This window comes from Pseudorasbora parva, chromosome 11, assembly GCF_024679245.1.
Source record: "Pseudorasbora parva isolate DD20220531a chromosome 11, ASM2467924v1, whole genome shotgun sequence".
In the NCBI taxonomy this organism is placed as follows: domain Eukaryota; kingdom Metazoa; phylum Chordata; class Actinopteri; order Cypriniformes; family Gobionidae; genus Pseudorasbora; species Pseudorasbora parva.
In genome coordinates, this window is record NC_090182.1 from 1,929,347 (window position 1) to 2,196,846 (window position 267,500).

At 39.0% G+C, this 267,500-nt stretch overlaps 15 protein-coding genes, 9 long non-coding RNA genes and 1 pseudogene across 27 annotated transcripts in view; 22 read left to right on the top strand and 3 right to left on the bottom strand.

Annotated features, from left to right (window-relative positions):
- The window catches only part of ergic1 (endoplasmic reticulum-golgi intermediate compartment 1), a 47,213-nt gene extending 35,344 nt beyond the window's left edge, over nt 1-11,869 (bottom strand). The window contains exon 1 of the mRNA XM_067456783.1: nt 11,697-11,869. Coding sequence (XP_067312884.1) covers nt 11,697-11,716 — 20 coding nt within the window. The 5' untranslated portion in view covers nt 11,717-11,869. The remainder of the gene's footprint in view (nt 1-11,696) is intronic.
- A 6,820-nt stretch (nt 11,870-18,689) lies between these two features.
- Nucleotides 18,690-22,769, top strand: dusp1 (dual specificity phosphatase 1). The gene is made up of 4 exons (XM_067456785.1): nt 18,690-19,233; nt 19,820-19,959; nt 20,048-20,267; nt 21,781-22,769. The coding sequence occupies exons 1-4, from the start codon at nt 18,861-18,863 to the stop codon at nt 22,104-22,106; spliced, it is 1,059 nt and encodes a 352-aa protein (XP_067312886.1). The 5' UTR covers nt 18,690-18,860; the 3' UTR covers nt 22,107-22,769.
- Nucleotides 22,770-35,191: 12,422 nt separating this feature from the next.
- Nucleotides 35,192-97,827, top strand: neurl1b (neuralized E3 ubiquitin protein ligase 1B). 2 transcript variants are annotated; one of them, XM_067456786.1, is made up of 5 exons: nt 35,192-35,424; nt 81,962-82,516; nt 90,361-91,014; nt 93,747-93,869; nt 96,408-97,827. In XM_067456786.1, exons 1-5 carry the CDS (start codon nt 35,298-35,300, stop codon nt 96,653-96,655), a joined length of 1,707 nt encoding a protein of 568 aa, XP_067312887.1. In that variant the 5' UTR covers nt 35,192-35,297; the 3' UTR covers nt 96,656-97,827. The 2 variants fall into 2 exon arrangements, with proteins under 2 accessions (XP_067312887.1, XP_067312888.1); XM_067456787.1 differs by lacking the exon at nt 35,192-35,424 and adding an exon at nt 71,686-72,302.
- On the top strand, nt 73,988-74,104 carry LOC137093341 (5S ribosomal RNA; annotated as a pseudogene).
- Nucleotides 97,828-98,589: 762 nt separating the features above from the next.
- LOC137092522 (serine protease inhibitor Kazal-type 1-like) lies at nt 98,590-121,100 on the top strand. Of its 2 annotated transcripts, XR_010908305.1 has the most exons (5): nt 98,590-98,671; nt 99,670-99,695; nt 99,765-99,868; nt 99,958-100,143; nt 120,960-121,100. XR_010908305.1 is itself a non-coding variant. In XM_067456791.1 (4 exons), the coding sequence occupies exons 1-4, from the start codon at nt 98,632-98,634 to the stop codon at nt 100,037-100,039; spliced, it is 252 nt and encodes an 83-aa protein (XP_067312892.1). In that variant the 5' UTR covers nt 98,591-98,631; the 3' UTR covers nt 100,040-100,176. The 2 variants fall into 2 exon arrangements, 1 of the variants encoding a protein (XP_067312892.1); XM_067456791.1 differs by lacking the exon at nt 120,960-121,100 and having other exon boundaries at nt 98,591-98,671; nt 99,958-100,176.
- On the top strand, nt 102,296-118,934 carry LOC137092520 (thrombin inhibitor rhodniin-like). The gene is made up of 7 exons (XM_067456789.1): nt 102,296-102,336; nt 106,526-106,551; nt 106,621-106,727; nt 106,812-106,870; nt 118,452-118,477; nt 118,550-118,644; nt 118,735-118,934. Exons 1-7 carry the CDS (start codon nt 102,297-102,299, stop codon nt 118,805-118,807), a joined length of 426 nt encoding a protein of 141 aa, XP_067312890.1. The 5' UTR covers nt 102,296; the 3' UTR covers nt 118,808-118,934.
- Nucleotides 121,101-123,203: 2,103 nt separating the features above from the next.
- On the top strand, nt 123,204-125,091 carry LOC137092521 (serine protease inhibitor Kazal-type 1-like). Its single transcript, XM_067456790.1, has 4 exons — nt 123,204-123,283; nt 124,603-124,628; nt 124,698-124,801; nt 124,891-125,091. Exons 1-4 carry the CDS (start codon nt 123,244-123,246, stop codon nt 124,970-124,972), a joined length of 252 nt encoding a protein of 83 aa, XP_067312891.1. The 5' UTR covers nt 123,204-123,243; the 3' UTR covers nt 124,973-125,091.
- A 4,810-nt stretch (nt 125,092-129,901) lies between these two features.
- On the top strand, nt 129,902-173,796 carry LOC137092127 (thrombin inhibitor rhodniin-like). 2 transcript variants are annotated; one of them, XM_067456396.1, is made up of 7 exons: nt 129,902-129,955; nt 130,410-130,435; nt 130,505-130,611; nt 130,696-130,754; nt 171,426-171,451; nt 173,191-173,285; nt 173,376-173,796. In XM_067456396.1, the coding sequence occupies exons 1-7, from the start codon at nt 129,916-129,918 to the stop codon at nt 173,446-173,448; spliced, it is 426 nt and encodes a 141-aa protein (XP_067312497.1). In that variant the 5' UTR covers nt 129,902-129,915; the 3' UTR covers nt 173,449-173,796. The 2 variants fall into 2 exon arrangements, with proteins under 2 accessions (XP_067312497.1, XP_067312498.1); XM_067456397.1 differs by lacking the exons at nt 171,426-171,451; nt 173,191-173,285; nt 173,376-173,796 and adding exons at nt 132,086-132,111; nt 132,184-132,278; nt 132,369-132,593.
- Nucleotides 135,603-136,085, top strand: LOC137092131 (uncharacterized). The gene is made up of 3 exons (XR_010908154.1): nt 135,603-135,630; nt 135,703-135,809; nt 135,894-136,085. It is a non-coding gene; the product is annotated as an uncharacterized lncRNA (long non-coding RNA).
- LOC137092123 (uncharacterized) lies at nt 138,028-138,494 on the top strand. Its single transcript, XR_010908150.1, has 2 exons — nt 138,028-138,218; nt 138,303-138,494. It is a non-coding gene; the product is annotated as an uncharacterized lncRNA (long non-coding RNA).
- Nucleotides 140,190-144,339, top strand: LOC137092124 (serine protease inhibitor Kazal-type 1-like). Its single transcript, XM_067456395.1, has 4 exons — nt 140,190-140,247; nt 143,827-143,852; nt 143,922-144,025; nt 144,115-144,339. Exons 1-4 carry the CDS (start codon nt 140,208-140,210, stop codon nt 144,194-144,196), a joined length of 252 nt encoding a protein of 83 aa, XP_067312496.1. The 5' UTR covers nt 140,190-140,207; the 3' UTR covers nt 144,197-144,339.
- LOC137092130 (uncharacterized) lies at nt 155,460-157,633 on the top strand. Its single transcript, XR_010908153.1, has 6 exons — nt 155,460-155,506; nt 155,576-155,682; nt 155,767-155,825; nt 157,157-157,182; nt 157,255-157,349; nt 157,440-157,633. It is a non-coding gene; the product is annotated as an uncharacterized lncRNA (long non-coding RNA).
- Nucleotides 162,483-162,877, top strand: LOC137092125 (uncharacterized). Its single transcript, XR_010908151.1, has 2 exons — nt 162,483-162,592; nt 162,681-162,877. It is a non-coding gene; the product is annotated as an uncharacterized lncRNA (long non-coding RNA).
- On the top strand, nt 164,826-165,533 carry LOC137092129 (proteinase inhibitor PSKP-1-like). Its single transcript, XM_067456398.1, has 4 exons — nt 164,826-164,886; nt 165,044-165,069; nt 165,142-165,248; nt 165,337-165,533. The coding sequence occupies exons 1-4, from the start codon at nt 164,847-164,849 to the stop codon at nt 165,404-165,406; spliced, it is 243 nt and encodes an 80-aa protein (XP_067312499.1). The 5' UTR covers nt 164,826-164,846; the 3' UTR covers nt 165,407-165,533.
- On the top strand, nt 167,456-167,938 carry LOC137092126 (uncharacterized). The gene is made up of 3 exons (XR_010908152.1): nt 167,456-167,483; nt 167,556-167,662; nt 167,745-167,938. It is a non-coding gene; the product is annotated as an uncharacterized lncRNA (long non-coding RNA).
- Nucleotides 173,797-175,054: 1,258 nt separating the features above from the next.
- Nucleotides 175,055-176,714, top strand: LOC137092132 (serine protease inhibitor Kazal-type 1-like). The gene is made up of 4 exons (XM_067456400.1): nt 175,055-175,112; nt 176,117-176,142; nt 176,212-176,315; nt 176,405-176,714. The coding sequence occupies exons 1-4, from the start codon at nt 175,073-175,075 to the stop codon at nt 176,484-176,486; spliced, it is 252 nt and encodes an 83-aa protein (XP_067312501.1). The 5' UTR covers nt 175,055-175,072; the 3' UTR covers nt 176,487-176,714.
- A 3,070-nt stretch (nt 176,715-179,784) lies between these two features.
- On the top strand, nt 179,785-181,928 carry LOC137092133 (uncharacterized). Its single transcript, XR_010908155.1, has 6 exons — nt 179,785-179,812; nt 179,882-179,988; nt 180,073-180,131; nt 181,452-181,477; nt 181,550-181,644; nt 181,735-181,928. It is a non-coding gene; the product is annotated as an uncharacterized lncRNA (long non-coding RNA).
- Nucleotides 181,929-183,731: 1,803 nt separating this feature from the next.
- On the top strand, nt 183,732-184,099 carry LOC137092134 (uncharacterized). The gene is made up of 2 exons (XR_010908156.1): nt 183,732-183,821; nt 183,908-184,099. It is a non-coding gene; the product is annotated as an uncharacterized lncRNA (long non-coding RNA).
- A 4,474-nt stretch (nt 184,100-188,573) lies between these two features.
- LOC137092135 (uncharacterized) lies at nt 188,574-190,717 on the top strand. The gene is made up of 6 exons (XR_010908157.1): nt 188,574-188,601; nt 188,671-188,777; nt 188,862-188,920; nt 190,241-190,266; nt 190,339-190,433; nt 190,524-190,717. It is a non-coding gene; the product is annotated as an uncharacterized lncRNA (long non-coding RNA).
- A 1,803-nt stretch (nt 190,718-192,520) lies between these two features.
- On the top strand, nt 192,521-192,890 carry LOC137092136 (uncharacterized). The gene is made up of 2 exons (XR_010908158.1): nt 192,521-192,610; nt 192,697-192,890. It is a non-coding gene; the product is annotated as an uncharacterized lncRNA (long non-coding RNA).
- A 3,961-nt stretch (nt 192,891-196,851) lies between these two features.
- Nucleotides 196,852-197,547, top strand: LOC137092137 (proteinase inhibitor PSKP-1-like). Its single transcript, XM_067456401.1, has 4 exons — nt 196,852-196,912; nt 197,068-197,093; nt 197,166-197,272; nt 197,361-197,547. Exons 1-4 carry the CDS (start codon nt 196,873-196,875, stop codon nt 197,428-197,430), a joined length of 243 nt encoding a protein of 80 aa, XP_067312502.1. The 5' UTR covers nt 196,852-196,872; the 3' UTR covers nt 197,431-197,547.
- Nucleotides 197,548-200,106: 2,559 nt separating this feature from the next.
- Nucleotides 200,107-210,937, top strand: LOC137092138 (uncharacterized). The gene is made up of 3 exons (XM_067456402.1): nt 200,107-200,252; nt 203,631-204,305; nt 210,483-210,937. The coding sequence occupies exons 1-3, from the start codon at nt 200,153-200,155 to the stop codon at nt 210,554-210,556; spliced, it is 849 nt and encodes a 282-aa protein (XP_067312503.1). The 5' UTR covers nt 200,107-200,152; the 3' UTR covers nt 210,557-210,937.
- Nucleotides 210,938-224,599: 13,662 nt separating this feature from the next.
- Nucleotides 224,600-225,511, bottom strand: LOC137092139 (serine protease inhibitor Kazal-type 1-like). The gene is made up of 4 exons (XM_067456403.1): nt 225,400-225,511; nt 225,034-225,059; nt 224,847-224,956; nt 224,600-224,760 (listed from the first exon to the last, which is right to left on the bottom strand). The coding sequence occupies exons 1-4, from the start codon at nt 225,437-225,439 to the stop codon at nt 224,712-224,714; spliced, it is 225 nt and encodes a 74-aa protein (XP_067312504.1). The 5' UTR covers nt 225,440-225,511; the 3' UTR covers nt 224,600-224,711.
- Nucleotides 225,512-259,542: 34,031 nt separating this feature from the next.
- LOC137092140 (trypsin inhibitor ClTI-1-like) lies at nt 259,543-260,843 on the bottom strand. The gene is made up of 4 exons (XM_067456404.1): nt 260,689-260,843; nt 260,480-260,520; nt 260,062-260,171; nt 259,543-259,765 (listed from the first exon to the last, which is right to left on the bottom strand). The coding sequence occupies exons 1-4, from the start codon at nt 260,723-260,725 to the stop codon at nt 259,720-259,722; spliced, it is 234 nt and encodes a 77-aa protein (XP_067312505.1). The 5' UTR covers nt 260,726-260,843; the 3' UTR covers nt 259,543-259,719.
- Nucleotides 260,844-261,058: 215 nt separating this feature from the next.
- Nucleotides 261,059-267,500, top strand: part of uvssa (UV-stimulated scaffold protein A) — a 94,675-nt gene continuing 88,233 nt past the window's right edge. Inside the window, exons 1-4 of the mRNA XM_067456793.1 lie at nt 261,059-261,379; nt 261,603-261,724; nt 262,310-262,640; nt 265,361-265,481. Coding sequence (XP_067312894.1) covers nt 261,615-261,724; nt 262,310-262,640; nt 265,361-265,481 — 562 coding nt within the window. The 5' untranslated portion in view covers nt 261,059-261,379; nt 261,603-261,614. The remainder of the gene's footprint in view (nt 261,380-261,602; nt 261,725-262,309; nt 262,641-265,360; nt 265,482-267,500) is intronic.

The following is a 267,500-nucleotide window of genomic DNA, read 5'->3' on the forward strand; positions in this document are numbered from 1 at the left end:
ATGTGGAGTACCTGAGCCTATTGTGTGAAGCACACGCTGTTCTGAAACACACTGACGTCTTCAGCTAAAGCTCTCAGCGAGACCTCGAGGACCTGAGAACACATTCGGGCACTCATCGTTCAAATACGGGCCGCTGACTGAGACCGCTCACTTTCTACACTGCAAAAAAATATTTAAAAAATAAGTGACCTGGTTGCCTTAATTTTGAGTTCATTGGAATTAAAAAAATGTAGTTAACAATGAAACTTTTTTGAGAATCGACAACCTTTATTTAAATATTATTAAAAGATTGTGTAAGCATATTGGGTAATTGTGTGTTTTAATTGTGATGACGCAGTGAAAATTTGTATGTGGTTCAGATACAATAATATTTTGAGTTTCTATTTACTAAACCAGGTTCCTTCATTGTATCAACTCAAATTTTTTATTTCAATAAACTCAACATTTCAACCAGGTCACTTACTCTTTTTGTTGAGTCAAATTGTTTTTTTTGTACAGTGTAGCTATTTAAACATTTTAAGGCTTTCTGGACCGAATCCCACAGAAGGGAGAACAATAAAATAAAGTTTGTCGATTCTCAAATATGTTCATTGTATTAACTCAACTTTTTAATTTCAACATTTTAAGGCAACCAGGTTATACTTGCTTTTTTTGAGTTAAACCAACATTTTTTTTTACAGCTTTTTAAACACTTTAAGTCGAGCAGATCTCTCACCATCTAAGGAAACGCGTCACAGCGCATCACACACACACAGGCCTGTCACAATAACACACATCATGCATACACACACACACACACACACACACACACACACACACACACACACACACACACACAGGCCTGTCACAATAGCACACATCATGCATACACACACACTCAGGCCTGTCACAATAACACACATCATGCATACACACACACACACACACACACACACACACACACACACACACACACACACACACACACACACACACACACACACACACACACAGGCCTGTCACAATAACACACATCATGCATACACACACACACACACACACACACACACACACACACACACAGGCCTGTCACAATAACACACATCATGCATACACACACACACACACACACACACACAGGCCTGTCACAATAACACACATCATGCATACACACACACACACACACACACACACACACACACAGGCCTGTCACAATAACACACATCATGCATACACACACACACACAGGCCTGTCACAATAACACACATCATGCATACACACACACACACACACACACACACACAGGCCTGTCACAATAACACACATCATGCATACACACACACACACACACACACACACAGGCCTGTCACAATAACACACATCATGCATACACACACACACACAGGCCTGTCACAATAACACACATCATGCATACACACACACACACACACAGGCCTGTCACAATAACACACATCATGCACACACACACACACACACACACACACACACACACACACACACAGGCCTGTCACAATAACACACATCATGCATACACACACACACACACAGGCCTGCCACAATAACACATTTTGCTGGACGATAAAATGGCCAAGAAATTATCGCGATAAACGATAATATTGTCGTTCTGAGACCATTTTCATCTAAAATAATGATAATGGCATAATAATGCAGGAACACCTTCTCAGAGATCAATAAACTTTAATTTCTACTATTTCTATAATTTCTCTAAAAATGGAAAACATTTTAAATAGCCACAATAAATGAACAAAACAACCAAAAACAATAAAAGCATGGACTCAGTCTGTTGAAAAAAATGCATTTAAATAATTACCAAAAACAATAAATAAAATGGATGAAAACTGCAGCGGATGATTGTGTTTCAGGAGAATATTAGGGGCGGCGGTTCACTAAACCCACGGTTCGGCTCGGCTCACGGCTTTAGGCTCACGGCTTAGGCTCACGGTTTAGGCTCACGGCTTTAGGCTCACGGTTTAGGCTCACGGTTTAGGCTCACGGTTTAGGCTCACGGTTTAGGCTCACGGTTTAGGCTCACGGTTTTAGGCTCACGGTTTAGGCTCACGGTTTAGGCTCACGGTTTTAGGCTCACGGCTTTAGGCTCACGGTTTAGGCTCACGGTTTAGGCTCACGGCTTTAGGCTCACGGTTTAGGCTCACGGTTTAGGCTCACGGTTTAGGCTCACGGTTTTAGGCTCACGGTTTAGGCTCACGGTTTAGGCTCACGGTTTTAGGCTCACGGCTTTAGGCTCACGGTTTCAGGGTCACGGTTTCAGGGTCACGGTTTAGGCTCACGGCTTTAGGCTCACGGTTTAGGCTCACGGTTTAGGCTCACGGTTTAGGCTCACGGTTTTAGGGTCACGGTTTTAGGGTCACGGTTTCAGGGTCACGGCTTTAGGCTCACGGTTTTAGGCTCACGGTTTAGGCTCACGGTTTAGGCTCACGGTTTTAGGCTCACGGTTTTAGGCTCACGGTTTAGGGTCACGGTTTAGGCTCACGGCTTTAGGCTCACGGCTTTAGGCTCACGGTTTAGGGTCACGGTTTAGGCTCACGGTTTTAGGCTCACGGTTTAGGCTCACGGTTTAGGCTCACGGTTTAGGCTCACGGTTTTAGGCTCACGGTTTTAGGCTCACGGTTTAGGCTCACGGTTTAGGCTCACGGTTTTAGGCTCACGGTTTTAGGCTCACGGTTTAGGCTCACGGTTTAGGGTCACGGTTTAGGCTCACGGCTTTAGGCTCACGGTATAGGCTCACGGTTTAGGGTCACGGTTTAGGGTCACGGTTTAGGCTCACGGTTTTAGGCTCACGGTTTAGGCTCACGGTTTAGGTCTTACGGTTTAGGCTCACGGTTTAGGCTCACGCTTTAAGCTCACGGCTTTAGGCTCACGGTTTAGGCTCACGGTTTAGGCTCACGGTTTAGGCTCACGGTTTTAGGCTCACGGTTTAGGCTCACGGTTTAGGCTCACGGTTTAGGCTCACGGTTTTAGGCTCACGGTTTTAGGCTCACGGTTTAGGCTCACGGTTTAGGCTCACGGTTTAGGCTCACGGTTTAGGCTCACGGTTTAGGCTCACGGTTTAGGCTCACGGTTTAGGCTCACGGTTTAGGCTCACGGTTTTAGGCTCACGGTTTTAGGCTCACGGTTTTAGGCTCACGGTTTAGGCTCACGGGTTTAGGGTCCCGGTTTTAGGCTCACGGTTTAGGCTCACGGTTTTAGGCTCACGGTTTAGGCTCACGGTTTTAGGCTCACGGTTTAGGGTCCCGGTTTTAGGCTCACGGGTTTAGGGTCACGGTTTTAGGCTCACGGTTTTAGGCTCACGGTTTAGGCTCACGGTTTTAGGCTCACGGTTTAGGCTCACGGGTTTAGGGTCCCGGTTTTAGGCTCACGGTTTAGGCTCACGGTTTTAGGCTCACGGTTTAGGCTCACGGGTTTAGGGTCACGGTTTTAGGCTCACGGTTTTAGGCTCACGGTTTTAGGCTCACGGTTTTAGGCTCACGGTTTTAGGCTCACGGTTTTAGGCTCACGGCTTTAGGCTCACGGTTTAGGCTCGCGGTTTTAGGCTCACGGCTTTAGGCTCACGGTTTAGGCTCGCGGTTTTAGGCTCGCGCTTTAAGCTCACGGCTTTAGGCTCACGGTTTAGGCTCACGGTTTTAGGCTCACGGTTTAGGCTCACGGTTTAGGCTCACGGTTTCAGGCTCACGGTTTCAGGGTCACGGTTTCAGGGTCACGGTTTCAGGGTCACGGTTTTAGGCTCACGGTTTTAGGCTCACGGTTTTAGGCTCACGGTTTTAGGCTCACGGTTTTAGGCTCACGGTTTAGGCTCACGGTTTCAGGCTCACGGCTTTAGGGTCACGGTTTTAGGCTCACGGTTTAGGCTCACGGCTTTAGGGTCACGGTTTAGGCTCACGGTTTAGGCTCACGGTTTTAGGCTCACGGCTTTAGGGTCACGGTTTAGGCTCACGGTTTAGGCTCACGGTTTTAGGCTCACGGCTTTAGGGTCACGGTTTAGGCTCACGGTTTAGGCTCACGGTTTTAGGCTCACGGCTTTAGGCTCACGGTTTAGGCTCACGGTTTTAGGGTCACGGTTTTAGGGTCACGGTTTTAGGCTCACGGTTTAGGCTCACGGTTTTAGGGTCACGGTTTTAGGCTCACGGTTTTCCGTTCTGTACGGTTCTTGTTGTTTTTTTCTTTTAATCCAGAAATGTACTGCAGCATATGATATATTAATTATCCACAATTTAGGATACAGTATTAAAAAATATCTTTATATCATAGCCTAATCATGCACAAACTGAGCTTGACCATCTCTGAGGAGTGATATTTTGATCAGCGAGAGAGAAGACATCGATGACATGCTTTTCATTTATTTGGCAAAAGCAGAATGTGTATCGCTATCTCTACAGGAACTCATGAGCCTTTAGCACACACAGATTGAACTGAAGAATTAGCTTGCGTTTATCAAACTTTAAGCTTAAAGCCTCGTTTATACCCTGTCAGTCTATGAATGCCGTTAGTCTCTTTACGTGTAAAGCAGAAAATGTGCAATAAAATAAAAACATGCACTCGCTCAGCGGGAAAAACAAGTTTGGCGTCTTGGATTAGTTGTCAAAACAACTGCACACAGTTCAAAGACTCACTGCACACACACACACACACACACACACACACACGTTTGTTTTTGTGAAATGTGGGGACATTCCATAGGCGTAATGGTTTTTATACTGCACTGCAAAAAATGCTTCTTTGTATTTTTGTCTTATTTTAAGTCCAAACATCTAAAAAATCTTACATTAAGAAGTATTTACTAGACAAGCAAAAGTAATTGTCTTGTTTTGGGGTGAAAATTTTTGGGGTGAAAAAATAGTTTTTGCTTAGAATAAGATAAATAATCTGCCAATGGGGTGAGAAAAATAATCTTAATTCAAACAGAAAACAAGATTATTTTTCTCACCCCATTGGCAGATTATTTATCTAAATTTAAGCAAAAACTCTCTTCATCTTGAGTTATTTTTTCCAAAACAAGATAAAAATACAAAGTAAGAAAAGTATCTTTTGCAGTGTGTACAAACCGTATTTTCTATCCCCTAACACAGTCCCTAAACCTACCCATCTCACACACACACAGTCCCTAAACCTACCCATCTCACACACACACAGTCCCTAAACCTACCCATCTCACACACACACAGTCCCTAAACCTACCCATCTCACACACACACAGTCCCTAAACCTACCCATCTCACACACACACACACAGAAAAAAAAACTCCTGTGTGATTTATAAGCCTTTTGTAAAGTGGGGCCATGGGTAATGTCCTCATATTTCACCCTCTCCTGTAATACCTGTGTCATACCCATGGCATTATACACATTTGTGTCCTCATAAGTCACAAAAACATGCCCACACACACACACACACACACACACACACACACACACACACACACACACTGAACTCGTGCTTTGCACTGTTGCATAACAGCCGAAACATTCACATGTTCCCTCAGGCTGTTGTGGAGTTCACTACTCGGATGTCTCCGTCAGATATTTATTATTTCCTGCGTTACAACAGCAACAAACACCCACAGCTGAGGCGATACGTCACACACACTCACTCACACACACACAGCAACAAAGCCATGTGTTTATCATTCAACACTGCACATTTGGACACCAAATCCAGCGTGTGTTTATGAAGCACTGCAGGATAAAGGGAACGTCTCGTGTCCAAACCTGATTCGATGTTGTGGATTTCAGACCGAATTATTGCACTCCATCAGTTTAACTGATCCATCAGTGTCGAGATTCGCTGCGGATGATTGCAGATTTAGTTTAGTGAGTTCTGACTGGACTGAGCAGGGTGATAAGTGTGTGTAAGGAGGTTTATGCATAGCAAAAATGCTTTTACTTTAGTATATTTGTCTTGTTTCTAGTCCAAACATCTTAAAATGATTAAAACAAGAAGTATTTACTAGACAAGCTAAAGTAATTGTCTTGTTTTGGGGAAAAATAACTCAAAATGAAGAGAGTTTTTGCTTCAAATAAGATAAATAATCTGCCAATGGGGTGAGAAAAATAATCTTCTCACTGGCAGATTATTTATCTTATTTTAAGCAAAAATGTGTGTGTGTGTGTGTGTGTGTGTGTGTGTGTGTGTGTGTGTGTGGTGTTCTCTGCGCGTCTCTAAAAGAGGAAGTGTGTGTGCTGTGGGTTTACTGTCACTTTCATCCGATTGGTCTACAGATGAGCCAAAAAAGGGAAGTGTGATGATAAACAAGGAAACAAAGTTGTGTTGTCGCCATAGCAACCAATAATAAAGTATTCATATGCGATATTTATACATGACAACACTCGCAGCGCTTCATCTGCGCAAGCCGAAGGGAAAAACATCCGCACACAACATCTGTCTGAAACTGACCATTCATTCAGAAGACACAACACATGATCATCAGGACGATGGGCTACCTCTATATCGACTTCTGTCACTTCACCTGGAGAACGTGTATAATACATGACACACCTTATTAAACACTACTGATGCCGAATGAAGACTTTACATTACAGCTACTAGAGCACAACAAAGATTTCATTCATTTAACTCAACTTTAAAGGGGTACTTCAGCGCTGGGAATATGAATCTGTATTTAAACTGGGTCATCAATGCAGTAGAAATGTGAAATTATTTTTGAATTTGGTGCTTTCTAGACTGAGAAAAGACAGAAAATGTATTTTTGTCCCATGGGGATGAAAGACTACAATTCCCAGAATGCTTCGCTGCCCTGTGAGGCCATTCCCAACACCACCAACTTGATTACTGTGACTGAGTTAGAGAAGACACTATAATTAAAAACTTAACGTGTGTGTTCAATATAATGAGTGAGTCGCCGCGCGAGTATCACAGCCCTGAGCACTAACTGCAGGAGTGATGAGAGCTGAGGTAATCGCGACTACATTCGCGGCATACATTCACAACGCGAGTTCAGTCTGGCACGCGTTTCAGTTCATGCCTTTGCAAGCTTAACTTTCATAGAAATTAATTTGAGAAGTTAAAAGACTTCCATTGCAGACCATAGCTCCGTTTAAATGATCCTGTCTGCAAGCTGAGCTCTCCCTGCCAGCTGAGTGTAATCTCCATCCCCCATGCGCAGATTCAAAACATGCGGAAATAGCTCCCTCTGCTGGCTGTAGTCTCTAGCCTCTGGGCAAACATTCCTCCTATGATGCAAAAATCGTCATTTTGCATCATAGGAGGAATTTTTCCAGAAATAAAATGCATAAATCTCTTGTCTCAGGGAGATATGAGGGGGGAAAGCACAATAATTTGAATATTCTCCAGGGTTTCTACTGATACAAAGCCATATGCTAATCGCTGAAGTAACCCTTTAAGAAATATGTGATAAAGGAGTTGCGAAAAGATTTTTTGTGTGCTGACCAATTAATCTCAATTAATCATGACTAATCACATCTAACATAAAAGTTTTTAACTATATAATGTGTGCGTGTGTGTGTGTGTGTGTGTGTGCGTACACACATTTACAAACGTTTATGTTAGATGCGATTAATCGCAATCAGTCACTTTATTAATCGCATTAACATAACATTTTGTAAATGTAAAAAAATATATATACACACACACATTTGTTAAATATGATTAATCGCAATTAATCACTATTAATCGCATCGAACCTACATTTTTGTAAATGTAAATTTATATAGTATATATATATATATATATATATATATATACACACACACACATTTATGTCAGATGCGATTAATCACTTTATTGATCGCATCTAACATAAAAGTTTGTAACAATAAAATGTGCGTGCGTGCATACACACATTTACAAACGTTTATGTTAGATGCGATTAATCGCAATTAATCACTTTATTAATCGCATCTAACATACATTTTGTAAATGTATATTTTGTGTGTGTGTGTATACATATACCCACATATACACATACCGTATACACACACACTATATATATATATACACAAACACACACACACTTACAAACATTTATGTCAGATGCGATTAATCGCAATTAATCACTTTATTAATCGCATCTAACATACATTTTGTAAATGTATATTTTGTGTGTGTGTGTGTATATAAATACCCACATATACACATACCGTATACACACACACTATATATATATATACAAACACACACACACTTACAAACATTTATGTCAGATGCGATTAATCACAATTAATCACTTTATTAATCGCATCTAACATACATTTTGTAAATGTATATTTTGTGTGTGTGTGTATACAAATACCCACATATACACATACCGTATACACACACACTATATATATATATACAAACACACACACTTACAAACATTTATGTCAGATGCGATTAATCGCAATTAATCACTTTATTAATCGCATCTAACATACATTTTGTAAATGTATATTTTGTGTGTGTGTGTATACAAATACCCACATATACACATACCGTATACACACACACTATATATATATATATATACAAACACACACACTTACAAACATTTATGTCAGATGTGATTAATCGCAATTAATCACTTTATTAATCGCATCTAACATACATTTTGTAAATGTATATTTTGTGTGTGTGTGTATACATATACCCACATTTACACATACTGTATACACACACACTATATATATATATATATATACAAACACACACACTTACAAACATTTATGTCAGATGCGATTAATCGCAATTAATCACTTTATTAATCGCATCTAACATACATTTTGTAAATGTATATTTTGTGTGTGTGTGTATACATATACCCACATTTACACATACTGTATACACACACATTATATATATATATACAAACACACACACACTTACAAACATTTATGTCAGATGCGATTAATCGCAATTAAACACTTTGACAGCACAATTTTTGTAATACTTTTATTCAGCAAGGATGCATAAAATTAAAAAATAATGCAAAAAATATGTACAGTTTATTTATAATCTAACAAAAGATTTCGGTTTTTCAATCAATGCTTTTTTTCTTTCTACTTTCTATTCATCAAAGAATCCAGCAAAAACATGCCTCATGTAATATTAAGTAGGAAAAACTGTTTTCAACCGATAACAAAAAGCCATGATTAATAATTGAGCAGCAATAATAACTGATAATCATTGAGCAGCAATAATAACTGATAATCATTGAGCAGCAATAATAACTGATAATCATTGAGCAGCAATAATAACTGATAATCATTGAGCAGCAATAATAACTGATAATCATTGAGCAGCAATAATAACTGATAATCATTGAGCAGCAATAATAACTGATAATCATTGAGCAGCAATAATAACTGATAATCATTGAGCAGCAATAATAACTGATAATCATTGAGCAGCAATAATAACTGATAATCATTGAGCATGAGAGTGATTAGTGAAGGGTCATGTGACACTGAAGACTGGAGTAATGATGATAAACTCAGCTTTGATCAGAGGAATAAATCACACTTTACTATATATTCACATATATTTCACTGTATTACTGGATTTATGATCAGATAAATTCAGCCTTGGTGAGCCCAAAAAAGTATATTTCTGGAAATCAATCGTCAGATTAATGATTTCCTGTCTTGATTTTTCCTCCATAACTCAAGCCATGTTGCACAAAAAAAAAATGGTGCATTACATTTACATTAAACCTACCAGAAGAGACAGTAAAGTTTAGTTTTGTGCACCCTGATCTCTGCGTTTATAATATTCATATGTGATATTTATGATATCTGATCTTCATGGTTTGGTTATAGCAGCAGAACTCACGGCGTGATGATATGAATATATGCGTCATATGATGATGATATGAATGTTATTTTCATAATGTTGTGGGTCCTGTTTGGCGTTTGCATAACTGCAGTGTGAACAGGAATTAGTCGGCTTAATGTTCCCTTCAGAAATCATTCTGATGCTAAATTATTATCAGTTATTACTGGTGCTCAATTATTAATAATGGTTTATTATTATCAGTTATTACTGGTGCTCAATTATTAATAATGGTTTATTATTATCAGTTATTACTGGTGCTCAATTATTATTAATAATGGTTTATTATTATCAGTTATTACTGGTGCTCAATTATTATTAATAATGGTTTATTATTATCAGTTATTACTGGTGCTCAATTATTATTAATAATGGTTTATTATTATCAGTTATTACTGGTGCTCAATTATTAATAATGGTTTATTATTATCAGTTATTACTGGTGCTCAATTATTAATAATGGTTTATTATTATCAGTTATTACTGGTGCTCAATTATTAATAATGGTTTATTATTATCAGTTATTACTGGTGCTCAATTATTAATAATGGTTTATTATTATCAGTTATTACTGGTGCTCAATTATTAGTAATGATTTGTTATTATCAGTTTTGCTACTTACTTGATCCCGGATTCTTTGATGAATAGAAAGTTAAAAAAAGAAGAAGAAAAAAAAAGCATTTATTTAAAACAGAAATCTTTTGTTAGATTGAAAATGTCTTTACATATTGAAAATTGTATTTATATATAATTTATGCATCCTGGCTGTATAAAAGTATTTAAAAAATAGTGCAGTCAAATTGATTAATTGTGATTAATAGCATCAAAAATAAAAGTTTGTTTACATTATATATGTGTGTAATGTGAATAATTATATATATATATATATATATATATATATATATATATATATATATATATGTATATTTAAATATATATATAAATATATATATAAAGATATATTTGCATGTATATTTGATTTCTTATATATATAAAAAATAAATGTTGTATAACATTTTTTAAATATATACATGCATGTGTGTATTTATAATAATTATACACAGTACACACACACATATATATTATGTAAATAAACTTTTATTTGGGATGCGATTAATCACAATACACTTTTTCCTAGCACTATTATATATATATATATATATATATATATATATATATATATATATATATATATATATATATATATATATATATATATATATATATATATATATACCAGTGAATAAATAATACAAATAAATATAAATAAATAAATAACTATAAATGTATATAAATAAATAAATAAATAAATATATAAATAACAATATATACAAATAAATAAACATACAAATAAATATAAATAAATAAATAACTATAAATGTATATAAATAAATAAATATATATATATAAATAAAAATATACAAATAAATAAACATACAAATAAATATAAATATATACATAAATATACTAATAAATTATAATATATATATATACACACACACACACACACACACATATTTACAAAGGTTTGTTAGATCCGATTAATCACGTCATTAATGGCAAGAACCGGAGACCCATCAGCACTAGAGCAATCGAGGGATTATAAAAGTTATCTAATAAATAACTGACATGTTCTTAGTTAAGAAATAACTTTGATGAGCTAAACACTTTAACGCCAGCCGTTTCAGACGCTCGTCAACAGAGAGCCTTCTGTGGGCCGTGTCCCGATCCCCAGCGCGCTCCCGATGCAGACAGCACTAGACGCGCCGCGAGCGCGCGCATCCTCCCTAAGCAGGCGGCGCACTAGGGATCGGGACACGAGCATCGCGTCTGATTCATGCATTAGAGGGAAAAACACAGCCACCGACTCACCTCCGCACATCGAAAGTCATTGCGACTGCGCGAATAATAAACTCAAGTGTGTTTTAACTATAAAGCTGCCTTAGACACTCTCAAAGTGTTTAAAAATAAACGACACAAAGTGCTACTCCAGTCTCTTCCTTCAATCCTGCCGGCTGTTCAGACCGGATGTGACATGCGCTTAGGACGCTTTGCACTATCCTATTGGTCGAGCGGGGCGATTCTGCATCCGGTTGAGAAATGAGTTGTGGCGTGCGAACTTTACGCGTTGCCCCTGGAGACAGCTTTTAGCTTCCGCTTATGTGGTCCAACCGTCAAAAAAATAGTTTCTAACAACAACTAAAACAACAATAAAACCGTAGCCTAAATCTGCCATTCTTCCTGTGTAATATGAGAATAAAGCGGGTTCATAATGAAAACCTCTGGAAAGTTCTGGAATTATGCTTAACTTGTTCTCATCTCATGATAATAATACTCAGGCTTAGAAAATTAGTAAGTTACGTGACAGAAGTTGTGAAATACATGATAGCGATTATGTTCACACATCTGTGGCTCAAATAGAAGAAATCAAATATTTCAGAAATGGGAACAGACTGATTAATGTAGATTTAGGTTTATCCAGCATTACACATCATGAAAATGGAAACATTGGACATTAAGTGTGCATTTATTTATCTTGTGTTTCATACCTGAATTTTGAGGGTTCACATACAATTAATTTATAATTGACCAATAACTTTTTTGTTTGTCATTACTAGATAAGTAGTTTATAAGTAGCCTATATTACCATACTTAATCATTAGCGACTGTTGCTATGGGCCGTCGTCGGCCGTCCGCCATTTTGGAATGGTCAAAGCCGGTTGTGATCGCACTTTGTGACCGTTCAAAAGCAAGTAGTGACGCATTATACGTATACATATCTATGGTTATACGCATTGAATATCTGCAATAGACGCAGATAGGGTTTAGTTTAATAAATCTAATTCTGCATATGCTAAAAATACTGGTTAAAAATCTTAGCATCTTAAAATTATACAAATATAAATACACAAACCAACATGTTCTCACCTGTGAAAGGTAATCCCATTTCTTCTGGAATTTAAATCGCGTGGGGTTTTACAGAGGCTGCACAGTGTTGTTGTTGTTGTTTTAATCTGAGTGATGACAGCATGTGAAGTGTTGACTGTTCCAAAATGGCGGCACGTTGACGTGCCCGGAGCGGTCGAATGTATATTACACTCACTTCAAGCCAGTGACCACCTTACAACCAATCAGAACATAACTAAAAGAAAAGAACACTTGGCAAGCACCAAATGCCAGTAAAATCGGTGTTGGCAAATAAATATGAAATGTCACTCACTCACCAGTTGGTTGATTTATATGAATTCTAACAATACATGAACAAACGTGAACGATGGCGGTCAGGGGGCGATCGAGATGCTTTGGCTTAACTTTTTAGGACTTGTGCGCCACACCTGCCCAGGACAGTTATGTCTTAAGTGAACATAGTTGAGAAAGTAAACGTGTGCGTATCAGTGTATTAGATCCGTGCGTTCGCTCTTAAAGTGACAGGCACCTGATATTCCTGCTGCTATTTGTCATTAATGATAATCAAACAACAAAGGAAACAAAAAAACACTGCTCTTGACTGAATAACTTTTGTACCTTTAATAAGGAATATTAATTTAAATTAATTTTAACTCATTTTAAATTTGCTTACTTAATTACATTTCTGTACCTGAAAACTAGGATTGGGCACGGAAACCTGGTGCCAATATGTTTATATGGTACCTACGCTCTAAAAAATGTTGGGTTGTTTTAACCCAAAGTTGGGTCAAATATGACTAACCCAGCAATTGGGTTGTTTTAACCCAGCGATTGGGTTGTTTTAATCCTGCGGTTGGGTTAAATATTTGCTTAAGACAACCCAATCGCTGGGTTAAAACAACCCAATTGCTGGGTTAGCCCTTATTTGACCCAACATTGGGTTAAAACAACCCAACTGCTGGGTTAGCCCATATTTGACCCAACATTGGGTTGTTTTTTACCCAGAATTTTTTAGAGTGTATTTACCAGACCGAATCAGAAAGAAGATTTTGGTTCCTCATTTCGGTGCCGCCCACTTCACATCACAATTAATCAGTGTTTTCAACCACATCATGTTTATTTTAGGTTTCAGACATTTAAATCAAACTAACGTGGCACAAAATGGCGCTACCCATCGCGCATTATAGATCAGCTGACATGATCACTATGACAAAACACATTCACTTATTTCAAAAACAGAATATCAGATTGATCATGATATAGTTAACATGTTATATTTTTAATAAAAAAGGAAAACATACATCTGTGAGACAGCGCTATTGCGGCTGCTGTGTGTCATGTGAGAAGCATGAAGCATCACCATGGAAACAGACGTGTTTTAAAATATTTAGAGAATCATATTTCAGCAAAATAAAGCTGAACGTTGAAAATGTTAATAAAATAAAAAGCCATTCACATTTTTTTAAGTATCAGTTCAGGCTCAACTTAGGCACTGGCACCGTTTTAAAAGTACGGGATTGGCACCGATATCGTAAAAAACCCAAACGATACACTCAAATAAAATCTGGGTAAAAAACAACCCAATGTTGGGTCAAATATGGACTAGCCCAGCAATTGGGTTGTTTTAACCCAGCGATTGGGTTGTCTTAAGCAAATATTTAACCCAACCGCAGAGTTAAAGCAACCCAATCGTTGGGTTAAAACAACCGAATTGCTGGGTTAGTCCATATTTAACCCAACATTAAAACAACCCATATTTTTTAGAGTGTACCCAAAACTATTGTCAGACCTGAAAATCCTGAAAAGCACTGTTTATTTCACTAGAATCTTTATGTTGTATTTATTTATGCTTTTACTTGCCATTTGATTATTCGTTTTTAATAATGATTTAAATTTATATGACACTCTAAAAAATTCTGGGTAAAAAACAAACCAATGTTGGGTCAAATATGGACTAACCCAGCATTTGGGTTGTTTTAACCCAGCAATTGGGTTGTCTTAAGCAATTATTTAACCCAACCGCTGGATTAAAACAACACAATCGCTGGGTTAAAACAACCCAATTGCTGGGTTAGTCCATATTTGACCCAACATTGGGTTAAAACAACCCAACATTTTTTACTATACACTCTAAAAAATTCTGAGTAAAAAACAACCCAATGTTGGGTCAAATATGGACTAACCCAGCATTTGGGTTGTTTTAACCCAGCAATTGGGTTGTCTTAAGCAATTATTTAACCCAACCGCTGGATTAAAACAACACAATCGCTGGGTTAAAACAACCCAATTGCTGGGTTAGTCCATATTTGACCCAACATTGGGTTAAAACAACCCAACATTTTTTACTATACACTCTAAAAAATTCTGAGTAAAAAACAACCCAATGTTGGGTCAAATATGGACTAACCCAGCATTTGGGTTGTTTTAACCCAGCAATTGGGTTGTCTTAAGCAATTATTTAACCCAACCGCTGGATTAAAACAACAGAATCGCTGGGTTAAAACAACCCAATTGCTGGGTTAGTCCATATTTGACCCAACATTGGGTTAAAACAACCCAACATTTTTTACTATACACTCTAAAAAATTCTGAGTAAAAAACAACCCAATGTTGGGTCAAATATGGACTAACCCAGCGATTGGGTTGTCTTAAGCTAATATTTAACCCAACCGTGGGATTAAAACAACCCAATCGCTGGGTTAAAACAACCCAATCGCTGGGTTAAAACAACCCAATTGCTGGGTTAGTCCATATTTGACCCAACATTGGGTTAAAACAACCCAGCATTTTTTAGAGTGTAGTTATAACTAGTTTTTGCTTTGGTATAAACTTTTCAATGCAGAACTGTGAATTTATTTTGGTATCTAAACTAATATTGGTATCATTACATTTCATGACCGGTAACAAAATAGTTATGGCCGGTACATTTTCTAAAGTCACCGGCAATTGGCAGTTGTGGCAAAAAATGTATGCCATATATAGACAAAGACATTTCCACAATATTTCCATGATTTATGTTTTGATACAGCATCTTGATGTAGTGTTTCGCTATGTCATATCTGGGCACATTCTAGGAATTTCAGCTGACACACACACACACACACACACACACACACACACACACACACAGAATCTGCACAAAATGACCATAATTGATGTATGGAGACTGGGCGATCGGAGTGTTATTTTCCCAGGGTGCCCGAAGGCAGCTCTGTCCGTAATTGTGATGACATTGATATGCATTTGCTACACCAAGGAAATGCCTCGTTCATCACACTCTTTCACTTCCCTTTCTAACATACAGAACATGCAAGTGTGTGAAGCACTCAAATGTGTGTGTGTGTGTGTGTGTGTGTGTGTGTGTGTGTGTGTGTGTGTGTGTGTGTGTGTGTGTGTGTGTGTGTGTGTGTTTTAAAGGAGTTTTGATAAATGTAAACTCTTTCTTTTGCGTGTTTTGCCTTTTTTGTGGCCAGACGTGAATGTACTTATATGAAGTCTTTGATATACAAATAATTAGTATTGCACATAACAGGACATGTTATGAGCAATGCATGCACGAGAGTCGATGCAGAACACCGTGTTCTCTTCCTAAAGCACAAGTCTTGCGGTGTGCATGTCTCTGCTGACTCATCTGTGTTTTAACAGTAAAATTGTTACTTTCCACTTTTTTTTCTCTGTCAGACAACACCATAAAAGATTTGACTCAAGTTTTAGATGTTCGGACGTCATGACCTACTTGTCATTTTGTTTCTTGTAAATTAGACTATATGCATAATGTTTGTTATCATATTAAGTGACACAGCTGTGATGCATAAATTATTATTACACTTTAAATAAAGCCGGTATTTAAAGGACAGTGATATACTTGGTTTGCATGGAAAAACACTCATATAAGGGATGTTCCCTCTCTATTCTGTTGTGAGGAATGCAGTCGAATCACTTTACAGGAAATTGGCAAATACTTGTATTTGTGGGTCTGTGCCATTGTGTGTGTGTGTGTGTGTGTGTGTGTGTGTGTGTGTGGATTGTCTTAATAACATATAGATCTGTGCTCATCCGTACACCTGAGCCTGGTTTGTTTTTCAATGGAAATTTACCAGACCTCAAGTTTCTATACAGTGATTAACTTTTATGGTTTCCCTTTGCTCTCGCGGCATTGCACACGATGTACTCCTGTACAATAAAAACAAAGTATAAACTTTTATGAGTACAATGACAGGTTCACTAATCATCTTGTTATTTATCTGAACTCAAGAGGAAAGTTTTAATGATATTTTACATTCTGAGAAATACAATCATGGAACGATTATAAACATTGCTTTATTTTTGACAGCTCTCAGTGGAATCTCATGATCATACGGGAAGAGTTAGCCTGCAAAGTATAGGCTTAAAAGATGATATTTATCGTTTTATTATTATATAACAGATAAATGAGGTAGATTAGAGTTGTGCTTCGTCATGCTTTTCACCAGACAAACACAATATGATCTCAAACGTTTCTCATCAGTGATATTGGTGTGAATACTAGCAGAGCTTATAGTCTGCACCCTTGCACACATATTCCTTTCTTATTAAATACAGCATTAAAATCTGTAATGAGTAAAATAAAGTAATTGAGACTTTTTCTCGCAATTTTGACTTTTTTCTTGCAATTCTGACTGTATATCACAGAATTTTTACTTTGGTCTTGAAAATCTGACTTTATAACTCACAAATTTTATGTTTTTATCACAATTCTGACTATATAACTCACAAATTTTACTTTATAACTCACAATTCTGATGTTATTTCCCACAATTCTGACTATATAACTCCTGATTTTTACATTGTAACTCACAATTCTGGTTTTATTTCACACAATTCTGACTTTATAACTCACAATTCTGACTTTTTCTTGCAATTCTGACTATATAACTCACAATTTTTACGTTTTTTATCACAATTCTGACTATATAACTCACAATTCTGGTTTTATTTCACACAATTCTGACTTTATAACTCACAATTCTGACTTTTTATTGCAATTCTGACTATATAACTCACAATTTTTACGTTTTTAATCACAATTCTGACTATATAACTCACAATTTTTACGTTTTTAATCACAATTCTGACTATATAACTCACAATTTTTACGTTTTTAATCACAATTCTGACTATATAACTCACAAATCTGACTTTTTCTTGCAATTCTGACTATATAACTCACAATTTTTATGTTTTTATCACAATTCTGACTATATAACTCACAATTTTTACATTATAGTTCACAATTCTGACTTTATAACTTACAATTTTTATTTTTTCTCACAATTCTGACTAAATAACTCACAATTTTAACCTTATAACCTGCAATTCTAACTTTTTATCGCAATTCTTACTTTATAACTCAAAATGTTTACTTTAAAACTCACAATTTTTTACTTTTTTTCACCATTCTGACTTTAAAACTAACATTTTGACTTTATATCTCACAACTATGAGGAAAAAAGTCACAATGATCTTTTAAATAGTTTTATTCAGTGGCGTAACCAAGCTTCATATGTACAGTATGTCTTTAGCTTTTTAAAACGACATTGTGTAATTAAATCAATAATGAAAGATCAAAAAGTGGAACTGACACGAGAGGGAACTACCGGATCTCCCAAGACATCAGCATTATTGACCAATGCTGATACTCTCAAAATGGCTGATAAATAGGGCGAAGTTCAACACACACACAAAACACCCAAACAACACAAATAATCATCAAATCATTACTAACACTCAAACTCAGTGACACAACTCGGAAACTGGGGTAGATTAGCGGAGTCTCGGATTGTTCGACTGGCTCTGACAGGATCATCGAGTTGACGTACGTGCGCTCCGGCCATGAGCCAATAGGGGCGGAGCATCCGACACCACGCCCCTCGGTGACAAAAGCGAGCGCGTTCACACTATATAACCGCCACGCACCGCCTTTTCACCTCAGAAGAATAACAGCGAGGAGAAACTTTCCGTTCCGATCTCAGATTCCGAATTCGAATTTCAGCCTCGCTCAACGGACTATTATCGGATCAAACTCTCGAAGGACGTTAAACGGACGTTTTCCATCGCGCTTTGTGTATTTTAGATCGCTCGTTCTCTACTATGGTCATCATGGAAGTGTCCGCCATCGACTCGGCCTCGCTTCGGGATCTGCTGGAGGGCGACGATGACCCGGACTGTCTGGTTCTGGACTGCCGCTCGTTCTTCTCCTTCAGCTCGTCCCACATCGCGGGCTCCAGTAACGTCCGCTTCAGTACGATAGTGCGGCGGAGGGCCCGAGGGGGGCTGGGGCTGGAGCATATCGTGCCCAACGAGGACACCAGAAACCGGCTTCTGTCCGGGGAATACCAGAGCGTCGTGTTCCTGGACGACCGCAGTCAGGACATGGGAGAAGTGAAGAAAGACGGGACGCTAATGCTCGCTGTGAACGCTCTCTGTCGCAATCCGTGTGGAGCTAGTGTGTTCCTTCTTAAAGGTACGAGATATTATTCTTTATTTGCCTACTCTAATGCTATAGTATTATTATACACTCTTAAAATAAGCGTTCAGACAGGAGAACCTTTCACTGAACCGTTCTTAAAGGGACACTACACCAAAAAATGAACGATCTGTCATTTACTCCAAATCTATAAATTTCTTATTTCTGTTGAGCACTAAGGAATATATTTTGAATTGTGTGTATATATATATATATATATATATATATATATATATATATATAATATAATTCTGACTTTATACCTCACAATTCTGACTTTATCCATAGTATTTTTCCATTAACCGTTTGGTGACCCATATTCTTTTGTGTTCAACTTTGAGGGCGAGTAAATTACAGCATTTTCATTTTTGGGTTAACTGTCTCTTTAAAAGATCATTTTTAAAAAAAATTTTTTTTTACAATAAAGAGCTTTTTGTACATTTTAATTGATGTTAAAGGTTCTTTATGGAATAGATACAGTGAACAACATTTATTTGTCAGAGGTTTAACCAATTAGCTTGTTTATTTATAGTTTACTTCAGCTGTTGACACTATAAATAATGCGTTCTTTTGTCATTTCCAGGTGGATTTGATACATTTTCCTCAGAGTTTCCTGACATGTGTACGAAGTCGGTTCCTCCACAAGGCTTGAGTTTACCTCTGAGCTCCAGCTCCCGTTCCAACATGGCCGACTCGTCCTGTACGACCCCGCTATACGACCAGGTAAGGCTTTTTAAACATGAGCCTGTGCTGTAAATCAGACTCGTTTTGATTGAACGTGACCGCTAATGTCCTTGTTTTGTTTTTTCAGGGTGGCCCTGTAGAAATCTTGCCATTCCTATATTTAGGCAGTGCCTATCACGCTTCCAGAAAGGACATGCTGGACATGTTGGGGATCACGGCGCTCATTAACGTCTCTTCCAACTGCCCCAACCACTTTGAGGAGCACTATCAGTACAAGAGTATTCCTGTTGAGGACAACCACAAAGCCAACATCAGCTCCTGGTTCAACGAGGCCATTGAATTTATCGGTGAGTGTCATTTTTCGCAGGGAAATAGGGAACAGATGTCACCGTGTGACGAGCTTTGGCAGGCCGACCCAACCCCCATTCTGAGTCGAGTTTTTCAAAAGTTCCCTCCAAATCGACCAGCTGTACAGCCTTACGTCATCCTGTTTAAAGAGGAGCCCCTTTTTAAATAACACCAGGCCGTGACCTGATCCTTTCATGGGGCAACTGGCTCCGTCTGAATGCTTTGCATCCTTTGTTTGGCCTGAACAAAAGGTGTTGTCTGTGTTGGCCTCCTATCAGATCAGCGTGGCTAGCAGGGGTGGTGCCACCCCCTATTGTGTATTCAGGCCTGTCGGGGGGGGGGGGGGGGGGTTTCCCCTCGCACTCCCACCCCTGCCTGCTTTAACTTTTCCAGTTTCCTAATGGGACGGATCCTTTATTAGCAGAGCCACAGAGGGGGGTTTGCAAATGAATGTGTGTTTGGGGAAACGATACTGGGGGACTGCTCTCGGGTTCCTGATAGAGGAGAATAGGGCTCTATAAATTCCGTTTCGTTTCCTCCCAAATTTTGTTTAGTTTTCTCCCAAATTCCATTTGTATGTTGCTCTAAATTTCAATAAGTTTTCCCCCAAATTCCGTTTTTGTTTCCCCCTAAATTCCAATTAGTTTTCACACAAATCCCCCCCCCAATTCCGATTTGTTTTCACACAAATTCAGTTTTCTCTCAAGTTTCGTTTTCCCGGAAATTCCGTTTCGTTTTCCCGGAAATTCCATTTCGTTTTCTCCCAAATTCCGTTTGTTTTCCCTAAAATTTAGTTTTCGTTTTCCTTCAAGTTTCGTTTTCCCGGAAATTCCATTTCGTTTTCTCCCAAATTCCGTTTGTTTTCCCTAAAATTTAGTTTTCGTTTTCCTTCAAGTTTCGTTTTCTCCCAAATTCCGTTTTCCCTCAAGTTTCGTTTTCTCCCAAATTCTGTTTTCCCTCAAGTTTCGTTTTCTCCCAAATTCCGTTTTCCCTCAAGTTTCGTTTTCTCCCAAATTCCGTTTTTTCTTAAAATTCCTTTTCCCTCAAGTTTCGTTTTCATTTACATGTTTTCCCGCAAATTACGTTTTTGTTTTTTCTTAAAATTTCGTTTTCCCGCAAATTCCATTTCGTTTTCTCCCAAATTCCGTTTTTGTTTTCCCTCAAGTTTCGTTTTCTCCCAAATTCCATTTTTTTCTTAAAATTCCGTTTCCCCTCAAGTATCGTTTTCCCGCAAATTCCGTTTTTGTTTTTCCTCAAGTTTCGTTTTCCTGCAAATTCCAATTACCGGTTATTTTTCTACAAATTCCATTTCATTTTCTCCCAAATTCCGTTTTCGGTTTCCCTCAAGTTTTGTTCCTCCCCCACCCCGGTGTTGTTTTCATGCAGATTCATATTTTAATATGCGGTTTCACAGACACTAGTCCCTATAACAGTTTTGATTAATTCCAGATTGAGGTATTGATGAGAAATGTCGTCTAACCACCACTCTCTCTCTCTCTCCTCCTCTCCCAGATTCGGTGCGTAATAAAGGCGGCCGTGTGTTCGTGCACTGCCAGGCCGGGATCTCCCGCTCCGCCACCATCTGTTTGGCTTATCTGATGCGCACCAACCGCGTCAAACTGGAAGAAGCCTTTGAGTTCGTCAAGCAGCGGCGCAGCATCATCTCGCCCAACTTCAGCTTCATGGGGCAGCTGCTGCAGTTCGAGTCCCAGGTGCTCGCCTCCTCCACCTGTTCCTCGGCCGCAGGAAGCCCCGCCATCGGCAAAACTGGCACGGTCTTCAACTTCCCAGTCCATAACCTCCTGCAGAGTCCCATCACCACCTCACCCTCCTGCTGAGGCCGCTCCTAAACTGGCTTCATCCCTATGATCCCTGAGGAGATCTCCCAGTATTACGGCTCAGGACCTTGCTATTCCACAAGTGTTCGCTATTGTGTGTTGAAGACGAAGCCTCGTTTTTAGTATTTTAACACAGTGGCCCATACTTGACTTAACCTTTTAAATTGTGATGCAACCCAAATCTGTCTTTTAATTGTTGGTTTGTCTTCTACTTTTGTCAATGATAATCATCAGGTTTTGTTTTGGAAGACGCCCCATGTCATGTACAGGTTGCTCAGGGATTGTTTTTTTAATTGTTTCGAAAGTAGTCTGAGAAGTCTCCAGACTGAAGGTGCTAACCGTGTCTTTTTGAACAATGAATGTAGTTGACATGTCTTGTGAAGACCAATCTTCTCCAGTCTTGCCTTTTTCGGACGCAGACGGATTGATCGAGACGTTTGTTAGTCTGTAAACAAACAGAAATACCTCATGTGTGTGTGTACTGTTGTCGGTCTGCCGAGAGTCCTCACATAAGCACTACTAATAGGAGAGGCTCTCACCGGCTGTTTTGATATCTGTGACTATTTATTGACTAAATTAATATATTTCTTATGCTATATTTTTTCATATATTTGTGATACTTGTTGCTGACAAATAAACCTTTTTTTCATACATGCAATCTTACGTGCAGTGCGTTCATTCTGGGACCGAACACATCACCTGATAAATGTGGTCATTACAATAATGATTATTTATTTTACATTTTCCCACATATTCCGTTTTGTTCCCCCACATATTCCGTTTTGCTTTCCCACATATTCCGTTTTGTTTTCCCACATATTCCGTTTTGCTTTCCCACATATTCCGTTTTGTTTTCCCACATATTCCGTTTTGCTTTCCCACATATTCCGTTTTGCTTTCCCTCATATTCCGTTTTGCTTTCCCACATATTCCGTTTTGCTTTCTCACATATTCCGTTTTGCTTTCCCACATATTCCGTTTTGCTTTCTCACATATTCCGTTTTGCTTTCCCACATATTCCGTTTTGCTTTCCCACATATTCCGTTTTGCTTTCCCACATATTCCGTTTTGCTTTCCCACATATTCCGTTTTGCTTTCCCACATATTCCGTTTTGTTTTCCCACATATTCCGTTTTGTTTTCCCACATATTCCGTTTTGCTTCCCCACATATTCCGTTTTGTTTTCCCACATATTCCGTTTTGTTTCCCCACATATTCCGTTTTGTTTTCCCACATATTCCGTTTTGCTTTCCCACATATTCCGTTTTGCTTTCCCACATATTCCGTTTTGTTTTCCCACATATTCCGTTTTGCTTCCCCACATATTCCGTTTTGTTTTCCCACATATTCCGTTTTGCTTTCCCACATATTCCGTTTTGTTTTCCCACATATTCCGTTTTGCTTCCCCACATATTCCGTTTTGCTTTCCCACATATTCCGTTTTGTTTCCCCACATATTCCGTTTTGTTTTCCCACATATTCCGTTTTGCTTTCCCACATATTCCGTTTTGTTTTCCCACATATTCCGTTTTGCTTCCCCACATATTCCGTTTTGTTTTCCCACATATTCCGTTTTGCTTTCCCACATATTCCGTTTTTTCCCCCCACATATTCCGTTTTGTTTTCCCACATATTCCGTTTTGCTTTCCCACATATTCCGTTTTGTTTTCCCACATATTCCGTTTTGTTTTCCCACATATTCCGTTTTGCTTTCCCACATATTCCGTTTTGTTTTCCCACATATTCCGTTTTGCTTTCCCACATATTCCGTTTTGCTTTCCCACATATTCCGTTTTGCTTTCCCACATATTCCGTTTTGCTTTCCCACATATTCCGTTTTGCTTTCTCACATATTCCGTTTTGTTTTCCCACATATTCCGTTTTGCTTTCCCACATATTCCGTTTTGCTTTCCCACATATTCCGTTTTGCTTTCCCACATATTCCGTTTTGCTTTCCCACATATTCCGTTTTGCTTTCCCACATATTCCGTTTTGTTTTCCCACATATTCCGTTTTGTTTTCCCACATATTCCGTTTTGTTTTCCCACATATTCCGTTTTGTTTTCCCACATATTCCGTTTTGCTTTCCCACATATTCCGTTTTGTTTTCCCACATATTCCGTTTTGTTTTCCCACATATTCCGTTTTGCTTTCCCACATATTCCGTTTTGTTTTCCCACATATTCCGTTTTGCTTTCCCACATATTCCGTTTTGTTTCCCCACATATTCCGTTTTGCTTTCCCACATATTCCGTTTTGTTTTCCCTCATATTCCGTTTTGCTTTCCCACATATTCCGTTTTGCTTTCCCACATATTCCGTTTTGCTTTCCCACATATTCCGTTTTGCTTTCCCACATATTCCGTTTTGCTTTCCCACATATTCCGTTTTGCTTTCCCACATATTCCGTTTTGCTTTCCCACATATTCTGTTTTGTTTTCCAACATATTCCGTTTTGTTTCCCCACATATTCCGTTTTGTTTCCCCACATATTCCGTTTTGCTTTCCCACATATTCCGTTTTGTTTCCCCACATATTCCATTTTGCTTTCTCACATATTCCGTTTTGCTTTCCCACATATTCCGTTTTGCTTTCCCACATATTCCGTTTTGCTTTCCCACATATTCCGTTTTGTTTCCCCACATATTCCGTTTTGCTTTCCCACATATTCCGTTTTGCTTTCCCACATATTCCGTTTTGCTTTCCCACATATTCCGTTTTGCTTTCCCACCTATTCCGTTTTGCTTTCCCACATATTCCGTTTTGCTTTCCCACATATTCCGTTTTGCTTCCCCACATATTCCGTTTTGTTTTCCCACATATTCCGTTTTGTTTCCCCACATATTCCGTTTTGCTTTCCCACATATTCCGTTTTGTTTCCCCACATATTCCGTTTTGCTTTCCCACATATTCCGTTTTGTTTTCCCACATATTCCGTTTTGTTTCCCCACATATTCCGTTTTGCTTTCCCACATATTCCGTTTTGTTTCCCCACATATTCCGTTTTGTTTCCCCACATATTCCGTTTTGCTTTCCCACATATTCCGTTTTGTTTTCCCACATATTCCGTTTTGCTTCCCCACATATTCCGTTTTGTTTTCCCACATATTCCGTTTTGTTTCCCCACATATTCCGTTTTGCTTTCCCACATATTCCGTTTTGTTTCCCCACATATTCCGTTTTGCTTCCCCACATATTCCGTTTTGTTTTCCCACATATTCCGTTTTGTTTCCCCACATATTCCGTTTTGCTTTCCCACATATTCCGTTTTGTTTCCCCACATATTCCGTTTTGCTTTCCCACATATTCCGTTTTGCTTTCCCACATATTCCGTTTTGCTTTCCCACATATTCCGTTTTGTTTCCCCACATATTCCGTTTTGCTTTCCCAAATATTCTGTTTTGTTTCCCCACATATTCCGTTTTGCTTTCCCACATATTCCGTTTTGCTTTCCCACATATTCCGTTTTGCTTTCCCACATATTCCGTTTTGTTTCCCCACATATTCCGTTTTGCTTTCCCACATATTCCGTTTTGCTTTCCCACATATTCCGTTTTGCTTTCCCACATATTCCGTTTTGCTTTCCCACATATTCCGTTTTGCTTTCCCACATATTCCGTTTTGTTTTCCCACATATTCCGTTTTGCTTTCCCACATATTCCGTTTTGCTTTCCCACATATTCCGTTTTGTTTTCCCACATATTCCGTTTTGGTTTCCCACATATTCCGTTTTGTTTTCCCACATATTCCATTAATTATGATGTATTATACTTTTAACTCACCCCACCCCCATTTGAGAATAGATGTAAAAATGCACTTATATCCAAATTTAAATGGTCTTGTTTTAAATGCGCTATGCTGGTTATCACTTAAAGTATGAAAACAGAAAATGTTATGGAAGTTTAAATCTCTTGTAAACCAAATTTACTATAGAAAACATTTATTTTATATGCATTATTTGTTTAATAACTAAGCAAGCCTTCACAGGGGAGAGTGTGTGACACAGCAGACACTTCAGGGATGAGTTCATATTCAGGCTCAGCTCCAGCATCTGATCCGGCCGACTGCAGTAAACCTCGGGATAAACAGAGACTAATATTAGCGGAGATGCCTGTTCAGGCTGACCTAGTTAATGCAGCCTAACAATCATTTAAAGGGTCAACACACACACACACACACACACACACACACACACACACACACACACACACACACACACACACACACACACGTGTTAATCTTGAGTATAGAGTAGTGTTGATCCTTCATATTTCCCAAGAGTCTTTAGTTTATTAGATTTATAAAAGACAGATACACTGAACCAATTCTTTCTGAAAACAGCTGAGTCTGTGGAGTCGTGCAGTGGGCGGAGCTAAACACACACACACACACATACACACACACACACACACACACACACTATATGTTGGTGTTGTTGACATTATATGCTAATTGCCAACAGAACACACACTTTTGCTGCAGTTTCACTCCCCGCCTTAGTTTACCACTCAGGACCGGAAACAAACACACACACACACGTTTGTTTTTGTAACATAGGGACATTCCATAGGCGTAATGGTTTTTATACTGAACAATATACAACACACACACACACACACTCACAAACTTGCAGAACTCCGGAAACACAAACTGCATTCACTGTTCCCTTACCACTGGGTTATTTGAGAAGCTGAACAAGCTGATCTTTCCCTCTCACACACACACACACACACACTTCTTTAGTGACATTATGGATCGTGTATATAAAGCACACGTCAGCGCCACTGACGGCTACCGTAACATTCTCGTAAAAAAACATTCCCAAGCTTGTTCTAATCCTGAAGGAGTGTATTTGGGACAACAAATTTTGGCCATGGTGAGCATGAGAATCAACTTTTACCTAAAATATTACATATAAATTAAATGTACTTCAATATTAAGTATATATTGGTAGAATTGGCCAAGATTATTAAATACTGTAGAAGTATCGTTCATTGTTATGTTAATGTCTAACCTTATTACAGTAAGGTGAATTAAACACTTGCTATGTGACCTCAGATAGCTGTGCTTCCATAAACACACACGATCTGCTTATAATCTTCAGCCTATCGTAAACTCTGGATCCAAAGGTCACAACGTTTCAGCATTTGATAGCAATGCCAATGAAGCTTCACGATTCTCAGAGTGTGTATGCGTTTAGCGCTCACTCTCCTGCCGCCAGCACATGTTCATTTAGGCTTTTGTATCGTTGTAAAGCAAGAAAGTTTAAAACCCTTTTATTAGCCAGTGTTAATTTTGACAGCAAATTTTTGATTTAGTTTTAGTCATATTTTAGTCACCTATATTGCTTTTAGTTTTAGTCTAGTTTTAGTCGATATTATATTATAATATTCTTGTCGACTTAATCTACAGTAGATTTAGTCTCCTAAAATCTAATGAGTTTAGTTAAATTGTAATTAATTGAGCATTTAAGCATTTACATAACCGACTTGAACTGACGTTTTTACATTATTGTGTTGTTGACATTAAAAATACACGAAAGAGCTCAATTCACAGTTCGTTTGTTTTTTTAAAAACATCTATATATAGTTTTTATAACTTTGAGGATCCCGGCTCAGTTTATCTGCTAATATAGAGTTATCTTTGGTTATCGTTTTTGGTGTGAGTGCAGAGCTGGACAAATACACAACTTCATTACTTGAGTAAAAGTTAAAGGACTGCTGGTCAAATATTACTCCGTTACAAGTGAAAGTTGTAAAAACAGATTTTTACTGGAGTAAAAGTACAGAAGTATTTGTTTTCAAAAGTACTTAAGTATCAAAAGTAAATGTCCTTTATTATGTCTCCGCATTATTGTATTATAGTTGTATAAATGCACATTATGCCATCATGGTTTAAGCCAGTCAGTGACGCTCCATCTGACACACTAGCAGACGACTAACTTAAACTCATTTAAATACTAAAGTTACAAAGCTCTTTATAAAGCTGCTGTCACTTTAAGGCCGAATGCACGGATCCAATACACTGATACACATCTGATATTCTCACACTGTTCACCTTCACTGAAGACAGAATCAACTTTGTTTATGTGAATCCTCCACTAAATGAGCATTTGGACATCCGTCTTCTTCCGTCATTTTGCTCTAAACTATAAATCAGTGTTTAATAAATGCTGTGAAATCATTGAACTTCACGAGACTCTACAAGAGTGATTCCTGAAAGGCTTTCTGCAAAAACCCAAACACCTTTAAAAGAAGAAAAAAATCATCACTGACTTTCAGAGCTGCGACAGAAACGACTTTCCACTTCGAGGACCTTGATAGAAATGTAGTGGAGTAAAGAGGACGATATTTGTCTTTCAGATGGAGTGAAGTTAAAGTCAGAAGATTACAGAAAAAATAATACTCCAGTAAAGCACAGAGACTCAAACAGTGAACTTCAGTACAGGACTCGAGGAAAGGAGCTGAGATACGGTGTGAGTGTGCCTTCAGGGTGCGTTTACACAACAGCGGTGTAATAAATGTTGCATACAGATGATAAGATCACCAAGATATCCCGGATTAATCCCGTATCCTAGTTTTGTGCAATAGGCCCCAGTTTTCACAAAGATTTGTGATCCAATGCAGTGCCAAAGTCAAGTCCGGATAGTTCCCGGGGTCGCTGTAAGACAGATGAGTGCCTTCTGTGCTTAAAGAGGGCCATAGACAAACAAACGCAGCTGATTTCATTGTGTGAGCTGGAGCTCAGGCCCGTGTGAACGTCTCAAATATCTCTGGGAAAATATCTGCGCAGCCCCTTTTGCCCTGACCCTGACACTTTAGGTCACTCTGGCCCGTGTTCGCGTGTGCATTGGAATCTGGGACGGCTCGCACTGCACACACACTCAGTGTTTTCCATTGAGTCTCAATGAGCAGCCGGCTCTGCCGAAGCCCTTCACACACCACAATAGGAGCAGCTGCGAGGCGTTTGGGAAAGTGTGACGACTTTAGCGCTCTCAGCGTTGGGCCAAGCACACGCGTTCAGTGCCGCAGCCTTTGTGTCGCGTGCGACGGGTTCACAAGCCTCAGTCTCTGTGATTAGCACAACACTGGCAGCCATAGAGCCGTGAAGAAAAGGCAGTTCAGATTATAATACACCAGTCAATGTGAGAAATAACATAACTATCTATCTATCTATCTATCTATCTATCTATCTATCTATCTATCTATCTATCTATCTATCTATCTATCTATCTATCTATCTATCTATCTATCTATCTATCTATTTATCTATCTATCTATCTATCTATAGGCCTGCAGACGCTTCTACACACATTAGTGAAAGAATGGGTCGCTCTCAGGAGCTCAGTGAACTCAAGCGTGGGGCCGTGATAGGCTGACACCTGTGCAATAAGTCCATTCCTGACATTTCCTCACTACTAAATATTCCAGCTCAACTGTTAGTGGGATTAGAACAAAGAGGAAGCCATTGGGAACAACAGCAACTCAGCCACCAAGTGTTCAATCCCAGAGCGGGGTCAGCGCATGCTGAGGGTCACAGTGAGCAGAAGTCTCCAACTTTCTGCAGAGTCAACAGCTCCAGACCTCCAGACTTCCGTGGCCTTCAGATGAGCTTAAGAACAGCGTAGAGAGCTTCATGGAATGGGTTTCCATGGCCGAGCAGCTCATCCAAGCCTTACATCACCAAGAGCAATGCAAAGCGTGGGATGCAGTGGAGTAAAGCAGCCGCCACTGGACTCTAGAGCAGTGAGACGTGTTCTCTGAGCGACCAATCACGCTTCAGTCTGACAATCCCATGGACGAGTCTGGGTTTGGCGGTCGGCAGGAGAACGGGACTCGCCTGACTGCATTGTGCCAAGTGTAAAGTTTGGTGGAGGGGGGATTATGGGGTGGGGTTGTTTTTCAGGGGTTGGCCTCTTAGTTCCAGTGAAAGGAACTCTTAACGCTTCACCAAGACATTTTGGACAATTTCATGCTCCCAACTTCATGGGAACGGTTTTTGGACGGCCCCTTCCTGTCCCAGCATGACCGCGCTCCAGTGCACAAAGTGTGTGTGTGTGTTGCAATTTAACAAACATTCCATGTCAAATATTTATGGAATATAACTTGTCTGACAGATTTTGATCACTGAATGGATTATTTCGCATGTGAAGGCTCACACGATGTGAAGAGTTAGACGGTTTCACTGAGAATCGACTCGAATGCAGTTTGCTTAAATCAATAAGAAATTCAAATCTGATGTGAACTCTGAGAATTGAGCCAAAGCCATTGAGAAAATCTGTGATATGTCTAAATAATTTTAATTAAGTAAAGTTATTCTAACTTAATGTTGCGTTAGTAAGAAATAAGTTGAAGTTTTTATGTATTTTCTTAGATCAGGTTTTTTGTTTCAAGAAAGTGTTTTCGTTACGGATTATAACCCTGCGCTGCTTTCACTACAAAAACATCAAAACAAACGATATTCCCCTACAAAAATATCATATATCTGACCTAAATATATAAACACTGAAGAAAACACAACACATTTATCTTTCAGGAGAGCTGTTGGCGTAAGAGCACACGCAGAAGGTGAAACCTCTCTGAGTTATTATGGGTTTAAATGTTGTTTTCCAGAGAAATCCTGCTGGTTTCAGTGGCATATGCTCTCCTCACGGCCCAGACTGATCTTTTGTGGCTGTGAAGAAAGGCGTGTTGTCCATTAGTGTTTGGGGGAAGGGGTAGAAAACCTCCTACTTTCCTCAAGAGCTCAGAATAAACACACAAACAGCACTGTGTTTGATTATTACTGAGGCTCATGCGGTTAGTGATATGAATGAACAATCTCCTTTATAGACCCATTCACTCCGGACGATCACATACAGTGCTGGAAATCATTATAAATATTAATGTTTAACAGCACACCACAACTATAACAATAACAGCACAGAGAAACAATATCACTGCCATCTATTTTTCCCCCAGCTGATTGACAGCCAATCAGAGTCCATCGTAATAATGTAAGGTCACTTATCTGTTTTGCGTCTGAATGACCGCTGGTGTTAATGCCGTGTTGTTTTCATTGAGATCTTTATCCAGCTCTGCTGTTAATCTGTGTGTGTGTGTGTGTGTGTCATAATAAAGCTTAAACACTGCTCTGATGTCATATAATATGAGCATTCATTTCCTATTATACAATCAGACGGAAATAAACGGAGAGTGAGCAAGGTCTTAAAAGACTTTACATGGACATTTTAAGGTTACACTTTATTGTACACTCTAAAAAATTTTGAGTAAAAAACAACCCGATGTTGGGTCAAATATGGACTAACCCAGCAATTGGGTTATTTTAACCCAGCGATTGGGTTGTCTTAAGCAAATATTTAACCCAACCGTGGGATTAAAACAACCCAATCCCTAGGTTAGTCCATATTTGACCCAACATTGGGTTAAAACAACCCAGCATTTTTTAGAGTGTAAGGTGTCATTGCGTTATATATTTAATCACTCTTAATTATAATTATAATTAATTATTATATACTCTTAATATAACATATTAATTAACAACATGTACTTACTATAAGGTTAGGGTAATACACTCTAAAAAATTCTGAATAAAAAATAACCCAATGTTGGGTCAAATATGGACAAACCCAGCAGTTGGGTTGTTTTAACCCAGCGATTGGGTTGTATTAAGCAAATATTTAACCCAACTGGAGAATTAAAATAACCCAATTGCTGGGTTAGTCCATATTTGACCCAACATTGGGTTAAAACAACTCAGCATTTTTTAGAGTGTAAAAATAAAACGCTAAAACTTTAAAAAAGTAAAAACGCTCTTAAAAATAAAGGCTTTTAAATGTTTCTTTGGTAGGGTGGATGGTTCTACACTCTAAACAATGCTGGGTTAAAAACAACCCAAGTTGGGTTAAAAATAGACAAACCCAGCAGTTGGGTTGTTTTAAGCAAACATTTAACCCAACCTCTGGGTTGAAACAACCCAATTGCTGAGTTTGTCCATTTTCAGCCCAACATTGGGCTGTTTTTAACCCAGCATTGTTTAGAGTGTATGAAGAACCTTTAATATCCAAAAGATCCTTTCCATTGCACAAAAGGTTCTTCAGACTATAAAATGGTTCTTTAAATAATCTTTCACAAAACGGTTCTTTGGGGAACCAAAAATGGTTCTTCTATGGCATCACTGTAAAAAAACATTTTTGGTTCTTCCTGGCACCTTTATTTTTAAGGGTGTAGTTCATTTAATATCTTCCCATGCCAGTTTACGAGGAATATGTGCTGATTTTTTAAAAGTAATTAAAGAATGTACAAAAAAATTAAGTGTGTAACACTTTACAATAAGGTTTCATTATTTAACATGAACTAACAATACTTTCACAGCATTTACTAATCTTATTGTTACTCTCAACACATATACTACTAGTTCGTGACTTTTTGTGCTCGAGCGGTTAATAAACAGAACCGCAAGCGTCTTGCGGAGGAACATTGCAGCCGGATCTACTTCTCTCTGTTCACCGAAAATTGAAACCAATGTAATTTCTTGAGAGAGGAAATGACATTGGTGTCAATGAAGGCCTTTCTGAGCCATCGGATTTCAACACTAATATCTCATCTGTGTGTGAAGATGAGCGGAGGTCTGACGGCTGGCCAACGACATTAGGGATTAATCACTAACCCTTAAGTCTATGGCGAGTCGTGCAGGGTCTGTGCTCCTCCGCAGCGGCTCCTACCGGACCCATCTGAAATAGTCCCAATATAAACACTTATTATAAGCGTACAGTGATGATTAAAGGTCAGAAAACGTGGTTTGCATAATGGATTCATGTTGTACATTCTCATTATATAATTTTTGTAAATCTTGAACATACAAAAAAGTTACGAACAGCAGCTTTTATGATCAAAAGTTGTATCTGTTGTAGATAATGCTGAACTAACATCAACATTTTATTAACTAACATTAAAAAAGGTTAATAAATGCTGTAACACTTAATTTTACAGTGTTACATGCAGTTACTATAACTATAAATTATGTAAAATAAAGTGTTACCCATTTTACATCTAATTGTACATGTATAATAATAATAATAATAATAATATGTTTATAACTCAACAAAAGGTCATGTAGGCGTTTGAAGGAATATGTTTGTTAGCAAAGGCCAGGGTTTGAAATCAAATATTCTGGCATATATTCTAGATATCTACAGAACAGATACTTAAATTAAACACATTGCTGTACAATTTTAAAATGTATCTTCAATATTTCAGGGCATGTGTGTTAATGACTCTATGCTACATTAAAAATACAACACATGTCCATTTGTATAAAGGCATTTATAAAGGTAACCCAAAGATAAAAGCGATTAGAGAGCGCCCTCTGGCGATATTAATGTGTTTCTGCTGGCCATATCCAGAGTTTGAGTTTTTTATTAAACCAACGATAAACTAAACACGTTGTATATTTAACATAACAATCTATTGTTCCTCACATATTTCCCTTAGATATTAAATCTGGTTGCTATACACATACTTGTCGATTAAATGTTATCATTTTATTTAGACGTCCATAACGTCCTTGTCCTTAAATAACACATTATGATTTAATGCCAACAGGTGGACAAAGTTTCAAACCAAAATTAATTTTTAACTAGAGTGTGATTTTGCAGACATCACGTGTAACAGAATTTTACCAGTGGAAGTCTTCCGTTCATAATAAACCACTTATATTCAATATGTTTAATTTCATTCACGTGCTATACGTATTTCATCAATGCTTATAGGCTAAGAAAATCAGGCTATTTATGGTATAACTCCGAAATAGTAATTTAGCTACTCAACAGAATTCAACAAAGTGGGAAATGATGTTTAATATTGCAATGAATTCCTAAAAGTGGTCCCCAGATCATTTGTATTAAGAGGTGAAGTCTCAGAGGAGAGTCTGATTAATCAAAAGGTCATTTCCATTTCAGAGACATTTGAGGTCGATCACTCCATGATCGGAGCATCAACAAAAGGACAAACTGTCAAAGCCGTTATTTATTTATTATTTATTTATATATTACAAAACGATTATGCCGAAATTCCCTCGAAAGCTCTTGATAACATCGGGGTCTGACTCTGAGGAATTGACTCTAGGGTTGCCAAGTCCTCGGTTTTCCCGCGGAATTCTAACGGTTTCCGCGGGTTTATTTCACACCGCGTGTTTAATAAAATGTATATTTGACTGACATGCTTGCATTTAAATATATTGTATTATACAAATGTCAAAACTGTGCTAGTTATGCGAAGTAGCCACTAAGCCTCTGTGTTTGATCACGATATGGTTTTTATTTGATATATAATTATAAAATGTGTATTTTAGGTATGGTAATATCATATTTAGATTTTTTGGTATATGGGATATGGTCATTGGGATCCTCTAGATTGGACATTGGAATAGATTAAATGCAAACCTGGCAACCCTGATTTCCTCTGTAGCCTATGCAGACCTAAAACATTTCTTTGATAAATTGCTCTGTAATTGTTAAATTAGGTCAACTTATGTTAAAATCAAGATACAAACTGAACAGAACCATCCCTGCATTTACATACTTTCGTTTTATATATCATTGACCATTAAATGTGTATTTTAGGTATGGGAATGCCATTTTTTTGTATTTGGGAAATAATTGGTCTACTTTTGATTGGACTACTAGATTTAAACCTCACTGCTTCAGTAGACCTAATAATGTCTTTGATAAATTGCTCTGTAATCGTTATTTGTAAAATTGGGTCAACGTTGCCTATGTTAAAATCAAAATAAACTGAACAGAACTTTTTTTTTAAAAAACTGAAAAGAACCATCCCTATTTACATACACTTAACCTACAAGATGATTCATCCAAATACATTAACGATTGTCGTCTGTGGTAGATTTAAACCATCTTTAGGTCCGCTTTAGGCAACATTAGTATTGATTTTCGCGCATGATTGGGATATAAAATACCTTATCCGACGGAATACGTCATATTCCGCTGCTGAAGCGATGACGCGGGCGCGCGCTGCCATAATGACCGTTGGGGCGTTCATCAGGAGCACAGCGATTGGACAGCGCGCGAAAGATACACACAAGCACGTGTAAGGTGTTTTTAGATTTCAAACTGAATTTAGGCGGGGTTTTCGGTTACCCTCACAGTGTCAGACTCCACCGCGGCTCGTAACTGATGACATTTTTGGGACGAATAGGTTCACAAACTGTTGTTTTAATGGGGAATAACGGATCTTCCGCCGTCTTTTCAATTCAAGGCACAATCCAGACACGAGCTGAGTGGCAAAGCAACAGTATACAAGGTAAATGTCGCTTATTCGTGACTATACTAGTAATATAGATGATTATACAGTTCAAAATATACGAATGTCACCACCCCACATGAAAAAAATACTATATTATAGTAAAATTACTCTAGTACTGGAGTGTTTTTGAACTATATTAACTATACACTAAAGAATGCTGGGTTAAAAACAACTCAAGTTGGGATGAAAATGGACAAACCCAGAAATTGGGTTGTTTGATTGGGTCCATTCACTGTGGGTTCAAACAACCCAATTTCTGGGTTTGTCAATTTTCAATCCAACTTGAGTTGTTTTTATCCCAGTACAGTAAATTGTATATACTACACTTTGTAAATTTACTATAGTATGGTTAAAAAACACTGAGTAATTTTACTACAATATACTATAGTATTTTTTCATGTGGGATGGCATCAGATCTCAGCATCTCATTCCAAATTTCTCATAAATAACACTTTTCTGAGCCGTTCTGAGTTAAACAACAGGTTCCCAGGTAAGTTTTAGTGGCTGTATGATATAAGTTCCCCTCAGGATCACACAGGTATCCTAGCAGTGTAAACACAGATGTTAAAAGGATAGTTCACCCATGAATTAAAATCTGATGTTTATCTATTAGAATTAGACCCCATTGACATACATTATACGACTATTTGTGTTCTTCTGAAGAAACAAGTTACACACCTAGATCTTGGATGCCCAGGGGGTCAGCAGATTAACATAACATTTTCATTTTTGTGTGAACTATCCCTTTAATTCATCTCACAACCAATGAACAGTTGTCTCAAATTAATGTAAACACTATGGGCTGTGAATATGCATAGTTCTGAAGTGCACATCTGATGGACACTTTGCTATCCCATGAGGCCATGGGAGAGAATTTGGGACAGTGAAGTGAAGCTGGTAGGTCAACTGAATAGTATAGGCATGTAGAACTACCTTTTTTATGGTTGAGAGATTGAGAAGTATGTACTTTTTTCATAATAAGTAATATGTGAAGCTTCTGGTTTCATCCGCTTTCAGTTATTTTAAATGTATGCAAAAACTCTGTTATGCTGCTTGATATTGCAAACTGGTGTTTGTTAACATGTTATTTTTTAATTTATTATTGTGTAATCAAAAAAACATACTGGTTTGTTGTAAATAGTTTTACAGTTTCCTGCACTATGTTTTTCTTCTAGTAATTTAACTAACTTCTAATGAATCTGAAGTCTTACACATTCAAAGAAAATCTGCATTGCAGAATACAGTGGATTTTTGTTTATTATTTTATCCCTCCCAAAAGACATAGTTTTGGTCATGGCCGCTGATTGGTTAATAAAGCATTCCAGCATGGTACGTAGATACACCAATAGATGGCAACAAGACACTGTCTTTATATTGAATTATTCACTCAAACTATTTGTTGACTGAATCATTTAGAAATGAATCATGCTATGTGCTTTGCTCTAAAACAATAGGTGATTTGCTTTTTGTTGTTGGACCCAAAATAGAGGTAAATAGTAATACTGCCTTCATGTACTATCAGAAATGTCTTCCCTGTTTCTGAAGTCGTGATTACTAGCTCGTTGTGTTCAAGTATATTACTGTCAAAAAGAACAGGAATAAAGGAGGACACCTGGTTTATTCTTGCCTATTTCTTGGGGGAATTTTATTAAAGCCTTAATGTATTGAAGATATTTAAAATTTGAAATAAAAATGACAAACCACATAAACATTCAGCGCTTCATCTAGATATTCAGCTTGCTGATGATTCTGGAATTTGGGTCAAGGCTATTTTTGCTGTTTATAAACCATACAATACAAGCTTCAAATGATTATTCATATATGTAAATATACACTATTTTTTAAAAGTAGCCCAATGGTCAGTCAAAAGCAACCCAATGGCCAGTCAAAAGCAACCCAATGGCCAGTCAAAAGCAGCCCAATGGCCAATCAAAAGCAACCCAATGGCCAGTCAAAAGCAACCCAATGGCCAGTCAAAAGTAACCCAATGGCCAGTCAAAAGTAGCTCAATGGCCAGTCAAAAGTAGCTCAATGGCCAGTCAAAAGTAACCCAATGGCCAGTCAAAAGTAACCCAATGGCCAGTCAAAAGTAACCCAATGGCCAGTCAAAAGTAGCTCAATGGCCAGTCAAAAGTAACCCAATGGCCAGTCAAAAGTAACCCAATGGCCAGTCAAAAGTAGCTCAATGGCCAGTCAAAAGTAACCCAATGGCCAGTCAAAAGTAACCCAATGGCCAGTCAAAAGTAGCTCAATGGCCAGTCAAAAGTAACCCAATGGCCAGTGAAAAGTAACCCAATGGCCAGTCAAAAGTAACCCAATGGCCAGTCAAAAGTAGCTCAATGGCCAATCAAAAGTAACCCAATGGACAGTCAAAAGTAACCCAATGGCCAGTCAAAAGTAACCCAATGGCCAGTCAAAAGTAACCCAATGGCCAGTCAAAAGTAACCCAATGGCCAGTCAAAAGTAGCTCAATGGCCAGTCAAAAGTAACCCAATGGCCAGTCAAAAGTAACCCAATGGCCAGTCAAAAGTAACCCAATGGCCAGTCAAAAGTAACCCAATGGCCAGTCAAAAGTAACCCAATGGCCAGTCAAAAGTAACCCAATGGCCAGTCAAAAGTAGCTCAATGGCCAGTCAAAAGTAACCCAATGGCCAGTCAAAAGTAACCCAATGGCCAGTCAAAAGTAACCCAATGGCCAGTCAAAAGTAACCCAATGGCCAGTCAAAAGTAACCCAATGGCCAGTCAAAAGTAGCTCAATGGCCAATCAAAAGTAACCCAATGGCCAATCAAAAGTAACCCAATGGCCAGTCAAAAGTAACCCAATGGCCAGTCAAAAGTAACCCAATGGCCAGTCAAAAGTAACCCAATGGCCAGTCAAAAGTAGCTCAATGGCCAGTCAAAAGTAACCCAATGGCCAGTCAAAAGTAACCCAATGGGCATTCAAAAGTAACCCAATGGCCAGTCAAAAGTAACCCAATGGCCATTCAAAAGTTACCCAATGGCCAGTCAAATGTAACCCAATGGCCAGTCAAAAGTAGCTCAATGGCCAGTCAAAAGTAGCTCAATGGCCAGTCAAAAGTAACCCAATGGCCAGTCAAAAGTAACCCAATGGCCAGTCAAAAGTAACCCAATGGCCAGTCAAAAGTAGCTCAATGGCCAGTCAAAAGTAGCTCAATGGCCAGTCAAAAGTAACCCAATGGCCAGTCAAAAGTAACCCAATGGCCAGTCAAAAGTAACCCAATGGCCAGTCAAAAGTAGCTCAATGGCCAGTCAAAAGTAACCTAATGGCCAGTCAAAAGTAACCCAATGGCCAGTCAAAAGTAGCTCAATGGCCAGTCAAAAGTAACCCAATGGCCAGTGAAAAGTAACCCAATGGCCAGTCAAAAGTAACCCAATGGCCAGTCAAAAGTAGCTCAATGGCCAATCAAAAGTAACCCAATGGACAGTCAAAAGTAACCCAATGGACAGTCAAAAGTAACCCAATGGCCAGTCAAAAGTAACCTAATGGCCAATCAAAAGTAACCCAATAGCCAGTCAAAAGTAACCCAATGGCCAGTCAAAAGTAACCCAATGGCCAGTCAAAAGTAACCCAATGGCCAGTCAAAAGTAACCCAATGGCCAGTCAAAAGTAGCTCAATGGCCAGTCAAAAGTAACCTAATGGCCAGTCAAAAGTAACCCAATGGCCAGTCAAAAGTAGCTCAATGGCCAGTCAAAAGTAACCCAATGGCCAGTGAAAAGTAACCCAATGGCCAGTCAAAAGTAACCCAATGGCCAGTCAAAAGTAGCTCAATGGCCAATCAAAAGTAACCCAATGGACAGTCAAAAGTAACCCAATGGACAGTCAAAAGTAACCCAATGGCCAGTCAAAAGTAACCTAATGGCCAATCAAAAGTAACCCAATAGCCAGTCAAAAGTAACCCAATGGCCAGTCAAAAGTAACCCAATGGCCAGTCAAAATTAACCCAAGTTGAAAAACCGCAACACTGGTCACAACTCAGGATCTTGGGTATCAAAATGATCTCCGAGCTTCCCAGTAGTAAATACGACTTGAGAGAGCATCACGTCTAATTTCCAGCTAGATAGGCTAACTCAGGGGTTTTCAAACTTTATGATGCCAAGGACCCCCAAATATGATGAACCTTTATGACGGACCCCCTTCCTAAAATCCATCTATTTTTATCAAAGAAAAAAACATTTTAACTGTTAGATAAATAATAAGTGTGACGTTTATAAATACAACATATTGTTTCCCAACTTAAATTGGCTATACTTAATGTTGGATGTATAAACCTGAAGAACGTTTTCAATAAAACATTTTTGTTTTCAACATTTCAACTTTCACAATAAATGTATGGAAGCAGTTTATGTTCTTGCCTTACAACCCCAGTGAGCGAGAGAAAGGGGACTTTTCTAAAGGGGAAAGATGCAAAGCAAACGGTTACAATTCTGGAAAGTATGTATACGACAAGAAATGAGAGAAACGTTTAGAAACTAAACAGTAGAGTAGACTTTATACATTATTGCTTTGTCTTTGTATTCTCTGAAATTTTCTGGGGACCCCTTAGAACCTTCTGGAGGACCCCTGGGGGCCCCCGGACCCCAGTTTGAAAACCCCTGGGCTAACTCGTATTTACAATAATTCTGATAGCAGGTGAAGGCAGCAGTTATTCTGCTATTATTAACTTCTTGATTATCATAGACTGTTGATATCACACTTATCAACTGTGTGTTGGTCTGAATATTGGAGCAACAACACTTCTGCTTGTGTGTTATTACCCATTTATAAAAAAAATATCATTCTTTATTATAACTCTACAAAATCAAGGACTGCAAAAGTGGGCCTAAAAACAAGTTAACTGGAGGGAAAATAAACTTCAGAAGCCTCAGAATTACTTTGTGATCTATTTTAGCCAAACTCCTTTAATTTAAAGAATGTAGTTTTAGGTCAGTTCACACCGCACCAACACGGACAGTCTCCAGATTACAGTTTGTCCCTTCCCAGACATCCCACGATCACACAAACACAACGGGAAAAGATGCGACAGAACCGAAGTTGCAGTTGGTCAGTGAGTGTCTATTGGTGCAGGCCTTTAGAAAAGTTTGTTTTGGTTGGTATTTATTTTTGGGAACACCATGAGAGGGGACCCTTTTCCAGAAGTTTTCAGAGTCAAACAGGAAATGTCACTCCCACGATGAGAGAGGGGTGGCCAATGGCGTCTGAGCTATGCAGAGTTGGCAAGGTTGTGGCTTTCCCAGGACCTTGATGAGAACAGTCGAGAGGGAACGATTATTTTCCAATGTGGAAATGAGATATCTGAGAAACATTTGATCCATTTCATTTAACATTTCATACGACTGCATTAAAAGTAATAACCTTTAAAGACAAATTAAGAAAGATTATCAGAGACTTAGTATTGAGAACTTCTGGGTTTCATCTTTTAGCCAGTAGTGGGCGGGTTGCACTGACACAATCTTACCAGCAGATGGCAGCTGAGATCTCACAACTGGCTGAATAATAAACCGGGATTAAAGGAACACGCCACTTTTTTTGAAAATAGGCTCATTTTCAAAGTCCCTTAGAGTTAAACAGTTGAGTTTTACCGTTTTTGAATCCATTCAGCCGATCTCTGTATCTGGCGGTAGCACTTTTAGCATAGCTTAGCATACATCAATTAATCGGATTAGACCATTAGCATCGCGCTCAAAACAATTACCAAAGACTTTCATTATTTATCCTATTTAAAACGTGACTCTTCTGTGGTTACATCGTGTACTAAGACCAACGGAAAATGAAAAGTTGCTATTTTTTTAGACCGATATAGCTAGGAACTATTTTCTGCGTAATATCACTGCGCAGGTTTACCCATGGTACGGCTACAAAATTACCTGATTATTACACACTAATGAGAGAGTAGTTCCTATCTATATCAGTCTAAAAACCGAAACTTTTCATTTTCCGTTGGTCTTAGTACACAATGGCCCTCATTTATCAAAAGTGCGTACACCAAATTTCCAGCGTACACCCAAACCCACGGTGACTTTGAGATTTATCAATATGGACGTTGGCGTACGGCATGCTCAAATCCTACGTCAGCTCAGGAGGTGGTGTACGCACGTTTGAGTTAGTGGGAAAATGCGCAGAAAAACAATTCCTAACACCACAAAACACTGACAAAGATATGCTATATGACCCACTGTTAAAAACCACAACAACAACATTCAGTGTTTATTTTTGTGCAACATGAACGTCAATGTTTAATTTGTGTGACTTTACCAAAGCGTTTGATTTGTAGGCATATGTATTCCTCCAGTTGCGAGCCTGTGCGCTTTATCTGTAATAATTAAAATAATTCAGAATGACAAAATAATAAAAATGACCTTCTTCTTTTAATTAATAATAAAATCAATAAAAACACACTCTTCTTCTGAATAACAAGCGTCATTAAGAATAATAATCATAATAATAAGAAGAAGAATCTTACAAATTGTCATGTAATTATTAATGTGAATGAATCTTACTCCACATCACATCATCATCACTATTGTACACCCCAATACATGTGCCGTGATACGAAATTAAATGCTAATTTTTTCAAAACGTGCTGTAAAATAATGCAGTGATGGTAATTTATCATCCAAACAGCTATTTAAACTGCTGGAGTGCGCTTCTCAACCCCCACACTATAACAGTACTCGTAATTTGGGTCCATATTTTGTTTTTGTGAGCGCCTTTAATCCCACTCTTTAAACTCCCAAATAAAACAATTTCGGGGGGTTTTCCACTTCCCTGGTGATGGTCTCGATGGGCGCATCTCAATCATCTCACTAGTTCAGTAGTCAGGGCACTGATCAGGGAGTCAGCCCGTTGACTTATGTCCTAATCAGTGCCCTGACTAGTGGACTAGAGAGATGATTGAGCGCGCCTGATCTCCACGTCGGAGAAGTTTCGCTTCTTTGCCGTCTTCCGTGTGTCCATGGCGTAAAATGAGGGCGTGCGGGAGGCAGAGACTTGAATATATAGGGGCGTGTTATTCTAATGACGATCGTTTTCAGCCGCGGCATTTATCAAGGGCAGGTATTGCGTACACCTGGATTGCAGAGGTGCGCACAGTTTCATAAATCAGGCGGTGAGAGGAGTGTAAGCATAATCTTACGCCAACATATACACCCGTTTCTACGCAAGATTGATAAATGAGGGCCAATGTAACCACAGAATAGTCAAGCTTTAATAGGAAAAATATTCTCTTTGAAAAAAAATTAAGTCTTTGGTAATTTTTGAGCGCGATGCTAATGGTCTAATCCGATTCAATGATGTATGCTAAGCTATGCTAAAAGTGCTACCGCCAGATACAGAGATCGGCTGAATGGAGTCAAAAACGGTAAAACTCAACTGTTTAACTCTAAGGGACTTGGAAAATGAGCCTATTTTTTTTAAAAAAGTGGAGTGTTCCTTTAATAATTATGCAATATTGTATGTCGTTAGCTAATCACAACAATTAAAACAAAACTAGTGTACACTGCAAAAAATGCTTTTCTTACTTAGTATTTTTGTCTCGTTTCTACTCCAAACATCTAAAAATTCTTAAAACGAGAATTATTTACTAGACAAGCAAAAGTAATTGCCTTGTTTTGGGGGAAAATAACTCAAAATTAAGTGAGTTTTTGCTTAAAATAAGATCTACAATAAACAAGATTATTTTTCTCACCCCATTGGCAGATTATTTATCTTATTTTAAGCAAAAACTCTCTTCATTTTGAGTTATTTCTTCCCAAAACCAGACAATTACTTTTGCTTGTCTAGTAAATAATTCTCATTTTAAGAATTTTTAGATGTTTGGAGTAGAAACAAGACAAAAATACTAAGTAAGAAAAGCATTTTTTTGCAGTGTAATGTTTTTTTTTTTAACCCTTTAGACATCTGTCCTTCACTTTAAGTGGTTGGCATCTAATGTATTGTGTAATAAAATCCTATCCTGTTTACGTGATCTGATCTCCAACTAGACACCTTTACAAAAGGCAACACTTCCTGTTGACAGCCACAGGTGCAGTGCTCTAACATGCGTTCTTTACGTACGCTTTTAACCCGAGTAAGGACTTTGAGCACAGATTGTTTAGGCCGCTTGGCTCCGAGTCACAGGACTGCCAGCCAACTGCGCGAAAAGAGTGTGGAGAGAAATAAAACTGTTTAAAGAGTAACAGATTTATTGTATACCTTAAGGGAGGATATATGTTTGAATGCCTAAAGCAGATAAATCACCCAACACCTCGGCCGGCTCTCCTTTAACGGGCCTGTTTTGTAGTGGTCTGGTTTGTAGCAGCTATTGTGTGATCGCCAAGCAAACAGTCACAAAGTATAGTGAGGATTAACACATCGTCGAGCGGGGTCATGAAGGGGTCATACAGTGAGTGTTTAAGAACAGACGTAGTATTTTTGTCTTGTTTCTAGTCCAATCATCTAAAAATTCTTAAAACAAGAAGTATTTACTAGACCAGTAAAAATTATTGTCTTGTTTTGGGAAAAAATAACTCAAAATGAAGAGAGTTTTTGCTTAAAATAAGATAAATAATCTACCAATTAGTTTATTTACCACACTGACAGATTATTTATCTTATTTTAAGCTAAAACTCTCTTCATTTTGAGTTTTTTTTTCCCTCAAAACAAGACAATAATTTTTACTTGTCTAGTAAATGTTTCTTAATGTAAGTATTTTTAGATATTTAGACTAGAAATAAGACAAAAATACTGAGTAAGTGGGCATAAAAGGAATCTTACACTGCGTTCACACCAAACGCGAATTGAGTGTCAAAATCGCGTCTACCACGTCTAGTTTGACGCGTGAACATTTTGAATCCATTCGCAGTTCCGCAGCTAATTGGACGCGCGTAGAAATCGAACATTTAAAGCGAATTTGAAGCGAATAGACGGCCGTTAAATGCGCTCCAGGTGAAATATATTAAGCATTAACAGCCACACGTGTGGTTCAGCCAACACACTACCTGGATTATCTTCTCTGCATGTATATTTAAATAAAATATCAAGTTATGAAACTTCACTTTCCTCAGTCAAAATGGTTTGGTAGGCAACAATAGATTAATTGGACCAAAGATTGCCCATTAGATGTACACAAGACGAAGCATATGTCATGTGTAACCTCTACATTATAGACATCCGAGCCGGTGGCAAACGCCAGAAGGACTGGCCGAGGAAAGGCTGCTCTCGACGGGGTTAACGAGCGCTGAGCGAATCAGCGTATTGATTCATGATTCGGATCGCGTGTCAAACTGCTGAAATCACGTGGCATTGGCGATCCGAATCAATTCGCTGATCCATAACCGTTTGAATCTTTATTTGAGGATTGAACACAAACCCGGAAGAGAAGCCAATGCTGAATAAAGTCGTAGTTTTTGTTATTTTTGGACCCAAATGTATTTTGGATGCTTCAAGAGACTCTAATTAACCCACTGATGTCTCATATGGACTACTGTGATGATGTTTTTATTCCCTTTCTGGACATGGACAGTATAGTGTGCATACACTTGCATACGCTCTCGGACTAAATATAAAATATCTTAAACTGTGTGTGAAGATGAACGGAGGTCTTACGGGTGTGGCGCGACATTAGGGAGAGGAGTTAATGACAGAAGTTTCATTTTTGGGTGAATTAACCCTTTAAGGGTGTAAAGGACTGTGTTTTAGGTTATGTGAAGACTCACCCAGTAGTGTGACTTCTTGTGTGATGCCATAGATGTCTATGATGGCCCAGAGGGGGCAGCTGACGCTCAGGCCGCAGTGGAAGAGGATGGGCGAGGAGTTAATGACATACATTTCATTTTTGGGGGAACTAACCCTTTAACACAAACAGTCATAGCTGGTTCATTCCAGTTCGTAACTATGTAGTTAAGCACATGGCAGCACGGCTTACTGTGCTTGTTGTTAATAGTGTAAAACGATCTATTGAGATATGAGATACACTTACACAGAGGAAGTTCCCATATTTACAGCTTCTTAAAATAGCCCCTATCAGTGTCCCGCTCAGAGGCCCAAAGTTTTCCCACACATGCCTGAAACTGATGTCATGGTGACTAAAGAGAAGGAAAGAAGGGCATGTATGCACGGATGTTGGGACCGGGCAGAAGAGCAAAAGGTGGCCAGAAACTCTTAAAAAACCACAGGCTCATTTCCCCTCATCATTTAACCAGTCCGCTGAGGAAACCATTACGTAATGCAAGAGAATATGTGACCCTGCAATTAACACCCTGTCAGCCTTTCATCTTTGCAGCTTTGTTGGGGAAAATCTTAGTTTTTTATCTCAGTGGGTGGACATTTATACCTGTTGATGTAGTCTCCCCAAATGCAGGGTGGATCTTTCCTCAACCAAATACTGTCTGTGTTCATTAATTCTCCATATTTCACAACACGTGCTGTTATATAGTACACTGTCAGAAAAAAAGGTACATTCACGAGTTCACACTTACATCAATTAAATAGAGTAAAGATTATGCGTATTTGGCGTGCTGTCCGGGGAGGGCTCCGGGCTCGGAAAATTTGCCCGAACCCAGAGTATCCCCCCCCCGACATGGATAGTTTAGAACTAGATTGCAATTTGTGATTTGTTTTGATATTTATAGCAGTTGATTTAAGTAAGTGCGGAGAAGGGGTGGTGGTGGGATGCTGAGAAACTGTCAATGACAGGAAGGTAAATCGGCTGTCTATATACACCTCCTATCATTGATTAACTGATTAGTTTAATGTGCTCCTCTTGTGTTCCAATTGGGTTAATTATCTGAGCCTGCTCCACCTGTGTTTAATTAGATTTAATTGTTTGCGCGTGCTTCTCCCGAAATTAGTTTGTGAAACTTCAATTTCTGTCGCTGGGGCGGTACCCTAAGGTACAAAACCGTAAAGTACTAATATGTACCTTTAAGGTACGAATTCGCACTCCTAAAGTACTGATGTACCTTTTAAGTTACTATGATGTACCATTTGGGGGTTAGTAAGGTACAAAGATGTGCCTTTTTACTAGGGGTGCACCGATCCGACTTTTTCAGTCCCGATACCGATGCCTGGGCTTTATGTATCTGGCAATACCCGATACCGATGCTTGGCTTTATGTATCTGTCAATACCCGATACAGATGCCTGGGCTTTGTGTATCTGTCAATACCCGATACAGATGCCTGGGCTTTGTGTATCTGTCAATACCCGATACAGATGCCTGGGCTTTATGTATCTGTCAATACCCGATACAGATGCCTGGGCTTTGTGTATCTGTCAATACCCGATACAGATGCCTGGGCTTTATGTATCTGTCAATACCGATACAGATGCCTGGGCTTTATGTATCTGTCAATACCGATACCGATGCCTGGGCTTTATGTATCTGTCAATACCGATACCGATGCCTGGGCTTTATGTATCTGTCAATACCCGATACAGATGCCTGGGCTTTATGTATCTGTCAATACCGATACCGATGCCTGGGCTTTATGTATCTGGCAATACCCGATACAGATGCCTGGGCTTTATGTATCTGTCAATACCCGATACCGATACCTGGGCTTTGTGTATCTGTCAATACCCGATACCGATGCCTGGGCTTTATGTATCTGTCAATACCCGATACCGATACCTGGGCTTTATGTATCTGTCAATACCCGATACCGATACCTGGGCTTTATGTATCTGTCAATACCCGATACCGATGCCTGGGCTTTATGTATATGTCAATACCGATACAGATGCCTGGGCTTTATGTATCTGTCGATACCCGATACCGATGCCTGGGCTTTATGTATCTGTCAATACCCGATACCGATACCTGGGCTTTATGTATCTGTCAATACCCGATACCGATGCTTGGCTTTATGTATCTGTCAATACCCGATACAGATGCCTGGGCTTTGTGTATCTGTCAATACCCGATACCGATGCCTGGGCTTTGTGTATCTGTCAATACCCGATACCGATGCCTGGGCTTTGTGTATCTGTCAATACCCGATACCGATGCCTGGGCTTTGTGTATCTGTCAATACCGATACCGATGCCTGGGCTTTGTGTATCTGTCAATACCGATACCGATGCCTGGGCTTTATGTATCTGTCAATACCCGATACCGATACCTGGGCTTTATGTATCTGTCGATACCCGATACCGATGCCTGGGCTTTATGTATCTGTCAATACCGATACAGATGCCTGGGCTTTATGTATCTGTCAATACCAGATACCGATGCCTGGGCTTTGTGTATCTGTCAATACCAGATACCGATGCCTGGGCTTTGTGTATCTGTCAATACCCGATACCGATGCCTGGGCTTTGTGTATCTGTCAATACCGATACCGATGCCTGGGCTTTGTGTATCTGTCAATACCGATACCGATGCCTGGGCTTTATGTATCTGTCAATACCCGATACCGATGCCTGGGCTTTATGTATCTGTCAATACCGATACCGATGCTTGGGCTTTATGTATCTGTCAATACCCGATACCGATGCCTGGGCTTTGTGTATCTGTCAATACCCGATACCGATACCGATGCCTGGGCTTTATGTATCTGTCAATACCCGATACCGATGCCTGGGCTTTATGTATCTGTCAATACCCGATACCGATGCCTGGGCTTTATGTATCTGTCAATACCCGATACCAATACCGATACCTGGGCTTTATGTATCTGTCAATACCCGATACCGATGCCTGGGCTTTATGTATCTGTCAATACCCGATACCAATACCGATACCTGGGCTTTGTGTATCTGTCAATACCCGATACCGATGCCTGGGCTTTGTGTATCTGTCAATGCCGATACCGATGCCTGGGCTTTGTGTATCTGTCAATACCGATACAGATGCCTGGGCTTTGTGTATCTGTCAATACCCGATACCGATACCTGGGCTTTATGTATCTGTCAATACCCGATACCGATGCCTGGGCTTTATGTATCTGTCAATACCCGATACCGATGCCTGGGCTTTATGTATCTGTCAATACCCGATACCAATACCGATACCTGGGCTTTGTGTATCTGTCAATACCCGATACCGATGCCTGGGCTTTATGTATCTGTCAATACCCGATACCGATGCCTGGGCTTTGTGTATCTGTCAATACCCGATACCGATGCCTGGGCTTTGTGTATCTGTCAATACCCGATACCGATACCTGGGCTTTATGTATCTGTCAATACCCGATACCGATCCGATACTATTGTTAAATTAATAATAAACTGTATACCTTCCTTGAAGAGACTAAAGGCACCAGACTTTACTAAATAAAGATAAGACAAAATAACAGATGTATGCAAAGTGTTGAATTCTTATTTATTTAAAAAACAATTGTGCATTCAAATCTAAAATATAATTTAGGGCTCGACATTAAGCTCATGTCTCTCCTTCGGATAAGTAAAATGGTCATTCACTTGTCCGAGTAAAAAATGTGCTTGTCTGGAAAAAAGTTAGATTTGTGTGTGTGTGTGTGTGTGTGTGTGTGTGTGTGTGTGTGTGTGTGTGTGTGTGTGTGTGTGTGTGTTAAATATAACTTATTCTGAAGCAATATTCTCAGTGTTCAATCAGCTTTGACACATTTTAAATCTGTATATTTGTGATATTTTACCTTTATAAAGGGCATTTCCCCTAATCTTATTAAATATAAGCTATGCTTCAGGTTTCATATTATATTCTTAAATTTGATCTATGCATTAAATTAAAATAAGACACTATAGGGATGTTACCAATCAAATTAAATTATTTACCCGGAAAAATTGCTACTGCATGAAATAATGTTATGAGATTTGTATTTTTGAATAAACAAAATAAATGTTGAAAAATATAGGAAAGTAAACCACCAGTAGGTGGCAGTAGGTGAGTCTTAATGAGTGAGTCATTGAGTCATTAATTCAAACGATTCATTCAAACGACTGATTCCTTTAAGAATGAGGCAGTCGTTTACGAACAGGTTATTGCATCTTTGATTCAACCACTGAATCATTCAGAACACGTGAGATGCGTTATGGTTCTGCTGTTTGGAACTATTTTCGCAGCTGAAATAAAACTAAAACACTCAATATTGCAGCTAAAATGTAAGTAACTAATGTTAATGATTGTTTATGGAGCTGTCATAGGAAATCAGTGACATTTTCAATCGTGATGGTATTCAGGAAAACAGCACATTTGGTTGTGTGATGTTGTTTAACTGTTTCATATGTTATAAAGATAAAAACGTAGCATTCTGAATGTTTACCGCAATTACTTTGTGTGAGCGGCGCTTTTTTAATTTCTCCTCAAGATGCGCGAGCGTCAACAGCGTGTTGTTACCGTCAGTTCATTACAATAGCCTTTATCCATATCCACTATCAGTCACTTACACTAAATTAATCCTTTGCATAGTGCGAAGTCAGTTGCTGGGCTGTATTGTCCACTCCTTTAGTTTTGCTGAGCTGCAGGAATGCAGCGTGCTCCTTAACATGGTGTTTCTGGATTAAATTGGTAGTATTGCCGACAGACGAACTAGTTGGCGTGGCAAGCATAAAATATCTCTACACATCTGACTCTGGCTCGCTCCATGTTGCGTCGAGCATGCGAAACACGTGAAGCTGACGAATGACGTAGCGTTCTGCTGCGAGTAAAAAACCCCCCACCTGGATCGGCCTGTGGATCTGTTCATTTTTCCGATCCCCGATCCAGCTTTGTCGTCAGTATCGCGGCCGATATCCGATCCTAATATCGGATCGGTGCATCCCTACTTTTTACTTTTGTATCTTAGGGTACCGCCCCAGCCACAGCACTGTACCTTTTTCTGAGAGTGTATAGGGTCATTCCATGTAAAAATCAACCAAATCTCGGTGTTGTAACGTTCATAGAAATGGGAAGGAAGGAGGCGGGAACCGACGAACATTCAACAACTTTTATTAAATAAACAAACAAAACGAATGTAAACCGCGGGCAGCCCCTCACGGACGACTGCCCACACACACAGAACAAAACTCAACGTAAAATCCAGGCCTGGTCCTCTCTCGTCCTTCACTGGTGTCGCTCGTCCTTAAAAGCCTCCGAGCTCCCTCATGAGAAGACTCGAGACTGGTGTGGCTCGCAGGTGACGCTCCTTCGCAATCACGTCCCGGTCTCACTCGCTCCTCCCATGTCCCTCGCTCGTTCACCTCGCCACACTCGGAAACTTCCCCCATCTCAGATTTTTGGTTTTGCTAAAATCTTTTAGGGCTGTGCAATATATTGCAAATGTACATATCGCAATATGCATATCGCAGCGGCATGCAATCTGAATGATTTTAATAGGCTACTTCAACATTGTGAAAAGTGTCCGTTTTAGGTCGACACATAGCAGAGAATAGTGACTTGCTTGATGTTAAAAATAGTTATTAAACGCAATAATTTGCGAAAAACAATAACTTGCAGTCTCGCGCTGTCTGACACACACACACACACACACACACACACACACACACACACACACACACACACACCGAAACGATTTGTGACATAAATGTTTGCTAAAACACAGCTGGTCACTTTCAGAAGTTGTAGCAATGCTTTCTTTTCCCAGAGAGACTGTGAAACACAAATGGTTTCATTCTCAGTTTTTAAATAGTTTTTAAAAATATAATTTAAATAGATTTTACACACTAAATGCAATATCGTATCGCATTATCGAATAGCGCATTATTTAACAAGATATTGCATATCGCATTTTTTCTTTAATATCGCACAGCCCTAATATCTTTTATTTTCACTGAGGTTGGTAGATCTATTAGTGAGATTTGTTGACTTTATCAATCATTATATGCCAACGGTGAACGTTCAAAAATGGGGAAAAGGCACTTGTGTGAATTTCCAAATAAGTTCTTTAAAAATCAGACATTGTGATTTTCTAGATTTTTTTCCTCAATCTGTCTCTCATAGTTACGGAAGAGGATTAGGGCCAAGCTAAAAAAATTAATAAAAAAAAGCCTCTCGAGATTAAACTCGTTAAATTTCGAGAAAAAAAGTAAAGATGCGATCTCGAGAATAAACTTATTTAAATATTGAGAATAAAGTTGTGTTTTGAGAAAAAACTCATTATATTATCTTGAGAAATTTTTTATTAAATATCGAGAATTAAGTCGTTGTTTTTCAAGAAAAAAAAACTTGTTAAATTTAGAGAAAAAAAGTTTAAATAAAATCTTGAGAATGATCGATCAGTGTTCAATGCATAGCCTATATAAGACATGGCAGAGCTGGATCACTTAGTCAAGCCAGATTTCAGACTTTCACTAAAAAAGAAATACTATCAGCTTTAGCTAATGACAGAATTAGGCTATAATTAACACTCGAACTTTAAAGAGCATTTGCAAGCAGCTAAGTCTTTTTGCTAGAAAAATCAGTCCAATTTGTGCGATGTACTCGCTTTTGTACAAAATGAAATGAAATTTAATACATTTTTTCTTGAATTACAATGACTTTATTTTCCAAATTTTATGAGTTTATTCTCATGATTTTATTTCAACTTTTTTTCTCGAAATTTAACAATTTTTTTTCTCAAAACAAAAACTTTATTCTCGATATTTAGTTTATTCTCAAGATTATTTTTCAACTTTTTTTCTTGACATTTTTTCTTGAGTTTAATCTCGCATTATAATGACTTAAATCTCGAGATGGTTATTTTTTTTAAATTATTGCTTGGCCGTACATAGTTGAAGTGCACCTATGATGAAAATTACAGGCCTCTCTCATCTTTTTAAGTGGGAGAACTTGCACAATTGGTGGCTAACTAAATACTTTTTTACCCCACTGTATGCGTATGCTGTCAGTGTCACCGTGTTGTGAATATATATGATTTTGGTAATTTCACCTATGCTCATACAAAAGCTGGTGTTGAAATGTCCCTCTGAACAGTCCAATATCTACGTGACTAGCATGACTTGGACCAAGGTTCTGAAATGGGGAAAACAGAGCGCTGTATCTAAAAAGATCCTTCCTCTGCCTTTTTTGTGTTTGAAAAAGTCCCCTTCACAATACTTTTGTGTTATAGGGAGGAACACTTCAAGAGGGTGCCAAAATAAGCAGATTTAATCGCAAGAAAACAAGCAAGCTATCTTCAGACTTCCACCATGCCGCAGCTGTTTTAGCGAGTCATGTGACAGTGATGTGCCTTGGAAACCGCCAAAACATTAACGCTGACATGCACGATCCTATTGTTGGCAATACAGCCATTGTGTTCATCTCTCCAGGAGACTCGTTCTACGAATAAGTCTTACATGTATTTGCCACAAAGCCATATGCTGTACACCCTTATAAATAAAGGCGCAAAAATGGGGTTTCACAGTGATGCCGTAGAACAGTGGTCTTCACTATTTTTTTCATGAGAGCCGCACTGATAGCACAAAATCAATAGGAGAGCCACTTTTATTGCAAAGCATTTCTAGGCGTTTCTAGGATTTTCGTTTTAGGGGAGCTTAGCCCCCAGTGAGGGTAGCCTATGGAAAAAATGGTAACAGTGTAGGGTCCAAATTGCGGCATTAACTAGTAGCTTACAAACATGCATACCCAAACAATATTGGCTGTTTATTACTCATAAAGCAAATATTACCCCCTTACTGCATGTTCATACTTTACATGTAATATTTGTATCCAATAATGTTTATAATTACAGAGATCCAAAATGCTAGGGGGGTTCATGCTTCCCCGAGAAAATTTGTATTTCTATGATCTACATATGTGCATTTTAAGATGTTCTGAAGGCCAAAAAATTAGATAACAATAGCACTAAAAATGCCTAATCTGATGAAAATGGCTGTTAATATTTCTTGTTCGTTAATTAGGCCTACATTATGAATCACATAGGCATATTTTCAGTTAAAAATTGTGAAATTAGAGTAGACAAAAGTTTATTAATTGGCCTGAATATTCTTGTGAAAATAAAACTTGGCCGCAAAAAGAAAATTGAAGATACAATACAAGAGAAAAATAAATGACAGATGTCTTAACTTTCATTTTACAAAAGGTGCATATCTGCTACAGAGGCTCAGATGTATACACACACACACACCTCTGCTTCTGACGTGCGCTCTGCTCCGCGCCGCTGCGGATTGAAGAACAGGCAGACTAAAAAAGACGGGACGAAGCCGAAGCCTCCCGCCATCCAAAAAAGCAGGATTACATTAATGCTGGGATGAGCGGAAGCATGCATGCATTTCCTTGACTTTCTTCATGTTGTATTTGTAGCTTGTCGTTGCCCTTGTGAGGCATGCAAGGTGTTCATTAGTGAGGCGGTTTCTCTGTTAGAATCGTCCTAACTTAGCGTCATGGAATATATTTGGCGTGCATTTGGTACGCAGTTTTTCGCGTGCATATGATACGCGTATTATACGCACGAACCCCCCACCCCCATCCAAGAGCGTGCACGCCATAAAGTCCGTATCATGCACGCGAAAAACTGCGTAGCATATGCACGCCAAAACTCATATACATTCCATGAGATTGCACACTCGTACTATTGATACGCATTCACATGTGATATAATGCGAGCCGCAAATTAAAGCTTGGCGAGCCGCATGAGGCTCGCGAGCCGCGCAATGAGTAACACTGCCGTAGAAGAACCATTTTTGGTTCCCCGAAGAACCATTTTGTGAAAGGTTCTTTAAAGAATAATTTTTTTCTCACCATTTTATAGTCTAATACGGAGCCCCACACATGACATGCAGTAAAAAACTAGTAGGTTAAATCTATTACCTCGGTTACCATTTCGTTCTGGCGATTTATAAATAGTGCTTGAGTTTTACTAATTCGTTCCCTCGATTTGCTAAATCCTGCCACATTTAACTAATTAATTATCTCTATTTGCTAAATCATGCACATGATTTATAAATCAAGAGAAGGAATTAGTAAAACGTGCGCACAATTTATAAATCGAGGGGACCAAATAGTAAATCGTGCACACTATTTATCTTTTTTTTCTTGCATGTCATGTGCGGGGCTCTGTTGTCTAAAGAACCTTTTGTGCAATGGAAAGGTTCTTTGGATATTAAAGGTTCTTCATTGAACCATACGCCATGCCAAAGAAAGAACCATTTAAGAACATTTATTGTTAAGAGCGTAGTTGTAATTTTGAATCTGCGAATGTGCACTAAAAATCTATCTATAAAAATCTATCTGTCTAGGAAAACAGTACAATCAATGCCAAAGATGAGAGATTGACTTAACTCAACCCCATTGGCAAAATGAGAATATGGCGACATGTCAAGCAAAAATACTTGCTTCTTGCCTGTTTACATACCAATAGTCAGCGCGTGGCGCTAAAAGCACGTTCAGTTGTACCAGTGTACCAGTTGTAACAGTGGTTGTTGTATGTCCAGTGAGAGCTGCTAAAAGGTTACAAATCTAATGCTTTAAAATAAACTACAACCTACGCTAAGCACAAGGGATAGTGTTAACAAACATGAGATAAAAACACATTTGCATTTTAGCTGTTTCTACAAGTCTTTGAGCTCTTTTATCGTGACTTGTGTCTCACAGGACTGTACCAGATGAGCTGCTGAGCAAGTTTACTACAGTAGATCTGAGCTGGTTATGCGATGTAATCTTCAAAATGTATGAATTTTCAAATCATGCTCTATGGTAAAAGTGTTTTAAGGTCATAACTTTGTATTGTGCAAGGAACGTGAGATAATAACTCTTTATTAATTGATAATCTGTCACATGTCTGGTCTTTGTCTGTTGTGTTTTCCCCCCTGTACTTCCTGGTTTCGTTTTAGTCACATGTTCCTTTGTTCTGAGTTTCCCGCCACTGTTCAGTCCCCTCGTATGTTAAGTTATGTCAGCTGTGTCACCTGTTCCCCTCGTTTGTCTAGTCATCAGTGTGTGTATTCAGCGTGTTCAGTCCTTCCTTGTCCGGTCTCACACCGTTATACCCACCGTTATTGTCTACGTGATGTTGTTAAGGTAATGTGTTAGATGTTCATTGGAAATACAGTTTATTGTGAATAAAGTATCTCTTGTGTTTTGGAAGTCTTGAACTCGTCTTCGTTGGCATCTACACACACGTAACATAATCTACCTCATAAGCATAATTTGGGTGAAAAGGAATAAAAGTTGTTGGTGTTTTACTGCCTCTAGTGTTCTACAGGGGTTGGCCAATGAAATTGACACACCTGGTATTAGACCACAATAATTTATTAGTGTGACGTAGGGCTTCCTTTGCATCCAAATCATAGACTGTAAAAAAAAAGGACTTAAGCACTATTCGCACGGGATTAGTATTATCTAGGGACCTCTGTGATTTAGAAATGACTCCCCCACATCTGAGTTTTGCGCGGCGCATTCGCACGGGATAAGCAAAGCCTGTGATTTTACTGACTTCTCCCAGATATGATGTCAAGACTTCGTTATAGATATAGCTGTATGAAATCATAAACAGGCATCGATATCGTTTTGATTATTTTACAGTAGCCTATAAATAAATATAATTTCGTTCAGTTAGCGAACAGACGTCATGAACTGAGCTCAGACCGGCGGCAGGAGTCAGATTTCATTCATCACGAGTGAGAAGCTGACAATATACGGCGGAAGATTCAGTTTTAATGCTAAATGTAAAAGCGCCTATTTAAACAAGCTTGTCATTGTACTGTACTGTACTGTTATGTTTTTCATTAAGAACAGTATTGGTGTTAATATTAAACACACCACTCATTACTCCCAAATTGATATTCTAAAGTGAAAGTATAATTCCTGCGGCTGCACGGGAATTAATAACGGTGCGCATTATGAATGCAGACTTTATTCTTCGTGAAAGATAAAGATAGAAATGCTCACAGGAAGAAAAAAAGCTTGCAAAAATTATAAACGATCCGCCTAATGCTTCACAGAGATGTCGATTCGCACGGGACTACTATTATCACAGGACCTCTGTGTTCTGCGAAATATGGTAGGTAATTTGGGGGGGAATTTTTACTTTACAAATGACAGACATGGCTGATTCACGCGGGATTAAGATCACAGACATTCTCTGCAATTTTTACAAATCACCAGAGGTCCCCAGATAATACTAGTCCCTCGTGAATGGGGCCTTTGTGTCCGTGACGTCACCCATAGGATTCTGAAGAGCCGTTCTGAAGCGTAAAGTAGGGTCGCGCTGGCGTCACGCCCAGATAACAGCAAATGAGGTGGGATGTGGGCGGAGCTTAGGTGATGACTAACTGACAGCAGACAGACGGCTATCCACCTGTCACTCAAAGTGGCCACGCCCTTAATTATGCAAGTAATGTACATGAATGAGTTATAAAAAAATGCACTCCCTCACATTCGTCATGAAGGGCAAAATCAGCCGTATAGACCAGGGCTATTCAAATCTTACCCTGGAGGGCCAATGCGGTGCAGGGTTGGAGCTAAACTCTGCACCGCATTGGCCCTCCAGGGTAAGATTTGAATAGCCCTGGTATAGACCAAAACCACAATTTGTCCCAGGCTGTAAACATGTTTTTTTCTGCTGTAAAGTTGGGCATTTTAACATGAAGTTCAATGAGATTCTGCTCCTTCTGGAGCCGGTCTCTAGTGGCCAGTCCATGAACTGCAGTTTAAGTCACTTCCCATATTGGCTTCAACAAAAACTGGAGGAGGAGCCGCTTGGTCCAAATATAGCATGCAGAATGACAGAAGTCCTGCACAGTGGCCAGGGGTTTTTTGAGCTTCTTTTTTCTGACTTCCTCCTCCAAAACACCCCAAAGTGGCTCGAACATATTCAGATCTGGTGCACTGCAGGCCATGGGAGATCTGCAACTTCACTTTCATGTTCAAGCCATCCCATCACCAGTCTTGCTGTGTGTATTGCTGTTCTGATAGCCTTCAGGGTCAAATGTTTGAGCGATTCAAATCCTCCAGTATGGTTCGGTAGTCCTTGGCAGTGACGTGGACATCAAGCACAGTCGGGAATGCCATGATATCGCAGCCCAAATCACCGATCCACCGCCATGTTTCACTCTGAGCAGCAAAAGTCCGGGTGTTGAGCCCACACTAACTCCCTCGGATGTGGGAAAGACAGTAAAGGTGGACTCATCAGAAAACAATACATGTTTCACGTCGTCCAGAGCCCAAGGTTTGCACTGTTGGCACCAAGGACGCCAACATTTGGCATTGGCACAACTGACCAAAGGTTTGGGTATAGCAGCCCGAACATGAATAATAGCTGCTTTTCCTCTGTCGGGCCAGTGCGAACTTTCGACGAGCCAGGCTGGGCTGATAGCCTTGGATGAGGAGCACAGAGCCCAAAACCCATAATGCATTTCCAGAAGAACCACAGCGAATTGATTAATGATTCGGATCGCGTGTCAAACTGCTGAAATCACGTGACATTGGCGATCCGAATCATGAATCGATTCGCTGATTCATAACCGTTTGAATCTTTATTTGAGGATTGAACACAAACGCGGAAGAGAAGCCAATGCTGAATAAAGTCGTAGTTTTTGTTATTTTTGGACCCAAATGTATTTTGGATGCTTCAAGAGACTCTAATTAACCCACTGATGTCTCATATGGACTACTGTGATGATGTTTTTATTCCCTTTCTGGTCCATTAGGGAGAGGAGTTAATGACAGACATTTCATTTTTGAGTTGAACTAACCATATAAGGCAACTTATTTGGGCAAATTTGCACGGGCACTTTCCCGTTGAGAATGGGGAACACATTTCTACTTGGGTACTCTAGATCGGTCTATGTCTCGCCTGGTTGCCTGTTGACGACAACATTTGCTCAAAAATATACCCCGTGTATCACTTTAAGAGTCACAGTATGTATTGTACACTCCTCAGGAAGTCAAGCCAGTCAATCAGTCCTGGTACAGACCATGAGACCAAGACATTTTAACATTGAACATGCATCCCCTGCATTGAAAAAAACTTACTTGCCAAATAAAACTGATATTAGACATTAACTGGAGCTGTAATTGCCAGTAAACGGTGCCATATCTCACAGTAGTACCATTTACTGGCAGTTACAGCTCCAGTTACTGGCAGTTAAATCTGTCTAATATCAGTAAATGTTTTATGAGTTGATTGAGCCATGAGTAAAATAACGTCTCATACACACTTGGGATCAAGACCAGCAGTTACACATCCCTCATGCCTGAGACCCAAGGTCAAAAAACAACATTCAAATGGGTGCTTTAGCCCAAAAATATCCTGCAATGTGTTTCCCATGAGCGTGGTATGAAGGCCCAGCGCTCAGGGTGTTGATAACCTTGAGCAGGAGAGGGACTCGGGCCCCGCGGGCCAGTTTGGAGTCGCTTTAAAGGGGATTAAAATAGCATTCAAAGGACAGAGCAGCTGTGTTATCTGGGGCTTCTGAGATAAATACTGTACATCTGTAGCTAGTGACATCACTGGGCGGTGGATGCCCACACCACTTTAAACTTTCATTAGCCAATTGGGCCCCACTTTAAATTAGGTGGCTTTGTGTACTTACATTAAAATAATAAGTACAATGTACTTGTTGTGTTCATATTGTATTGCAAAACACTTTAGCTGATATTGAGGTGGGTACGGGTAGAGTTAGCAGGCGAATCTCATCTAGTATTATTGATGTGTATACATAGATTCCTCATTAGTGCCGGATTGGTCGAATGAGGAATCTATGTAAATATATCTATGATCGCGACAGGTATTTTGACCTTCTCCGGCAGAAGTAATGGCGCTGGGAACACTAGATGAGATTTGTCTGATATGAGGTAAAATAACACAAATACTGTTGTGTTTCTGACAGAAAGCGATCGTTTCGTGTCTTAAGACATCAGTGTGTCGTCACGAGCCTCAGGGTTTAATATGGATTCGTATGTCTGTGTGTTTTTTACTCTCATAGAAATACACCCCATTGACATGCATTATACGAGCAACGGCTGAGTTAAAATCTTCATTTGTGTTCTCCTGAAGAAACAAACACACCTACATCTCGGACGCCCTGCAAATAAACATCAAATTTTCATTTTTGGGTGAACTATCCCTTTAATAAAGGATGATAATATTGCTAATATTCGATGTATAGCCCAGCCCTGTTACTAGTTTTACTGAAAGGTTAAAGATTGCATCACTCACAATTTCTCCAGGAAAAATTCTTAATAATTTTAACCTTTTTAAATAGTTTTGGTGACATGGTAAATAGGGTTTCCTTAAACCTTCAGTATTAAATTCACCTCTCATTAATCTCTAATTCACATGGATCCCATTAGATCTTATGATGCGTAAGAACATTTAGCACACATGACTACATTCCTTTGGTTTTCAATAGCGGACTTCTCTGGGATAAAGCACTGCTCTACATGAGTAGGAGGATAATTACCATCAGTCCTTTGTCATCAAGAAGGACAGCACATTTGCTCGTACCCCTTTACATATGTCAAACTGATGCTGTACAGCCTTCCCTCAGAGAAATAGGCATTTGCAAGATGCATTTCCACCAAGAATGTCATGTGTTATTTAGGCTGGTTCCCACGTTAACCAACCTTTGACCTCAAGATAGCAGATGTCGCGGTTTGGGCATGTTGTTGTTGATGTCTCACTGAAAAGCAAGTCAAATGGAAACCTCCAAGGACATTTCTCCACAATGACAATGTATTAAACAGTTTTGCTTTGTAGGATTTTTTTCTTTTCATTCTCTGTAAAAAAAAAGTCAGTACAATGAAACATTTGTGTCTGGGATCCATATGCGCATGCTAAGTACTTCATTTTGAAGTCACTGACAGCTGTAGCAATACAGAAATGCATTACTGTGACTTTACCACAAATACCCCATAACCGTTTTAAAATCGCTGGAGCACATGACCTAGCTATATTTATAAAAGTTAAATAAAGTACTCCATTAAGTTTTAAAGAAAAATATTGTTATCTGAGGTCAACTTATGACATTCGTATGGTTTTTACATTCATAAACATAGCTAATCAGTAATAGGGTATTTTCTACACTGGTTTTGAGGCTCTCTCCTGAACGCTGGGTTCTGATGGGCGTGTCACTGGACACTTGGAAGTTAACACCCACGGCTAGGATTGGATAAGATTTGCATATTTAATGAGCTTCAGCTCCAGTTCAGTTCACATAAGGGATTGTTTTGAAAGCGTAAACCGGAATGATTCTCTCACAGGGCTCGCTAAAACATCTTTATCAAACCAAAACACAATGATTTATCTCTCATCCACCTGCGATTAATTTTTTTTTCTATTACTTGGCCCCCCGATCGGTGGATATGAGCGTGAACTGCACACATGTGCGGGCGTGTACTCTTCAAATATCAAGTCAAGAGAGTGAACAACGCAGATCAAGAAATGAATGTTATTCCACTATTTAAGATTCACCGGCTTACGTTTTGGTAGCCCGTCTGCAAAACACACAGCCACGGGACGGGACGTTGGGATTTGTGAGCCCTGGCCTATACAATCTGATCCCGAATCGCAATGAACCAACAAATAAAGGATTCTCCAGCCTGTGACAGCATGCTAAGGTATGTTCTGTTGGACACGCACACCTAAATTAAAACGATCTGTAACAATGCAATACTATCACATATAAAAACATGTTTTACTCACAGTGTGCTGCACCATGCGAATCCGATATAGAAGCACAGCATTGTGTTTTAATCTCAATATGTCTGCAAATCCAGCTCAACCTGAGATTTGTTTACAAGCGTATATCTTGCTATCTCTGGCATGTTTATGGCTAGTTTAGCTGCACGAGTCGGTGGGCGGGGTACAGAAGCAGGTGGGCGGGGCTTCAGAAGCAGGCGGTGGGCGGGGCTAAGTTTATACAGTAAGTGACTGAAGTTAATATTTTGCGCGTTTAAACCTCTCCACACTTGAACTCGAGACTCATGCACACTCAAAGCGCACACGTAAGGCTGCTTCAGAAAAAGCTTGTGAGTACCAAATCATGCTTGAATTGTCAAATGAATGAACAAAATTGCCGTCTGACGAAAATGCATGTAAACGCGTTCGGTTTTTGCGAACGTATAGAGTTGAGAACAGAGATCTGTGCAGCTCTTAAAGTGACAGTCAAAAAACTTAAAGCACTTTTTTTTAATATTTGTATCTTTATCCTATTTGTGCTTCTGCTTGTAAATTGTCTATCTGATCTGCTTACTTGTCTTTTTGTCTTTCAGTTCAGAGTTTGAGAGGCTTGTGCTGTGTAAGCTGTTGTGCAACAATGTTGTAAAAACAAAAAAAATGCACTGCATGATCAATCTTTAGGTGAGATATTTATATATTTTAGGAAAAAATGTCAAAATATGTCCCTCCCTCAAATTAAAAAATCACACTTAAGAGTCACTTAATTTTCAGAAATGAAATTCAGGCCCTGAATGAATGTCTATAAAAATCTGAGCATCCCTATAAATAATTCTCCATAAAAAGAAGGCTTCATATAGATCTCTATCTGCAGATACCCCTTCCTATGATCGACGATCAGCTCCAGAAATCCTGATCGGAGCACCCTTAGTATTATTATATTATAAATCATGGCTGTTGTATTTGGCCCAAGTGTTTAATGAAAACGTTCTGCCCACTTAGACAGTGGTTATGACTCATTTTGCCATTAGATCTGTGAGTTTGGCTTTGGACAAGATTCCCCTGCTGCTCAGACAACCACATGCAGTCCTCCCAGTTGGCCATCTGCTTAACATTTCTTTCGTGTCTTTGAAACTTGCCGGGAATTAGAAATCTGCTAATGCAACACTTCTCAGTCCAAGGACTAGTCACTCCACCTCATGCCATAGTCCGAATCTTGCCAACAGTGTGACTGCGTCCTTTCTCAGAGAGCAAAATGCTTCCACTTTTATGCGCCATTTTCCTGCACACATAGGCTACAGGGACATTCAAAATCAAATGTGCCTTGATTTATTGACATACAAGATGGCTTGGTACCGTTATAACATCCTGCAAGTTTCAAAGCTCGTTTTGATAGACTGGGTAAACCCAGCCTGATCTACCAGCGATTTGATTTTGCTCTGCAGCTCAGTCTGGAAACCTGTACGTTCATTTATCCTGCTTCTGTTACACTTTTGCTGGGACCAATCACAGACTGGCTTATCCACCTGGCGCGCTATTGGCGGGTTTAACACGATGACGGATTGAGAAGTGATGGGTCGTTGGTCTGATTGGTTGAAGGACTATCCAATTGCGTTCAGAGTCATTTAAACTATGCCCGTTGATCACGCCTCTTGTGGTCTGATTGGTTGAAGGACTATCCAATTGCGTTCAGTCATTTAAACTATGCCCGTTGATCACGCCTCTTGTGGTCTGATTGGTTGAAGGACTATCCAATTGCGTTCAGTCATTTAAACTATGCCCGTTGATCACGCCTCTTGTGGTCTGATTGGTTGAAGGACTATCCAATTGCGTTCAGAGTCATTTAAACTATGCCTGTTGATCACGCCTCTTGTGCTCTGATTGGTTGAAGGACTATCCAATCGCGTTCAGAGTCATTTAAACTATGCCTGTTGATCACACCTCTTGTGCTCTGATTGGTTGAAGGACTATCCAATTGCGTTCAGAGTCATTTAAACTATGCCTGTTGATCACGCCTCTTGTGCTCTGATTGGTTGAAGGACTATCCAATTGCGTTCAGAGTCATTTAAACTATGCCCGTTGATCACGCCTCTTGTGGTCTGATTGGTTGAAGGACTATCCAATTGCGTTCAGAGTCATTTAAACTATGCCTGTTGATCACGCCTCTTGTGCTCTGATTGGTTGAAGGACTATCCAATCGCGTTCAGAGTCATTTAAACTATGCCTGTTGATCACACCTCTTGTGCTTTAGAAAATACAGAGCAGACTCCTCAGTCCAATGTTCAGTCTTAATAGAGTGAGCTTGGTCTGGTGATAGCCAGACAATCGTTTTGACACACTTGCAAATACATTTGCATATGCCCGCCTCCAGAACCAGACATCAACGAATAGTTATACATCATCGCACCATAGGCCCCGCCTACTTGTGTTTAGTTGCTTAATGGCTGTGTGTGTGTGTGTGTGTGTGTGTGTGTGTGTGTGTGTGTGTGTTCAGGGACTTAATGGCTGATATTTGCCTACACTGGATGTGAGTGTCTCTGTACAGACCCTAGAAGATCCTAGAGTCGGAAACAAGTGGATGGGTTATTTTAATGGTATTCCTGATTGTATCTGAGAACTATATGTTTGTTTGGAGCATTTTGCAATGGAGAGTTCGCAAAAAAAGTTTTTTTTTATATAGATGTTTTCAAAACACTTACTCATTGTAATAGCAAGTGGGCGTTGATACTGTTTCCTAAGCAGTGACGTTAGCCAATCATAACAGTGGGCGTGTACGGACAAGCATTAAAGCAGCCGCGCATTAAAAACCTTTCAGACAGGCTTATAATGACGGATGAAAATAATCTTATTTCTGCATATAATTTGTTGGGTTTTTTGTGTGCAAGAACTTTTAACATTATAAGTGAACCTAAAGGAACATTAAAATAAAATAAACAGTCAATGTCATGACCCTCTTTAAAAGAGTACCTGCAATTTACAAAATCTCCATCTATTTCAACTTAAAGCAGCACTTGGCAACTTTTGCTCTCGGGGTCCCCCTACAGTTTGGAAAAAATAATGTCCTCAGCTACTGTCGTAAGCTCTGTCCTCCTACATCAGGGGATGCCATCGCACGTGCATTTGTTGACATGACAGCCCTGATAGCCCTGAGCTAGTGATGCGCGGGTCGTCTCATAACCCGCGGACCCCGTATGTCTATTTAATGGTCGCGGGTGCGGGGCGGGTTGTAAAAATATATACAGTGGTGCGGGGCGGGCCAAATAACTTCATAAAAGCGTCCCGCGGGTCGGTGCAGCACTAACAGTTCCCCTGAACACTGCAGGAGGAGTTCACATGCAGGTGTTCTTCTGGCGGCGCGTGGGAAATGTCTTCATCCCAGGTACAGTCAGTGGCAGATGCTTCAGCATGTCATATGAATATCATTTCATGGGTTTTATTTCTTTCAAAGGCCAAATAATCACAATGCTCACGTTTCCAAGCCAGCGTCATTATAGTAGTCTATTGGTTAGCGTTTTACAGAATCTATATGATACTTCAGTTCAGTGTTTGAGTGGTCGGTAATCACCATAACAAGCAGGACCGCATCGGTCGGGCACGCCTCCTTCAGCTCACGCCGACGGGCAAACGCTGGTCACATGTTGATCCTCGTCCTGCCTTTAATCACAGCACTCTTTCCTTTCCTCTTATTGCTTTCCTCCAACAAAACCTTTTCTTTCTTATTTGTCTCTGCTGCTTCGGACATGACTATATTATCCGACGAACAAAGTTGGGCTCGCACGTCTGAATGTAAGGAAGTGTGTGTGTTGGTGGAAGTGACGTATATGCCGTAAAGCAGTCGAATTTTGTAGTTCTTTTTGTTCTCGGGTTACTACCCGAAACCCGAAGTTTAAAAGTACGATTAAAAACGATACAGACCCCGTCAAGCTATGGCAGACGTGTCATTTAACCTATTGTAAGTCGATGTCAAGAGTCTTAAAAATATATTATGAAGGTTGAAAAGTTACCTAGTGCTGCTTTAAGTGGTTGCTGCCTTAATTTAAGTACAATCAGAAATTCACTCGTATCGTAGAATCTTGAGTAACTTATCAAAATCAAGAGTTAAAGTAATATAAAACATATGTTGCCTTATTGATCATATAATGCTTTACAATGCTGGTACAAGAGTAGTCTCATGCCATATAGCGTCCCTCTTCAGTATGGTCTCGTAGAGATATTATTTCATGCGTATTTTTTGTGTGAGTCCCATTGGCCTGATTGCCATCCCTGACCATGCCGACGGCTGACAGCGCCTCATGAAATCAGACGGACAGATCTGTGCTAGCTTTCCCCAGAGGAGACGCGACTCTCACAATAATGCCCAGGAAAACTGAGCTGCTGTCAACACTGATGCCGTCATGCTGCCTCTCTCTGCCTGCCGACTCTGAGCTTAAAACTTATAAAGGAAGGCATGAAGGAGAAAGTAATGTCATCCCTTAAACTATTTAATATAATATAGTATTTGTTTGTGTTATTTGCCACAGGAGCTGAAGATATGCATCCCATTGCACAACTTCATTCTGTCTCAAACAAAGAGCTTTTATGCTTTTATTCATGTGATGTTTTGTTTACAGCTCACTATAGTCTCCGCCTCAAACATTCCTCTGTGTGGAGCAGTTATCGCCGCCTTTCCTTCCAGAGCCATGGCAGATGTTTCATGAGACTGTCGTTGTGCATTGGCCCTGCCTTAGTTTACATATACCATTTGTGATGCTGACGCTCTGAGACGACACTCATTTATGATGTGTTTTATGTGTGTGTGTGTGTGTTTCGCCTGACACTCTGAGACGACACTCATTTATGATGTGTTTTATGTGTGTGTGTGTGTGTGTGTTTCGCCTGACGCTCTGAGACGACACTCATTTATGATGTGTGTGTGTGTGTGTTTCGCCTGACGCTCTGAGACGACACTCATTTATGATGTGTGTTTGTGTGTGTGTGTGTGCGTTTCGCCTGACACTCTGAGACAACACTCATTTATGATGTGTTTGTGTGTGTGTGTGTGTTTCGCCTGACGCTCTGAGATGACACTCATTTATGATGTGTTTTATGTGTGTGTGTGTGTGTGTGTGTGTGTTTCGCCTGACGCTCTGAAATGACACTCATTTATGATGTGTTTGTGTGTGTGTGCGCGTGTGTGTGTGTGTGTGTGTGTTTCGCCTGACGCTCTGAGACGACACTCATTTATGATGTGTGTGTGTGTGTGTGTGTGTTTCGCCTGACGCTCTTGAGGCGACACTCATTTATGATGTGTGTGTGTGTGTGTGTGCTTCGCCTGACGCTCTGAGGCGACACTCATTTATGATGTGTGTGTGTGTGTGTGTGTGTGCTTGCTTGCTTCGCCTGACGCTCTGAGGCAAGACTCATTTATGATGTGTGTGTGTGTGTGTGTGTGTGTGTGTGTGTGTGTGTGTGTGTGGCCTGGTAATCCCTACGTTATGGGGACAAAATGTCCCCACAAAGATGGCAATATCCGAAATCCTTGTCCTTGTGGGGACATTTTTAGGTCCCCATGAGGAAAACATCTTATAAATCACACAGAAGGAGTTTTGTTGAAAAATTAAAAATGCAGAATGTTTCCTGTGATGGGTAGGTTTAGGGGCAGTGTAAGGGGATAGGATGTACAGTTTGTACAGTATGAAATCCATTACGCCTATGGAAAGTCCCCATACAACATGGAAACACGACATGTGTGTGTGTGTGTGTGTGTGTGTATGTGTGTATATCGCCTGATGGAGGGAAAAGAGCCTGATTGAGTAACTCACTGTCATCACGGATATTTTGAGCCGGTTTTCCCAGGAAGTGATGATGCTGTTCTCTTGAACATATGGGATGTGTTATGCAAATGTTTGATGCAATGTTTCAATACTGTGCATGAGTTAGTTATTGCGAGGTACATTGGTAACATCCACAAAGTACTTTTTGTCCTGAATGGACTAGATCACAGAAGCGTAGCTAGGACTTTCTAGGCATTGTGAAATATTCCCATGTATGAGTATGGCCCGAGCGTGGGTCTCGTTGCTGTCTGAGGCCAATGGTCACTCCAGGTAATGCGAGCTAACCTCTCCTGAGGAGATCTGGGGCAGATTTAATCAGGGTTGGCCTGCGGACGGCAATCATGGGCTCGGTCTGTTTGGACAAGAATCCTCTGAGACAGCCTCAGCTCACAAGACAGGAAGCAGCTTGCATGGATCTCAGCGGTCAAGGTTATGAGGAGACGGGATGGGGAGAGAGGGGGGGGGGGGATTTCCTCATAAGGGCTTGTGTCATTTTCAGAAAATACCCACAATTATGCTGTAGACACAGAATATTTAGCTACTAATCTGTTCATCTCGTTTTTTGTATTTGAAGTGCTTTGAAATCTAGCAGCCTGATTGCAATTGTGGGAATACAAAAATGCAACATAATATCCATTTCTGGAGAAAAGGGAATTGATAAAAATGCATGACATTAAGACAAAAACAAGTGTAATTCTTAAGAGCCTTTTGATTTAGATAAAGCAAGTAATTTTTAATGTTTAACCTTCTCTTCAATACCTTCTCGCTGTTGTGTATACATTAGTGTATTTATTTATTTTAATGAAATTAGCTTGATCTGCATCTATAGATATTTATTTAGTCACTTACAAAAGGGTTGCCAGATCTTCGTTACAAAACTAGCCTAAAATATGGCATTCAATGTATGCCAAGATCAGCGTTATATGAAATGAAAGGCTCTCTGCTCAGTCATCTAGCTCAGTTGTATCATTTGTAGAATATATAAGCGTTTAGGGAAAATATAATTTAAAGGCACAATATGTAATTTTCCGCCATTAGAGGTTGCTTATACAAAACTAAGTCATAGCTTGATGACGCTTTGATTTCGTGAAGTTGAGTAGAGTTGTTGTCTTCACCTCTACAGCCGATGGAAAATAATCCAACGGGACTCATATTCATGGATGAGCTAATGCATTATTAATATACACTCACCTAAAGGATTATTAGGAACACCTGTTCAATTTCTCATTAATGCAATTATCTAATCAGCCAATCACATAGCAGTTCTTCAATGCATTTAGGGGTGTGGTCCTGGTCAAGACAATCTCCTGAACTCCAAACTGATATGAACTGAACTCCGAATTTTGAGCGTGGCATGGTTGTTGGTGCCAGACGGGCCGGTCTGAGTATTTCACAATCTGCTCAGTTACTGGGATTTTCACACACAACCATTTCTAGGGTTTACAAAGAATGGTGTGAAAAGGGAAGAGCATCCAGTATGCAGCAGTCCTGTGGGAGAAAATGCCTTGTTGATGCTCGAGGTCAGAGGAGAATGGGCCGACTGATTCAAGCTGATAGAAGAGCAACTTTGACTGAAATAACCACTCGTTACAACCGAGGTATGCAGCAAAGCATTTGTGAAGCCACAACACACACAACCTTGAGGCGGATGGGCTACACCAGCAGAAGACCCCACAGGGTACCACTCATCTCCACTACAAACAGGAAAAAGAGGCGACAATTTGCACAAGCTCACCAAAATTGGACAGTTGAAGACTGGAAAAATGTTGCCTGGTCTGATGAGTCTCGATTTCTGTTGAGACATTCAGATGGTAGAGTCAGAATTTGGCGTAAACAGAATGAGATCATGGATCCATCATGCCTTGTTACCACTGTGCAGGCTGGTGGTGGTGGTGTAATGGTGTGGGGGATGTTTTCTTGGCACACTTTAGGCTCCTTAGTGCCAATTGGGCATCGTTTAAATGCCACGGCCGACCTGAGCATTGTTTCTGACCATGTCCATCCCTTTATGACCACCATATCCCCATCCTCTGATGGCTACCTCCAGCAGGATAATGCACCATGTCACACAGGGAGTGTATAATGTATTGTTTGCAATGTATTCCCTATCGTTAATGTGAGACAAGCGTGACAAACGACTCGAGAGCAGTGGAGCTTTTATTTAAATTTTTTATGGCTTTCGCTTGAGTGTGTGTGTGTGTGTGTTAGGGATGCGCGATATACCGGTACTGGAAAAATACCGGTATATATTTTATTTAAAACGGTACGATATCATGATTTGGCACATTTCGGTATATGCTGCTGTTCTGAAGTTCACCGCTAGATGGCAGCGCGCTACCCAAACTGACCCGAAACAACCGGCAAATGTGACAACAACATAGACGAACAAAATGGATAAAGCAGTTGAATCTCACTCAAGATGCCCAAAACGAATTAATAAAGAGAGGAGTAGAAGTGACATTTGTAATGACTTTGCTTATAAAACTGATGAAGAACCATCAAACCTAGCCAAGAAGCATCTGTCACGATCCTGACTTTAAGACTTCTGAAGAGATCGACAGGTCAGTGAATCATTCAAACCATCTCATTTAGACATTTATTTTCTTTTAACACTGATCAACGCACACACACAGCCTAACATAAGATCGAATATCACAATCTCCAGCGTTCGTTTCAACCAATGACATTTAGATCTCATTATATTTGCACGCGTACTATTGCACTATTTATATTCCCGTTAGACACAACCGCCTGTGTTTATGTGAATAACTTACTCACTAAAGACGGACATTTGTACATAACTCTGTGTATTTGACTGTTTAAGGAAACTTAATGTGTAATGTGCGAGCGTGACTAAGTGACAGGCGTGTGTGTGTGTGTCGTATGAGCTCATATCTCCTGTAACTGTTATTACGAAATGCTATAAAATCACTTGCATGTTCAAATGATTTCCGTTATCCATCCCGAGACCAGCGTGAAATGTTGAATAGGATTATGCAGATTGCTTTAGTGTAGTGCGATCAGTGGCGGCTAAGTTACTGGTCTGTCAGAGAGGGGAAGCTCATTTTCGGCCAATTGTCTTATTTATTTAAAAGTAAATTCTGCCCTACGTTCCTTTTCAAGAAAATGGTCTTTTACCCTGTGAATGAATGAACGATCTAAAAAAATATTAAACTCTGTAAAACTGAAACAAGGAATGTGGTGTATAATTGTGTGAAATGTATGATGAAAATGAAGCAATTTCGCCAAGCAAATATCAAAGAAATAGGTTGCAGCAGTTTTTATTTCGAATGAACTTGAGAAATTCGCGATGGGACTGAGCGCGAATAGCTTCAGTGATTCCTTATAGTACAGAATCGCTGTCAGTCAAAAGGAGATGCAGACCCTCCAATCATCACGCAGAAGCTCGGAGTCCGGGCCAGCCCACTCCCCATTCGCTCCCAGAGACGCTGAGCGTCCGTGGGCGGGACATAATCGCAGCGTTTATCCAATGACCGTCTAGTTTCGAAGCGCTGAAAAAAACCGTTCAAAGCAGCCCCATTGAAGTCAATGGACGCTGGGCTTCAATAGGGAAATGCACTGTGACGCTGCGGGAATGTATGAGATGGAAATCGAGTCAGCCGACCTGCTATATGTAAACGAACTCGTCTTTGAGATAAACGTTTTCTAACGCATTTTTAGTCAATACAATGTTAATATAATAGTACATATTTGACCATTAATTTTGTGACATTATAAGGGAAGCTGAGCTTCCCTTGCAGTCTTAAAGAAATCGCCACTGAGTGCGATGTCTTTTGAAACCAGAAGCAATTTGCTAATTTTGAGAGATTTTTGCTGAAATTATTTCTCACAAGAAAGTTTTCAAATGACTGATTTGATGTGATAAGCTTTGCTGATTCATTTACTAAGAAACATTTGTGGTAATTTCCCACTTTATAAACTCAAAACTTGCATAATTGTTCTCATTCGCGTGCAATATACCCGCGCTAATATCAGACCTTGTGGTATCGATTTAATATCGGTACTTCGGTATTAGATTGTGGTACCGTACCGAATCCAAAATTGTGGTATCGAGCCATCCCTAGTGTGTGTGTGTGTGTGTGTGTAACGCAGCGCTGTTTTAGTGAGTGTGTTAAAGTGATGTTACAATGCTACTCTCTGCGCTACTATGAGACACTTGTTCACACTGCAGTGAGCGAGATCATATTAGGCGGTAAAACACGGCACTGCAGTAAATCAACAACAGCAGATTGAATCAATAAGACTAACTGTGTTGAGCTGGAGAACAATCATTAGTTTCTGTCCATCAATGATCCAAACAGTGTCTAATAAAACACGGATATTAAAGCGGTGATAGTGTTGCCATGGTTACGACACAATAACACAGCAGCAGGGTTGATGTCACTGATAGGCGACACACACACACACACACACACACCGTGTCCTGGTTAAAATGAAAGATTTCACCAGATGTAAACATTCTTGGAAACATTTGGGATAATGTACACAAGTCAACAAAATATATAACACTGTTCTAGTGGGTTTTGGATATTTTAATCCAAACATTTTACATATTGTGCCTTTAAATGCAATATGCCAATCATTTAAGAGTAGCCCAATTATGCGTGAAAACAGCGGACTTGGCAACCCAGCTAATAAATAAATACCATGACAGGTAGCCAACCATGATTTTTTGACATGGTATGTCATTCTTTGAGCATATCATGAAATATAATAAGCATAACAATATTATTTATAGTGAGTTTTCTTGTATTATTCCGCTACCTATGAATTGACAAATTACGCTCCCATTATCCCATAATAAACAACGAATTTAAAAAGCTGAACATTCTAGTTTGTTGCATTGTGGTGTACCTAATTGTAGATCAACGCACAAACGCGTCGCATTTAGAACCCTTGCGTCGCGTCTCGCGCCATGAGCGTCGCGTGTTTCGGCGGCGTTTCAAGTTATAAATAGTTCAACTTGAAAAAGCTCCGCATTCACAGCTGTTCTGAAGACCAGCGCGCGTCGCGTGCGAGCGTCCTCGCCTTTATTAGCGCAGGGGTCGGAGAAGACGTGTTGTTATCAGCGTTGCGTTTTAAGGCGCGTGGCAAGTTAAAAATAGTTCGGCTTAAAAATCGCCGCCTTCGCGCCGCCATCGCTTTTTTGAACGCGAGAACGCACCGGGCTTTGCTAACCGACGCAATGTCGCTTCTGTCGGTTCTACCGGGAGCGTCCAGTGGACATGATGAGGCGTGGGCAGGGTTTGACTGGCCAATGCGCCAATAGACGCCGATGGCTTGAAACGCCGCTTCTGTATGTGTGTGTGTGAGAGAGAGTTTGTGTGTGTGGATGATAGTATGAAGACGCCGTGACTCCCAGACGCGTTGAGATCTCACACAGCTGTGATAGCGAAAATATTCCCCAAATCTGATCATAAATGGACGGACCAGGCGCGATCCACTTGCCATCGAGGGAAAGCAATTACTGGGAATAATGGGGAATACAACACCCAAACCACTGATAGGTAAGAGACGGATTGGGTGGCATGCCTTGCAACAGAAATCAGAAGCCTTTTAATCTGATTTAATGCGGGTATAGATGTTTAATATCTTGATTTCTTGTGCAAATATAACTCGTGTGTGTGCCAGCTTCTGAACTAAATTGGGATGACAGTGTGAGCTGCGTAGGAGTGAGAAGATGATGTTCAAGTATTTCATTGCATACAGCAATCTCTACTTATTTGAGTATTGCTAAAGATGATTATATTGCTAATATCAGAGATTATGTAATAACATAGTCATTATAGAGAGAAGATTAAATTCATTTCTTCTACACACTCCTCAATCTCCCAGATTGACTGTTTACAGATTGTCCCTCAATAAGACCATATAGACACACCGTTTCCATTTTAACCCTAGATTTACCCTACTAGATCAGTGCAAGTTCAAATAATGGCATTTTATTGGATTTCGATACCTTCGCATATATGCTCAGTTTATCAAACACATTGGCAATATTGCTAAAACAAAGCAATAAAAGGGATAAAATATGTCAGATTGTGTGCTCTAAAAAATGCTGGGTTGTTTCAAACCCTTTTTGGTTCAGATTTTGACCCAACCCATTGGGGTTTAATTTTTTTTTTTTTTTAAAGTTGGGTTTGTCCATATTTGATCCAAACAAGAGTGTATGCCACTAATCGCATAAGAAATGTGTGCCGCTGATCGTGTGGCGTGCTCAAATGAAGATCATCAAACCAAATATTCAGATGTTTTTTTCCCTGGACTTGTTGTGCGGATAACACAGTTTGTAAACAAAGAGCTGCATCCTATATGAAAAGATTGCAGAGGTCTGAGCTTTTAGGAAGATTAGTAATGAGATGTGTAATTGGTAGAGTCTGCATTATCAGTTAAACTTAAAACACATTTATGTGATTAGTGACTTATTTCAACCCATGTTTGGGTCAAATATGGCCGCAACCATTAGGTTTAAAGAATAAATATAAAACCCCCAACAACAGTTTGGTTTGTCCATATTTTGACCCAAACATGGGTTGAAACAAGTCACTAAACACATCAGAAAATATGTGAAGTTGATCATGTGAACTGTTTTCGTATGTTCTTGCTCATATGAGGCTCATCAAACCAAATATTAAGATGATTATTTCTCACTGAACTAATCGAAGAGTTGCATCCATTAAGAAAAGATTGCAAAATTCTCTGAATTTGGGACGTTCTTTTCGGAGGAACGTAGGTTTAGTAATGAGATATTTAATCGGTAGATTCTGCGTTATCTGTAAAACTCGAGCACATGTTTGGGTCAAATATAGACCCAACCATTGGGTTCAATTTTTTGGGGGTTTGTCTATATTTTGACCCAAACATGGGTTGAAACGCATGTAGGTCACTAATCCAGCCTGGTCTCCTTTGGAAAAACGTACCTGTGGCAACGTTTTTGCAAACCTCAAAATACGTACCAATAGGTTCATATCGCGACAGTTTCAAAGTGAAATGTCCACTGGGTGGCGCTAAAGCTTCGTTTTTTCCGGAACAGATGTGTGTGAATCTGGTTACGTTGGTTTTTTAACGTACACCCACACTAAACCCTAAACCGACCCGATAGTGTTAACCACAGCAAATGTGACAAGAATAAGATTGTGCCCGTGCCATTTGAGCTTGTGTTATGAACTCGTCTTTGAGCTCTTTTATCGTTACCAGCAGCCATATCACCCTGTAGCCCAAGACTGGTTTCCCACTGAAGCTAAGCAGGGCTGAGCCTGGTCAGTACCTGGATGGGAGACCAACTGGGAAAACCAGGTAGCTGCTGGTAGAGGTGTTAGTGAGGCCAGCAGGGGGCGCTCACCCTGTGGTCTGTGTGGGTCCTAATGCCCCAGTATAGTGATGGGGACACTGTACTGTCAAAGAGCACCGTCTTTCGGATGAGACGTTAAACCGAGGTCCTGACTCTCTGTGGTCATTAAAAATCCCAGGATGTCTTTCGGAAAAAGAGTAGGGGTGTAACCCCGGCATCCTGGCCAAATTTGCCCATTGGCCTCTGTCCATCATGGCCTCCTAATCATCCCCCTCTCCTGATTGGCTTCATCACTCGGTCTCCTCTCCACCAATCAGCTGGTGTGTGGTGAACGTTCTGGCGCAATATGGCTGCCGTCGCATCATCCAGGTGGTGCTGCACATTGGTGGTGGTTGAGGAGATTCCCCCCTTCAATGTAAAGCGCTTTGAGTGCCTTGAAAAGCGCTATATAAATCGAACGCATTATTATTATTATTATTATTACCTGTTTTTCACGGGATTCGTTCCCGAGCTTTCAGCATCACAAGTTCAAATCTGCACCAGCTGAGCTATCGAGCGTAATAGGTCAGAAAATCCCAACATATGGAGCTGGTTAAGTGACGCAAACTCCAAAATGTATTCGTTTACAAATCATGGACTATGGTAAAAAAAAAAAGAAAACAATAAAAAATGCTGTTTTACTGCCTCTAGTGTTCATTTCACTTTGAAACCGTCACGATATTCACCTATTGGTACGTATTTTGAGGTTTGCAAAAACGTTTCCACACCTACGTTTGGCCAATGAGACCAGGCTGCACTAATCACATCAGAAAATATGTGAAGTTGATCATGTGAACTGTTTTCTTATGTTCTTGCTTCATTAAAGCTCAAATGAAGATCATCAAAGCAAATATTATGATAATTTTTCACTGAACTAATAGAAGAGTTGCATCCGATAAGAAAAGATGGCAAAGTTCTCCAAATAGTAATGAGATATTTAATCGGTAGATTCTGCATTATCAGTTAAACTTTGTGCACATGTAAGCTCACAGCAGGCGTGTATGTGGAAAGGTTAGGAATGTATTATACCCCACAGAATATTCTTTGTTTTCATATTCACAAATAAAGCTTTATCTGGTATCCATTATTTCTCATTGTGTGCTCAGTCCCCGCCTTAGGAACCAGTTCTGCCTGGAGTAGCTTTAGCACAATGCATACATGACTAGCATGGTTGTATCTACTGAATGCTATGATGAATGATTTAGGCACTGGTGAACATGTCTTCAGTCTGGTTTATGACGTGCTTTAATGTATGGCTTGGCATGAAGTCAATTAGCCACCGTCTGGAAAACTGCATCACTCTCTTCAGTTAGATGTGATTGGCCGACTGGATCACATGGGTATTGGTGAACATCTTAGACAATGAAAGACAGGAAATTCAAGATTTTTTCTTCAGCCATTATACTCCGCCGCATTGTTGAGACCTGTATGAGTAAGCACATAAAACAACTCAAATGCAGAGTGATGTTTCTGACTTTTCAGGCCATTGATTATCTCTATATTATCTCACATATGTGATGACTTGTTGTAATCGAGGCAATGTAAAGTTGTGGCTTAAAATAGTACACCCTATATACAATAGACAAGAATTAGCCCATTAAGAAGTCATAACAATAAGCTTTATTGCAATGTGTAGTTCTGTCATGCTAATTTAAAGCTAAGCTTAAAACGTATTTATTTAGGCTGGCTTTGAAAATGTATTTATTATTTAAATGCAGAATGTCTCTTTTGATGGGTAGGTTTAGGGGCAGAGTGTGTGTGTGTGTGTGTGTGTGTGTGTGTGTGTGTGTGTGTGTGTGTGTGTGAGAGAGTGCTAGAGATAGGAGTCTAGGACCTGGACAGTGGTATTGTCATTAGCTCCGATTGAATAGCGTTAGCTACGAGAAACTTCGCTCTGCTTCACGCGTGGCGTTTATGGCTCTTTTCTCTTCTAAGCCTGTACACAGATCAGTGGCGAGCTAGTCAGTCTGTGAGGAGGTGACTGTTGTATTTTATGACTTCTGCCATAGATCTGTTCATGAAGACACTCCAGGCCCATCCAGACTCTAATGCACTTCATCGTCCATCGGATGAGACTTTAAAGGAAGTGTGTGTAAGATTGTGGCCTAAACTGGTCCTGCAATCCCTTTAAATGACTGTAGAGCGGTGTATGCTCCTCCCCCTGCCCCTGACTCGAGGTTGCCCCAAACACTACTGACTCCTGATTGGTCGATCAGTAGAGGGCGGAGCTTCAGACCAAAACACAACATGACATCATCAACATCAGCTGAGGGCAACAACAACTTTATAATGACATTATCCTGCCGGACTACTGCTGGCAGTGATAGAAGTGTTAGAAATTAACATGATTTATTAATGTCTAGAGACATATCAGGGCCATTTTATGATTCATTCAAATATATTTCTTCCACACAGTTTCTTTAAGCCGAGGTCCTGACTCTGGTCATTAAAAATCCCAGTAAGAGTAGGGGTGTAACCCCGGCATCCTGGCCAAATTTGCCCATTGGCCTCTGTCCATCATGGCCTTCCAATCATCCCCATATCCTGATTGGCTTAAAGGGGGGGTGAAATGCTGTTTCATGCATACTGAGCTTTTTGCACTGCTAAAGACTTGGATTCCCATCCTAAACATAGACAAAGTTTCAAAAACTAATGTTGGGCGTTTGATGGAGTATTTCTGTGTTAAAAATACTCCTTCCGGTTTCTCACAAGTTTCGGAGAGTTTTTTTCGAGTATGGGTCTACTTGACGTTAAAAAGAGCGGAAGGTCCTTGTATGGGCCGTACGGGCTCTTCTCCCGGAAGGGTGCGCGCGCGTGACTAGAGCGAGAGAGAGGAAATGCACGCCGTAAACAGTCTCTCAGGTGCAGATCCAGTCGTCCGTGAACACTTATGACGCGCCGCGCTCCACTTTATTCCTATGGGTGACATCGAGCGACTTCAACGCGTCCGCACAGCATTCCGGGAAGGCAGCGCTGCATTTGAACCGATTTGAACGCAGAAATGACGGGAAGCTTCACAACATCGTTTCAGTTCCGTCTCAAAATGGATTTACACGCCACTGCTGTCACAGAACTTCGCCAAATCAGACCAAAGAAGTGTGTTTTTGACGGAGCGGTCCCAGCGATAAAGGTCCTGCTTTGGAAGCAGCCGGTGAGTTAACTTAAACTGCTTCAAATGTCTGTGCTGTCGGCTACGGACGCATGAGTCAACATCAGTAAACGACACGATCGCGTGCTTCGTCATTCAAATGCGCTAACGGTTACTCCATTGTTGTTCTCTGTATAACGTTACAGTATTCTGACGTGCAAAACCGTTTTGCTCGCTACTTCTAAGGTCTAGTCGCATACAATAGTCCATAAACCGAATCATGTCCTCATACACTGCGAGTAAACACACAGAAATGTGGAGAGGCCATTAAATACAGTAACTTACATACCACAGAGACGGACGTCCTGCTGTTGCTGTTTCTCCTGTTCAATTTATTTCTCCCTCAGATTTGATTGTGGATCATTATCTGTATTAGCTGACATAGCGATGGGTTTCTCCACGCTTGAGGACGTCACCGCTTTGCGCGCTTGTCATTCTTTAGCTCCGCCCACACGATACGCCTCCAGGCGCTCGGTTTTTTCCGGAAAGACTCAGCCCATATTTCTTTTATAAATATGATAAAACTAAAGACTTTTCGGAGATATGAAGGATGCAATACTACTCTATAGGTACTCAAGATTGACATGAGATTGACTGAAACTGAGTGTTTCACCCCCACTTTAATAACTCGTTTCCCTCTCCACCAATCAGCTGGTGTGTGGTGAGCCTTCTGGTGTAATATGGCTGTCGTCGCGTCATCCATTGGTGGCGGTTGAGGAGATTCCCTCTTCTAAATGCAAAGCGTGGAGACACACTGATGTCTTAAGACACGAAACGATCACTTTCTGACAGAAACACAACAGTATTTGTGTTATTTTACCTCATATCAGACGAATCTCATCTAGTGTTCCCAGCGCCATTACTTCCGGTGAGTGAGGTCAAAATACCGGCGCAATCATAGATATATTTACATAGATTCCTGATTAGTGTCTGCGTGGATCTGTCGAATGAGGCATCTATGTAAATATACATTGACCTTCTCCGGCAGAAGTAATGGCGCTGGGAACACTAGATGAGATTCGTCTGATATGAGGTAAAATAACACAAATACTGTTGTGTTTCTGTCAGAAAGCGATCGTTTCGTGTCTTCAGACATCAGTGTGTCTCCACGAGCCTCAGGGTTTAATATGGACTCGTATGTGTGTGTGTGTTTTACTCTTATAGAAATGCACCCCATTGACATGCATTATACGAGCAACGGCTGAGTTAAAAATCTTCATTTGTGTTCTCCTGAAGAAACACACACACCTACATCTGGGACGCCCTGCAGATAAACAACACAGGCTCGTTTATGGGTGAACTATCCCTTTAAAGCGGAAGGCGAGCATGAATGAATGGGAAACACACTGTGGCTAGTTTGCAATGTGATTTTTTTTTAAATGCAACACTTATATTTCACTGAGAGACAATGAAAATGTTAATCATAATAATAGTGTTTTGCGCACATCCTCAATAATTAATCTGATGAAGAAGTCGGTGGCACACTCTGCCAGAATGAACCCAAACAGATGCTACGTGTTTCGCTGGTGTGTGTTTAATGGCGGTCTCATGCCCAAACCGCAATTAGATATAATGCTTACTTTGGGAAATGTGGCACTGATTGTCTGCACATAGATTAGAGCTAATCGCTACAGCGTTTAAGGCCTGAAACATGAAACACTACTGTAAGGAAGAAATAATTATACTATTTCCCTTTTTTTAATTGTGTGATCTACCAAAACATGTCCAGCTTGTATTTCACCCACTCATTATGAAAATGACACTCATTAGGAGCCGAGCACCGATGGTGTGAGGACCCTATTGTGATCGGTCTATTATTATTATTCTCCTAATGTTTTGTATTTTTGAGGATTAAACATGCTTGAAAACTCACAAAACGCTGCACACGCGTCAGAAGTGCTGAAAATGTACGTCTGATATGGGTTTCAGAATTAGGCCTGGCAAAATGGCTCAATAGTGCCACCTACATAAATTTCGTTTAAGCGCCATTCGTGTTACGTTTCACGTATGAGTATGAAATTCGGCAGACATATGTAACCGCCCAATACCTACAAAAAAGTCTCGTGGTGCTATATCTGAAATTCAACAGGAAGTGAGATATTTTGACTTTTCTCTGCAAAATTGTAGCAGTTTTTGCCATTTTCCTTGTACGTTGTACTTTAATAAACTCCGCCTAGAGATTTAATCAGATCAACATCATGTTTAGTCAGTCTAATCGAAAGGTCTTTGCGACGTTAAATTGCGAAGATCTTGAGTGAATATTTAGTTATAGTCATAGCGCCGCAGGGTGGCGGTGGCACAGGTGCGGAGGCCTTTCATCGCTGCTTGCAGCTTTAATTATTATTATTTTTCCCCAAAATTTTTTTTACATTTAATTTGAATCTTTAACATTGTTATGCATTGTGACAGCTAAAGGGATAGTTCACCCAAAAGTGAAAATTTTGAAGAATTTGATAGTTTTTTCCCCATACTATGGAAGTCGACATCAACTGTCTGGTTACTGACATTCTTCAAAATATCTCCTTTTTGTTCTTGGAACAACTTGAGAGTGACTAAATGATGACAGAATGTTCATTTTTTTTAGTGAACTGTCCCTTTAAGAATATTTAAACCCCTCCCCTTATTCATTTTGATTGACAGGCGAGCTAACCAATCAAAATTTTATGACTGTAATGGTATAAATATTTTCTTTATTTTAGTGTCTTTGTTACAGCGTAATTACACAGAGTAATATTAATAAACAACATGTACTTACTATAGGGTTAGGGTTTGATAAAGGTTGCTTGTAATTAAGCATATACTTTTACTGCTATAGCGTGAACATGTAACGTGTAATAATAAGGACACTGTAGGAAAGTGTCATGAAACCGCTGTCACAATGCAAATCTTCACATAACATGCTATTATTTAGATTTTGATGTGAATATATAGCTCGGACGTTTCTTCAGTGACAGAAGAGGTTAAAGTATGTTTGCTCTTGTGAAGAGCTATTTCAGACACACAGAGAAACCTCACTTCAGGAGATTTACGGCTGTCGATTTGCTCTGCTTTGATACGGTGCCGTTAATCATGGACACTTCTGTCAGCACACTCGGCTTTAGACTCGGCTGCTGATTATATGCCATCGTTTCTGGGAACACTCAATAACCTTTCATAGATATGACACATTTAAATTATGCTCACTTTACTTCAACATATCTCATTTTGATACAATTTAATTTAATTGTGTTCAGTCAACCTAATATATATATATATATATTTTCCAACAATATTGAGTTTGAACAGACCTATGGCCATCCGAAGCGCTTTACATGTTGCCTCATTGTCTGGAGCAGCGGGTTTGGTGTCTTGGACACCTCCACACTTGGTCAGGTGGAAGCTTCCGGTTTGCAGACAACCTGCATGAACCCCTGAGCCACTGCCGCCCCGTACACTGTAAAAAATAACCCAGGTCTCCAGTTGAACATTTTCTTGTTTTAGTTGGCCAAATTGAATTTCTGTGAATTAAATTGCATTAATACACAGGAATTCAATTTGGCCAACTGAAAAATGTAGATGTGATCAATTTTCATTTTTTACTTTTTTTTATACAGTGTTACATGTACAATGAATAACTCTAATGTTATTAATTTAAAAAATGTAAAAAAATAAAAATAATAAAATAAGTCCTATTTGGCAGGTTTTTTTTACAGTTTTACATAAAATAAGTCCTATTTGTCACCTTTTTATTCTTTTTTTCTTTGCTTTTTTTACAGTTTTACATAATAAAATAAGCCCTATTTGCCAATTATTATTATTATTATTATTATAATTTTTTTTACAGTTTTACATAATAAAATAAGTCCTATTTGCCTATTATTATTATTATTATTATTATTATTATTATTTTTATTTTTATTTTTATTTTATTTTTTACAGTTTTATATAATAAAATAAGTCCTATTTGCCTATTATTATTATTATTATTATTTACAGTTTTATATAGCCTAATAAAAAAGTCCTATTTGGCATTTATTTTTCTTTCTTTTTTTTCTTTCTTTTTTTTACAGTTTTACATAATAAAAATAAAAGTCCTATTTGTCCATTTTTTTTCTTTTTTTTTTACAGTTTTACATAATAAAAGAAGTCCTATTTGGCACTTTTTACAGTTTTACATAATAAAAGAAGTCCTATTTGCCTATTATTATATATATATATATATATATATATATATATATATATATATATATATATATATATATATATATATATATATATATATATATATTTTTTTTACAGTTTTACATAAAATAAGTTCTATTTGCCTATTATTATTATTATTTACAGTTTTATATAATAAAAGAAGTCCTATTTGGCACTTTTTTTTCTTTTTTTTCTTTTTTACAGTTTTACATAATAAAAGAAGTCCTATTTGGCAATTTTTAATTATTTTTTCAGTTTTACATAATAAAAATAAAAGTCCTATTTGTCAATTTTTTTTTTTTTTTTTTTTTTTACAGTTTTACATAATAAAATAAGTCCTATTTGGCACTTTTTTCAGTTTTACATAATAAAATAAGTCCTATTTGGCACTTTTTTCAGTTTGACATAATAAAAGAAGTCCTATTTGCACGTTTTTCTTCTTCTACGTGGCAGTTGTGTGTGTTTTGTTAGCATCAGTGATGTTTAATGAGCTGTTTTGTCTTCAGATGGCGGTCTCCAGCCCCGCCCAGTGGCCGGTCGGCAGAGCTGCAGTGTATTGGGCGGCCGCTCCTCCGCCCCCCCTGCTGGCTTCGAGTCCCCCCGCTTCCACCCTCACGCCAAGGGCAAGAACATCCGTCTGGATGCCCATCTGCGGCGAGCCGTCCGGAGGAGCAGCTTCTGCCACGGCCTGACCTTCAGCCAGCGGCCCCTGCGGCTGTATGAGAAGCTCCGGCTGCACCTCTCCGGGGTCCACAGCGGCTGGAGCGGGGCGCTGAGATTCGGCTTCACCAGCTCAGACCCCAGTGAGCTCGCATTAGCCGACATACCCAAATACGCCTGCCCTGATCTGGTGACGCGGCCGGGGTTCTGGGCCAAAGCCCTGCCGGAGAGGCTGGCCATGCGGGACAATATTCTGGCCTTCTGGGCGGACCGGCACGGACGGGTCTTCTACAGCATTAATGAGGGCGAGCCCATCCTCTTCCACTGCGGCCTGAGCGTCAGCTGCCCCCTCTGGGCCATCATAGACATCTATGGCATCACACAAGAAGTCACACTACTGGGTGAGTCTTCACCTAAAACACAGTCCTTTACACCCTTAAAGGGTTAATTCACCCAAAAATGAAATGTCTGTCATTAACTCCTCTCCCTAATGTCGCTCCACACCCGTCAGACCTCCGTTCATCTTCACACACAGTTTAAGATATTTTATATTTAGTCCGAGAGCGTATGCAAGTGTATGCACACTATACTGTCCATGTCCAGAAAGGGAATAAAAACATCATCACAGTAGTCCATATGAGACATCAGTGGGTTAATTAGAGTCTCTTGAAGCATCCAAAATACATTTGGGTCCAAAAATAACAAAAACTACGACTTTATTCAGCATTGGCTTCTCTTCCGGGTTTGTGTTCAATCCTCAAATAAAGATTCAAACGGTTATGAGTCAGCGAATCGATTCATGATTCGTATCGCCAATGTCACGTGATTTCAGCAGTTTGACACGCGATCCGAATCATGAATCGATACGCTGTGGTTCTTCTGGAAATGCATTATGGGTTTTGGGCTCTGTGCTCCTCATCCAAGGCTATTAGCCCAGCCCGGCCCGTCAAAAGTCGTAGTTTTGGTTATTTTCGGACCCAAATGTATTTTGGATGCTTCAAGAGACTCTAATTAACCCACTGATGTCTCATATGGACTACTGTGATGATGTTTTTATTCCCTTTCTGGACATGGACAGTATAGTGTGCATACACTTGCATACGCTCTCGGACTAAATATAAAATATCTTAAACTGTGTGTGAAGATGAACGGAGGTCTTACGGGTGTGGAGCGACATTAGGGAGAGGAGTTAATGACACACATTTCATTTGTTAAAGGGATAGTTCCCCCATAAATGAGCCTGTGATGTTTATCTGCTGACCCCCAGTGTGTCCAACATGTCGGTGTGTGTGTTTCTTCAGGAGAACAGTAATGAAGATTTTAACTCAACCGTTGCTGTGTGTCGGTCATTTAATCCTGTGAATGGGGAACAATTTTATAAGAGCAAAACAAACATGCTTAGACAACATGAACACACACACAGAGCCCTGAGGCTCATGAGGACACACTGATGTCTGAAGACACTGAAGAAATTGAGCCGTATTTATATCGTTTTTTTACCTCAAATACAACGCTATATCCAACAGCCTGGAGCGCGCTTCACTTCCGGTGAGGTCAATATACACGCTATATATAGAGTTGTATTTGAGGTAAAAAAAATTCACTTTTATGATGGAGAGATGCACTTTTATGATGGATAGATGCATTTTTATGATGGACAGATGCACTTTTATGATGGACAGATGCACTTTTATGATGGACAGATGCACTTTTATGATGGACAGATGCACTTTTATGATGGATAGATGCACTTTTATGATGGATAGATGCACTTTTATGATGGACAGATGCACTTTTATGATGGACAGATGCACTTTTATGATGGACAGATGCACTTTTATGATGGATAGATGCACTTTTATGATGGATAGATGCACTTTTATGATGGATAGATGCATTTTTATGATGGATAGATGCACTTTTATGATGGACAGATGCATTTTTATGATGGACAGATGCACTTTTATGATGGACAGATGCACTTTTATGATGGACAGATGCACTTTTATGATGGATAGATGCACTTTTATGATGGAGAGATGCACTTTTATGATGGAGAGATGCACTTTTATGACGGACAGATGCACTTTTATGATGGATAGATGCACTTTTATGATGGATAGATGCACTTTTATGATGCAGAGATGCACTTTTATGATGGATAGATGCACTTTTATGATGGACAGATGCACTTTTATGATGGACAGATGCACTTTTATGATGGACAGATGCACTTTTATGATGCAGAGATGCACTTTTATGATGGATAGATGCACTTTTATGATGGACAGATGCACTTTTATGATGGACAGATGCACTTTTATGATGGACAGATGCACTTTTATGATGGACAGATGCACTTTTATGATGCAGAGATGCACTTTTATGATGGATAGATGCACTTTTATGATGGACAGATGCACTTTTATGATGGACAGATGCACTTTTATGATGGACAGATGCACTTTTATGATGGACAGATGCACTTTTATGATGGAGAGATGCACTTTTATGATGGATAGATGCACTTTTATGATGGATAGATGCACTTTTATGATGGATAGATGCATTTTTATGATGGATAGATGCACTTTTATGATGGACAGATGCATTTTTATGATGGACAGATGCACTTTTATGATGGATAGATGCACTTTTATGATGGACAGATGCATTTTTATGATGGACAGATGCACTTTTATGATGGACAGATGCACTTTTATGATGGACAGATGCACTTTTATGATGGAGAGATGCACTTTTATGATGGACAGATGCACTTTTATGATGGAGAGATGCACTTTTATGATGGAGAGATGCACTTTTATGATGGAGAGATGCACTTTTATGATGGAGAGATGCACTTTTATGATGGATAGATGCACTTTTATGATGGACAGATGCACTATTATGATGGACAGATGCACTTTTATGATGGACAGATGCACTTTTATGATGGACAGATGCACTTTTATGATGGACAGATGCACTTTTATGATAGACAGATGCACTTTTATGATGGATAGATGCACTTTTATGATGGATAGATGCACTTTTATGATGGATAGATGCACTTTTATGATGGACAGATGCACTTTTATGATGGATAGATGCACTTTTATGATGGACAGATGCACTTTTATGATGGATAGATGCACTTTTATGATGGACAGATGCACTTTTATGATGGACAGATGCACTTTTATGATGGATAGATGCACTTTTATGATGGATAGATGCACTTTTATGGACTTCAAAGCAGAAACATTAATTCACTGCCATTATAAAGCTTGGTAGAGCCAGCACTTTTTTAATAAAACACTGATTGTATTCATCTGAATGAAGAAAGTCATGCATATCTAGGATGGCTATAGGGAGAGTAAACAAAGGGGCTTTTCATTTTTGGGTGAACTAACCCTTTAAGGCCCACCATTGTCCATAAAAACATTCGAAGGCCCGCCTTCCCCAATTACAATTTCTACACAAAAAGATTGAGAGTCGCTGGTGTAATACGGTTCAAACTGCAATGTGTTATGAACAAACTCATTCACACCACAGATCAGTGATAAATCCCTCATTACAGACACTGTGGCAAACCATATAGACCATTATAAAAAGGGTAAGATTTTGGAAATGACAGAAATGTCGATAGAGAACGCTTAAGACGAGAGTTTGCTCCACAAACGCTCATGTCCTGCGGGTTTGCCGTATGCCACTGGTGGTCATAAAGTTTTGCTTTAAGTAGGTCAGAGAGAGGTCATCTGGGATACGTCACTCTGGCTGTCACACTTAAAGCTGCTCTTCAAATGAAGCTAAATGTGGGATTCGTCCCTCATACGCCTGCCATGACACTTCAGAAACTAGATCACTAACTAAATCAATTAAACATGGGAAAATATGAGGAAAACGCCAAAAATGCTTGTCTTACTCAGTATTTTTGTCTTGTTTCTAGTCCAAACATCTAAAAATTATTAAAACAAGAAGTATTTACTAGACAAGCAAAAGTAATTGTCTGGTTTTGGGAAAAATAACTCCAAATGAAGAGAGTTTTTGCTTAAAATAAGATAAATAATCTGCCAATGGGGTGAGAAAAATAATCTTAATTCAAACAGAAAACAAGATTATTTTTCTCACCCCATTGGCAGATTATTTATCTTATTTTAAGCAAAAACTCTCTTCATTTTGAGTTATTTTTCCCAAAACAAGAGAATAATTTTTACCTGTCTAGTAAATGCAAGAATTCTTTGATATTTAGACTAGAAACGACAAAAATACTAAGTAAGAAATCTCACTCTTTACCGCGCGAGACTAAATATCTGCATAATGGACATCAGAGCCTATAAGGTGCAGAAATGTGTGTGTGCTGCTACAGACTTCATGCAGAAATACTGAGATCACGTTGATTTTCATAACTAAACAAAGCTTTTTATGTTTGTAAAATTTCCTATCTGAAGATACAAAACATCCTAAATCTGAGAATGTGAGTCACTGAACGGATCTCTCTCTTTTCTGTCTTTCTCGCTCCTTTTCTTCCGAGCTGAAGGAGTGTGTTTAGCTCCAGTCTGGCGTGGGGATTATTGACCATGTTTGGTCAGGGCTGGAGAAAGAGTCCCAGCCCAACACAGACCTATAGACGGGTTTGCTTTGCCTGAGTTTCAGACTCTTTGTTGGCTCATGAAGATAGATTTATAGGCAGAGGGATTTATCACTGATCTGCGGTGGGAATGAGTTTGTTCATAACACATTGCAGTTTGAACCGTATTACACCATCTGAACCAGCAGCGCTCAGTCTTTTTGTGTAGAAATTGTAATTGGGGAAGGCGGGCCTTTAAATGTTTTTATGGACAATGGTTGGCCTTAAAGGGTTAGTTCACCCAAAAATGAAAATCAATGATTTACTCGCCCTCAAGCCATCTGTGGTGTATGACTTTCATCTTTCAGACGAATACAATCAGAGTTAAATTAAATACCATTGGCTCTTTACTGCAGTATGACAACAGTGAATGGCACCTTAGATTTGAAGCCCAAAAAGTGCATCCATCATCATAAAAGTGCATCTATCCATCATAAAAGTGCATCTATCCATCATAAAAGTGCATCTGTCCATCATAAAAGTGCATCTATCCATCATAATAGTGCATCTATCCATCATAAAAGTGCATCTGTCCATCATAAAAGTGCATCTGTCCATCATAAAAGTGCATCTGTCCATCATAAAAGTGCATCCATCATCATAAAAGTGCATCTATCCATCATAAAAGTGCATCTATCCATCATAAAAGTGCATCTGTCCATCATAAAAGTGCATCTATCCATCATAATAGTGCATCTATCCATCATAAAAGTGCATCTGTCCATCATAAAAGTGCATCTGTCCATCATAAAAGTGCATCTATCATCATAAAAGTGCATCTGTCCATCATAATAGTGCATCTGTCCATCATAAAAGTGCATCTGTCCATCATAAAAGTGCATCTATCATCATAAAAGTGCATCTGTCCATCATAAAAGTGCATCTATCATCATAAAAGTGCATCTGTCCATCATAAAAGTGCATCTATCATCATAAAAGTGCATCTGTCCATCATAAAAGTGCATCTATCCATCATAAAAGTGCATCTGTCCATCATAAAAGTGCATCTGTCCATCATAAAAGTGCATCTGTCCATCATAAAAGTGCATCTATCATCATAAAAGTGCATCTGTCCATCATAAAAGTGCATCTATCCATCATAAAAGTGCATATGTCAATCATAAAAGTGCATCTGTCCATCATAAAAGTGCATCTGTCCATCATAAAAGTGCATCTGTCCATCATAAAAGTGCATCTGTCCATCATAAAAGTGCATCTGTCCATCATAAAAGTGCATCTGTCCATCATAAAAGTGCATCTGTCCATCATAAAAGTGCATCTATCATCATAAAAGTGCATCTGTCCATCATAAAAGTGCATCTATCCATCATAAAAGTGCATCTGTCCATCATAAAAGTGCATCTATCCATCATAAAAGTGCATCTGTCCATCATAAAAGTGCATCTGTCCATCATAAAAGTGCATCTGTCCATCATAAAAGTGCATCTGTCCATCATAAAAGTGCATCTGTCCATCATAAAAGTGCATCTATCCATCATAAAAGTGCATCTGTCCATCATAAAAGTGCATCTATCATCATAAAAGTGCATCTGTCCATCATAAAAGTGCATCTATCCATCATAAAAGTGCATCTGTCCATCATAAAAGTGCATCTATCCATCATAAAAGTGCATCTGTCCATCATAAAAGTGCATCTATCCATCATAAAAGTGCATCTATCCATCATAAAAGTGCATCTGTCCATCATAAAAGTGCATCTGTCCATCATAAAAGTGCATCTGTCCATCATAAAAGTGCATCTATCATCATAAAAGTGCATCTGTCCATCATAAAAGTGCATCTATCCATCATAAAAGTGCATCTGTCCATCATAAAAGTGCATCTGACCATCAAAGAAGTGCATCTGTCCATCATAAAAGTGCATCTGTCTATCATAAAAGTGCATCTGTCCATCATAAAAGTGCATCTGTCCATCATAAAAGTGCATCTGTCCATCATAAAAGTGCATCTGTCCATCATAAAAGTGCATCTGTCCATCATAATAGTGCATCTGTCCATCATAAAAGTGCATCTGTCCATCATAACAGTGCATCTGTCCATCATAAAAGTGCATCTGTCCATCATAAAAGTGCATCTGTCCATCATAATAGTGCATCTGTCCATCATAAAAGTGCATCTGTCCATCATAAAAGTGCATCTGTCCATCATAATAGTGCATCTGTCCATCATAAAAGTGCATCTGTCCATCATAAAAGTGCATCTGTCCATCATAATAGTGCATCTGTCCATCATAATAGTGCATCTGTCCATCATAATAGTGCATCTGTCCATCATAATAGTGCATCTGTCCATCATAACAGTGCATCTATCATCATAAAAGTGCATCTGTCCATCATAATAGTGCATCTGTCCATCATAATAGTGCATCTGTCCATCATAAAAGTGCATCTGTCCATCATAAAAGTGCATCTGTCCATCATAAAAGTGCATCTGTCCATCATAAAAGTGCATCTGTCCATCATAAAAGATAAGACACACACACACACACACACACAAACACACAATTATTACAATCAAAATTATCATAATTATTATATTTTATTAGCATTTACTCTCTCTTTTGAGTGTCATGGCAAAGCATGCTGGGAAATAGAAATCCCAGCCCAGTTTCGGTTCATAGAAACTCAGAACAATGAAACGCCTCAGATTACTCAAAATGTGCCAGTTTGGTGAACTCAAAAGACAAGGAAAGTTCTAAAGACTCATGAAAGTGGTTTTGATTGAACTAATGTGTTTATTCTGAGCTGGTTCTACTCAAACCAGTTCATTATTTTGATCATCACAGTGTATGGGCTAATTTTACATTTTGGGTGAACGAACCCTTTAAAATTAAAAAAGGATGAGCTCCGTTACTGGAGATGCCAACAGACGCATGGCAGCTTCACAAACAAGCTGAGAGTTTCTAGTCGTGACGCCACTGGTGGCCTCCAGATTTTCCTCAGGGGTTTTATAATCAGTGGAGAGCTCGCCGTAGAACAAAACGTCCAACTCATATTTACCACTGACCTTATTTCACTAATAAATAAATAAAAACCACAGGAGAATCTGGAGGGAACCAGTGGCGAATTGAACGAACATGTTTTGATGATCACAGATGCTGCTAGGGGGCAAATTGTGACACACAAATTACACTTATTTGGTATTTTTTCTTGTTTTCAGTCCAAATATCTAAAAATTCTTAAATCAAGATTAATTTACCAGATCAGTAAAATGACATAAAATATTTTTGCTTGTTTTCTGGGGGAAAAAATCTAAATGAAGAGAGTTTTTGCTTAAAACAAGCAAAATAATCTGCCAATGGGGTGAGAAAAATAATCTTGTTTTCTGTTTGAATTAAGATTATTTTTCTCACCCCATTGGCAGATTATTTATCTTATTTTAAGCAAAAACTCTCTTCATTTTGAGTTATTTTCCCTAAAACAAGACAATTAGTTTAGCTTGTCTAGTAAATAGTTTTTGTTTTAAGAATTTTAGATGTTTGGACTAGAAACAAGACACAAATACTGAGGAAGAAGAGCGTTTTGTGCAGTGTGGAGAGGAAGAATCGCGTTGTGATTTGTAACGTCTCTCTGGTGTCCTGTTTTCTGTCAGAGAGCAGGTTTGCTGAGAGCGTGGGCTCCAGCTGTCTCAGACTCAGCGCGTATCTGCCTCAGAGCAACCACGACTCGGCCAATTTCAGCAACAACCAGCTGGAGACCAATCAGGCGGCCGCGGCGAAGTTTGCCACGCTCCAGCTCAGCTCCTCCATCTCCTCCTCCATCAGACTCTCCTCCCGCCTCCACACCGATCTCCATTTTCACCCGGTGCGAGGCCCAGACGTGGTCCTCTCGAACGACCGCACCGTCGCCTGTACACACTTTCTGGACAGCAGCCGGACTCTGATGTTCAGCCACAGGCCCGTCCGGGCGGGCGAGACTCTGTTTGTTGAGGTGGGCCATTTGGGCCTGCCCTACTTTGGGGCTCTTCTCTTCGGTATGACCTCCTGTGATCCTGGCACGCTCAGTTCTGTGGATCTGCCGGCGGACCCGGATGTGCTTTTGGACCGTAAGGAGTATTGGGTGGTTTATCGGGGCTTCCCTGTGCCAGCGGCGGGAGACGTGCTGAGCTTCAGCTTTCTGCCCAATGGGGAGGTCCATCATGGGGTCAACGGGGCGGCTCAGGGACGCCTGCTGTGTGTCGACTCCTCTCAGGTTCTGTGGGCCTTCTTCACGCTCCATGGGGCCGTGAACCGACTCAGGATAATAGGTAGGATTTCATACATATGTTCATCACTGCAGGTTATCTGTAATGTAACCAAGTTACTTTTTAAAGGAGCACTCCAGCGTTTTTAGAAATAGGGCTTATTCAACTTCTTTTCTATTAAAGATGTATAGATAAACTCAGTGTTGCCACAGTTACTGTGAAAAAGTAATCTGATTACTAATTAATCCTTTAAAGGAGCACTCCAGCGTTTTTAGAAATAGGGCTTGTTCAACTTCTTTCCTACATTTAGATATGTGGGCAAATGCGTTTTGTCTCAGTGCATTGCTTTAGTTTGGTAGGGTCGCCGCTAGCTTAGCTTAGCATAATGAATGGAATCCTATGTTGCCAGATAGCATGTCCCGAGTAAAAGTCATCCAAAAAAACACTAATAATCCACCTAATTACTTCTTGTGGCCTGCGCATTCACAGCGGGTACAAACAGCGATGCAGATTAAGACTAGGCGATTTCATAGGCAGATATTCGGACTATATAATGGGGAAGCACCGAGCGGTTCCTCCCGCGATCTCTCTTGTAGCCAATACAGAAGTGATGTAAACTGCAATTCCTCGTAGGGCTGGGCGATATGGAGCAAAAAATATATCTCGATATATTTTGCTATATCTCGATATACGATATATATCTCGATATCTTTACAGGAAAAATAACCCCCTAAAAGCTACAGCAAAAACAAATATGCCAAATACCACAAAAACTTTTTTTTTATTATTGAAGTGCAAAGAGGTAGTCAGTTCATGTAGGAACAAATTGCTTTTGCGACATTTAAAAAAAACTCCCTGATTACATAAATAATAATAATTTAACTGTAAACGAAAATAAATAATATTTCCTTCTTTTCATTTATTTCATGCTTTCAAAAGATGAATCAAAGACTCCCTTTTTTTACACTTAAAGTAAACAGTAAGCATTCTGCAGAAAGATGGGGGCATGACTGAGATATAAATAAACTGATTTTGTCATAACACCATTTCCTGTTAAATTTTTATCAAAATTCAAACAGTGATGTTTGTCATGAGTTTGACCAAATTCAAACTCATCATGTAGGCTACACATGAGCTGAGTTTCACTTCTTTTCCAGTTACAGAACGAAATATGAACGTCAGAAGGTAGGCTATATGATAATATGATACAGTAACTTACAGAAGAGCACCGCGTGCCTCAGGACACCCGGGATGTCGTGTTTTTCCCTCTTGGTTAAAATGTGAATAGACCTATTCATCATAATCCCGTGATAAAGCTGACAAAATAATAATAGTAATGATATTGCAATACTTTATAAACGTTTTCAAATGATATGCGATCATTTTGACATTTTAACGGAAAACCATGCGATCAGTTAGACACAGATCATAAACTGGCATGATTGCGACCGCGTCTCGCACCAATAGTGTCAGTCACCTGACTGTGGGTGAAACGTGCGATTTGAACTATGATGAACATTAATATTTCTTTATGAATTTTAGCAAGCAGTTGTGTTAGAAGGAAAACATGGTCTCTAAACTGAGTCCTGAACAACGCGCGCGCTTGTCAACATGATAACTAATCCTCACCTGGTTGCGGACGCCGCCGTGTGCACTGAGACGACACGCGAGGGGAGGGGGAACAAAAGCAAGAGGCGGGAGGCGCGCGAGCGGCGGCGAGCACAGCACAGGGAAGGCAAACAAGCAAAGTGGCGGAATCAGAATTAAATATAAACAATATATCGATATATACGATATGTCCAAATCCATATCGAGCTGAAAAAATATCTCGATATATTTTAAATATCGAGATATCGCCCACCCCTAATTCCTCGCCTGGCCACTAGAGCGGCTCCAGAAGGAGCAGAATCTCATTGAGCTCATGTTAAAATGCCCAACTTTACAGCAGAAAACATGTTTACAGTCTGGGACAAACTGTGGTTTTGGTCTATACGGCTAATTTTGACCTTCATGACGACTGTGAGGGGGTGAATTATTTAATAACTCATTCGTTTGTTATATAAAGCCTTAAAGTTCTGCATAATTAAGGGCGTGGTTACTTTGAGTGACAGGTGGATAGCCGTTTATCCGCCGTCTAAAGTCATTGCGTCACCTAAGCTCCGCCCACATCCCGCCTTTTTGCCCATTTTCTGTTATCCGGGAGTGACACGCGATGACGAGCTCACAAGATGGCGACGGCCAGCTCGCCTCTACTTCACGCTTCAAAATGGCTCTTCAGAATCCCATGGGTAATGTCACGGACACTGCGGCCATATTTTTTTACAGTCTATGGGAAGCATAATTTAGTCCCAAGTCAGTATCTGGCTAGGAAATTGCCTAGTCTTAATCTGCATCACTATTTGTACCCGTTGTGAATACGCAGGCCACAAGAAGTAATTAGGTGAATTTTTTTTTTTTAAATCACTTTTACTAGGGACATGCTATCTGGCAACATAGGATTCCATTCATTATGCTAAGCTAAGCTAGCGGCGACCCTGCCAAACTAAAGCAATGCACTGAGACAAAAATGCATTTGCCCACATATCTAAATGTAGGAAAGAAGTTGAACAAGCCCTATTTCTAAAAACGCTGGAGTGTTCCTTTAAAGGATTAATCAATCAGATTAAAAGTAACTGTGGCAACACTGAGTTTATCTATACATCTTTAATATAGTGTTGAGGTCAGCAGAAGGAGATTTGTTGGTGATTGTGGTAATAAAGGCAGATGTGTTAAATGGTGGTCTTTTTGTCCATAAGGAACTGTTCAGGCCAGCCCACCCACTTCCCCATCAGCGTCTCAAGGATCGACGCCTGACGACAGCGACTCTGATCTGGCCTTCAGTGTCAACAGATCCTCATCAGCATCTGAGTCCTCTCTGGGTGAGTCTCAACAAGCTCATTCATCAGCTCACATTCAGGCCTGAACCGCTGGAGGCGAGACAAAAGGCTAAAATCATGAAGTGGCGGATTAGAGTCGGCATGTTTCATTTTTAATGTTTAACTGAAATGTGGATCTTCCAGTGGAGCGCCAAAGACTTCTCTCTGGTGACGAATGCAGGTTAGGGCTGGGCTACAGGCCAAAGAAAACATACCTCGGTATTTTTTGGTTGAATGGCGATACACGATATATATCCCGGTATTTTCTACATTTTTCTATTTGGATAAAACATTATCTTTAATAATAATTTTATTTCACATTCTATTTAATGATGTCCTAAAAATGTCAGGAGATACGTTGTTGACGTTACTGTTAAAAATGCACTCCCAATAAAGTGAGTGTTGGCAAAAACGGTTATTTCTGTGCTGAGGCGGCAGCGGTGTTGTCGGAAACTGCTGAATGTAACTAATAAAGTAACTTGTAATCTTACTTAGTTACTTTTAAAAGAAGTAATCAGTAATCAGTTTACAGAGTTTCAGTGACAATTTTTACATTAAACGACTACATATAATGTTGAAAATGATGGAATGGGGGAATATTTGTGTCCTAATAATAATAATAATACACAAATAATAATAATATTATTTTAATAATATATATATATTTAAATCCCTTGTTTATGTTGACTTAAAATATCGGGATATATATCCTATCATGAGCTCAGTATCGTGATATATATCGTAACGTGAGTTTAGTATTGTGATATATATATAACACCGTGAGTTCAGTATCGTGATACCGTGATACCGTATATACACCGTATCGTGAATTAAGTATCGTAATATATACAGTATCCTGAGTTCAGTATTGTGATATATACAGTATCGTGAGTTCAGTATCGTTATATTTACAGTATCGTGAGTTCAGTATCGTGATATATACCGTATCGTGAGTTAAGTATTGTAATATATACCGTATCGTGAGTTCAGTATCGTGAGTTCAGTATTGTGATACTGTATCGTGAGTTAAGTATCGTAATATATACCGTATCGTGAGTTCAGTATCGTTATATATACACCGTATAGTGAGTTCAGTATCGTTATATATACAGTATCGTGAGTTCAGTATCGTGATATACCGTATCGTGAGTTAAGTATCGTTATATATACAGTATCGTGAGTTCAGTGTCGTGATATATACCGTATCGTGAGTTCAGTATCGTAATATATACCGTATCGTGAGTTAAGTACCGTTATATATACAGTATCGTGAGTTCAGTGTCGTGATATATACCGTATCGTGAGTTCAGTATCGTAATATATACCGTATCGTGAGTTCAGTATCGTTATATATACAGTATCGTGAGTTCAGTATCGTTATATATATACAGTATCGTGAGTTCAGTATCGTGATATACACCGTATCGTGAGTTCAGTATCGTGATATACACCGTATCGTGAGTTCAGTATCGTGATATATACCGTATCGTGAGTTAAGTATCGTGAGTTCAGTATTGTGATACTGTATCGTGAGTTAAGTATCGTAATATATACCGTATCGTGAGTTAAGTATCATTATATATACAGTATCGTGAGTTCAGTGTCGTGATATATACCGTATCGTGAGTTCAGTACCGTAATATATACCGTATCGTGAGTTAAGTATCGTTATATATACAGTATCGTGAGTTCAGTGTCGTGATATATACCGTATCGTGAGTTCAGTATCGTAATATATACCGTATCGTGAGTTCAGTATCGTTATATATACAGTATCGTGAGTTCAGTATTGTGATATATACCGTATCGTGAGTTCAGTATCGTTATATATACAGTATCGTGAGTTCAGTATCGTGATATATACCGTATCGTGAGTTCAGTATCGTTATATATACAGTATCGTGAGTTCAGTGTCGTGATATATACCGTATCGTGAGTTCAGTATCGTAATATATACCGTATCGTGAGTTCAGTATCGTTATATATACAGTATCGTGAGTTCAGTATTGTGATATATACCGTATCGTGAGTTCAGTATCGTTATATATACAGTATCGTGAGTTCAGTATCGTGATATATATCGTATCGTGAGTTCAGTATCGTTATATATACACCGTATAGTGAGTTCAGTATCGTTATATATACAGTATCGTGAGTTCAGTATCGTGATATACACCGTATCGTGAGTTCAGTATTGTGATATATACAGTATCGTGAGTTCAGTATCGTGATATATACAGAATCGTGAGTGCAGTATCGTGATATATATATATATAGTATCGTGAGTTTAGTATTGTGATATATATGGTATCGTGTGTTCAGTATCAAGATATATATCGTATCGTGTGTTCAGTATCAAGATATATATGGTATCATGAGTTCAGTATCCTGATATATATTGAGTCATGACACAAGTGTATCGCTACACCCCTACTTTCAATGAATCATTGGTTTAACATCCAGAAGTATGTTTTGTGCTATGAATTAGGCTTTTTCCCACCGCAGCAGGTTTACGGTGTTGTTGTATGTGTTGTTTCTCAGTGACGGCTCCCAGCTCTCCTCTAAGTCCTCCTGTTTCTCCAAGTTTTTCGTCGCCGGACGCGCCTCTGAGCCCCAAAAGCAGCGAGTGCACGGTGTGCTTCGATCAGGAGGTGGACACCGTCATCTACACCTGTGGACACATGTGTCTGTGCAGCGAATGCGGACTCAGGCTCAAAAGACAGATCAATGCCTGCTGTCCCATCTGCCGGAGACCCATCAAGGACGTCATCAAAACCTACAGACCATAAACATTTTCTATCCAATGATTCTCGGTAGCTGTGGTTGAATATCTGGACTAAACTTGTATTTAAGACTGTGTATGTAGCTTTGATTTGTGTAGCATTAAAGCCAGGGTTAGTTCAGCCAGAAATGAAATGTCTGTCATTAACTCCTCTCCCTAATGTCGCTCCACACCCGTAAGACCTCCGTTCATCTTCACATACAGTTTAAGATATTTTATATTTAGTCTGAGAGCGTATGCAAGTGTATGCACACTATACTGTCCATGTCCAGGAAGGGTGAGGAGTTAATGACAGACATTTCATTTTTGGTTGAACTAACCCTTTAAGCTCTTGTCCGTTTTTCTCTCACCTCATATTTTAAAACGCCGATCAGCTGAAGCCAAATGTTACTGAAGATGATTTATGAGGATCTCAGATATACTCAGTGCCTTTAACAGTGTTTATTGTTCCTAAAGCAGCAGAACATGGACAAGACAATCATATCTGAGACGTATTGTGTATAAATGAAGACGTAATTCCTCAAGAGAAAAGGAAGAATGCTACAAATAGGATTTATGTGCTATTTTAAAGGCGCTATTGTTTGACATTCTGGTTGCTGTGTTAAAGTGAAGAAAGATTGTCATTATGAAGGGTTTGGAGATTGTTTGCACTTATAACTAGAGGTAAACTCAGCACTAAATCTGTCCTTCTGATGCGGATCTGCACGACTGCATCTTAAGAACAAACACAAATCCTTCGTTCATATAATAGAGTGATGTGCTTTTGTATTTAATGTCAGATTTTGTTTTCTTTGGAAATTATGGAAAATCTTCTTATCAATGAGCATAACATTAAACAACAGGTTTATTTACAGTAATCTTTTTCTGGACTGCAAACTAAACTACTATAGAAATTGCAATCAATCAATCATCTTTTAAATAAATGTCCAGATGCGATTATTGATGAATCCAGTGAGTAGCGCAGCTGTTTGACATGTTCATCAGTGGATATAATAATGTTGAAGTAAATGGCAATGGTGATGATGGTAAAATACAAGTGCTTATGTAATGGATTATATATTACATTTTCTACCAAATGTAACTTGGAAAATCTGCCTGTGATGACAAACCTTATGATCAAATATATGGTTGAATTGGAGTTTCATATTATTGTCAATAAAACTGGCTACAGTTCTCGTGCACCATTATTATTCATTTTTTTAAATAGGAATAATGGAGATTTCCTTGTGCTTTCTTTACAATGAGAAACTGAATTAATGCAGTATGATCATAGTGCATGACATAAAAATACAGTATAGAAAAACATCCTCAACAGAACCCTTTAGATGATTAAAAGGATCACAAATCAATAAATCTAACTTTACTTATGCAAACAAAAGCTTCCTTTGACATAAAACCACATCTAATATATTCTAATACAAAAGCAAACATTGTTTTAATCACAAAACTGTTTGTACAAATCGCTGCACAATTCTGAATTTTGCCCACACAAGTTGAAAGGCATTTGTTTGTGGATATCTGCAACATTTATTAAGCTCATGGATAATTGTGTGTGCTGTAATCATTATGATAGTAAAATCTCTCCAGTCCCACAGGTGGGGCATGTTGTGCCTTACGACCGCTTTAAATGTTATCTGAGTTAATTTTTAAAAAAAAAAAAGCATTCCCAGACAAAATATTTTGTAAATAAAAGACCGTTATTTTTATTTTTTTCTTTTATTTTTTTTTAGAAATTCAAAATAAGATTATTTTGGATAAGACAATGAACACTGCAAAACACTGCATATGTCAAAATAATGCAGGCAAGGAGCTGGGCGCGCGCGCGCGCGCGCACACACACACACACACACACGAAACGGCACTGAACACGGTAACCGGTTAAACCGGAACACCTGTTATTGGAAAAGGGCCAAATGCTATAAATATCCGGATCATTGATCACTGATCATATCGTCAGTTTCAGAGACTCTCAGGTTGGGAACAATGTTTGCTCGAGGAATCATCGTCCTTCTCTGCGTCCTAGGTGAGTAATAATGATTTCATTCACAAAAACAGCTGATATTAGGATTATGCTCATTTGAAGGGATGGAGAAATTAAGCCTCTTGGATCCCTGGAGATTTTCTCTGATTGTTTCGGAAACCGGTATTAGTGCAGCATTAGTGTTGGAAGCGCCGCCATCTTGTGGCAGAGAATTATAGCGGAGCCGACGTGTTTAAGAACTAGCCTACTAAACGCCTGACAACCCTCAATATTTAGTGTTTTTAAATCATTAATTAACGTATTAAAGGCTGTTAATAAATATAACTGTACCAACAGTGGAGTTTAATATAAATGGTGCTCTATTTTTATGGTTTAATAGCCTATGCCTACTGTTTATGGCAGAATAGGATCAAAATCTAGTAAATGGATTCAGAAGCGGCCTGGGTTCAAACATCCCGACATGAAAAGTGAAGCGTTCACGTGACCGTAAAGAAAGTTAGTCAATGATCACGTTTCTCTGAAAACAATACGAGCTCCGACATGGATCTAAATGAAGTTGTGCGACTCTGGTTAAACTATGGCTGGAGTATGGTTAATCTGCAGTTAGCCGGTTACCGTAGTCTAACTATAATGTTTTAGTAATAAAAGGTTCACTTTCATGAGGGGTGTAATCACATCACAGATCACACTATGCAAGCGTTTCAAGTCTGCACATCAGTCTGAGTTCACCTTTTCTAGAGTAGTTTCTGGAAGTGTCGCGTTCAGGCAAAAGCCGAGGGTAATGCAGATATGATGTCATCGACAGGCCACGCCCTCACGTCCCGGTTCATTGGTTAAAATGGCAACTTTCTCATGATTTACAAATAGCTTAGTTGGGAACCTTTGGGATATTGCAAGTTCTCAACTGAACAAACTGTGTAACACTGGCCTGGTGGCTTTTGGGCGTTTTACTGAAGTGTTACTGTGCACCTTTTAAAAAGACTGAACTATTTAGACTGCATCAAACTTTAATCCTTGTTTTTCCTTCTTGACTCAAACAGTGGCCATATCTGATGGAGAACGAGAGGTGAGTAAATGAAGCCGGAGCTGCTTTCCTCCAGGTGCAGAAACTAAATGTCATTGTTTTTGTGAGCAGCCTGTTTGCAACCGGCCGCCCGGTGCATGCCCAAAGATCTATGAGCCCGTGTGTGGAACCAATCGAGTAACGTACGCCAATGAGTGCCTGCTGTGTGCTGCCAGGTGAGTTTAGACAAGCAACTTTCAAACCAAGAACTGTAGGTTACAAAGTTTAGTCACTTTCAAACTAATCTTCACCTTTTGTTTTTAAGAGTTTCAGACCCACAACTCTTGGTCTGGAATGAAGGCCGCTGTCCCAGAGTGTGTGGGATTACGCCGACTGAGGCCTCTTGAGTTTGACTCTTTCGGGCCCTTTACTCCACACGTGACTCTACAGCAGCATCGCTCTCGAGCGGACAGAAGCACCGGCAAAAGCTGAAGCGTTTATGACCACTGACTGCTGCTTAACAACTTCCCAATAAATGATCAAATCCAAAGTGATCTTGAGTTTATTATAGTGCACAAGTCAACCATTTCATTTGCAGAGTTATAACTTTACCTGGGAAATATTGAAAATGTAAATTTCTAAAACCACAGCAGGATCTATAGTGAGTGTCTTAAACTCAGATCAGCTATAGCTTTTTATTTATTTCTTTTTTTTTTTTTAGATTGTGAAAGGCTATCAGTTAAAATCATTAATATCAGTCTCAACACACATTGGTCTTAGTCTGGTCTCGGTCTCAACACATATTGGTCTTAGTCTGGTCTCGGTCTCAACACACATTGGTCTTAGTCTGGTCTCAACACACTGGTCTTAGTCTGGTCTCGGTCTCAACACACATTGGTCTTAGTCTGGTCTCAACACACTGGTCTTAGTCTGGTCTCGGGTCTCAACGCACATTGGTCTTAGTCTGGTCTCGTTCTCAACACACATTGGTCTCGGGTCTCAACACACATTGGTCTTAGTCTGGTCTCAACACACTGGTCTTAGTCTGGTCTCGGTCTCAACACACATTGGTCTTGGGTCTCAACGCACATTGGTCCTAGTCTGGTCTCGTTCTCAACACACATTGGTCTTAGTCTGGTCTCGGTCTCAACACACATTGGTCGTAGTCTGGTCTCGGTCTCAACACATATTGGTCTTAGTCTGGTCTCGTTCTCAACACACGTTGGTCTTAGTCTGGTCTCGTTCTCAACACATATTGGTCTTAGTCTGGTCTCGGTTTCAACACACATCGGTCTTAGTCTGGTCTCGGGTCTCAACACATATTGGTCTTAGTCAGATCTTGGTTTCAACGCTCATTGGACTTGGTCTGGTCTCGGTCTCAACACACATTGGTCTTGGTCTGGTTACCTCACATCTAGTCTTCAGTTATTGTGAAATACTGTACATCTGTGCTCCTTTTGTCCTCCATAAACAATAGTTTCTACATAATCTACTGTAGGCTACAGACAGACTCACTGTAAACTCAGACACGTACCATAACCTCATCATCCGCAGACAAACGGCCTCTCAGAATACACACATAATGAAGGACAAACACACCATCCAGGGTTGAGGAGATATTTCACTGGAGCTTATCTTCATATTCAGTGTCAATTATTAAAGTATTCAGCTAACAACTGTTGTTTGAGCACTGTTTGCTATAATTTGCCATGCCAATAAAACATAAAAGTGCCGGATTGACACAACATTTATTATTTATTTTATGTAAACCTGCACGCATTCGGCGGAAGAACATTGTTCTGGTTGTGCTTCGGCTCTGCGTGACTGCGCGGATGAATATGATTCTGTCTCATAACTAAAGAGAGAGAGAGTCCTGATGAACTGCGAGGAGGGAGACATTATAGAAATTAATGTTCGTGCGACATTTGCGTAATGTTGTTGCTTTCTGTTTGAAACACTGACATATTAACATTAATAGCCAAATGAATAAAACATGGTTTCAACTGCTAATAGTAGCTAAAAGATAAAGAACTCTCTCTTTATAATTTACACAAACAGACAATAAATATATTCATATCACAACTCAAAACAGTTTAACAAAATCACAATCATTTTGGAATATTCAGGTTCTTCCAGACTATTCACAATTTTCTCACGGGTGGTCAATAGAAAATTAATAAAAGTTAATTATCCCATTGCACGGTTAGGCTACGATTACATTAATATCAGATTTGTGTAATTTTAAATAAACACAAAGAAATGAACTAATTGTACTTTTGCTATGGTCAGTGATATCAATGATTTGTATTTTGGCGCATTTTTTCTCTCTATAGTCATGCTAGCAAGCCTGTCTTAAGTGACGACTTTATTTGCGTTTTTGTTGAGCAACCTTTGCCATCACAAGTAATGACATCCCTTATTAATCTGTACAATAATACCAGCATCATGCAGAGCAAATGTTTAATTGTAATGGACAGGTTTTGCACAGACTCGGGATTGACGAATCTGCGGCCGATCGTTCCCATCTGGCGAAACGGCACACCTGAACACGGTAACCGGTTAAACCGGAACACCTGTTATTGGAAAAGGGCCAAATGCTATAAATATCCGGATCATTGATCACTGATCATATCGTCAGTTTCAGAGACTCTCAGGTTGGGAACAATGTTTGCTCGAGGAATCATCGGCCTTCTCTGCGTCCTAGGTGAGTAATAATGATTTCATTCACAAAAACAGCTGATATTAGGATTATACTCATTTGTAGGGATGGAGAAATGAAGCCACATGTGTTTTCCTCTTGTCGTATCATAAACTTAATTATTTCTAATCCTTTCTTTTCTCTCTTCTTGACTCACAGTGGCCATATCTGATGGAGCAAGACGGGTGAGTAAATAAAGCCTGAGTTTTGCTCTAGTCGTAAAGCGTTTCTACAATGTCATTTGTGTTTGTGATCAGCCTAAATGCAAGGGCTACCGGCCTCACGGATGCCCAGAGATCTTGGCTCCTGTGTGTGGCACTAATCGCGTAACATATGACAATGAGTGCATGCTGTGTGCTGCGAGGTGAGTTTAAACGTGTGTGTGTGTAAGGTTTAAAGTGAGTCCCTTTCAAGGTTTAATCTCGCTTTTAATGTCTTTGTGTTTAAGAGCTTCAGACCATCGACTCTTAGTCTGGAGAGAAGGTAAATGTCCCAGACGGCGCCATGATGATGATTAGAGCGGTGTCGGCCCCTGGACTGATCATTCTCAGGCCCTTTACTCTACACATGACTTTACAGCAGCATCGCTCTCAAGCGGACACAAGCTTCACTTTTGACCAATAAATTATGACTAAAATGCGACGTGCTCATGAGTTTATATTTATTTTGCAGAATGAGAACTTTACCTGGAAAATATTGAAAAACAGACCTTGTAACATAATTTCTAAAGCTACACACTCACTTTCTCTCACTTGCAAACACTAATGCTATAAAACACCATAGAGTAGACGGAAACTTTTTATTTTTTGCAAAGTCCTATCTAATGGGTTGATTTGACACCTGGTTATCAACTGCAAAAATTACATTTTCTCTTCCCATCAGGGAAAACAATCAATTAACTGGAATAGTCCTTATTGGCACGACCATATTAGATTCCTCTTAAAGCATTTGACACTATAAATCCTGAAATATCAATCAGTAAATTAGTACACATTGGGATCAGGGGGTAGTTTTAAATTGGGTAATCAGTTATCTGAGAGACCGACAATCTGTGAAACTAGGAGAGTATTCATCTGAGTGATTGGGGTGTCCCACAGGGGTCAGTCCTGGATCCAAAGTTATTTTATTATAGATTAATGATATTTGTAAAGTATTGAAGATTGAATTATTTGCAGATGACATTTGGTCCAGGAGACAACTTACTGCTACTTTCAAAATTAATCACCTCAGAATTTAGGAAAATAAAACGATGGTTGGATATTAATAGATTATCGATAAATTAAATGTATAGAGAAAAGATTCTTAAGTATCAAGAAGTACTGTAGGAAACCGGGAGCGCTCCTTTATGGTTTGTAATACTTCCCTCATGAAAGGAAAATATATTTACCAATATATTTTCTTGAAATATATTTTAATATGTGGAATAATATATTGATGGTATTATAAAATATAAATGTTCATGCGATATATTGCAAAATATACAAATGATTGCCGCTTTCAATATATTGCAATATATTGGAAAATATAAATATTAAATCCCATATATGTGAATATTGCATGATATTTTCAAATATATTGCAATATATTTTTGTTTCATAAGGGTTGTTAGTGGTCACTTGAATAATTATGTACGGTAAGCTATGTGGGGGTGTGTATGTTGATATGGCCGTAAATATGTGTGGGTGTATGTATATATACAAATGTGTACATGTATGTAGATGTAGATGTGTATGTTTTTATATGAATTCGGATGAATATGATTCTGTCCCATAACTAAAGAGAGAGAGTCCTGATGAACTGCGAGGAGGGAGACATTATAGAAATTAATGTTCGTGCGATATTTGCGTAATGTTGTTGCTTTCTGTTTGAAACACTGACATATTAACATTAATAGCCAATAAATTAATAAAACATGGTTTCAACTGCTAATAGTAGCTAAAAGATAAAGAACTCTCTCTTTATAATTTACACAAACAGACAATAAATATATTCATATCACAACTCAAAACAGTTGAACAAAATCACAATCATTTTGGAATAATCAGGTTCTTCCAGACTATTCACAATTTTCTCACGGGTGGTCAATAGAAAATTAATAAAAGTTAATTATCCCATTGCACGGTTAGGCTACGATTACATTAATATCAGATTTGTGTAATTTTAAATAAACACAAAGAAATGAACTAATTGTACTTTTGCTATGGTCAGCGATATCAATGATTTGTATTTTGGCGCATTTTTTTAATCTATAGTCATGCTAGCAAGCCTGTCTTAAGTGACGACTTTATTTGCATTTCATTAATTTGTACAATAATACCAGCATCATGTAGAGCAAATGTTTAATTGTAATGGACAGGTTTTGCACAGGCTCGGGATTGACGAATCTGCGGCCGATCGTTCCCATCTGGCGAAACGGCACACCTGAACACGGTAACCGGTTAAACCGGAACACCTGTTATTGGAAAAGGGCCAAATGCTATAAATATCCGGATCATTGATCACTGATCATATCGTCAGTTTCAGAGACTCTCAGGTTGGGAACAATGTTTGCTCGAGGAATCATCGTCCTTCTCTGCGTCCTAGGTGAGTAATAATGATTTCATTCACAAAAACAGCTGATATTAGGATTATGCTCATTTGTAGGAATGGAGAAATGAAGCCTCTTGGCTCTGGAGCTTCTCTCTGATTGTTTTTTGGGAGCAGGAGTGTCGGAAACGGCGCCATCTTGTGGCAGGGAGAATTATAGCAGAGCTGATGTGTTTTCATTAAAGGGGGGGGGGTGAAATGCTGTTTCATGCATACTGATCTTTTTACACTGTTAAAGACTTGGAATCCCATACTAAACATAGACAAAGTTTCAAAAGTTAAGGTGGACGTTTGATGGGAGTATTTCTTTGTCAAAAATACTACTTCCGGTTAGTCATAAGTTTCGGCAAGTTTTTTTCGATCATGCGTCCCCTTTGACGTTAATGGGGGCGGAATTTCCTTGTATGGGCCTTACGGACAATTCTACCGGAAGCGCGTGAGAGAGAGCGAAGGAGAGAGCGAAAGCAACAGGCTACGCCCATCAAAGCGCTGGCTTGTAGGATGCTTGTAGGACAGGTGATGTGCACATAACAATGTCACATAAAAATGGCGTTTTTGGTTGCCAGACCAAGACAGTCCTGCACAGATTCCCTAAAACCCCGCGTTAAGGCAACAGTGGATGTAATTTGCTTTTCCGGATCAGCAACTGAGTTGCGCGAATGTTTATATCTGTTCGCTGCATTTCGGTGCCGACTGTTTCATAAACAAGGCCCAGCTCGACGCCGGATTTTCCCAATCGCCTAATGCTGAAGGATGGAGCAGTCCCAACGTTAGAAGGGTGAGTGAGATTGCTTCAAATGTCTGTTTTTTTTAGTCCGCTTACTGTCTACACAAACCATGCGTAAACACACAAACACACGTGCACAACTGCACTTCCCACATGTACACCTTCAAAGACAAAAATACGACGATATAATTCAAGTATAAATATGTAAATAACACAAGCCGCTAAGCATATTATATAGTTAGTGTATAACTTGTACCACATAGAGACGTCCTGCTCTAGTCGTTTTTGCTGCTGCTCCTGTTCAACTGCAGCCTCTGGGTCTGATTCCGGATCATAGATGTATGGCTGTATCTGATTAAAAGCCACATTTTTATTTTGAATAAAGTTTTTTTCCCGCTGTTAGGGATGACACAGCTCGACTCAACACACAGCGCGCTGCTGCACACGTCATTATTTAGCTCCGCTCACACGACACGCCCCCACCCGCTCGGCTTTTTTCGGAAAGACTCGGAACAGCGCATCTTTCTTATATAATTATAAAAAAAAATAAAGACTTTTCGGAGATATGCAGGATGCAATGCTACTCTATAGGTACTCAAGATTGACATGACACTGACTGAAACTGAGTGTTTCACCCCCCCTTTAAGAACTAATAAAAGCCTGACAACCCTCAATGTTTAGTCTTTTGGTCATCACGTAAAAGCTGATGATATAACAATTATAATATTACTAATAGAGGAGTTTAATGCAAGTACTCTAAATTGTGGTGTTTTATGACTGTTTAGAAGAGAGTTAAAGGGCTTAAGTAGCATCATGTCAATGTGTTTTCCTTTTGCTGTATCATAAACTTTAATCCTTGTTTTTCCTTCTGGACTCAAACAGTGGCCATATCTGATGGAGAACGAGAGGTGAGTAAATGAAGCCTGAGTTTTGCTCTAGTCGTAAAGCAAATCTACAATGTCATTGTCTTTAATCAGCCTAAATGCGAGGGCTATCGGCCTAACGCATGCCCAGAGATCTTGGCTCCTGTGTGTGGCACTGATGGAGTAACTTATGACAATGAGTGCATGCTGTGTGCTGCGAGGTGAGTTTAGACATGCGTGTACTTTAGGTTTAAAGTGAGTCACTTTCAAGGTTTAATCTTGCTTTTAATGCCTTTGTGTTTAAGAGCTTCAGACCCTGGACTCTTAGTCTGGAGCGACGGCGACTGTTTTGAAGGCTCCACATGTACGTCACAAATGGACCTGCAATACACACTAATACAGTTTACTGTTCTTCATAATGAAGCGTTTCAAAGTCTGGACATTCTTTAGTCTGAATTCACCTTTTCTAGAGTAGCACAAATGAGAATTTGTAGCCTTTAAACATCCAGACATTAAGTGTGCTTTAAGGCATGGTTCAGTAAATGACCACAAGGAAAACCGGAGCGTGTCTTCGCCGCTCAAACACAATCATCTTCATTAAAGCTATGAGACTAAATGATCTTACTGTTGCTTAGGTCGCTTCTCATTGCGGTCTTGAAATTAGCAGATGCAGCTCGACTCTTCTGCTTTATTTCTTTGAGGTGAACTCCGTTAAATATGCATAGCGCAGGAATTGAAGATCAGATTTATATTCATTTTGCGGAGAAGTGTAAGACGACCTGCGTTTATTTAGATCGTGTAGGCCTAGACCTTTTCGTTTGAGAGCGCTACGCTCAGCCTGACCTCGCCTTATATAACGCCTCTTTCCTGTGGTGATGATGGCCTAAATGTGTTAAATCTGCGCTCCAAGTGTTTCACTTTTTAATTTGTTTAAATATCGGCAAGACGAGAGTAGTGATGGGAAGTTCGGTTCTTCTTTTCCGCGAACCGGTTCTTTGGGACAGTTCGTTTCCATGATCCGGTTAAAAAAAACGGATCACCGGTTCTTTTACGTCTTTACGTAATGACGTCATTTCTATCATCCCGGCGGATGATAATACATTCAAACACATCCATATAAAGTATTTGTAATCAACTTAGTATAGTAATAATTATAATTGACATCATCCTCATCTTGGAAACTTTTTTCATTTATGTTTTGCAACAGCACTAAATACAGTTCACCGAACTGAATAGATTGTTACAACATCTACTTCAAGATATTAGTTTTATTTCTAGTTTGAGAGACTGTCACTGTCGTGCAAACTCTGTTTTACACGGATTAAATAAACTTACATTGACATAATAGGCCTACTTACACAAATCCTCAGTATTCACCCGGGCTCATGTATTATCAGCATCAGCTGTCCCAGTCCGAGAGAAACAGTTCGGTCACGACGCTATCACGCATGCTCAGTATCTCCGCTCACCGGTTCTCAGAATCAAACATGTCCGAAAGATCGACCGTGTCCGATAGTATCACTCCCTCCAGGAAATAAACGACACCGTGGTTCTGGTTACTGATGGATTTATTGCATGTCATCCTTTCTCCGTCATCACATTCACCGTCAATTTAATCCACCGTCAAACTACAGTATGACAATATAAAAGAAACATGTTGACATACACTATAAAGCGGTAAATACAAATAAACTCAGGAAATACAAACGTAATACACATACCTCGCTGGCTGCATATAACCAAGAGGGAATGAGTTGACTTGAAAATACCCGGTTCAAAACACAAAAATGAAAAACATCTTCACTTCTTTGAGCAAACACGAGCAACTATTGTAAACACAAGCTACTCTCTGCACATGGAGAAAAACGCTGCCTTCACCGAAATTTCCTGTTGCACCTTTTAAAAATGTCCGTGTGCAACACAAATGAACCTTAGTTCCTTATTGACATTAACACTCAATATTCATGAAAAGATTAAACGAATATAACAAAAAATGTTAAATAACAAAAATATGTATGGCAGTTATACTCCCACCAAATGACTATTTGTCATTTAACCTCACAACTTAAACCTTTTCACAGCTTAATCTCAACCATACAGTATGCCCTTAAACCTTACAGTAACCAAATACTGTATTAATCAAATGGCAACCATAACCTTTACTCTGCTTCAAGCAGTACAACTGTCTTTTGTACAGGCCTATCAAGGTAGACTGGCTTAGATATGCGTCTGCCCTGGCTGTCTAAGGTCGAGTCACTAATTAACAGTTTCACCTTTCGAACCTTTCCATCAGAGCTCGGATACACCTCTGTCACTCTTGCCAATCTCCATTGGTTACGTGGAGAACTGTCCTCCTGCAGGATGACAATATCATTAACCTTCGTATTTCTCTTCTCTTTCTGCCATATTTGTCTTTGCTGAAGATTAAGGAGATACTCCTTCTTCCATCTTGTCCAAAATTCGTTTGCCAAAAACTGCACCTGGCGCCATCTCTTGCGCAAGTATAGATCCTGACTCACAAACTCCCCTGGAGGTGGGGATATTATCTTAGACTTCATCATAAGAATGTGATTGGGCGTGAGAGGTTCAAGGCTTGTTGGGTCATTTAAATGCTCTACTGTCAGAGGTCTACTATTTATAATAGCCATCACTTCATACAGAAAGGTTCTGAGCGAAGTACTGTCGAGTCGTTTAGCAGACTGGTCAAGCATTGCAGTTAAAATACTTCTGATCGTCCTTATTTGCCTCTCCCATACGCCTCCCATGTGGCTCGATGATGGGAAATTCATTATGAACTCACATCCGTATTCCTTTAACTGTTCATGATCCATATTTTTCATTGCATTCATGAACTCTCCTCTTGCACCCACAAAGTTAGTGCCTTGATCACATCTCAACTGTCTTACATGTCCACGTATTGCGATGAATCCACGCAATGCGTTGATAAAAGCATCCGTAGTGAGGTCATCAAGCATTTCAATATGTATAGCTCTAGAGCACATACAGGTGAAAATAAGACCATATTTCTTCAGTTCCTTTCTTGCTTCCTTCACATAGAATGGTCCAAAGCAGTCTATGCCACAATATGTGAAAGGAGGTGTCATTTCCATTCTTTCTTCTGGCAAATCAGCCATTTTAGGATCTTGTGTGTTCCTTCGGTACCTTCTGCATGTTGTGCACTTGTAAATATGTGAGGAAACTGCACTGCTGCATCCTATGACCCACACTCCATTGGATCGCAATTCATTGGCTGTTATTCCTCTTCCTTGATGATGCACCCTTTCATGGTAGTGCTTAATAAGCAGCGACGATACATGACTCTTATTTGGTACAATGGCCGGATGCTTGACATGAGGATGAAGAACAGATCTTGTCAAACGTCCTCCAACCCTAAGCACACCATGCTCATCTACAAACGGACTCAGTTTGTGTAGTTTGTTTAGTTTGTCTTTGGGTTTTACTTCTTTGCCTTGCTTTATACCTCTGATTTCACTGCTGAATGCTTCCCTCTGAACCAATTTGATTATAAACAGCTCTGCTTCTTGCCTTTCCTCAATACTTGTTGCTCCACTTACTTTATCTTTGGTGCCCTTGATCTGCCTAGCATGACGCTTTAGAAGAGCAATAGCCTTGACAGCTCTTTTCCAGTCTGAGAACTTGGTTAGGCGGTCTAACAATGTCCTCTTCTCCCTCACCTTGGTGCAGAGCACCAGGCCCTTTCTTAGTTCCGGATCATCATCATAGACTTCTCCCACCATAACATCTCCTCTGGGTAGCTCTCTTTCCCATAAAATCTGGGCCAGTGAACCAATTTGAAGCAACAAGCTGCTCTGCGGAAAGACCTCTCGATGCATGATCCGCAGGATTATCTTCAGACCTTACAAAATGCCATTGTGCAGGATCCGTAGTGGACTTGATTCTTTGGATTCTGTTCGACACAAAAACATGAAACCTTCTGGCATCATTGTTTATATAGCCGAGGACAACCTTTGAGTCAGTCCAAAAATGTTCTTGAAGACCTTCTATTTCAAGTTCATTTCTGAGCATAACACTTATTCTTGCCGCTATCACTGCAGCCGACAACTCAAGCTGTGGCACTGTGGTTACCTTGGTAGGAGCAACCCGTGCCTTTCCCATGACTAATGTGCAGTGAACATCTCCCTTGACGTCGACTGCTCTGAGGTAAGTACATTCCCCATAACCGATGACACTTGCATCTGCGAAGTGATGAAGTTCGTACTGCTTGACATCCATCCTTGAAGTTATCTGGGATATAGCACCTTCTGATCCTTACATCCGATAAGTTTCGAAGATCTTGAAGCCAAATTTCCCACTGTGCTCTTAGCTCTTGTGGGAGCGGCTCATCCCAAGTTACTTTGTCTCGACATAGTTGCTGTAGGATCTGCTTTCCACGGAGAATAAAAGGCGCTACGAAACCCAATGGATCATAGATCGAAGCCACTGTAGAAAGTACTCCTCTTCTGGTATTTGGGTGTTCCTTGACGGTCACTCTGAACTGGAAGTCATCAGAGGATACACACCATTGAACGCCAAGAGCTCGTTCCATAAGTGGCTCCCCCAAAGCCATGTCAATGTCTTTGACACTTTCAGCACACTCGTCCATCGGTATTGATTTCATAACCTCCTTGCTGTTGGAGATGAACTTGTGTAGTCTAAGCTTGCCTGTGCTGCAAAGTTCTCTCGCTTCTTTAATCAGTTGGATTGCTTCAGCGTCAGATGTTGCACACACCAATCCATCGTCAACATAAAAATTCCTTTGGATGAACTTAACCGTACTTGGGTTAAATTTATCCTGACCCTGAGCGGCTAGATGCTTAAGTCCAAAATTGGCACATCCAGGTGAGGAGGCTGCCCCAAATAGGTGGACCTTCATCCGAAAAATTGAGGGTGGAGACTCAAGATCACCGTTCTCCCACCATAAGAACCTTAGGTAGTCTTGGTGCTCAGGCTTTACATGGAACTGGTGGAAAAATTTTTTCCACGTCACACATGATGGCAATTGGGCCTTTGCGAAACCTACAAAGGACTCCCACCAAGGTGTTTGTGAGCTCTGGACCAGTAAGAAGTTGGTCATTCAGTGACGTTTCTTGAAACCTTGCTGAGCAGTCAAAGACCACTCGTATCTTCCCAGGCTTTTGGGGGTGGTATACGCCATGGTGGGGAATATACCAGACTGGTTGATTGTGAAGCTCTTCTCCAGGGACCTTTTCTGCGTCGCCACGAGCAATGATGTCTTTCATAAACCCCAAGTAGTCAGTGCAGTATTGCTGATCTCTCCTGAGCCTTCGTTCTAATGACATTAGACGTCGAACAGCACATGATTTATTATTTGGTAGATTAGGTCTGTCTTGTTTGAAAGGCAAGGGCATTTCAAAATGACCGTCTTGCTTCTGTCTGATACCGTCTTTTAGTTTAGCCAAGAAGTGAAGATCTTCTTGAGAGAAGGTGGTCTCGTCTCCAGCTTGCTCACTGAAATCAGATTCCAGCATCTTAATTATGTCAACTGGAGTGACCATCTCACTGATCTGGGTATTGCAAACATAGTGGACTTCTCCTTTAAGCTTGACCATTGCATTAACTTCTGGCATGACTTGTTTTACGATGATGCGGTGACTTACTCCAATTGCATCACCGTAGTGTTCACCGGGGTCACCATAACTCACTATGCTCCATCCTAAGTCGGTCTTCTGAGCAAATGGCTGGCTTTCTTCTCCACAAACGACTTCTCGAGGCATTAGAGCTTGTGGGCAATTGTACCCAATCAACAGACCAATTTCACATTCCTTTTGAGGTGCGATGTGGTCAGCAAGATGCTCCAAATGAGGCCATGCCTTTGCTGTCTCAGGCACTGGGATGTGTGTGCGATTAGCAGGAATGAAGTCACGAGTGTAAACTGTTGGCACTGTTAACTTCTTGGAGGAAAACAGGCCCCTTATTTGTAGGCTATTAAGTCTTTTACAGTGAACGATTGTCCCCTTTGATGACATTGTAGATAGTTTTAACTTAACTTGTTCAGTGTTTGTATCAAGAACATCTGCCACCTCATCAAGAATGAATGAAGAGTCACTCTGTGAATCTAACAGAGCATAGACGAGAACTTCCTTGCCTGGATCACTTGGCGTTGACACATAGACAGGCACTATTGCTGACGTCTGTGTACTATTAGTGTCTTGTACAACTCTGTTAGAGGTTGTTTCCTTTGTGACGTCTGGTGGTTGAGTTCTTTCCTTAGATTGTTCTTTCTTTAGTTCTTGGTCCCCTTTTGAACGTTCTTCGTGCAGGCAGGTGGGGTGCCTCCTTGAGCATAAATCACAGACCATCCGGTTACTGCAGCTCTTGGACTGGTGGCCAGGGCTCAAACAGCCGAAGCACAGTTTTTCACTTTGCATAAATTTTACGCGGTCAGTAACTGGCTTCTCTCTTAATTTATAGCACTTGTTCAAGCTGTGTCCTGATTTTTGACAAAACACACATGTGACTTTTTTCCTTTCAGTGGTGTTTGTTGTGAAGATTTTGGCACCTACAGTTTGGTTCTTGGAGGCCATAATGTTCTGGGCTCTGATCCTTGCTTTATCAGATTCACTTTGCCGTAACGCATGGAAGGATGTAATGGGGTTGCAAGCGACGCTAGCTTCCATTGAAAGGAACGTCACAAAATAACTGAAGCTTGGGAACTTTCCGTGTTGAAGTTGATATTGTGTGGCCTGTCGGTTCCATCCAGAGCTTAACCAGTCAGGTAACTTGGCAGTAAGTTTTTGATTCTCAATTCCATCATTAAGAATGTGAAGACTGTCATTGTTAGCCATAGCACTCTCACAACTGCGTAAAAGGTCCACAAATTTTCTCAACTCAGCACTCTCTCTTGAAGCTATTTTTGGCCATGAATGAAGTTTGTCTCGGAAAGCCTTGGCAATTACAAAGGGTTGGCCATATCTTTCATTGAGCAGGTCCCATGCTGCATTGTATGAATCTTCTGAACCAGCCAGAAAATGACCTTCTAGGGCTTCTCTAGCAGCTCCTCCGACATACCTTTGAAGGAAGAAGACTTTCTCTGCGGTTGGAATATTCTTTTTCTCTATAAGTGTCTGAAAGGAGGATTTCCAGTGATTAAACTTGAGTGGATCTCCACTAAATATTGAAGGCTCTGGAATGGGTAGCCTGTTTGCTGTCATAGCTTCAGCTAAGACCTTCACCAGCTCTCGTATGTCATTTTGAGGTTCACTTTTTGGAGTCACATCTCTAAGCGGTGGTGGATGCTTATCAGCAACACCTGCTTGATAGATTATCTGCATATCTGTCGGCAACTCAGCCTCAGAATTTTGTGGTACAAAATCTTGGGTTGGATAGAACTCATTTGCATTGTACACTTGCAGCTTTGCTTTAGCTGCATTTAGCCTCTTTAGCTCTTCCAAACGCTCAAGTTCTCTTTTCAAAATTTCAACTGACCTTTTCCTTGCAGCATTCTCTTCATGTTGCCTCTTTAACAGTGCAGCCTCTTGTCTCTCTCTTTCTATCTTGCGTTCAATTTCTTCCTTTTCTCTTTGAAGACGGCGAGTCGATGCAGCTGCTTCTTGGTCTGCAACTATCAACTTATCCTCAGCTTCGAGTCTCTGCAGTTCGGCTTGTTGGCTATCTTGCTCACTCATAATCTTCAATACAGCCTGTGTATGTGCATACTCAGCAGCAGCTTCTTGTCTTCTGGATGAGGATACAGCAGAGTGAATGGAATTAGCCTTAGCATTACTGCTCTGAAATGAAACACTGGAGGTTGAAGACGCAAATACAGATGAAGCATCAGGCCAAATAATTTCCTCCTCATTTCCTTGAATTTGAGACTGTGCATTCTGTATTACATTTCTGGTGACGGATACACATCTGTCCAACTTGCGTCTCATGTCATGAGCTGGGCTGTCAATCTTTCGGTATTCATCATAAACACTATTCAGCTCAGTTTCTTCTCTTTGAATACCTTTTAATGTGTTCTTGGAGGATATCACTGGGATCTTGTTTGATTACAGATTTTTTTAGCCACCTTAGTCAAAACTTTCCAGCGTTCATAAATACTGCCAAAGCGAAGTAATAATCCTTTCACCTTTTCCTTCTGAAATTCCCTTCCTTTCTCTGTTAATGTTCGATCTCTTTCACTTCTACGAGGCTCTGCAGGCTGTACTGCTGGTTGTACATTGCTAGACTTCCCTAACACTTCTTCCCTTTCACTTGTTTGAGACATCTTACATTATCTGGGAAATGCCTGTACACACTTAAATTAGTTGTGTATTATCAGCGAAATCTCCTTTTTCTTTTCTTTTCTTTTCTGGTTATCAAATTATGTCAATGTTCAATTAAGCAACTTTCAATTAAAGCAACACTCTAAAGACTTGGTAATATTAAGTGAACATCCTTAGAAAAGAATAAATTCAAAAAACTGAAAAATATTAGCTTGCTTAAATGTGCACAAATTATTTACTCCTTTTAAATAATTAACTTTCTTCAATAGACAATGTCAATAAATTCCCCTTATACAAGATAAATCACAGTTATCATTAAGGTTACACACAGTCCCTTGTAGTGTTCAAACTTATTGTCACCTTTCAGAACACAAGCTTAAGTGTCTGACTTTTGGATGTCTTAATGAAACACTGATGAACTGCAGGTCCTTAACGTAAACATGGGCTTATCTGTGTAACGTTACATCCCGCCTTGCCGAGTGTGACGCAGTTGGTCTGGGCCGGGCACGAGCAGCTTCGGGAAACGTTGACGCAGGTCCGAGTTTGACTATCACTCCCTCCAGGAAATAAACGACACCGTGGTTCTGGTTACTGATGGATTTATTGCATGTCATCCTTTCTCCGTCATCACATTCACCGTCAATTTAATCCACCGTCAAACTACAGTATGACAATATAAAAGAAACATGTTGACATACACTATAAAGCGGTAAATACAAATAAACTCAGGAAATACAAACGTAATACACATACCTCGCTGGCTGCATATAACCAAAAGGGAATGAGTTGACTTGAAAATACCCGGTTCAAAACACAAAAATGAAAAACATCTTCACTTCTTTGAGCAAACACGAGCAACTATTGTAAACACAAGCTACTCTCTGCACATGGAGAAAAACGCTGCCTTCACCGAAATTTCCTGTTGCACCTTTTAAAAATGTCTGTGTGCAACACAAATGAACCTTAGTTCCTTATTGACATTAACACTCAATATTCATGAAAAGATTAAACGAATATAACAAAAAATGTTAAATAACAAAAATATGTATGGCAGTTATAGATAGAAACGGTTCTCGATTCTGTACCGGTGATCTGTTGCAACCCGGTCGATCTGACTCGAGAACCGCTGTATGTGTGTGTGTGTGCTGAGCACAGGGTGCTGAGCTGCGACCTGCTGAATCTATATCAAACCTACTGTTTTGATTACAAGTATTTTAAAATCTGTATCGACTTAGAAATTAAATAAGATAAAAGCTGTTTCTGAAAATATCCTGCATTATTGATAAAACAAATAAATGTTTTGACCGTTTTATAATCCATTGTTTCCAAAACTTTAAAATAATACAGTGACAGCTTTATGATGTTTCCAAACGTGATTAGTTTTAACCTCTTAACCCTCGCCCTGTGCTGAGAAATAAATAAAAAAATGACATACCCCAAATAAAAATGTCTGCAGCTCTTAAACCCTATGGTCTATATCCATAAATGTGGTCTTATTTTAAACTAGACACTTTAAATTATGTTACCCAAAAGTCATAATAACTCAAATAGTATAGGGACAGATTAAAACAAGGGGAAATATACATGTAAGTGACTCACGTTTTTATTTTTTTATTATTCCCTTATGGAAAAAAATATTAGATTTTAATTTTTATGCCCTGAAAATAACCTAAATATAAAACTGAATGTCTGATCATGCTTTGATTAAAATTTGAGGACGATTCTCTCAAAAATGTAGCTTCTGTAAGCTTTTATGTCAAAAAAGACTGGGCGTCCTTTCAATAAAGTCCAATTATATTAGAACATTTGTGTAATAGTAAAGAGTAGTTTTTATTCAAATAAATCTGCAATAAACTGCTAATTATAATGCATTTGCAGTCCCTGATAACTAAAACAACTATTTACAGAATTTACAAGTGTAAAAAAACTCATTTAGTTGATAAAAACAGTCTCTTATTTAGTCTGCGCGTTGTGTGTAAGTATGTGTGCTTACACTGGCAGGCGCTGGATACGATGAATGAAAACTGTGGAGACGACGCTAATTAACAGCTAAGTAAGCATGAGGTATTCACCAATGCTTCTTACGACATCTCTTACAGAAACTACGCAAAATATTGTCTTTTGATTCGTTACTACATCCATCAATCAAATCTATGCTGGCTATGCATTGGCTAGGCATTGACTGGCTTATCCAACAAAGGACCGGCGAGTTTGACTGACAGATGCATCACCCAGTGACGAGCTCCCTTTCTATTTATGTGTCCTAGTCAGCTTTTGATTGAAGGAGAGAGACCTGGGAGGGTTTAATATAACCGGAACAGTCCACAGTACAGGGGAGATTGTCAAAATAAGGCTTACAATCGCTATTTCATTGAAAATGGACATGATTGATTACTCTTAACGCAAAACGCTTATGCAAACAACGGAGGATTTTTAGTTTTTTCCCCTTATTTTTTCGTTGTTTTGGATTAAAAGTGGGATGCATTTTGAAGAGTGGACTCTTACACAGACATGTATGCTGTTGTTTCGTGGATTCGTCCGATCTGATCTGAACGTCAGGAGATGAAAGATGAGTACCGCGTTCATTATGCTAATGTTTAAATAGCCACTGCTTTAGCATTTAATTTAACCCTTTCCTCTCTGGTGTATTTATTGCAAAAACGAGTTCAGAACATGAATCTTGAGTGTTTTAGCTTTCAAATGATGCATAGTTTGTGATAGTTGATTGAACAGTTTGTATAAAACAAAAGTAATTATAAGTAGAGACACGCCCACTTGCGTCAGACGCCCCGCCCACGATCCGGTGCGGATTAAGAAGTTAAATAAACTTAACCTAAATTTCGTTCCTCTGAACAAATAAAACGCATGCGCCGCTCATCGGTTCTCAGTATCGAACGTGTCCGACAGAAACGGTTTTTGATTCTGTACTGCTGATCCGACAACCGGTACGTTCGGTTACACGCGCATGCTCAGTATCAGCTGCTCGTGAGTTCATCAGATCTCTCAGCAAAACATGCCTCACTTCAGCTAACGATTGGAGTTACAGCATCTACTTCAAGATATTCGTTTTATTTCTAGTTTGAGAGACTGTCACTGATGGCAGAAAGTTAATAACTACAGTAACTTGTGGGATCAGCCCTGATTTGAGATGCGACCAGTTTAGAACGATTCAGTTCGCTTTGGTGAACTGGTTCGACCGGTTCACTATAAAGATCCAATTAAAAAGAACGATTCGTTCACGAACCGGACATCACTAGACGAGAGTTGATTTGCGCGGCTATACAGTGTTGGGTTAACTGACTGTCCGCTTGTCACTTTAAAAAAATAATAACTTTAATTTAACAAACAAATGCTCCCAACATTTTTCCCAATTAACTTGATAAAGAAACGAAATCTAACTACTTTGACCTTAAATTGAACTGAATTATTTCAATGACTGCAAAAAATGTGTAATAGGCCAAAGGAGGATTTAAAAACCACGGGCCGGGCCTAGAGTTGAGCTTTTTGTCTGCAAGCGTTCATTTTTCTCAAAAGAGAGTAGTGCAAATAACAAACTCATTTACATTTCAGTAATTCAGTAAATGCGCGACTGCTAAAAGTGTAGTGGAGTTACAGTAAAGCATTGGCCTACTTTGTAGCGCGTTACTCCAACACCGGTCGACATTAACCCTTGTTTTTTCTTCTTGACTCAAACAGTGGCCATATCTGATGGAGAACGAGAGGTGAGTAAATGAAGCCTGTAGCGCTGCTTTCCTCCAGGAGCAGAAACTCAATGCCATTGTCTTTATGAGCAGCCGAACTGCACTGCCGGATGCCACGACATCTGGAAGCCCGTGTGTGGAACCAATGGAGTAACATACGCCAATGAGTGCGACCTGTGTGCTGCCAGGTGAGTTTAGACCAGCACTTTCAAAGTACTGTAGACAAACTTTTAGAGTCACTTTCAAAGTTTTAATCTCTTGACCTCTTTGTTTTTAAGAGCTTCAGATCCTGAAATCTCAATCTGTTCAGACGGTGAATGTCCCATTCCCATAGGCACACCGGGCCCTTGAGTAGGTGTCGGCCCCTGGACTGATCATTCTCAGGCCCTTTACTCTACACACGACTTTACAGCAGCATCGCTCCCAAGCGGACACAAGCTTCACTTTTGACCAATAAACTATGATTTAAAAAAATGCAGTCATGAGATTTATTTTGCAGAATGAGAACTTTACCTGGAAAATATTAAAAAAAACAGACCTTGTAACAAACCATTTCTAAAACCACAGCAAACTCTATAGTGAGTGTCTTAAACTGTTCTGCTAAGTCACCTTTATTTATACAGCCGTGTTCAAATCATGCCACAGAATTTGCCATGTTAATAAAACACAATGCCTGACTGACACATGCTGGGGTTCATTTCATTTAACCTAAAACCCAAATAAAGGCAACAAGACCAGACAGAGAACTACAAAGACATGAAAAGGAGCTGTCATTAACAATATTATAAACATGTTTTCTATTTGACTATAGTAAAGTGTAATTTATTCCTGTGATGAAAGCTGAATTTATCATTTCTTCAGTTATCATTCACTAATCATTCTCATATGAGGATTCGATGATCAAGACACATTTATGATTATTATCAGTGTTGAAAACGGTAATTATTTGATGACTAGAAAGCCCAAAAGAACTGCACGCATTCGGCGGAAGAACATTGTTCTGGTTGTGCTTCGGCTCTGCGTGACTGCGCGGATGAATATGATTCTGTCTCATAACTAAAGAGAGAGAGAGTCCTGATGAACTGCGAGGAGACATTATAGAAATTAATGTTCGTGCGACATTTGCGTAATGTTGTCGCTCTCTGTTGGAAACACTGACATATTTACATTAATTATAGACAGCCAATAAATGAATAAAACATGGTTTCAACTGATAATAGATTAATAATAGTATGAGGAAGAACTCTTTATAACTTAGACAGACAATAAATAAATATTCATATTTTTCTGTCACATCACAAACTCAAACTGTTCCACAAACTCAATCATTTCTGAATATTCAGGTTCTTCCATTCAGGCTTTATTCACAATTTTCTCACAATAGAAAATTAATAAAAGTCAAACCATCGGTAACTGGAATATTGTCCTTATAGCAGCACGACCATTAGACTAGAAACTATTAGGCTACGATTAAAATATCATCAGATTTGTCTAATTTTAAATAAACACAAAAAAATTAAGTAAAGTAATTGTACTTTTGCTATGATTATGTTCAGTGATATGAATGATTTCTGTATTTTGGTTAATCTGTACAATAATGCCAGCATCATGCAGAGCAAATGTTTAATTGTAATGGACAGGTTTTGCACAGGCTCGGGATTGACGAATCTGCGGCCGATCGTTCCCATCTGGCGAAACGGCACACCTGAACACGGTAACCGGTTAAACCGGAACACCTGTTATTGGAAAAGGGCCAAATGCTATAAATATCCGGATCATTGATCACTGATCATATCGTCAGTTTCAGGGACTCTCAGGTTGGGAACAATGTTTGCTCGAGGAATCATCGTCCTTCTCTGCGTCCTAGGTGAGTAATAATGATTTCATTCACAAAAACAGCTGATATTAGGATTATGCTCATTTGTAGGGATTGAGAAATGAAGCCACATGTGTTTTCCTCTACTCGTATCATAAACTTAACTTATTATTTCTAATCCTTTCTTTTCCCTCTTCTTGACTCACAGTGGCCATATCTGATGGAGCAAGACGGGTGAGTAAATAAAGCCTGAGTTTTGCTCTAGTCGTAAAGCGTTTCTACAATGTCATTTGTGTTTGTGATCAGCCTAAATGCAAGGGCTACCGGCCTCACGGATGCCCAGAGATCTTGGCTCCTGTGTGTGGCACTAATCGCGTAACATATGACAATGAGTGCATGCTGTGTGCTGCGAGGTGAGTTTAGACGTGTGTGTATAAGGTTTAAAGTGAGTCCCTTTCAAGGTTTAATCTTGATTTTAATGTCTTTGTGTTTAAGAGCTTCAGACCATCGACTCTTAGTCTGGAGAGAAGGTAAATGTCCCAGACGGCGCCATGATGATGATTAGAGCGGTGTCGGCCCCTGGACTGATCATTCTCAGGCCCTTTACTCTACACATGACTTTACAGCAGCATCGCTCTCGAGCGGACAGAAGCACCGGCTAAAGCTGAAGTATTTATGACCACTGGTTGAATAAACTGTTCCCAATAAATCCAAAGTGATCTTGAGTTTATTATAATGCACAAGTTAACCATTTCATTTGCAGAGTTATAACTTTACCTGGGAAATATTGAAAATGTAAATTTCTAAAACCACAGCAGGATCTATAGTGAGTGTCTTAAACTCAGATCAGCTATAGCTTTTATTTTTTTTTTTTAGATTGTGAAAGGTTAAAATCATTAAAATATCAGTCTCAACACACATTGGTCTTAGTCTGGTCTCGGTCTCAACACACATTGGTCTTAGTCTGGTCTGGCTCTCAACACACATAGGTCTTAGTCTGGTCTCGGTCTAAACACACATTGGTCTTAGTCTGGTCTTGGTCTCAGCACACATTGGTCTTAGTCTGGTCTCGGTCTAAACACACATTGGTCTTAGTCTGGTCTTGGTCTCAGCACACATTGGTCTTAGTCTGGTCTTGGTCTCAGCACACATTGGTCTTAGTCTGGTCTCGGTCTAAACACACATTGGTCTTAGTCTGGTCTTGGTCTCAGCACACATAGGTCTTAGTCTGGTCTCGCTCTCAACACACATTGGTCTTCGTCTGGTCTCGGTCTCAACACACATTGGTCTTAATCTGGTCTTGGTCTCATCACATATTGGTCTTAGTCTGGTCTCGGTCTCAACACACATAGGTCTTAGTCTGGTCTTGGTCTCAGCACACATTGGTCTTAGTCTGGTCTTGGTCTCAGCACACATTGGTCTTAGTCTGGTCTCGGTCTAAACACACATTGGTCTTAGTCTGGTCTTGGTCTCAGCACACATAGGTCTTAGTCTGGTCTCGCTCTCAACACACATTGGTCTTCGTCTGGTCTCGGTCTCAACACACATTGGTCTTAATCTGGTCTTGGTCTCATCACATATTGGTCTTAGTCTGGTCTCGGTCTCAACACACATAGGTCTTAGTCTGGTCTCGTTCTCAACACACATTGGTCTTAGTCTGGTCTTGGTCTCAACACACATTGGTCTTGGTCTGGTCTCCCTAGTCTGATTACCTCACATCTAGTCTTCAGTTATTGTAAAATACTGTACATCTGTGCTCCTTTTGTCCTCCATAAGCAATAATTTCTACATAATCTACTGTAGGCTACAGACAGACTCACTGTAAACTCAGACACGTACCATAACCTCATCATCCGCAGACAAACGGCCTCTCAGAATACACACATAATGAAGGACAAACACACCATCCAGGGTTGAGGAGATATTTCACTGGAGCTTATCTTCATATTCAGTGTCAATTATTAAAGTATTCAGCTAACAACTGTTGTTTGAGCACTGTTTGCTATAATTTGCCATGCCAATAAAACATAAAAGTGCCGGATTGACACAACATTTATTATTTATTTTATGTAAACCTGCACGCATTCGGCGGAAGAACATTGTTCTGGTTGTGCTTCGGCTCTGCGTGACTGCGCGGATGAATATGATTCTGTCTCATAACTAAAGAGAGAGAGAGTCCTGATGAACTGCGAGGAGGGAGACATTATAGAAATTAATGTTCATGCGACATTTACATAATGTTGTTGCTCTCTGTTTGAAACACTGACATATTAACATTAATAGCCAATAAATTAATAAAACATGGTTTCAACTGCTAATAGTCGCTAAAAGATAAAGAACTCTCTCTTTATAATTTACACAAACAGACAATAAATATATTCATATCACACAACTCAAAACAGTTTAACAAAATCACAAATTTGGAATAATCAGGTTCTTCCAGACTATTCACAATTTTCTCACGGGTGGTCAATAGAAAATTAATAAAAGTTAATTATCCCATTGCACGGTTAGGCTACGATTACATTAATATCAGATTTGTCTAATTTTAAATAAACACAAAGAAATGAACTAATTGTACTTTTGCTATGGTCAGTGATATCAATGATTTGTATTTTGGCGCATTTTTTCTCTCTATAGTCATGCTAGCAAGCCTGTCTTAAGTGACGACTTTATTTGCGTTTTTGTTAAGCAACCTTTGCCATCACAAGTAATGACATCCCTTATTAATCTGTACAATAATACCAGCATCATGTAGAGCAAATGTTTAATTGTAATGGACAGGTTTTCCACAGGCTCGGGATTGACGAATCTGCGGCCGATCGTTCCCATCTGGCGAAACGGCACACCTGAACACGGTAACCGGTTAAACCGGAACACCTGTTATTGGAAAAGGGCCAAATGCTATAAATATCCGGATCATTGATCACTGATCATATCGTCAGTTTCAGAGACTCTCAGGTTGGGAACAATGTTTGCTCGAGGAATCATCGTCCTTCTCTGCGTCCTAGGTGAGTAATAATGATTTCATTCACAAAAACAACTGATATCAGAAACAGTGCCATGTTGGGGTGAACTATAGCAGAGCCGATGTGTTTAAGGTCTATTAAAAGCCTGACAACCCTCAATTTTTTTTAGTTTTTTGATCATACAATTCACGTATTAAAGGCTGGCAATAAATATAACAACTATAATATACCAACAGTGGGGTTTAATGCAAGTAATGGTGATTTTTATTTTATTTTTCCCCCCTTTTTTTTAATTAAAAAAATGGTTTAATAGGCTACTGTTTGCCAGAATATGATCATGATCTATAGGCTTATGTTAATAATTTGCTTCAGAAGCGGCCTGGGTTCAAACATCCCGGAAACGTGAAGCGCTCACATGACTGTAAAGAAAGTTAGTCAATGATCAGTGTCTTGCTTAAAACCATACGAGCTCCGACATGGATCTAAATGTGACGTTGTGCGAATAAGGCTAAACTATAGTTTGAGTAGCAAAGCCATGGTTAATTTGTGGTTTACCTTGGTTTAACTATAACAACCATGTTTTAAAAGGTTAATTTTAATGAGTGTAACGCAACTTGCGCACTAATACAGTTCACAGCTCTTCAATAAAGTCTGCACATTCTACAGTCTGAGTTCACCTTCTCTGGAGTAGGAAAAGTGTCGCAACAAGTATGATGGGATAATTTAAAGGTGTACTATGTAAGCTTTCTGTCCGCTAGAGGTCGCATATTCAAAACAAAGGCGTAGTTTGAGCTCAGAATCTTGGGCCGTGTTCTTTGCCTCACAGCATGTGGGAAAGAATCAGACTCGTGTTGATGGCTGTGGTTATTAACGTTACTGTAGTGACGCAGAGCCGGGGCAAGTGTTGAGGAGCTGAGACGGGACACTGGAGTGATTGTTAATGAGATGAACAACACGCGCCTCACGAGCAGCGGGACTTGCCACAGGCGCCTCCATTTCCTCTTCTCCGGTCATGAGTGAGGAAATGCAGCTGTTCATCATATTACGCACATCTGAGTGTGTTTAAAAGGATGTTACTCTGCTGTGACACTTGTTCACACTGCTAAGAGTAAAATGCTTCTGCAGACTAAAACTGTAACCGAGGCTAACGTAGATGTCATCGACAGGCTACGCCCAGTTCATTAGTTAAACTGGCAACCGTTGGAACCATTTGGGATATTGCAAGTACTCCCATGTATAACACTGGCCTATTGGGTTTTGGGTACTTTACTGAAGTACTGTAGACCGCATTGACATGTCCACATGTTTTCCTCATGCCATATCAAACTTTAATCCTTGTTTTTCCTTCTTGACTCAAACAGTGGCCATATCTGATGGAGAACGAGAGGTGAGTAAATGAAGCCTGAGCTGCTTTCCTCCAGGTGCAGAAACTAAATGTCATTGTTTTTGTGAGCAGCCTGTTTGCAACCGCCCGCCCGGTGCATGCCCAAAGATCTATGAGCCCGTGTGTGGAACCAATCGAGTAACGTACGCCAATGAGTGCCTGCTGTGTGCTGCCAGGTGAGTTTAGACAAGCAACTTTCAAACCAAGAACTGTAGGTTACAAAGTTTAGTCACTTTCAAACTAATCTTCACCTTATGTTTTTAAGAGTTTCACATCCCCAACTCTTGGTCTGGAATGAAGGCCGCTGTCCCAGAGTGTGTGGGATTACGCCGACTGAGGCCTCTTGAGTTTGACTCTTTCGGGCCCTTTACTCCACACGTGACTCTACAGCAGCATCGCTCTCGAGCGGACAGAAGCACCGGCTGAAGCGTTTATGACCACTGGTTGAATAAATTGTTCCTAATAAATCCAAAGTGATCTTGAGTTTATTATAATGTACAAGTTAACCATTTCATTTGCAGTTATAACTTTACCTGGGAAATATTGAAAATGTAAATTTCTAAAACCACAGCAGGATCTATAGTGAGTGTCTTAAACTCAGACCGGATACAGCTTTTTTTTTTTAAGATGGTGCAAGCGGGTCATTAAAATATCAGTCTCAACACACATTGGTCTTACATTTACACTTAATCATTTAGCAGACGCTTTTATCCAAAGCGACTTACAAAAAAGGCGAGAGCAATAGAAGCAACGAAACAGACAAGGCCAACAACCTGTAAGAGCTGTAAGAAATCTCAATTAGCACAGTACACAATTGGTCTTAGGGTGCTTTCACACCTGTCTAATTTAGTTCAGTTGACTAGCTCTAGAATTAGTTTCCCTCTTTGGTGCGGTTCGTTTGGTCAGCTGTGGAAGCAGCAATCGCACTCGAGTGTGTGCACCAAACAAGCGTACCGCGCTCTCCTTGAAGAGTTAGGGTTACACTCTTCACCTCGTCTAAGAGCTGGTCTTAAATACACCTTCAAACGAACATCTTTGAAGAGGTAATCTTGGTTCACTTCCAAACGAACTCTGGAGCGGTTTGTGGTGAGGCCGTGATCCGACCACAAACAGAACCAACTGCAAAAGTACTGATCATTTTTGGCCTAAACCAGCTACCGTAGTAAGCTGCGCTGACATTTTGTGCATGACCTTATTACCTGATAGATTGTTGGATAAATTGTCGGAAGATGAGCATCTCTGAGTTAATAACTTATGCAGACCTCCCTTGAAGTGGTGCGTGACGCTTGCCATTTGCAGTGCATTAGTGTTTAAGTCGCATCTGCGCTTCATTAGAGAAATGTATTGTTTGCACACTGGGGTAAGTACAGTAGTAGATTGTGGCCAGGGACAAAACTAGCCCATGAAGTCGTCTCTAGTGTTATTATAGTTTGCTGGCTTTTCCTCTTCTGTTGGAATTTTCCCACAAGTAAATTCTGACCAATCAAAAAGCAGTTTAAGAAATACTCAATGGCCGATGAGTGATGTGGATGTTGTCACGTGCCTGAGTTTTGGTTTGTTTCAAGTGGTTCGTACCAAAGCAGTCAGTGTGGTGTGAAAAGGAACCAAAAAAGCTGAAAAATGCAACAATGTATAATTGTTTGCCCTTGGTTCAGACCAAATGAACCGAACTAGAGATGTGAAAGCACCATTATTCTGGTCTCGTTCTCAACACACATTGGTCCTAGTCTGGTCTCGGTCTCAACACACATTGGTCTTGGTCTGGTCTCGTTCTCAACACACATTGGTCTTAGTCTGGTCTTGTTCTCAACACACATTGATCTTAGTCTGGTCTGGTTCTCAACACACATTGGTCTTAGTCTGGTCTTGTTCTCAACACACATTGGTCCTAGTCTGGTCTTGGTCTCAACAGCTATTGGTCTTGGTCTGGTCTCGTTCTCAACACACATTGGTCTTAGTCTGGTCTCGGTCTCAACACACGTTGGTCTTAGTCTGGTTCTCAGCACACGTTGGTCTTAGTCTGGTTCTCAACACACATTGGTCCTAGTCTGGTCTCGGTCTCAACACACATTGCTCTTAATCTGGTCTTGCTCTCAACACACATTGGTCTTAGTCTGGTCTCGGTCTCAACACACATTGGTCCTAGTCTGGTCTCTGTCTCAACACACATTGGTCTTGGTCTCAACACACATTGGTCTTGGTCTCAACACACATTGGTCTTGGTCTGGTCTCGTTCTCAACTCACATTGGTCTTAGTCTGGTCTTGTTCTCAGCACACATTGGTCTTAGTCTGGTCTCGTTTTCAACACACATTGGTCTTAGTCTGGTCTCGTTCTCAGCACACGTTGGTCTTAGTCTGGTTCTCAGCACACGTTGGTCTTAGTCTGGTCTTGTTCTCAACACACATAGGTCTTAGTCTGGTCTCGGTCTCAACACACATTGGTCTTAGTCTGGTCTCGTTCTCAACACACATTGGTCTTAGTCTGGTCTCGCTCTCAACACACATTGGTCTTAGTCTGGTCTCGGTCTCAACACACATAGGTCTTAGTCTGGTCTCGGTCTCAACACACATTGGTCTTAGTCTGGTCTCGTTCTCAACACACATTGGTCTTAGTCTGGTCTCGTTCTCAACACACATTGGTCTTCGTCTGGTCTTGTTCTCAACACACATTGGTCTTAGTCTGGTCTCGGTCTCAACACACATTGGTCTTAGTCTGGTCTCGGTCTCGACACACATTGGTCTTAGTCTGGTCTTGTTCTCAACACACATTGGTCCTAGTCTGGTCTCGTTCTCAACACACATTGGTCTTAGTCTGGTCTCGGTCTCAGCACACGTTGGTCTTAGTCTGGTTCTCAGCACACGTTGGTCTTAGTCTGGTTCTCAACACACATTGGTCCTAGTCTGGTCTCAGTCTCAACACACATTGCTCTTAATCTGGTCTTGCTCTTAACACACATTGGTCTTAGTCTGGTCTCGGTCTCAACACACATTGGTCCTAGTCTGGTCTCGGTCTCAACACACATTGGTCTTGGTCTCAACACACATTGGTCTTGGTCTGGTCTCGTTCTCAAAACACATTGGTCTTAGTCTGGTCTTGTTCTCAGCACACATTGGTCTTAGTCTGGTCTCGTTCTCAACACACATTGGTCTTAGTCTGGTCTTGGTCTCAACACACATTGGTTTTAGTCTGGTCTCGTTCTCAGCACACGTTGGTCTTAGTCTGGTTCTCAGCACATGTTGGTCTTAGTCTGGTTCTCAACACACATTGGTCCTAGTCTGGTCTCGGTCTCAACACACATTGGTCTTAGTCTGGTCTCGTTCTCAACACACATTGGTCTTAGTCTGGTCTCGTTCTCAACACACATTGGTCTTCGTCTGGTCTTGTTCTCAACACACATTGGTCTTAGTCTGGTCTCGGTCTCAACACACATTGGTCTTAGTCTGGTCTCGGTCTCGACACACATTGGTCTTAGTCTGGTCTTGTTCTCAACACACATTGGTCCTAGTCTGGTCTCGTTCTCAACACACATTGGTCTTAGTCTGGTCTCGGTCTCAGCACACGTTGGTCTTAGTCTGGTTCTCAGCACACGTTGGTCTTAGTCTGGTTCTCAACACACATTGGTCCTAGTCTGGTCTCAGTCTCAACACACATTGCTCTTAATCTGGTCTTGCTCTTAACACACATTGGTCTTAGTCTGGTCTCGGTCTCAACACACATTGGTCCTAGTCTGGTCTCGGTCTCAACACACATTGGTCTTGGTCTCAACACACATTGGTCTTGGTCTGGTCTCGTTCTCAAAACACATTGGTCTTAGTCTGGTCTTGTTCTCAGCACACATTGGTCTTAGTCTGGTCTCGTTCTCAACACACATTGGTCTTAGTCTGGTCTTGGTCTCAACACACATTGGTTTTAGTCTGGTCTCGTTCTCAGCACACGTTGGTCTTAGTCTGGTTCTCAGCACATGTTGGTCTTAGTCTGGTTCTCAACACACATTGGTCCTAGTCTGGTCTCGGTCTCAACACACATTGCTCTTAATCTGGTCTTGCTCTCAACACACATTGGTCTTAGTCTGGTCTCGGTCTCAACACACATGGGTCTTGGTCTCAACACACATTGGTCTTGGTCTGGTCTTGGTCTCAACACACATAGGTCTTAGTCTGGTCTTGGTCTCAACACACATTGGTCTTAGTCTGGTCTTGGTCTCAACACACATTGGTCTTAGTCTGGTCTCGGTCTCAACACACATAGGTCTTAGTCTGGTCTCGTTCTCAACACACATTGGTCTTAGTCTGGTCTCGCTCTCAACACACATTGGTCTTAATCTGGTCTTGGTCTGCGCGGATGAATATGATTCTGTCTCATAACTAAAGAGAGAGAGAGTCCTGATGAACTGCGAGGAGACATTATAGAAATTAATGTTCGTGCGACATTTGCGTAATGTTGTCGCTGTCTGTTGGAAACACGATATTTACATTAATTATAGACTATTGCCAATAAATTAATAAAACATGGTTTCAACTGCTGAATAATAATAGTAGCTATGATGAAGAACTCTCTCTTTATCACTTACACAGACAGACATTTAATAAATAAATATTCATATTTTTCCGTCACATCACACAATTAAACTCAAACAGTTTCACAAATTCACACAATCATTTCTGAATATTAAGGTTTTTTCTTTCAGGCTTTATTCACAATTTTCTCAAGGGTTGTCAATGGAAAATTAGTAAAAGTTCATTAAACCATCTGTAACTGGAATATTGTCCTTATAGCAGCACGACCGTTAGACTAGAAACTGTAGGCTACGATTAAAATATCAGATTTGTCTAATTTTAAATAAACACAAAGAAATTAACTAAAGTAATTGTACTTTTGCTATGATTATGTTCAGTGATATGAATGATTTCTGTATTTTGGCACATTTCTCTGTTGATATGGCTAGTCATGCTAGCTAGCATGTCTGCAAGTGACACTTATGGCTTTATTTGCGTTTTTGTTAAACAACTTTTGCCATTACAAGTAGCCTAATGACATCCCTTATTAATCTGTACAATAATACCAGCATCATGCAGAGCAAATGTTTAATTGTAATGGACAGGTTTTGCACAGACTCGGGATTGACGAATCTGCGGCCGATCGTTCCCATCTGGCGAAACGGCACACCTGAACACGGTAACCGGTTAAACCGGAACACCTGTTATTGGAAAAGGGCCAAATGCTATAAATATCCGGATCATTGATCACTGATCATATCGTCAGTTTCAGAGACTCTCAGGTTGGGAACAATGTTTGCTCGAGGAATCATCGTCCTTCTCTGCGTCCTAGGTGAGTAATAATGATTTCATTCACAAAAACAGCTGATATTAGGATTATGCTCATTTGTAGGGATGGAGAAATGAAGCCTCTTGGCTCTCTGGAGCTTTTCTCTGATTGTTTTTTGGGAGCAGGAGTGTCGGAAACGGTGCCATCTTGTGGCAGGGAGAATTATAGCAGAGCTGATGTGTTTTCATTAAGAACTAATAAAAGCCTGACAACCCTTAATGTTTAGTCTTCTGGTCATCATGTATTAAAGGCTGATAATATAACAATTATAATACTACCAATAGAGGAGTTTAATGGACGTACATGATGCTTTAAATTGTGGTGTTTAATTAGAAGAGCGTTAAATGTTAAAGGGCTTCAGTAGCATCCTGACATGGAAAGTGAAGCATTGTGTCCACGTGTTTTCCTCTCGCTGTATCAAACTTTAATCTTTGTTTTTCCTTCTGGACTCAAACAGTGGCCATATCTGATGGAGAACGAGAGGTGAGTAAATGAAGCCTGAGTTTTGCTCTAGTCGTAAAGCAAATCTACAATGTCATTGTCTTTAATCAGCCTAAATGCGAGGGCTATCGGCCTAACGCATGCCCAGAGATCTTGGCTCCTGTGTGTGGCACTGATGGAGTAACTTATGACAATGAGTGCCTGCTGTGTGCTGCGAGGTGAGTTTAGACATGCGTGTACTTTAGGTTTAAAGTGAGTCACTTTCAAGGTTTAATCTTGCTTTTAATGCCTTTGTGTTTAAGAGCTTCAGACCCTGGACTCTTAGTCTGGAGCGACGGCGACTGTTTTGAAGGCTCCGCATGTACGTCACAAATGGACCTGCAATACACACTAATACAGTTTACTGTTCTTCATAATGAAGCGTTTCAAAGTCTGGACGTTCGTTAGTCTGAATTCACCTTTTCTAGACTAGCACAAATGAGAAATGTATGAACATCCAGACATTAAGTGTGCTTTAAGGGATGGTTCAGTAAATGACTGAGGTGGGCTACTGTAGACCCCATTGCCGCGTCAACATCAGTGTTGGGCAAGTTACTTACTTTTAAAAGTAATTGAATTACTTTACCAGTTACTTTAGCTATATCAAAAGTATTAAGTTACTGTCCCCGAGTAGCCTAAGTTAGGCTACTTTTTGTTTTTAAATGTAAATATGAACAGTAGCCGACTGAAGAGTCAAACATCACTTTTAGACCTATTTATTGTCAATCAGGCAACAGGCCTTCGACTAAAGCAGTAATGTGTTTAGTGTCCAGCAGCTGCGAGTTATGGCTCTTAATAATGTCACTTAATTTTCTCTGATCAGATGCCTCCGCTTGTGAAAACACCAGAAGTATCTGGTTGTTTAAACCACATGTTGGCCTACATTTTACTCTTGCAAATTGTAAAAAAACTAAAATGTCCGATTTGATGCGCTACTGCAACACGTGTCGCTGAAGCAAGCCACGCAAATGACCACAACAGATGTGAACTCCGTTGAATATGCTTATAGCGCAGAAATTAAAGATCGGCTTTATATTCATTTTGCGGAGAAGTGTAAGGTAAGACGACCTGCGTTTATTTAGACAGTTCGTTTGAGCGCTAGGATCAGCCTGACCTCGCCTTATATAACGCCTCTTTCCTGTGGTGATGATGGCCTAAATGTGTTAAATCTGTGCTCCAAGTGTTTTTCACTTTTTAATTTGTTTAAATATCGACGAGAGTTGATTTGCGCGGCTATACAGTGTTGGGTTAACTGACTGTCCGCTTGTCACTTTAAAAAAATAATAACTTTAATTTAACAAACAAATGCTCCCAACATTTTTCCCAATTAACTTGATAAAGAAACGAAATCTAACTAATTTGACCTTATAAATTAAACTGAATTATTTCAATGACTGCAAAAAAGTGTAATAGGCCAAAGGAGGATTTAAAACCCACGGGCTGGGCCTAGAGTTGAGCTTTTTGTCTGCAAGCGTTCATTTTTCTCAAAAGAGAGTAATGCAAATAACAAACTCATTTACATTTCAGTAATTCAGTAAATGCGCGACTGCTGAAAGTGTAGTGGAGTTACAGTAACGCATTGGCCTACTTTGTAGCGCGTTACTCCAACACCGGTCGACATTAACCCTTGTTTTTCCTTCTTGACTCAAACAGTGGCCATATCTGATGGAGAACGAGAGGTGAGTAAATGAAGCCTGTAGAGCTGCTTTCCTCCAGGAGCAGAAACTCAATGCCATTGTCTTTATGAGCAGCCGAACTGCACTGCCGGATGCCACGACATCTGGAAGCCTGTGTGTGGAACCAATGGAGTAACATACGCCAATGAGTGCGACCTGTGTGCTGCCAGGTGAGTTTAGACCAGCACTTTCAAAGAACTGTAGACAAACTTTTAGAGTCACTTTCAAAGTTTTAATCTCTTGACCTCTTTGTTTTTAAGAGCTTCAGATCCTGAAATCTCAATCTGTTCAGACGGTGAATGTCCCATTCCCATAGGCACACCGGGCCCTTGAGTAGGTGTCGGCCCCTGGACTGATCATTCTCAGGCCCTTTACTCTACACACGACTTTACAGCAGCATCGCTCCCAAGCGGACACAAGCTTCACTTTTTAACAATAAACTGATTTAAAAAAAAATGCAGTCATGAGATTATTCACAAACATTACATTTATTTTGCAGACTGAGAACTTTACCTGGAAAATATTAAAAAAAACAGACCTTGTAACAAATCATTTCTAAAACTACAGCAAACTCTATAGTGAGTGTCTTAAAGGGATCCCATGGTGTTGAGACTTGTATGGCTTAATATAACATAAATGATGTCTCTTACTGAATTATGTAGTAGAAAACCCATGAAAGATCTACGTTATTTTAAAAATCGATTTTATATTTGGACCATGGGCGGCGCCATTTTGTTTGCGTTCTAGGTTGATGACGTAGAGTGGTTGAACTCCTCAATCAGCTGGCATTACCCGTTGCTATTTTTACCACAACGCAACTCGAAAATTGTTTCAGAGTTAAACAAAACCAATGAATTCCTTTGTAATTATACTTAAAACACACTCAAACATACATGTGCACACAAACTCACCTACACAAGTCACAAACAGATCGGCGGGCGCGCACACGACAGGCTCTGTCTCAATCGAGATGTTGGGCTGCTCAGTCTCCACGACAGGGGCTGAATCTGAAATCGACCCTATACCCTTAAATAGGGCATTATTTGAAGGGACGGACATTTGTAGTGTTGTCCGACACCATAGTGGACATGTTCGAGTGCAGTCATTCAGTCTCACGTTCCACCGCAATAACGAAAGCCGATTTACAAACAGCTGTCCGACTTCACGCACTCAAACATACATGTGCACACAAACTCTCTCTCTCACACAGACTCACACACACCCCAACAGATCGGCGCGAACACAGCAACACACACACACACCAACAGATCGGCGCGAACACACACCCAGCCCAACAGATCGGCGCGAACACACACACACACGCACGCACGCACTGCGCGCGCATACATAACCCTCAATCTATTCCCTTTGTTGATATCCTGTTCAACACATCCTGTTCCCCAGATAGACTCTGTCTATGGATAGACTGTTGATAGTAGATTAACTATAATGCCTAATGTGACCAGCAGAGGGAAATATCTAGGTAGGACGATGGGATAAAGTAACGTGAGGAAGAGAGGCAGGATGTTTTGGTGATGATGCATGCGTTTGAGACAGAGCAGTCAGGTGTGTGTGTGCGCGCCCGCCGATCTGTTTGTGACTTGTGTAGGTGAGTTTGTGTGCACATGTATGTTTGAGTGTGTTTTAAGTACAATTACAAAGCAATTCATTTGTTTTGTTTAACTCTGAAACAATTTTCGAGTTGCGTTGTGGTAAAAATAGCAACGGGTAACGCCAGCTGATTGAGGAGTTCAACCACTCTACGTCATCAACCTAGAACGCAAACAAAATGGCGCCGCCCGTGGTCCAAATATAAAATCGATTTTTTAAATAACGTAGATCTTTCATGGGTTTTCTACCACATAATTCAGTAAGAGACATCATTTATGTTATATTAAGCCATACAAGTCTCAACACCATGGGATCCCTTTAAACTGTTCTGCTAAGTCACCTTTATTTATACAGCCGTGTTCAAATCATGCCACAGAATTTGCCATGTTAATAAAACACAATGCCTGACTGACACATGCTGGGGTTCATTTCATTTAATCTAAAACCCAAATAAAGGCAACAAGACCAGACAGAGAACTACAAACACATGAAAAGGAGCTGTCATTAACAATATTATAAACATGTTTTCTATTTGACTATAGTAAAGTGTAATTTATTCCTGTGATGAAAGCTGAATTTATCATTACTCCAGTCTTCAGTGATCATTCACTAATCATTCTCATATGAGGATTTGAGCTAAAGACACATTTATGATTATTATCAGTGTTGAAAACGGTAATTATTTGATGACTAGAAAGCCCAAAAGAACTGCACGCATTCGGCGGAAGAACATTGTTCTGGTTGTGCTTCGGCTCTGCGTGACTGCGCGGATGAATATGATTCTGTCTCATAACTAAAGAGAGAGAGAGAGTCCTGATGAACTGCGAGGAGACATTTTAGAAATTAATGTTCGTGCGACATTTGCGTAATGTTGTCGCTCTCTGTTGGAAACACTGACATATTTACATTAATTATAGACAGCCAATAAATGAATAAAACATGGTTTCGACTGATAATAGATTAATAATAGTATGAGGAAGAACTCTTTATAACTTATACAGACAATAAATATATATTCATATTTTTCTGTCACATCACAATTAAACTCAAACTGTTCCACAAACTCAATCATTTCTGAATATTCAGGTTCTTCCGTTCAGGCTTTATTCACAATTTTCTCACAATAGAAAATTAATAAAAGTCAAACCATCGGTAACTGGAATATTGTCCTTATAGCAGCACGACCATTAGACTAGAAACTATTAGGCTACGATTAAAATATCAGATTTGTCTAATTTTAAATAAACACAAAGAAATGAACTAAAGTAATTGTAATTTTGCTATGATTATGTTCAGTGATATGAATGATTTCTGTATTTTGGCGCATTTGTCTATAGTGTTGATATGGCTATAGCTAGCTAGCATGTCTGCAAGTGACACATATGGCGCATTTGCATTTTTGTTAAACAACGTTTGCCATTACAAGTAGCCTTATGACATCCCTTATTAATCTTTACAACAATACCAGCATCATGCAGAGCAAATGTTTAATTGTAATGGACAGGTTTTGCACAGACTCGGGATTGACGAATCTGCGGCCGATCGTTCCCATCTGGCGAAACGGCACACCTGAACACGGTAACCGGTTAAACCGGAACACCTGTTATTGGAAAAGGGCCAAATGCTATAAATATCTGGATCATTGATCACTGATCATATCGTCAGTTTCAGGGACTCTCAGGTTGGGAACAATGTTTGCTCGAGGAATCATCGTCCTTCTCTGCGTCCTAGGTGAGTAATAATGATTTCATTCACAAAAACAGCTGATATTAGGATTATGCTCATTTGTAGGGATGGAGAAATGAAGCCACATGTGTTTTCCTCTACTCGTATCATAAACTTAATTTATTTCTAATCCTTTCTTTTCCCTCTTCTTGACTCACAGTGGCCATATCTGATGGAGCAAGACGGGTGAGTAAATAAAGCCTGAGTTTTGCTCTAGTCGTAAAGCGTTTCTACAATGTCATTTGTGTTTGTGATCAGCCTAAATGCAAGGGCTACCGGCCTCACGGATGCCCAGAGATCTTGGCTCCTGTGTGTGGCACTAATCGCGTAACATATGACAATGAGTGCATGCTGTGTGCTGCGAGGTGAGTTTAGACGTGTGTGTGTATAAGGTTTAAAGTGATTCCCTTTCAAGGTTTAATCTTGATTTTAATGTCTTTGTGTTTAAGAGCTTCAGACCATCGACTCTTAGTCTGGAGAGAAGGTAAATGTCCCAGACGGCGCCATGATGATGATTAGAGCGGTGTCGGCCCCTGGACTGATCATTCTCAGGCCCTTTACTCTACACATGACTTTACAGCAGCATCGCTCAAGCGGACACAAGCTTCACTTTTCACCAATAAATTATGACTAAAATGTGACGTGCTCATGAGTTTATATTTATTTTGCAGAATGAGAACTTTACCTGGAAAATATTGAAACACACTTTGTGACATAATTTCTAAAACCACACACTCACTTTCTCTCACTCGCAAACACTAATGCTATAAAACACCATAGAGTAGACGGAAACTAAACCTGTTTTTTCTTCCCCAGTCCTATCTAATGGGTTGATTTGACACCTGGTTATCCACTGTCAACATTTTCTCTTCCCATCAGGGAAATCAATCAGAAGCGTGCGTCTATGGTGTCACGGTTTGCAATCAAAACCATCTTTAACTGGAATAGTCCTTATTGGCACGACCATATTAGATTGATCTTAAAGCATTTGACACTATAAATCCTGAAATATCAATCAGTAAATTAGTACACATTGGGATCAGGGGGGTAGTTTTAAATTGGGTAATCAGTTATCTGAGAGACCGACAATCTGTGACACTAGGGGAGTATTCATCTGAGTGATTGGGGTGTCCCACAGGGGTCAGTCCTGGATCCAGAGTTATTTTACTATATATTAATGATATTTGTAAAGTATTGAAGATTGAATTATTTGCAGATGACCTGTATTTGGTCCAGGAGACAACTTACTGCTACTTTCACAATTAATCACCTCAGAATTTAGGAAAAAACGATGTTTGGATATTAATAGATTATAGATAAATTAAATGTATAGAGAAAAGATTCTTAAGTATCAAGAAGTACTGTAGGAAACCGGGAGCGCTCCTTTATGATTTGTAATACTTCCCTTATGAAAGGAAAATATGTTTACCAATATATTTTCTTGAAATATATTTTAATATGTGGAATAATATATTGATGGTATTATAAAATATAAATGTTCATGCAATATATTGCAAAATATACAAATGATTGCCACTTTCAATATATTGCAATATATTGGAAAATATAAATATTAAATCCCATATATGTGAATATTGCATGATATTTTCAAATATATTGCAATATATTTTTGTTTCATAAGAGTTGTTAGTGGTCACTTGAATAATTATGTACGGTAGGCTATGTGGGGGTGTGTATGTTGATATGGCCGTAAATATGTATGGGTGTATGTATATATACAAATGTGTACATGTATGTAGATGTGTATGTTTTTACAGGAAAGTAAGATACTTTGCTGTGTTCATTTTATTTTTCTATTCTTCTATTTTTCATCTTTACTTTTTCTTTTTTAAATGTCTGAATATTATTTTATTTTTTATTGTCTCATGTTCGAAAATATAAAAATACAATAAGACTAAACTGTTAGGCTACGATTAAAATATCCGATTTGTCTACTTTTAAATAACCACAGCAAAAGGACATTACCCGAGTTCATTTCTTTGTGTTTATGTTCAGTGATATCAAATATTTCTGTATCTTGGCTCATTTCTCTCAGTGTTGCTCTGGATAGTCATGCTAGCCATATCTGCAAGTGACATGTAGGCATACAACTTTATTTGCATTTTATTAATTTGTACAATAATACCAGCATCATGTAGAGCAAATGTTTAATTGTAATGGACAGGTTTTGCACAGACTCGGGATTGACGAATCTGCAGCCGATCGTTCCCATCTGGCGAAACGGCACACCTGAACACGGTAACCGGTTAAACCGGAACACCTGTTATTGGAAAAGGGCCAAATGCTATAAATATCCGGATCATTGATCACTGATCATATCGTCAGTTTCAGAGACTCTCAGGTTGGGAACAATGTTTGCTCGAGGAATCATCGTCCTTCTCTGCGTCCTAGGTGAGTAATAATGATTTCATTCACAAAAACAGCTGATATTAGGATTATGCTCATTTGTAGGGATGGAGAAATGAAGCCACATGTGTTTTCCTCTACTCGTATCATAAACTTAATTTATTATTTCTAATCCTTTCTTTTCCCTCTTCTTGACTCTCAGTGGCCATATCTGATGGAACAAGACGGGTGAGTAAATAAAGCCTGAGTTTTGCTCTAGTCGTAAAGCGTTTCTACAATGTCATTTGTGTTTGTGATCAGCCTAAATGCAAGGGCTACCGGCCTCACGGATGCCCAGAGATCTTGGCTCCTGTGTGTGGCACTAATCGCGTAACATATGACAATGAGTGCATGCTGTGTGCTGCGAGGTGAGTTTAAACGTGTGTGTGTGTAAGGTTTAAAGTGAGTCACTTTCAAGGTTTAATCTTGATTTTAATGTCTTTGTGTTTAAGAGCTTCAGACCATCGACTCTTAGTCTGGAGAGAAGGTAAATGTCCCAGACGGCGCCATGATGATGATTAGAGCGGTGTCGGCCCCTGGACTGATCATTCTCAGGCCCTTTACTCTACACATGACTTTACAGCAGCATCGCTCAAGCGGACACAAGCTTCACTTTTCACCAATAAATTATGACTAAAATGTGACGTGCTCATGAGTTTATATTTATTTTGCAGAATGAGAACTTTACCTGGAAAATATTGAAACACACTTTGTGACATAATTTCTAAAACCACACACTCACTTTCTCTCACTCGCAAACACTAATGCTATAAAACACCATAGAGTAGACGGAAACTAAACCTGTTTTAGTCCTATCTAATGGGTTGATTTGACACCTGGTTATCAACTGTCAACATTTTCTCTTCCCATCAGGGAAAACAATCAAAAGCGTGCGTCTATGGTGTCACGGTTTGCTATCAAAACCATCTTTAACTGGAATAGTCCTTATTGGCACGACCATATTAGATTGATCTTAAAGCATTTGACTCTATAAATCCTGAAATATCCATCAGTAAATTAGTACACATTGGGATCAGGGGGGTAGTTTTAAATTGGGTAATCAGTTATCTGAGAGACCGACAATTAGTGAAACTAGGGGAGTATTCATCTGAGTGATTGGGGTGTCCCACAGGGGTCAGTCCTGGATCCAGAGTTATTTTACTATATATTAATGATATTTGTAAAGTCTTGAAGATTGAATTATTTGCAGATGACCTATATTTGGTTCAGGAGACAACTTACCGCTACTTTCACAATTAATCACCTCAGAATTTAGGAAAAAATGATGGTTGGATATTAATAGATTATCGATAAATTAAATGTATAGAGAAAAGATTCTTAAATAAGAAGTACTGTAGGAAAATGGGAGCGCTCCTTTATGATTTGTAATACTTCCCTTATGAAAGGAAAATATGTTTACCAATATATTTTCTTGAAATATATTTTAATATATGGAATATATTGATGGTATTATAAAATATAAATGTTCATGCAATATATTGCAAAATATACAAATGATTGCCGCTTTCAATATATTGCAATATATTGGAAAATATAAATATTAAATCCCATATATGTGAATATTGCATGATATTTTCAAATATATTGCAATATATTTTTGTTTCATAAGGGTTGTTGGTGGTCACTTGAATAATTATGTACGGTAGGCTATGTGGGGGTGTGTATGCTGATATGGCCGTAAATATGTATGGGTGTATGTATATATACAAATGTGTACATGTATGTAGATGTGTATGTTTTTACAGGAAAGTAAGATACTTTGCTGTGTTCATTTTATTTTTCTATTCTATTTTTCATCTTTACTTTTTCTTTTTTAAATGTCTGAATATTATTGTATTTTTTATTCTCTCATGTTCGAAAATATAAAAATACAATAAGACTAAACTGTTAGGCTACGATTAAAATATCCGATTTGTCTACTTTTAAATAACCACAGCAAAAGGACATTACCCGAGTTCATTTCTTTGTGTTTATGTTCAGTGATATCAAATATTTCTGTATCTTGGCTCATTTCTCTCAGTGTTGCTCTGGATAGTCATGCTAGCCATATCTGCAAGTGACATGTAGGCATACAACTTTATTTGCATTTTATTAATTTGTACAATAATACCAGCATCATGTAGAGCAAATGTTTAATTGTAATGGACAGGTTTTGCACAGGCTCGGGATTGACGAATCTGCGGCCGATCGTTCCCATCTGGCGAAACGGCACACCTGAACACGGTAACCGGTTAAACCGGAACACCTGTTATTGGAAAAGGGCCAAATGCTATAAATATCCGGATCATTGATCACTGATCATATCGTCAGTTTCAGAGACTCTCAGGTTGGGAACAATGTTTGCTCGAGGAATCATCGTCCTTCTCTGCGTCCTAGGTGAGTAATAATGATTTCATTCACAAAAACAGCTGATATTAGGATTATGCTCATTTGTAGGGATGGAGAAATTAAGCCTCTTGGATCTCTGGAGCTTTTCTCTGATTGTTTCAGAAACCGCTATTAGTGTAGCATTAGTGTTGGAAGCGCCGCCATCTTGTGGCAGAGAATTATAGCGGAGCCGACGTGTTTAAGAACTAGAACGCCTCACAACCCTCAATATTTAGTTTTTTTTTTTTAATCATATAACTGTAGCAACAGTGGAGTTTAATGTAAATGGTGCTCTATTTTTGGTTTAATAGCCTATGCCTACTGTTTATGGCAGAATAGGATCAAAATATATTAAATGGATTCAGAAGCGGCCTGGGTTCAAACATCCCGACAGCAAAAGTGAAGCGTTCACGTGACTGTAAAGAAAGTTAGTCAATGATCACGTTTCTCTGAAAACAATACGAGCTCCGACATGGATCTAAATGAAGTTGTGCGACTCTGGTTAAACTATGGTTGGAGTATGGTTAAAGCTACACTGTGTGACAGGGGTGCCGCCAGAAATTCTGGGCCCTATGGAAAAAAAAAATTCTGGGCCCCCTACAATTTTTACAGATAAAATTAAACCCAATAAACATGCCCTGTATACTTTTAAAAAGATACTTAACACATTACATAGTTAAAATGTCTAAAGATGAGTACAAAGCCTACAAAAACAAGAAAAAATATAGAAAGATGTACTTTTTTACATAAAAGGGAGAACATTTATTATCTCAATTGCAATTGCAAGCACAACAGAACATATTGTACACATATTGACATATACTTTACATGAACAAGCTTTAGCTGGGTCAAACTGCTCTATCAGGAAACATCAGCTAGAACTAACCCATAATTAAATCAGTCAAGGAATAAAACTAGCTAGGGCAAAAGGGCTCAAAATCAAGACACACCAGGAGTAATGCCAGGTGTGTCTTGGCATTACTCATTCAACCTATTGTAAGTCGATGTATCATCACAAGAGTCTTGAAAATATATTATGAAGGTTGAAAAGTTACCTAGTGCTGATTTAAGAACATCAAGGAAGACAGCATCGATCGTAGCAGCAGCACTGTCACGTGACAGAACATACACACGGCAAACTGATTTTGTAATTTTTGAAGCGTGTAGATTACTTTTTGTTTATCATCATGTGACGAACACAGTAGATAAGACGTGTTTAGAGGCTTCAATCTTCGTGAAGTTTCGCGCTCAGGCTCACCTTGTTCGTTTGAGACGGGGACGGGGGGCGTGGGGGAAGGGTGTGCAGCAGCCACTGAATCTGTGTCTACGGGACATGATAACCCGGAGACAGCACAGCAGAGATGTATTGTTGGATTTAAATCATAATTCAGTAATTATTTTAGCTAGATAAAAGCAGGTCATGTAGCAACAAAAATAAGTAACGTTAGGCTAACTCTGAAAGTTTTGGAATAACGTTACAGGAATAGGGCAAGCTGCCTTTCTTTTTGAAAAACTGTGTGACATACTGTAGACTTCGGCGTTCTCTGTCTTCTCTTTCCTTCTTTTCTTTCCGTTTTTGATGCCCCAACTTTTGATGTGACATACCTGCGTGTGTCACTGTCTGCGCTTCATCATAGCAAGTGCAATAACCAAGAGAGACGCTCACGCTAGCACGGACCGCGCAGGTGGAATGAACCATTGTGAGGGAGGGGGGAGGTGGTTGTGACTAGCATTTTGAAATTAGTTTTTTAAATATAAAATCTATGGTCAAAACGGACAAAATACACATTTACTGCATGAGGGGCCCAAGCACATTTAATGTATGTATAAAAAAGAGAAAAGAAATTAGAAAAGAAAAAGGGGGTCTGCTCTTCTGGGCCCTAAATCAGTCTGGGCCCTTAGAATTGTCCTAACCTTCCACCCCTTTACGGCGCCCTTGCTGTGTGATATTTTCCCCCATCTAGCGGTGTAAAGGTTTATGACCATCCAGTAAATAATAGTTTCTGCTCCTCTCAATTTCGATTTCGTTTCAACTCCTACGGTGGCCGATTTAGTCATGGCTTCCAGTTCGACCTCTTCGGTGAGTGTTGCTTCATGTGATGACGTAACTTTTGAAAACTATTATAATTTGCAGTTATTTAATTTACCAAATGATCTATGATCAAATTAATCTATGTAAACTGAATAGTTTTACGTTTTCGTTATTTTTTACCAGTTCATTGCTAACATCAGCTATCAGGTTCCCAGACGAATGCAAGCTAATCTTAGTAAAGTAACTTTTATCAGTGCTATCGTTATTCTGTATATTGTACGACACCACTAGCGTAAGGCAAACAAATTATAATGCAATTAAAATATTAATCTCATGTTATCCGTCATAGAACACGGATTTATGTTATAAGGTAAACAATACTTCTTCATCATTGACGCGAGGAAAACTATCCTAGACGTCGTTCTAGTGTTATGCACAGCACACCATGATATAATTAGCCAAGCAGCAATAAAACTTCCAATATACACAAATAGGCTGAATTAATATTACCTGTCGAGAAGGAAGCAGGCAACGTCGGCGTTCTTTTTAAAATCGTTGCTCCTCATGAGCTCTTTCCATCTTGGAAAGGCCACTCCAATATTTACTTTTGTCTTGTTGATTCGCCTGTCGCGTTGCTGTCTTAATTCTCTTTTCCGCTTCCTTGGCGACTCTGATACATATCCCGCAATGTTACTAGGTCCCCGACCCGGGTCGAATTCGGTAATCAATTCCGGGACGTGGTTGCTTTCACACAGACGGCGACCCGGCAATGCTCCGGGAATATTGCGGGTCCGACGTGCCGTGTGAAAGGGGCTTAAGAGTGATCCTCCATCATCATAAAGCAGCCTCAAGCAATCCTCCTCTTCACATTCGACACAGTGCCATCGAGTGTAAAAAAGCGAAGCTTGAATTTACGGGTATGTCCCTCTTTGGCTAATGTACTTTCAAGATGGAGGAGCAACATGGCGACCAGCATCCAAACCCTCAAATTACGAGTGCATTATCACTTGAAAGAAGTAAATATACATTAATGAGCACATATATTTTTGAAAGAACTAAGTGATTTTACCTAAGAATAAACTAAAAAAGTTACACAGTGTAGCTTTAATTTGCAGTTAGCCGGTTACCATAGTCTAACTATAATGTTTTAGTAATAAAAGGTTCACTTTCATGAGGGGTGTAATCACATCACAGATCACACTATGCAAGCGTTTCAAGTCTGCACCTCAGTCTGAGTTCACCTTTTCTAGAGTAGTTACTGGAAGTGTCGCATTCAGGCAAAAGCCGAGGGTAATGCAGATATGATGTCATCGACAGGCCACGCCCTCACGTACCGGTTCATTGGTTAAAATGGCAACTTTCTCACGATTTACAAATAGCTTAGTTGGGAACCTTTGGGATATTGCAAGTACTCAACTGAACAAACTGTGTAACACTGGCCTGGTGGTTTTTGGGCGTTTTACTGAAGTGTTACTGTGCACCTTTTAAAAAGACTGAACTATTTAGACTGCATCATCAAACTTTAATCGTTGTTTTTTCCTTCTTGACTCAAACAGTGGCCATATCTGATGGAGAACGAGAGGTGAGTAAATGAAGCCTGAGCTGCTTTCCTCCAGGAGCAGAAACTCAATGCCATTGTTTTTGTGAGCAGCCTGTTTGCAACCGCCCGCCCGGTGCATGCCCAAAGATCTATGAGCCCGTGTGTGGAACCAATCGAGTAACATACGCCAATGAGTGCCTGCTGTGTGCTGCCAGGTGAGTTTAGACAAGCAACTTTCAAACCAAGAACTGTAGGTTACAAAGTTTAGTCACTTTCAAACTAATCTTCACCTTTTGTTTTTAAGAGTTTCTCATCCCCAACTCTTGGTCTGGAATGAAGGCCGCTGTCCCAGAGTGTGTGGGATTACGCCGACTGAGGCCTCTTGAGTTTGACTCTTTCGGGCCCTTTACTCCACACGTGACTCTACAGCAGCATCGCTCTCGAGCGGACAGAAGCACCGGCAAAAGCTGAAGCGTTTATGACCACTGACTGCCGCTTAACAACTTCCCAATAAATGATCAAATCCAAAGTGATCTTGAGTTTATTATAGTGCACAAGTCAACCATTTCATTTGCAGAGTTATAACTTTACCTGGGAAATATTGAAAATGTAAATTTCTAAAACCACAGCAGGATCTATAGTGAGTGTCTTAAACTCAGATCAGCTGTAGCTTTTTTATTTTTTAGATTGTGAAAGGTTAAAATCATTAAAATATCAGTCTCACCACACATTGGTCTTAGTCTGGTCTCGTTCTCAGCACACATTGGTCCTAGTCTGGTCTCGTTCTCAACACACATTGGTCCTAGTCTGGTCTCGTTCTCAGCACACATTGGTCCTAGTCTGGTCTCGTTCTCAACACACTTTGGTCCTAGTCTGGTCTTGGTCTCAACACACATTGGTCTTAGTCTGGTCTCGGTCTCAACACACTTTGGTCTTAGTCTGGTCTTGGTCTAAACACACATTGGTCTTAGTCTGGTCTTGGTCTAAACACACATTGGTCTTAGTCTGGTCTCGGTCTCAACACACTTTGGTCTTAGTCTGGTCTTGGTCTAAACACACATTGGTCTTAGTCTGGTCTCGGTCTCAACACACTTTGGTCCTAGTCTGCTCTGGGTCTCAAAACACATTGGTCTTAGTCTGGTCTCGTTCTCAACACACATTGGTCTTAGTCTGGTCTCGTTCTCAACACACATTGGTCTTAGTCTGGTCTCTCAACACACATTGTGTTAAGGAGATTTAACCAATCAGTGACAAACTTATTGGTGACGTCAAAAGGACGCTAGGTGGCGAGCTAGAAACTTCCCGAACAGTCAAGCAGAGTTAAGAGAAGAACACACATCACATGTTCCTGTATACAAACTTCCAAGTTTACCTTCTGTGTGTGCGTTCATGATAAAATGTAAGTATTTACTTTAAGATGTTTGTTAGTATAGTAATCTGCAGTGTTACAGCAATGACTAGTGTATATAATTGAATTGTTTATCTCCGTCGTATTCACGTCATACTGACTGCAATAAATATAGCAGATACAGAGTATTTAAGTTACTTAAGTTGTTGACTTGTATTATATCATGCTTGTGGTTACCTAGTGCAATGTTAACACCTTTAATGGGTGTCAAGTATACAATATTGGTTGTATATTTCCGTAATCCTGTCGATATATGAGGATGACTAAGCATTTACTCAGAGACACGGATAATCCGCGATCCCCGTTATGTGCTTCAAGTTCGGTAGTGCAGTCCAGACCCTAATAATTGTATTGATTGCAGAATGTAGACATGTATATGTATATTGTAATTATTTATTGTAATATGTTATTCATTTGTTTATTTCAGACCACACTCATGCTAATAGAAATGAAAGACGAGTATTTTGAATCCTGTGATGTGTTTTGATTGACACCCTGTGGCGAGCACAATCTCCTGATCAGCTGATTAGTACAAACTCCTTTACACATTGGTCTTAGTCTGGTCTCAGTCTCAACACACATTGGTCTTAGTCTGGTCTCGTTCTCAACACACCTTGGTCTTAGTCTGGTCTCGTTCTCAACACACATTTGTTATGTATTAAGCACTGTTACATTAATACATAGTAATGGGTGGAGTTATATGATGTCATGGAAATGACGAGAGGGCTCGAGAAAATGTATGAGTGCAATGTGAGCATTAAAACGAGATGCAAGTTATCTTTCCGTTCCTGACTTGATGTGTCTGACTCTTCTTTAGTGTCCTCTGTCTTTATAAAAAGGAAGATACGACAAAGTGGCGACGAGGATGTTTGAAAGAACCTCGTGTTTGAATTGCCGAATATAAGAGTAAAGTGCAGGAAACAGTTGAGCGCGACGCGAGCGCGGTAATTCGAAAAGACGTGATGGCCGGCGTCATAGGAAATATTGGACAATTCGACGAAAATATTGAACAGTGGAGTTCATACACGGAGCGATTTGAATATTTCCTGCAGGCTAACGCAATTGAAAATGAGAAGAAAGTGCCTACGTTCCTCAGTGTGATGGGTGCAAAGACTTTCACTTTGCTACGCAGTCTCGTACAGCCTAGGAAACCAGGTGAGAAAACTTATGCTGAGATTGTGGAGGTGTTGACAGCCCATTTTTCACCTAAACCGCTGGTGATAGCGGAAAGATTTCGGTTTCACAAGAGAAATCAGGAAGAGGGAGAAACTGTTACTATGTTTGTGGCTGCACTGAAGAAACTTTCAGAAAACTGTGAATTCGGCGATGTTTTGAATGATACCATCAGGGACAGGCTCGTTTGTGGATTAAAAAGCGAAGCCATTCAAAAAAGGCTGTTAAGTGAAAGTAATCTCACATTGCAGAGAGCCACTGAAATAAGTGTAAGCATGGAACTTGCTGCTAAAGAAGCACAGCACTTCAGTAATGCAGATAAAGTCCTTAAAGTGTCAGCTGATAGGAGCACATTCCAGAATTTCCCTGGCCAAGCACCTAAAAATGCAACATGTTTTAGATGTGGCAAAGTCGGACATCTGGCATCGGAGTGTTGGAGTAAAGAGTTGGTGTGCCGTAGTTGTGGAAAAAAAGGCCACATAGAACGCGCTTGCAGAGGAAAACAAAAGTCTGCAAAACAAAAATTCAACAAAACGCCTGGCACATCAAAGAATAAGAAGAATGTGTATACAATGCAGTCAAATTGTAAGTACACAGATGACACTGATTCCTCCTCAGAGGAAATTCCAGTAAAAATTCTAGCCATGGAAGGAGACTCCAAAGGCTATTGGGTGACACCTGTCATTGAGGGAGAGCCGGTGCGTATGGAAATAGACACTGGCGCTGCTGTGTCTATTGTATCAGATGATGTGTACCACAAAACCCTCAAACATGTTTGCTTAAAGTCCTCCAATATAGTGTTGAGAACGTATACGGGGGAGCCTGTGACTATAAGAGGGGTAATTGATGTGGAAGTGGAATTAAATGGTCAGTCAGCAACGCTGCCACTGTATGTGGTAAAAGGGAACTACCCAGCTTTACTTGGACGAGAATGGCTGGAAACAATGAAACTGGACTGGCCGATGGTGCGGATGGTGTCAAAGGGAAACACTGAGCTGAAGGACATTCTAGAAAAATATGCTGATGTTTTCAGGGATGAACTGGGCACGATGAAGGACATTACAGCCAAGCTCGATATCAAGCCTGACAGTAGGGCCAAGTGTTGCAAAGCCCGTTCTGTGCCTTATGCTATCAGATCAAAAGTTGAAGCCGCTCTGGAAGATCTGGTAACCAGTGGAGTCATGATACCTGTGAGTAACAGTGAGTGGGCTACACCTATAGTACCTGTGCTTAAAAAGGATGGTTCCATTCGAATTTGTGGTGATTTTAAAATCACAGTAAATCCGGTACTGTCAGCTGACCAGTATCCACTTCCCCTCATTGATGATCTGTTTGCTGGCTTGGCAGGGGGAAAGCGGTTCAGTAAACTTGATTTGAGTCAAGCCTACCTACAAATGAAAGTCGATGAGAACTCTAAGGAGTTTTTGACAATTGTTACACACAAGGGGCTTTTCAGATACCAGCGTCTTCCTTTTGGTATCACCTCGGCCCCTTCGCTATTCCAGAGGGCCATGGACCAGGTTTTAAGTGGCCTGTCAGTGGTGCAGTGCTACTTAGATGACATCCTGGTAACAGGAAAAACTGAAGCGGAGCATTTGAGTAATCTGGATGGTACACTCCAGCGCCTAAAGGAATATGGCTTAAGAGTGAGAAAAGACAAGTGTGAGTTTTTCAAGCAGTCAGTTGAATATCTTGGTCATGTGATCGATGCTGATGGATTGCACAAGGCACCGTCAAAAGTACGAGCCATACTAGAGGCTCCAGCACCACAGAACACCACCCAGCTCCGCTCGTTCATAGGTCTCTTGAATTATTATGGACGATTCATCAGTGGTTTAGCCACACTGTTGAAACCACTACACCAACTTCTGTGTAGCAACCAGTCATGGGAATGGACACAACAATGTGAGACCACTTTTCAAGAAGCTAAGAAAGCTCTGGTGAAGTCCGGGGTGCTAACCCATTTTAATCCTAAACTCCCTCTGCAATTAGCCTGTGATGCGTCGCCTTATGGGGTGGGAGCTGTGATTTCCCACATCATGCCTTCAGGAGAAGAAAGGCCAATAGCTTTTGCTTCACGCACACTGAACAAAGCCGAAAGCAAGTATGCACAAATTGAGCGAGAAGCTTTGGGAATCATTTTTGGTGTTCGTAAATTTCACCAGTATTTGTATGGCAGGCAGTTTATACTGCTAACGGATCACAGGCCTTTAACCACCATCCTTGGACCACACACGGGTATTCCCTCTCTGGCAGCAAGTCGAATGCAGAGATGGGCTCTGCTGTTATCAGCACACACCTATGAAATAAGATATAGGAAGGCAGAGCAACACGGAAACGCAGATGGTCTGTCAAGACTACCATTACCCGTGACATGTCCCGAGCGCAAGCAGAAAGACATTTTCTACTTTGAGCAAGTCACAATGGCCCCGGTGACATCCACACAGGTGAGAAGAGGCACACGGAACGATCCAATTCTGTCTGTAGTCATGGAGATGGTAAAAGGTGGACATGTGCCTAAGGACACCACTAACTTGAAGCCGTACCTGTCCAGAAAGCATGAACTGTCAGTTCAGTCGGGGTGTCTTCTCTGGGGACAAAGAGTCATCATTCCCCCATCGTTGAGGAAACCGGTCCTCCAGCAGCTCCATGTGGGCCATTGTGGTATTGTGCGAATGAAGGAGATCGCTCGGAGTTATTTTTGGTGGCCAGGTCTTGAAGTGGACATTGAAGGAAAAGCAAAGTCATGTCCATCCTGCCAGCAAGTGAGAAATGAACCGCAACTGGCCCCATTACACCCGTGGGATTGGCCAGAATTCCCTTGGCAGCGTGTACATGTGGATTTTGCGGGTCCAGTTGAAGGAAAGATGTTGTTAATAGCGGTGGATGCTCACAGCAAGTGGCCTGAAGTTGCTGTTATGCACTCAACAACTGCAGAGAAAACAGTGGTGAAACTGGGAGAAATGTTTAGCCGGTTCGGCTACCCTGAACAGCTCATCAGTGACAATGGGCCACAGTTTACATCACAAGAATTTGCTGTGTTTTTACAACGGTGTGGGGTACAACACATTAAATCAGCTCCGTACCATCCAGCCACAAATGGTCTCGCAGAGAGGATGGTTCAAACCATCAAACACACCTTAAAGACATCACAAGGACAAGGGAGCCTTCAGCATCGCCTGAATGATTTCCTGTTGTCATACCGAAACACCAGCCATGGGACAACAAAGGTTTCTCCAGCTTCTCTGATGTTGAAGCGCCCGCTTCGCTCTGGATTTGACTTACTGAGACCTTCTACGGTCAAGGAGGTGGTAACTCATCAGCAACAGAAGCAAGTTCAAAGGAGAGACAAGAGGGCTAAAAGCAGACTGTTCCATCCAGGACAAAATGTTATGGCCCGAAACTATACTGCAGGACCAAAGTGGGTACCAGCGACAGTGATAGCTCAAACAGGACCAGTGTCATATACTGTACTAACTGCTGACAAGCTTACCTGGAGAAGACACTTGGATCAGCTGTTGTTGGGATTTGCTACTGGGGCAGAGTCGGCAACTGGATGTTCAGACTCTACAGTGATTCCAGAAGTGACTGTGAACACACCACTTCCAACCGGAAAAAGCCCTGCAACACCCGAGGCTGAAAACATTCCACTGATGGAAAATTTGGAAAAACAATCAGAACCAGGATCCAAAATATCTGTTTCAGAGCCCATGTTAAACACAGAACGCCGTTATCCCACTAGGGAAAGACGCCCACCGAAAAGGCTTGATTTATAGAAAAGAGAGAGAAAGAAAAAAAAAAAAAACAAGGAAATGTGACAGAGAAATTTGACAGTTCAAGTTCTTTATTTCAGTTTAGTTCAGCAATTGACTTATGATGTCCAAGTAAATTTCCGTTCCTGAAAAGAAAAAAAAAGAAAAAAAAAAAAGAAAAGAGGACATTCTGTTTTGGGGGGAAGGAGTGTTATGTATTAAGCACTGTTACATTAATACATAGTAATGGGTGGAGTTATATGATGTCATGGAAATGACGAGAGGGCTCGAGAAAATGTATGAGTGCAATGTGAGCATTAAAACGAGATGCAAGTTATCTTTCCGTTCCTGACTTGATGTGTCTGACTCTTCTTTAGTGTCCTCTGTCTTTATAAAAAGGAAGATACGACAACATTGGTCTTAGTCTGGTCTCTGTCTCAACACACATTGGTCTTAGTCTGGTCTCTGTCTCAACACACATTGGTCTTAGTCTGGTCTCGTTCTCAACACACATTGGTCTTAGTCTGGTCTCGTTCTCAACACACATTGGTCTTAGTCTGGTCTCTGTCTCAACACACATTGGTCTTAGTCTGGTCTCTGTCTCAACACACATTGGTCTTAGTCTGGTCTCGTTCTCAACACACATTGGTCTTAGTCTGGTCTCGTTCTCAACACACATTGGTCTTAGTCTGGTCTCTGTCTCAACACATATTGGTCTTGGTCTGGTCTCCCTAGTCTGATTACCTCACATCTAGTCTTCAGTTATTGTGAAATACTGTACATCTGTGCTCCTTTTGTCCTCCATAAACAATAGTTTTTACATAATCTACTGTAGGCTACAGACAGACTCGGTATGTGCGTTTACATGGACAATAATACTCCATTATTAATCTGATTAAGACAATACTCTGATTAAGAGGCTGCCATGTAGACAACGATTTCTAATTACCTTAATCTGATTAAAGTCATAATCTAACTACACATAAATCGGATTAAGACATGTGGAGTATGCCTATTTTAGTCGCATATCGGAGACATGTACACACCTTAATCTAACTATTAATGTCATGTCGGAGATTTCACCGCATTTTGTGACAGGACACATAACGTTACGCACAACAGGAGAGTGCAGAGGGGAGGCTTTGTGGGTTGGAGCCTCTGCCCTTTTTGAAAATTAATCAAAAGTGCCCCTTTCAACAATCATCGATAATATTGTGGCCAATAAAACATAATTGGAATTATACTTAATATAACAATGTGTACAAAACAGTGGAATGTGGAACAAATGGCGGAAAAGTCTTGTTTATCTTTTACGGATCTGTCAGTCTGAAATGTCGTTGCCATAAAGCGTTGCTATGGGCGGTGTGTGTTTTACTTGACTCTTCATTGTGAACACTGCGTCCTCTCTCTATATTTTTATTTTTGTTGTAATTAATATGCTCATTGCAAAAGTAAAATACAATAAGTTTTTATCTGTAATCGCAAACCAGATGGGTCATTCAGTGAACGCCTGTGGCTCGACGGCAGGAAAAACAATCCAAAGAGTCATGATTTTTAAACCTTTTTCATCATTAATCAAAGATATTATTCTAAATGTAGGCTGTCAATAAGGATGAAAGAGGGGCAGTGTCTCTTAAAAAAAAACAGAAAGAGACAATACATAATATTACAAAAATAAATCAACATAAATGTATATAAAACGCATGTTTTGTTATACTTCTTAATGTAAAGTAACACTGTCCAACAGCGACACCCGCAGGTGAAGTTAGCGGGTTTCCTGAACCCATAAAATTAACACACCTGCCAAAGTCACACTTTACTGTCTATGCACTATGATTGGATGTTGGAGAACATAGCGTGGCATGGGGACGTAATGACGTGCCATAATCGATCTATGTTCTATCACATGTAAAACGGGAACATGAACGGAGTACTCTAAAAGCAACTCATGTAAACACCTTAATCAGAATATTGTCTTATTTAGAATAAGGTCAATAATTAGATTACTGCTGTCCATGTAAACGTAGTCACTGTAAACTCAGACACATACCATAACCTCATCATCCGCTGACAAACGGCCTCTAAGAATACACACATAATGAAGGACAAACACACCATCCAGGATTGAGGAGATATTTCACTGGAGCTTATCTTCATATTCAGTGTCAATTATTAAAGTATTCAGCTAACAACTGTTGTTTGAGCACTGTTTGCTATAATTTGCCATGCCAATAAAACATAAAAGTGCCGGATTGACACAACATTTATTATTTATTTTATGTAAACCTGCACACATTCGGCGGAAGAACATTGTTCTGGTTGTGCTTCGGCTCTGCGTGACTGCGCGGATGAATATGATTCTGTCCCATAACTAAAGAGAGAGAGAGTCCTGATGAACTGCGAGGAGGGAGACATTATAGAAATTAATGTTCGTGCGACATTTGCGTAATGTTGTCGCTGTCTAACATTAATTATAGACTATTGCCAATAAATGCATAAAACATGGCTTCAACTGCTGAATAATAATAGTAGCTATATGAATAACTCTCTCTTTATCCCTTACATAGACAGACAATTAATAAATAAATAATCATATTTTTCCGTCACATCACACAATTGAACTCAAACAGTTTCACAAATTCACACAATCATTTCTGAATATTAAGGTTCTTTCTTTCAGGCTTTATTCACAATTTTCTCAAGGGTTTTTCAATGGAAAATTAGTAAAAGTTCATTAAACCATCAGTAACTGGACTATTGTCCTTATAGCAGCACGACCGTTAGACTAGAAACTGTTAGGCTACGATTACAATATCAGATTTTTATAATTTTAAATAAACACAAAGAAATTAACTAAAGTAATTGTACTTTTACTATGGTTATGTTCAGTGATATTAATAATTTCTGTATTTTGGCACTCTCTGTTGATATGGCTAGTCATGCTAGCTAGCATGTCTGCAAGTGACACATATGGCTTTATTTGCGTTTTTGTTAAACGTGCAGTATCCAACTTTTGGCCACTAGGGGTCACTCATTCAAAATAATAACAACAGACGTACTTTGATGACATCGGGAAAGTGCGTGGGCTCATGGGAGTTGTTGTCATTATTGCCACTGTCAACCAGCGAATCTGGCATCTCCAGCAGAAAACATGTTCACTGACAAGGTAATTGATTGTTATATTACATCTCTATTATTGTTAAGTTTAGTTACGGCTTTTCACTTTATGTAATGTCAATCTAATGAAATAGCAGCAAGCTACCGTTACTTAACAAACTTATCAGTAACGTTAGCGTTAGATAATGTGTGAGACAGAATGTTGTGCGGGCGGTCGCTATGTCAACATACCTATAAGTTGGTAGGCTATGTTGACATATTAACCGTGCATCATAATTTGAGTTACTCAAATTATAGATATGTTGACATGGCATCCGCGATTGTCGAACATTCTGTATATCAACTGTTCAATAAGGAAATACATTTCAATTTAGTTTATCATTACCAACATAAAACAGTAAATGAGAGAACCAGCACCAGCAAGTTGTTTATTGGAACACGCGCTGTGTCGCTCCCCACGTTCATCAATCATTCTAATAAACATTTATTTTGGAACTCGGAGATATATGAATAAGTAGATCATTATTAAATCAATATTATATGTAGCTAGTATTAACATATGATAAAAGTGACGGTCACCTTATATTAATTGACCAAGATAGTGGCATATTATCTTATGAAGCTAACGTTACTTTCTCCAGCTACATATAAAACCAATAATAGCTCGTCCATCTGCGTTTTACACATGACATCATCGTGTCACCAAATATACGGATAGAAATATACTTTTGAATCAGTTTTAAAAAGTCTCAGTTTCAGTCTCCAAAAACACAGAATCCGCCTGTTTGAAAAGCCGATGCAATATAAAATGTATACGTATTCAGCTAAACGCGTCTCAATGTGGTCAAGATCGCTATGCAATATGCAAACATACAGCATGTTATGATTATATGATTATTATGTTAGCTGAATGGTTACTTAAATGACCTGTTTATTAAAACGAAAGCGAGATCAGCATATCTCTCTGCAGTCCGAGCTTGTCACGAAGATTTCGCCATCTTTCAAAGGCTTCTCCAAGGTTTACACGTCTCTTGCTTCTTCTACTGTCCCAAAATCTTCTCGGGTCATTTTTTTCACCCGTACGTTTGCGCTTTGTTGAGCTGGCAAAACGTACAGGCAAAGAGTAGTCATGATCCATTATCATACAGACTTTTTTATACGGGTGTTCCCCTTATACTGTCAGTGTTCCTCTTTGAGTTTGGCGGTTCCGCCGAGTTCCGCAGGAAGCAAGACGCAAACGTGGATATGACGTCAAAGACGGGCGACATAACGGAAATAAAGACACGGTCCGTGTCTTCGAATTAAAATATTAATTTCTCTGGATTTAGAAGTTAATTGGAACTGTCGGGATAATGTAAACACACAACTTTAAAAAATATATAACATAGATATAGTGATCTTTTATATTTTTAATGCTGAAACATTACATATTGTGCCTTTAAACAACTTTTTGCCATTAGAAGTAGCCTAATGACATCCCTTATTAATTTGTACAATAATACCAGCCTCATGCAGAGCAAATGTTTAATTGTAATGGACAGGTTTTGCACAGGCTCGGGATTGACGAATCTGCGGCCGATCGTTCCCATCTGGCGAAACGGCACACCTGAACACGGTAACCGGTTAAACCGGAACACCTGTTATTGGAAAAGGGCCAAATGCTATAAATATCCGGATCATTGATCACTGATCATATCGTCAGTTTCAGAGACTCTCAGGTTGGGAACAATGTTTGCTCGAGGAATCATCGTCCTTCTCTGCGTCCTAGGTGAGTAATAATGATTTCATTCACAAAAACAGCTGATATTAGGATTATGCTCATTTGTAGGGATGGAGAAATGAAGCCTCTTGGCTCTGGAGCTTCTCTCTGATTGTTTTTTGGGAGCAGGAGTGTCGGAAACGGCGCCATCTTGTGGCAGGGAGAATTATAGCAGAGCTGATGTGTTTTCATTAAGAACTAATAAAAGCCTGACAGCCCTTAATGTTTAGTCTTCTGGTCATCACGTATTAAAGGCTGATAATATAACAATTATAATACTACCAATAGAGGAGTTTAATGGAAGTACATGATGCTTTAAATTGTGGTGTTTAATTAGAAGAGCGTTAAATGTTAAAGGGCTTCAGTAGCATCCTGACATGGAAAGTGAAGCATTGTGTCCACGTGTTTTCCTCTCGCTGTATCAAACTTTAATCCTTGTTTTTCCTTCTGGACTCAAACAGTGGCCATATCTGATGGAGAACGAGAGGTGAGTAAATGAAGCCTGAGTTTTGCTCTAGTCGTAAAGCAAATCTACAATGTCATTGTCTTTAATCAGCCTAAATGCGAGGGCTATCGGCCTAACGCATGCCCAGAGATCTTGGCTCCTGTGTGTGGCACTGATGGAGTAACTTATGACAATGAGTGCCTGCTGTGTGCTGCGAGGTGAGTTTAGACATGCGTGTACTTTAGGTTTAAAGTGAGTCGCTTTCAAGGTTTAATCTTGCTTTTAATGCCTTTGTGTTTAAGAGCTTCAGACCCTGGACTCTTAGTCTGGAGCGACGGCGACTGCTTTGAAGGCTCCGCATGTACGTCACAAATGGACCTGCAATACACACTAATACAGTTTACTGTTCTTCATAATGAAGCGTTTCAAAGTCTGGACGTTCGTTAGTCTGAATTCACCTTTTCTAGAGTAGCACAAATGAGAAATGTATGAACATCCAGACATTAAGTGTGCTTTAAGGGATGGTTCAGTAAATGACTGAGGTGGGCTACTGTAGACCCCATTGCCGCGTCAACATCAGTGTTGGGCAAGTTACTTACTTTTAAAAGTAATTGAATTACTTTACCAGTTACTTTAGCTATATCAAAAGTATTAAGTTACTGTCCCCGAGTAGCCTAAGTTAGGCTACTTTTTGTTTTTAAATGTAAATATGAACAGTAGCCGACTGAAGAGTCAAACATCACTTTTAGACCTATTTATTGTCAATCAGGCAACAGGCCTTCGACTAAAGCAGTAATGTGTTTAGTGTCCAGCAGCTGCGAGTTATGGCTCTTAATAATGTCACTTAATTTTCTCTGATCAGATGCCTCCGCTTGTGAAAACACCAGAAGTATCTGGTTGTTTAAACCACATGTTGGCCTACATTTTACTCTTGCAAATTGTAAAAAAACTAAAATGTCCGATTTGATGCGCTACTGCAACACGTGTCGCTGAAGCAAGCCACGCAAATGACCACAACAGATGTGAACTCCGTTGAATATGCTTATAGCGCAGGAATTAAAGATCGGCTTTATATTCATTTTGCGGAGAAGTGTAAGGTAAGACGACCTGCGTTTATTTAGACAGTTCGTTTGAGCGCTAGGATCAGCCTGACCTCGCCTTATATAACGCCTCTTTCCTGTGGTGGTGATGGCCTAAATGTGTTAAATCTGTGCTCCAAGTGTTTTTCACTTTTTAATTTGTTTAAATATCGACGAGAGTTGATTTGCGCGGCTATACAGTGTTGGGTTAACTGACTGTCCGCTTGTCACTTTAAAAAAATAATAACTTTAATTTAACAAACAAATGCTCCCAACATTTTTCCCAATTAACTTGATAAAGAAACGAAATCTAACTAATTTGACCTTATAAATTAAACTGAATTATTTCAATGACTGCAAAAAAGTGTAATAGGCCAAAGGAGGATTTAAAAACCACGGGCTGGGCCTAGAGTTGAGCTTTTTGTCTGCAAGCGTTCATTTTTCTCAAAAGAGAGTAATGCAAATAACAAACTCATTTACATTTCAGTAATTCAGTAAATGTGTGACTGCTGAAAGTGTAGTGGAGTTACAGTAACGCATTGGCCTACTTTGTAGCGCGTTACTCCAACACCGGTCGACATTAACCCTTGTTTTTCCTTCTTGACTCAAACAGCGGCCATATCTGATGGAGAACGAGAGGTGAGTAAATGAAGCCTGTAGAGCTGCTTTCCTCCAGGAGCAGAAACTCAATGCCATTGTCTTTATGAGCAGCCGAACTGCACTGCCGGATGCCACGACATCTGGAAGCCTGTGTGTGGAACCAATGGAGTAACATACGCCAATGAGTGCGACCTGTGTGCTGCCAGGTGAGTTTAGACCAGCACTTTCAAAGTACTGTAGACAAACTTTTAGAGTCACTTTCAAAGTTTTAATCTCTTGACCTCTTTGTTTTTAAGAGCTTCAGATCCTGAAATCTCAATCTGTTCAGACGGTGAATGTCCCATTCCCATAGGCACACCGGGCCCTTGAGTAGGTGTCGGCCCCTGGACTGATCATTCTCAGGCCCTTTACTCTACACATGACTTTACAGCAGCATCGCTCAAGCGGACACAAGCTTCACTTTTGACCAATAAACTATGATTTAATAAAATGCAGTCATGAGATTATTCACAAACATTACATTTATTTTGCAGACTGAGAACTTTACCTGGAAAATATTAAAACAGACCTTGTAACAAATCATTTCTAAAACTACAGCAAACTCTATAGTGAGTGTCTTAAACTGTTCTGCTAAGTCACCTTTATTTATACAGCCGTGTTCAAATCATGCCACAGAATTTGCCATGTTAATAAAACACAATGCCTGACTGACACATGCTGGGGTTCATTTCATTTAACCTAAAACCCAAATAAAGGCAACAATACAAGACCAGACAGAGAACTACAAAATAATACTAACATTAATATATGAAGCTATACCAATATTAATGAAAATGAACTGTCATTAACTAGATTATAAACATATTTTCCATGTGACTATAGTAATGTGATGAAAGTTGACTTTATCATCATTACTCCAGTCTTCAGTGATCATTCACTAATCATTCTCATATGAGGATTCGATGATCAAGACACATTTATGATTATCAGTGTTGAAAACGGTAATTATTTGTTGACTAGAAAGCCCCAAAGAACTGCACGCATTCGGCGGAAGAACATTGTTCTGGTTGTGCTTCGGCTCTGCGTGACTGCGCGGATGAATATGATTCTGTCTCATAACTAAAGAGAGAGAGTCCTGATGAACTGCGAGGAGACATTATAGAAATTAAAGGGGGGGTGAAATGCTGTTTCATGCATACTGATCTTTTTACACTGTTAAAGACTTGGAATCCCATACTAAACATAAGCCCCGTTTCCACCACAGGAACTTTACCCAGGAACTAGGAACTTTGGGTGGTACTTCGTGTGTTTAGACCGCAGGAACCAGGGTAAAATTGAAGTTCCGGGTAAATATTTCCCTCTCCAAACGGCCCTGCTCGCGAGGTAGTACTTTTTCAAAGTTCAGGAACTTTCGAGAGCGGGACTTGGGCGCTGAACATGCTGATTGGTTGAGCTCACGCAGTTCAACCGGCATTTTTAGAAGTCTTTTGGGAGGTTCGTTCTGCGTTCAGTAAATATCAGTCTTGCTCTCTGTCTGGTGGCGCGCGGTCGTCTCAGCCATCTCACGTTCAATGTCCGTAATAGCTGATAATAATATACATTGTCATTTTAAATCTAGCTTTACAAGCTTTCTGAATATGCTGCTGAATCTGCATATTAGTGCTCTTTTCTGTCGTTGTTAATTACCTCGTAAACCGATACATAACCAGCAAAAGCAGCACAGCTTGAATCTCTTCCATACTCGTTATTAATTTTTTTTCACCATGTAAACGACCTGACCGATTACTTTTAAGTGTGTGTCCTTACATGACGTGACGGCGCGTGCCGCGCTCATGTTGACAAGAGAAGAAAGCTCATTTTTCTGAGGGGTAAACTTTTTATTTCGTAAGTTATGAAGATAATGTTGGAGTAATGACACAGCGTATATTGCCCCAGGCAGTTTTTACTGTAACTGCGCCTGACAGAAGATTTTTATTTTTCTGAGATGATTATTACACTTTAAACAAATAAACCGCTTATATAATACTGTATTAGTCCTGGTGGCCGTTAAGAGTTGCTATGGCTACAGTCAACACACTCCAGCTGCTGGAGAAAACAGCGGCGACATTTTTGGTGCGGCAGACAAACTGCATGTGACAAAATGATTGCGATTGAAAGTCATCACATGTAAACACCAGATCGGTTTAGATAACGTCTCATGTAAACAGTTCACTAAATCTTTCAATCGGTACACACACAAATGATTACTGTCCTTCACTGATTTTGGAGGAGCAGTGGCGCGCAGTCCTACATCACCGGACTAATTTGCCTAATCTTCTCGGAACTTTATCGCGGTGGAAACGCAGACAGCTGCAGGTCTGGGGGGGAGAAAAGTTCCTGGTACAAATTGTTCCGGGTAATTTTGGTGGAAACGGGGCTATAGACAAAGTTTCAAAAGTTAAGGTGGACGTTTGATGGGAGTATTTCTTTGTCAAAAATACTACTTCCGGTTAGTCATAAGTTTCGGCAAGTTTTTTTCGATCATGCGTCCCCTTTGACGTTAATGGGGGCGGAATTTCCTTGTATGGGCCTTACGGACAATTCTACCGGAAGCGCGTGAGAGAGAGAGAGAGAGAGAGAGAGAGAGAGAGAGAGAGAGAGAGAGAGAGAGAGAGAGAGAGAGAGAGAGAGAGAGAGAGAGAGAGAGAGAGAGAGAGAGAGAGAGAGAGAGAGGAGAGAGCGAAAGCAACAGGCTACGCCCATCAAAGCGCTGGCTTGTAGGATGCGCTGCACAGGTGATGTGCACATAACAATGTCACATAAAAATGGCGTTTTTGGTTGCCAGACCAAGACAGTCCTGCACAGATTCGCCAAAAACCCCGCGTTAAGGCAACAGTGGATGTAATTTGCTTTTCCGGATCAGCAACTGAGTTGCGCGAATGTTTATATCTGTTCGCTGCATTTCGGTGCCGACTGTTTCATAAACAAGGCCCAGCTCGACGCCGGATTTTCCCGATCGCCTAATGCTGAAGGATGGAGCAGTCCCAACGATAAAGGTCCCAACGTTAGAACCGCAGGCGGTGAGTGAGACTGCTTCAAATGTCTGTGTTTTTTTTAGTCCGCTTACTGTCTACACAAACCACGCGTAAACACACACACACACGTGCACAACTGCACTTCCCACATGTACACCTTCAAAGACAAAAATACGACGATATAATTCAAGTATAAATATGTAAATAACACAAGCCGCTAAGCATATTATATAGTTAGTGTATAACTTGTACCACATAGAGACGTCCTGCTCTAGTCGTTTTTGCTGCTGCTCCTGTTCAACTGCAGCCTCTGGGTCTGATTCCGGATCATAGATGTATGGCTGTATCTGATTAAAAGCCATATTTTTATTTTGAATAAAGTTTTTTTCCCGCTGTTAGGGATGACACAGCTCGACTCAACATAGCAGCAGCGAGCACACGTCATTATTTAGCTCCGCTCACACGACACGCCCCCACCCGCTCGGCTTTTTTCGGAAAGACTCGGAACAGCGCATCTTTCTTATATAAGTATTAAAAAAATAAAGACTTTTCGGAGATATGCAGGATGCAATGCTACTCTATAGGTACTCAAGATTGACATGACACTGACTGAAACTGAGTGTTTCACCCCCCCTTTAATGTTCGTGCGATATTTGCATAATGTTGTCGCTCTCTGTTGGAAACACTGACATATTTACATTAATTATAGACAGCCAATAAATGAATAAAACAGGATTTCAACTGATAATAGATTAATAATAGTATGAGGAACTTTATAACTTTGACAGACAATAAATATATATTCATATTTTTCTGTCACATCACACAATTAAACTCAAACTGTTCCACAAACTCAATCATTTCTGAATATTCAGGTTCTTCCGTTCAGGCTTTATTCACAATTTTCTCACAATAGAAAATTAATAAAAGTCAAACCATCGGTAACTGGAATATTGTCCTTATAGCAGCACGACCATTAGACTAGAAACTATTAGGCTACGATTAAAATATCATCAGATTTGTCTAATTTTAAATAAACACAAAGAAATGAACTAAAATATTTGTACTTTTGCTATGATTATGTTCAGTGATATGAATGATTTCTGTATTTTGGCGCATTTGTCTAGTGTTGATATGGCTATAGCTAGCTAGCATGTCTGCAAGTGACACATATGGCTTTATTTACATTTTTGTTAAACAACGTTGCCAATACAAGTAGCCTTATGACATCCCTTATTAATCTTTATGAACTGCGAGGAGACATTATAGAAATTAATGTTCGTGCGACATTTGCGTAATGTTGTTGCTCTCTGTTTGAAACACTGACATATTAACATTAATAGCCAATAAATTAATAAAACATGGTTTCAACTGCTAATAGATAGCTAAAAGATAAAGAACTCTCTCTTTATAATTTACACAAACAGACAATAAATATATTCATATCACAACTCAAAACAGTTTAACAAAATCACAATCATTTTGGAATAATCAGGTTCTTCCAGACTATTCACAATTTTCTCACGGGTGGTCAATAGAAAATTAATAAAAGTGAATTATCCCATTGCACGGTTAGGCTACGATTACATTAATATCAGATTTGTCTAATTTTAAATAAACACAAAGAAATGAACTAATTGTACTTTTGCTATGGTCAGTGATATCAATGATTTGTATTTTGGCGCATTTTTTCTCTCTATAGTCATGCTAGCAAGCCTGTCTTAAGTGACGACTTTATTTGCGTTTTTGTTAAGCAACCTTTGCCATTAGAAGTAATGACATCCCTTATTAATCTGTACAATAATACCAGCATCATGCAGAGCAAATGTTTAATTGTAATGGACAGGTTTTGCACAGGCTCGGGATTGACGAATCTGCGGCCGATCGTTCCCATCTGGCGAAACGGCACACCTGAACACGGTAACCGGTTAAACCGGAACACCTGTTATTGGAAAAGGGCCAAATGCTATAAATATCCGGATCATTGATCACTGATCATATCGTCAGTTTCAGAGACTCTCAGGTTGGGAACAATGTTTGCTCGAGGAATCATCGTCCTTCTCTGCGTCCTAGGTGAGTAATAATGATTTCATTCACAAAAACAGCTGATATTAGGATTATGCTCATTTGTAGGGATGGAGAAATGAAGCCACATGTGTTTTCCTCTACTCGTATCATAAACTTAATTTATTATTTCTAATCCTTTCTTTTCCCTCTTCTTGACTCACAGTGGCCATATCTGATGGAGCAAGACAGGTGAGTAAATAAAGCCTGAGTTTTGCTCTAGTCGTAAAGCGTTTCTACAATGTCATTTGTGTTTGTGATCAGCCTAAATGCAAGGGCTACCGGCCTCACGGATGCCCAGAGATCTTGGCTCCTGTGTGTGGCACTAATCGCGTAACATATGACAATGAGTGCATGCTGTGTGCTGCGAGGTGAGTTTAGACGTGTGTGTGTGTGTGTAAGGTTTAAAGTGAGTCACTTTCAAGGTTTAATCTTGATTTTAATGTCTTTGTGTTTAAGAGCTTCAGACCATCGACTCTTAGTCTGGAGAGAAGGTAAATGTCCCAGACGGCGCCATGATGATGATTAGAGCGGTGTCGGCCCCTGGACTGATCATTCTCAGGCCCTTTACTCTACACATGACTTTACAGCAGCATCGCTCTCAAGCGGACAAGCTTCACTTTTGACCAATAAATTATGACTAAAATGTGACGTGCTCATGAGTTTATATTCAATTTGCAGAATGAGAACTTTACCTGGAAAATATTGAAAAACAGACAGTGACAATTTCTAAAATTACACACTCACTTTCTCTCACTCGCAAACACTAATGCTATAACACACCATAGAGTAGACGGAAACTAAACCTGTTTTTTCTTCCCCAGTCCTATCTAATGGGTTGATTTGACACCTGGTTATCAACTGTCAACATTTTCTCTTCCCATCAGGGAAAACAATCAAAAGCGTGCGTCTATGGTGTCACGGTCTGCAATCAAAACCATCTTTAACTGGAATAGTCCTTATTGGCACGACCATATTAGATTGATCTTAAAGCATTTGACTCTATAAATCCTGAAATATCCATCAGTAAATTAGTACGCATTGGGATCAGGGGGGTAGTTTTAAATTGGGTAATCAGTTATCTGAGAGACCGACAATCTGTGACACTAGGAGAGTATTCATCTGAGTGATTGGGGTGTCCCACAGGGGTCAGTCCTGGATCCAAAGTTATTTTACTATATATTAATGATATTTGTAAAGTATTGAAGATTGAATTATTTGCTGATGACCTATATTTGGTTCAGGAGACAACTTACTGCTACTTTCACAATTAATCACCACAGAATTTAGGAAATTAAAACGATGGTTGGATATTAATAGATTATCGATAAATTAAATGTATAAAGAAAAGATTCTTAAATAAGAAGTACTGTAGGAAACCGGGAGCGCTCCTTTATGATTTGTAATACTTCCCTTATGAAAGGAAAATATATTTACCAATATATTTTCTTGAAATGTATTTTAATATGTGGAATAATATATTGATGGTATTATAAAATATAAATGTTCATGCAGTATATTGCAAAATATACAAATGATTGCCGCTTTCAATATATTGCAATATATTGGAAAATATAAATATTAAATCCCATATATGTGAATATTGCATGATATTTTCAAATATATTGCAATATATTTTTGTTTCATAAGGGTTGTTGGTGGTCACTTGAATAATTATGTACGGTAGGCTATGTGGGGGTGTGTATGTTGATATGGCCGTAAATATGTATGGGTGTATGTATATATACAAATGTGTACATGGATGTAGATGTGTATGTTTTTATATGAATTCGGATGAATATGATTCTGTCTCATAACTAAAGAGAGAGAGTCCTGATGAACTGCGAGGAGACATTATAGAAATTAATGTTCGTGCGACATTTGCGTAATGTTGTTGCTTTCTGTTTGAAACACTGACATATTAACATTAATAGCCAATAAATTAATAAAACATGGTTTCAACTGCTAATAGATAGCTAAAAGATAAAGAACTCTCTCATTATGATTTACACAAACAGACAATAAATATATTCATATCACACAACTCAAAACAGTTTAACAAAATCACAATCATTTCGGAATATTTAGGTTCTTCCAGACTATTCACAATTTTCTCACGGGTGGTCAATAGAAAATTAATAAAAGTTAATTATCCCATTGCACGGTTAGGCTACGATTACATTAATATCAGATTTGTCTAATTTTAAATAAACACAAAGAAATGAACTAATTGTACTTTTGCTATGGTCAGTGATATCAATGATTTTATTTTGGCGCATTTTTTCTCTCTATAGTCATGCTAGCAAGCCTGTCTTAAGTGACGACTTTATTTGCGTTTTTGCTAAGCAACCTTTGCCATTACAAATAATGACATCCCTTATTAATCTGTACAATAATACCAGCATCATGTAGAGCAAATGTTTAATTGTAATGGACAGGTTTTGCACAGGCTCGGGATTGACGAATCTGCGGCCGATCGTTCCCATCTGGCGAAACGGCACACCTGAACACGGTAACCGGTTAAACCGGAACACCTGTTATTGGAAAAGGGCCAAATGCTATAAATATCCGGATCATTGATCACTGATCATATCGTCAGTTTCAGAGACTCTCAGGTTGGGAACAATGTTTGCTCGAGGAATCATCGTCCTTCTCTGCGTCCTAGGTGAGTAATAATGATTTCATTCACAAAAACAGCTGATATTAGGATTATGCTCATTTGTAGGGATGGAGAAATGAAGCCACATGTGTTTTCCTCTACTCGTATCATAAACTTAATTTATTATTTCTAATCCTTTCTTTTCCCTCTTCTTGACTCACAGTGGCCATATCTGATGGAACAAGACGGGTGAGTAAATAAAGCCTGAGTTTTGCTCTAGTCGTAAAGCGTTTCTACAATGTCATTTGTGTTTGTGATCAGCCTAAATGCAAGGGCTACCGGCCTCACAGGTGCCCAGAGATCTTGGCTCCTGTGTGTGGCACTAATCGCGTAACATATGACAATGAGTGCATGCTGTGTGCTGCGAGGTGAGTTTAGACGTGTGTGTGTGTGTATAAGGTTTTAAGTGAGTCACTTTCAAGGTTTAATCTTGATTTTAATGTCTTTGTGTTTAAGAGCTTCAGACCATCGACTCTTAGTCTGGAGAGAAGGTAAATGTCCCAGACGGCGCCATGATGATGATTAGAGCGGTGTCGGCCCCTGGACTGATCATTCTCAGGCCCTTTACTCTACACATGACTTTACAGCAGCATCGCTCTCAAGCGGACAAGCTTCACTTTTGACCAATAAATTATGACTAAAATGTGACGTGCTCATGAGTTTATATTTATTTTGCAGAATGAGAACTTTACCTGGAAAATATTGAAAAACAGACCTTGTAACATAATTTCTAAAACCACACACTCACTTTCTCTCACTCGCAAACACTAATGCTATAAAACACCATAGAGTAGACGGAAACTAAACCTGTTTTTTCTTCCCCAGTCCTATCTAATGGGTTGATTTGACACCTGGTTATCCACTGTCAACATTTTCTCTTCCCATCAGGGAAAACAATCAAAAGCGTGCGTCTATGGTGTCACGGTTTGCAATCAAAACCATCTTTAACTGGAATAGTCCTTATTGGCACGACCATATTAGATTCCTCTTAAAGCATTTGACACTATAAATCCTGAAATATCGATCAGTAAATTAGTACACATTGGGATCAGGGGGTAGTTTTAAATTGGGTAATCAGTTATCTGAGAGACCGACAATTTGTGAAACTAGGAGAGTATTCATCTGAGTGATTGGGGTGTCCCACAGGGGTCAGTCCTGGATCCAGAGTTATTTTACTATATATTAATGATATTTGTAAAGTCTTGAAGATTGAATTATTTGCAGATGACCTGTATTTGGTCCAGGAGACAACTTACTGCTACTTTCACAATTAATCACCTCAGAATTTAGGAAAATAAAACGATGGTTGGATATTAATAGATTATCGATAAATTAAATGTATAGAGAAAAGATTCTTAAATAAGAAGTACTGTAGGAAAATGGGAGCGCTCCTTTATGATTTGTAATACTTCCCTTATGAAAGGAAAATATGTTTACCAATATATTTTCTTGAAATATATTTTAATATGTGGAATAATATATTGATGGTATTATAAAAATATAAATGTTCATGCAATATATTGCGAAATATACAAATGATTGCAGCTTTCAATATATTGCAATATATTGGAAAATATAAATATTAAATCCCATATATGTGAATATTGCATGATATTTTCAAATATATTGCAATATATTTTTGTTTCATAAGAGTTGTTAGTGGTCACTTGAATAATTATGTACGGTAGGCTATGTGGGGGTGTGTATGTTGATATGGCCGTAAATATGTATGGGTGTATGTATATATACAAATGTGTACATGTATGTAGATGTGTATGTTTTTACAGGAAAGTAAGATACTTTGCTGTGTTCATTTTATTTTTCTATTCTTCTATTTTTCATCTTTACTTTTTCTTTTTTAAATGTCTGAATATTATTGTATTTTTTATTCTCTCATGTTCGAAAATAAAAAAATACAATAAGACTAAACTGTTAGGCTACGATTAAAATATCCGATTTGTCTACTTTTAAATAACCACAGCAAAAGGACATTACCCGAGTTCATTTCTTTGTGTTTATGTTCAGTGATATCAAATATTTCTGTATCTTGGCTCATTTCTCTCAGTGTTGCTCTGGATAGTCATGCTAGCCATATCTGCAAGTGACATGTAGGCATACAACTTTATTTGCATTTTATTAATTTGTACAATAATACCAGCATCATGCAGAGCAAATGTTTAATTGTAATGGACAGGTTTTGCACAGGCTCGGGATTGACGAATCTGCGGCCGATCGTTCCCATCTGGCGAAACGGCACACCTGAACACGGTAACCGGTTAAACCGGAACACCTGTTATTGGAAAAGGGCCAAATGCTATAAATATCCGGATCATTGATCACTGAACATATCGTCAGTTTCAGAGACTCTCAGGTTGGGAACAATGTTTGCTCGAGGAATCATCGTCCTTCTCTGCGTCCTAGGTGAGTAATAATGATTTCATTCACAAGAACAGCTGATATTAGGATTATGCTCATTTGTAGGGATGGAGAAATGAAGCCACATGTGTTTTCCTCTTGCTGTATCATAAACTTAACTTATTTTTTTCTAATCCTTTCTTTTCCCTCTTCTTGACTCAGTGGCCATATCTGATGGAGCAAGACGGGTGAGTAAATAAAGCCTGAGTTTTGCTCTAGTCGTAAAGCGTTTCTACAATGTCATTTGTGTTTGTGATCAGCCTAAATGCAAGGGCTACCGGCCTCACAGATGCCCAGAGATCTTGGCTCCTGTGTGTGGCACTAATCGCGTAACATATGACAATGAGTGCATGCTGTGTGCTGCGAGGTGAGTTTAGACGTGTGTGTATAAGGTTTAAAGTGATTCCCTTTCAAGGTTTAATCTTGATTTTAATGTCTTTGTGTTTAAGAGCTTCAGACCATCGACTCTTAGTCTGGAGAGAAGGTAAATGTCCCAGACGGCGCCATGATGATGATTAGAGCGGTGTCGGCCCCTGGACTGATCATTCTCAGGCCCTTTACTCTACACATGACTTTACAGCAGCATCGCTCTCAAGCGGACACAAGCTTCACTTTTGACCAATAAATTATGACTAAAATGCGACGTGCTCATGAGTTTATATTTATTTTGCAGAATGAGAACTTTACCTGGAAAATATTGAAAAACAGACCATGTGACAATTTCTAAAACTACACACTCACTTTCTCTCACTCGCAAACACTAATGCTATAAAACACCATAGAGTAGACGGAAACTAAACCTGTTTTTTCTTCCCCAGTCCTATCTAATGGGTTGATTTGACACCTGGTTATCAACTGTCAACATTTTCTCTTCCCATCAGGGAAAACAATCAAAAGCGTGCGTCTATGGTGTCACGGTTTGCAATCAAACCCATCTTTAACTGGAATAGTCCTTATTGGCACGACCATATTAGATTGATCTTAAAGCATTTGACACTATAAATCCTGAAATATCAATCAGTAAATTAGTACACATTGGGATCAGGGGGGTAGTTTTAAATTGGGTAATCAGTTATCTGAGAGACCGACAATCTGTGACACTAGGGGAGTATTCATCTGAGTGATTGGGGTGTCCCACAGGGGTCAGTCCTGGATCCAAAGTTATTTTACTATATATTAATGATATTTGTAAAGTATTGAAGATTGAATTATTTGCAGATGACCTATATTTGGTTCAGGAGACAACTTACCGCTACTTTCACAATTAATCACCTCAGAATTTAGGAAGATAAAACAATGGTTGGTTATTTATAGATTATCGATAAATTTGAGTAAAACTACGTTCATGGTATTTGTAAACTGTAGGCCAAATCCAGATAGAGGGGTTTAACTTGGAAAGAGTAGCCTACATGAAAATACATTTCTTGGAGTGATCATAGATGAAAAGATCTGCTGGAAGCCTCACATAAAATACATCAAAACCAAATTAAGTATGGCAATTCTGGCTAGAGCTAAGCATCTACTGGATCTTCCATCTCTTCGCATCTTGTGTTCATTAGTGTTCCCTTATTTGAACGACTGTGTAGAGGTTTGGGGAAGCACTTACCGACATTCACTACAGCCGTTAGTAATGTAAAAATGAGCTATGAGAATCATAATGTTGGATTCTGCCAACACACAAATTCATTATTTTGGCAGTCGAGATTATTAAAATACTACGATCAAATCGAATATCAAATTGCAGGATTCATGTTCAAAGTAAGAAACAGGTTACTGCCTGGGAATATACAAAAGATGTTAGAGAGGGAGGGCGGGTACAACTTAAGGGGAAGCGGAAACTTTAAGATTAATAGATTTAGAACAACAAGGAACTTTTGTTTATCAATATGTGGAGTTAAATTGTGGAATAAAATTAATGAAAACTTAAAGCAATGCTCTAACATATTCCTCTTTAAAAAATAGAAAAGATTCTGAAGAAGTATCAAGAAGGACTGTAGGAAAATGGGAGCGCTCCTTTATGGTTTGTAAAACTTGTTAGCGGTCACTTTTGAATAATTGTGTATGTACGGTAGGCTATGTGGGGGTGTGTATGCTGATATGGCCGTAAAGATATGTGTGTGTGTAGACACAAGCTTCACTTTTGACCAATAAACTGATTTTAAAAAAATCAGAGTCATGAGATTATTCACAATCATTACATTTATTTTGCAGAATGAGAACTTTACCTGGACAATCTTGAAAAACAGACCTTGTAACAAATCATTTCTAAAACCACAGCAAACTCTATAGTGAGTGTCTTAAACTGTTCTGCTAAGTCACCTTTATTTATACAGCCGTGTTCAAATCATGCCACAGAATTTGCCATGTTAATAAAACACAATGCCTGACTGACACATGCTGGGGTTCATTTCATTTAACCTAAAACCCAAATAAAGGCAACAATACAAGACCAGACAGAGAACTACAACGACATGAAAAGGAGCTGTCATTAACAATATTATAAACATGTTTTTTATTTGACTATAGTAAAGTGTAATTTATTCCTGTGATGAAAGCTGAATTTATCATTACTCCAGTCTTCAGTGATCATTCACTAATCATTCTCATATGAGGATTCGATGATCAAGACACATTTATGATTATTATCAGTGTTGAAAACGGTAATTATTTGTTGACTAGAAAGCCCAAAAGAACTGCACGCATTCGGCGGAAGAACATTGTTCTGGTTGTGCTTTGGCTCTGCGTGACTGCGCGGATGAATATGATTCTGTCTCATAACTAAAGAGAGAGAGTCCTGATGAACTGCGAGGAGACATTATAGAAATTAATGTTCGTGCTACATTTGCGTAATGTTGTCGCTCTCTGTTGGAAACACTGACATATTTACATTAATTATAGACAGCCAATAAATGAATAAAACATGGTTTCAACTGATAATAGATTAATAATAGTATGAGGAAGAACTCTTTATCACTTACACAGACAATAAATAAATATTCATATCTTTGTCACATCACACAATTTAACTCAAACTGTTCCACAAACTCAATCATTTCTGAATATTCAGGTTCTTCCGTTCAGGCTTTATTCACAATTTTCTCACAATAGAAAATTAATAAAAGTCAAACCATCTGTAACTGGAATATTGTCCTTATAGCAGCACGACCATTAGACTAGAAACTATTAGGCTACGATTAAAATATCTTCAGATTTGTCTAATTTTAAATAAACACAAAAAAATGAAGTAAAGTAATTGTACTTTTGCTATGATTATGTTCAGTGATATAAATGATTTCTGTATTTTGGTGCATTTGTCTATAGTGTTGATATAGCTATAGCTAGCTAGCTAGCATGTCTGCAAGTGACATGGCTTTATTTGCATTTTGTTAATCTGTACAATAATACCAGCATCATGAAGAGCAAATGTTTAATTGTAATGGACAGGTTTTGCACAGACTCGGGATTGACGAATCTGCGGCCGATCGTTCCCATCTGGCGAAACGGCACACCTGAACACGGTAACCGGTTAAACCGGAACACCTGTTATTGGAAAAGGGCCAAATGCTATAAATATCCGGATCATTGATCACTGATCATATCGTCAGTTTCAGAGACTCTCAGGTTGGGAACAATGTTTGCTCGAGGAATCATCGTCCTTCTCTGCGGCCTAGGTGAGTAATAATGATTTCATTCACAAAAACAGCTGATATTAGGATTATGCTCATTTGTAGGGATGGAGAAATGAAGCCTCTTGGCTCTCTGGAGCTTCTCTCTGCTTGTTTTTTGGGAGCAGGAGTGTCGGAAACGGCGCCATCTTGTGGCAGGGAGAATTATAGCAGAGCTGATGTGTTTTCATTAAGAACTAATAAAAGCCTGATAACCCTCAATGTTTAGTCTTTTGGTCCTATTCACGTATTAAAGGCTGATAATATAACAATTATAATACTACCAATAGAGGAGTTTAATGGAAGTACATGATGCTTTAAATTGTGGTGTTTAATTAGAAGAGCATTAAATGTTAAAGGGCTTCAGTAGCATCCTGACATGGAAAGTGAAGCATCGTGTCAAAGTGTTTTCCACTTGCTGTATCATAAACTTGAATCCTTGTTTTTCCTTCTGGACTCAAACAGTGGCCATATCTGATGGAGAACGAGAGGTGAGTAAATAAAGCCTGAGTTTTGCTCTAGTCGTAAAGCAAATCTACAATGTCATTGTCTTTAATCAGCCTAAATGCGAGGGCTATCGGCCTAACGCATGCCCAGAGATCTTGGCTCCTGTGTGTGGCACTGATGGAGTAACTTATGACAATGAGTGCCTGCTGTGTGCTGCGAGGTGAGTTTAGACATGCGTGTACTTTAGGTTTAAAGTGAGTCACTTTCAAGGTTTAATCTTGATTTTAATGCCTTTGTGTTTAAGAGCTTCAGACCATCGACTCTTAGTCTGGAGCGACGGCGACTGTTTTGAAGGCTCCGCATGTACGTCACAAATGGACCTGCAATACACACTAATACAGTTTACTGTTCTTCATAATGAAGCGTTTCAAAGTCTGGACGTTCTTTAGTCTGAATTCACCTTTTCTAGAGCAGCACAAATGAGAAATGTATGAACATCCAGACATTAAGTGTGCTTTAAGGGATGGTTCAGTAAATGACTGAGGTGGGCTACTGTAGACCCCATTGCCGCGTCAACATCAGTGTTGGGCAAGTTACTTTTAAAAGTAATTGAATTACTTTACCAGTTACTTTAGCTATATCAAAAGTATTAATTTACTGTCCCCTAGTAGCCTAAGTTACTTTTTGTTTTTTAATGTAAATATGAACAGTAGCCGACTGAAGAGTCAAACATCACTTTTAGACCTATTTATTGTCAATCAGGCAACAGGCCTTCGACTAAAGCAGTAATGTGTTTAGTGTCCAGCAGCTGCGAGTTATGGCTCTTAATAATGTCACTTAATTTTCTCTGATCAGATGCCTCCGCTTGTGAAAACACCAGAAGTATCTGGTTGTTTAAACCACATGTAGGCCTACATTTTACTCTTGCAAATTGTAAAAAAACTAAAATGTCCGATATGATGCGCTACTGCAACACGTGTCGCTGAAGCAAGCCACGCAAATGACCACAACAGATGTGAACTCCGTTGAATATGCATATAGCGCAGAAATTAAAGATCGGCTTTATATTCATTTTGCGGAGAAGTGTAAGGTAAGACGACCTGCGTTTATTTAGACAGTTCGTTTGAGCGCTAGGATCAGCCTGACCTCGCCTTATATAACGCCTCTTTCCTGTGGTGATGATGGCCTAAATGTGTTAAATCTGTGCTCCAAGTGTTTTTCACTTTTTAATTTGTTTAAATATCGACGAGAGTTGATTTGCGAGGCTATACAGTGTTGGGTTAACTGACTGTCCGCTTGTCACTTAAAAAAAATAATAACTTTAATTTAACAAACAAATGCTCCCAACATTTTTCCCAATTAACTTGATAAAGAAACGAAATCTAACTAATTTGACCTTATAAATTAAACTGAATTATTTCAATGACTGCAAAAAAGTGTAATAGGCCAAAGGAGGATTTAAAAACCACGGGCTGGGCCTAGAGTTGAGCTTTTTGTCTGCAAGCGTTCATTTTTCTCAAAAGAGAGTAGTGCAAATAACAAACTCATTTACATTTCAGTAATTCAGTAAATGCGCGACTGCTAAAAGTGTAGTGGAGTTACAGGAACGCATTGGCCTACTTTGTAGCGCGTTACTCCAACACCGGTCGACATTAACCCTTGTTTTTTCTTCTTGACTCAAACAGTGGCCATATCTGATGGAGAACGAGAGGTGAGTAAATGAAGCCTGTAGAGCTGCTTTCCTCCAGGAGCAGAAACTCAATGCCATTGTCTTTATGAGCAGCCGAACTGCACTGCCGGATGCCACGACATCTGGAAGCCCGTGTGTGGAACCAATGGAGTAACATACGCCAATGAGTGCGACCTGTGTGCTGCCAGGTGAGTTTAGACCAGCACTTTCAAAGAACTGTAGACAAACTTTTAGAGTCACTTTCAAAGTTTTAATCTCTTGACCTCTTTGTTTTTAAGAGCTTCAGATCCTGAAATCTCAATCTGTTCAGACGGTGAATGTCCCATTCCCATAGGCACACCGGGCCCTTGAGTAGGTGTCGGCCCCTGGACTGATCATTCTCAGGCCCTTTACTCTACACATGACTTTACAGCAGCATCGCTCTCAAGCGGACACAAGCTTCACTTTTGACCAATAAACTATGATTTAAAAAAAATGCAGTCATGAGATTATTCACAAACATTACATTTATTTTGCAGAATGAGAACTTTACCTGGAAAATATTAAAAAAACAGACCTTGTAACAAATAATTTCTAAAACTACAGCAAACTCTATAGTGAGTGTCTTAAACTGTTCTGCTAAGTCACCTTTATTTATACAGCTGTGTTCAAATCATGCCACAGAATTTGCCATGTTAATAAAACACAATGCCTGACTGACACATGCTGGGGTTCATTTCATTTAACCTAAAACCCAAATAAAGGCAACAATACAAGACCAGACAGAACTACAAAGACATGAAAAGGAGCTGTCATTAACAATATTATAAACATGTTTTCTTTGACTATAGTAATTTATTCCTGTGATGAAAGCTGAATTTATCATCACTCCAGTCTTCAGTGATCATTCACTAATCATTCTCATATGAGGATTCGATGATCAAGACACATTTATGATTATTATCAGTGTTGAAAACGGTAATTATTTGTTGACTAGAAAGCCCAAAAGAACTGCACGCATTCGGCGGAAGAACATTGTTCTGGTTGTGCTTCGGCTCTGCGTGACTGCGCGGATGAATATGATTCTGTCTCATAACTAAAGAGAGAGAGTCCTGATGAACTGCGAGGAGACATTTTAGAAATTAATGTTCGTGCGACATTTGCGTAATGTTGTCGCTCTCTGTTGGAAGCACTGACATATTTACATTAATTATAGACAGCCAATAAATGAATAAAACATGGTTTCAACTGATAAAAGATTAATAATAGTATGAGGAAGAACTCTTTATAACTTAGACAGACAATAAATATATATTCATATTTTTCTGTCACATCACACAATTAAACTCAAACTGTTCCAGAAACTCAATCATTTCTGAATATTCAGGTTCTTCCGTTCAGGCTTTATTCACAATTTTCTCACAAGAGAAAATTAATAAAAGTCAAACCATCTGTAACTGGAATATTGTCCTTATAGCAGCACGACCATTAGAATAGAAACTATTAGGCTACGATTAAAATATCATCAGATTTGTCTAATTTTAAATAAACACAAAGAAATGAACTAAAATATTTGTACTTTTGCTATGATTATGTTCAGTGATATGAATGATTTCTGTATTTTGGTGCATTTGTCTATAGTGTTGATATGGCTATAGCTAGCTAGCATGTCTGCAAGTGACACATATGGCTTTTTTTTACATTTTTGTTAAACAACGTTTGCCAATACAAGTAGCCTAATGACATCCCTTATTAATCTGTACAATAATACCAGCATCATGCAGAGCAAATGTTTAATTGTAATGGACAGGTTTTGCACAGACTCGGGATTGACGAATCTGCGGCCGATCGTTCCCATCTGCGAAACGGCACACCTGAACACGGTAACCGGTTAAACCGGAACACCTGTTATTGGAAAAGGGCCAAATGCTATAAATATCCGGATCATTGATCACTGATCATATCGTCAGTTTCAGAGACTCTCAGGTTGGGAACAATGTTTGCTCGAGGAATCATCGTCCTTCTCTGCGTCCTAGGTGAGTAATAATGATTTCATTCACAAAAACAGCTGATATTAGGATTATGCTCATTTGTAGGGATGGAGAAATGAAGCCTCTTGGATCCCTGGAGCTTTTCTCTGATTGTTTCGGAAACCGGTATTAGTGCAGCATTAGTGTTGGAAGCGCCGCCATCTTGTGGCAGAGAATTATAGCAGAGCCGACGTGTTTAAGAACTAGCCTACTAAACGCCTGACAACCCTCAATATTTAGTTTTTTTTTTAAATCATAAATTAATGTATTAAAGGCTGTTAATAAATATAACTGTACCAACAGTGGAGTTTAATGTAAATGGTGCTCTATTTTTATGGTTTAATAGCCTATGCCTACTGTTTCTGGCAGAATAGGATCAAAATCTAGTAAATGGATTCAGAAGCGGCCTGGGTTCAAACATCCCGACATGAAAAGTGAAGCGTTCACGTGACTGTAAAGAAAGTTAGTCAATGATCACGTTTCTCTAAAAACAATACGAGCTCCGACATGGATCTAAATGAAGTTGTGCGACTCTGGTTAAACTATGGCTGGAGTATGGTTAATTTGCAGTTAGCCGGTTACCATAGTCTAACTATAATGTTTTAGTAATAAAAGGTTCACTTTCATGAGGGGTGTAATCACATCACAGATCACACTATGCAAGCGTTTCAAGTCTGCACCTCAGTCTGAGTTCACCTTTTCTAGAGTAGTTACTGGAAGTGTCGCATTCAGGCAAAAGCCGAGGGTAATGCAGATATGATGTCATCGACAGGCCACGCCCTCACGTACCGGTTCATTGGTTAAAATGGCAACTTTCTCACGATTTACAAATGGCTTAGTTGGGAACCTTTGGGATATTGCAAGTACTCAACTGAACAAACTGTGTAACACTGGCCTGGTGGTTTTTGGGCGTTTTACTGAAGTGTTACTGTGCACCTTTTAAAAAGACTGAACTATTTAGACTGCATCATCAAACTTTAATCTTTGTTTTTCCTTCTTGACTCAAACAGTGGCCATATCTGATGGAGAACGAGAGGTGAGTAAATGAAGCCTGAGCTGCTTTCCTCCAGGTGCAGAAACTAAATGTCATTGTTTTTGTGAGCAGCCTGTTTGCAACCGGCCGCCCGGTGCATGCCCAAAGATCTATGAGCCCGTGTGTGGAACCAATCGAGTAACGTACGCCAATGAGTGCCTGCTGTGTGCTGCCAGGTGAGTTTAGACAAGCAACTTTCAAACCAAGAACTGTAGGTTACAAAGTTTAGTCACTTTCAAACTAATCTTCACCTTTTGTTTTTAAGAGTTTCTCATCCCCAACTCTTGGTCTGGAATGAAGGCCGCTGTCCCAGAGTGTGTGGGATTACGCCGACTGAGGCCTCTTGAGTTTGACTCTTTCGGGCCCTTTACTCCACACGTGACTCTACAGCAGCATCGCTCTCGAGCGGACAGAAGCACCGGCTGAAGCGTTTATGACCACTGGTTGAATAAATTGTTCCTAATAAATCCAAAGTGATCTTGAGTTTATTATAATGCACAAGTTAACCATTTCATTTGCAGAGTTATAACTTTACCTGGGAAATATTGAAAATGTAAGTTTCTAAAACCACAGCAGGATCTATAGTGAGTGTCTTAAACTCAGATCAGTTATAGCTTTTTATTTATTTATTTTTTAAATTATGAAAGGTTATCAGTTAAAATCATTAAAATATCAGTCTCAACACACATTGGTCTTAGTCTGGTCTCGGTCTCAGCACACGTTGGTCTTAGTCTGGTCTCGGTCTCAGCACACATTGGTCTTAGTCTGGTCTCGGTCTCAACACACATTGGTCTTAGTCTGGTCTCAGCACACGTTGGTCTTAGTCTGGTCTCGGTCTCAGCACACATTGGTCTTAGTCTGGTCTCGGTCTCAGCACACATTGGTCTTAGTCTGGTCTCTGTCTCAGCACACATTGGTCTTAGTCTGGTCTCAGCACACGTTGGTCTTAGTCTGGTCTCGGTCTCAGCACACATTGGTCTTAGTCTGGTCTCAGCACACGTTGGTCTTAGTCTGGTCTCGTTCTCAACACACATTGGTCTTAGTCTGGTCTCGTTCTCAACACACATTGGTCTTAGTCTGGTCTCGGGTCTCAACACACATTGGTCTTAGTCTGGTCTCGGGTCTCAACACACATTGGTCTTAATCTGGTCTCGGGTCTCAACACACATTGGTCTTGGTCTGGTCTCGGGTCTCAACACACATTGGTCTTAGTCTGGTCTCGGGTCTCAACACACATTGGTCTTAGTCTGGTCTAGGGTCTCAACACACATTGGTCTTAATCTGGTCTCGGGTCTCAACACACATTGGTCTTAATCTGGTCTCGGGTCTCAGCACACGTTGGTCTTAGTCTGGTCTCGGTCTCAGCACACATTGGTCTTAGTCTGGTCTCGGTCTCAGCACACATTGGTCTTAGTCTGGTCTCTGTCTCAGCACACATTGGTCTTAGTCTGGTCTCAGCACACGTTGGTCTTAGTCTGGTCTCGGTCTCAGCACACATTGGTCTTAGTCTGGTCTCAGCACACGTTGGTCTTAGTCTGGTCTCGTTCTCAACACACATTGGTCTTAGTCTGGTCTCGTTCTCAACACACATTGGTCTTAGTCTGGTCTCGTTCTCAACACACATTGGTCTTAGTCTGGTCTCGGGTCTCAACACACATTGGTCTTAGTCTGGTCTCGGGTCTCAACACACATTGGTCTTAATCTGGTCTCGGGTCTCAACACACATTGGTCTTAGTCTGGTCTCGGGTCTCAACACACATTGGTCTTAGTCTGGTCTCGGGTCTCAACACACATTGGTCTTAGTCTGGTCTCGGGTCTCAACACACATTGGTCTTAGTCTGGTCTCGGGTCTCAACACACATTGGTCTTAATCTGGTCTCGTTCTCAACACACATTGGTCTTGGTCTGGTCTCCCTAGTCTGGTTACCTCACATCTAGTCTTCAGTTATTGTGAAATACTGTACATCTGTGCTCCTTTTGTCCTCCATAAACAATAGTTTCTACATAATCTACTGTAGGCTACAGACAGACTCACTGTAAACTCAGACACGTACCATAACCTCATCATCCGCAGACAAACGGCCTCTCAGAATACACACATAATGAAGGACAAACACACCATCCAGGATTGAGGAGATATTTCACTGGAGCTTATCTTCATATTCAGTGTCAATTATTAAAGTATTCAGCTAACAACTGTTGTTTGAGCACTGTTTGCTATAATGTGCCATGGGTCTATTATTTATTTTATGTAAACCTGCACGCATTCGGCGGAAGAACATTGTTCTGGTTGTGCTTCGGCTCTGCGTGACTGCGCGGATGAATATGATTCTGTCTCATAACTAAAGAGAGAGAGAGTCCTGATGAACTGCGAGGAGACATTATAGAAATTAATGTTCGTGCGACATTTACGTAATGTTGTTGCTTTCTGTTTGAAACACTGACATATTAACATTAATAGCCAAAAAATTAATAAAACATGGTTTCAACTGCTAATAGATAGCTAAAAGATAAAGAACTCTCTCTTTATAATTTACACAAACAGACAATAAATATATTCATATCACACAACTCAAAACAGTTTAACAAAATCACAATCATTTTGGAATATTCAGGTTCTTCCAGACTATTCACAATTTTCTCACGGGTGGTCAATAGAAAATTAATAAAAGTTAATTATCCCATTGCACGGTTAGGCTACGATTACATTAATATCAGATTTGTCTAATTTTAAATAAACACAAAGAAATGAACTAATTGTACTTTTGCTATGGTCAGTGATATCAATGATTTGTATTTTGGCGCATTTTTTCTCTCTATAGTCATGCTAGCAAGCCTGTCTTAAGTGACGACTTTATTTGCGTTTTTGTTAAGCAACCTTTGCCATCACAAGTAATGACATCCCTTATTAATCTTTACAATAATACCAGCATCATGCAGAGCAAATGTTTAATTGTAATGGACAGGTTTTGCACAGGCTCGGGATTGACGAATCTGCGGCCGATCGTTCCCATCAGGCGAAACGGCACACCTGAACACGGTAACCGGTTAAACCGGAACACCTGTTATTGGAAAAGGGCCAAATGCTATAAATATCCGGATCATTGATCACTGATCATATCGTCAGTTTCAGAGACTCTCAGGTTGGGAACAATGTTTGCTCGAGGAATCATCGTCCTTCTCTGCGTCCTAGGTGAGTAATAATGATTTCATTCACAAAAACAGCTGATATTAGGATTATGCTCATTTGTAGGGATGGAGAAATGAAGCCTCTTGGCTCTCTGGAGCTTCTCTCTGATTGTTTTTTGGGAGCAGGAGTGTCGGAAACGGCGCCATCTTGTGGCAGGGAGAATTATAGCAGAGCTGATGTGTTTTCATTAAGAACTAATAAAAGCCTGACAACCCTCAATGTTTAGTCTTCTGGTCATCACGTATTAAAGGCTGATGATATGACAATTATAATACTACCAATAGAGGAGTTAAATGGAAGTACATGATGCTTTAAATTGTGGGGTTTAATTAGAAGAGCGTTAAATGTTAAAGGGCTTCAGTAGCATCCTGACATGGAAAGTGAAGCATCGTGTCCATGTGTTTTCCTCTCGCTGTATCAAACTTTAATCCTTGTTTTTCCTTCTGGACTCAAACAGTGGCCATATCTGATGGAGAACGAGAGGTGAGTAAATGAAGCCTGAGTTTTGCTCTAGTCGTAAAGCAAATCTACAATGTCATTGTCTTTAATCAGCCTAAATGCGAGGGCTATCGGCCTAACGCATGCCCAGAGATCTTGGCTCCTGTGTGTGGCACTGATGGAGTAACTTATGACAATGAGTGCCTGCTGTGTGCTGCGAGGTGAGTTTAGACATGCGTGTACTTTAGGTTTAAAGTGAGTCACTTTCAAGGTTTAATCTTGCTTTTAATGCCTTTGTGTTTAAGAGCTTCAGACCCTGGACTCTTAGTCTGGAGCGACGGCGACTGCTTTGAAGGCTCCGCATGTACGTCACAAATGGACCTGCAATACACACTAATACAGTTTACTGTTCTTCATAATGAAGCGTTTCAAAGTCTGGACACTCTTTAGTCTGAATTCACCTTTTCTAGACTAGCACAAATGAGAAATGTATGGACATTAAGTGTGCTTTAAGGGATGGTTCAGTAAATGACTGAGGTGGGCTACTGTAGACCCCATTGCCGCGTCAACATCAGTGTTGGGCAAGTTACTTTTAAAAGTAATTCAATTACTTTACCAGTTACTTTAGCTATATCAAAAGTATTAAGTTACTGTCCCCTAGTAGCCTAAGTTACTTTTAAAAAAAAAATGTAAATATGAACAGTAGCCGACTGAAGAGTCAAACATCACTTTTAGACCTATTTATTGTCAATCAGGCAACAGGCCTTCGACTAAAGCAGTAATGTGTTTAGTGTCCAGCAGCTGGGAGTTATGGCTTTTAATAATGTCACTTAATTTTCTCTGATCAGATGCCTCCGCTTGTGAAAACACCAGAAGTATCTGGTTGTTTAAACCACATGTTGGCCTACATTTTACTCTTGCAAATTGTAAAAAAACTAATGTCTGTTGTGGTCCGCTATGATGCGCTACTGCAACACGCGTCGCTGAAGCAAGCCACACAAATGACCACAACAGATGTGAACTCCGTTGAATATGCATATAGCGCAGAAATTAAAGATCGGCTTTATATTTATTTTGCGGAGAAGTGTAAGGTAAGACGACCTGCGTTTATTTAGACAGTTTCGTTTGAGCGCTACGATCAGCCTGACCTCGCCTTATATAACGCCTCTTTCCTGTGGTGATGATGGCCTAAATGTGTTAAATCTGTGCTCCAAGTGTTTCACTTTTTAATTTGTTTAAATATCGACGAGAGTTGATTTGCGCGGCTATACAGTGTTGGGTTAACTGACTGTCCGCTTGTCACTTAAAAAAAATAATAACTTTAATTTAACAAACAAATGCTCCCAAAATTTTTCCCAATTAACTTGATAAAGAAACGAAATCTAACTAATTTGACCTTAAATTAAACTGAATTATTTCAATGACTGCAAAAAATGTGTAATAGGCCAAAGGAGGATTTAAAAACCACGGGCTGGGCCTAGAGTTGAGCTTTTTGTCTGCAAGCGTTCATTTTTCTCAAAAGAGAGTAATGCAAATAACAAACTCATTTACATTTCAGTAATTCAGTAAATGCGCGACTGCTGAAAGTGTAGTGGAGTTACAGTAACGCATTGGCCTACTTTGTAGCGCGTTACTCCAACACCGGTCGACATTAACCCTTGTTTTTCCTTCTTGACTCAAACAGTGGCCATATCTGATGGAGAACGAGAGGTGAGTAAATGAAGCCTGTAGAGCTGCTTTCCTCCAGGAGCAGAAACTCAATGCCATTGTCTTTATGAGCAGCCGAACTGCACTGCCGGATGCCACGACATCTGGAAGCCCGTGTGTGGAACCAATGGAGTAACATACGCCAATGAGTGCGACCTGTGTGCTGCCAGGTGAGTTTAGACCAGCACTTTCAAAGTACTGTAGACAAACTTTTAGAGTCACTTTCAAAGTTTTAATCTCTTGACCTCTTTGTTTTTAAGAGCTTCAGATCCTGAAATCTCAATCTGTTCAGACGGTGAATGTCCCATTCCCATAGGCACACCGGGCCCTTGAGTAGGTGTCGGCCCCTGGACTGATCATTCTCAGGCCCTTTACTCTACACATGACTTTACAGCAGCATCGCTCAAGCGGACACAAGCTTCACTTTTGACCAATAAATTATGATTTAATAAAATGCAGTCATGAGCTTATTCACAAACATTACATTTATTTTGCAGACTGAGAACTTTACCTGGAAAATATTAAAACAGACCTTGTAACAAATCATTTCTAAAACTACAGCAAACTCTATAGTGAGTGTCTTAAACTGTTCTGCTAAGTCACCTTTATTTATACAGCCGTGTTCAAATCATGCCACAGAATTTGCCATGTTAATAAAACACAATGCCTGACTGACACATGCTGGGGTTCATTTCATTTAACCTAAAACCCAAATAAAGGCAACAATACAAGACCAGACAGAGAACTACAAACACATGAAAAGGAGCTGTCATTAACAATATTATAAACATGTTTTCTTTGTGACTATAGTAAAGTGTAATTTATTCCTGTGATGAAAGCTGAATTTATCATTACTCCAGTCTTCAGTGATCATTCACTAATCATTCTCATATGAGGATTTGAGCTAAAGACACATTTATGATTATTATCAGTGTTGAAAACGGTAATTATTTGATGACTAGAAAGCCCAAAAGAACTGCACGCATTCGGCGGAAGAACATTGTTCTGGTTGTGCTTTGGCTCTGCGTGACTGCGCGGATGAATATGATTCTGTCTCATAACTAAAGAGAGAGAGTCCTGATGAACTGCGAGGAGACATTATAGAAATTAATGTTCGTGCGACATTTACGTAATGTTGTCGCTCTCTGTTGGAAACACGGACATATTTACATTAATTATAGACAGCCAATAAATGAATAAAACATGGTTTCAAATGATAATAGATTAATAATAGTATGAGGAAGAACTCTTTATAACTTAGACAGACAATAAATAAATATTCATATCTTTGTCACATCACACAATTAAACTCAAACTGTTCCACAAACTCAATCATTTCTGAATATTCAGGTTCTTCCGTTCAGGCTCTATTCACAATTTTCTCACAATAGAAAATTAATAAAAGTCAAACCATCGGTAACTGGAATATTGTCCTTATAGCAGCACGACCATTAGACTAGAAACTATTAGGCTACGATTAAAATATCATCAGATTTGTCTAATTTTAAATAAACACAAAGAATTTAACTAAAGTATTTGTACTTTTGCTATGATTATGTTCAGTGATATGAATGATTTCTGTATTTTGATGCATTTGTCTAGTGTTGATATGGCTATAGCTAGCTAGCATGTCTGCAAGTGACACATATGGCTTTATTTGCATTTTGTTAAACAACGTTTGCCATTACAAGTAGCCTCCCTTATTAATCTGTACAATAATACCAGCATCATGAAGAGCAAATGTTTAATTGTAATGGACAGGTTTAACACAGGCTCGGGATTGACGAATCTGCGGCCGATCGTTCCCATCTGGCGAAACGGCACACCTGAACACGGTAACCGGTTAAACCGGAACACCTGTTATTGGAAAAGGGCCAAATGCTATAAATATCCGGATCATTGATCACTGATCATATCGTCAGTTTCAGAGACTCTCAGGTTGGGAACAATGTTTGCTCGAGGAATCATCGTCCTTCTCTGCGTCCTAGGTCAGTAATAATGATTTCATTCACAAAAACAGCTGATATTAGGATTATGCTCATTTGTAGGGATGGAGAAATGAAGCCACATGTGTTTTCCTCTACTCGTATCATAAACTTAATTTATTTCTAATCCTTTCTTTTCCCTCTTCTTGACTCACAGTGGCCATATCTGATGGAACAAGACGGGTGAGTAAATAAAGCCTGAGTTTTGCTCTAGTCGTAAAGCGTTTCTACAATGTCATTTGTGTTTGTGATCAGCCTAAATGCAAGGGCTACCGGCCTCACGGATGCCCAGAGATCTTGGCTCCTGTGTGTGGTACTAATCGCGTAACATATGACAATGAGTGCATGCTGTGTGCTGCGAGGTGAGTTTAAACGTGTGTGTGTGTATAAGGTTTAAAGTGATTCCCTTTCAAGGTTTAATCTTGCTTTTAATGTCTTTGTGTTTAAGAGCTTCAGACCATCGACTCTTAGTCTGGAGAGAAGGTAAATGTCCCAGACGGCGCCATGATGATGATTAGAGCGGTGTCGGCCCCTGGACTGATCATTCTCAGGCCCTTTACTCTACACATGACTTTACAGCAGCATCGCTCAAGCGGACACAAGCTTCACTTTTCACCAATAAATTATGACTAAAATGTGACGTGCTCATGAGTTTATATTTATTTTGCAGAATGAGAACTTTACCTGGAAAATATTGAAACACACTTTGTGACATAATTTCTAAAACCACACACTCACTTTCTCTCACTCGCAAACACTAATGCTATAAAACACCATAGAGTAGACGGAAACTAAACCTGTTTTAGTCCTATCTAATGGGTTGATTTGACACCTGGTTATCCACTGTCAACATTTTCTCTTCCCATCAGGGAAAACAATCAAAAGCGTGCGTCTATGGTGTCACGGTTTGCAATCAAAACCATCTTTAACTGGAATAGTCCTTATTGGCACGACCATATTAGATTGATCTTAAAGCATTTGACACTATAAATCCTGAAATATCCATCAGTAAATTAGTACACATTGGGATCAGGGGGTAGTTTTAAATTGGGTAATCAGTTATCTGAGAGACCGACAATTTGTGAATCTAGGAGAGTATTCATCTGAGTGATTGGGGTGTCCCACAGGGGTCAGTCCTGGATCCAGAGTTATTTTACTATATATTAATGATATTTGTAAAGTATTGAAGATTGAATTATTTGCAGATGACCTATATTTGGTCCAGGAGACAACTTACTGCTACTTTCACAATTAATCACCTCAGAATTTAGGAAAAAACGATGTTTGGATATTAATAGATTATCGATAAATTAAATGTATAGAGAAAAGATTCTTAAGTATCAAGAAGTACTGTAGGAAACCGGGAGCGCTCCTTTATGATTTGTAATACTTCCCTTATGAAAGGAAAATATGTTTACCAATATATTTTCTTGAAATATATTTTAATATATGGAATAATATATTGATGGTATTATAAAATATAAATGTTCATGCAATATATTGCAAAATATACAAATGATTGCCGCTTTCAATATATTGCAATATATTGGAAAATATAAATATTAAATCCCATATATGTGAATATTGCATGATATTTTCAAATATATTGCAATATATTTTTGTTTCATAAGAGTTGTTAGTGGTCACTTGAATAATTATGTACGGTAGGCTATGTGGGGGTGTGTATGTTGATATGGCCGTAAATATGTATGGGTGTATGTATATATACAAATGTGTACATGTATGTGTATGTTTTTACAGGAAAGTAAGATACTTTGCTGTGTTCATTTTATTTTTCTATTCTTCTATTTTTCATCTTTACTTTTTCTTTTTTAAATGTCTGAACATTATTGTATTTTTTATTCTCTCATGTTCGAAAATATAAAAATACAATAAGACTAAACTGTTAGGCTACGATTAAAATATCCGATTTGTCTACTTTTAAATAACCACAGCAAAAGGACATTACCCGAGTTCATTTCTTTGTGTTGTTGTCCCAGGGTCATCATTGAAGCACATTGGTCTCAGGAAAACAAGGACTTGGCAAAATCATGACGTGCGTTTTGCTCTGGATAGTCATGCTAGCCATATCTGCAAGTGACATGTAGGCATACAACTTTATTTGCATTTTATTAATTTGTACAATAATACCAGCATCATGCAGAGCAAATGTTTAATTGTAATGGACAGGTTTTGCACAGACTCGGGATTGACGAATCTGCGGCCGATCGTTCCCATCTGGCGAAACGGCACACCTGAACACGGTAACCGGTTAAACCGGAACACCTGTTATTGGAAAAGGGCCAAATGCTATAAATATCTGGATCATTGATCACTGATCATATCGTCAGTTTCAGGGACTCTCAGGTTGGGAACAATGTTTGCTCGAGGAATCATCGTCCTTCTCTGCGTCCTAGGTGAGTAATAATGATTTCATTCACAAAAACAGCTGATATTAGGATTATGCTCATTTGTAGGGATGGAGAAATGAAGCCACATGTTTTCCTCTTGCCGTATCATAAACTTAATTTATTATTTCTAATCCTTTCTTTTCCCTCTTCTTGACTCTCAGTGGCCATATCTGATGGAGCAAGACGGGTGAGTAAATAAAGCCTGAGTTTTGCTCTAGTCGTAAAGCGTTTCTACAATGTCATTTGTGTTTGTGATCAGCCTAAATGCAAGGGCTACCGGCCTCACAGATGCCCAGAGATCTTGGCTCCTGTGTGTGGCACTAATCGCGTAACATATGACAATGAGTGCATGCTGTGTGCTGCGAGGTGAGTTTAGACGTGTGTGTGTGTGTGTAAGGTTTAAAGTGAGTCACTTTCAAGGTTTAATCTTGATTTTAATGTCTTTGTGTTTAAGAGCTTCAGACCATCGACTCTTAGTCTGGAGAGAAGGTAAATGTCCCAGACGGCGCCATGATGATGATTAGAGCGGTGTCGGCCCCTGGCCTGATCATTCTCAGGCCCTTTACTCTACACATGACTTTACAGCAGCATCGCTCTCAAGCGGACACAAGCTTCACTTTTGACCAATAAATTATGACTAAAATGTGACGTGCTCATGAGTTTATATTTATTTTGCAGAATGAGAACTTTACCTGGAAAATATTGAAACACACCTTGTGACATAATTTCTAAAACCACAGACTCACTTTCTCTCACTCGCAAACACTAATGCTATAAAACACCATAGAGTAGACGGAAACTAAACCTGTTTTTTCTTCCCCAGTCCTATCTAATGGGTTGATTTGACACCTGGTTATCCACTGTCAACATTTTCTCTTCCCATCAGGGAAAACAATCAAAAGCGTGCGTCTATGGTGTCACGGTTTGCAATCAAAACCATCTTTAACTGGAATAGTCCTTATTGGCACGACCATATTAGATTGCTCTTAAAGCATTTGACTCTATAAATCCTGAAATATCAATCAGTAAATTAGTACACATTGGGATCAGGGGGGTAGTTTTAAATTGGGTAATCAGTTATCTGAGAGACCGACAATTTGTGAAACTAGGAGAGTATTCATCTGAGTGATTGGGGTGTCCCACAGGGGTCAGTCCTGGATCCAAAGTTATTTTACTATATATTAATGATATTTGTAAAGTATTGAAGATTGAATTATTTGCAGATGACCTGTATTTGGTCCAGGAGACAACTTACCGCTACTTTCACAATTAATCACCTCAGAATTTAGGAAAAAACGATGTTTGGATATTAATAGATTATCGATAAATTAAATGTATAGAGAAAAGATTCTTAAATAAGTACTGTAGGAAAATGGGAGCGCTCCTTTATGATTTGTAATACTTCCCTTATGAAAGGAAAATATATTTACCAATATATTTTCTTGAAATATATTTTAATATGTGGAATAATATATTGATGGTATTATAAAATATAAATGTTCATGCAATATATTGCAAAATATACAAATGATTGCCGCTTTCAATATATTGCAATATATTGGAAAATATAAATATTAAATCCCATATATGTGAATATGGCATGATATTTTCAAATATCATATCACACAACTCAAAACAGTTTAACAAAATCACAATCATTTTGGAATAATCAGGTTCTTCCAGACTATTCACAATTTTCTCACGGGTGGTCAATAGAAAATTAATAAAAGTTAATTATCCCATTGCACGGTTAGGCTACGATTACATTAATATCAGATTTGTCTAATTTTAAATAAACACAAAGAAATGAACTAATTGTACTTTTGCTATGGTCAGTGATATCAATGATTTGTATTTTGGCGCATTTTTTCTCTCTATAGTCATGCTAGCAAGCCTGTCTTAAGTGACGACTTTATTTGCGTTTTTGTTAAGCAACCTTTGCCATCACAAGTAATGACATCCCTTATTAATCTGTACAATAATACCAGCATCATGCAGAGCAAATGTTTAATTGTAATGGACAGGTTTTGCACAGGCTCGGGATTGACGAATCTGCGGCCGATCGTTCCCATCTGGCGAAACGGCACACCTGAACACGGTAACCGGTTAAACCGGAACACCTGTTATTGGAAAAGGGCCAAATGCTATAAATATCCGGATCATTGATCACTGATCATATCGTCAGTTTCAGAGACTCTCAGGTTGGGAACAATGTTTGCTCGAGGAATCATCGTCCTTCTCTGCGTCCTAGGTGAGTAATAATGATTTCATTCACAAAAACAGCTGATATTAGGATTATGCTCATTTGTAGGGATGGAGAAATGAAGCCTCTTGGCTCTCTGGAGCTTCTCTCTGATTGTTTTTTGGGAGCAGGAGTGTCGGAAACGGCGCCATCTTGTGGCAGGGAGAATTATAGCAGAGCTGATGTGTTTTCATTAAGAACTAATAAAAGCCTGACAACCCTCAATGTTTAGTCTTCTGGTCATCACGTATTAAAGGCTGATGATATGACAATTATAATACTACCAATAGAGGAGTTAAATGGAAGTACATGATGCTTTAAATTGTGGGGTTTAATTAGAAGAGCGTTAAATGTTAAAGGGCTTCAGTAGCATCCTGACATGGAAAGTGAAGCATCGTGTCCATGTGTTTTCCTCTCGCTGTATCAAACTTTAATCCTTGTTTTTCCTTCTGGACTCAAACAGTGGCCATATCTGATGGAGAACGAGAGGTGAGTAAATGAAGCCTGAGTTTTGCTCTAGTCGTAAAGCAAATCTACAATGTCATTGTCTTTAATCAGCCTAAATGCGAGGGCTATCGGCCTAACGCATGCCCAGAGATCTTGGCTCCTGTGTGTGGCACTGATGGAGTAACTTATGACAATGAGTGCCTGCTGTGTGCTGCGAGGTGAGTTTAGACATGCGTGTACTTTAGGTTTAAAGTGAGTCACTTTCAAGGTTTAATCTTGCTTTTAATGCCTTTGTGTTTAAGAGCTTCAGACCCTGGACTCTTAGTCTGGAGCGACGGCGACTGCTTTGAAGGCTCCGCATGTACGTCACAAATGGACCTGCAATACACACTAATACAGTTTACTGTTCTTCATAATGAAGCGTTTCAAAGTCTGGACACTCTTTAGTCTGAATTCACCTTTTCTAGACTAGCACAAATGAGAAATGTATGGACATTAAGTGTGCTTTAAGGGATGGTTCAGTAAATGACTGAGGTGGGCTACTGTAGACCCCATTGCCGCGTCAACATCAGTGTTGGGCAAGTTACTTTTAAAAGTAATTCAATTACTTTACCAGTTACTTTAGCTATATCAAAAGTATTAAGTTACTGTCCCCTAGTAGCCTAAGTTACTTTTAAAAAAAAAATGTAAATATGAACAGTAGCCGACTGAAGAGTCAAACATCACTTTTAGACCTATTTATTGTCAATCAGGCAACAGGCCTTCGACTAAAGCAGTAATGTGTTTAGTGTCCAGCAGCTGGGAGTTATGGCTTTTAATAATGTCACTTAATTTTCTCTGATCAGATGCCTCCGCTTGTGAAAACACCAGAAGTATCTGGTTGTTTAAACCACATGTTGGCCTACATTTTACTCTTGCAAATTGTAAAAAAACTAATGTCTGTTGTGGTCCGCTATGATGCGCTACTGCAACACGCGTCGCTGAAGCAAGCCACACAAATGACCACAACAGATGTGAACTCCGTTGAATATGCATATAGCGCAGAAATTAAAGATCGGCTTTATATTTATTTTGCGGAGAAGTGTAAGGTAAGACGACCTGCGTTTATTTAGACAGTTTCGTTTGAGCGCTACGATCAGCCTGACCTCGCCTTATATAACGCCTCTTTCCTGTGGTGATGATGGCCTAAATGTGTTAAATCTGTGCTCCAAGTGTTTCACTTTTTAATTTGTTTAAATATCGACGAGAGTTGATTTGCGCGGCTATACAGTGTTGGGTTAACTGACTGTCCGCTTGTCACTTAAAAAAAATAATAACTTTAATTTAACAAACAAATGCTCCCAAAATTTTTCCCAATTAACTTGATAAAGAAACGAAATCTAACTAATTTGACCTTAAATTAAACTGAATTATTTCAATGACTGCAAAAAATGTGTAATAGGCCAAAGGAGGATTTAAAAACCACGGGCTGGGCCTAGAGTTGAGCTTTTTGTCTGCAAGCGTTCATTTTTCTCAAAAGAGAGTAATGCAAATAACAAACTCATTTACATTTCAGTAATTCAGTAAATGCGCGACTGCTGAAAGTGTAGTGGAGTTACAGTAACGCATTGGCCTACTTTGTAGCGCGTTACTCCAACACCGGTCGACATTAACCCTTGTTTTTCCTTCTTGACTCAAACAGTGGCCATATCTGATGGAGAACGAGAGGTGAGTAAATGAAGCCTGTAGAGCTGCTTTCCTCCAGGAGCAGAAACTCAATGCCATTGTCTTTATGAGCAGCCGAACTGCACTGCCGGATGCCACGACATCTGGAAGCCCGTGTGTGGAACCAATGGAGTAACATACGCCAATGAGTGCGACCTGTGTGCTGCCAGGTGAGTTTAGACCAGCACTTTCAAAGTACTGTAGACAAACTTTTAGAGTCACTTTCAAAGTTTTAATCTCTTGACCTCTTTGTTTTTAAGAGCTTCAGATCCTGAAATCTCAATCTGTTCAGACGGTGAATGTCCCATTCCCATAGGCACACCGGGCCCTTGAGTAGGTGTCGGCCCCTGGACTGATCATTCTCAGGCCCTTTACTCTACACATGACTTTACAGCAGCATCGCTCAAGCGGACACAAGCTTCACTTTTGACCAATAAATTATGATTTAATAAAATGCAGTCATGAGCTTATTCACAAACATTACATTTATTTTGCAGACTGAGAACTTTACCTGGAAAATATTAAAACAGACCTTGTAACAAATCATTTCTAAAACTACAGCAAACTCTATAGTGAGTGTCTTAAACTGTTCTGCTAAGTCACCTTTATTTATACAGCCGTGTTCAAATCATGCCACAGAATTTGCCATGTTAATAAAACACAATGCCTGACTGACACATGCTGGGGTTCATTTCATTTAACCTAAAACCCAAATAAAGGCAACAATACAAGACCAGACAGAGAACTACAAACACATGAAAAGGAGCTGTCATTAACAATATTATAAACATGTTTTCTTTGTGACTATAGTAAAGTGTAATTTATTCCTGTGATGAAAGCTGAATTTATCATTACTCCAGTCTTCAGTGATCATTCACTAATCATTCTCATATGAGGATTTGAGCTAAAGACACATTTATGATTATTATCAGTGTTGAAAACGGTAATTATTTGATGACTAGAAAGCCCAAAAGAACTGCACGCATTCGGCGGAAGAACATTGTTCTGGTTGTGCTTTGGCTCTGCGTGACTGCGCGGATGAATATGATTCTGTCTCATAACTAAAGAGAGAGAGTCCTGATGAACTGCGAGGAGACATTATAGAAATTAATGTTCGTGCGACATTTACGTAATGTTGTCGCTCTCTGTTGGAAACACGGACATATTTACATTAATTATAGACAGCCAATAAATGAATAAAACATGGTTTCAAATGATAATAGATTAATAATAGTATGAGGAAGAACTCTTTATAACTTAGACAGACAATAAATAAATATTCATATCTTTGTCACATCACACAATTAAACTCAAACTGTTCCACAAACTCAATCATTTCTGAATATTCAGGTTCTTCCGTTCAGGCTCTATTCACAATTTTCTCACAATAGAAAATTAATAAAAGTCAAACCATCGGTAACTGGAATATTGTCCTTATAGCAGCACGACCATTAGACTAGAAACTATTAGGCTACGATTAAAATATCATCAGATTTGTCTAATTTTAAATAAACACAAAGAATTTAACTAAAGTATTTGTACTTTTGCTATGATTATGTTCAGTGATATGAATGATTTCTGTATTTTGATGCATTTGTCTAGTGTTGATATGGCTATAGCTAGCTAGCATGTCTGCAAGTGACACATATGGCTTTATTTGCATTTTGTTAAACAACGTTTGCCATTACAAGTAGCCTCCCTTATTAATCTGTACAATAATACCAGCATCATGAAGAGCAAATGTTTAATTGTAATGGACAGGTTTAACACAGGCTCGGGATTGACGAATCTGCGGCCGATCGTTCCCATCTGGCGAAACGGCACACCTGAACACGGTAACCGGTTAAACCGGAACACCTGTTATTGGAAAAGGGCCAAATGCTATAAATATCCGGATCATTGATCACTGATCATATCGTCAGTTTCAGAGACTCTCAGGTTGGGAACAATGTTTGCTCGAGGAATCATCGTCCTTCTCTGCGTCCTAGGTCAGTAATAATGATTTCATTCACAAAAACAGCTGATATTAGGATTATGCTCATTTGTAGGGATGGAGAAATGAAGCCACATGTGTTTTCCTCTACTCGTATCATAAACTTAATTTATTTCTAATCCTTTCTTTTCCCTCTTCTTGACTCACAGTGGCCATATCTGATGGAACAAGACGGGTGAGTAAATAAAGCCTGAGTTTTGCTCTAGTCGTAAAGCGTTTCTACAATGCCATTTGTGTTTGTGATCAGCCTAAATGCAAGGGCTACCGGCCTCACGGATGCCCAGAGATCTTGGCTCCTGTGTGTGGTACTAATCGCGTAACATATGACAATGAGTGCATGCTGTGTGCTGCGAGGTGAGTTTAAACGTGTGTGTGTGTATAAGGTTTAAAGTGATTCCCTTTCAAGGTTTAATCTTGCTTTTAATGTCTTTGTGTTTAAGAGCTTCAGACCATCGACTCTTAGTCTGGAGAGAAGGTAAATGTCCCAGACGGCGCCATGATGATGATTAGAGCGGTGTCGGCCCCTGGACTGATCATTCTCAGGCCCTTTACTCTACACATGACTTTACAGCAGCATCGCTCTCAAGCGGACACAAGCTTCACTTTTCACCAATAAATTATGACTAAAATGTGACGTGCTCATGAGTTTATATTTATTTTGCAGAATGAGAACTTTACCTGGAAAATATTGAAACACACTTTGTGACATAATTTCTAAAACCACACACTCACTTTCTCTCACTCGCAAACACTAATGCTATAAAACACCATAGAGTAGACGGAAACTAAACCTGTTTTAGTCCTATCTAATGGGTTGATTTGACACCTGGTTATCCACTGTCAACATTTTCTCTTCCCATCAGGGAAAACAATCAAAAGCGTGCGTCTATGGTGTCACGGTTTGCAATCAAAACCATCTTTAACTGGAATAGTCCTTATTGGCACGACCATATTAGATTGATCTTAAAGCATTTGACACTATAAATCCTGAAATATCCATCAGTAAATTAGTACACATTGGGATCAGGGGGTAGTTTTAAATTGGGTAATCAGTTATCTGAGAGACCGACAATTTGTGAATCTAGGAGAGTATTCATCTGAGTGATTGGGGTGTCCCACAGGGGTCAGTCCTGGATCCAGAGTTATTTTACTATATATTAATGATATTTGTAAAGTATTGAAGATTGAATTATTTGCAGATGACCTATATTTGGTCCAGGAGACAACTTACTGCTACTTTCACAATTAATCACCTCAGAATTTAGGAAAAAACGATGTTTGGATATTAATAGATTATCGATAAATTAAATGTATAGAGAAAAGATTCTTAAGTATCAAGAAGTACTGTAGGAAACCGGGAGCGCTCCTTTATGATTTGTAATACTTCCCTTATGAAAGGAAAATATGTTTACCAATATATTTTCTTGAAATATATTTTAATATATGGAATAATATATTGATGGTATTATAAAATATAAATGTTCATGCAATATATTGCAAAATATACAAATGATTGCCGCTTTCAATATATTGCAATATATTGGAAAATATAAATATTAAATCCCATATATGTGAATATTGCATGATATTTTCAAATATATTGCAATATATTTTTGTTTCATAAGAGTTGTTAGTGGTCACTTGAATAATTATGTACGGTAGGCTATGTGGGGGTGTGTATGTTGATATGGCCGTAAATATGTATGGGTGTATGTATATATACAAATGTGTACATGTATGTGTATGTTTTTACAGGAAAGTAAGATACTTTGCTGTGTTCATTTTATTTTTCTATTCTTCTATTTTTCATCTTTACTTTTTCTTTTTTAAATGTCTGAACATTATTGTATTTTTTATTCTCTCATGTTCGAAAATATAAAAATACAATAAGACTAAACTGTTAGGCTACGATTAAAATATCCGATTTGTCTACTTTTAAATAACCACAGCAAAAGGACATTACCCGAGTTCATTTCTTTGTGTTGTTGTCCCAGGGTCATCATTGAAGCACATTGGTCTCAGGAAAACAAGGACTTGGCAAAATCATGACGTGCGTTTTGCTCTGGATAGTCATGCTAGCCATATCTGCAAGTGACATGTAGGCATACAACTTTATTTGCATTTTATTAATTTGTACAATAATACCAGCATCATGCAGAGCAAATGTTTAATTGTAATGGACAGGTTTTGCACAGACTCGGGATTGACGAATCTGCGGCCGATCGTTCCCATCTGGCGAAACGGCACACCTGAACACGGTAACCGGTTAAACCGGAACACCTGTTATTGGAAAAGGGCCAAATGCTATAAATATCTGGATCATTGATCACTGATCATATCGTCAGTTTCAGGGACTCTCAGGTTGGGAACAATGTTTGCTCGAGGAATCATCGTCCTTCTCTGCGTCCTAGGTGAGTAATAATGATTTCATTCACAAAAACAGCTGATATTAGGATTATGCTCATTTGTAGGGATGGAGAAATGAAGCCACATGTTTTCCTCTTGCCGTATCATAAACTTAATTTATTATTTCTAATCCTTTCTTTTCCCTCTTCTTGACTCTCAGTGGCCATATCTGATGGAGCAAGACGGGTGAGTAAATAAAGCCTGAGTTTTGCTCTAGTCGTAAAGCGTTTCTACAATGTCATTTGTGTTTGTGATCAGCCTAAATGCAAGGGCTACCGGCCTCACAGATGCCCAGAGATCTTGGCTCCTGTGTGTGGCACTAATCGCGTAACATATGACAATGAGTGCATGCTGTGTGCTGCGAGGTGAGTTTAGACGTGTGTGTGTGTGTGTAAGGTTTAAAGTGAGTCACTTTCAAGGTTTAATCTTGATTTTAATGTCTTTGTGTTTAAGAGCTTCAGACCATCGACTCTTAGTCTGGAGAGAAGGTAAATGTCCCAGACGGCGCCATGATGATGATTAGAGCGGTGTCGGCCCCTGGCCTGATCATTCTCAGGCCCTTTACTCTACACATGACTTTACAGCAGCATCGCTCTCAAGCGGACACAAGCTTCACTTTTGACCAATAAATTATGACTAAAATGTGACGTGCTCATGAGTTTATATTTATTTTGCAGAATGAGAACTTTACCTGGAAAATATTGAAACACACCTTGTGACATAATTTCTAAAACCACAGACTCACTTTCTCTCACTCGCAAACACTAATGCTATAAAACACCATAGAGTAGACGGAAACTAAACCTGTTTTTTCTTCCCCAGTCCTATCTAATGGGTTGATTTGACACCTGGTTATCCACTGTCAACATTTTCTCTTCCCATCAGGGAAAACAATCAAAAGCGTGCGTCTATGGTGTCACGGTTTGCAATCAAAACCATCTTTAACTGGAATAGTCCTTATTGGCACGACCATATTAGATTGCTCTTAAAGCATTTGACTCTATAAATCCTGAAATATCAATCAGTAAATTAGTACACATTGGGATCAGGGGGGTAGTTTTAAATTGGGTAATCAGTTATCTGAGAGACCGACAATTTGTGAAACTAGGAGAGTATTCATCTGAGTGATTGGGGTGTCCCACAGGGGTCAGTCCTGGATCCAAAGTTATTTTACTATATATTAATGATATTTGTAAAGTATTGAAGATTGAATTATTTGCAGATGACCTGTATTTGGTCCAGGAGACAACTTACCGCTACTTTCACAATTAATCACCTCAGAATTTAGGAAAAAACGATGTTTGGATATTAATAGATTATCGATAAATTAAATGTATAGAGAAAAGATTCTTAAATAAGTACTGTAGGAAAATGGGAGCGCTCCTTTATGATTTGTAATACTTCCCTTATGAAAGGAAAATATATTTACCAATATATTTTCTTGAAATATATTTTAATATGTGGAATAATATATTGATGGTATTATAAAATATAAATGTTCATGCAATATATTGCAAAATATACAAATGATTGCCGCTTTCAATATATTGCAATATATTGGAAAATATAAATATTAAATCCCATATATGTGAATATGGCATGATATTTTCAAATATCATATCACACAACTCAAAACAGTTTAACAAAATCACAATCATTTTGGAATAATCAGGTTCTTCCAGACTATTCACAATTTTCTCACGGGTGGTCAATAGAAAATTAATAAAAGTTAATTATCCCATTGCACGGTTAGGCTACGATTACATTAATATCAGATTTGTCTAATTTTAAATAAACACAAAGAAATGAACTAATTGTACTTTTGCTATGGTCAGTGATATCAATGATTTGTATTTTGGCGCATTTTTTCTCTCTATAGTCATGCTAGCAAGCCTGTCTTAAGTGACGACTTTATTTGCGTTTTTGTTAAGCAACCTTTGCCATCACAAGTAATGACATCCCTTATTAATCTGTACAATAATACCAGCATCATGCAGAGCAAATGTTTAATTGTAATGGACAGGTTTTGCACAGGCTCGGGATTGACGAATCTGCGGCCGATCGTTCCCATCTGGCGAAACGGCACACCTGAACACGGTAACCGGTTAAACCGGAACACCTGTTATTGGAAAAGGGCCAAATGCTATAAATATCCGGATCATTGATCACTGATCATATCGTCAGTTTCAGAGACTCTCAGGTTGGGAACAATGTTTGCTCGAGGAATCATCGTCCTTCTCTGCGTCCTAGGTGAGTAATAATGATTTCATTCACAAAAACAGCTGATATTAGGATTATGCTCATTTGTAGGGATGGAGAAATGAAGCCACATGTGTTTTCCTCTTGTCGTATCATAAACTTAACTTATTATTTCTAATCCTTTCTTTTCCCTCTTCTTGACTCAGTGGCCATATCTGATGGAACAAGACGGGTGAGTAAATAAAGCCTGAGTTTTGCTCTAGTCGTAAAGCGTTTCTACAATGTCATTTGTGTTTGTGATCAGCCTAAATGCAAGGGCTACCGGCCTCACAGATGCCCAGAGATCTTGGCTCCTGTGTGTGGCACTAATCGCGTAACATATGACAATGAGTGCATGCTGTGTGCTGCGAGGTGAGTTTAGACGTGTGTGTGTGTGTGTAAGGTTTAAAGTGAGTCACTTTCAAGGTTTAATCTTGATTTTAATGTCTTTGTGTTTAAGAGCTTCAGACCATCGACTCTTAGTCTGGAGAGAAGGTAAATGTCCCAGACGGCGCCATGATGATGATTAGAGCGGTGTCGGCCCCTGGCCTGATCATTCTCAGGCCCTTTACTCTACACATGACTTTACAGCAGCATCGCTCTCAAGCGGACACAAGCTTCACTTTTGACCAATAAATTATGACTAAAATGTGACGTGCTCATGAGTTTATATTTATTTTGCAGAATGAGAACTTTACCTGGAAAATATTGAAACACACTTTGTAACATAATTTCTAAAACCACACACTCACTTTCTCTCACTCGCAAACACTAATGCTATAAAACACCATAGAGTAGACGGAAACTAAACCTGTTTTTTCTTCCCCAGTCCTATCTAATGGGTTGATTTGACACCTGGTTATCAACTGTCAGCATTTTCTCTTCCCATCAGGGAAAACAATCAAAAGCGTGCGTCTATGGTGTCACGGTTTGCAATCAAACCCATCTTTAACTGGAATAGTCCTTATTGGCACGACCATATTAGATTGATCTTAAAGCATTTGACACTATAAATCCTGAAATATCAATCAGTAAATTAGTACACATTGGGATCAGGGGGGTAGTTTTAAATTGGGTAATCAGTTATCTGAGAGACCGACAATTTGTGAAACTAGGGGAGTATTCATCTGAGTGATTGGGGTGTCCCACAGGGGTCAGTCCTGGATCCAAAGTTATTTTACTATATATTAATGATATTTGTAAAGTATTGAAGATTGAATTATTTGCTGATGACCTATATTTGGTTCAGGAGACAACTTACTGCTACTTTCACAATTAATCACCACAGAATTTAGGAAAATAAAACGATGGTTGGATATTAATAGATTATCGATAAATGTAAATTTATAATTAAATGTATAGAGAAAAGATTCTTAAGTATCAAGAAGTACTGTAGGAAAACGGGAGCGCTCCTTTATGATTTGTAATACTTCCCTTATGAAAGGAAAATATGTTTACCAATATATTTTCTTGAAATATATTTTAATATGTGGAATAATATATTGATGGTATTATAAAATATAAATGTTCCTGCAATATATTGCAAAATATACAAATGATTGCCACTTTCAATATATTGCAATATATTGGAAAATATAAATATTAAATCCCATATATGTGAATATTGCATGATATTTTCAAATATATTGCAATATATTTTTGTTTCATAAGGGTTGTTGGTGGTCACTTGAATAATTATGTACGGTAGGCTATGTGGGGGTGTGTATGTTGATATGGCCGTAAATATGTATGGGTGTATGTATATATACAAATGTGTACATGTATGTAGATGTTTATGTTTTTACAGGAAAGTAAGATACTTTGCTGTGTTTTACTTTGCATTGTCTAGATTGTTCATCTCCAGATATAAGAAACGTGTATATGAACACTTCCTCACCACTGCATTTTAAAGCTCATAGGTGTAACTTGGTAATTTAGCCATTTAAAAGCTTCAAAAGTATCAGATGTAACATTAGCTGGCAGTTATAATACAAGAAGCAGTCTCTGCATAAAGACATTAAAACAACACATTGATCAAAGTGTGTGGTGGGTGTCTGTGCCCTTTAAAAAACAAATTAAAATGTACAGTAAATGGTAAACCTGTCCTGTATCAAAGCTTGAGCAAGCATGACTTCGGCGGCTGAGATTGAGGCTCTTGGAAGTGCAAAAGATGGTTCTTTCTTAGTGTCAGTTCTGTTTAGAGCTGTATTGTCTTGATGAACCCTTAATCTGCTGGAATGGGTCTTTGTGTTCAACTTTAGGGTTTTCTATTCTTGCATTTGTTTTTCACACATCTGTAACCGTCAACGCTTTATTTCTGGAGCTATAATACTGTCAACACTCAAATGGTACATGATGTCTTAAAATATCTACACATTACTTGTTTAAAAATTGTACATGGTTTGCTCTCATGTCCCTCTTTTTGGAGGCTACTATGCCACAAATTAACATACTGAATTTATGATCATATTGTAAGATACTATTCATTTTTGCTTTTAGTTTTGCAGTTTAAGGGGGATTTATGGAGTCTTCTGTAATTTACCTCAACTTGCAATTTAAAAATATGCATTTATATACAATGGCAATATTCTATGTAAAATACACTTTTTAAAAAGATCTAAATATCTCTTTTTTTCATGATATTAACATGATGTTGGTTCAGTGGATGATTGCTGCCATCTACTGGAAACAAACACTTTTTTTTTTTTTAACCTAAAGCCACTATGGCTACTATCTTTAGATTTTATTTCTAAAATCTTTATTATAGCCTAATAATAAAAACGACGTATAATTTTTGGTATGCGTGGTGAAATAAAAGTAGATAAAACTGTTTATGACCCACAATAATACTGTAATAAACTTCATATTTTTATGGATTTTTGTCACAATATATTTTATTAAAATATATTAAGACACGTTTTGCTTTTTTGACATATCTATTAGTGAATGTGTGCATATTGTAAATAAAATACAATTTGTGAGGAGTTTAGCATAAATGGATTAGGCTACCTTACATCTAGTTTTCAATTATTGTAAACACTGTTAATTTTTGCTCCTTTCGTCCTTCATAAACAATAGTTTTTACATAATCTAATAAGTAACCCCAAATAACACATAAGAATAACACATAAGGTTTGTCGGTGAGTTATTATTGAGCATTTGACCCTCGCGATGCTCCGTGTGTTAGCAGTTGGACTTTTAAAAAATGCGCTGCGGCTCGTGTGCAGATTCGACAAATCTGCGTCGGATATCATGTCCATAATATTGTGCTCCACCTGTAAAGACGGAGTAGAGAGGGACCTGAGCCTGGATAGCGAGTGTTTGGAGGATCCTGAAGAGAACAACTCAACAGGTGAGACTCAAATTACATTAGAAACAGAGACATTTAGAATTTCAGAAGTTTCAGAAGAACCCGCTGTACCTGCGGCTGCAGGCGATTAAATGCGTTGATTGGAACGAGGACATAAAAATGCTCGCATAAAAAATAATAATTTGTAAAACATTTACCGCACTTGAAATTTAATTATTTATAATAAACCTCCCAACATTGGCTGCCACTGGTGTGTATAATGTACCCCCCCATCCACAGATTATCATATCAATAATCACACTACTTATCAATTTCATTTGTAATGATTTTATTAATAGTTTAATTGCAAAATAATCATCTGAGAAATGTATGCAAGCAACATAGTTGCTATTAAAGTACTATAGCATTACAAAATTAAACTTTAAACAGAAGTGTGTCGACAGGAATCAATAACAACAAAATGTAAGGAAAATGATAAATGTATGTCGGTGAGAAGAATAAGGATAAATGTAGAAAATTGTATTGGACATTCTGTACATGCCCACAGTCAACGTATTCATAAGCATCCAGTGATTTATATGCTTGTCTCGGGTGTACACGCTCGGTTTCTCAACTAAATACGTATATATCCGACCACTAAGTTATATCTGGCCATCTGCTAACGTCTTCTCTCCACTCCACTATAGTACACGGATCTGGTAGCCGAATACCGTTTGATAAAGTCAACTTTTTAAAATAACTTTCTCGGTTTGTGTTGCTTAATCCGCTCACGTAGCTTGACATGCTGCTGATTCTCGCCACAGTTTGTTGCCAAAATGCGCGCATACTACGTCATCATTGTTTACAAACAGTAAAAGGGTCTATAGAGCGGAAGGTCCTTGTATGGGCCGTACGGGCTCTTCTCCCTGTAGGGTGCGCGCGCGCGTGACTAGACTAGACTAGACTAGAGTGAGAGAGGAAATGCACGCCCATAAACAGTCTCATCTGCAGATCCAGTCGTCCATGAACACTTCTGTCGTTATAGTCCGCACCGCGCTCCACTTTATTCCTATGAGTGACGTCGAGCGACTTCAACGCTTCAGCACAGCATTCTGGGAAGGCAGCGCTGCATTTGAACCGATTTGAATGCAGAAATGACGGGAAGCTTCACAACATCGCTTCAGTGGATTTCCACGCCACTGCTGTCACAGGACTTCACCAAATCATACCAAAGAAGTGTGTTTTTGACGGAGCGGTCCCAGCGATAAAGGTTCGGTCCTGCTTTGGAAGCAGCCGGTGAGTTAAACTGCTTCAGATGTCTGTGCTGTCGGCTATCGTCGCGTGAGTAAACATCAGTAAACGACACGATCGCGTGCTTCGTCATTCAGATGCGCTAACGGACTCCATTGCTGTTCTCTGTATAATGTTACGCTAGTCTGACGTGCAAAACCGTTTTGCTTGCTAAGGTCTAACGTTAGTCGCATACAATAGTCCATAAACCGAATCATGTCCTCATAAACTGCGAGTAAACACACACAAATGTTGACAGGCCACTAAATACAGTCCATACCACAGAGACGGATGTCCTGCTGTTGCCGTTTCTCCTGTTCAATTTATTTCTGCCTCAGATTTGATTCTGGATCATTATCTGTATTAGCTGAGATCGATAGGGATGGGTTTCTCCACACTTGAGGACGTCACCGCTTTGTTCGCGATCGTCATTCTTTAGCTCCGCCCACACGATACGCCTACAGGCGCTCGTTTTTTTCTGGAAAGACTCAGTACAGCCTATATTTCTTTTATAAATATAATAAAACTAAAGACTTTTCGGAGATATGAATGATGCAATACTACTCTATAGGTACTCAAGATTGACATGAGATTGACTGACACTGAGTTTTTCACCCCCCCCTTTAATATTTATAAACGTATTAAAAATTGAAAATATATTTTGCAAACTGAAGATTTAGGGTGATTGCTAGGGTGTTGCTATGCGTTTGCTAGGTTACCCGGGTGGTAGATAAAACCACCCAGCAATGGGATAAAACAACCAATTCACTGGTATAAAACAACCCAATGGCTGGGATAAAAGAACTCATTCACTGGGATAAAAGAACCAATTCACTGGTATAAAACAACCCAATCACTGGGATAATCTGGCTATCTTTCCTGTAGCTCAATGAGTAGAGCATGGCGCTAGCAACGCCAAGGTCATGGGTTCGATTCCCAGGGAAAGCAAGAATTGACTGTAAAATGTGTACCTTGAGTGCAATATAAGTCGCTTTGGATAAAAGCGTCTGCCAAATGCATAAATGTAAATGTAAATGGGTAAAATAACCCATTCACTGGTATAAAACAACCAAATCGCTGCGATAAAAGTACCCAATCGCTAGGATAAAACAACCCAACCGCTGGGATAAAACGACCCAATCGTTGGGATAAAACAGCCCAATCGCTGGGATAAAACAGCCCAATCGCTGGGATAAAACAACCTAATTGCTGGGCTAAAACGACCAAATCGCTGCAATAAAAGGACCCAATCGTTGGGATAAAACAGCCCAATCGCTGGGATAGAACAACCCAATCGCTGGGATAAAACAGCCCAATCGCTTGGATAAAACAACCCAATTTCTGGGATAAAACAGCCAAGTCACTGGGTTTGTCCATTTTCAACCCAACCCAGTATTTTTTTAGATTGTGGCGACACAGAAACAATATTGTTGGAACCATTCAGAACAATTTTGTGATGATGAATGGTAAAAACATCTGATGAACCATAAAAACACTGACAGCCAATCAGAATCCTCTTAACTTTAAAGAGCTTGAGCATTTAAAGCGACAGATTCCATAAAAAACAACATTACTGTGCATTGGACGTAAAAGTCTATCAGTTATCTTTATAGTATCACTTTCATAAGTGAATGCATAATTTCTTCCCTCACTCAGTGGCGCTCAAAGACTAGGATGACCATATTACAGTAAAATGTTTGGAAATGTTTCTAACGGTTCTTTTCTTTAAAGGAACTGTAAGAAATGTTTTTCAATTAATCATAAAATGGCCCTGACGTGTCACTAGACATTATGAAATCATGTTCATTTCAAACACTTCTATCACTGCCAGCAGTAGTCCGGCCAGGATATTGTCATTTATAAAGTTTTTGTAAAGCCCTCAACTGATGTTGATGATGTCATGTTGTGTTTTGGCCTGAAGCTCCGCCCTCTACCTATCGACCAATCATGAAGTCAGTAGTGTTTGGGGTTGCCAGATCTGCTCTAGTTACCACAGCTGCAGATCTACAAACGTTCTGCTGATCCTGCAGCCAATCTGGAAACCTCGAGTCAGGGGGAGGAGGAGGGGGAGACACCGCTCTACAGTCGTTAGAAAGGGATTGCAGTACCAATTTTGGCCACAATCTTACATACACTTCCTTTAAATTTTAGAAAAACTTGCAAGTCCCCACAAGGATGGAATCCATTTATTTCTACATAGAGCACAGAAGACTGTGGAGAATGGCTTCCTCCGCTGCTGCTGCTGCTGCTATCAGGACTCGGTGGAGTGTTTCGTGCCTGAACCGTTGAAGCCACATTACGAGAGTTTAGAGTCTCCAGAAGCTCAGAGTGAAGAGGCTAAACATGACACGGACATCACATGCATCTCTGAGCAGCGAATAATAGAAAGCCTGAGCCTTCAGAGCAGCTCAAACAGCAGCTCAATGTGTTCAGACTTTGTGTTGCCTGGTGAAGTGCCTATTGAGACAACTGGGGTTTCAGATAGCCCGAGTCGACACTATATCACTACACTGGACACCACGTCCATCGCTGAGGACAATGTGGAGAAGAAGAGTCCAAAACACATAAGTTGGAAGAAGACGCGATCATTAATCCGGAGAGCCCGTAAGGCCATTAAGCTGCCGTTACTCTGCAGCACTGTGGACGTGGTGGAGCGTTTTAGGCTTTCAGACTCTCCTGAAGCTCAATGTGGCGACTCTACACAAACACTAGACCTTGACGAGCCTAACTATGGGATGCTAGAGACGATGGAGCCAGATGAAGTGCTTTTTCAGCCAACAGAGTCTTTGGGCATGGAGGCTTCGCTTCTGGAGATCAGCTCAGCAAGTGAGACCGAAATTACCTTTGAAACATTTATGCAGATAGAAGGGCTTGTCATAAGGGGGCACAACCTGGAAATTGATTTTTAGATTTATAGATAGGAATGTAAGAATAAAATGCATGATATATTGGTCCCACTTTATATTAGGGCTCTTTAAAGGGTTACTTCAGCAATTTTGCATATGGCTTTGTATCAGTAGAAACCTGGGAGTATATTCAAATGATCGTGCCCCCCCCCCTTCATATTCCACTGAGACGAGATTTATGTATTTTATTTCTGAAAAAATCCTCAGATGGCGCAAATATCTTTAGTTTGCGTCATCTGAGGATTTTTTGGCCAGAGGCTAAAGACTACAGTCAGTAGAGGAGCTATTTAGACTAAAGACTACAGTCAGTAGAGGAGCTATTTAGACTAAAGACTACAGTCAGAAGAGGAGCTATTTAGACTAAAGACTACAGTCAGAAGAGGAGCTATTTAGACTAAAGACTACAGTCAGAAGAGGAGCTATTTAGACTAAAGACTACAGTCAGAAGAGGAGCTATTTAGACTAAAGACTACAGTCAGTAGAGGAGCTATTTAGACTAAAGACTACAGCCAGTAGAGGAGCTATTTAGACTAAAGACTACAGCCAATAGAGGAGCTATTTAGACTAAAGACTACAGCCAGTAGAGGAGCTATTTAGACTAAAGACCACAGCCAGTAGAGGAGCTATTTAGACTAAAGACTACAGCCAGTAGAGGAGCTATTTAGACTAAAGACTACAGTCAGTAGAGGAGCTATTTAGACTAAAGACTACAGCCAGTAGAGGAGCTATTTAGACTAAAGACCACAGCCAGTAGAGGAGCTATTTAGACTAAAGACCACAGCCAGTAGAGGAGCTATTTAGACTAAAGACCACAGCCAGTAGAGGAGCTATTTAGACTAAAGGCTACCGTCAGTAGAGGAGCTATTTAGACTAAAGACTACAGTCAGTAGAGGAGCTATTTAGACTAAAGACTACAGTCAGTAGAGGAGCTATTTAGACTAAAGACTACAGTCAGTAGAGGAGCTATTTAGACTAAAGACTACAGTCAGTAGAGGAGCTATTTAGACTAAAGACTACAGCCAGTAGAGGAGCTATTTAGACTAAAGACTACAGCCAATAGAGGAGCTATTTAGACTAAAGACTACAGTCAGTAGAGGAGCTATTTAGACTAAAGACTACAGCCAGTAGAGGAGCTATTTAGACTAAAGACCACAGCCAGTAGAGGAGCTATTTAGACTAAAGACTACAGCCAGTAGAGGAGCTATTTAGACTAAAGACTACAGCCAGTAGAGGAGCTATTTAGACTAAAGACTACAGCCAGTAGAGGAGCTATTTAGACTAAAGACTACAGTCAGTAGAGGAGCTATTTAGACTAAAGACTACAGTCAGTAGAGGAGCTATTTAGACTAAAGACTACAGTCAGTAGAGGAGCTATTTAGACTAAAGACTACAGTCAGTAGAGGAGCTATTTAGACTAAAGACTACAGCCAGTAGAGGAGCTATTTAGACTAAAGACTACAGCCAGTAGAGGAGCTATTTAGACTAAAGACTACAGCCAGTAGAGGAGCTATTTAGACTAAAGACTACAGCCAGTAGAGGAGCTATTTAGACTAAAGACTACAGCCAGTAGAGGAGCTATTTAGACTAAAGACTACAGACAGTAGAGGAGCTATTTAGACTAAAGACTACAGCCCGTAGAGGAGCTATTTAGACTAAAGACTACAGTCAGTAGAGGAGCTATTTAGACTAAAGACTACAGTCAGTAGAGGAGCTATTTAGACTAAAGACTACAGCCAGTAGAGGAGCTATTTAGACTAAAGACTACAGCCAGTAGAGGAGCTATTTAGACTAAAGACTACAGACAGTAGAGGAGCTATTTAGACTAAATACTACAGCCCGTAGAGGAGCTATTTAGACTAAAGACTACAGCCAGTAGAGGAGCTATTTAGACTAAAGACTACAGTCAGTAGAGGAGCTATTTAGACTAAAGACTACAGTCAGTAGAGGAGCTATTTAGACTAAAGACTACAGTCAGTAGAGGAGCTATTTAGACTAAAGACTACAGTCAGTAGAGGAGCTATTTAGACTAAAGACTACAGTCAGTAGAGGAGCTATTTAGACTAAAGACTACAGTCAGTAGAGGAGCTATTTAGACTAAAGACTACAGCCGGTAGGGGAGCTATTTAGACTAAAGACTACAGCCAGTAGAGGAGCTATTTAGACTAAAGACTACAGCCAGTAGAGGAGCTATTTAGACTAAAGACTACAGTCAGTAGAGGAGCTATTTAGACTAAAGACTACAGCCAGTAGAGGAGCTATTTAGACTAAAGACTACAGTCAGTAGAGGAGCTATTTAGACTAAAGACTACAGTCGGTAGAGGAGCTATTAAGACTAAAGACTACAGTCGGTAGAGGAGCTATTAAGACTAAAGACTACAGCCGGTAGAGGAGCTATTTAGATTAAAGACTACAGTCAGTAGAGGAGCTATTTAGACTAAAGACTACAGCCAATAGAGGAGCTATTTAGACTAAAGACTACAGCCCGTAGAGGAGCTATTTAGACTAAAGACTACAGTCAGTAGAGGAGCTATTTAGACTAAAGACTACAGTCAGTAGAGGAGCTATTTAGACTAAAGACTACAGTCAGTAGAGGAGCTATTTAGACTAAAGACTACAGTCAGTAGAGGAGCTATTTAGACTAAAGACTACAGCCGGTAGAGGAGCTATTTAGACTAAAGACTACAGTCGGTAGAGGAGCTATTTAGACTAAAGACTACAGTCAGTAGAGGAGCTATTTAGACTAAAGACTACAGTCAGTAGAGGAGCTATTTAGACTAAAGACTACAGCCGGTAGAGGAGCTATTTAGACTAAAGACTACAGTCGGTAGAGGAGCTATTTAGACTAAAGACTACAGCCAATAGAGGATCTATTTAGACTAAAGACTACAGCCGGTAGAGGAGCTATTTAGACTAAAGACTACAGTCGGTAGAGGAGCTATTTAGACTAAAGACTACAGTCAGTAGAGGAGCTATTTAGACTAAAGACTACAGCCAATAGAGGAGCTATTTAGACTAAAGACTACAGCCGGTAGAGGAGCTATTTAGACTAAAGACTACAGTCGGTAGAGGAGCTATTTAGACTAAAGACTACAGCCAGTAGAGGAGCTATTTAGACTAAAGACTACAGCCAATAGAGGAGCTATTTAGACTAAAGACTACAGTCAGTAGAGGAGCTATTTAGACTAAAGACTACAGCCAGTAGAGGAGCTATTTAGACTAAAGACCACAGCCAGTAGAGGAGCTATTTAGACTAAAGACTACAGCCAGTAGAGGAGCTATTTAGACTAAAGACTACAGCCAGTAGAGGAGCTATTTAGACTAAAGACTACAGCCAGTAGAGGAGCTATTTAGACTAAAGACTACAGTCAGTAGAGGAGCTATTTAGACTAAAGACTACAGTCAGTAGAGGAGCTATTTAGACTAAAGACTACAGTCAGTAGAGGAGCTATTTAGACTAAAGACTACAGTCAGTAGAGGAGCTATTTAGACTAAAGACTACAGCCAGTAGAGGAGCTATTTAGACTAAAGACTACAGCCAGTAGAGGAGCTATTTAGACTAAAGACTACAGCCAGTAGAGGAGCTATTTAGACTAAAGACTACAGCCAGTAGAGGAGCTATTTAGACTAAAGACTACAGCCAGTAGAGGAGCTATTTAGACTAAAGACTACAGACAGTAGAGGAGCTATTTAGACTAAAGACTACAGCCCGTAGAGGAGCTATTTAGACTAAAGACTACAGTCAGTAGAGGAGCTATTTAGACTAAAGACTACAGTCAGTAGAGGAGCTATTTAGACTAAAGACTACAGCCAGTAGAGGAGCTATTTAGACTAAAGACTACAGCCAGTAGAGGAGCTATTTAGACTAAAGACTACAGACAGTAGAGGAGCTATTTAGACTAAATACTACAGCCCGTAGAGGAGCTATTTAGACTAAAGACTACAGCCAGTAGAGGAGCTATTTAGACTAAAGACTACAGTCAGTAGAGGAGCTATTTAGACTAAAGACTACAGTCAGTAGAGGAGCTATTTAGACTAAAGACTACAGTCAGTAGAGGAGCTATTTAGACTAAAGACTACAGTCAGTAGAGGAGCTATTTAGACTAAAGACTACAGTCAGTAGAGGAGCTATTTAGACTAAAGACTACAGTCAGTAGAGGAGCTATTTAGACTAAAGACTACAGCCGGTAGGGGAGCTATTTAGACTAAAGACTACAGCCAGTAGAGGAGCTATTTAGACTAAAGACTACAGCCAGTAGAGGAGCTATTTAGACTAAAGACTACAGTCAGTAGAGGAGCTATTTAGACTAAAGACTACAGCCAGTAGAGGAGCTATTTAGACTAAAGACTACAGTCAGTAGAGGAGCTATTTAGACTAAAGACTACAGTCGGTAGAGGAGCTATTAAGACTAAAGACTACAGTCGGTAGAGGAGCTATTAAGACTAAAGACTACAGCCGGTAGAGGAGCTATTTAGATTAAAGACTACAGTCAGTAGAGGAGCTATTTAGACTAAAGACTACAGCCAATAGAGGAGCTATTTAGACTAAAGACTACAGCCCGTAGAGGAGCTATTTAGACTAAAGACTACAGTCAGTAGAGGAGCTATTTAGACTAAAGACTACAGTCAGTAGAGGAGCTATTTAGACTAAAGACTACAGTCAGTAGAGGAGCTATTTAGACTAAAGACTACAGCCGGTAGAGGAGCTATTTAGACTAAAGACTACAGTCGGTAGAGGAGCTATTTAGACTAAAGACTACAGTCAGTAGAGGAGCTATTTAGACTAAAGACTACAGTCAGTAGAGGAGCTATTTAGACTAAAGACTACAGCCGGTAGAGGAGCTATTTAGACTAAAGACTACAGTCGGTAGAGGAGCTATTTAGACTAAAGACTACAGCCAATAGAGGAGCTATTTAGACTAAAGACTACAGCCGGTAGAGGAGCTATTTAGACTAAAGACTACAGTCGGTAGAGGAGCTATTTAGACTAAAGACTACAGTCAGTAGAGGAGCTATTTAGACTAAAGACTACAGCCAATAGAGGAGCTATTTAGACTAAAGACTACAGCCGGTAGAGGAGCTATTTAGACTAAAGACTACAGTCGGTAGAGGAGCTATTTAGACTAAAGACTACAGCCAGTAGAGGAGCTATTTAGACTAAAGACTACAGCCAGTAGAGGAGCTATTTAGACTAAAGACTACAGTCAATAGAGAAGCTATTTAGACTAAAGACTACAGCCAGTAGAGGAGCTATTTAGACTAAAGACTACAGTCAGTAGAGGAGCTATTTAGACTAAAAACTACAGCCAGTAGAGGAGCTATTTAGACTAAAGACTACAGTCGGTAGAGGAGCTATTTAGACTAAAGACTACAGTCAGTAGAGGAGCTATTTAGACTAAAGACTACAGCCAGTAGAGGAGCTATTTAGACTAAAGACTACAGTCGGTAGAGGAGCTATTTAGACTAAAGACTACAGTCAGTAGAGGAGCTATTTAGACTAAAGACTACAGTCGGTAGAGGAGCTATTTAGACTAAAGACTACAGCCAGTAGAGGAGCTATTCAGACTAAAGACTACAGTCAGTAGAGGAGCTATTTAGACTAAAGACTACAGCCAGTAGAGGAGCTATTCAGACTAAAGACTACAGTCAGTAGAGGAGCTATTTCCGCTTGTTTTCATTGACTCTCGCTTGGCTCACTCACATTATATTGAACAGACACGTTCAGTTTTTAATGTCTGTTCTCTAACTGAGCTAATTTTATGAAAATGAACGCAGTGGGAAAGTGATAACCAGTAGCGGTGGCTTTGGGTGTGGCCTTGTAGGGTAGCGAAGCAATGCATTCTGGGAGTTGTTGTCTTTCATCCACATGAGACAAAAATATATTTTCTATTTTTTCTCAGAAGGCACCAAATTCAAAAATAATTTCACATTTATACTACATTTATGACTCAGTTTAAATACATAGCTTAATGCTAAATCACTGAAGTAACCCTTTAACTAGTACAATTGAGGTCGATATGGGGAAGCTTAGGGCAGGTTAATTTAATGTGAGGTCAGATATGTTTCTAATAATTGTGTTATCTGTTCTTCTTTATTTTAGAAAAACCTTCAGATTGTACGAAGAAGGAAATAATTAGTAATTACCTAAAAAAATCTTGGAAGGGTTGGGAATAAAGCAGCACTTTCTCTTCTTCCCAAAAATACTAATTTTATAGTAGTATAATTTACTTTACCTCAAAAACATAACCTTTTTTAGAGCACCCTGATCCCTGAAAAAGTTTGTCATATTTTGTATGTAATATTTCCAAACTGAATGAAACAACATCACATGGAATCATAATCGGAAGTATAATTTTTAAAATAGTACCGAAAAGTTTTCTTCATATATCTTCAATTTTGCATTGTGTGTAATGCCATTTTAAAATATCTATAATTAACTGATATCCGTATTGAGTATCAGCAGACGCAAAATGCCATTAAAGGCAACACATTTTAAAGTAAAAAAGTGATAAAAGTCACGGAAACGATAAAAGCTGTTTGTGGTTTCTCGGTTTGATTGATTTGAGCAAGAATAAACCACACAAAACATGCATTTTGAGTTTGTGTTAGTGATTTCGTGCCTCAGCAGTGACGTCACTTGCAAGCAACCTATGGAATTGTGGTAAGTGGAGAATTTTTTGTTGTTTCATCACTTGCTGCGCAAACTATTAAAGCAACCGTATCTTACATGCATCCATTTATTACGAACAATGAAAAGCGAGGGCTTTCACCTTACGGAAAGTTTTCTAGTGCGATTAAAAACGCTTACACTCGGTAAAACTTTACTTACACTGTAAAAATTAAGTGTTAAAACACGTAATGTCTTTTAGAAGACATCATGAAAGAGTCATGTATGAAGAAAAGGCATATATGATTTATGGAAACGCTGGAATGTGGGATGCGATCCAGAATCTGCGCGCGCAGAATTCAGCAGAAAAATAGACCACAGAGGAGTTAAGGAAACGTCACTTTAATTACTTTTTTAAAGCTAAAATTACTTATTTTTTTTTATAGCTATTAAAAATAGTTCATTTATTTACTTTGATAGGTATTTATTTATTTTGCTTTTGTTGAATGATATGAAATTGTTTATTTAATGATTTGTCTACAATACAATATTTTCTGTCAGTGGATTTAGCCTACAATAAGATAGATCAAGCTTTGTTTAATAAAACAAGTTCTTTTTGGATTTGGATTGCAAACCTTAAATAAAATTTAAGAAGTGAATATTTTATATTTGATTTGTAATGCTTTCAGTTCCAATACTCTTAGCGCTTTATAATGTGACTCAAGTTTTTGAACAGGCTGAAAGCATTACTGTTGATGGTCAAATGAGAATGTGGTTGCTGAAACAGAATTAAGTGAAAATTATGTAATGAACGATGTTATATATGGAGAAGTGGCGAGTGCTAATGTTGATGCATCAAAGGGTGAAGAAGGTTGTGATAAAGAGATAAAAATAATGATACGCTCACTTTCTGAGATTTCTGATATGGGGTCACAGATAATGGGAGAGGTCATGTATACTTTACAAGAGATAAATTACTTCCTAGATACGACATTTGATAAGACTGTTGATGTGTGAATTTTTCCGGTGGTCCAGGATATTATGAAATTATGAAATGGCATCAAGAAGTATGATGATAGTTTGTCTTGTAATTGGGAGGAACTGGAATTGCACAATAGATTTTACAGTGGACAGAAATGGGGAAGAGCCTCATAGTCAATGATGTAATACACTGTTAAAAGTTATACATGAATGTCAATTAATAGATGTATGGAGAACAAGGAATATCGTTGTGAAGCAGTATACATAGTTAAAAGTGTGCGACAATAGAATTTGTGGTGCAAGATTGGATGGATTCAGTTGTATATTGGCCGTTCCCCAGGAATTGATGGACTACCTATACATTTTTAATCAACAGTTCTGGGAAATAAAAAGACAAGATTTTTATGAAGTGTTGTTGGCCAGTATAAGAAGCGAAACTTGCCATAAATTGTCATAGAGCAGTCTTATCGCTGCTTCCAAAGAAAGGGGACTTTCTCAACTGGAGACCAGTATCTTTTCTATGCTCTGATTATAATTTTTTCACCCACATTTTTCCCCCCAAAATCCAAATGTTTATCAGATAAATTTAAACACTGTTAAGACTTAATCTTTTTCTACTACGGGATATAATTAATATTAATCAGTTTTATCATGTTGATCTGGGAGTTCTATCTCTAGATCAAGAAAAAGCATTTGACCGGGTTGATCATGAATATCTTTTTAATGTGTTTAAGTGTTTTGGGTTTGGTGACAGATTTATCTCCTATATCCGGTTGTTATATTGTAAAACTTCTGTTTTGGTCAGAGTAGTTGGTGGATTAAATGAACCAATTACTGTGTCGAGAGGCATTAGACAAGGCTGTCCACTTTCCGGGCAATTATACAGTTTTTTTATTGAACAATTATTTTGCAGGCTTAGGAGGAATCTTGAAGAAGTTGTAATTCCTAATTTAAATTACATTGTAAAATATTATCTGCGTATGCAGATGGCATACCTGTCATCACCACATGTCAAGAAGATATTAAAAACTTAAACCAAACTATTGTTCACTGGTCTAAAAGTGGAGGTTTATTATTGGTAGGTGGGAAGGTGCAGGGTTTCCTCAACTTCTGGTTGGGTTGCAGTGGAGACAGGATGGATTGAAAGCACTAGGAGTTTTTTTGGGGAATGACCAATTTCAAAAGAAAAATTGGGAGGGTCAGCTGGAGAAGGTGTCTACTAAATTGTCGAAATGGAAATGGCTATTGCCACAATTGTCCTTTAGGGAAGAGCTCTGGTTATCAATAATCTTGCCGTGTCGATGTTGTGACACAGGACTATAACTATGGAGGCTCCTGAGGAAATTATTTCCATGATACAAAGGACATTTGTTAATCTTTTTCTGGAATGGACAGCACTGAATCCATGCAGCTGCACTTTATTTACTAGTTTAAGAGGGCGGTCAAGGCCAGGTGGATCGCAGGAAGTCGGATCTGGGACTTTAGGATACAAGCTGTGAAGAGACTTCTTTACAGCAAAGGTGCGGTATGGGCCAAAACTGCAAGTTCAGTTTAAAACAGGCAGGAGGACTTAGTTTTGATAGACACCTGTTTTTGGTAAATGGACTGCAATTATTTAGCGCTTTTAACAGACCCTATGGCCATCCAAAGCGCTTTACATCTTGCCTCACATTCACCCATTCACTCTCTCATTCTTAGGCGACTGCGGTGTCTGCCATGTAAGGCGCCATCCGGCTCGTCGGGAGCAGTTGGGGTTAGGTGTCTTGCTCATGGACACCTCGACACTTGGTCAGGTGGAACCAGGGATCGAACCACCAACCTTCCGGTTTGTAGACAATCTACATGAACCACCGAGCCACTGCCGCCCTGCAGTTTTTAATTAAACTTGAGGAAGTAAGCCTGTCAGAGCTTCCACCCGTTTATAAGTCTATGCTACAGACATGGAGAACTGTTTTTAGAGATGAGCAGGACATGGGTGATCAAATACATTCGGACTCCAGAGTAGGGCTGCACGTTTTCAAGTTTTTCATTAACCGTTAGCCGAGGCCCTTAGCGGTTAATACTCGGTTAACCATAGTGTGCGTCAGGGTTATTATTTTTAGTTTATTAATTTGACGGCCGCCATCTCCGTAGTGAACGCGCCTATAGAGAGAAATGCACATCATGGATTACATAATAAGAAGGTAGCTGAGGATATGAGGATGGGAGCCGTGATATCTCTGTGCCCAAGTAGCAATGCTTAATCAGGGGTAGGCAAGTTTGGTCCTAGAAAGCTGATGTCCTGCAGAGTTTAGCTCAGGTATACGTTCCACAAGGAACACAATTTTACCTCTACTGTACCTTTTTTTTCTGAGAGTGTACACAGACATTTCATGGAAGCTTAGGTCATGAATATTTGCCGACAAGGCATGAAATTTATTTGTAGAAATGTGTATGAGCCCTGAATAGCACTGTTTCTTAGGCACTTTTGACTATTCTTGTGTAAGTCTGCCCTTGTGTAACTTCTTTCTGTTATGTTATCTGCACATCATGGACACACCTAGACAAAACAAGAACTAGGCCTTTGACACACGTATACACTCGCACATCTGACCGCTCTTACTTCTTATTAATAACAAGTGTCTGATATGATCAACAGAGCTGCTGTTTCTCTCCTTTCTTGCCATATAGGCTAGTTTCCAGAATTGCGTATGTTTGCTTTGTATCTTTCTAGTGAGTCCCCTTTATCTCGCTCACTGGGGTTGTAAGGCAGTATTCTTAAAGAGATCCCCTGGTGTTAAGACTTGAATGGCTTAATATAACATAAATGATGTCTTACTGAAATATGTAGTAGAAAACCCATGAAAGATCTTCATTATTTTAAAAATCGATTTTATATTTGGACCATGGGCGGCGCCATTTTGTTTGCGTTCTAGGGTGATGACGTAGAATGGTTGGACTCGGCAATCAGCTGGCCTTACCCGGAGCTATTTTTACCACAATGCAACTCGAAAATTGTTTCAAAGTTGAACAAAACCAGCTAATTGCTTTGTAATTGTACTTAAAACACACTCAAACATGCATGTGCACACAAACTCTCTCTCTTCTCTTCATGGGGTTTCTACTACATATTTCAGTAAGAGACATCTTTTGTTATATTAGGCCATACTTAAGTCTTAACACCAGGGGATCCCTTTAACACACTAAGTAAGCTGCTGTGTTACGAATTATAATAATGTATTGTGAAAGATGCATATACAAATCATTTTTAATTGAAAAGAGTGTTCTTTGGGTTTTCACAGTCAACAATTTATTCATTTTGGAAACAATATTTTGTAGTCATATTGTCACACATTATCTAACAGTTTAAATGTTTTTTCATAGGCCTATTTTTTCGTGTTTAAAATTAAACAAACTGAGGTCAGCCAAGACTATATTTTCTCTAAGTTGGCATTTAGTTTGTCAGCCACATAATTAAAGGCATTACCAGATGCATGTGTCATCTGCATATATCAGTAAACCAATATCTGTACATACGTCTGGCAAATCATTAATGCAGAGACTGAAACGTATAGGTCCCAAAACAGTGCCCTGAGGGATCCCTGTTTCAGTTAAAAAAAAAACTTTTTTGAAGAATCAGAGCAAGGCAACGGCTCTTTGGATAAACTGATTTTAGCTAATTTGGAAATTAAGGTATTATGATTTATCTTTTTAGATCTCAGGTTGGGAACAATGTTCTCTAACGAGTTGTTTGCGCAGACCTTTAAATAGTTTCAAAAAATCATCTAACAAGGTGTCGAAATCACACTTTATGATATTCTGCTCTCTAGATTTGGTTTGGGTCTTCACCTATTTTATCATCTTGTCTTTCCAAGATTTGAGGGAGAAATCACAGCCAAACAGAACTTCAATATGCAACATTTATTAATGGATTAAACCGTTACACACTCAGGCCATAATGACTGAGACACATGAGTAGCTGACTAAAGGTCTGTGGAGCTGAATGATGGAGCCGTTCCTGTGTCACTCCTGCAGATGTTTATTAACATGGGCCATCATGCTCGATTAAGATCTCAGTGCCTGATTCCCTAAAAGTAGAGATTAAATTAAAGATTAGAGTTTAAAAATGACAGAATCTAAACATAATGTGCTTTGTTTAAAAAGCATGTTTAAACTCACTGGATCTTAATACACAGCAGGCATTCATTGGCGTATGTTACTCCATCGGTTCCACACACGGGATCATAGATCTTTGGGCATCCAGGAATCGGGAAGTCGCATTCAGGCTGGTCATAAAAAAGACACAATCCTTGAGTTTTTTGCACCTGGAGGAAAGCAATTCCCCAGTCTTTATTTACTCACCTGTCTTGCTCCATCAGATATGGCCACTGTTAGAGTCAAGAAGGAAAAACAAGGATTAAAGTTTATCATGATGTGAGGAAATAACACACACTTCTTGTTTTGCCCATATGCAAGTCAGTGGGGTCTAATGTTGTTTTGGGCAAAAGCAGTTCTTCATTCATTTCTTTTAGTGAACAACCCTTTGAATGTGAGTTAAATGTGACTTATCTTACACTTGTCCTACTTTAGCAAAGGTGAATTAAGACTCTTAATGAGCATGCTTACTCTTCATTATGAGTCAAATTAAACTGCGGCAGTATCCGTGTGTATCGCAGGTCCTCATGTGAGAAAATATCAGTTGTTTTTGTGAATGAAATCATTATTACTCACCTAGGACGCAGAGAAGGACGATGATTCCTCGAGCAAACATTGTTCCCAACCTGAGAGTCTCTGAAACTGACGATATGATCAGTGATCAATGATCCGGATATTTATAGCAATACTGGATCCACCTCTAAACGTGGGAGTGGACCGTCCTCTTACTTGTTATTATATTTCTTAATATGCCATGTATGGTAGGGGTTGAACATTGAGGACTATGATTGGATGGTCTTGACACTGTGGATGACTCTGCTTGATCTGGTGTATAAATATGATGAAATATGATGAAATATGAAGTGTTCTGGTACTTACACCGTCTCTGTTTCTGCTTGATCATTCTCACGAGGCGCTTGTTTCCAGCTGATAATCATCTAATAAGGTGTCGAAATCACACTTTATGATATTCTGCTCTCTAGATTTGGTTTGGGTTTTCACCTATTTTATCATCTTTCCAAGATTTGAGAGAGAAAACAACCAAACAGAACTTCAATATGCAACATTTATTAATGGATTAAACCGTTACACACTCAGGCCATAATGACTGAGACACATGAGTAGCTGACTAAAGGTCTGTGGAGCTGAATGATGGAGCCGTTCCTGTGTCACTCCTGCAGATGTTTATTAACATGGGCCATCATGCTCGATTGAGATCTCAGTGCCTGATTCCCTAAAAACAGAGAGATTAAATTAAAGATTAGAGTTTAAAAATGACAGATTCTGAACCGTTTTTAAACCTACATTACTTATTTATTATTATTATTTTTTTAATAAGCTTGTTTTTTTGCATGTGGCAACAGTCTGTTAACATGGACTCAATCTGATAATATGTTCAGCCAATGGAAACATTTATTTTACCATACTGTGAGGTTAGTCCAATTAAATATTTTAAATTGTAGTAACAATTATTTATTTCTCATGGTCCCAAAAAACTTTATTTGGCTAAAAACAAATAAATACAACAAATGAATTAAACAAAATAAAAATACAGAACACATACAACAGGGTTGACATTTTATCACATAACTTTATTAACAAGTCAATTCTAACACGAGATATTTAGTGCAAATGCATGTTTTCAATAAGAAAAAACTCATATACATTCAAGAAGTCTTCTACATAGCAGGATATCTGAATGTGGTGGAGAAAAATCAGCACTGAATAGGCTAAAAACCTGCAAAAAAAACCGTTAAAATGTTAATGACAAACCCTGCATCACATCTACCAAGTGACAGAACAGAAGTTAATGAATTATATAATGAGGATGAGCTTGACATGTTTGATATTAAAAGGCAGTAAGTCCTGAAGAGGCCGAAGCTGACTGCAGTAGAGCTTGGAACATATTCTGTAAAAACAAAGAAATTAGTTTGTTTTCTCGAGGTGGCAAGAACAAGAACAAAGTTCGTTCTGGCCAGTACATTCCATACTTCGCGAGAAAAGCAGGTGACGATCATCTGGTTTTCTCTGCATTAACCACGCCCACTTTAAATGTCTGACCAATCACACAATAGTTCTCGGACACCCGCAAGAAAAAAGTCCTGCTCAGGCGACGTGTCGAGGACAAGCTGCGAGAACTCCCGAACCAGGGCTGGGAGAACAAAAGGACACCATTTTGTTCTCGCAGCCCTGGGAGCAAAAACTTTTTTCTCTGTTCTTGTGGAGTATGTTGAAGCCTTAAATCTACTGCCACTGTCACGTGCTGCACATATCACAAAAATGACTTTTACTTATTACCTATTATTTTAGACATATATGGCACGAGGGGAATACAAACCCGATTCCAACAAAGTTGGGGACACTGTATATATTGTGGATAAAAACAGAATGTAATGATGTCAAAGTTTTTAAATTTCAATAATCTATTCAGAACGAAACATAGATGACATATCAAATGTTTAAATTGAGTCAATGTATAATTTTAAGGGAAAAGTAAGTTGATTTTAAATTTTATGGCATATACACAACTCAAAAAAGTTGGGACAAGCCCATGTTTCCCACTGTGGCATCCCCTCTTCTTTTTATATCAGTCTGCAAACATCTGGCGCTGAGAAGACAAGTTGGAGACAGTCCTATTCTTGTCTGATACAGGCTTCTAGTTGCTCAACTTTCTTAGGTCTTCTTTATCGCATCTTCCTCTTTATGATGCACAAAATGTTTTCTAATGGTGAGAGATCTGGACTGCAGGCTGGCCATTTCAGTGCCGGATCCTTCTTCTACTCCGCCATGATGTTGTAATTGATGCAGTATGTGGTCTGGCATTGTCATGTTGGAAAATGCAAGGTCTTCCCTGAAAGAGACGCCGTCTGGATGGAGCATATGTTGTTCTAGAACTTGGATACACCTTTCAGCATTGATGATGCCTTTCCAGATGTGTAAGCTGCCCATGCCACACACACTCATGAACCCCAGACCATCGGAGATCAGCTTCTGGACTGAAGGCTGAGAACAGCTTGGGTTGTCCTTGTCCTCTTTAGTCCGGATGACATGGCATCCCAGTTTTTCAAAAAGAACTTCAAATTTTGATTCGTCTGACCACAGAACAGTTTTCCACTTTGCCACAGTCCATTTTAAATGAGCCTTGGCCCAGAGCAAACGCCTGCGCTTCTGGATCATGTTTAGATATGGCTTCTTTTCAGACCTGTAGAGTTTTAGCCGGCGACGGCGAATGGCACCGCGGATTGTGTTCACCAATGTTTTCTGGAAGTATTCCTGAGCCCATGTTGTGAGGTCCATTACAGTAGCATTCCTGTGTGTGATGCAGTGCCGTCTAAGGGCTGAAGATCACGGGCATCCAGTTTGGTTTTGACCCTTGACCCTTACACACAGAGATTGTTCCAGATTCTCTGAATCTTTGGATGATATTATGCACTGTAGATGATGATAACTTCAAACTCTTTGCAGTGTTTCTCTGAGAAACTCCTTTCTGATATTGCTCCACTATTGTCCGCCGCAGCATTGGGGGAATTGGTGATCCTCTGCCCATCTTGCCTTCTGAGAGACACTGCCACTCTGAGAGGCTCTTTTATACCCAATCATGTTGCCAACTGACCTAATAAGTTGCAAATTGGTCCTCCAGCTGTTCCGTATGTACATTTAACTTTTCTGGCCTCTTATTGATACCTGTCCCAACTTTTTTGGAATGTGTAGCTCTCATGAAATCCAAAATGAGCCGATATTTGGCACGACATTTCAAAATGTCTCACTTTCAACATTTGATATGTTATCTATATTCTATTGTGAATAAAATATAAGTTTATGAGATTTGTAAATTATTGCAATCGTTTTTTATTTACAATTTGTCCCCATTTTTTTTGTAATCGGGTTTGTAAAACTATTGGCTACCATCAGATAATTGTGTGGTAACTGGGAACACAGTCATGAAACCAATGCATGCATGAATTCATGATTCTACTGAATGCCTTTTGAACTTCATACCGGGTCACAAAGCAAAACTTTGGAGAATAATTTCAGTGCTCAATGCTCAGAAACGTCTTGTGCGATGAATATCTCTATTCTCTTGGGAATGTTTGTTTCGGTCTTCAGCACCGGCTGGTTCAGCTCCGCTCGCTCTCTCGCTCATCCGCATTTGAAATCTCAATACCAAAAGTTTTCCTCAGGCACATTTTGCGTGTAGAGTTTTCTGGAATTAGCACGTGTTTATCCAACATTGATTTTTCCCTTCGACTTTATAAATGGACTGAGATTGATGTGAATATGCATTTTTACTTTTGAGTGCAGACCTTAAGCTATGATTAGTACAATGCATCTTTTTGCATGATTATAATAGTCATTTATTGGGCAGATAACATAACAGAAAACTCACAGAAAGTAATTAAGTAATTTAAGAAAGTAATTTAATGATCAATTGACACTTTTTTGTGTCTTTTACAGTGTTGTTAGAGGATATTTATAGCCTGACATCATTATACTCAGCTCTAGTCAGAATATGAGTCTGATGCTCCATTGGGCTGTGATTATGGGGCGTGTTTCAACTGAACAAGGAAAGACCTCGATTGGACAGACCAACAACCAATCAGAGCAGCGGAGCGACACATAACGTTAGTTGTCAAATGTCAACAGAGCTCAACTGCACTGTGTTGCCAAATCTGCTTTTTTTCCGTGTATTGTTGAAGCGACCTCAATTATGTGATATATAGACCCAGGAATGCAAATCTTAGCAGGCAACCATGCCAAAATAACACCCCCTGTGAAGCTGTTTCTTTGGGCTATTAGTTGGCGGGTTTTACTGTAAAAACTTAGCAACCCTGTCTGCACGCACGCTGGAATAAATGATCTTTGCCAATGTTGTAAAAAAAAGAATTTAAGGATACACAGAGCACAACAACATGATCATCATTTCAGAGAGAAATAGAGAAGGTGATGCAGATGCGAACAAGCTCTCTTTTTCGTATATTGTTTGGGATTTGAACAAATTCAACCCAAGCGCTTTTGATGACATGATGATTACGGTACTGTTGATCACCTGTCCATCATCGGCTAAAGCCCGCCCTGATGATCTCATTGGTCAGTTTCTGTTGATCATCTGTCCATCATCGGCTAAAGCCCGCCCTGATGATCTCATTGGTCAGTTTCTGTTGATCATCTGTCCGTCATCGGCTAAAGCCCGCCCTGATGATCTCATTGGTCAGTTTCTGTTGATCATCTGTCCATCATCGGCTAAAGCCCGCCCTGATGATCTCATTGGTCAGTTTCTGTTGATCATCTGTCCGTCATCGGCTAAAGCCCGCCCTGATGATCTCATTGGTCAGTTTCTGTTGATCATCTGTCCGTCATCGGCTAAAGCCCGCCCTGATGATCTCATTGGTCAGTTTCTGTTGATCATCTGTCCGTCATCGGCTAAAGCCCGCCCTGATGATCTCATTGGTCAGTTTCTGTTGATCATCTGTCCGTCATCATCTAAAGCCCGCCCTGATGATCTCATTGGTCAGTTTCTGTTGATCATCTGTCCGTCATCGGCTAAAGCCCGCCCCGATGATCTCATTGGTCAGTTACTGTTGATCATCTGTCCATCATCGGCTAAAGCCCGCCCTAATGATTTAAGAGCAGTTTTATATATTATATTTTACATAAGACGAGATTCAGTTGAAAATCAGTCATTTTCACCGCCTTTACTTTATTGAAGTGTATTAAAGTACTGGAGAGATGTGTGTAAGTTTTCCTCTCCTATCCCTGTGTAGTGACGTGTCCATGTTCCCTTACCCCGCATTCACACGGGGCGTAGGCGTTAACGCTTGACGGAGGGCGTGGCTGAAGCTGGGTGCTGACGCGATCGTCATAGTGACAACAGCCAATCACAGTAACTTGCCGCTTGGACCAAAACACAACACAAAAAAGCGCCTTTTTTGGTTGTATGTGCGAGTGCGATTGCCCGTGTAGTTGTTGTCAGCGCACTGCACAGTTGCACGAAGCTGTTAAGTACATTAAATCCTGAAAAAGCGCCGACAGCGGGAAGAATATCACGTAGTGGTCCAGGAGCTGCGTCTGGATTTTTAACGGTCTATGGTCTGGATGGTTCACGGAGCAGTAATGAACGCAATTGGCTAGCGTCTACTGAGGATATTTGCATACGGCGATCTGATTGGATGACGCCTGCGCTGGCGCTTGAAAAGTTGAGAATTCTTCAACTTCTGCCGCTTGCAACGCGAGTGAAGCGCCGCGACGGAACCCACAATTCAGTTCGGCAACGGATGATGTCACCCATTCAAAGTAAATGGGAAGCGTTAACGCCTACGCCCCGTGTGAATGCGGCGTTATTCCCTGCGGTTTGCAGTGTCCTTCACACAGATCTTGTTCGCTTCCTTCGGACTGCAATCTCGCTTTAGATGGCAGAATCCCCTGTGAAGTTCACTACATAGGGCTCTTACGGTCAAATGGACACACTTGAGGATTTTAGTGGTGCTTTCTGAGAGTTTCCTGTTAATATTTTCTTATTTCTTGGGCACTTTTGACTATTCTTGTGTAAGTCTGCCCTTGTGTAACTTCTTTCTGTTATGTTATCTGCACATCATGGACACACCTAGACAAAACAAGAACTAGGCCTTGGACACACGTATAAACTCGCACATCTGACCGCTCTTAGTTGTTATCATATTTCTTAATATGCCATGTATGGTTGGGGTTGAACGTTGAGGACTATGATCGGATGGTCTGGACATCAGTGTTAATTTCGTTGACGAAGACTATGACGAAAAATATTCGTCAACTAACCTTTTTCACGGACGAAAACTAAATAAAAACTAAATAAAAAGTCAGATATGATGACGAAGAACGTGACGAAATATAACTGACACTTTAGTCAACGAATAAAAATGAGACGAAAATATATGGGAGGGACGAATGGAGAAGAGATCCAATCATAAGTACTCTTTTTGTGGGCCGTGTTGGGTAGAAATCCAATCAGAGCGAATCTTTGAGGGTAGGTTGATCTATGCAGAAGCAGCCGAGCCATTTAAAAAAGCCGCGGTAAATGCACGCGCAACAGCTAAACAAACGCAGCAGCAGTTACACAGAAAAGACAGAACAGAAATGTCAGAGGCAGGACGAAAACGAAGAATTGACATCTGGTCACATTTCTCATATGACAACAAGGACAATCATACGCCTGTAAACCGTGTGGAGCAAAAATCGCTGGCAAAAACACCACCAACTTGACAGTTACAGACGACTCATCCAGAAATACATGCCAAAGCACGCACGCCAAGTTTATTTTATCAGATAAACCACCGTGTTCCCGCTAGCTGCTAAACTTGGAATAAAATAGAAACTAAAGAAAACCACGTCTGACCTGTATTGATTAGACCAGCGTTTCCCAACCGGGGTGCCGTGTAAAACGCACTTGCACCACGGTTCATCTCACATCTGATGATGACACATCTTTAATATAGGTTGTAACTTGAAAATAATGCTTTATGTATGTTTCTGTCGATGGATACACGTGCTGGCTCCTCAGTGATAGGCTACAACAGCGATAATAAAAGAAAAACTGGCAAAACGGTTTCTCTTTGTAAACTGTGTTCAATGCTTGTCCAGTCATTTCTCTGTCCTCACCCGGGTATATTCACCAGAAGACGCGAATGAGAGCGCGCACGCGCTGTGTGAAGTTCTGTCATCCGAGAGCGCGCACGCGTCCCACAGCGCGCAAATATTGAGTTATCTTTCAAGTCTTGCGCTGAACGGACAAACTCATACAAAAAGTATGTCAACATGTCCATCTTGTTAAGTATCCAAGCAGACATAGTCTGAATATGCCTTAAGTGAACTTTATACAGTCGAGAAAGACGACGCATACCCCTGTATTAGGTCTTAAAGGGGCAGCAACCTTTAATGTCAAAGAAAATATGAGGACTCACTGCTCTTGATTGAATAGCTTGTGTAAGTTTAATAAGGATTAATCTTTCATTTAAACAGTTAAATATGTAGTTATTTTACATGAAACCGTGAACCTAAAACGTTATACAAACCGACCCGTGAGACTAAGACTAAAACTCTTATGATATTTAGTCGACTAAAACTAGACTAAGACTAAAAGATTTCAGATGACTAAAATGGGACTAAAACTAAATGGTGTGTTATTCAAAAGACTAAGACTAAGACTAAATCTGAATTTGCTGTCAAAATTAACACTGCTGGACATTGTGGATGACTCTGCTTGATCTGGTGTATAAATATGATGAAATATGATGAAATATGAAGTGTTCTGGTACAACACCGTCTCTGTGTCTGCTTGATCATTCTCCCGAGGCGCTTGTTTCCAGCTGATAATCATCTAACAAGGTGTCGAAATCACACTTTATGATATTCTGCTCTCTAGATTTGGTTTGGGTTTTCACCTATTTTATCATCTTGTCTTTCCAAGAGTTGAGCGAGAAAACACAACCAAACAGAACTTCAATATGGAACATTTATTATTTATGGATTAAACCGTTACACACTCAGGCCATAATGACTGAGACACATGAGTAGCTGACTAAAGGTCTGTGGAGCTGAATGATGGAGCCGTTCCTGTGTCACTCCTGCAGATGTTTATTGACAAGGGCCATCATGCTCGACTGAGATCTCAGTGCCTGATTCCCTAAAAACAGAGATTAAATTAAAGTTAAAAAAATTTCACAATCGGAACAGTTTTTAAACCTACTGTAAATGCATGTGTAAACTCACCTGATGGCCATACACAGCATGCACTCATTGTCATACGTTACTCCATCGGTTCCACACACAGTTTCCAAGATCTCTGGGCATCTGTCAGGCCGGTAGCTCCAGCATTCAGGCTGGTCATAAAAAAAGACACAATCCTTGAGTTTTTTGCACCTGGAGGAAAGCAATTCTCCAGTCTTTATTTACTCACCGGTCTTGCTCCATCAGATATGGCCACTGTTAGAGTCAAGAAGGAAAAACAAGGATTAAAGTTTATCATGATGTGAGGAAATAACACACACTTGTTTTGCCCATATGCAAGTCAGTGGGGTCTAATGTTGTTTTGGGCAAAAGCAGTTCTTCATTCATTTCTTTGAGTGAACAACCCTTTGAATGTGAGTTAAATGTGACTTATCTTACACTTGTCCTACTTTAGCAAAGGTGAATTAAGACTCTTAATGTGCATGCTTACTCTTCATTATGACTCAAATTAAACTGTGGCAGTATCCGTGTGTATCGCAGGTCCTCATGTGAGAAAATATCAGTTGTTTTTGTGAATGAAATCATTATTACTCACCTAGGACGCAGAGAAGGACGATGATTCCTCGAGCAAACATTGTTCCCAACCTGAGAGTCTCTGAAACTGACGATATGATCAGTGATCAATGATCCGGATATTTATAGCAATACTGGATCCACCTCTAAACTTGGGAGTGGACTGTCCATCCCACCGATTTGTAACACACACACACACACACACACACACACACACACACACACACACACACACACACACACATACACGTCTATATTACCAAGAGGGGACTATCACTCTACACTATCCAAGAGGGGACCTGTGTTTCTAGTCATTTTGAAGAAACAAAAATCACATATAAAATTTTCTTTTAAGGTCCTTATTCATAATATAACTTCAAATAAGCATTTTTTTATTTTTTTAAAAATATGCCAAGAGGGGACCTGAGCGATGTCTACCTATCCAACTGGGGACCTCCATAGACTCTAATGGAGCTGTGTGTGTGTGTGTGTGACCGATGTCTACCTATCCAACAGGGGACCTCCATAGACTCTAATGGAGCTGTGTGTGTGTGTGTGTGTGACCGATGTCTACCTATCCAACAGGGGACCTCCATAGACTCTAATGGAGCTGTGTGTGTGTGTGTGTGTGACCGATGTCTACCTATCCAACAGGGGACCTCCATTAGTCTGCAGTGGAGCTGTGTGTGAATGTGAAGTGAGCTGGCAGTCAAGTCTGTCTTCATTTTATATATATATATATATATATATATATATATATATATATATATATATATATATATGCATTTGGCATATATATATATATATATATATATATATATATATGCATTTGGCATATATATATGCCATCTCCACCATTACATGTCTTTACAAATAAATAACATAAATGCAGTTAAGCTTCGTACAGACTATATAATGTGTCAAGTAATAATATGTCTTTTTATAATAACTGTGTTCTTTTGAATGTACTGAGAAGTATTTATTTGTAACCTAAAATATACTTTAATACTTTTATTTTTTTTTAAATATATTTATTACACAGTCGCAATAAAGTTACAAGATGTAACATCAAGTAACACACTACACTTAGTTAGTCCACAAGTCTTCTTGTGCTTTAGTATGTTAGTCAACACATTAAAATAAGTTAACTTGTTTACACAGGCATCTGGTATCACAATAGGCACACACACACACACACACACAATATACCTTAGACATAACACCTAATACATTACAGAAAAGTCATTTCTTTAAGAAATTCATTCTCTGTTGTGTCTTCATAATTACAGTATATGATCAGTCCACATCTCTCATTTAAGATTATTGTCAGGTACACCAATGCATTTACATTATTGAATATTACAGGTCATTATTGAATAGTGATTACGTTACACACACACTGACTCAGGACCTCTGTTAGATAGTAAATCACGACACCTGTGTGTTTGCTGTGACATTTCTTATCATCATAAACACACTGTAAAGATTTAGAGTTTTTACAGCAATAACTGAGTTTAAAGGGTTAAATCAAGCAGAAATAGCTCTCTAATGTATTAATTGCAGGTCATTATTGAATAGTGATTACGTTACACACACACTGACTCAGGACCTCTGTTAGATAGTAAATCACGACGCCTGTGTGTTTGCTGTGACATTTCTTATCATCATAAACACACTGTAAAGATTTAGAGTTTTTACAGCAATACCTGAGTTTAAAGGGTTAAATCAAGCAGAAATAGCTCTCTAATGTATTAATTGCAGGTCATTATTGAATAGTGACTACGTTACACACACACACTGACTCAGGTCCCCTGTTAGATAGTAAATCACGACGCCTGTGTGTTTGCTGTGACATTTCTTATCATCACAAACACACTGCAAAGATTTAGAGTTTTTACCGCAATAACTGAGTTTAAAGGGTTAAATCAAGCAGAAATAGCTCTCTAATGTATTAATTGCAGGTCATTATTGAATAGTGAGTACGTTACACACACACTGACTCAGGTCCCCTGTTAGATAGTAAATCACGACACCTGTGTGTTTGCTGTGACATTTCTTATCATCATAAACATACTGTAAAGATTTAGAGTTTTTACCGCAATAACTGAGTTTAAAGGGTTAAATCAAGCAGAAATAGCTCTCTAATGTATTAATTGCAGGTCATTATTGAATAGTGATTATGTTACACACACACTGACTCAGGTCCCCTGTTAGATAGTAAATCACGACACCTGTGTGTTTGCTGTGACATTTCTTATCATCACAAACAAACTGTAAAGATTTAGAGTTTTTACAGCAATAACTGAGTTTAAAGGGTTAAATCATGTAGAAATAGCTCTCTAATGTATTAATTGCAGGTCATTATTGAATAGTGAGTACGTTACACACACACTGACTCAGGTCCCCTGTTAGATAGTAAATCACGACGCCTGTGTGTTTGCTGTGACATTTCTTATCATCATAAACACACTGTAAAGATTTAGAGTTTTTACAGCAATAACTGAGTTTAAAGGGTTAAATCATGTAGAAATAGCTCTCTAATGTATTAATTGCAGGTCATTATTGAATAGTGAGTACGTTACACACACACTGACTCAGGTCCCCTGTTAGATAGTAAATCACGACGCCTGTGTGTTTGCTGTGACATTTCTTATCATCATAAACACACTGTAAAGATTTAGAGTTTTTACAGCAATACCTGAGTTTAAAGAGTTAAATCAAGCAGAGATAGCTCTCTAATGTATTCATGGCAGGTCATTATTTAATAGTGATTGTTACACACACACTCACTCAAGTCCCCTGTTAGATAGTAAATCACGACGCCTGTGTGTTTGCTGTGACATTTCTTATAATCACAAACACACTGCAAAGATTTAGAGTTTTTACAGCAATAACTGAGTTTAAAGGGTTAAATCAAGCAGAAATAGCTCTCTAATGTATTAATTGCAGGTCATTATTGAATAGTGATTATGTTACACACACACTGACTCAGGTCCCCTGTTAGATAGTAAATCACGACGCCTGTGTGTTTGCTGTGACATTTCTTATAATCACAAACACACTGTAAAGATTTAGAGTTTTTACAGCAATACCTGAGTTTAAAGGGTTAAATCAAGCAGAAATAGCTCTCTAATGTATTAAATGCAGGTCATTATTGAATAGTGACTACGTTACACACACACTGACTCAGGTCCCCTGTTAGATAGTAAATCACGACACCTGTGTGTTTGCTGTGACATTTCTTATCATCACAAACACACTGTAAAGATTTAGAGTTTTTACAGCAATACCTGAGTTTAAAGGGCTAAATCAAGCAGAAATAGCTCTCTAATGTATTAATTGCAGGTCATTATTGAATAGTGATTATGTTACACACACACACTGACTCAGGTCCCCTGTTAGATAGTAAATCACGACGCCTGTGTGTTTGCTGTGACATTTCTTATCATCACAAACACACTGCAAAGATTTAGAGTTTTTACAGCAATACCTGAGTTTAAAGGGTTAAATCAAGCAGAAATAGCTCTCTAATGTATTAATTGCAGGTCATTATTGAATAGTGACTACGTTACACACACACTGACTCAGGTCCCCTGTTAGATAGTAAATCACGACGCCTGTGTGTTTGCTGTGACATTTCTTATCATCACAAACACTCTGTAAAGATTTAGAGTTTTTACAGCAATACCTGAGTTTAAAGGGTTAAATCAAGCAGAAATAGCTCTCTAATGTATTAATTGCAGGTCATTATTAAATAGTGATTATGTTACACACACACACTGACTCAGGTCCCCTGTTAGATAGTAAATCACGACGCCTCTGTGTTTGCTGTGACATTTCTTATCATCACAAACACACTGTAAAGATTTAGAGTTTTTACAGCAATACCTGAGTTTAAAGGGTTAAATCAAGCAGAAATAGCTCTCTAATGTATTAATTGCAGGTCATTATTAAATAGTGATTATGTTACACACACACACTGACTCAGGTCCCCTGCTAGATAGTAAATCACGACGCCTGTGTGTTTGCTGTGACATTTCTTATCATCACAAACACACTGCAAAGATTTAGAGTTTTTACAGCATTACCTGAGTTTAAAGGGTTAAATCAAGCAGAAATAGCTCTCTAATGTATTAATTGCCGGTCATTATTGAATAGTGATTATGTTACACACACACACTGACTCAGGTCCCCTGTTAGATAGTAAATCACGACGCCTGTGTGTTTGCTGTGACATTTCTTATCATCATAAACACACTGCAAAGATTTAGAGTTTTTACAGCAATAACTGAGTTTAAAGGGTTAAATCAAGCAGAAATAGCTCTCTAATGTATTAATTGCAGGTCATTATTGAATAGTGAATACGTTACACACACACTGACTCAGGTCCCCTGTTAGATAGTAAATCACGACGCCTGTGTGTTTGCTGTGTCATTTCTTATAATCACAAACACACTGCAAAGATTTAGAGTTTTAACAGCAATAACTGAGTTTAAAGGGTTAAATCAAGCAGAAATAGCTCTCTAATGTATTAAATGCAGGTCATTATTGAATAGTGAATATGTTACACACACACACACTGACTCAGGTCCCCTGTTAGATAGTAAATCACGACGCCTGTGTGTTTGCTGTGACATTTCTTATCATCATAAACACACTGCAAAGATTTAGAGTTTTTACAGCAATAACTGAGTTTAAAGGGTTAAATCAAGCAGAAATAGCTCTCTAATGTATTAATTGCAGGTCATTATTGAATAGTGAATACGTTACACACACACTGACTCAGGTCCCCTGTTAGATAGTAAATCACGACGCCTGTGTGTTTGCTGTGACATTTCTTATCATCACAAACACACTGCAAAGATTTAGAGTTTTTACAGCAATACCTGAGTTTAAAGGGTTAAATCAAGCAGAAATAGCTCTCTAATGTATTAATTACAGGTCATTATTGAATAGTGATTACGTTACACACACACTGACTCAGGTCCCCTGTTAGATAGTAAATCACGACGCCTGTGTGTTTCTCTCCTCAACCCCCACAACCCCCCACTCACAATTTACATTTCAATAAGGGAGACTTGAAAAACCAGTTTGTGAACCACAGGCCAATAGAGCTCAAACTACCAATGTGGCAGAACCCTTCTCAAATAAACTAGAGAAGATGCTGGGATTTGCCCTGCCAAATTAAACTAAATTACATTTTTTACAATCGCTAGGCCACATTTCTCAATACTTTGGTCATTTTCAAAATCCTTCACACAGTTCTCCAAACCAACTTTCTGCTTCACATCAGTTATTTCACATTCAAAATCCACAAAAACCAACAAAACACTTAATTCATGTCTCAAATCAAGTGCCAATGATCCTCAGTTTAGCTTGCACAGACTCAAGTTGTGATCACTGTGTGAAGAGTTGAAAAAGTTGAAAAAGTGTGTTTATTATTGAGAAATGTTTTGTAAAAGAACATTTTATATCACAGCTTAACTGTGGATCAACATTGCTTTAGCACAAAATGCATTCAATGGCAACATCTTTCAATTTACCTGAAATCTTTTCTCACTTTGACACAAACACAATCAAAACTTTGTTCTACAGGCCAATTTGCACATCCTTACATGCTGTTTTCAAAAGTGTTAAACTTATGGACAAAACAATAACATAATACAAAACTGAATGAGACAGCAATTTACAACATGTATACAGTAATACTGTAATGCAATTTACCCTGCTAAAAAAATCAAACACTATCAAAGCAACTTTGATGAAACTGAACACCAACAGAAGTGTTAGACCATTACCATCCATTCAAAAGAGGAAACTTAGGAATAATGATGTACTGTAATGTAAGCATGCAGTGAATTATAAGCAGCAGAGTGTCATTCTAGTTTTGTAAAGACATTTTAATTGTATAATGTTCCTGATGTTAGTGTTGATGTAAACCTGCGCTGCTAGTGCTCTGGAAGAATGAGTTGATTTGTAAATGTAAAATTAACTGCTGTGAAGCTGAAAGTTGGTTAGCAAATTTATAAACTCCTCACTCAGTTCTCCTAAATATTGGGAAATGTGTTCTAGCGATTGAAATTTAATTTCATCATGTAATTTCAATTTATTTTTGGCAGGGTATTTGGTCTAGGACACAGGTAACAGTAGTGAGGTTCTGTGTCTCACCTGTGAGAGTCTTCATGCATTGAAATGTAAATTACTGGTGGGGGGTTGAGCAGCAAACTCAACACACACTATTCTCTATTCCAATTTCAAGAGCACATCTAAACCACTAGCCCAAACACATTACAAGTGAAAGCACAAATAAATACAAAAGATATGATACACATGAAATAAACAGTGCTTTTCAGGACGGTCTGTCAGTAGTTGTAATATAACACTGTATTGTCCTCACTGTAAAAAAAAAAAAAAAAAAAAAAAATATATATATATATATATATATATTTTTTTTTTTATATAAGTTAATAATTTTAAAGTTACTTTTTCTCAAAGTGTATGTTCACTTAACTGAACCTACTATGACATAAGCAACTATGTTTACTGGGATACTTCCTATTTTTTTAAAAATAATTTTGTATTAATTTTAGCATTTTAGTTTAGCATTCGTGCACTGTCAGAGATCCAGCTTTTGGGGCGTGTGCTTTAGGTGTTCACCCATATAGCACGTGAGTAATGAAGAGCCTTCTGAAGCAAAGTGGCACGTTTGTGTAAGAACAATGTCCATATTTTAAACTTTATAGACTAAACAAACTATTTTTATTGAAAGAAATTGTGTTTTAGTGTTATTATGAAAAGAGTAACCCCTGACGCTAAGTTTTGTTTAGCTCTATCTTCTCTCTTCTGCGTTTGTCAGTGCACATACGTCAAGGATTCATGGGTGAAGAAGGGTTACTCTTTAAAGGACAACTCCGGTGAGAAATGACCCTATAGGGGTGATTAACAGACGGTGGTTACCGAGTAGATCGTTCTCTGGGATGCGTTTTCATGGAAATCAAGTGTAAAGAGTTTTATCTCTAAAAACAGATTTGAGTGACGAACGCTGTGCTAAGTGATGAACTGTGACTTGGAATCTCATATGGGCCGTTGTTTCCGGAAGAAAGCACTGAACGCAGTAGAGAAAAAAAAAGTCCATGTAATTAGATTTCACAAACTTAATTCCTATCGATCAGCTCACTTAGCACAACGTTCGTGGCTAGACTAGTCGAGACTGTTTTCCAAGATGGCTGCAGTCTGTAAACGTGTAATGTACTGTCTTTATAAAGTATCTTCTTATTAAACCGTTTGTACTCTAACAAGTTCTCAATGCTTCGGTTTGCATGTAGGGATCCTCATTATGCTGCCTTGTTAGTGTGAGGCTATTTTGACCCTTGTTAGTGGTATTAACTAGCGATTTAATTTCACTTATTCCATGCCCCATAGACAAACATTATAAGCTAATCTGTGTTTAGAGATAAAACTCTTTAAATTCGATTTTCATGAAACCGCATCCCAGAGAACGATCTACTCGGTAACCATCTGTTAATTACCCCTAGGGTCATTTCTCACCGGAGTTGTCCTTTAAGCGCAATGTGATTCGTGTGGCACTGAAAACCGAAAGCTAGTATTTTAGTCTATGGATCAGTTACTGTGTGGATCAGTTATATGATGGTTAGATGCACTTTTATGGACCGACAAGGCACTGGCATTTTAAAGCTGGGAAGAGCCAGGACTTTTTTAATATAAATTTAAATAACTCAGATTTTATTCATTTGAAAAAAGAATGTCATATACACTTGGGATGACTTGAGGGTGAGTAAATCATGGGCTAATTTTCATTTGTAGGTGAACTAACTGCTGTAAACTGGGCCCACAAACACAGTAGATCCACACAACCCCCCACACAATTTACATTTTAATAATAATAAATAAGGGAAGACTTGAAAACCTAGGGCAAAAAGTTGAAAAAGTGTGTTTATTATTGAGAAATGTTTTGTAAAAGAACATTTTATATCACAGCTTAACTGTGGATCAACATTGCTTTAGCACAAAATGCATTCAATGGCAACATCTTTCAATTTACCTGAAATCTTTTCTCACTTTGACACAAACACAATCAAATCTTTGTTCTACAGGCCAATTTGCACATCCTTACATGCTGTTTTCAAAAGTGTTTAACTTATGGACAAAACAATAACATAATACAAAACTGAATGAGACAGCAATTTACAACATGTATACAGTAATACTGTAATGCAATTTACCCTGCTAAAAAAATCAAACACTATCAAAGCAACTTTGATGAAACTGAACACCAACAGAAGTGTTAGACCATTACCATCCATTCAAAAGAGGAAACTTAGGAATAATGATGTACTGTAATGTAAGCATGCAGTGAATTATAAGCAGCAGAGTGTCATTCTAGTTTTGTAAAGACATTTTAATTGTATAATGTTCCTGATGTTAGTGTTGATGTAAACCTGCGCTGCTAGTGCTCTGGAAGAATGAGTTGATTTGTAAATGTAAAATTAACTGCTGTGAAGCTGAAAGTTGGTTAGCAAATTTATAAACTCCTCACTCAGTTCTCCTAAATATTGGGAAATGTGTTCTAGCGATTGAAATTTAATTTCATCATGTAATTTCAATTTATTTTTGGCAGGGTATTTGGTCTAGGACACAGGTAACAGTAGTGAGGTTCTGTGTCTCACCTGTGAGAGTCTTCATGCATTGAAATGTAAATTACTGGTGGGGGGTTGAGCAGCAAACTCAACACACACTATTCTCTATTCCAATTTCAAGAGCACATCTAAACCACTAGCCCAAACACATTACAAGTGAAAGCACAAATAAATACAAAAGATATGATACACATGAAATAAACAGTGCTTTTCAGGACGGTCTGTCAGTAGTTGTAATATAACACTGTATTGTCCTCACTGTAAAAAAAAAAAAAAAAAAAAAAAAAAAATATATATATATATATATATATATATATATTTTTTTATATAAGTTAATAATTTTAAAGTTACTTTTTCTCAAAGTGTATGTTCACTTAACTGAACCTACTATGACATAAGCAACTATGTTTACTGGGATACTTCCTATTTTTTTAAAAATAATTTTGTATTAATTTTAGCATTTTAGTTTAGCATTCGTGCACTGTCAGAGATCCAGCTTTTGGGGCGTGTGCTTTAGGTGTTCACCCATATAGCACGTGAGTAATGAAGAGCCTTCTGAAGCAAAGTGGCACGTTTGTGTAAGAACAATGTCCATATTTTAAACGTTATAGACTAAACAAACTATTTTTATTGAAAGAAATTGTGTTTTAGTGTTATTATGAAAAGAGTAACCCCTGACGCTAAGTTTTGTTTAGCTCTATCTTCTCTCTTCTGCGTTTGTCAGTGCATTCATGGGTGAAGAAGGGTTACTCTTTAAAGTACAACTCCGGTGAGAAATGACCCTTGGGGTAATTAATAGATGGTGGTTACCGAGTAGATCTTTCTCTGGGATGCGTTTTCATGGAAATCAAGTGTAAAGAGTTTTATCTCTAAAAACAGATTTGAGTGACGAACGCTGTGCTAAGTGATGAACTGTGACTTGGAATCTCATATGGGCCATTGTTTCCGGAAGAAAGCACTGAACGCAGTAGAGAAAAAAAAAGTCCATGTAATTAGATTTCACAAACTTAATTCCTATCGATCAGCTCACTTAGCACAACGTTCGTGGCTAGACTAGTCGAGACTGTTTTCCAAGATGGCTGCAGTCTGTAAACGTGTAATGTACTGTCTTTATAAAGTATCTTCTTATTAAACCGTTTGTACTCTAACAAGTTCTCAATGCTGCGGTTTGCATGTAGGGATCCTCATTATGCTGCCTTGTTAGTGTGAGGTTATTTTGAGCCTTATTAGTGGTATTAACTAGCGATTTAATTTCACTTATTCCATGCCCCATAGACAAACATTATAAGCTAATCTGTGTTTAGAGATAAAACTCTTTAAATTCGATTTTCATGAAACCGCATCCCAGAGAACGATCTACTCGGTAACCATCTGTTAATTACCCCTAGGGTCATTTCTCACCGGAGTTGTCCTTTAAGCGCAATGTGATTCGTGTGGCACTGAAAACCGAAAGCTAGTATTTTAGTCTATGGATCAGTTACTGTGTGGATCAGTTATATGATGGTTAGATGCACTTTTATGGACCGACAAGGCACTGGCATTTTAAAGCTGGGAAGAGCCAGGACTTTTTTAATATAAATTTAAATAACTCAGATTTTATTCATTTGAAAAAAGAATGTCATATACACTTGGGATGACTTGAGGGTGAGTAAATCATGGGCTAATTTTCATTTGTAGGTGAACTAACTGCTGTAAACTGGGCCCACAAACACAGTAGATCCACACAACCCCCCACACAATTTACATTTTAATAATAATAAATAAGGGAAGACTTGAAAACCTAGGGCCCTATAATTTCCGCGATCACAGAATCGCGGACGGAATCGCGGAATTGGCATATTAACGCGGAATCTGCATATAAACGCGGAATCTGGTGTTAACGCAGATTTCCCCGGAATTTTACATATTTGTAATGAAATTCTGTGTCGTGTGGGTGGAGAACGTATGTCTGAGGAAAGTGCAGACCGGGGGAAGCAAATCTCCGCGACACAACCCCTCCCGTCATTTCAGCTCGCCCTTCAAAACAATGAAAGTATGGCGAAGTTGGTCTCCACGGCTCTGCTTTCGGCAGCAAAAAAGTTAAGAAACTCGACGCTAACGGCGGTTTCACACTGCACGCGCAGGTGGCGCAGAAGCTTTGCGTATGGAGAGCGGGAGCCGCGCTCGTGTATTGCACAGACAGACAAATATTGTCCATTCTGTCAGATTTTCCGGTGTTCTGCTCGACCCCTGTCATCTCGTGCTTTGATTTATAATGTGCACATTAGGCAGCAATGCATATCTGCTGCAAATGCGACCGTTTTCCCCTCTGTTAGTCTGTTCCAAACATGCATTTAACATGCTGTAGCCTATGGGTAGTTTACATGATAAGTAACCTTAAAGTTAAAATTAAGCATCTAGTTTTAATCATTTAAAGGGGCCTTTGAAGTTGGGGAAAAAAACTTCTGGCAGTGTTGTGTTTTCGTGTATTTTTATTTTTCACAGCTCTGGATATCATTATGGTGATTGTTAAACACACAGAACAATTCACTACATGATTTCATGGTGAAATGTGTTTTTTATGTTAATTTTCAAATTTAAATGTTTTACTTAATAGTACTTAAGAGTACTGTAAAATATGATTCTTATGATTTTTTTTTTTTTTAGTTCTTTTTAAAAAAAAATTACTTGAAAGAAAAAGCTAATGGAGCACTTTCATTTTAACTTATATAAACTATTATAATTTATTTTACCGGAAAGTTTAAAGCTAATAACCATTAATATTTGAAGTATTTGAAGTGCAGTGTTATGTCAAATATCATATTTGTCCTAAAAAGTAAATGTGATGTTTGTTACCTCAATAAATTTAAGGTCATTCCTATTTTTTGTTTTATGTTGTATTATATTAACATTAAAAGCAAACTCTTTTTTCACCAAAATTACAGTAAAGGGTAAAAAAACTGAATTACCAAACATTTTAACGGAAAAAAAGGAATCTAAAAAAATTAAAATGGAAAAAACGGAATTTGGGAAAAAATAAAACGGATTTTATAGGGCCCTAAAACCCAGTTTGTGAACCAAAGGCCAACCTAGAGGAAAGGAAAATCAAACCTGAGATCTCCTTCTCAACTCACATCTTTCTCCTAGACAGAAATGAGATCAAGTGAACATCAAATTGAGACATAAGGCTAAGTCTCCTGCTTCTCACATGTTTATCCTGAGACAAAAAAATGACATTCTCTCATGTTTATCTCCTCTAAAGTTTCATAAGAGATCTCAACAACATCACATACTATGCTCTGATTTGTCTCCTTGGCTAGAGAGACTGGATTGCTCATATGTGTCTCCTCTAAAGTTTCAGAAGGGATCTCAACAGCATCACACGCTGTGCTCAGACTCTTCTCTTCAGCTAGATACTCTGGACCTCTCACTTTTGTCACCTCTAAAAAGTTTCATAAAAGATCTCAATAACATCACACACTGTGCTCAGAATATTCTCCTTAGTCAAAGTCTCTGGCACTCTCAAATTTGTCAAACAAATGTTGGTCACTTTTTCAAAACTCCTCACACAGTGATCACAACTTCAGTCTGTGCAAGCTAAACTGTGGATCATTGGCACTTGATTTGAGACATGAATTAAGTGTTTTGTTAGTTTTTGTGGATTTTGAATGTGAAATAACTGATGTGAAGCAGAAAGTTGGTTTGGAGAACAAGTTTTGAAAATGACCAAAGTATTGATAAATGTGTCCTAGAGATTGTAAAAACTGTAATTTAGTTTAATTTGGCAGGGCAAATCCCAGCATCTTCTCTAGTTTATTTGAGAAGGGTTCTGCCACATTGGTAGTTTGAGCTCTATTGGCCTGTGGTTCACAAACTGGTTTTTCAAGTCTCCTTTATTGAAATGTAAATTGTGAGTGGGGGGTTGTGGGGGCTGAGGAGAGAAACACACAGGCGTCGTGATTTACTATCTAACAGGGGACCTGAGTCAGTGTGTGTGTAACGTAATCACTATTCAATAATGACCTGCATTTAATACATTAGAGAGCTATTTCTGCTTGATTTAACCCTTTAAACTCAGGTATTGCTGTAAAAACTCTAAATCTTTACAGTGTGTTTGTGATGATTAGAAATGTCACAGCAAACACACAGGCGTCGTGATTTACTATCTAACAGGGGACCTGAGTCAGTGTGTGTGTAATGTAATCACTATTCAATAATGACCTGCAATTAATACATTAGAGAGCTATTTCTGCTTGATTTAACCCTTTAAACTCAGTTATTGCTGTTAAAACTCTAAATCTTTACAGTGTGTTTGTGATGATAAGAAATGTCACAGCAAACACACAGGCGTCGTGATTTACTATCTAACAGGGGACCTGAGTCAGTGTGTGTGTAACGTAATCACTATTCAATAATGACCTGCAATTAATACATTAGAGAGATATTTCTGCTTGATTTAACCCTTTAAACTCAGGTATTGCTGTAAAAACTCTAAATCTTTACAGTGTGTTTGTGATGATAAGAAATGTCACAGCAAACACACAGGCGTCGTGATTTACTATCTAACAGGGGACCTGAGTCAGTGTGTGTGTAACGTAATCACTATTCAATAATGACCTGCAATTAATACATTAGAGAGATATTTCTGCTTGATTTAACCCTTTAAACTCAGGTATTGCTGTAAAAACTCTAAATCTTTACAGTGTGTTTGTGATGATAAGAAATGTCACAGCAAACACACAGGCGTCGTGATTTACTATCTAACAGGGGACCTGAGTCAGTGTGTGTGTAATGTAATCACTATTCAATAATGACCTGCAATTAATACATTAGAGAGCTATTTCTGCTTGATTTAACCCTTTAAACTCAGTTATTGCTGTTAAAACTCTAAATCTTTACAGTGTGTTTGTGATGATAAGAAATGTCACAGCAAACACACAGGCGTCGTGATTTACTATCTAACAGGGGACCTGAGTCAGTGTGTGTGTAACGTAATCACTATTCAATAATGACCTGCAATTAATACATTAGAGAGATATTTCTGCTTGATTTAACCCTTTAAACTCAGGTATTGCTGTAAAAACTCTAAATCTTTACAGTGTGTTTGTGATGATAAGAAATGTCACAGCAAACACACAGGCGTCGTGATTTACTATCTAACAGGGGACCTGAGTCAGTGTGTGTGTAACGTAATCACTATTCAATAATGACCTGCAATTAATACATTAGAGAGCTATTTCTGCTTGATTTAACCCTTTAAACTCAGGTATTGCTGTAAAAACTCTAAATCTCTTCAGTGTGTTTGTGATGATAAGAAATGTCACAGCAAACACACAGGCGTCGTGATTTACTATCTAACAGGGGACCCTGAATCATTTTGTAAATCATAAATAAATCAAAAGTGGTTAGTTTAATAAACTCATAAATGTATAAGGTGGTAAGATGGGCCTTTTATATGGGCCAAAAGTCACACATTATTTTTACAAATACTTGGCTAAAATAAAATGTTTTTAATAATGTCTATGTTAACACTTGTTTAAAAGAACTTTAGATGCAAAGTTTGTCCCATTTACCATACCTTTTTTTTATATAAATAAAATAATGCATTATTTTTCAATAATTATAGGCCACTGGCATTAAAATGTTATATATATATATACACAGAAACAAAAAATGTTTACAAAAGCATTGAATGAGATCCCTTAATAATTTAATAAAGTTTTACGGTCTCTCCACGGCCATGATGGATGGTATTTACTATATTTATTTGTAGAAACTGAGGACACACACATTTTGATGGCAGATGTATTTCTAATTACATCCTGGTTGTTTAGATTTTTTAATCGTTTTTTTCTTGGATCATGTAGTGTTTAATTTTAAAGTAATGCAAAGTTTGAAACTAGTCAGGGTATTTAGTAAAGAGATATAATCTATATAATGTTTGTTCCTTTAGTAAGCAGCCTGTTAAACAGCAGCTGTAGAGTCAGAGGACAGCAGGCCATTCAAACAATAGAGGAGTGTGTGTGTGTGTGAACGACGTGTGTTTAAGGGCCATTACAGTTCCTGCTCCAGCCTACAGGGGAGCTGCTGAGCATGGCCTTAAACACTCACACACTCTTAGGTCCCCTCTTGGTCAAAATTTTTAAAAATTCACCAGAGTGTTGTTTCTTGATTTTAACATGATTTAAACACACACACCTGTAGGTCCTTACTTGGTCAAACATTTAAAAAATCACCAGAGCATTTCTTTAGTGTTTTACTTCATTTTCACATGATTTAATGCATGACCAACAGGGGACTTGAAAAATGTCCCCTCTTGGCTCAGAGGTCCCCTGTTGGTGAGTGTGTAACGACGCCAAGGTCCCCTGTTAGATAGGTAGACAAGTACACACACACACACACACACACACACACACACACACACACACACACTCTAGATTTAGATGTATTAGTTTGGCTGGTCGGTGTGTAATAATAAATAATCCCTTGAGTTGTCCATCATGGGAAACATAAATGTTTAAATATTACACACATTATCAAATATGTTTTTGCATTTATCTGTCTTTTCCTCAATCCAAGGCTGTACATTTAATGATTTTTTAAAAATATGATGAATAAATATCTGCAATGAGGCACTAATAAAATGTAAAAATCATCATCATAAACCTCAAGGACTCCAGTATTATATATGAGCTGATTGTGTTTTCTATTCCTTGAGGTTTTTGTACAGCCGTTACGGAGGGATTTCTTCATAGCAGTTTAAAGGGAACTGTATTGCACCAATTACTATTACGATGCCAACCGTCTCAGAAGGTCGATAACCACATTTGATGTCCAATGGCCATGAGAGTAATGAACAGAAGACAGTTGAACTGAATTGTTTGAATTTATTTAATATTATAAATGTTGAATAGCAATCAAATCATGCAATCATGTGTACATATTCACTGTCAAAACATCACACAAATGCAGATAAACTGCACATATAAAGAGCGTAGGCTTGTGCAAAATAATCAACAAAATAAACAATGATTTATTTCAACAGAATCGGGTTTCAAGGATACAGATGTGTGCTGCTCTTGCGATTAGGCAGTGAAAGCAATGATGGCAACAGTCTGTGTTAGTCTTTTCAGTTCTTTGCAATGTGAAGCTGGTCGTTACGCTGCAGTCTCAGGTGTCCTGAAGCACGATGAATCCTCAAACCACACGTGTATATAAATCTAAGATGTCCATGACTCTCAAATGTGGTTCTACGATGAATAAATAAACTTAATCAGTAACAGAAAACAGCATTAATGTACATTTAACACGTTAGAAATGCTGTGTCATTACAACTCTATAATGGACGATCATGCTTGTCATCACACCTCTTGTGGTCTGATTGGTTGAAGGACTATCCAGTTGCGTTCAGAGTCATTTGAACTATGCCTGTTGATCACACCTCTTGTGCTCTGATTGGTTGAAGGACTATCCAGTTGCGTTCAGAGTCATTTGAACTATGCCTGTTGATCACACCTCTTGTGCTCTGATTGGTTGAAGGACTATCCAGTTGCGTTCAGAGTCATTTGAACTATGCCCGTTGATCACGCCTCTTGTGCTCTGATTGGTTGAAGAACTATCCAGTTGCGTTCAGAGTCATTTGAACTATGCCCGTTGATCACGCCTCTTGTGCTTTAGAAAATACAGAGTAGACTCCAATGTTCAATTTTAAATTGAGCTTGGTCTGGTGATAGCCAGACAACCATTCGCTGCCAATCAAGATTACAAATATTCTCCCCTGCAGTTCACAAATTGAAGGCGTTGCAGAAAAGGATCTTAATCTGTTTTATTTTGCTGCTTTACAGGTAAGATTGCAGGACCTCGTCTTCCACTCTACCATTTCCCGAAGTGATTTACATGTGCAAAGATTAAGCCACACCTCCTCAACTCAAACTAATAACCAACATAATAGCTGTATAGCCCTTATAATAAAAGGATTAACATAAACTGAACATGAGCTTTTTTTTTAAAGCTGCCCCCAAATTTGGTGGACAAGTTTGCTTGTAGTAAATCTGCTACTGTGTATAATCTGTGTCCTGCGGTAAAGTGGGTAATCAAATCAACTCAGTGGGCAACTGAGAGAGTGTAAGTATGATCTTTCACTTTTACAACAGCAGACTCTACCATCAGAGCTAGGAATGACCGATGACACAGAACCCACTCGCCAAAGCGCTCTCGGCAACTGTTTGTCAGCTATGAGGACTACAGTTCCAATTGTAATGTTCTTTCACGCTCGATTCCATTTCTGATTTGCTGGTAAAGCAGGCAGGAAATCATGCACAAAATGCTTCTAGAAGTGGTCACTTAGGATGCTTTCACACCTGCCTCATTTAGTTCGGTTGAATCGTACTAGAGTTCCCTTTGGTGCGGTTTGTTTGGTCAGCTGTGAAAGCAGCAATCGCACTCAGGTACTCACCAAAAGCAGACCAAACAAGCGTACCGAGAGCAGTCCTTGAAGACTACTGATAATTTTTTCGACTTAACCAATTGTCATAGTCATGACATTACCTGATAGATCGTTGGCAATATTTTCAGAAGATTACCATGTCAGCGTTAAGAAGAATTAATGCACGCCTCCTCTTGAAGTGAAGCGCTCGCCGTTTGCAGTGCATTAGAACGTTGTTTTCAATCCGCATCCGCACTTCATTATAGAAATGCATTGTATGCCTATTGCGGTGTATACAAACAATGTAATAGTTTATGCCTAGGGACAAAACCTGCCAGCGCAGTGGTCTATCCATAGTTGTGTGTTGTCTCTGTGTTGTTTGCTGGCTTTTCCTTTTCTGTTGGAATTTTCCCACACGTAAATTCTGACCAATTGAAAAGCTGTTTAGGAAATAAGCTATGGCCAATGAGTGATGTGGATGTTGTCATGTGACTGCATTTAGGTTTTAACTGGTTTGGACCAAAGCAATCAGTGTGGTGTGAAAAGGAACCAAAGAAGCTGAAAAATGCTACAATGTATAATTGTTTGCCCTTGGTTCGGACCAAATGAACCGATCTAGAGATGTGAAAGCACCCTTAGAATCTGACTGTGTCTCCACCTCTTCCGACTGAGCAGATCAGACTCAGGATTGACCAACTGAGGTAGCGAGGAGTCAGGCTTCACCTTAAGCAATGATTTCGGAGTCACAGAATCTCAATCAGCCACATCGTTAGAGACATAACCCAAAGGTCTTGAGTTTAGGATACCTTCAACCTCTACTAAGACCGTCATCAATACCTCTTCAGTGACAATCTGAGCACCCAGTGTGGTCTGAAGGGCTGTTTTCACAGGCCTCACTTCTGTTTCCCAGGAGCCCCCAAAGTAAGGTGCACTGAGAGGATTAAAGCAAAACCAGATCTGTTCCTTGGCAAGCTGATCTCTGAGGGTTGGTTGTATCTGATAGAAAGCGTTTTCTAATTCATGACGACCCCCTCTGAAATTGGTTCCCCGATCAGATAGACGATTGTATGGCTTTCCCCTACGTGAAATAAGAGGTCTGAGGGAAAACAAGAATGAAGCAGTGTCCATATGTTCTAGAAGATCAAGAGGAACTGCTTGAGTGGTGAGGCACTTAGAGGATATCCCACCTTTTCTTGTAAGGGGAGCAAAACAATCAACCCCAGTGGAATAAAAGGGATGTTTGAATAACCTAAGGCTGGAACGTGGAATGTCTTACATCCATGCAATCTCTGGTCGACCCCTCGATTGATGGTCAAATGATTTCATGTTGGATGCTGGAGCTGTAGTATCTTGGCTGAGATATCTGGGATAACTGAGGAAGCTTACTCTCCTATTGATGCCAAGCAGGCAGTAATTCAGTGGGGAGGCAAGGGCCTCGTTTCTTGTCCCAGAGCACAATGACCTAAGTCCTTGTAGTAAAAGGAATTAAGATACCCAAAGGGATCGCATTGTTTTGCAAGTGTGCGGTAGATCTTATGCAAGATGGTTTCGCCTTACCTCCTTCTGGTATGGTTTGTATGCCAAAGTATCAGATTTGCAGTGCCATATAAGAGGGTACGTTCTTGAGGATTAGCTGTTTCTTGGCTAATCCAGATCTCACTGCTTTTTGATTTCAGCTCAGGAAAGTGGTGAATGACCGTAGGAACATTACTGGCCCATTGTCGTAACTTAAATCCACCTCCATTGGATGCTGCTGTAATCTGTTTACTAGTTTCCCAGCCTTTTCTTCATTTGTGGAACACTTTTCAGACAGTTGCATACATAGAAAATGTGTTCGATAGATTGACGCACATAGTCTTTTGGTTCAAGGTTGTTCCCTACATGCAATGATAGCTCAGCAGGGGTTGGTCCCAAAGGGCAAAACCTCTCACTGATAGATTGTTGGAGGCTCAGCAGTATTGCCATAATGCCACAGAAATCTAAGGAAAGGCTTGTCTTCATCAAGAGGACGGACCTGATTAAGCATTCCTCTCACGTCACTGCAAACAGCTACAGGGTGCTCCCAACTCCCAACAAGCTTGCCTCAAGAGTATAGGCCAAGGTAAGCGGTGCTCATTCAGAGACTGGCCACTGTTACTTATTATATTTCTTACAGTTTTTGCCCATGGCTTAAACATTATAGACCCATGCTTAGACTAAAGTAACACAACTTGAAGCTTTTGTTACCATACCTCAAACACATGTACTCATACCTTAACTTGTACAAAAACTCCTCACTTGTACAAAAACGCGTGCACATCACCCCGGTCCTCGCGTCGCTTCACTGGCTCCCCATCCGCTTCCGCATTGATTTTAAACTGCTACTGACAGTCTATAAATCCCTACATGGATTGGCGCCCACATATCTTTCTGAGCTTCTCCACCACCACATCCCATCCAGAGCACTACGGTCAGCTGACCTACTGCTGTTGGAAGTGCCCAGAACCAGACTAAAAACCAAGGGGGACAGAGCTTGGGCACTAGCAGCCCCCACACTCTGGAATTGCCTTCCCCTCAACGTCCGTGCAGCACAGTCTATAAACATTTTTAAGTCTCTTTTGAAAACTCACCTTTTTTCTCTAGCATTTGATTAGTGTCTCTTCTTAAGGGCCAGTATAGTGACCCATGTCTACTTTTCTAATGTTCTTTTACATTATTTTAACTCCTGCACTTATTGCCTTGTCGTCCTTTTCATTTTTCGTTTTATATGTTATAACTATTATTTTCTTCTTTACCTTGCTTTGCTTATTGCACTTAGCACTTTATTGTGAAGCACTTTGGTGTGGCTCAGCCATCTGTAAATGTGCTATAGAAATAAATTTGACTTTGACTTTGACTTAAACAAAAAAGCTGCTTTGCACTCAAGTTGCAATTCTGCAACACACTTACTCCTTTATGCAACACACTTGGTCCTGCATACTACACTCTGTTTCACACATAAGACACTTTGTTCAAAAATGAAATCTCAGAATGCCATTTGGAAAACACATGAATCCAAAATACAGTACACATCGGGTAATTGCAACCACTTAAATACACCCTTGAAGCATACCTGTCAAGTCTCCCGTTTTGGCCGGGCAAGTCCCATATTTTACCCTTTGTTCCCGCCGTCCTCCATTATTCATATTTTCCCGTTAATCTCCCGTATTTTAACCTGCGTTATTAAAAAAATAATAATATCGGAGTAAAAAATAACAAAAAAACATTTCCAATCTGAGCTCTGTAACTAGCCTCGCGATAACTGCCATCTGTAGTAGCCTACAGGTAGCCGTTGTCGCGAGGCTAGTTTGTGAGGTGACGAGTGAGTGACAATGCGGGGAAAAAACAAAACAGAGACGGATGATGGACGTAACTAATGATAGAGACGGAAGGCACTCCTGCCAAAAAACCCACACCCTCGTGTAAATACCTTGATCAATGGGGCAGCGAATTTAATTTTCTGAAGAGGAGCAGGTGGTGGACAGTCACGCATTTTGTAAGTTTTGTAACTGCGACTTCATCATGTGCGACAGCGGAAGATCTTTTAAAGTGACAGTAATCACTTATAATGACAATGTAAAGAACAAAAGTAATTGCTCACTAAATATGCTCTGCTCTTGAGTAAATAAAAGTACCTTTAATAAGGATTAATCTATATGTAATTCATATAGAGCAGAGCATATTTAGTGAGCAATTTACTTTAGTGAGCATATTTACTTTTGTTCTTTAGTTATGCAGTGCAAACTGATAAGAATTTATGTATATTTCCTACTTGTTAAGTTGTTATAGGTAGGAAGACCACAGGTACAAATAAAATGTATTATTATGGGTTTATGTGAGGATTTATGCCCCCCGCCGCCCCCATCAATCCCGGATTTTGATACCCAGATGTTGACAGTCATGACTTGAAGGCACTGGCTTGCAAAACTGAACACCAATCAGTCAACCCCATATAGGCCTCAGGTAAGCCATTCTGAGAACTTTGCAAGCATTGAGAGAGAGAGAGAGAGAGAGAGAGAGAGAGAGAGAGAGAGAGAGAGAGAGAGAGAGAGAGAGAGAAATATTTCAGATGATATTAGAGCATTGGGGATTCATGTGGTAAGTCATGGCTCTGACAGTGAGGGAAGCTGGGCAGAGAGTCCTCCACATCTAAGCCGGATCACAGTTCATCCATCATAAGGACATTCAAACTGGAAAACAGCAACTCTCCATTCCAGACTGTATCTAGTATTTACAATACTGTACCGTATCACATTACTGAATCGCAAGTTGGCTAGTGCTCCTTTTTTAACAAAAAATGGTAGTTTTGTGGAACATACAGTACAGTACATAGCACTGTACCATTGAGACTGTACTGTAGTGTAAAGTATAGTACTGTGATGTACAGTATTGAGTATGTCATTTGTAACCTTTCAGTACTTTCATTTTTGGTTGTTGTGAAAACCTTTGTTGGAAAGAACTGTAGGCTAAGTGTTGCATTGCTTCACAGAATGCTAGCTGCAGTTTTATATAAAGTAGACTAGTGTGCTACCCCTGATCTGAAAGTGTATTTATATGATGCAAGTGTGTATCATTTTGTCCTCAGTTACATTTTGACAAAGTAATGTTTTGATAGCAGAGTTTAGGTTTTGATAGTAGAGTTTCAGTTTGACACAGATGTGAATGGTATATTTCCCAGTATTGTGTCATGATTACTTGTGTGTAGAGTTCTGACCAAGCCTGCAGTCTCCCGCTCATTTACTGAAGCTTTTGCGCCTCGATCGCCCCCCGGTGGCTGGTCCCAGTATAGCCGCCCCTCTGTGTTTTCTAATGGACGCGAGGCAAACTAAATAATAAAATTACACTTCAAAATGTTTTCCCCAAAGTTAGTTTATGTCACTGAAGGCAGTTATCATCACGATGATTTCATTTCAGGTGTTCGTTTTAAAAATAAGTTTAGTTTGTGTTAGTTATTTGATGCTATAAAAACGGGGGGTGTGATGTCATGATTGACAGCTGAGACTGACGGCTTCTCTGAGTGAAGTTGTCACTGAGGCACTAACTTGTTTTATAAATTTTTGGGAGCAGATAAGAGCTTTAGCTTTAATTTCTACATTTCCATAACTGTTTATTTCACACCAACATAATTAATTGTTCTGCATCTGCGAGAGTGTGGGCGGGCTTTTGATATCGCGGCTGTACTTCCTGCTCTACTTCCTGCGCTCTACTGCGCAACTCCGGTCCCGAAATCGCTACTGCGCAGACTCGGTCCCAAGATGTCCGCGCCGTGCAAGGCCGCCTGAAAGCTTCAAATCTGCCAAGCGGAAACGGATGATGTCGAGCCGTCCATATTTTTTTACGGTCTATGGTTCTGACATAGTGAGCATCTTTCCAAGATTTGAGAGAGAAAACACAACCAAACAGAACTTCAATATGCAACATTTATTAATGGATTAAACCGTTACACACTCAGGCCATAATGACTGAGACACATGAGCAGCTGACTAAAGGTCTGTGGAGCTGAATGATGGAGCCGTTCCTGTGTCACTCCTGCAGATGTTTATTAACATGGGCCATTCTTTCTGATTAAGATTTTTGTCTTTGAGCTCCTAGAACAGAGATATTAAAGTGAAGATTAACATTTGAAAGGGACCGACTCAAAATGGTTTTTAAACCTACAGTGTTTAAACTCACCTAATGGCAGCACAAAGCAGGCATTCATTGGCATATGTTACTCCATTGGTTCCACACACGGGTGAGTAGTTCATTGGGCATGCGTTAGGCGGGTACCCCCTGCATCTAGGCTGGTCATAAAAAGAAAATAACCTTGAGTTTTTTGCACCTGGAGGAAAGCAATTCTCCAGTCTTTATTTACTCACCAGTCTTGCTCCATCAGATATGGCCACTGTTAGAGTCAAGAAGGAAAAACAAGGATTAAAGTTTATCATGATGAAAGTCGGTGGGGTCTAATGTTGTTTTGTTGGGCAAAAGCAGTACTTGAGATATTTCTTTAAGTGAAAAACTCTTTGAATGTGAGGTAAATGTGCCTTATTGCGGCAGGATAAGTGAAGTTATCTTATTGGCCTGCCTGGGTTTGGTTGGTAAACCAATGAGGAAAGCGGCCGTAGTATGAACAACTTATTTTGGCGGGTTTGTACGGTCCTGCTGATTCTGGGTTCCCTCTCCCCTGACATTTCCTTTTTCCGTTCCTGTTTTATTTTATTTTTTATTAAATGCATAAAAGAAATGTAACAATTTTTGTTGTTGTTTTCATACCATAATAATACAATAATATAATACGTCAAGGTCAAGTGCCAAGTCTTTAAAAACAGCCATTGTTCTCGTAGCTTTTACATTTTTCGAGAACTCAATGGATTTAAAATACATTTTCATCTCAAGTTTAAATAAAAAAAGAGGTTTGCAGTTTGAAAAATTACATTTAAGATCAGAAAAATAAGATTTAAAAACTAAATATAATTTTTCTTTTCATCATCATGAAAACCAAAAATCTGATTTCTATATGTAAATTCAATATTAGGATTCACATATACTTCGATAAACTCAAAAATGTCACTGTGTGAGAGAAAATCCAAAATAAATGCAGTAGTTTCAGGTTTCTCTAAACAGAACGAACTGAGGGTATTAATGTCATTTTTAAGTCTTTTGGGAGAGCACTTTTCTGAGTAAAACCTATGAATTAACTTAAAGGTAACTTCTCTCGGGTATTTGTGAGGCAATGTCCAAATTTTCTTTCAGGGAATATCACTTACAGAAACATTCAGGTAAGAAATGACATATGGCATTACTCTCTCTTGATTTAGCCAAATGCAAAGCATGCTGGGAATTAAAAAGCCCCGCCCAGTTTCAGTTAATGCAACACAAATCATTGTAATCTCAACACAAACGGATTAAGTAAAATTAAACTTGATTTGTATTTAAGTGTATTGAACACAATCAAATTAAGTTAGGACAAAATGTAGTGTTGCTTTAACTCATTTTAATAAAGCAATTTAAACAAGCAGTAAAACATTTCTTTTCAGTGAACTGACTGATGTGTTTGTGAGTAATAGAGATACCATGAAGACCACTATTAGAAATATAAGAAGAAAATATCTGGGAAACTATAGTAAAAACACATAAGGGGATATTGGACACCCTTGTCTGATACCACGTGACAAGTAAAACCACATTTTGATTTGATTGTACTATTACATTCATATTAATAAAGAAGAGTTCTCATGGCCTTACAAAAAATATTCACCAAAGCCAAATGTTTGCATTGATTTAAAAAATAAAATGATGTTCTACTGATCCAATAGCTTTATAAAAACCCAGGGAAAGAATATAACTATTATGTTCCACCAAATCGGCATAATCCAGTAAATCTAAAACTAATCTAATGTTATTTGTTATGTGTCGGTCCCTCATAAATCCAGATTGAGTCTCATCTATAAGGCTGTCTAAACATTCTTTAATGCTTTAAGCAAATATAACGGCAACAATTTTATAATCATTGTTAAGGAGTGTGATGGGTCGCCACTCGGCAATTGTCCAAATTGGGATCTGTTCCTGTTTGTGCACTGGTACGTTGAGGTCCTGCTGATGGTGTAATGTGAACCGCTTAAGGCTACTGATGGCAAAATGAGGCTTCCTGAGCGTCTGAGACCTCGCAGCCCATTGCTTCACCAAAAGGTTCATTACCCAAAGCTTCATCCAGCACTGCTCACTAGTGACACCTAGCTACTGTGCAGAGAAATCACAGATAAATCCATTAATCCTGAGCCAATGACCTGAGCAGATTTAGCCATTGCCTAGGTATAAAATAAATATGCATCTTTCTCTGTCTGACTTTACTTGCACAGAGAACTCAGACACACTGTTAATTAATGATTTATTTATACTGTGATCAACCTTGCTATCCCACAGATGCCAAAGGACACCTAATAATAGAGGTAAACTCTATAAAGCCCCTTTCCCACTGCGATTCCGGCAAATACACGGATAATGCGACCCGGCATTTGTTCCCGAGCCGCTTGATTTGGTCCATTCACACTGCCAGCGAAATACCGTAGTATGAGCGCTTTCACACACAACCCGTAACGGTCCCGGGTCGAGTTGACACGTGACATCCTGATGTGACGTATAACGGCGAGCGATCTCAGCTTCAGCGCGGATAGTAAGGAGCTCCGTGGGCTCGACTTGTGTGCAGTTCATTTCTGCTTGTTTAATTTTAGTTTCTTTTGTATACGAACACTCTCTGCGTTTAAAACACCGACGAGCTCTTCTGGCACTGCAGGGTTGTGTTATTGAAAAAAGCTCTAGGAGTCGCACGATAACTACACACACGTTGCGGCATTAGTTTCGGCTTTTGTTCACACAGTGCTCGTCCCGGGTCGAATCCCGCAATATTACTAGGTCCCCGACCCGGGTTCAATTCGGTAATCAATTCCGGGACGTGGTTGCTTTCACACAGAAGGCGACCCGGCAATGCTCCGGGAATATTGCGGGTCCGACGTGCAGTGTGAAAGGGGCTCTAGAGAAAACCTAATAGTATACTGTAGTATAATAATATATAGCCCTAACACATATGAACCACAATAAGGACAATGACACAACTCTCTGACGCTCACACTTCTACTACTCCTGACACTTCTCTGAAACGCCACAACCACAAAATGGTTTAAGTTTTGGACCCAAAGCGACACTCAGACCGAACCGATGACGTATTCCACACAAACCGAGGCCTCGCTTGTCATTGGTCAATGTTTTCTCCGTTAACAACACAAGCCTCGAATCTGGCCTCGAGAACGTGGTTAATCATGGTAAATGATTTTGTGAATGTGGTAAATCGTGAATGTGGTAAATCGTGGTAAACTATAGTAAATCATACTAGAACGTGGTAAATTGTGAATTTGGTAAATTATGCTAGAATCATGATAAACTATGGTAAATCATGGTTAACTATGTTAAATCAAGCTAGAATTATGGTAAATGATGAACGTGGTAAATGATGAACGTGGTAAATCAAGCTAGAATCATGGAAAATCATGAACGTGGTAAATGATGAACGTGGTAAATGATGAACGTGGTAAATCATGAACGTGGTAAATCATGAACGTGGTAAATCATGAACGTGGTAAATGATGAACGTGGTAAATCATGAACGTGGTAAATCATGAACGTGGTAAATGATGAACGTGGTAAATGATGAACGTGGTAAATCATGAACGTGGTAAATCATGAACGTGGTAAATGATGAACGTGGTAAATCATGAACGTGGTAAATCATGAACGTGGTAAATCATGAACGTGGTAAATGATGAACGTGGTAAATGATGAACGTGGTAAATCATGAACGTGGTAAATCATGAACGTGGTAAATCATGAACGTGGTAAATGATGAACGTGGTAAATGATGAACGTGGTAAATCATGAACGTGGTAAATGATGAACGTGGTAAATCATGAACGTGGTAAATGATGAACGTGGTAAATGATGAACGTGGTAAATGATGAACGTGGTAAATCATGAACGTGGTAAATGATGAACGTGGTAAATGATGAACGTGGTAAATGATGAACGTGGTAAATGATGAACGTGTTAAATGATGAACGTGGTAAATGATGAACGTGTTAAATGATGAACGTGGTAAATCATGAACGTGGTAAATGATGAACGTGGTAAATGATGAACGTGGTAAATGATGAACGTGGTAAATCATGAACGTGGTAAATGATGAACGTGGTAAATGATGAACGTGGTAAATCATGAACGTGGTAAATGATGAACGTGGTAAATGATGAACGTGGTAAATGATGAACGTGGTAAATCATGAACGTGGTAAATGATGAACGTGGTAAATGATGAACGTGGTAAATGATGAACGTGGTAAATGATGAACGTGGTAAATCATGAACGTGGTAAATCATGAACGTGGTAAATCATGAACGTGGTAAATCATGAACGTGGTAAATCATGAACGTGGTAAATCATGAACGTGGTAAATCATGAACGTGGTAAATCATGAACGTGGTAAATGATGAACGTGGTAAATGATGAACGTGGTAAATGATGAACGTGGTAAATCATGAACGTGGTAAATCATGAACGTGGTAAATGATGAACGTGGTAAATGATGAACGTGGAAAATCATGAACGTGGTAAATGATGAACGTGGTAAATGATGAACGTGGTAAATCATGAACGTGGTAAATCATGAATGTGGTAAATCATGAACGTGGTAAATGATGAACGTGGTAAATGATGAACGTGGTAAATGATGAACGTGGTAAATGATGAACGTGGTAAATGATGAACGTGGTAAATGATGAACGTGGTAAATGATGAACGTGGTAAATGATGAACGTGGTAAATGATGAACGTGGTAAATGATGAACGTGGTAAATGATGAACGTGGTAAATCATGAACGTGGTAAATCATTAACGTGGTAAATCATGAACGTGGTAAATCATGAACGTGGTAAATCATGAACGTGGTAAATCATGAACGTGGTAAATGATGAACGTGGTAAATGATGAACGTGGTAAATCATGAACGTGGTAAATGATGAACGTGGTAAATGATGAACGTGGTAAATGATGAACGTGGTAAATGATGAACGTGGTAAATGATGAACGTGGTAAATGATGAACGTGGTAAATGATGAACGTGGTAAATGATGAACGTGGTAAATGATGAACGTGGTAAATCATGAACGTGGTAAATGATGAACGTGGTAAATCATGAACGTGGTAAATCATGAACGTGGTAAATCATGAACGTGGTAAATGATGAACGTGGTAAATCATGAACGTGGTAAATCATGAACGTGGTAAATCATGAACGTGGTAAATCATGAACGTGGTAAATGATGAACGTGGTAAATCATGAACGTGGTAAATCATGAACGTGGTAAATGATGAACGTGGTAAATGATGAACGTGGTAAATGATGAACGTGGTAAATCATGAACGTGGTAAATCATGAACGTGGTAAATCATGAACGTGGTAAATGATGAACGTGGTAAATGATGAAAGTGGTAAATGATGAACGTGGTAAATCATGAACGTGGTAAATGATGAACGTGGTAAATGATGAACGTGGTAAATGATGAACGTGGTAAATCATGAACGTGGTAAATCATGAACGTGGTAAATCATGAACGTGGTAAATCATGAACGTGGTAAATGATGAACGTGGTAAATGATGAACGTGGTAAATCATGAACGTGGTAAATGATGAACGTGGTAAATGATGAACGTGGTAAATCATGAACGTGGTAAATGATGAACGTGGTAAATCATGAACGTGGTAAATCATGAACGTGGTAAATGATGAACGTGGTAAATGATGAACGTGGTAAATGATGAACGTGGTAAATCATGAACGTGGTAAATGATGAACGTGGTAAATGATGAACGTGGTAAATCATGAACGTGGTAAATCATGAACGTGGTAAATGATGAACGTGGTAAATCATGAACGTGGTAAATCATGAACGTGGTAAATCATGAACGTGGTAAATCATGAACGTGGTAAATCATGAACGTGGTAAATGATGAACGTGGTAAATGATGAACGTGGTAAATCATGAACGTGGTAAATGATGAACGTGGTAAATGATGAACGTGGTAAATCATGAACGTGGTAAATGATGAACGTGGTAAATCATGAACGTGGTAAATGATGAACGTGGTAAATGATGAACGTGGTAAATGATGAACGTGGTAAATCATGAACGTGGTAAATCATGAACGTGGTAAATGATGAACGTGGTAAATGATGAACGTGGTAAATGATGAACGTGGTAAATGATGAACGTGGTAAATCATGAACGTGGTAAATCATGAACGTGGTAAATCATGAACGTGGTAAATGATGAACGTGGTAAATCATTAACGTGGTAAATGATGAACGTGGTAAATGATGAACATGGTAAATGATGAACGTGGTAAATCATGAACGTGGTAAATGATGAACGTGGTAAATCATGAACGTGGTAAATCATGAACGTGGTAAATCATGAACGTGGTAAATCATGAACGTGGTAAATCATGAACGTGGTAAATGATGAACGTGGTAAATCATGAACGTGGTAAATGATGAACGTGGTAAATCATGAACGTGGTAAATCATGAACGTGGTAAATGATGAACGTGGTAAATCATGAACGTGGTAAATCATGAACGTGGTAAATGATGAACGTGGTAAATCATGAACGTGGTAAATCATGAACGTGGTAAATCATGGTAAATAAGTTGGTTGATTCCCCCTCTTTCTCTCGTTTATCTCGTTCTCACTTTTTGCTAACAGTGACACTTATTTGGTTGCCCTCTGGTTGTTTATTTCTGATTGTTTTGGTTTTGATTTAGTTTCAGATTATTCATTTATTTTCTTTTGCAGTTATTAAACTGTTCAGTCATAAACGGTGTGTGATTTCTTAAATCATTTATTGTCCTGTAATCCTGGTGTCATTCAGGAACTGTCCTCCTGCTTTGGCTGTAGGTGTCGTGCACCGTGTCTGTAAACTTTATTTTGGTTTTCTTTTATTATTCAGTGTAATTTGTGTTAATGTGTGTTTCTTTTCCCTTTTCCCAGCGCAGCCTCGCTGTTTTCCTTCGTGGTGTGTGTTTCACGGTGTGCTGACACAACCGTCTCATGAGAACTTTAATGCTTTTATATATTTTTGTAATGGTATTGCCATCTCAGTATATTCCTTCAGTTGGTAAAACTTACCTGTGTCCTAACTGGGAGTATTTCCCTGGTCCTCCAATACCTGGCGTAGTTTACCTAATGTTTCCCAGCTCTGGGGAAGGCCACATTACCGTTTGTCCCACTTTAGCAGCAGTGAATTAAGACTCTGAATGTGCCTGCTTTAATGAAACTGAAAATACATCAGCTGTTTTTGTGAATGAAATCATTATTACTCACCTAGGACGCAGAGAAGGACGATGATTCCTCGAGCAAACATTGTTCCCAACCTGAGAGTCTCTGAAACTGACGATCAATGATCCGGATATTTATAGCAATACTGGATCCACCTCTAAACTTGGGAGTGGACCGCCCATCCCACTAAAACATCTCACACACACACACACACACACACACACCCTCAGTTTGATAGATGTATTTAGTTTGGCTGGTCGGTGTGTGTAATAATGAATGGTCTCTTGAGTTGTCCATCATGGGAAACATACACAAAATCAAACGTTGATCATCATCAACCTCAGGAACTCAATAGTAGCCGTGGACTTGGACAGTAGTTTTGCATCTTCTTGCCTGACTTGATAAATCATGTTTATATTATTTGACATAACCATTGTAAAATGGCATTCAGACGACAGCAATATCATAATATGTGACCCGGAGCACAAAACCAGTCATTTTGTTGTATCAAAAATCATTAGGATATTAAGATCATGTTCCATGAAGATATTTTGTACATTTCCTACCGTAAATATATCCAAAATTGTATTATTAGTAGTAATATGCATTGCTGCACTGTAAATTTTTTAGTTGGTTTAACTTAAACAAGTAACCTGGTTGCCTTAAAATTTTGAGTTTATTGAAACTAAAGATTTGAGTTGATACAATGAAGGAAATTTGTTTAATAAATAGAAACTCAAAATATTATTGTATCTGAACCACATAAAAAATGTGATAAATCATGAAAATAGCACAATTTGGCTGCGTCATCACAAATAAAACACACAATTACCCAATATGCTACAAAATCTTTTGATAATATTTTAATAAAGGCTGTCGAATCTCAAAAAAATTTCATTGTATTAACTCAAAATTTTAATTTCAATTAACTCTAAATTTAAAGGCAACCAGGAAACTTATTTTCTAATTATTTTTTGTAAGTGTAAGGACTTCGCTTGGTTGATGCGTAGGAAGAGAGGCAGCAAGTGCTCAAGTTTAACTCACTAACTCACTTTTTCATTAAATCAACCGCAGTATTTGATGATCTTTAGTGATTATAACTCATGGATGATCACCTTGAAGTTATACAGAAGTATGACATTTTCTACAATGTAATAAAATACAAGCTATAGTCAGTTAAAAGTCTGTTTTGTTATGTAAAGCAGCTTGTGATGTTGTAGACTAGGGGACAAAATGTTTGTTCTCTTGCACAGGGCTCCAGATGAGGTGGCCCAAATCTGCTGTTTTTGGCACAGTTTGTAGACAAAAAAACAATGCCTTCACAAAAAAGAAAAGCCTGTTCAACACTGCAAACATGTTTAAAGCAAACCAGCGGGTTAATCATCATATAGACTATTTAGCTGACAGTTTCTCACACTTTAACTCCCGTATTCATATTTCCAATTATAACACATTTTCTTAGCTGATTATCCGTAACATACATCATAATTATGATATTTTATCAAGAGTATACATAATTATAAAAGGTAATATACTATAAAAGATGTAAATGAGGTGTAGTGTTGTATGATAATGGGGCGGCACACCCTATAAAAAACGTTTTTCACTACTCCCATAGTGTATGATTGCAGAACAAATACTTTTGGATGGGCGTCGGAAACAAAAAAATGAATATGGGTGAGTCCCACACACACACAACGGTCATGACGCCCGTGCATGTGTGTGTTAAACACTGAAGGAGCAACAGATTTTGTGTGAAAATAAATCATAAAAGTGGTTGTTAGTTTAAAAATGGTATAAATGTTTGAGACAAAAAGCATGGATACGAATAAAATACTATATATTTATTAATGTCTAAATTAATACTTGTTTAAAACAATCGCTTTAGCAAAGTTTGCACTGTTCGCTGTTTTGATTAATAAAATAATTAATCATTGTTAAATAAGTGTACCGCAATTAAAAATAGTTTGAAAGTACAATCTCAATTGTACCTAATTTAAAGATTCTGAGAGCATTGGATGAGATCTCATAATAATTTAATATAGCTTTACAGTAGTAACAAATACACATGATATTTCATTAGGTTATACAAAAGGCCTATGATTAATTGGTCATATTTATTTTTAAAATATGAGGGTTTCATAAATTTGGTGATTAAAGGTACAGTGTGTGAATTTTTGCGGTTGCAACCCCTCCCTGTCGGAGCACATTGAGAAGCTACGGTGGCCCACACAGGACAAAGATGTGGTCGTCTGAGACAGCAGAGTAGCTAGTGCTCTGTAGAGAAGTTTGTCCCTTTAGGGCCACCGTAGAAACATGGCGGCACAAAATGGCGGCTTTACTGTAAGGGACCAGGGGTGTGTGTCGATAGAAACTGAAAACATACGGTCCACTGAAAACATAATTATGTGTGTTAAATTGCTTTTCTGTTAATAGATCCTCAAATACTCCAGTGTGTAGTATGTTATAGATAGACAGTGTGTAGTATGTAATAGATAGACAGTGTGTAGTAATACTACAGGTGCAGTGTCCAACATCCAACTTGATGAAATTTTCCATCTGAATCTAATCATGTCAACAAATGTTAAAGCTGCTGTCCCTAACTTTTTTTTGTGTTCAATATTTACAAAAATGATATAATGAGCATGTACAACATGAATCCATTTTCCAAACCATGTTTTTGTCATACCCTGAATCATTATGGTCCACTTATAATAAGTGTTTATATTGGGACTATTTCAGGCCAGACTGGTCGGTACCGCTGCGGAGGAGCACAGTCCCTGCGTGATCCGCCATAGACATAAACAGAGAGAAGTAGATCCGGCTGCAATGTTCTTCCGCAAGACGCATGCAGTTCTGTTTATTACCACTAGAGCGCAAAAACGGCAGCTTTCAAGTCAGTCAGCTGTTTATTATCATTATTTCATTATCATTATTATCAATTATTGTTCATTTTACCATTATTTGAATGGAAAAGTAATTACAACAACATAAATTGAATTAGTACTAAAGCATAAGAATTATATTTACAATATGATTGTAAAAGTTTTGTTATTCATTCTCTATATCTGTCACTGATGGAGTTTTGGTTCCTTGCCACCGTCGCCATTGGCTTACTCAGTTGGGAACTATTTAACTTTTCAGCTCATTTCAATTATCATAAAGTCATATTTAAGAGATACAATGTTGAAAATATTCTAAAAGTCATAATAGTGAGAAAAAAGTCTAAAATATGACATGCTTAGTCATTGTGGGATGAAAAGTTGAAATTAGGACTGTAAAAATTCTGAGATTGATTGAAATTAGATTTTAAAAAGTCTAAATTAAATTTAAATTTTTTGATTCACACTTATATTTACATTATTGTTTTCATTTTCTGCAATATATCATTTTTTACCTTTTGAAATCAGTTTTTACAACAGAAATTAATCAATCAAAAACTGACTTTAGCTTTTCATCTAAAAAAATGAATTTCCCATCATCAACGTGAAGCTGACGCATGTGTGTGTGAAGAGCACTGGAGAAATAAAGCTGACTTGACTATCATGACGATACTCGACCCCGTTATTGTGCCCCTTTTTTGGTTTTGGGCCACTGTTTGCTCGCAGTAGTGGTATCAGAGCCGTGCGATATGATTGGCCCGTGCAGTGGGAGTAATGTTGTGTTTGATTGTTTATCCAGTGCGATGTTGTAACTTCTCTGCATCTATACATTTTTTTGCATTACTCAAAAGGTGCAACTAGAAGCCAAATTAGACTTTGAATAAAAATCTAACTTTGGCATTACAAGTACTGCTTTCTCTCAGAAGCTAATCGTAAACATGCACAATATTAATTTTACCTTATTTAAAAGGGGCCTTCATTTTGTTTCAAGCAATCATCTTTATTTAAATCGCTCTTCTCCAATGCCGAATGTGTCAAAGCAGCTTCAGTGTTAAACAGGACAATACTGCAGTAGAATTAGATTTTTGCTGAAGTCGTTCGGTAGTAAACGGTGATGTTATCAGCTTATTATTTTCTATATTCTTAAATTTATCATATAGTGACAATGTTGGCAGATCAGTATTATAGTTTATAGAATGAAATAAGCCCTATTTAATGAATTCTGGTGTCACTATAAACATGTTACCTAATTTAAAAAGGTAATTATAAACAATTGTTATTCTATCCGTTTTGATGTTTGACAGATTCAGCTGAGAAATAATCACTCAAGACAAAAAGTGCAAAGCAATGGCTTATAGATAAAAGCTTTATTTGGGGATTAGAACCAATTTTTAAAAAGGACACACACAACAGACAACAAACACACACTTCATCTCAAAGATCAAAACCATTAAAAAAGCAGCATGTGGTTCCAGCCTTCAGTCACATTGCCCGAATAAAATCGAGTGGATCGCATCAACATTGTCCCAACCTGGAGATCAGTGTGTTCACCTTATCCTCCCTAAAACAAGACAGCAAAACGAGGTTTCAGTAGAACACTAGGACCGAAAAACTAGGATAAGGGATTAAGCCGGGATATCTTGGTGATCCTGGCTCAATTTATCCGCTAATATACAGTTATCTTTTGTTATTGTTCTTGGTGTGAGTGTGCCTTCAGGGTACGTTTACACCACAGCGGTGTACTAAATGTTGCATACAGATGACAAGATCGCCAAGATTAATCCCTTATCTTAGGTGTGTGCAATAGGCCTCAGTAAGAACATTGAGTATTCACTGAAATATTTGTGGTTTACGCACATATTTTCCAGACACAGCATACACTCGTTTGGGTAAGTGACTCCATCCGTCCCACACACTGGGTTATATTCCCGGGTACACATGGGAAGGGAGTATAAAGAGCAATTTGGCTGTCAGGAGAAACACACACAATTGCGTCACTATATTAGTGTGGACATAGACTTCCCTAAACCTACCCATCCCACAAACAGGTGCAGAACAATAGATTTAAATAAAAACTTGTTTTGGCCGATTTATAAGCAAATTTTAATTAGTTAGGAGGACTAGTCAAATGTCAAACTAGTAAGTTGTTTTCATATTTTACTATATAAGCGAGGACATTAGTGCCCTCACAAGTATTGCCAAACAAGGAACACACACACACACACACACACACAGATTAAATAAAGTATCAATAATGTGTTATAAATCGACCCACCTCTTTAGAGCCATCAGGAATCACAGCAGCTCCTGCCAAGGCTGTTTAGAAGAACATTAAACATATACACGTGTTATGAAGACTTTGCTTTATTATTCACGAAGTTTGAACTTACAAGTAAGGATTAAAGATACCAAACAACGTAGTTTTTGTAACAAAACATGCTCAAATTTGACGCTCCTTATTGCCAAACCCAGTTATAAGCTCACCTGCCAAGCAGAACAATAGAAAGATCCGTCCCTGCATGATTGTTTGTGTACAGCGATGTGTTGACTTTGTAATCAATCACTCTCAGGTGTGGTGAGATTCGTTTATTGCTCTTTTTAATGCCGTGTATTTCTCCCACCCACAGATAAGTTACACATTTACAAAAAATGCGTCACTCGGATCCTGCTTCGCTGTTGAATATTCATTAATCAGCCAACGTTCAGACAACGCGCCTCGCTGATTGGCGGACATCTAGACGTTAGTAAGTGGGCGGCTGTCAGCGTGGCGAATCAGAATGAAGGAAGGCTTGGCTGATGAATATTGATTTTGTTACGTACCAACTCTCGCTAAAGAACGTCAGCAGCATCTGATTATTAATCATTAACTTTAGCGATTCGTGTGTAACTGTAATAGGCACACCCATATACAACTTTACACTGAAATTAATGGTTATATAACCAAATAAACTATTATGTTTCTGCTGCGACATTAGTTTAGTCAGTTTTTACACCAGAGCGCGACTTTTATTTTGAAAATGGCGGACTCCTGACCGCTGCGTTTGCTTTGTTTACATTTCCTTCTCAGTCGCACCAAAGACAGAGATGAGTGCACTTCATTCCCACACGGAAACATATATTTTATACAATACCAATTCCTAATAAAGCCTTTTCAATACAACAAGTGGATGAGGAGGTACGTGTTGTGTCATTCGTCCTATTCAGCGGAGAAAATATAACGTTACACATACAGTCAGATGGCATGAGAAGCTCTGTCACTGACTGTGATTTCAATAATCTGTCTATCTAACTAGCAGTTACTTAACAAAAGTAACAGTGAGTAATGATGACACAGAAGAGCAACTATTTCTGTGATGGTTGCGTCGACACGTACTTTCATCCTCTTGATTCTGTTTTAGGATTATGTCAGGATGGACCAAACAATCCGAGATAAGCTCTCACAACTGGTCGAGGAGTTAACAACATCTGGAGAACCACAGTTGAGTCAAGACAAGATGAAGGAAGTGAAGAAAATATGCAAGTACGATGGAGAGCTTTTGTTTATTTTTTTAATTTTTATTTTAATTTTATTTTTACAAAAAAATAAAGTGAATAGAACATTCTGGGAAAGATTTAATACGGACAGGAATTGCCAGTTCTTATAAGTTAAGGGACGTCCCATAACTATATGCACACCTCATATTGGAGATTTATGACGTTATTCCATTTAATACAGGCGATGTCCCATAGGCACACCTCATGTGCATATGTAGATGTTATTATATCTGTAAAGCAGTGTTAGTTTGTGTCTATAGAGCAGCACTGGACATGTGACATGCACATCTCATGTGCAAATGAGACATGTCATGTGCATATGGGACAGAGGTCATGTGCATATGTAGATAGATGTCATTATATCTCTAAAACTTTGTTTGTGTCTATAGAGCATCACTGGACATGTGACATGCACACCTCATGTGCATATGGGACAGATGTCATGTGCATATGTAGATAGATAGATGTCATTATATCTCTAAAACAGTGTTAGTTTGTGTCTATAGAGCAGCACTGGACATGTGACAATGTGCGCCTTCTTGTTAAATCCCTCTTCTTTTTCCTTCCACAGAGTGTCCAATGACTACATTGATCATTTCTACCACCTGATTATGACCCAGCTGAACCAAGAGCACGCAGAGATCCGTCTCTCTGCCTTCCAGATGGTCAGTGAGGTCTTCAGCCGCTCGCATCACTTCCGAAATCTTCTTATCACAAACTTTCAGGAGTTTCTGGAGCTTACAGTCGAGACAGATGCTGAGCAGCCACTGCCTCCACCCAAAGAAGTGGCGAGAAAACTCAGGACACTCGCTATTCAGACTGTGCAAACATGGCACGCCACGTACGGAGAGGCGTATAAGAAACTATCACTGGGATATCACTTTCTTAAGCAGATTAAAAAGGTATTCATCTGGCTGCACCTGCATGTGTCATCACAGAATTTAATAATCCGTCTGCACCCTGGAACACGTCACTGTTTTTATGCAATTAAAGATTGTTCTGGCCAAATTTAGCTGTGCAATTGAAGCAAGAATTTTTAAGAATAGTATTTTATGTTCAGTGTTGGGGGTAGTAACGCATTACAAGTAACTAGAGTTACGTAATCAGATTACTTTTTCTTGTAATTAGTAAAGTAACGCATTACTCTCTCAAAAAAGTAACTCGTTACTTTTTCACATTTATTTGACTGACAGCTTTCTTTTCCCCATGTTGAGAAAAATCGAGAGTAAGTGCAAAGATGTTGTGTGTGAACAGGTTATTGTAGATCTAGATCTATATGTGAGCGTTTATTCATAGCTGAGCCCTCTACTGTTAATGCGTGAATTCGCATTTTTAGCTCGGCCTGAGGTTTATTTCAATTTTGGTGTGAAGTGTGTCTTTATATTTGCACAAAAATAGAACAAAAGTGAGAAAAAGTAGCACATTACCGCATTACTTTTCTTAAAAAGTAACTAAGTAACTTAATTTGTTACTTTTTAACCACTTCAGCTCTGCACCCCCTCTTGGACCCACCGGTGGGTCCAAAACTGCATCATCATAATCTTTTTAAAAAATCTATAACTCGCGCACCACAAAACTAGACATATATGGTATAATTTGAAAGATTAGAAGCTCAGCTTTCTTATTAACCCAATAACTTCTGCATTTATATTACATAGAAGAAAATAATACGGTCTGAATTTGACCCCCCCACAACAACAACCCCTTGAGAAAATCATGCAAATAATATAAAATTTCATATTTTTATCACACAAACACACCTAAAATACACAAGTCATATATCAAATGAAAGCGATCGGCCTCAGGAATATCGCTGAGCAGTTGATTTCACCGATCCAATAATTTACATTAAATTTATTATCAAAAGAATCACAAAGATGGAAATGACTCCTTTGAACAAGCAAACACATGAGTCATATTCCTGTTCGGATCACAAACTCGTTGTAAAGCTACTAGCCTCAACCCTATATCAGCTTGTTCCTTAGGTTGTTTGCTTCAAAATGAGACTATTTTACATGTCTGTGAGCAAGCATGGCCAAATGACACTGTAATATGTCACCGATGTCCAGATCAAAACATCTGATGCAGACAAATACTCTTATTATTGCTAGTTTTGATTGTCGGTGTTAGCCACGATTTTCGATGATGTCATCACATATTGCATCCTGCTACAGAAAAGCTGAGAATCGCAGCTCTCTATAGACATGTGGATCATGATTCTAGACCAATCAGAGCCCAAGATCTCCCTTTTACAAAGTTGAAGAGGCGGAGCCTTCTTTCCGATTTCCTTGTGGCCAGTTGATGTCAATGGAGATGAGTTGGAGTTATTAGACACTTTGGTCAGATAAATCTCAATAACTTTTATTTGCAAGGAGATATCAAGAAAATTCTTTCCCCCCTGTTTAGCGCCAAATTATAGAATCAACAGAAACTTCTAAAAAGCTTGGATCCCAAAATGATAAAAAAATAAAGATTTTTAAATAACAAATTAATTAAAAATAAATCAAAATAATTATTTTTTATCTATGTGTATCATAAGATTGTGAATAGATACAATATAATATATGCAATATTCCACCACTGTGTTAAAATTTAGAGTTTTTTCTGTAAAATGAGACCATTTTTATCAATTTACTCCAATGTATGTGGGTAGGGCGCTCTTCTAAATTCAGATATTCCTAATTCTCAAAAAAAAGCAAAATGTGCTGCAGAGCTGAAGTGGTTAAGGGAGTAACGCAATATTGTAATGCATTACTTTTTAAAGTAACTTTCCCCAACATTGTTTATGTTCATCTTTACTTGCATGTTGATTTGTTATAAAGAATCAATGCATTTTAGACTTGTCTCAGTAATGGTGATATGTCTAATCTCACACATTTAATCTAAATATTCAACTATATTACTGATCAGCTCATTTCAATGATCATAGTAGTCATAATTAAGAGATAAAATGTTGAAAAATGATTTGAAATGTCCTCATTATTGGATAAAGTGAAAAAGATGATTTTAAAAGTCATAATATTGAGATAAAAAGTCAAAAATACGACATGCTAAGTCATATTTATAAGATAAAATGTTAAAAAAAATATGATTTTAAAAGTCCTCATTATTAGATAAAAAGTAAAATATGGCATGCTAAGTCATTTTGAGATGAAAAGTTGAAATTAGGACTTTAAAAATTCTATAAAAAATTCTATTTTTTTAAGTTTATAGTCAAAATTATGACATTAAAATCTAAATTATGATTAAAAGTCCTAAATATGGAGATAAAAAGCTGAAATTAGATTTAAATTATGACCAAAAACACACACTAAGACATCTAAGAGATGAAATCATGCTTATTTATTTTTAAATGCGCTTTTAATTTTTTGATTCACACTTTTAATAATAATAATATTTACATTATTGTTTTCATTTATATATGAATTGTATATGATACATTTTTTATACGTGTTTTTACATTATGAAATCAGTTTTTACAACAGAAATGAATCAAAAACGTACTTTAGCTTTTCATCTAAAACTAAATGAATTTCCCGTCATCAGGGTGAAGTGAAGTGTGTGAAGAGCGCTGGAGAAATAAAGCTGACGTGACACATTGCATTGTGTCTCTGTCTCTCAGGTGGATTTTCATGATGTTGAAGCAAGAACACTGGCCGAGAGAAAGAGACAAGAGGAAAAACAGAAGAGACTGGAAAGAATTTACAAAGAGAAGCTTGAAAAGGCCAAACAGGAGATGGAAGGTACATGCTTATGTTAAAAAAACGCATCTCTACTGACACAACTCTTGAAAAGAAAGATTAAAAAGTTTTATTATTTTTCCTATTTAAAACTCTTCTGTAGTTACATCGTGTACTAAGACAACGGAAAATCAAAAGTTGTGTTTTTCTAGACCGACATGGCTAGGAACTAAACTCTCATTCCTGCGTAATAATCACGTGATAATCAGTTCGGCTCAAACATGTAAGGCGGGACAGCAGTTTTCTCAGCAGTGACCATGACCCTTTGTGGTTGGCCTGGACGTGCGCCACTCAGAAAACAACAGGCCAATCAGAAGAGAGGCTCATGAATATTAATTAGACATGCCAAAATCGACCTGTTCTCAGCAGAGCTCCGCAGAGAGGAGCTGTAAAAGTATACTGAGATGGTTTTTGGTACTTATACCGCAAATATATATTCTCAAGGACATCAAAATTTAAAATAAAACTCCAGATAGGTGTACAATATGTGACCTTCTCAAATAAGCTTTATGACATTTCACAAGAACGTTCATTATTAGTGCAATGGAAAGATTTGCAGTCATTTACGACATAGTTAGGCAATACTGACATGCTAGTAAGACCGACGGCCTGTGGTTAACTTGACTAGCAGTGAGCTGTAGGAGGAAAAGACTAGTTAAATGCGTCAGTGATTAGTCAACACAGAGTTTATTGTTTGAACAATACGCCGCTGAGGACGTGCAGTTCTCCTGATAACAGACCACAGGTTTAGTCCCAGGTCTATGAAAACAACAACTGTTAAAGACAATCCGTCCATCTACAGATAAAGACTTGTTACCTTTTAAACATGAAAATAAATTAAGAAAAGTAACAAAATTAATGGAAATTGACCCTTCGCTAAGCCACGCCCGAAAACCACCACAGGCCAATCGTGACTTAGCAAAGGGTCAATTAAAACCATAATACTATAGAATTATTTATACAATATTTTTTTACACATTTTATATCAATTTAATTTTAATGCCATCTATTCCAATACTGTTAAAAATTACTTAATGAAAAAGTAATCAGTGAAGTAATTCAAGCACCACAATATGAAAGTAATGTAATCAGATTACTTTTGGATTCCTTAAAGGTCACACATTACTAAAAAACTAAGCACTCGTGTCTTGTTTCACAAATAGAGATTACACAGCCCCGAATATATACAACACACACACACACACACACACACACACACACACACACACGCGCGTGCACACACACACACACACGCACAAAGGCACAGACACACACACACACACACACACACACACACACACACACACACACACACACACACACACACACACACACACACACACAATACATTAGTGTTGTTCACATTATATCACGATTGCCAACAAAACACACACATTTGCTGCAGTTTCACTCAGGCTTGCGGTTCCCACTTATGGAGATATGAAGGATCAACACTACTCTATAGATACTCAAGATAAACATGAGACAGAAACTGTGTGTGTGTGTGTGTGTGTGTGTGTGTGTGTGTGTCTGTATTTCCACACATTCTTGATGGTAAAGTAAACATTTCCCATCCAATCCCTGTTTTTGTGTCTGAGGTGTGTCTGCACAGCAGAATTTACACACACTTTCTCCATTCTGTCTCCTGATAAGAGTTTTGGCTTTGGCTTGTGGACACTAAATTATTCAACTATATTACTGATTATCATAATATAATTCATAATTATATCATAATAGAAGTCATAATTAAGAGATAACATGTTGAATGTTTTTAAAAGTCCTCATTATTAACCCTTGTGCACTGTTCGATTTCTGTGTACACCCTTTATGGAGCGGGTCAAATTGACCCTAAATGGATTCAATACAATTCCTCAAAAATCACACTATGAAAAACAACAAAGATTTAGGTACAAACTGTAAACTTTTAATATCAACATTTGTCAAATATTCCCAAAAAATATATATCTGAAGATATGATTTAATAAAAATATTTTTTAACCATTTTTTAAAAATGTTTTGTTT

What these genes read in the sequence shown, in the direction of transcription:
- dusp1 (XM_067456785.1), top strand. Translation starts at nt 18,861, where the DNA reads ATGGTCATCATGGAAGTGTCCGCCATCGACTCGGCCTCGCTTCGGGAT. An exon ending in TAGTGTGTTCCTTCTTAAAG is followed by an intron (nt 19,234 to 19,819) that starts GTACGAGATATT and finishes TGTCATTTCCAG; the next exon opens with GTGGATTTGATACATTTTCC. An exon ending in CGAGGCCATTGAATTTATCG is followed by an intron (nt 20,268 to 21,780) that starts GTGAGTGTCATT and finishes CTCCTCTCCCAG; the next exon opens with ATTCGGTGCGTAATAAAGGC.
- neurl1b (XM_067456786.1), top strand. Translation starts at nt 35,298, where the DNA reads ATGACATTTTTGGGACGAATAGGTTCACAAACTGTTGTTTTAATGGGG. An exon ending in GCAAAGCAACAGTATACAAG is followed by an intron (nt 35,425 to 81,961) that starts GTAAATGTCGCT and finishes TTTTGTCTTCAG; the next exon opens with ATGGCGGTCTCCAGCCCCGC. An exon ending in AGCATCTGAGTCCTCTCTGG is followed by an intron (nt 93,870 to 96,407) that starts GTGAGTCTCAAC and finishes GTTGTTTCTCAG; the next exon opens with TGACGGCTCCCAGCTCTCCT.
- LOC137092522 (XM_067456791.1), top strand. Translation starts at nt 98,632, where the DNA reads ATGTTTGCTCGAGGAATCATCGTCCTTCTCTGCGTCCTAG. An exon ending in CGTCCTTCTCTGCGTCCTAG is followed by an intron (nt 98,672 to 99,669) that starts GTGAGTAATAAT and finishes TGACTCAAACAG; the next exon opens with TGGCCATATCTGATGGAGAA. An exon ending in TGCCTGCTGTGTGCTGCCAG is followed by an intron (nt 99,869 to 99,957) that starts GTGAGTTTAGAC and finishes TTTGTTTTTAAG; the next exon opens with AGTTTCAGACCCACAACTCT.
- LOC137092520 (XM_067456789.1), top strand. Translation starts at nt 102,297, where the DNA reads ATGTTTGCTCGAGGAATCATCGGCCTTCTCTGCGTCCTAG. An exon ending in TGCATGCTGTGTGCTGCGAG is followed by an intron (nt 106,728 to 106,811) that starts GTGAGTTTAGAC and finishes TTTGTGTTTAAG; the next exon opens with AGCTTCAGACCCTGGACTCT. An exon ending in TATCTGATGGAGAACGAGAG is followed by an intron (nt 118,478 to 118,549) that starts GTGAGTAAATGA and finishes CTTTATGAGCAG; the next exon opens with CCGAACTGCACTGCCGGATG.
- LOC137092521 (XM_067456790.1), top strand. Translation starts at nt 123,244, where the DNA reads ATGTTTGCTCGAGGAATCATCGTCCTTCTCTGCGTCCTAG. An exon ending in TATCTGATGGAGAACGAGAG is followed by an intron (nt 124,629 to 124,697) that starts GTGAGTAAATGA and finishes TTTTGTGAGCAG; the next exon opens with CCTGTTTGCAACCGCCCGCC. An exon ending in TGCCTGCTGTGTGCTGCCAG is followed by an intron (nt 124,802 to 124,890) that starts GTGAGTTTAGAC and finishes TATGTTTTTAAG; the next exon opens with AGTTTCACATCCCCAACTCT.
- LOC137092127 (XM_067456396.1), top strand. Translation starts at nt 129,916, where the DNA reads ATGTTTGCTCGAGGAATCATCGTCCTTCTCTGCGTCCTAG. An exon ending in CGTCCTTCTCTGCGTCCTAG is followed by an intron (nt 129,956 to 130,409) that starts GTGAGTAATAAT and finishes GGACTCAAACAG; the next exon opens with TGGCCATATCTGATGGAGAA. An exon ending in CTGTTTTGAAGGCTCCGCAT is followed by an intron (nt 130,755 to 171,425) that starts GTACGTCACAAA and finishes GGACTCAAACAG; the next exon opens with TGGCCATATCTGATGGAGAA.
- LOC137092124 (XM_067456395.1), top strand. Translation starts at nt 140,208, where the DNA reads ATGTTTGCTCGAGGAATCATCGTCCTTCTCTGCGTCCTAG. An exon ending in CGTCCTTCTCTGCGTCCTAG is followed by an intron (nt 140,248 to 143,826) that starts GTGAGTAATAAT and finishes TGACTCAAACAG; the next exon opens with TGGCCATATCTGATGGAGAA. An exon ending in TGCCTGCTGTGTGCTGCCAG is followed by an intron (nt 144,026 to 144,114) that starts GTGAGTTTAGAC and finishes TTTGTTTTTAAG; the next exon opens with AGTTTCTCATCCCCAACTCT.
- LOC137092129 (XM_067456398.1), top strand. Translation starts at nt 164,847, where the DNA reads ATGTTTGCTCGAGGAATCATCGTCCTTCTCTGCGTCCTAG. An exon ending in TATCTGATGGAACAAGACGG is followed by an intron (nt 165,070 to 165,141) that starts GTGAGTAAATAA and finishes GTTTGTGATCAG; the next exon opens with CCTAAATGCAAGGGCTACCG. An exon ending in TGCATGCTGTGTGCTGCGAG is followed by an intron (nt 165,249 to 165,336) that starts GTGAGTTTAGAC and finishes TTTGTGTTTAAG; the next exon opens with AGCTTCAGACCATCGACTCT.
- LOC137092132 (XM_067456400.1), top strand. Translation starts at nt 175,073, where the DNA reads ATGTTTGCTCGAGGAATCATCGTCCTTCTCTGCGTCCTAG. An exon ending in TATCTGATGGAGAACGAGAG is followed by an intron (nt 176,143 to 176,211) that starts GTGAGTAAATGA and finishes TTTTGTGAGCAG; the next exon opens with CCTGTTTGCAACCGGCCGCC. An exon ending in TGCCTGCTGTGTGCTGCCAG is followed by an intron (nt 176,316 to 176,404) that starts GTGAGTTTAGAC and finishes TTTGTTTTTAAG; the next exon opens with AGTTTCTCATCCCCAACTCT.
- LOC137092137 (XM_067456401.1), top strand. Translation starts at nt 196,873, where the DNA reads ATGTTTGCTCGAGGAATCATCGTCCTTCTCTGCGTCCTAG. An exon ending in TATCTGATGGAACAAGACGG is followed by an intron (nt 197,094 to 197,165) that starts GTGAGTAAATAA and finishes GTTTGTGATCAG; the next exon opens with CCTAAATGCAAGGGCTACCG. An exon ending in TGCATGCTGTGTGCTGCGAG is followed by an intron (nt 197,273 to 197,360) that starts GTGAGTTTAGAC and finishes TTTGTGTTTAAG; the next exon opens with AGCTTCAGACCATCGACTCT.
- LOC137092138 (XM_067456402.1), top strand. Translation starts at nt 200,153, where the DNA reads ATGTCCATAATATTGTGCTCCACCTGTAAAGACGGAGTAGAGAGGGAC. An exon ending in TGAAGAGAACAACTCAACAG is followed by an intron (nt 200,253 to 203,630) that starts GTGAGACTCAAA and finishes TTTAAATTTTAG; the next exon opens with AAAAACTTGCAAGTCCCCAC. An exon ending in TCTGGAGATCAGCTCAGCAA is followed by an intron (nt 204,306 to 210,482) that starts GTGAGACCGAAA and finishes TCTTTATTTTAG; the next exon opens with AAAAACCTTCAGATTGTACG.
- LOC137092139 (XM_067456403.1), bottom strand. Translation starts at nt 225,439, where the DNA reads ATGTTTGCTCGAGGAATCATCGTCCTTCTCTGCGTCCTAG. An exon ending in TATCTGATGGAGCAAGACCG is followed by an intron (nt 224,957 to 225,033) that starts GTGAGTAAATAA and finishes TTTTATGACCAG; the next exon opens with CCTGAATGCTGGAGCTACCG. An exon ending in ATGCTGTGTATGGCCATCAG is followed by an intron (nt 224,761 to 224,846) that starts GTGAGTTTACAC and finishes CTCTGTTTTTAG; the next exon opens with GGAATCAGGCACTGAGATCT.
- LOC137092140 (XM_067456404.1), bottom strand. Translation starts at nt 260,725, where the DNA reads ATGCAGGGACGGATCTTTCTATTGTTCTGCTTGGCAG. An exon ending in TCTATTGTTCTGCTTGGCAG is followed by an intron (nt 260,521 to 260,688) that starts GTGAGCTTATAA and finishes TCTTCTAAACAG; the next exon opens with CCTTGGCAGGAGCTGCTGTG. An exon ending in TTCCTGATGGCTCTAAAGAG is followed by an intron (nt 260,172 to 260,479) that starts GTGGGTCGATTT and finishes TTCTCCTGACAG; the next exon opens with CCAAATTGCTCTTTATACTC.